General features: G+C 40.1%; 4 protein-coding genes and 1 long non-coding RNA gene across 10 annotated transcripts; 2 read left to right on the top strand and 3 right to left on the bottom strand.

Annotated features, from left to right (window-relative positions):
- Positions 1 to 5,363: 5,363 nt before the first annotated feature.
- Positions 5,364 to 43,318, top strand: SCRN1 (secernin 1). Its single transcript, XM_014893963.2, has 9 exons — positions 5,364 to 5,484; positions 15,810 to 15,969; positions 26,608 to 26,789; positions 31,872 to 32,074; positions 34,924 to 35,118; positions 36,716 to 36,881; positions 38,707 to 38,887; positions 40,873 to 41,032; positions 41,269 to 43,318. The coding sequence occupies exons 2-8, from the start codon at positions 15,811 to 15,813 to the stop codon at positions 41,029 to 41,031; spliced, it is 1,245 nt and encodes a 414-aa protein (XP_014749449.1). The 5' UTR covers positions 5,364 to 5,484; position 15,810; the 3' UTR covers position 41,032; positions 41,269 to 43,318.
- A 2,841-nt stretch (positions 43,319 to 46,159) lies between these two features.
- On the bottom strand, positions 46,160 to 81,554 carry WIPF3 (WAS/WASL interacting protein family member 3). Of its 5 annotated transcripts, none has more exons than XM_088163592.1 (8): positions 81,482 to 81,554; positions 67,063 to 67,229; positions 52,996 to 53,128; positions 52,244 to 52,372; positions 50,065 to 50,784; positions 48,331 to 48,477; positions 47,518 to 47,619; positions 46,160 to 46,639 (listed from the first exon to the last, which is right to left on the bottom strand). In XM_088163592.1, the coding sequence occupies exons 2-8, from the start codon at positions 67,174 to 67,176 to the stop codon at positions 46,599 to 46,601; spliced, it is 1,386 nt and encodes a 461-aa protein (XP_088019718.1). In that variant the 5' UTR covers positions 67,177 to 67,229; positions 81,482 to 81,554; the 3' UTR covers positions 46,160 to 46,598. The 5 variants fall into 5 exon arrangements, with proteins under 5 accessions (XP_088019718.1, XP_014749437.2, XP_088019721.1 ...); XM_014893951.2 differs by lacking the exon at positions 81,482 to 81,554 and adding an exon at positions 79,954 to 80,090; XM_088163595.1 differs by lacking the exon at positions 81,482 to 81,554 and adding an exon at positions 79,954 to 80,090 and having other exon boundaries at positions 50,065 to 50,781.
- Positions 81,555 to 119,906: 38,352 nt separating this feature from the next.
- On the bottom strand, positions 119,907 to 121,802 carry PRR15 (proline rich 15). The gene has a single exon (XM_014893525.2). It carries the CDS (start codon positions 121,800 to 121,802, stop codon positions 121,440 to 121,442), a length of 363 nt encoding a protein of 120 aa, XP_014749011.2. The 3' UTR covers positions 119,907 to 121,439.
- A 720-nt stretch (positions 121,803 to 122,522) lies between these two features.
- Positions 122,523 to 179,320, top strand: LOC148225142 (uncharacterized). 2 transcript variants are annotated; one of them, XR_015803145.1, is made up of 4 exons: positions 122,523 to 122,647; positions 123,931 to 124,099; positions 128,113 to 137,546; positions 178,434 to 179,320. It is a non-coding gene; the product is annotated as an uncharacterized LOC148225142 (long non-coding RNA). The 2 variants fall into 2 exon arrangements; XR_015803143.1 differs by lacking the exon at positions 178,434 to 179,320 and adding an exon at positions 137,696 to 144,731.
- On the bottom strand, positions 129,820 to 286,848 carry CHN2 (chimerin 2). Its single transcript, XM_014894045.2, has 13 exons — positions 286,547 to 286,848; positions 221,404 to 221,442; positions 214,084 to 214,139; positions 198,842 to 198,873; positions 195,683 to 195,796; positions 193,740 to 194,025; positions 153,437 to 153,514; positions 147,261 to 147,345; positions 144,729 to 144,902; positions 142,853 to 142,930; positions 136,241 to 136,378; positions 135,282 to 135,387; positions 129,820 to 131,686 (listed from the first exon to the last, which is right to left on the bottom strand). The coding sequence occupies exons 1-13, from the start codon at positions 286,593 to 286,595 to the stop codon at positions 131,515 to 131,517; spliced, it is 1,407 nt and encodes a 468-aa protein (XP_014749531.1). The 5' UTR covers positions 286,596 to 286,848; the 3' UTR covers positions 129,820 to 131,514.
- Between the last annotated feature and the right edge of the window lie 1,510 nt (positions 286,849 to 288,358).

The following is a 288,358-nucleotide window of genomic DNA, read 5'->3' as shown; positions in this document are numbered from 1 at the left end:
AGTAGCAGAGAAGATAAGCAGGGGAATATCTCTCCATACCATCCAGTTTTTCTTGGCTGATATCCACAGCAAATATGAGGAAGTTTAAAAACTCCTGGGTAATTTATTATTTACATTTCTCTGTTAAAATAGGTACATGGGGAATAACATGCGATCAGCATGAAACTTACAATACAGTGTGAGCTTTGTAGTTTTGCCTGTCTATTAATGTCTTCCAGTTACACCTTGTGGATAGCACCATTTATATAGACATGGACTCTTTTATGACAGAGATACTCAGTTGTGAATATTTTAGAAAACACGTTTCCAATCCTTTTGGAAGTACAGGACCCAAAAGCATTTCTTCTATTTTAGTTAGAAATATTTCTGTTATCAGTGATCTCTTCCCAGCTTGCAGCTATCTACCCCTTCCACGAATAAGGAAAATGGCTTAATCATGGAGAGAGGTTTTTAGAGTCAGAACTCCTTAAAGGCATATTACAAAAAACCAAACCAAAACTCTCCAAGTTTTAAGTCTCCTGAAAAATGGAACACTGGAAAATGCTGCAGCAAAAACATCTGTAGCCCAGGAAGGACATGCTACTGCTCACAGTCCCCAGTGCATGATGTGTATGGGAGGAGAGAAAAGGCTGCTGACACATGCATAACTTTTAGGAGTACTCAGCAGACCTGTTGCTGTGGTTACTAACCAGAACACCCCTGAATAAATGCTCTTTGCACTGCACCAGATGGCTGTTAAATCACATAGGGGAATTTGCTGTCCCTTGTGTTACTGTCCGATCTTTTCTCCAAGTGCTCTGATTTAATTTAATTTGCAGCAATTCACACATAGATTATTTAGTCATGACAAACAAATACAAGACATGAAACTGCTGCAGGTGTGCAGTCACTTTAATGAACTCCTGTATCACCCAAAATGATCATACCAAAAATGTATTTTGTCTTATGATGTTCACGTTGTTGCAATTTGATGAACAATGCTAAGCTGAGAAAAAAACTATGCCTGAATTTTAATATAATTTTAATAACATAGTTACTGTAGCACATTTATTGCAAAGGGAAGTGCCTTTTGCTGTTCATCGGTCTGACACAAGCATTTCTGTACAGGCAGAATCAAAAACCATGAAGCATAGATTATTGCATTTTTCTCAGTTTCCAGGGTTCCAACAATAGATGAAGATTAAACAGCCTCATTGCATGAGAAAGTAATGCTGTTACCTCTGTATTTTCTGCTGCTTTGTTGTCATTCCTGTCTTACCCTCTCAGGATGACAATCCACCTGCCTGGACTATTTATTATTATGAGTCTTTAGCTACTGTCAAGTGCTTTAGCCTCATTGTTACAAATGGCATTGTAACACATTAAAAAAGCCAATAATAATGAATGTGTCTCGTGGTACATTTTAGAGTTATAAACATAAATATCCCGTCCCAGATTTCTGTGAATTAAAATAAGGAAAATGACAAAAGTTATGAAAACAAAGCAAGAGACTGATGACTTCTTGATACAACATCACTTCAGAAGTACGCAACCTTTTTGACTGTGTGGTGGAGCAGCTTGGTTGTGTGGTTCAGTGCTGTTGTGCCTAACAGGCTTCTGGACACTGAGAGTGACTGCAGCATGCCTGGAGTCCCTGCAGCACTCTGTCCCTGTCACACTGAGGAGTCGTGTTCTGTTATGTCACTTGTGTAATGGGGATATGAATCACCTTCTGTGGTGCATGAGTAAGAGCTCAGCATTTAAGCCTGCCATTGTGCAGTCACATTTTATGTACAGCTGCAGCCATTTCCATAGATTAATCTTCAGCAGTATAATTGGATAAAGAGGCTTCAGCCAGGATTTCTCCTATCTTTTTCATTTTGAACATTCACAGAGCTCAGCAAGTGACATCTTTATTTTACATCATAATCCAGCACCTGCTGTCCTTTTTCTTTGTTATAGATAGAAGCCACCTTTAGTGTGGGAGAATTACTCTCAATTCTCTGGTCCAGTCTTCTGACTATACAAAAACACCCCCAAAAATACCCAAGTGCCATTGACATTTCTTGCTCTATAGGTTCATCTATGACATCAATTGAATTTACTGGCCTGTGATGTAACTATCATCTAGGGTCTCACAGGAGTTTTCAGTGTTACTTATCCTTCTGTATATAAGGAGCTCTTCCTGTAACTCACTGTAAGAGGAATCATTTAAGTTTAGTGGGATGCCTTCATGGGTGTAGGCTTAGATTGCTTTAGCAATCAAGTATATTTCTTCTGAACAACCCAAATTCATCTGATTTTTAGGTACTCCAAATCAGTGTTCCACCAGAAAGAACATGATTAAGATGGTGCCCTGAAATGCCAAAAATGAATACCAACAAAAAGGTTTTCTTGGCTGTACTACCCTTCCACCAAAATCTAAAATTTTAAGCCTATTAATATTATTTCAACACTTAGATGGCATTTTCTACATCTACATTAAGTCAAGTTCTCTCCTAAACACAGTCTATTGAAAAAAATAGTTCCATCAGTTGTATGCCTGCACAGCTGCTGTCTTGAACTTGCAGAGGAAAGTATTTTGGAAATGATGAAACAAAGACTAGTACTGCAGTGTCTCGATGATTTTGGGGTACTAGTTCTGCTGAATCAGCTTTGATCTCCAGCTAAGGAGGTGGTTAAAGATAACCAAAAACCCACTGTAACTTAAACTATGTATTGCAGTCTACATTTTGTTCTCTTCCTTTCACGTATAAAACATGAAACAAAGAATCTTTGAAATTCTCTTTTCTAAAGAGGTGTCCTTCCTGCTCTTCTTCTTTGATTTTGCATCCCATTGGAAACCAATCATTTACAGGAGAAAAAACATTTATAAAATCCATACATTCTGCTGTTATGTTTTTAAAGAAGAAATAATCAATAAATAAGCATTGTGGCTTTGTCCTAACTATTATAATTTTGTGTTTTCTGTTTATACAGCAATCTCCATTCAAAGATCTTAAAGATGCAGCTCTGAGTAAATGCTCTCCACATTTCTTGTGTGAGGTAATTTAATTACTGTGAAGCTACAAGATTTATCCAAAGCCAAGCAGCAAGCTTATGGCAGAACAACATACACCCCAGGCTCTCTCAATTCCCAGTACTGTGCTCTAACCACTCATCCTTGCTGTTTTACACAGTTCATGACAGCTTACACAGAAAGGAAGCATCAAGGATTTCTGTGTTGACAGTATGTAATCATTCTGTAGACAGTCTAATAATTCTTAGGTAGATTATACTCAGCCATAATCATCTCCAGTGTAATTAGAGAAGAAACTTAGTCATCTAAGTGAGCATAATATAGGTAATATAAGTGGTGTGTTATAGGATATAATCTAAACCCATTTCTAAATTGCACCTGCTCTTTTCATCAGCTGTCTTTCTGATTCTAAGAAGCAAGCTGCCTGTGACGCAGTTCATCCTTGATGTAACTCCAGAGCAAGGAATTTGGGTTGTTATGTTCAACTAAACTTGTTACAATTACACTGGTATAAAGTCTCAGCTTTTCAGTGATTCAGATCGCCTTTCAATTATATATCTTAAGCAGGAGATACACAGTCTTTTCCTGTTGTAAAACATATTGAAATGTAATTTTGATGACAGCAAAACTGAAAGCAGAGGAAAGCAAAAGTCTTGCTTAAAATACGTAATGGAAACCCTCAGAGTACGAAGGGCTCCATGTTGCTAATGCTCAGCCCTGCTTTTTAATCAAAAGCATTGAACCTAAGTAGTCCCTATACAGGCTACTAACATAACCTTGAAAGATGCAATGCCACAGTGTTTCACATTCACTGAGACTGGGAACAGCTAACTCTTTTCTCTCTTAGTTATATAATGAAGCTGCAACTTTTGGTCTGCATTTGACAGCAACAGTGTCCAAAGCTTATCCACAATTTCTGAACAGACAAAGACCCATGGTGCTGTTTGTGGTGATGAGAGGAAATTCTTCTGGTGCATACAGTTGCAGAATTCTTCCTTCTATATTTTCTTTAAATCCCATATGCAGATTCTGTCTGGCTTTTTGTTTTCTCTTAGCCAGATTACTAAACCGGATCTTCTGATCTAACAGAATTTAGATATTTAAGCGGTACTGCTGTACCAACCTGACATACTTACTTCTTTCTGCTCTCATGGTGAAATACCCTAGTTTGTAATGATCTTCAATATCTCTACTGGCTCATCTTTGCCTCTTTGACCTTTTCCCCTGCTTCATTTTAACCTTCCTATCTTCCCATCAAACATACCTGGCAGTCTCTTCTGCACATAAAATGTCTGGTTTAAGGCAGGAATTGGTGGAATGTGCAGCAAGGTTCTTCTTGAAGACAGAGATAGAAACATAAAGGTGCTGCCTTATACCAGCACCATATAACCATATGTTAGACTATATTCAGCAGTTTAACCATTTATGCAGGGACCTGCATGACTATACTAGGCAGTTAAATTATTTTCACCTCTGCCTGGAGACACAGGTTGTATGCTGAGGATGGAGCACAGAGGACAGCCCCATTTGGGCAGGTTTGGCAAAGAGAGCAAGCCATCTGCTCCACATGCCATGGCTGAGGGATGCTGTGCTGTGAATGGGGCCTCAGAAGGACAGTGGGCACTGCTTTCCTTTGGGCCTGGTGCTGCTGTTGAAGCTGCATCCAAAGAGCTGAGAGGTCCCTGGAAGTTCAGCTGCTGGAGGGGCAGGAGCCCACTGTGACACTTCACATGCAGCAGCAGGGAATTCCTCAGAATGAACTACAGAATCACAGAATTAATTAGGTTGGAAAAGATCTCCAAGACCATGGAGCCCAACATTTGACTGATCACCTCCTTGTCAACTAAACCATGGCACTTAATGCCAGCCCAGTTATTTCTTGAACATTTACAGGGATAGTGACTTCACCATCTCCCTGGGCAGCCCATTCCAATCCTTAACAACCCTTTCCATGAGGATACTTCTCCTGATGAGGTCATCTCCTGAACTTTGCAAAGTTTGGAGAACTCCTTGAGCAGTGGTTTGACTGGTAGCAGCCGTATTTTAAAACACTCGCTTCACTTCCTAGACTTACCCTCTGCGTGAGACGGAGGAACACAAGTTAGCCGTAAGACTAAAACTGCATAAAAAAGCCCCCAACACGCTGTTGGCCCTCAAGACGGGCTGAGGGACAACACTCCCAACGTTGACTGCTCTCCGCAGCATCACTGAAAGGGTTGGGTGGGAAGGGACCACAGCGGGGCATCAGGTCCGGGCTCATCCCAAAGCACGGGAGGGGGCTCGTGTCCTACGGACGCTTCTTGAGCATCCTCGGTGCGGGAGTGGCAGCGCGGTGGGTGCCGCGCCCTCCTCCGCCACCGGGACCGCGCCCCCCGCCGCCGGCCGGGGCTCTGGAGCGGAGCGGGCGGCGGCGGCTGCGCGCGCAGGGGGCGGGGCTGGGGCGCCGCGGGGCCGAGCGGAGCGGGAGGAGCGGGAGCGGCGCTCAGGTACGGGAGCGGTGCCGGCAGCGCCGCGGGGCAGGGCGGCAGGTCCCCATCACCTCTCCATCACTGCCCCACCACCGCCCCACCATCTCTCCATCACCTCCTCATCACCTCCTCATCACCTCCCCACCACCTCCCGCCCCATCACCTCTCCATCACCTCTCCATCACCTCCCCATCACCTCCCCATCACCTCCCCATCACCTCCTCGTCCCCGTCCTGCTCGGAGCGGCGCGGCCGGGCTGCTGCGTTACTTCTCGGCGCGGGGGAAAGTGCCAGGGTCTGCGGGCAGCGACCTTCCCGGCCGGGCGGCGGCGGTGGACAGGGAGGGAAGCAAGGAGGGGGGAGACAAGGAGGGATGTAGGGAGGCAAAGAAGGAGGGAGCCGTGGGGGATGGTGCGGGAGGGGACCAGCGGGGCTGTCGCGGGAGGATGGCGCAGAGCCGCTTTCCCGGAGCCGGTGCGGGCGATGTCCCCGGCGGCTCCGCGCACCTGCTCCGCGCTGGCGGGAGGCACCGCGCCGGGCGGGGTCTGCGGGCCTCCCGAACCGGGGCTGCGCCGCCGCCGCCCCCGGCACGGCGGTGGGGGAGGACTCAGTGCTGCGAGCTGGCATCAGCAGATGCTGTCCCCGGCTGTCCTTTGCCTTCCCGTTTGAAGCAAGGCTCTCCGGCCTCTCCTCTTCCCTGGCTGCACTCTCGAGTCGCTGCTGCTTTCCCTTCTGCTCTTTAAGGACCCGGAGAGGGTTGTTTCCCCCCATCATTTTCCTTGAAGGTGCTTTTCATATGGTCACCTTGAAACCGAGATGCCTTCATGTGCCTTTCTAAGCATATTGTTACGCTCAGGTAGGCATGTGCTGGTTTCAGTCACTGATGAGCAGATATACCTTCCTGCAGGAGCCTACAAAACTGACATCTCTATTTATGACACTATAATAATTCTACAGACTATGATTAATCTGCCTTAAAAAGAAATTTCTCCAGTACTGATAGCTAAAGGGGAAATAAATCATATTAACTGGATTCTCAAACAGAAGACAGCTTAAGGCCTTGATCCTATGCATGCACATGCTTGTAAATCTATCTCTATGAAAAAGTGACACAGAACTGAGAAAAGCCATCCATATCCGTAAGATATGAAACTTTAATAAACCGAGAGAAATTATTGTGCTCCAGTAAACTCGGTAAATTTTGATGTAAACTATGTGTCTATGTTAACCAGCTTAAAAGACAATAACTTGTGGGAAGTGGAGTGACTGGCTCATTTGCTTATAGGCTGCTACAGTTTCAACTATTTCTCTAAAAGCTGTTTTAGAATTAGTGATTTAAGGCACCTCCAAACATGCTGTTTTGTTCATAATATGCATTCTAAATCTTCCAGCCAGGCAAAACAAAATCTTGAAAACCTCCAATCATATTCCACTTAGGAAGTAGATCTCTGTGAACACAAGACCTTCAGCTTTTTGAGGTGAACCAGCACTGAAATTGACTTAAACCATTTATAATGCCGTGGACTTTTGCAAGTAGCTTATGTCCCAGAGCTTACATAAACAGTCTAAAAAGGCAGGTGTTGTATTGAGCCAAATGCGGTGGATGAAAATCCTTTATTGATATCAGTTTGTTTTGTCCTCCCCAGAAAAGTATTTTTGATGCTTAGAGCTTGAGATCTTTAAAGGTCTCTTCCAGTTTGGAAAGACATTTGTAACTTTTTTTTCTTGGTAAATTATGGCATGATTTAAGCTACATTTATTTACTTGTGCCAAGGTTGGTATCTTTGTAAAAGGGTGCTGAATTTGGCTCTCCACCCTCTCCTTCAGAAGTCATCCACTGTGGATGCTTTACACAGCTTGCATGTTGGAAAGTTTGATAGTTGTTCGAAGCTTCTAGTAAGAATTTCTTTATTATGGACTTGAAGGGTCGTGAAGATGAACATTGTCTCCATAGTGTATTTTTCTCTTTGCTGTAAATTCAGCAGGTTGAGAAACAGAATGGCTACCCAGACCTGCCTCTCTGCCAAGTCCCCAAATGCCTGGTTTCTGACAATGCGCTGCGTTACATCCCAACATGTGCCAACTCTTAGCGATAGCGTTGCGACACTTTCTGGTTTTTAGGGTACATTTAAAACTAAAGGGAGACTTCCAGCGAGCTACTTTGCTGCTTTTTATTTTGCTCCTTGTTAACATGACAACGTTGCTAATTTGAAAGGACGAGCAGTCAGCGTGCATTCTGCAGCTGCTGATGTGAGGAGGGGCGCAGGGACGCGCACCCGGCTGAAGCGCGAAACGCGATTGTGCCGCCTCCGCACAAAAAGCGAACTACTTCTCATGATGGCAACCTGGGTGTTGTACAAAGATGCTTTGGATGCCGGCAGCCCCTAACAAGGGGCTCTGCCCCAGCGACAGAAGCAAGAAAGCAGGTGCTTCTCTACAAAATGGAGAGTGTTACAAATATGACCTTAAAGTGCTGCCACAAAAGGGATAGAGTTCTGTGACTGCTTGGAGACTCAATTAATAGCGCTGACACCCACTCAGTGAAAAGTCTGTGTAAATAATGAATTTTCCCTGTATATGCAGCCTGTGATGGAAATGAGTCTGAAAATCTGTTGTCTTCTGGATGACTGGCCCTGATTTGTTTTTAAATAGCACTATGTTTTCATTAACATAATTCAGATTACTTGGGGCAAAAAATAAGATCCTGTCTTATTTTGAAAGATGCCTGCTTTGAAAGCAAGAACGTATTTTGGACAGAGGTGTATTACAGAATTAAAATAGAACTAGTTGGTCAAGGGATTGTAAACTTTTATAACAGCTGAAGTCTCACCATTTGTTAGGACTTAAAGTGCTGAAGAATTTTAGAATGCTCATTTCATGGCCACTACCTGTTATTTTTAAGACAGTCTAAAGAAATCTGGCAGTTGTTGCTAGGAATATTCCAAATTTTCCCACATACAGCAAGAGAAATATTTTCAATTCCTTCCAGGCCTATTATGCCTTTGTTCAGTTAAATGACTGAAGGGAGTATACAGCCTAGCAAAGCTCTGAAGTGCAGCTTGATTTTATGCCTATGAAATTGCTATTTCTCATAATTCAAAAATAAAAGTAAATTTACTGGAGAAAAATGCCATCCCAAAACCCTGACTCAAAGTTTGAGATGTTGCCCATTTTGAGTAAATTCTTGAGAAATTTTCAGTACGTAGTTAATGTAAAAAACAAAAAAAAAAAGTGTTGAGCATGGCTTGCTAAATTTCAGCAGCTGATTAAACTCCTCTTGGATATCTTGTGAGGCACAGCTTGGAGAGACAGAAACAATCACAGTGGGATGTTGCACCTTCCAGCAGTAAATTGGTGTCATCATCCATTGGTAGTTAGGAAAGAGTCAAACAATTTGACTTTGGTCTGATAACGAGATGTCCAAACCATAGGGACACAGGGATCTGGCATAGTTTTGTGTTTTGTATTCAGGAACAGACTCTGCTTTCTAATTTCTTAATACATGCAACCTTCCTCTCTCCTGATAAACCATGCATTAAAACAGTCCAAATTGTCAATTAAAAAAAAAATAACCTTTCAGTGTTTCCTTAGATGGGAACAGTATTATTATTGTGCCTTTCAGTTTGCTGTCTTTGTTCTGTGCCTGCAGCTGAATGAATTTTGCTTTTCATTTCTGTTTTTGGAAGCACTGCTTTTCTGCAGGGTGCAGAGATCACATGTCTCTATGGGCATAAGATGCTGGGCTGGATTTCTAAATGGAAACGCAAGCTTGTCTCAGGCACAAGAAACATCTTAATTTAAAAGTTAAAATAGAGGTTGAAAACCAACAACTAAGCCCTGAAAAAAGTTTTCACAATTTTATCTGACCTTTCTTTTGCCATCCCATTAAAAATATGGAAGAGTTGAGAATAAATGATGCATGGCCCACTACATATATCCTTCCTTTCCTAATGAGACAGCCTTGATCCAAATCTGAGGACCCTTGTTCATATGCTCCTCTCTGTTTTTTATTGTAAACGTTTCTTGCAGATTAGATCATTTATTCTTTCTGGTTGCAATGACAACAGGTTTATTGAAATCTTTAAATGCTCCTGAAATAGTTCAGCAGTATTAGCACAGCTGGGTTTCTGTTTCATAAAGCCACAAAATGTAGTGAAGAATTGTCATCCTTTAATACACAAACCACGTTATATGTCTTCATAAAAGGTTTAATGTGCTCCCTGGACCTTAAAAGCAGCTCAAATCACTTTTGTAAGATAAGTATTAAAGAAAATGCTGTCATCACCAGAATGTAGTCCAAACTTAGCAGCAAGGAGTTTAGCAGCCTCTGCATTTCTGCTACCTAAAGCACCTGTTAAAGACCAGCTTTAAATTGAAGAAACCAAAGAAGTGAGGGTGGAAAGATCAGGCTATGTGATCAATAAATCTGATATTCTGACCAAACTTCTGTGGAGGTCTGAGAGGAAACCCTAGTGTTAACACTACCACATTTGTTTTTGTGAACACCTGTGCTGTCTTGAAAGTATTATGTTTATTATTACCAGCATTAATAATGGATTATCTAGATCAATCACAGGTGTGCTTGAAAAACTGGGAATTTGGAGAGGTTTAGTCTTCATCCTGTACAACACTTTGATCATGTCTGAGCTTCAGAGAGTTTGACAGCTATACCAACAAAGCTCTTGAAGACAAACAGAGAAAATGTTTGAAAGATGAGTCTGTGATGTATCTATGCAACCTCGCTAAGGTGAATGAAAGCAAGGTGTGTTGTTCTGTGCTCCATCCATACTTGCTTGAGTAATGAACACAGCAATTTTGCTCCTGGCTGAAGGTTTGGCTTGATCAAGCTGAAATTTTGCCAGCTTCTGAGTCAAATCAATACAAGGCAAATTTTACAGCTGAATGCCAACCCATCACAGCACGAGGTGAATGCTCTTCTGGTGTCAGTGCTGACTGCTTGGTCTCACTGAAGCTTAATATCCTTAATATCTGCTTGACCATTGTTTTAATTTCTTGGAAAGAGGAGCTATATTGGTGGTAGCTGACTCCTCATGTAGCACCTTTTACTTTATACATGATAATGACTATATATTATATTATTATATAGATAATATTAAATTTTCGAGCAAGAGGCTATATTGTGTAGAAAACAACTTCTTTATAGTGTGTTAGTGGCAGAACTGTTTGTAGATGTACATCACTTAAAATGTCTTAAATGGTGTGTTGCTGGGAAAGGACTTGTTCTACACAGGAATAGCTGCTTCAGAACTTTGTCATCTGGTATAAATCTTACTTGGGATTAACAATAGCTACTAATTAACATTTCAGAAACTTATATTAAACCCAAGGGGTTTTTGTATGTGATGTTAGCAGCGTCTCTAGCTTTTCCTGAGAAAAAGTTGCAGGGCATTAAGTGAGCAGCAATTAAAAGAAGTGTGAAGAGCAAATATTGGTTTAGTTCAACAAACATGAGTTAAATTTCAAGACAGACCCTTACTTTCACCCTTTTTTTCTCACACCACTCCTTTTTATCACCACTGCTTCCTAGTGAGGGCTGCACTTTCATTATAAACCTATTGTTTTGTTTTTCAATTGACAGAAAAGACAGAGAAAAGAGCAAATCCAGTTGTTATAAGTTTTGGAATTACTTGAACAAAAGCTTGTTATAAGAGCTTCAAGATCATAATAGTTCATAAAACTGAATGTTTATTTTTGGTATTTTTTTTCTTAATATAACAGCAACTGAAAACCGCTGTTGGTGAGCCAGTTTTCACATAATTTGTAGCTTTATAAAACTAATAATTGCTTTGTGCTTAATGTCTTCAGGGTATTTTGGCAAACAAGGAAAACAAACTGACTTTAAAAGTCAACATCTATTAGATGTGGGATGATATTTTTCTGAGAAGTCATTTTATTGTAGCAGTCAGATTCTTGAGCTTTATAAAAGATTATTTCAGTACCAAATTACAATTTTCAGAGAAGTACACAGTGTTATTCTGGAAAAATAACAGAATAAAACCCCAAGGAATCTAGAGTGGGTCACTATGAAAATCTTCCTTTCTTTGGTTTGGACTCTGTCATGCTAAGCTGACAATGCTTTATTGTGGATGCATAGCTATTTCAGTTTTCTTGGGCTGGGGGGAAGGAAGGCTCCAAAGTACACTGAATTATTTATGCCTGTCTCTATTTTCTTAAGAGTGTGGCTTCAGCCTCTGACACTTGTGTTCATGAGGTGGAGGATGGGATATTGCAATCCCTATTCCATGTGTTAATCTCTCTTCCAGCAGTATTTATCTGTTCATTGTTTGTAAGTGAAAAGTAACATCTAAATAATATTTCCATTAGATTGTTGCAACTTCTATGTACAGATTTAATTGCAATTTTATTCTGTGTTGAGCACTTCTGATTGTGGATAGATATTTACCCTAATAGTACAAGTTGTTCTAATTGGAATTTGTGAGCTTTAATATGTGTCAGCATCTGTAAGATCCTCAAGCTGTGAATGGAAAATACTCCAGAGTAAAATATTTCAGGTTTTGATATTTTCAGCCTGAAAGTTGGTGTTTTATGTTTATCAAGATTTATGGGTTAGTTTTCTTGAGGTGATGCTAGGCAATAACACACCCATGTTCACCCCATTTCAGGAGCACAGCGATGCTCAGACATGTTTATAAGGCTCTGGTAATTGCTGTACCTGTTGTTTCCCATCGTGATACACAGAGCCAGCCTTTGTCCAGGGAAGAGCAATGAAGCTGTGCAAAGTGTGTCCTATGAGGAGCAGCTCCGGGAGCTGTGGGTGTTCAGCCCAGAGAAGAGGAAGCTCAGGAAGGACCTTATTGCTCTCTACAACAGCCTGAAAGGAGGTGTAGCCAGGTGGGGGGCAGCCTGTTCTCCAGGCAGCCATGACAGGAGATGAGGAAATGCTCTAGAGCTGCACCAGGGGAGGCTCAGGTTGGACATCAGGAGGAATTTCTTCACTGAAAGGCTTGTTGAGCATTGGAACAGGCTGCCCAGGGAGGTGATGCAGTCACCATCCCTGGAGGTGCTGGAGAAACTCCTGGATATGGCAATTAGTGCTATGATTCTGTGATTGCCCAATGGTTGTTACTCCTTTCTTTCCCCATTAAAATACTTATGAACTCAGTACTGTCTGTTTTACCACTGACAGTAGTGGTGATATATTCACACAATTAATTTGGCTTGTCAGGTGTTAAATGGGACTTATCACAATGAGAAAAGATCTTAATAAAGGAACTTGTTAAGTAAGTCTTCTTTATAGTGTCAGAACACAGGAGACTGGAAAAACAATATGACCAGGTGGAATATTGCATCCCTGTTGTAGCATGTTTTTGTCAAATAAAAAGATAGCAAGTGGAGTATATTAGCTTGTGGCTGCTGCTCAGAACTCTTTTTTCAGCCTTTGTGCCTGCAGTGATTCGAGGTTGACCAAGCATGCTGCTGTTAACTCCCTGCAAGTGCAGCTGTTATGATGTGGTGGCACAGCATAATGCACAGCTCTGCCTATTTCCAGGGCTTCCATATGCAGAGTGATATTGGATATAGCCTATAATGGTGTGTACAGCCCATTCCTCTGAGCTTGCAGTGGCCCATCTATGAGTGCAATGGTTTGCAATTGAGACATAAGTCTGTCTACAGCAGAATGTAGGTCTGAGCTATGGTCTGCTGGGAAAATCAGGCCAGTGTGCTTAACATGCTCTCTGGGAAAGAACTGTGTGAACGGGTAGCAAGCTGTTCTTTGAGATCTATTTGCAGTCATTCCCTGTGTTTTCTAAGGTTTTCAGGATTACCTTTCTCTGGAGGAACAAGCCCTCTGTGAAAAAAAGTGTAGGAATTATAACAGTAGGTGGTTTTAGAAGTCAGGCTGATTTATCAGAGGTCCTATGAAGGAGTGTTCTTTTCCTCCTGTGGGTGAAAGGTGTTTGTACAGTACTGAGCCATGTAAGTGGGGGAAAAGGTGGAAAGTCTGTGAAAATGAGCATGAGGACAACCTGAAGCTGAATAAAGAAAAGAAGAGCATGAAGTAGGCTAGTAGAAATACCCTGCTTAGATAGGTGGCTGCTAACAGACTGTTTTAGCTATGTGATGGAGGAAGATAAAGTACAGTAGAGTTCTGAACAAATAGAGGTTGTGGGTATATCTGAGAAATGGCCATCCTTTTGTATATTCATCTTTTGTACGTTGTATATTTTGGCCACCATTTGTATATTCAAAATGAACCAAATGAGGTTCAGTGGAAAAGTGCAACCTAGCATACTGAGTAGATTTAGACTGCTAGATGGCTTCCTTCTCTAAAATCTGAGATCCTAGTGCAAACTCCTCCACTGACAGTGGAGGTTTTCAGGATAAGGTTGAAACATTTGACATTGTTTGACTGTTATGTACTCACCTGTATGGAATAAATTGTGTTGAACTGACCTCTAGTTACTGGGCAGCTTGCTCATACTTATGAAATATACTGTGTGTGGAAGGGAGCTCTAGTTATAGAGGAGCTTACTCACACTTTTGTGCTTAAAAAAACATTACCAAAATGACAAGTTTGGTTTTGGTTCAGTAACTGTTGGTATATTTAAGGAAAAAAAATCCCACAAATACACTTACTCATACTTTCATAATTAAAAAGCACTACCAAAATGGCAATTTGTTTTAGGTTCAGTAACTGTTGGTATCTTTAAGGGAAAAAACAATCTCACACATACAGTTGAGACTGTTTATTTCAGGGAGGTTTCAGAGTTCTGAAGGGCATTATATACCTACAGGCTTTTAATTCTTTTCCCAATCTACTCAGACTGTGGGTATGTAAATGTCTGCCTTGCATTCCTTCATAATTGTTCAGTAACGGAATGCTGAAACATTGCCCATCTTTTTAAGTCTATCTTTCAATAGATTTAGGTATTAATTTAACAAAAATTAATATTCTATAGAATTTTAACCTTTATTACTAGGCTCTTGGATGCCTAATGTTTTTCAGCTGTGTCATGTATTTCAAATAAATCTGCTTAGTTAATGTTTAGAATAAAGGAAATACTTCTTTCGAATAGTGAGGTCCTCACTAAATCTGCAAGTTGTTGAAGATTTTGGTTTATCTGGCAATGTATCAGAAGACAAATGTGGTGCACTAAAAGATGAGTTACCCGAAGGCAGATGGTAACTCTGAGTGCTGGAAAGCAATTTCATTGACATCACCAACACAGCAATACTCGGAGTAATTCATAGCAAAGTACTGCATGGTTTCATTAGTGATGAAGGTTGGGCAAGCTAATGGTAAAAAAGCAGCTTTGCACACTCCCCCATGCCCAGCATTGTCTTGCAGATGAATCTGGGGGGGGAACTCATTTGCTCGTTGTTTCTAAGGAGCACAAATGTGTGCAAGTATTTTTACTTCTTCAGGATACTGTGGAAGATGAAGAGGAACTTGTTTGTTTATTTGGGAGCTGAGTTTCTATTGCTGTGATAAGAACTATGAAGAACTCTCAGGCATCTGTGTTGAGTGTTTTTTTAACAAGTGATAAACATCCTACATTTTTCTTTTGTAGGCATATGTGCCAGAAATTTTCCTGAATAGTGGAAAAAAAGTCATATGTAGAAATGTACACAAGGCCAGCAACAGTAGTGTAATAGTCCTGAAACAGTTTAAATTTTTTCTTAATATATTGTCATTGCAAACACTTGAAATTATCCTATAAACATTTCACATTAGCCTACATAAACAAATAAACAGCAATCAATTAACTTCAGGTAAGAGCAGCAATACAGACAAACCACAGAGAAAATAAAGTGCAATTAGTGCTTCAGTCTGTCTCCCATCTGAGGAGATAAATTGACTGACAGTTTTTGATGTAATTGTGCCATGCCTTTGTTCTGTTTCCAGTTATGCTGTTGTCCTCTCTCAGGAATCCCTCAAACATGTTTTATCTTCCCTTTTTAAAAATATTAAAGTGCATGCGAGCAGAGGGAATAAATTATTTAAAGTTATTCCGTGTCTCTGCACTTGTCTGAGTCAGCAGAATACATCTAGGTCATATGTTCCCAAGCAGCTCCAGTGCAGAGGATCTTCTTTCAGTGGGGACTAAGCAGACTCATTAAAGTATTTTTCCTATTTTCTTTTTTTCCTATTTAAGCCTTCACAAAGCTTGGGTGAAAAATGATGAAAATTATTATATTTTTAAAATTAAATTCAGATAAGCTTCCTTTGAGCTTCTCTTATCACTCCACAATCAGCTGACAGAGGGAATGCATTCCCTCTTTGCTACAGTTAGTACCAGTAGACTGAATGGTTCTCTAATGTGTGCAGTTTTGTTTGTCTGTGCTTTCTTTCCTTTCTAGGATGGCTGCAGCTCCTCCAAGTTACTGCTTTGTAGCCTTCCCCCCATGTTCTAAAGATGGGCTGGTGGTATTTGGGAAGAACTCTGCACGGCCCAGGGATGAAGTACAGGAGGTGGTGTACTTTGCTGCTGCAGAGCATGATCCAGGAAGCAAAGTTGAGGTAAGGGTGATTTGTAGCATTCAAACTGTGAGAAATCACTGTTATTGGAAGAAATGAATACTGTCTTGTTTTCTTATCAGCTTGTGGAGTCCTTGCTCACTTCACATAAATCTCTTGAGTAGAAAAAGACAAGATTTTTAGAAGTCTGAATACAAAACTCACAATGTAACTTTTTTAACTGGGGAGAAATCCATGACCTCTACTTTTTCCGGCAGACAGGCACAACTGTTCACATCTCAGATTCCTGCACCATGTAGTTGACTGATTTCCTTTTAAGGGAAAAATATCCTGGTTAACTGGGACTAGAAGACAATTTTCAGAGCTTGCCAAATGAATTATTCTCATTCATGTGTGTTGTTTGGCAGTAATGGGGCCTGACTGTGCTACACAGGTTGAAACCCAGGTAGCCAGAAATCTGTGACTTGAGGAACTTGTGCTCTAATAAGGGAATGTGAGAGGAGGAGAATGAGAGTGTGCAAGCTTTGTAAGCCAGACTTAACTCTTGTACATGCCATTGGCTTTGTTGGCATGTTCTGCAGCTGGGCACCTGCATCTTGGTTATTTTTTAGTGCTGTGCTTTTCTCTGAATCTGGGCTGGATGTGGAGTCCTGAAGCTGGACACTGATGCTGCACAGCCAGGAGCTTTTAGAGTCCACAGGGTCTTGCTCTGACTGGCAGAATCTGTGAGGTTCCCTGCATTCAGCTTCCTCCTGCCCCTGTGGCTGTGCAGAAGGCTGAGGACAGGAGGTGTTCTGCACCAGGCTGATGTCTCTCATCCAAAGAGATTCTTTATGGATCTAGTTGTCACTTACCCAGGAGATATCCAAAGGCCAGTGCCAGTTTTAATACTGTTTGTCAAATGGGATGACTTCCAGATTTCAGATTTCTTCTTTCTAACAGTTAATGTTCTCTTAATTCTTTTTGCTGCCAATATCTAGTACAACTTGTGCATTACTAAATGGTTTAATTTTGGATATAAAGAAATCCCCTCCCCCAGAAGCACTACGTGCAGTTAAGTGCTGTAGCACCTTGTAGACATGTGCTGGCATATGTAACACAAGTGTGACAATAAGACAAGAAGAAAGCTTCAGAGCAGTTTGTTTTAAAACACCTCTTCATAGAACTGGAAAAAAAAAGTTACTGGAGAAGAAGAACTTTGGAAATCTTCTTTGTTTTGTACCCTTAATGGAGAATAATTTTTGAGAACTTACTGTAAGAGTTCTTGATTCTTTTGGCCCCATATCTTACTCTTTGATGAAATTGTCATAATTTGCTGAAGCATATAATTAAGCCAAATATAATCTATTACGATTCCTCTTTCACACCATGATTAACTGGTTTAGTGACTTCCTTTAGAATTCAGTCATAAACTCAAGTCTTTGGCCAGACCTTTTAGAAATGGGAAGTATAATTCCTTTTCATAGCACAACACAGTTTGTAGATTTAGTCTGCCAACAAGGATCTGCAAGCATTCCCCTTAAGTGATGAATTTTTTGTTTTAAATCAAGGTAAAGTTTGTTGCAGTGTGGTGAAGATGCACTTTTAGATGACAGACTGGAGTGGGCCATTTTTTTTTCTCAAGTAAAGGCTTAAGTCCTAATTAATGGATACTTTGGCTTCTGCTGGTCTATGCTACTATGTAATTCTTCATTAGCTAGCCTGAGGTTTTTCAAGTAAAGTTGTGTACAGCAACATACAGGCTCCAGATGTTTGCCAAAATTCTTCCTGTTTCCTCCTAGCACAGGATAAAAAAATCATCATTTTCTCTGAGAGTAGTGCAGTAATTGTTTATCACTGCATCTTCATCACATTCAGCACTAAGTATTGTTAATGTCTTTTCCTTTTTTTTTTACTCATGCATATTTTGAGTAAGCTGGTTAAAACACAGAACTAATTTTAATTGTTTTGTTAGGTCTAAGGGCTGTCTGGTAGCTTTGCACAGTCGTTGTGTATTGGTAGTGAGTGGCACATCAAAGTCAAGAAAAGCTTTAAGAAAGGCTTGAATTCAGCTGCTTCGCCTTGTTAAATGCCAGGCATGTAATACTATCTACCTTTTAAAAAAACTTGTCAGAGGTAATTAACTGATGGGGGAGTTGAGAGGAGTGTCAAGCTTCTGTATGTAGCTTTGACATGCCCAGGGTTAATACATTGTTCTTTAAAACCCATGAAAGCTGCCAATAATAACTTCAGTTATTGTTGATGTAGGTTTTCTATTTTACTGCAGCTTTCCTTCCCTTGCACTTTGTAAAACTAACTAAACAGCTCTGAGAAACTAAATGTACAATATTTACAAATGGAAAAATGTGGCTGATCAATTTCACACTACAGTTTTTCTAAGTCAGCAATCTTCGTGCCTCTGACAAGATTTTTCTTCTCATACATCATGATGTTTTGGGTTTCTTTTTTTCCAAATGAGCAGCTTTTCTCTCCGTTCCATATTGTATATTTGCTTTGGCTTCTTTACCTTCACTGGACAATGATAATGGACTTGGTTTTCATTATGTTCTATTTTTTGCACACAATGTGGTTCATTGTGTATCAAATTGTGATTACCTGTTTGTGGCTGTCACTCCTGTTCTAAATTTCTGTTAAGAGGTGGTAATGACACAGGTTGTTCTACAGAACTCTGTCAGGGAGTTTGTTTCCTGTTTATTTCCTATTTCTGTTCTGTGCTGCTCCTGTTTGCAGCTGTGGTAATGCACAGTGTGGCCAAAAGTGGCACAGTAATTCAGTGAGATCGCTGCCATAAAGGGATCAGGCAGGCTGTTCTGTACAGCTCTCAGTTGCTTTGTGGCAGGGTCTCAGGGGAACTCAGTGAATACTGCAAGTCATTTTCAGCCTGGTCTTTGTGGCTCAATCAACCAGCCAAGTAACCCAGCAGCTAGCTCATCAACATAATTCCTTCCCTCCATGTCAGCAGGTTCCCAAGACCCTGAACAATGGGGCTTTTCATTAAAGGTCCCTTCTGTGTATGTGTGTGACAACTTTCTCAAAAGTTTGTTCTTCCCTTGCATTGCAATTTTGCAGTGGCAGATGCTGATCAGCCCTCTTCCTTGTTGTAGTGGTCAGCCTAATGAATTTGTGTGTGCAGGTGAAGTATTGCTCCCTAAGCATAAATAAGGTCCTTTTTTAATTCCTCTACTGAAAGTAAGTGTGTTCTTTTTTTTTCTCAGATGTGGATTTTAAGGATTTACCACGTTAGTGAGAATTCTTTCCATATGCTCTTTAAAATCAAGCCCCTCTGTCTTATTTTTAAGGTAGATTTTACTTACTAGATTTCTTTTATTCTCTATTATTAACCTACTGCTTGCTGTGGTTTTTCTTCTCCTGAAGAAGTCTTGGCTGAATTACTTTTTTTGTGGGTGAATTTCCCATGTGGAATTTTTTTTCCCTTTAGATCTACCTTTTTTTCCTCTAACTTAACCTTATATTCATGATTTCGAAATAGTCATGGTTTCTTGCTTCACTAAAGAGGTGTAAAAGCTCTTTTATCCTAACAGCATGCAGCTTCTTATGGAGGAATGGGAAGGGGAAAGTAGGAAAGGTAGACTAGCAAAGAAGTCTATAAACCTCTGGAATATGCAAAAATTTTCTAGTATGTTGGTATTAAACACAGATCTGGGCTAAAAGCCAGCCCTCTGTGGGGTAGGAGGAATTTTTTTGTTCTCTAAAACATCATGTCATAGTTATGGCTTAGTTATTCTTTTGTTTTCTCTGTTGGGTTTTGTTTTGTTCTTTCTAAGGGATATTATTTTTGCTCCCCTTGTTCTGTTTTTAGAGGAGCAGTAAGATTTTTTCTGTACATTGGTCTGAGGACTGCAGATATAAAACCTCACCTAAAGGAAAGTGATGAGTCCCTGCCTGGTGTTGCATGGCAGTATAAAGCTTGGAAAGCAGACTTTGACTGTATTAAAGTTGGCTTTTTATCACCTGGTGATCTTAATCCTGGTGTTTGTAACATAATCAGCAGGCATCACACCAGTGCTGCAGTTCAGTTCTGGGGTACTTTGGTTCCCTTTTTGCCAGCTGTTTGGGTTATCTGCATTGTGTCATGGGCAAGGTGTTCAGACTCTGGTAACAGAGGTCAATCAGCAGCAGGAGCTACTGAGAATTTGCTCTCAGGGAAGCCTCCAGCTCAGACTGGCAGTGCTTGCTCCCATTGCTGCAGGTGTGGGTGCAAACCTGGGCACCCCCAATGACACTTCCATGGGAAAGTGGTGCCTGGCAGGAAACCTTGATGAGACACAGCAGTGCTTGTGCCTACGGTGGAGTGTTTAGCTTACTCTGTGTAGATAAATGAGGTTGTATTCTGAAGATTTGCAGTTCAGAGGTGGTTTAGGAAGCTGCATTTTTGCCTCTCCACTGGCTGGCTGGCAGCAGAGCTCCTGCACACTCACACCCAGAGGGCTTTGCCCAAACCACCCTGCTGCAGCTCACCCTGAGACTGCACACAGAAGAGAGGACAGGCACTATGCAGGCAGGCAGCAGCTAAGAAAAGAAACTGGTTGCTGCCTTCAGCAGTCTATTGCTTGGCTAAGGTGAGCATTTTCTCTCTTCTGCTCCATTGCAGGCCACTGGCCTTTAAACTGATGTGTTTGACTTTGCTTTGTAGCACAGTGCACAACCCAGCAGCAGTTCAGAGGTAGAAGCCATAATCTCTTGGATGTTTCTGCCCTCTCAAAGCCATTATATCAGCATAAGTGCTGATTATTTGTTCTCTTTTGCTACCAGAGCAAAACTGGTTCGCTTGAACTGGTTTTTTTGTTCTTAATCTTTTTATTTTTCCTTCTTTATTGCAGCAGACAGGAAGAGGAGGGGAGAGTATTAGAATTGTGTGGGGCAAAAAACTGCCAACTCTTTCATCTTGACACAAAACATTTACTTATGTCAACATATATGAGTGAGCAAGTATTTCAAACACCTAGGATATCTAAGAGTTCCAAGAATATCTCTGTGATGGGCTCTTTGTGGCTTCTTTGAAATCTGTTTCTTACTGTTTTAAAGCATTAAATTAATAAGCTTCATCCACATTTCAGTTTTACTTTTGCTTATCACCCAGGAGACTGTAATTTGTATATAAATTTGATAAATTTGTATTTTGAAAAACAAGAGGTGAATTCTTGACTGCTAAATGCACTCTGACATATAGTGTCTCCAGAGAGTGTTCTCAGCCTTGGGTGCCTTTCTGATCTCTGTGGTATTTGATTTGTTTAAAGATATTTAAATTTCATTTTGCAGAGCATTGTTCTGTACAGTGGCTCACGTGTCTGAGGCTCCTTCATGGCTTGATAGAGCAGGTTAGAGTCAGTGAGAGGGTGCAGATAGTTTTGCTTTTTGTCAGGGGAATTGTTTGGCTTTTCTAGCTTCTCTAATTATTGGTGTTTTTTTCCTAGAATAAAATCTATCATCCTTACTCACTGCTAGAGATAATACTCAAATTTTATAGTTATTGGCTGCAATGAATACAAACAATATGGGAACAATATGCAAATACAAAGCATATGTAAAGTGCACTAGGGTCCTCATAAAGAGAGAAAAAAACTGTTCTTAATATGAAGAAGATCCTGTGTTAGAAAATGGCTTTTTTCTCTATTTGTACAGTTAGTAAATGCTTTTGTATCTGGCTACAAGTGAGGATACAAGCAGTAGCACAGTGTGTTTCTGACAGCTGGCTCCCTGAGGATTCATCCTGCTGCTGGAGAGAATTCTGCTCTCTGCTCTGGTTTGACCATGTGTCCACTGGAATTGGGGCTGACTGCTTGAGGGGAACCCAGGATTTATCCCGGATTTATGCTGGTGTATGGCTGTCCCCTTCACTGTGGCACAAGTTTTGCTGCTGTAAACATGTCATGGCCATGTTTAATGGGTGTGGTGAAGTCATCCAGATGTCTTTCACTCTATACCTGGTTCTGCTTCCTGTAGTGGTAATAGCATTGCCTAACCACCACTTTTGCATTGTGTACTACTGCTTGTGTGTTTTTCTTCCCAAGGAGAGGTTATTCCCACTTCTTTGAGCTCTACTAAATTTGCTTCTGTAAATAAGCAGCAAAAGAATTGTCTGTAAAGCTCATTGCTAGGCACATCTGCATTAGATAGTCTGAGAGGCTTCCTTGAACAACTCTGTTCTAGTTTATCCAGATTTCCACTTCACCACGATGGGAAAACCCAGGCAGCCCATGTCACCTGTGGAATCACCTGTCTACACATTTCCAGCCAGGCTGTCAGTCTCAATGTCTTGATGGCCAGGGAGGCAGCAGGCTGTGAGACTGCCTCAGCACGGTTTTTGCATCCCTCCTTTGGAAGGAGTTGAAAAAGCGCCCATGGTGCAATTTACTCATTTGCTGCAAGAATACAAATATTTTACCTATTTTCAGATATGTGCTATGGTATGGCAGTGCTTGAAGAAGTGAAGCAAAGAGTTAATGCCAAGTTCGAGCCTGGATCTGATGGCAGGGAAGGAGGTTGGGGTGGGATCTCTTTTGTAATAGGAAATCTTAATGCCCCTTTTCAAAGATAATTTCTTTGGAAAGCATTCCCTGACTACTGCCTTTGTTATAGAGCTGCAGCCTATGTGATTTCATTGATATTTCATAATGACCTGACTGACAGTGCTAGGAATTTGGCTTCTGCAGCCTTAGTACAGTAGAAACTGCACAATGGTTTCTTTTCATTAATGAAAGAAGAAATCTCTTGTGCTTATGACTGTGGTGTCTGGTTTTGGAATACCTCCAACTTATCTGCATGCCCTAGCTAGGCTGGTAGATACATTTGTGCCTTGTGCTATTCTTAGAACTCCCTTGATAAGATTCTCTTCTTGATACTGTAAGTGAAATAAAAAGTATTATTAGTTCCCAGCTTGCTCAACTCACTTTTAAGTTGTTGGCTGCATCTCTTGTGTGTGAGGCCTCTCTTCTTTAGTTTTATATTTTCTAATGTGAATTGACTGTCACAGGGCAAGGTGCCAGCTATGCCACTTTCAGGGCTTGAATTCTAGAAAATCAATGGAGCCTGACACCACACACTCTCAGCCTTTGCCACCAAATTTGTCAGTATTCTTCTGTTTTTAGCATTCATACTAAAAAAAAAATAAATGTTAGTCCAGCTGAGGCTGTACATTTCAGGGATTTTGAAGACAGGGTTAGTGGCAAGCAGAATCACAGCAGTACCTGATGTCTGTTTTATTTTTCATTGCCTAGTTTGGCACAGTGCTCATTGGAACAGGCTGCTCTGCTGTTGTGCTGGAGGGATTTGCCAGGTCTGTGGGGTGCAGGAGAGGGGACAGGGATGTTGGAATTTTTGCCTGCTTTTGAAATCCTGTCATCATCCAAGCTCCTGTTCCTAGAGATCAAGTGGCCAGTGAGGTTGCTTTGGTGGATAGTGTTGTGTTTCCCCCACTATTTCCTTTTGTGCTTTAGCTGTTGCAAGGCTATGTCCTGGTTTCTGTGGAACAAGAAGCAGAGGTTTGCTGTGTTGCAAATTCAGTATCTGACTGTAGCTGACCTACCTTTACAACTGATGTGTCTTGGCTACAAGTGGATAGCCCAGTTCCTCTTGTTTCTTGGGAAAGAGTTTTCTTATGTTATTTTAAGGAGGGGATGGTGAAGTTATGAAGTGAATGCTTTATGTTTAAAATTAATAATCTGCTGTCACCTCTGGACCCTAATTTTTTGAGAAGCTCATACCTACTATTATAAATATGAACCATGCTCCTGCCTTAATACATCAATCCCGTTGAATGCCTACTTTTATGTTTACTGGAGTAAATAATTATAATGGGGAGGTAAAATGTCATCAAGACTTATTCAGCAGTGTCAATAACCATGACAAACGAATAAGAATCAAGTCAATAGTAGTTTTACAAGACATGTCAGTGACTGTAAGTTTGAAATGGTTTTTCTGTTATTTAGGTCTTCTGAAACAATCTATATAAATAAAGCAAGGCTTGAATATCATCTATGTACCTGAGTTATTGTATGGAAACTGAATATAGCATGAAATATGCTCTATGTTCACTTCTTTTTGGGTTGGGGGACACAAAGAAGCAATATCAAAGGTGACAGCTGTATTTTGAAGTGTGTAGTGTTGCCTATGGATGTTTTCTGGCCTCTGATTACATAGTTAAAAAAAATCCCACATTTTTTTCAGGATGCTCTGGATTCATCAAGCAGGAACAAATAATTTCCCCTTTCCCTTTTCTCAACTGCTACCATTGACAATAAGATCTTTGCAATAATAGCAGCTTTGGTAGTGTTTGCTTTTGGAACGAGGTGCCAAGCAATAAATGATTGGTAGCAAGGATAGCCTTGCAAATATGTTTTGCAGAGGAAAGGCATTCAGCATTTTTTTAGCTTAACTATCACTTTTCAGAGTGTTACCATTTTTCCTTCTAAAAAATCAAAGAGTCAGTGTAAGCAAGCTTGCATAATAGGGCTATTCAGCCAGAAAACACTGTGCAAGTGTGGGTGTATGGAGTACTGAAGTCTCCTCCACGCTGTGTCTAGGTTTTTGCTTTTTGCTGTAGGATTGAGAAGGTTCATGGATGGCTCTGCAGGGTGGCTGCAGCCAGCAGAGATGAGATGTAGGGGGCTGAGGCTGCAGACCTGGGGTCTGGTAGCTGCTCTGGTGCTGTCTTCACATACAATCTTCCCTTGCTGCTCCAGCTGCCCCTTTGCACATCCAGCAAATACAGATGTTCTCTGTTCACACACATGCTTACCCAAACAGCACTGACCTGGATCTCTGAAATGAGATTGTGCAGAATGTCAAAAATTAGATTTGTTTGCTGACAGCTCAAAAGGAGAAGGGGGAATTTTTATAAGAAATGTCAGTTACAGCATGGCTTGGTTATGCAATGAAGCAAAGGGTGAACTTTATAAAGAGTTTTTATAAGTCAGATCTTAGCTCCTGGCCAGTGCCAAATGTTGCACCTTGATAGATGAGGAATTTGCCTCTACAAAATCACAGTGTATTACTATATAAACAATATGGTCAAACAGCCTGGTCAAATATTAGGGATGTTCTCCTACAAATACAGCAGGTATTTGTACCTGATAGGATCTTCTTACCTAAGTCTGTTCTCAGACTGAACGTATTCACTGCCCCTCTGCTTTGTGGTGTTTTGTTTTTTGTTTTGTTTAGTTTTGACCTATTTGCACACATTACCTAATGAAGGTGGCAAGCTTATTTCTTGTATCCCTCTTGCATGGTCAAATTGAAGGACTTTGAAAATCCCATTTCTGACCAAAGATAGTCTATTACATGTTTTAATTGCATGCTAGAGGAATTATTACTGTAAAAATGTTTGCTCAAGACTGGAGGCTGAAGATGATCATGCTGTATAATCTTTAAAGGCAGAAAGAAAGGCCAGGAAAAAAACAAAGCTTCTTGATACTCTCATAATTTTGGACTCATTTGTTTGGCTTTACATTTTAATATATACACAGCCAGACAAACAAGGCAAATAACTTTTAGTCCACATGTCCGTTCTGATGATCCTGTTTACTTTGATATACCTGATCAGATATTCCTCCAAAAAACTCTTGCAGATTACTTCCTGTAAGGAAGATGTTAAACAGGAATGCTGGACCTGTCATAAATACAGACAACTTTAGGTTTCTCAAAAGCAAATTCCGCTGAGTTTCATCCGTGAAAAACTTGATGTGAACTAAAAATGTAAACTCCATTTCTTTGGTTTGCACAAACCAATGATGCATTGAGCCCTCATCCATGCTGCCTGGGAAAACAGTGCTTGTTTTGAAGGCAAGTAAATGGATTTGAAAGATAACATAATTTCTTTCTTCCTTGCAGTTACAATGACTTCTCTCCAGCCTTCCTTAGTATTTTTGACTTGTCAGAGTACACTGGCAGACGTCTAATTAAAGTAGACCATTTGAAATAGTGAAAACAGCAGTTTAAGACACAGCCATACCCATGTTTTATTTCTGTGACTGTTTATCAAAGTGGTTTGCTATAACACTCAATCTCTTCAAGGCTTTTTTTTCTCCTCTTTCTGCCAGTTGTCTCTGTGCTGGGGGCAGCTGCAGGGGAGGCAGCAAGGGAGAGGAGGAAGCTTTCTAATGTATTTTGTCCCAGTTACCACTGTTACACTATATATGTAATATATGTAATAAAGTACTGGAGGTGGTAGAATGGTTTGATGTTGTTACTATGTACAGTACAACACAACATAATGTAATATAACATAACATATATACGTATTATTATTATAATACATATATCTATATATACACCTGTATACATATACATATATACATACATATATAAGTATAGATATATACATATACATACATATTATTATACATAATATAATATAACAGTGCAGTCTGTCTCCTGCTGCTTTCCACTGATTCTAGCATTTGGGTCCTGCCTTTTTCCTGTTGTCTCTTGGAAGCCTGCAAGCATCAGCACACGTATTTTCCCAGGCTTATGCAATAAAAGGATGCGAAGGTTCAAACGTGACCCTTTAATGTTGCTTAAAAAAAGTTCCTTGTTCATTCACAAAACACGGACCTTTTAAATAACATGTGTTCTTTCTGAACATTGAAGTCTTGTGTTACTTGAGTCACAGCAACAGATGAAGTGATTGTTTAACTCTCTCCCTTCCTGCTGTCTCTGCAGTGCACGTACATCGAGATTGAGCAGGTGCCAAAGACTCACGCTGTGGTGCTGAGCAGACCCTCCTGGCTTTGGGGGGCAGAAATGGGAGCTAATGAGCATGGAGTGTGTGTAGCTAACGAAGCTGTTGTGACCAGAGAACCAGCTTCTGAGTCTGAAGCCTTGCTTGGCATGGATCTTGTCAGGTGGGTGTCCTGCTGAGCTCTGACCAGCCCTTCATCATCAGCCTTAGATGATGCTGGTCCCAGGTAACAGCTTTGTGGTGGTGGCATAAGGAGATTTCAAAACTGTATAAGCAGGCTAGGTAAGGCTCCAGATACAGCTGGGTGAAGAGTTAAAACACTTGCACTCTGAATTTAGCTACCAAGAATGTACCAATTTGTTGTGGGTTCACTCAATCTACCTTGTCCACCCACCCTACAGTCCAGCAGTGGCTATTCTGACAGGGTAAGAGATGTGATTACATCGTTAGTAAGGAGCTGCTAACTAATTTGTAATATCAGATTTCTGGTGTGCCCTTCATTCTCCCCCACTTTACAACAGCCTACTCTGACCTAAAAAGCTTTTTCTGGGCTTATAGCCAACTGTAGGCATAAACAAACTACTATGCCTTACTTCAGCCCATGCATTCCAATGCAAACCATTGCCCTTATCCAAATGCTGGCACACCAGCTCCTGTGAGTCTGTTCATGACGGCTGTCTGCCCAAAAGGCTTGTGCTGTTCTCTAAGTCTCAGCCTGCATGCTGGTCTTGTAGTGAAGAGAATTTAAAGGAGGCTTGGGTGGGGGATGAAAGCTGAAAATGAAAGAAGAGAGGACGTGCAAACTTATTACAAAGAGAAATGAAGCAAATGGACTCAATTTAAAGACTGAAGAAGACAACAGCTGCATATTTAAGTAAATCAGTCTTAGACAAAATAGTCCTACTAGACTTTGCCCTAGGATACTTAACGAGCTGACTGAAGCTATTACAGGTGAATTCTCATTTTTCTTGAGGACTAGTGAAAAATGGGAGAGGTTTTGAATGACTGGAAAAAGTTAATTGTTGTGGCTATGCTTAATACAGTTAAAAAGAGTTGTTATAAACCACCTTAACCTCAGCTCCTGAAGGGAAAAAACCTCAAATATCAAGGAGTTTATAAATGAACAGTAATAACTGGTAGTCAAGAAAAATCCCGTCAAGCCATTCTGCTTTACTCCTGCAATGAGTTAACACATTTTATAGCTAAAAGGATAGGAAATAGATACCTTGACTTTTAAGAGGATGTTAAAACCTTAGAAGTTATTTTCATGAACAAGCTAGGAAGCATGAGTTAGAAGCTGTTGTTGTTAGGTGCATAGCTGCCTGTAACTGTAAATGTTCTCTAACATGTCTCTGCAGAAATACAGCATCTGCTTCCAGCTACCATAAATCAAGAGGAATATGGGCCAGTTGGAGAGAATGTGGTGGAAATTGGAAATGTGATCAGAGAGCTATAGAATCTGACCAATGAGAAAATCATGAGGGAATTTGGGTTATATTTCTCTTTGGTATTTTATCTACGCCCTGTATGTACTGAAGGAATCTGTGGAGAAGCTGTACCTGACGGAACTAGAAAATTTAATTGCATCAAGGGAGGCTGAGTAGATGTGAGGGGTTATTTAAGAAAGTATAGGACAACCTTTTGTGAAGAAAAGGACTTAGATGATTTTCTAAGCTCCCATTTTACTTTTTCTGTCCTACTTCAGTCCTTTCAAAACTTTAACAAACCATTGGTTTAAATGTCAAGTTCTACTTATTTCTTACTCAGTTATTGCAGTCTCAAAGGACTGTTTACCTTTCAAATATATTTGTTATCCAACAGCTCTAGATTTACCCACACTAGCAAATCAGGATATAGCAAAGTAAGGAGGCAGTAGCCATAAACTACAAGTGATCATCACCTGTAGATGCTACCCTCCCTCTCTTCCTTCTCACCTGCAGAAGAAATTGTAGCTCAGATGCAGAGAGAGGTGCTTCAGGCAAGGAGATCCAGAGATGTGTTGTTACCATCTGCTGCTTGTTCCAGCCTAAGTGATTCTTTCTCTTATTGTGAAGACTTGGCCAGTTGAATTGTGTCTATTTCATGTCCCTCATAGACATGAGAGAGCCATCTAGTACAAAATCCATCCCTCTAGGCTGCAGTGAAGCAGCTGGCACCAGCTCTGCCTCTTTGATGGAGTACCACAGCATGTCAGAACGCCTGAATGATTCTTAAGAAATTAATAAAGTTTGTGTGATGGACTTCAGGGTTAGAAGTTGATCCTATTCCATGCAGGCTGGTCCCCATCCCAGTTAATCTAAATGGAGAACACAGACCTAGTCACAACATATAGAAAAACTGAGAAAAAATATGCTCCAGCACAAATTCCTAAGGAATCTTTTTTTTTTTCTCTAGGTGTTTATTCAAAAGCTGATTTTTGAAAGCTTTACCAGTATTGCTGCATTAGTTAGCTTGTCAGGATTTTCTTCAGGTATTCTTCCTAGCTGCCTGCAGTTTGGGTTTCTGTTTTTTTTGATGCACATTTGCAACTATAAAGCACTAGTTCAATTAGGGAAGCATATTCTTCTGAAGAGTTCATGTATTGTTTTGCTGATAAGTTAGGACAGCATTATCATACAAAAGGTAAATACGGAGAAACCTGTGAATTACACCCTTATTTTTGCCTTAGTTTTAATCCCTATGTGTTTGTATTACTTATTTGTTCTTTTCATCCCAGGTGCAATAAGTTTTTCAGAGCCACACAGAGATGCCAATCTTGGCAGGGAGTCAAGAATGCTCTTTAAAATGGTATTAATTTGTTTACCAATTTCTTTCCTTAGAGACCTCAAAATGGAATAAAATAGAATGTCATCAAGTATGTTAATTTGGAAAGCCTGCATTATGTAACTGATAGGTGAAGCTGAAAAGCTTAAGATAATATTGTTTTGACAGTATGATAGCATATTGGAGGTACTTAGGCAGTGAATTGTACTAAATCACTGAAATGTTATTAATAACTAATTCAAGCTCTCATCTGGGGTTGAAATTGCTTCTAACTGTTCTTCCAGCTCACCTTGAAGAGTATTCTGAAGTGTGTTAGTGAGAGAGTTATGCTGTGGTTGCCCAGGACACTGATGCTGAGATAACTGACAAGACTTAATTTTGTGGAAATGAGTTGTGTGGTCGTTTTGTAGGATGGGGTTTTTTCCCTTGGGTTTTGGTTTGGTGGTTTTCTTGTTTTTTTTTTTCTGTCCCTTGTGACTGACAGATAGGAGCAGCCAAACAAAAGCAGAGCCTAGACCTTTACTTAATGGAGATAAATATAACATTGGAGCCATTTATAAAAGTACAATACCTAAAGGATACTTCTTCAGCCTGAATCCCTGCTGCAGTTTTGACAGTGAAAGCTAGACTGTAACTGCCTCAAATGGAAAATTTCATGGAGACATTATTAAAGTTTTAGTGGGATGTTATGTCTCTTGGCAGGTTAGATCTAATTATAACCTAATGGTTTTGGTCATTAACTGGGAGAAAGGAGCAGATTATCACTGAATCTAGTGACTGTATGATCACCAAGGTAATTTTCAGTCCATTCCCCCACCTGTGGCAGGGACTGCTCTTAGGGAATAAATAAGACATGCTTTGGACTGGCTTTTGAATTATGTCTATGGTATGTGCAAAGACTGGCATAGCTGTATTGGTCTGAAAAAGCAATTGCACTAGTGATGAAAAGAATGAAGGAAAAGCATAAATGCAGAGGGACTAAAAATGGGGTCACCAGTACAAAACAAGTTTCAGCTAACAAGAAAAGACGAGAGGAAAGATCCTATAAATGCTAAGTAAGATGATGGTGGAGGAACTGTCACTTTAAGTTAAGCCTTGACATTCTTGGCTCTTCTTTGTCAGTAAGTGATAAATCGATGCTGCTGAGAGAGATGAAAACACTGCTTTCAAAAATTCAGCCTAAAACAAGGCTAATGGTAGCCAAGTATTTAACAAAGCAGAGCCAGGGCAGAGATCAGGTTGAGAAGTACTGAGATCAACAAATCTGTATTCAAATTATCAGGACCAGCTTTGTCTACTGTAGTTTTTAGGAAAGAAACAGAGTAATGTATTCTTGTCATGTGATTTCAAGAGAGATGGAGAGAGCTAGCATAGATAGTACTCATACCTAAAAAAGTTATTTTCTTGGAGCTATCCATCAGTCAAAATTATTTTGTCCATAGAGCAGTTAGAGAAAAGACAAACACAGAGGAAAATATTAAGCTGACAAAAGATCTGAGAGAAATTTTGGACTGATACAGTAATTTTCCCAAAGGACAGAGGCATAGATATGCTGTTGTTTGAAACACTGCATTTTCTCATTACCAGTAATTGGATTTTGGAACCAGTGAAATTGTTTTCAGGTCTGATTTCAACTTCTGGTTAGTGCATTTGTTGTTGATTCAATTAGGGCTGTAAATTATATCAAGGGATTATTTAATGCCACTTATTCAAGGCAGGATACAGTCGTTCCCTATGGCTTTGTAAAATTTATTACCTTGCCTCAGTTTATTTTTCCATAAAACACCCTTGCTTTGCTTGAACTTCCTTTTAAAATTCTGTTCTGTCAGACACACAGTTGCTCTTACTTCTGACAAAAGCCCTACCTGATATTCAAATAGTTTTTTGGGGAAGCCTCTACAGGAGCTCTGAAGTATGACTGTGCACAGATGCTTGTCTTTACAGCATGTAGTTTGCATATAAGGATAACACCTAGTTTCCATGGCCAGCCAGAGCACTGGGAAAGAGAGGTTGTAAAGAGGTTATAATATTGAATACTTCTCTCATTTTTGATAGCTGGTCATATTAATTTATAATTTCCCACCCTTGTACAGAAAAGTAAACTTGGTACAGCTGTTACTTTAAAAAAAAAACAACTTGCAAATTGTTCTTCAAATGTATTCTGCCTGAGGAGGAGACAGAGCATTGCATGTTTACAGTGCAGCTGAGATCACTGGTTGGTAATTGGACTCTTTTTAAAAAAACTAAAAGCCAGCAATGATAGGCTTGAGGTTAAAGAGCCAGTGTAGAAAATCAAGACAAGAAACAAATAATTCAATATCCTATCCTTTAATTCTAGTTACTAATTAAAGCAAGAATTCTTATACTAGGCATACCAGACACTTCAATATTTTAAACCCAGATGAATGTTGATGTTTAATAACTTAAGGAGATCTCACAGTTTCATTCCTCTCTGAATCTCTGTTTTACCCTTTTCTTATAGACTTGGCCTAGAAAGAGGTGCAACAGCTAAAGAAGCTTTGGATGTAATAGTTGCTCTGTTGGAAGAGCATGGACAAGGTGGAAATTATTATGAAGATGGGAGTTCATGCCATACTTTCCAAAGTGCATTTTTGATTGTGGACAGAAATGAAGCCTGGATACTGGAGACTTCTGGAAAGTATTGGGCAGCTGAAAAAATCACAGGTTAGTTTAGAGCTCACAGCAAATCCTATTAAAAACAGCTGTAAAGGGTTGTCTTTGAAGAATTGGCCTTAAAGTCATTAAGTTTAAATAAGTGACTAATGAATGCAAGTGTTTGATTAAATCACCATTTTTAGTTTTCTATATTTGTACTGCTCTGACTTTTTTAGTGTGTTGATTTGCATTGGCTGATGTGACTTAGCATTTTCTGTGGAGGTGGTTGCCTTTATGCATAAACTATGTAATAATCATAACTTTTATATTTGATAGGTGTATTTTCCCAGATTTATTTTCTGTTTGGAACATGTCAGATGTTTTTATTGATGGAGTTAATGCCTAAATTATTACTTACAAATCTAAAATATCGTGAGGAAAGGATAAGCATTGATGGTTTTGACAAAAGTGCTTTTTTTCAGGTGATAAATTGAATGGGTTGCTGGTGGTAGTTCCTTTACTGAAATAGATACCCTCCCTTCATATTCCTGTTTTCTAAAAGATAGTGCAAAACAATAATTTTCTGCTCTTTAAACTTGTAAATTATTTATTTTTCTGTATGTGTGAAGCCAGAGTTGCCAAACTAACTTCTAGAATTCACTGGCTTAGTGGATGAATTTATTTAAAACTTTTCTAGCATGTATGGGCTGCCTTAATGTAATATGATTGTTAAAGGCCTGTATTTAACTTATTCTCATCTTGATTTTGAAGGTATTTTTATTTTCATAAGAGTAGAGCTTTTCAAAACGTACTCATATTTGAATGAAGTGAAAATTCAGAGTATTCAAGAGGACTTTTGTCATCCATGACTTGAGCTGTGAGAGATCCATTCAACTCTCTCCTCATTTCCCCTTAAATGAAAGGTAGGAGATAGCAGAGATGGGAAGGAGCACAGAGATAACACCAGGCTGTGCAATGCTGTGTGATGGCCTGCTGTCAGCCCCTGCCACCAAATAGGAATCAGTTACCTTCACAGAGGGGGTGATTTCCCAAGTAAAGCTTGTATTTTAGGGATACCTGCAGGTTATCTGGCACAAACAGATACCAAACATAGAAGAGAGAAGGCTGAAAATGCTGTCCTGATAAAACCCCAGTTCTGGAAAGCAGCTAACTCCTGAGGTTCCTGGGATTATGCAGTGACAGCCTGCCTTCTTCTCTTGACCTGCCTGACTGATATTTGAAGAACAGTGGGTTTTATTTATCAGTTTTAGCTGCATCAGCAGCACATAACCTTCATGTCCTTCTTCCCAGCAAATAAACTGTTGCCTTCATCTGCTGCTTGCAGCTTTTTGAAATGATTCTGCAGCTCTGTTCTGGTTTTTACCAGCACATTGCTCTTCAGGAGGTCCCTGTGAGCTGCAGATAAGTAGTTTCCATCTCCTGCAGCATGCCAGGAGGAAAGGCTGCTGGCTATGTAAGAACTCTATATTTCACACTCTGTTCAGGGGATTCTTTTTTGCAACCATAAGTGTACCTCTTAAGCTTTCAAATGAATGCACAAATGCTGTTAAAATGGGGAAAATGTGTCATTCCCCAGTGTGAAGGCATATTTTTTCCCAACTATCGTCAGTGTTCTGATATTACTGCTTCAGGACTGTAAAGCTTATAGTGAGTGTTTGTCAAGCAACTCTCTGGCAATAATTTAAGAATAAGCACTTCAAAATTCTTTCTATTAATGTTCCTAAGTCTCAGTGGAAAAATTTATTTGATTGATAATTTTTTTTTTTGTGGTGGATCAAACCCATGAAATATTATTTTGCATGAGTTAATAAATGTAATATTTAAAGAGCTCTTAAAGAGTGGCTTGCCTAGCTGCACACGAATACAAATATGTATCATCACTCAAGTCAAGAAAATTCTCTGAAAAGAATGTGTTTTGAAAATGTGAATCAGAATAAACTGTCAGGGACCCTAGAGTAAGTCAATTGGATGACAGGGACTTTTTTTGCAGAATGATGCACAGAATTTCTTGAAGTTGTTACCCATTATTTAAATTGCATGCATGAGGCATTACAAAAGCAAGCCTACTTTTTTGGAAGGCAGTATTAAAAACTTCCACAACTACTGGTTTTGCTTCTGTCTAGGAAATGATTTGTGCCAAATTCCAGAATCTGTGTTTATTTTAGTTTATAGTTTTACTTTATCAGCTCTTTCTCTGGCTTCCAATACATTTGCTTTATTCTCTCTGAGGAATATCTGCAGCAACCACTGCCATGCTGTGGATATATGGTTATAAACACTGCAGTATTTTTGATAAAAGGAACTTTAAAAACCCTTTAGTATTCTTTGGAGGCTACTTACACATTCTTTTTACTTCATGTCATTTTAAAATTTAGGATAAAAAAATTTAAACCTATCTTGAAGCTTACAGTGAAACTGTTTCTCAACTGGGAAGCTTAAAGCAGTTGTTAAGATTTTAAAAACATTTTCCAAATTTTTAATTTTCAAGTTCATTAAATGCAGCTCTCTGCTGAAATATATATTGAAATCAAGTCAGATCTCAAGCCTTTTTGTGTCTGTGGAATATGGCATTGGAAAATAAGATTAGGCACGTGCCTTTGGCATTTGGATACCACTACTGCTTTGTGGTCAGAACTTGTGAGGTGAAATTGGCATTCTGTCTAAATGCCACTATTAATCACAAGTGTCAGTGTCTCAGTAGGGCACAGAGGATTGAGCTCTGCAACCTGCAGTGATTGGTAATTCTGTTTATATGTAATTATATAGTTACACAGTCATGCCAAAGGTACATACTAACCAATGGTTTCATTTGTTTCCTAATTGATATGACATTTTCCTCCCATCTTCTCCCAGAAAAACTGTGTTAATGCTCTCTTTTAATGTGTGTCTCTTTCTAGAGGGAGTGAAATGCATTTGCAATCAGCTTTCATTAACTACAAAAATTGATGCTGAGCATCCTGAACTAAGGAATTACGTGAAAAGTCAAGGCTGGTGGAATGGAGACTCAGACTTCAATTTTTCTGAAGTATTTTCTCTTGCTGATGACCATTTAGCCTGCTGTTCTGGCAGGGAGAGCCTAGAAAAGCAAGGTGGTAAGTGTTGAACTATCCTTCTGTGGGCACACTGGGTTTTTTAGTCACTGCTGCCTCCTTTTCAGGCATTCTGTCCAGAACTACATGTGGTTGAGAACACAGAAACTGTAGGAAGGAAGATCAGAACTAAAGACTGTCCCTAAACTTGCCACAATTTAGGATGAAGCCCTTAATGTCACCCTAAAGGTTTCAAAACAGGATTGCAACTACAAAGTAACTTCCTTCAGTGTTCTGATGTGCATGATGTGCCACTGCACTTGTGCTTTCCTGTAATTTTAGTGGCCCTACCTAATACTAAAATGATGTTATTAAAAAAAATGGCCTCTCATATCAAAGATTGAACTCAGTGGAATCTGCATTTTGGGAAGAATGTAGATTTAACCTTTTGGGGAAAGTTTCAAGAGCATAGTTTAAGGAAGAGCAGTTGCAAACTGAAGTCCCTTTTTCTTTGTTGAGCAGAACAAAGCTGCTGGAGCAGATATTGTGCCTATTCTCTGCAATCAAAGGAAGGGTTTATTTCCAGACCCAAATTTATTACTGACTTCAGTTCACTGCAGCTGGCCAAAATACCTCTGAAATGGCCAGCCTGCAGCAGTGCATGCCTGACATATATCTGCTCTTTCATGCATGAAAAATAGCACAAATTGCCATTTGCTAAAAAGCCCTTTACTACAGATGTGAATTTACTAGACTGTTGTCATTTTCACATATTGGTAAATGTTCTGAAGAATGTAGAGGTGAGATATTTGTTGCACTGCAGAGTTCATTCTCTTGGAAAATTGCAGGGAGCATGGTTTGTGTCTGAGGCAGATACAGTAACTCTGAAGGACTGTAGGTAAAAGATCATAATAAATCTGGATTATGGCACTAAAAACCCTGAGGGCCCCTACAGACAGATGGCTGTGGCTGAAAATCTTGCAGGCTGCTGAGTCATTCCTTGTCTCCTGGTGTGTTGAGGCACCTCTGCATGGAGGTTTGAGCCACTGCAGAATCTGAGAAAGTACAGGGGAAGAAGCCTGACCTGCCAAAGGAGCATGTGAGAAAACATGGGAGGGGCCATGGAGGGAAAGCTGGGATGAACAGACAGGAAACATGGTGAGAACAGAGGATTCTTGTAGACAGGGTTTTGGAGAAAAGTCTTGGTGTCTAGGTCTGCTGCTGTAACATTCTGTGAGTGTGAGATGATGTTTCAAAATTTTGACTGAGAGAGAATTGAAATTGAGAAGTGGAAGATCAGGGTGCTCTCATTCTGCCCTGCTTGGGTAGAGGAAAATGGATGTTTTATGTAACTAGTCTGTTCCTAGTGACTGCTAAAGCAGTATTACAGCCTTATTCCTGGAAAAAGAGCTTTTAAATAGCATTTCTCCCTACCTGGCAATTGCCATGCCTAATTAATGCTTCTTACCATTCTAATTTACTAGCTAGGCTCATTCTTTCTGAATGTTCACTGTTTAAATAGAAAGTATTAACTGGGATTTGTGACATGCCCATGTCAAGTGTCAGTGACCATTTTAGGCCAAAGCTTGTTCAGGCTAAAATCCTTACCTGGGCTCCAAGCCATTGAACACTCAGGAATTTTTTCCCCCCCTCCATATAGGTGACGTTTCTGCACAAGCTATGATTGATGTCCTGCGTGACAAGGACAGTGGTGTCTGTGTGGACTCTGAATCTTTCCTTACTACAGCTAGCATAGTGTCTGTTCTGCCTCAGGACCCTAGTTTTCCCTGTATTCATTACTTCACTGGCACGCCAGACCCTTCAAGGTAAGCCACAGCACTGGGGTCCCTGGGGTGCAGAGCAGGTGATGGGTTGAAAGGTGATAAAGAAACCCTGCCACCCAAACTGGAACATACTTTAAGAGCATGTTCTAACCAGAAAAGCAGTCAGTGCTCCATGATGTGCAATCTGACAGTCCTGAGCTTCTAGGGGAAATGCAGTTTAGGGAGGAGCCAGGAATTCCAGTGTAGTTGCTTTCAAGTTGGAAAGTTGTTGAGATGATGAAGTTGGGGACTTCCCAGTCACTTCTCTTGAACAGGTGGGTGCAAAACTCAAACAAATGAAATGTTTTCCCTGTAAAAGAGGGGTTGTGTGCTCTAGGTAGCTTCACATGACATAAAAACATTAATGCAGCAAAACATCTGCGGGTTGCTGGGATCCCAAGCATGCTTTTTATTGGAGGAACCATTTCCAGTTGGTTTACATGGTGTCCTCTCTAGCAGAATGTAGCTGAGGAGATTAGGGAACTCATGGGCCAGATCATCAAAGAACCATTGAATCATCTTGTGTTTTAAACAGAATCCACCTGGGATTCACAGAAATTAAACTAAACCAGTTGCAGTTATTCAGGAGATCAGACACCTGCATTGAGGTAAAGAGGTTTCAGGGAGAAAAAAATGATGCCCTTGAACAGCTACAGTCATTAATGTAGAAAGATCAGAAGTAATCATTAGGTTTTACTGAGGGCTGTGGAAGTCATCCATGCCAAAGGGAGTTTCCACCCACTTGGCATTATGCAACTCAGATTTTCAGGGTTAAATGTCAATTTTAAACTTGCTTACCTAGACTTTCCTTTGACTTGATGCAAATATTTTGCTATAAAAAGGAGCAAGGCTTCAAATTATTTTGTTGGGATTTCTGTCCTTTTGAAGGTGGAAAACCTGGCTTAAAAGCCTTGTTTAGAGACCTTTCTTGCTTTATTCTACACTGTAATGCATTAAGAAAGAATTATTTAAATGCAGCTAGTGAGTCACGCAAATTCTTAGTCAGCAAGGCTTCGTGACAGTGATGGAAGGGTAGCAGCACTGAACCTGCTGACTGTCCACAGGCAGCGGTTGTTAATTGTGTGTTGCAGAAGTCTTGCACTTTTGGCAGGTTCTTCACTGCAGAATGCAGGGTGCTTTGTTTGTTCTGTATCTAAAGAGAAGGAATGCAGTTGTTCCATGCACTTGCTAAAACCTACTTTCATCTTCTCAGGAATGAAGATCCTGTATTGATGGGGTCTTTTCGTTTGTCTCTCTTAGGAGTTTAGATCCAAGCCCAGTGTTAAAGTTGTTTGAGAAATGTCACAATATTGGTAGCCATGTCTTCCCTCAGCTCTTGAAGTAAAATTCTAAAGTGCTGCTGTTTACATGCAAAATCCTCTGATATTGAGCAAGATATGTAATCTTCCCTGCTCCACACAAGCGGTTTTTTCTGATTTAAAAAAAAATTAAATCTGGAAGCCAGTGGGAAGAGAGGAGAAAAACAGATGTGAGGCTGAATGTTGAGATTTATTACCAAAAGCTCGGGAGGAGGATATCGGTGCCACTCTTCTAAAGAAGTGGCAGAATTGGCATGAGGACACCAGAGAATCTTATAGGTAAAAGGGGTAATAAGGTTTTACAATAATTGCCAAACCCAGTTCTTTTAAAGCACATAGATTTGTTTTGCTTGTGACCAGTACCACGTCTCTAACCTTATCCATGTGTAGTGTACATGGATTACCTACGCTGCTCTGTATGTGTTGTTTCAAAATAGCCTGGTGAACATTTCAATAACACATATGAGATCTCTCTTATTACTGCAAGCAGTAATCTTCATTTCTTTCAGGTCCATATTTAAACCCTTTATTTTTGTCGATGATGTAAAATTAGTACCAAAGGTACAGTCTCCTTCTTTTGGCAACGATGATCCTGCTAAAAAGATACCTCGATTCCAGGAGAAACCTGATCGTAGGCATGAATTGTACAAGGCACATGAATGGGCTCGATCTCTCCTGGAGAATGATCAGGTAAGAGCTGTGGGATCTGGAATTAAAAAATTGAAGTTAATGTAGATTCCTAACTCCAAAACTTAGGTCACAGTCACTCACTGGAAACCATTCTCTGAATATTCTTAAAATCTTTGTGAGTTTAGCTTGAATAATGATGCCCTCTGAAGGACAAATTATTCTGCATAGTTTTTGTTATCCTGAGAGTGTTTCTCTGTTCCATTACTTTTACAAAATGAAAAGTCAAACTGTTAAGCTGATTATCTTGTTCAATATCCCCACTGTACATATGGTCATTTTAGTGATTAGAACAATGGATGCTAGTACAACATGGTATCAGAGTTATGTGCTAGGATGAGGGCAGGAGTGTTGTAATTTAAATTATATGTGGATTAAGAACTACATAGTTTGGAAAGGTATTTTTCTTGAAGACATAATTTGCACGTGACAGTTTTGCGAGCCTCACGTTTTGCAATTCAATGCATTTCTGTTAATTTTCAAGATTTAACTGAAAAAGTCATGCGAGAAGAAATGACACTTTGCAAGGCCATGCAGTACATACCTGAGGGCTGAAAACCTTCCACTGTATAAACTTAGTGTTGAGGATCTCTTACGCAAATAATTTTGGAGTACGTAAAGTCAGGAAGGGGATTATTCTGTATAGCTTTTCCAAATGGCTGTGATATAACTTTTGGTGTTATTGAGCAGGTAGTTCAATGACTTTTCAACATTTGCAATTACAACTAGAGCAGTAAACTGGATAAGTGGTTTTAAGGAAGTGAAACAGAAAGATCACCAAAGCACACCTGTCAGGCTTTTATTGGTATTCAGGCAATTTGTGGAAGACCCTCACATAATTGTGTTGAACTTCCTCAAAAGGACTTGCTTTTCTACAATTTTCCTCTGTGTCTGTTTGCATGGGTCAGAGTCTTGCTACAACCATTACAACATTCAGACCTACCCATTACTGATCAAGGAAGCTGTGATAACCTTTGCTAGTACAAACATTATTTAAATGCAGTTTGGGCTAGATTTTTGATTTCTTGGAATTGTGTAATTTAAAATCTGTGGCCTCTGGTAACATTGTTTTAATGTGCAGCTGGCTCTCATATCATTATGCAAGATGTTGATTTAGGGAAGACCTAGAAGAGGCATCTCAGGACTCTTGCCTGGTAAAGTCCCCACAATGTGACACCAGTATTTGTGGTAGAACAGGAGATGCAGTTTCTACTCAGGCTTCATTCTATAAAACTGCCCATCTGAGAGCCTAAACTTGAGATGAGATGCTCTGCTCATTCTGGACAAAATGCTGAGAAAAATCCTGAAAAACTCAGAACTCATTCTAAATGATATTTTTTCCCCTGAAACTCAGTTTTTAAAGCTGCAAGCAAAACAAGCAGCACTTCTCAATTACAAAAAGAAAAAAGGAGTTTAAATAACATTTGGATAAAATGAAAACACACCATTTCCAGGAGTAAATTTTCTAGAAACACAAAGAGCAATAAGACAGAATGCCACACAAAACCTCCCTGGGATCTGGAGTCTTAATACTGTTACATGACACATCATTTCAGATCTATTCATCATCTTGCAGGTGTTGATTTGAGGGATACACATGCAAATACTACAACATGTACAATTCTTAGGGTTTCTAGTCTTCTCATGTAGTTCTGTTAGTGGGATTACAAACTTAAGAACTTGCTTTACCTCTATTATATGTACAAGCCTTATATAATTTTCCTCTACCCATCTTTCACCCTCTTCCTTCTTTGCTTTAAACTTGTCAAGTCCTTTTTGATTCTTTTTCTTTACTCACAAAGTGTCCAGGACTGTTCCTTTTAGCCTTTGGCCATCCAAAACAATTAATAACAGAAATAGTTAGTACTTAAAAAGGCTTTTCCATTTTAAAAAATATTTGAAAATAACTCTGTAAAAAAGAGAAACAGTAAAATGCCTTAATGAGCCTTTTTGCTGGTTAACTGAGTTTAGTTGTTTCATGCCTTTAGGATAAAGGCCAGAAACTGATGAGGATTATGTTAGACCTTGAAAAACAAGGTTTAGAAGCAATGGAAGATATCCTTTCTCGTACAGAGATTCTGGATCCAGCTGAAGTAGTGGATCTTTTCTATGACTGTGTTGACACAGAACTAAAGTTCTTCAAATAAAGTAAGCAAACAATTTTTAGATACTACTCTACCAGTGAATGTGAAATGTTGGATCTGATTCTGAACCTCCTCCTCTTTTACACTAAGCTGAGGATGTTAAGAATTGGGTTCAAACCCATCTTTGTACCTGCTCAGCTTGTCTCCTAAGTCCCTTTTCCCTATGCTGCATTGCAGGTGATTTTTTTCAATTTCACTCTTGCTTGGAATGGATTTTCAACAAATTTTATCTCATTTCAGCTACGGTGGCTATTGTTAGCCTTTTCACTGGAAGACTGCAATATTCTTCAAGCCTTGAAAGAAAGTCTTCACACTTGTGATTTTGCAGGAAAAAACATTTCTAGAGGAAAAAATGTTACTTGCTAGCTGTATCCGGTTAACAAATTGCTTTCCTTTGTCCAATCTTGTGGTGTTCCCGTTTGTGTATGTATATAGTGAAAGGAGAAAGTCACTGACTGGTCCAATTACTGTGTGCATGCTGGCTAATTTAGTACAGAATGTTAAAACATGTATGTTGGGCAACCAATTAAAGTAAAGATTTAACTTCATCAGGCTAATTGCCATACTGTCATTGAAAGCAATCTGTTTTTCCCTCTGTTGTTCAGGACTAGGCTTGCAGCAAAGCTGACTTGCATTTTTCTCTTCTTGCTAATTCATACAGAGTTGAAATGGTAGAGTTGAAATCACAGTTTGAGACGGGCAGGAAGGTAAGTCCTGGTTCTTAACCTTGTTGTGCTGGCCTCACATGGCCATATCTGGTTGCAGTAACTTAGCACCTGACATTGTGCCTGTACAAATTATCAGAATTAAGTCCCCAGGTTAAGTTCTGCCTTCGCCCTCAGCCAGCTTGTGTTTGTAGTGCACCTGGCTGCTACTCCAGAACTGAGTACTGAAGTGCAGAGCCAGCCTGGATGCTGTAGAGATCTACACATATTGGCTCTTAAGATGCAATTAATGAGGTGTCACATTTATATACAAGCTACAGATTTGGAATTTTTTAAAGGGATAGATGCTGGATTGTTGATAAATACCTGGCTATTCTCCATCTTTCTGCCTTTGTACTGCTGAACAGCTCCTAGTAATCTCTGCTGTGACATACATGGCTGATGAATCCATTAAGTACCAGTGAGTTGCTGGTGGGTGTGGCAATTCAGCTGGTTAGGCTTAGAAATGGCTGTCCTATGCTTCCTTACATTCAGTGCAGTGCTGCTGCATGCTTCCCTTCCTCCACAGTCCTACAGGCAGACCTGCTTTTCATTGTATTTTCTTCTTGTGGAAGTGAGATAGGGAATTAAACCAGTAAACACTGTGTCCAGTGAAGATGGTTGGAGGGTTTTTTTCATACAGGAGGTTGAAAGAAGATGTCTGTGTCTTTAATAAGTGGAAGTTAACATATGGAGTTAAAATCCCTCACTGTTTGGGAAAGTGGATGATGAAGAATCACAGGCTTTTGTGTTGAGGAAGTAAAAGCTCCTTGGAAAGCAGAAACACCTCAAGTTGAAACTGTAAGAGTTGTGCATCAGGGAAATAGTCATTGCCATATTGGCACACTGCATTCTCAGGATTTTTTAAATGAAATTGTTCCGTTTAGACTCATTACTTTGCCTTATATGACAAATGGCATTTGGACAAGAAAACATGGGGCCTTTTCACTTACAGAAAACAAGGAAAAATATATTTTCTGTTATGGCCTACATAATACTCTCTCATTCACAATAAAATCTTCCCAGGCTGTCTATCATAGGACCAACTTCTGTGTCAAATATTTTAAAGTGTAGACAACAGGAGAAGAAAATATTCAAGCAGACCCTGAAATTTAGCTGCTCTGTATCCTGTGTACCAGAGGAGGGGCGGACTCCAAGAAGCACATTTGATTTCAGAGAATGGTGTGGGGGACGAAGCCCACTGAAAGAGAAGTGTGCTTTTTTTCAGCTGCCCATAACTGAAGTAAATTGATTTCTCATGAAATCACATCTCCTGATAGGAGTAGACAGATATTTCTGAACAACCAGGGGACAGAGATGAAAAAATGATTGCCCCAGCCAGAGCACAAAAATTGGGATATACCACTTCTCACAGCTATTTTGCACAACTTGGATCTCTAATCTTTGAGAGTTGGGAGGGAGGCAAGATGAAAGAAGTGGGTGTTCCTGTTAAAAACATCATATATCTTATTTGCCTGTTTCTTAAGAAAGAAGAAAGCAACACTTGCAATTATCTCATGGGCGTTTATGTCTTTATGTGGAACTGCTTATATGACAGAATGAATAAATTGTTTTGAGCACAGTGATCCAGGTAGTAATTTTCTAATAGTATGTTGATGGTGCTTTAGTTGTATAGTGCATTTAAAAACAAAAAACAACTGTGGTACAGAAACATGGTTGGGTGCAGTCCGTGGAAACCAGAGCAACTGCATGGTCTTAATATTTACAGTGGTCTTGAACAGAGATGTGTCTCAGTGAAAGGACACAGTGGGACTTGTGGAATCAAGTGCCTCAGGATGACAGCCACTGTGATTCTCTGTATGTCCAGAAGCTTCAATGGCTCTTGAATGACAAATATATGGAAACATTTCAGAAATGCTAGCAAATAGACACAGGATTTCTAATTTCATCCCTGAAAGATGTTGTTTATTTCTAAAATACCCAAACCGTAATAAAAAATAGACTAAAATTTTCTTCTTTATGTATCTGCTGGCAGGTAGTCCAGCATTAGGTAGTTTCAAAATCCTTAGGATGGTACTTACTACAGAGCAGTACACAAATTTTAGAATAAATGAAAACCAACAATATGCCACTTTTAATAGCACTATAACAAAATAGTTTTTAAAACAGTATTCAACTTTTCCAGTTGTTTGAGAGGCAATATAGTTTCTTGCTTGTTACTATATTCATGCATATTTATCAAGTAACTACTGACAAGTATTGGTCAAAGCATCACCACTTTTTTTTTTTCTTTTCTTTTCACACGATGTACAGCAAGTTATCATAATAGGCTAGAAAAATACTAATGTTGCTTTCTTGGAGACCTGTGGGTGAAGAGCTTCTTACCCCTACACCATCTCACACCATGAATGTGCATGTGTGTGGGAATAGTTACAGCATAACTGAGCTGCTCTAAGAACAAAGAGAAAAGCAGGGATGTAAAGTTGAGGTTACCTGTCCTTTCCAGATAGTTCTGTTCAAAGGTAACACCATGGGGAAAGATCATCAGTGATCTGTAACATTATTACCTCTAACTGAGGGGAATTGATGGCAATTATATCAATTAATGCCATAACTGCAATAGCCTGGCTGTTAGCACCAGACTCGCCCTGGAACAGCAGTATTCTTTTTCAGGCTGGTGAATCATGAAATCATTTATATTGGAGAACAACTCTTGAGATCATCTAATGCAACTGTTAACCCAGCACTGCCACATCCACCACTAAACCATGTCCCTGAGTGCCACATCTACAAGTCTTTTAAATACCTGTAGGTATTAAATGGTGACTTCACCACTCCCCTGAGGAGCCTGTTCCAATGCCTGACCACTCTTTTGGTGAACATGTTTTTCCTAATATCGAATCTTAACCTCCCCTGGCACAGCTTGAGGGCATTTCCTCTTGTCCCCTGCCTTGTTACTTGAGAGAAGTGACTGACCCTCACATGAGAACAGTATCCTTTGGGGTTATAGAGAGCAATAGGGTCCCCTCTGAACGTCCTCAAGCCAAGATGTTGTTGGCCTTCTTGACCACCTGAGCACACACTGGCCCCTGTTCAGGATGCTCAGCCACTGTCAGCCAGCACACTCAGGTCCTAGTGGCACTGATTTCCAGTCACTGCCCCCAGCAGTGCTTTGGGTTGTTGTAACCCAGGTCTGGGAATGCAGAAAAGCTGTAAAAAGGGGAATCAAAGGGTGGTTGGGATTGAAAAGGATGGCTACAGGTCATCTGGTCCACTAGTGCCAGTTGCCAAGGACAAAGTCCAGGTGTCTTTTGAGTGTCTTTAAGGAGTGAGACTCTACAGGGTCCCTGGGCAACTTGTTCCAAGGCTCACTCACCTCCATAGTCAAAAAGCATTTCCTGATGTTCTGGCAGTGCCTCCTGTGTTACAGTTGCCCATTTCCTCTGGTCCTGTCACTGGACACCATTGAAAAGAGTCTGGCTCCATCTTTAAACCCTTCCTTCAAATATTTATATACATTGGAGAGATCCCCTCTGAGCCTCCTCTTTTCTAGGCTGATCAGTCTCAGCTGTCTCAGCCTTTCCTCATAGGAGAGATGCTCCAGTCCCTTTGTCACGTTTGTGGCCTTTTCTAGGACTCTCTTCACCATGGCCATGTCTTCCTTGCACTGGGGAATCCAGAATTTGGACACAGCACATGTGGCCACACATCAGATGTGACCTCACTAGTGCTGAACAGATGGAAAGAATTACCTCCCTGATCTGGCCCCACTCCTCCCAATGCACAAGAATAAGGGTAATTCTTGCTAGAAAAAGGTATCTTAGGACCAGATCTGAACATCTGTGATCCAAAGATCTTACCCAAGTTCTGAATATTAAAAGCAGTAGTTCAAGTCTTATCCACTCCTAAGCTGTTACTTTTCCCAACCAACTCTATTTGAGACAACAACCACTTTGGGGGCTGAGTGTTCCATGGGGTGTGTTTTGGACAATGACCCTTCACTACTGGCAAATAGCAGTAGCTCTAATTGCCTGTTTAAAATGTAGACCCCTCATCCAAAGGCCTTGTAATTGCTGGGTAAAGGCAATCTATCACAGAAATGGTGAATATCCACTTTGCCAGCAGGAAAAGACAGGACACGTGTCCTTACACACAATCACAGCACGTGTATTCACACACACCATTTCCTTTTCTTGCTCACAATACAGCAACTTTCTTTTTCTCCACTTTGGAAAGGTTCTGTCATCTTTGTCAAGTCCATGACCACCCTACCCAGCTGGGCTTCTTCAGACACTATCCTATAAGGATATGCAATCATTAGGAGGTAGGCTCTTTAGCAGCCACAACTCCTTGGCATCTCCTCTTCGTGCTTCATGAGAAAAGGATTGTGGGCCCATCTCTTCATGAAAGTGACATCCTGCTGCAATCTGTGGCCAGGCAGAATGGAAGAAGTGAAGAAACATAAAAACAGACTAAAGATAGTATATTACTTTGACAGTTCATTGGAAAAATGTCTCAATAATAACTGGAGAACTTCCAAAAATTATTATGGAAGGGGAAAAAAAGAACTACAGGCACATAGCACAAAACATTCTGAGGTAACATTGTCAGCATGATAAGAATGAGAATTGTTTCAACACTACAAAGAATTTAAATTTTATGCTGCTTTGCTTAAAAAATATTCACCTATATACAGTAATTTAAAAGCCTGTACTAACATTCCTGTAGTATGTAGGCCAGTTCAAAAGGTATAATTTATATAGTTTTACAGTTTATAGAAATGTTAATATTGCAGTACTTGTGACTCAAGTACAATCAATCACTGCAACAGGAACCCCTTCTGTTTTATATATTATCTTGATCTTCTTTTTTAATAGTAGTCCAGAGAGCATCAGAAGACTCTTCTCATCTCACATGTGTTCTTAATGGAGGATTTTTAGAAGGATCTGTAAATAGATAGGACAGATTTTAAAAAGATATTTTGGATGCAGTTTATATAGCAGGGATGCTGCAGTTATCTGCTACCCCTGATATGCACATACATGTGCATATATATACCTATGTTTACATACATACACACACATATTGCTTGTGCCCTGCAGCCCTTCAGTAAAAAGTCAGAATATACGGGAGAAAATTTAGCCTGAGGCTGCTATGAAAAGTCATGCAAATCATCTTAGCATGGAAACAAAACAAAAAGTCAATTAAAAGTTGGAGAGCTACAAAAAGCTGGGTTTTATAAAAAGCAGAATATGGGCATGAGATCTTTTGGTACTTTAAACTACCCATTTTCAATAGTCTACAATAGTGACCTGATTCTAAGTTAAGAAGGGAGAAAAAAAAATAAAGGATGGTTCAACCTTTTATCACTTTCCTGACAAGGTTCAGGTACTAAGTCTCTTTGTTAATTCAGGTTGTAAAACACCATGCACAGGATTTAAATCAAAATACATAATGGAAGACATGGATCAAATCATCCTTCTCTGTGATTTCACAAGTTAGTGAACAAAAAAATCAAACTCAGTTGCTGCCCAAGTCTGTTTTACAACATGACTGTTTTTAACATCCCAGGCTTTGCAAATTTAGCAATCTAAAACCACAAGCTGCATGTCCAGCCACATAATTTGTTATTAGCTAAGACTGTAAAGTAACAAAGTGCTTTTCATTATATCTTTGGTCCCTGTTGCCCCTGTGAAAAATCCCACTCCTCTCTGTGCCTATGGTAGCAGTCCAGTTTTGCTAATGCTGGTTCAGTTCTTTATTTTTCGTCCCCATTTTTAAACCTCTTGATAATGATCAGATCTTTTCATGTTTACACACTTACCTCTGGGTATCTTGCTGGGATATGTTTTCTGAAATGGTTTGAATTCATCAGGTGGGGGGAAATCTTCCACAGAATGGAAAGTAAATTTCGATTCGAAGTCATCTGGGAAGTTTCAGGGAAATAAACATTAGTTGCTGCTAGAGAGAAAGAAACTTAAAAAAAAAAAAAACCAAAAAAAACCAAACCCCAAAAAACCAACGTTGTCACAAGTAATTTCAATTAAAAATGTTAGGATTTTTCCCCCTGGAATTTATAGTGGCTCATTCCATATGAACCATCTTGATGAGTACTTTTGTGAGCCATCCAAGTTTTTTGCCTTAATTGCAATCTCTGCCTGCTATTAAAACTGAAATTAAGCTTCTGTCTGCCATTTCAGTTTTGTGCGTTGGTGGTATTGTGGTAATAGAGATATTCCTTGGTAGTTTTCAAGACATGTAGTTGTAAACAAGAATGAACAGCCAATTCACCAGACCACAAAAATAATTCTTAGTGGTCTTTGCCCTATAGGAGTGAAGCCTCTAAATGTCCATGATCTAATTTTAAGAATGGTAATATAAGCACACTATGGGAACTTTTCATATTTTTAAGTAACTTTGCAGGTAGTGTATGCTTTTCTACTGACTGAATTAAAATCCTTTGTGAAAAAGCCTTCATTTTATATCATTGCATAAGGTTGCAAAAAAATGTTTCTATTAGACTACCCTGTTATTGCTAGGACAAAGTCCCAAGTGAGCTTTTGAGATCTGGGATGCACACAGGCTTTTGTGCTAACATTATTAACTAAGGCCAAGAGATTTAATTTAATGATATTACCAATGATGTGCATATTTCCATTTTTAAGTGGTGTGTAGGGGTCATGAGCTGTAGCCCAGGCTGAGACTCCAGACTTGCTTGTAAGTTCAGTTGTTGGGGATCTTGCTGGTGGCTGTGGAGGTGTGACCAGCTTCCCAGCACCGGTTCCTTTAATAAAAAACAAGAGACCAGCATATAAACATCATCATGACTTAAACCCAACAGTAAACTACAAACAAAAGTGGAAGGGGTGTAGAAAGAATGCAGTATTTGGGGCAAACATACCCATAGCTGTTGTTTGCCAAGCTTGACCACATATTTGTAGCATCAAGTATTAAATTCAGATCATTATTGGAATTGGCTGGGGCTTTCCATTTCCAGTTCTAGGAAAAGTGTAACATTCTGAAGTGTGGTTTTGTCCCAGTCTGGAATGGAAGATTATCCTTCCACTTTCACAAGAACAAGCAGTCTCTTTAAGCAAAGGAAATCAACAAAACAACCACACTAGGTGGTATGTCTAAAAGAAAATTTCCCGACACTTTGGCAGCTATGCAATGGAATTGTCATTAGTCTTGGGCATTTCACTGAGGAGTTGCCATCAAAGTTTACATCTGGAAGACCCACCACAGGAACCGTGTGAAGGGGAGAAAGCCCAAGGCCTCCAAGTTAGCAGCCTCTCAAAACTGCTTATCCTCCTACATAATAAGGGACACGCAGGGCAATTTTATGGAAAACATACAAATTGAACTGCCATGAGAAATGGGCATCTTGACATAGTAACAGTTCATCAGAGAGTTCTGAGCAGCATTAATCACCACCACAAGGAACCTGATCTGCTGTGCTTACATGGCCTATCCCCTGGCTCTCAAAGGGAGCCAGTGATCTTTTTCCTGACATGTCGCTGCTAAAATACAGGGTACAGAACATTCTCTTTCAGATGTTCCCTGTTAAGTAGCTGTCTCCATTTCTCAAACCCACTCAGATCTAGACTCATCTTTTTCATTATTTCCATTACATTAGAGGAATCTAATAAAATTTCCTTCTATCATCTACTCAAGGAAATACTGGATAATACCCCACTTCCTAAGTAGCTGGAGAAACCTCTGGCCCAACCATCTTGATCACAGGAGGCACTGACTACTTCTCTTTATTGAACAGCAGAGGGCTGCAGCCAGATTTGTTTTTGCTCACCTATGGCTCGTAGCTGCCCCATCTCTGTTTCATTATCTCCTGTAGTGTTTCCCAGCTGTTGCCAATATTGCTCCTGCATGGATACAGCTGTAGAGGGATGTCCTGGGCAGGCTGGCACATGAGCAGCTGCTGACCTGGCAGACACAGTGGTCTGTACTCTGCTCCCCCACCTGAACCTGTCAGGGTACCACACTGCTGGACACATCCAATGCCAACAAAAAGGCAAGAAGCAGCTCGGTGGTCCCAAGGCTTTGCTCCACTGATCAGCATGTGCTTTCCAAGAGTGGCAGCTGAAACTATAAAGCCTATGTGCCCAGCGCCAAGATCTGCCTGACATCTCAGAAAGCCAGACGTTTTGGGTGTTCATCACAAGCCGTGCAGCCTACAGGTATTCCTCCCATGTGTGCTCTTCATCCCAGCCCCTGCATGCTCTCCAGTCACCAGTGCAATAGAATGGTTTGGGTTGGAAGGGGGTCATCTTCAAGGTTCCAAATCATTCTAAGGTTTTTCCCCGCTAGCCAAAGGAAGGGAAAAGCCTCCTTCCTTCAGAGGTGCCGCTCTCACCTGCGCCTCGGCCGGGTCGCTTCTTTCTGGTGTCCACCACGGCTGCGGGCTGGGGGGGCCCGGGGGTGGGTGGCAGCGGCAGCGACTGGATGTTGCTTGGCTTGTGCAACTGCGGCAGCAAATGGGGAGACTTGGGAGGCAGCGGCGGGGGCAGGTCGGCACCGCTGAGGGCCGGGGAGGGGGGAAAGGAGAGCCTGTTGGCGGCCGCGTGTGGCGGCGGAGGAGGAGGAGGCGGCGGCGGCGGCGGCGTGGGAAGGGCGCAGTCCCTGCCTTCGGCCGGAGCGGCGGCGGCCGCAGAGGGCTCAGCCCTGCCCGGCAGCCCGCAAGGGGGCACGGGGGGCAGCGGCGGAGGAGGGGGAGGAGGAGGGAGCGGGTGCGAAGGGCCTGCTTGGAGCTTGGCGGGTTTGTCAGCCTGAGGGGGAGGGAGCGGGGGAGCGGCGCCGGGGCTCACCCCCTTGGCGGGGCGCTCGGCCGGAGGGGGCAGCGGGGGAGGAGGAGGGAAGGTGAGGGAAGGCTTGCTGGAAGCGGGAGGCGGTGGAGGGGGGGCGGGCAGGCTGGGCCGCCCGGGGCCCGCCCCCGCTGCGGCTCTGGAGGGGCCGGGAGGCTCCGGTGGGACAGCGGCCCTGGGGCCCTCGGCCGGCTGCGAGGGGCCGCTGCTCGGCGGTGCGGATGGTCTGGGGGATGCTGCTCGGGCTCCGGAGAGCTGCCCAGGCCTCCCTGCTGGAAACCAGATACCACATGTTACACACCGGCATTGCATTCCCACTCCTCAGACGGAACAGCGACATGGGCTAGCTCTTCATCTTCCCCTCCCCAGTGGATACCCGGAGGGATTAAACTCATTCACCTTGAACACCTCATGTACAACAGGTTGCCCACGCTGTAATGGGACTTAGGAGGTGATGTATTCCAATGGGCACCAGGGATTCTGCTTAGTTATATGAAGACCTGCTGAGAGGCCCTGTTCCCCTCCCTGTTCCTCAGCTTCTGCAGAACGAAACAGTTTAAGGAGAAGGAATTTTCTGCAGAGTCTGGGGCCCTTCACACCAGCCTCACTCATCCTGCCTGGTACACCCCGCTGGGCATCAAGAGTCCCGGCAGTTTGACACACATCAGCTGGCGTCCTTCAAGTTAAGCACTTGAAGGATCAAAAAATTCACACAAACATTACAGAAACCTCAACTCCATGGATAAAAGCCAAGCTTTTAAAAGCAATACCTCAAAGGCTTTCTGGAAGGCACAGGTTCTGGTATTTCCTTTTTAACAGTAAATGCCTGAAGACTCTTGAACTTAAAAAAATGTCATTTCCTGAGTAAATGTCAAGGATTTATCACAAAGCAAGATGTCAAAAAAAGCATCTCATTCGACACTCACATAGTCTGATAGGCAAGGCCATAGTTTTAAGAACAACTCAAAGTAGTTACTGCCACTGAAGTTATGTCAAAAGCCCCATCACACATCTTTGCATGCCTTTTGGGAGCAAAAAACCTTCAGATAGAGCCAAGTTCTTTCTTTCCCTGCAAAAACCTACTTTGCTCTGTGCTGCCTGAGAAGGCACCAGCTGCCCAACAGTGCCAGAGGTCATTACTGTGACTATAAAAGTCATCTCTCGTTGATGATGGCACTTTCTTGAGGTGAAAGCAGCACTGGGCTCCCACATGTGCCTGCCTCCTGTCATTGTGAAATACTCTTCTTTTTCAGATCAGTAAATTACCTTGCTGGATCAAAGCTATACTCTGTAAAATCCAGAGGGCAAAAATCTTAAATATGAATCTTTAAAGTAATACACAAGACTGTTATATCATAGAAATATACACAAGTGGAGGGAAGGAAATATGACTTTGCCATCTGTGCTGAAACTGATAAGCTCAGATTTCAATACTGTATTCAAAGCACAGTTAAAAGTTTTCATTAAAACAATGCAAAAAGCTCAGTTAAAGAGATCTATTTAATCTCTTTCTTAACAAGTGTAGAGATAGCTTTTTATTTATGTTTTAAGGAATAAGGCACCTGAGATCTAGAAAGGTGGCTTCAATCACATTATTAATTGAGCTCTCCATGGTCACATGATGAACTAAGCATTCAGAAAAAAAAAAAAAACACAATAAAAATCAATCAGTAAAGCTAATCCCAAATTTCTGCCCACCCAGCTATGCTTTCATACAAATGAAGCCCTTACCTGTCATGTCTCTCTGGCCTGCTGGTCTGAGAACAGGAAAGCCACCAGCAAATAAACCTCCCAGAGGCTGCTGAGAACCACCTTTATTAACAGCTGGGTTACCTCCATCTCTGTTAGCTCCTTTGGGTTCTGTTCAAAAGAATGAAAAACCCCGGGTATGTCAGAAAATCATTTCATCCTTGCCCTGAGACTGCTAAGGCTTGGTGCCCACAAACAGCCAAGGCCAAACTTTTCCCTATACTGTTACTACAGGAACTACTATACCTCTCTGACCTGTACCTTGGAGCACAGCACCCTCTGGTGCTCTTCAATCTCACACAAATCGTGACACCAAGAAGTAGTTCTGTTAGGCCTAATATTAAATTTATGTTTCCAGAATTTTTCAGCATTTTTTGTTATTTTAATCTAATGAACAATTCTTCTGCTAGAGCCAACAATTCCCACTTAATTATTTTATTGAAATGCTCTCAAGGATTTCATCATTCATTGTTTATTTTGGAACAAAGGATGCCTGTTAAGGTGATAACCATTCGGAGACATACCAAGAAGTGTTTACAGTCACTGATCTCAGAGCAGGACGCATGTTTAGAAAGTGTCTCCTCTCTGCATCCTAAAGCCATATGATGATGCAGACCTTTGCTGACCTTCAGAACTGCCCTTCAGTTTGAAACTGTCCATCTGACCTCCACCTACACCTCAGGCTTCAGTTCAGCAAAGCTCCCCCAGGGCCTTACTGAGGAGCAAATGCTCACTTTCAATCTGTGGTGCACTGCGGTCGTTGATTTGGGTCACTTTCCTTAGGCGAGTTCCCTGCTGGATATCAGCCAAGAGTGCGTTCCGTGCTTTTTGGTCTTCCTTTCGCAACTTTGGTATCTCTGAGCTTGCCTGTTGACAATGGATGACAAAGCTTTAGATGGGAGGTACAGACAAAAATGCATATTTAGAAAGGATACAGAGGCAAACATGGGATAGAGGATTTGAAGTAAGCCCTCCTTAGCAGCTGTCACTCCCAGTCCTTTGAGTTGAATCAACAGGAACAGCATTTGGTTCTGCAGGAGGCAGGAAAGCTGAAAGTTTAAATATAACACAAATCTAATACTAGTTGGGCTAATACTGTTGAAAGCAAATTAGGAGGCATGCTTAAATGAAATGTGACCTCATTTGGCCTTTTATGGCCTCTGTCCCACATCTCCAGATCCAACTGCCTCTGTCAGCTCTTATCATGCTATTTACAATGCTTTACATCAAAATTTTTATATATCAAATTAAAATAAATATTTGTTTTATCCACTTTTCTTAGGAAAAGCGATAAATGCATGCTACACTTATATTTGACTATGATCATTAACTTATTTATACTCTCTCTCTACTGGAGATTAACACCAGTTTACATAGACTGCCTTTAGAATATACAATTATATTTTAGTAACGTTTCTATCCTAATCAAGCTTGGTAAATGTAAAATCAAGTTGCATTTTAAAGTTTTGTAATAAACAAAATTTATTATTTATTGTTACTTCTTCAAGCTTCTTGTTATATATATTTAAAAACCATATCTTTAAAAAATTGGATGTTTCACTTTTTAAAAGCAGATAATAAACAGCAAAACTATTATTCCTTAACTTATTGTGATTAACAGAGCTGTCTATAATAGAGGGGAATCTTCACATCAGAGGAGTAATGTTCTGCTTACTTCCAAAATTCCCAGAGGTTAGCTAACTCTCTAAAGAGAACGAGTTCCAGAAATGTTTCCACAGCCCTTAATTTTAGCATCATAATTGTAATAAAGCAGAACAATACGGTCACACTTGAAAAAACCCCCAAAAATCAACCCAGCTTGGTAATGGCATCCTGAAAGCAAAACTGGAGCTTGAAAATACTTAACCAGCTGCTGAATTAATAATGTACCTAACTCGCTAATCCCAAGTGAAGAATTCTATCAGTACGGTATTACTCGTGGTTATTTCTGTACTGGCTAAAAAAATCCAAACCCAGCCAGCGGGATTTGCGGCGCCCCGCTAGATGGAGCTCCAGACCGCCGCTAACGCCGCCGCATTCCCGAGCCCTGATGTAAAAACTCGGAATTACTACCTGGCTGATATGTAACCACGTTATTTTAAAATGTTAGGAAAACTCCCACTCTATTACATTTTCCTCGTTTGAAACAGCGCTGCCTTCCCTCGTACGTGCAGAACAGGGAGCCCCACTGACCATTACGAGGCCCCAGAAGAGCTGCCCGTGTCAGCAGTGTTAGACCATGCACTAGCCACAAACCATTTCCACTCCTCTTCTCTGGAAGCTGACAGTACTTACTGTGAAAAATGGAAATACCATAACTTGAACAAGAGTGATTCCCTTCCTCACAAAACTCTTTACCAGTATCTTCAACTTCTTGTCTCTCTACTCCCACTAATGACTTTGCTGTAGCAGGACAAGCAGGATACAGAGGGATCTGCTCAAGAGCTATGTTTAAAATTAGATCCAGCAGCTGTCTTTCATTTCCGGGTTCAAGTGTCCATATATTATGCCAGCGGTCCACTTCACCTTCCAGATCTACTTCTCTGGGCAGACATGCTATTAGAATATAAAGTCTTGATATCCAGACAGCTATTAGGCTAAAATAACCCACTTGTGGCAACCTGTGGCAAGTGACCCATGACTTGATATCAATGTAACACAAGCAAGACAAAAATTTGTCGCATAAAAAAGCAGGAATATTGTTCTGCCATTCCATAATGCAGCATAACAAGCTGCCTCTCTTTTACAACAGATTCCCTTACTCCAAGCAGAACTTCATCCCGTGCCTCAGCTGTTTCTTCTTCCTCCTCATGTACGTAGAGATACAATCTTCCCTGCCCAGCCTGGTGCACTCGGATGATTGATTAGCTGCTGAGTAGCTTGATACGGATTCTCTTTTTCCACTACAAAGTCAAGATGGTCTGGGGTGTAGTGTTGCCTGGTTGCACAGCGGTCAAAGCTCCTTTGGATTTCTTATTTGCTGCCTGCATTCCTAGGGCCAGTGATAGTCCTTGCCAAGAATCATTTCACCAGGTGAGTATCTCATCCACTCAACTACTGGTGTCCAGCAAATTCCTGGATTTACCATATTGTTTTTCGAGAGAACCTTCCTTTCTTTGATTAAGAAATAAATCTTGGGTTCACACTCATGCTGTGCTTGCAATCCATAGCACAAGCACAGATAATAAACATTTAAGTTCTGCATCAAGAGAAAAACAGAAAGAGGAACTCTTACGGCTGTCAAATCTTCAGCCCTGATCACATGCAATAAAAGTGTTTCAGCAGGAAGACCAATACATTTTAAGTCACAGAGGGAAAACAACTGCAAGACAAAAGATGTAATTCTTAGGCTACTTTCTACCCCACCATCTGCAGGGCAGCCTCATTTATAACAAAAAGAGAAACATCTCAGTATTTCAATGAAAATCAGAAAGGAAGTGGAGAAGAATGTGAAGATCATTTGTTTTATCAGACGCCTGATCTGCCTCAGGTAACATAGAGTGAAATTAAATTCCATACTTTATTTACAGGAATTGGAAAGGGAACGGTGGGTTCTCATTACCTTAGCAACCACTAGGTTATTCTGCTACTATTTCAGACACAAAGAATGTCACGTTTAGTACATACTTAGAAACAGAATGGAACAGATCACGCATGTAAATAGCCTGAACATAAGAATTATTTCCTTTTCATCTCACCCAACTCCACACGTTTTGTCTTCAGTGTCCTAAATTACATACTTAGCTATGGTGTGCAGTAAAGTATAGGACTAATGTTTAGGCTGTCAGGTCTTCAAAATACCTGTAAATAGGAAAATGTCATCAAATAATATTTTTTAGATGTTTCAGACTGTAAATCATCAATGTTGGAGATAAACACTTCAGAATTTGAAGCTGGTAACTTAGACTAGTGGAGATATGAATGAGGACAGCATGAATATAGGGACAGAGATCTAAATCACTGCTGCTTGAGGCTGTTTGAAAAGAACAACAAACCAAAACGGAGCAAAGGAGAAAAAAATGCAAAATATAAAAATGTCAAATGTAAAACTGAAAGTGACTGGATTACATATAATGGTCATATCTCTGAAACTAAAGCCTGCATTCCAAGTCCCACGAGCCTGGACCTGGAAGGGGGCTCCACCAGCAAGCCTGAATTAGCAAGTATGGCAAGGAGGCATAGTACACTCCTCCAATATATCTCATCCTTTCAGAAAAAGCAGTGTGAGCAAAAGTGGAATCACAAACTCAGTTCTGGTCTCCAGATTTCTAATGTTAATTACATTGTGGAAACCTGGAGGTGCAAAAGAAAGTGTCAAAGGACTGTTCAAAACACTGGAGGCAACAGCTCAGATTTCAGCAGTCCTGAAGTCTATCTGAGGGGTGGTGTGCCTGCACACGACAACCTGTACTGGGAGTGGTGGTGAGAACTCAGGCAGCAGAGACAGGCATTTGGTGAATTAATGTGAGATGCAAACAGACAAACTGCAGACAGAAGCAGATTATCAATCTCTTGATAACACTTCAGATCAAGGCTGGATCCTCTCATGCAGAAATGCTTTTTGTGAAGCACAAGTCACCAGGTCCTGTGCAGAGTTACTTGTGATGTGCAGTACCCTGTGGTGGAGGGGCACAGCCAGTGGTTTGTAACAACTTCTTACAGTTAGGAGTTCTGTGAAAGTGGATTGTTTAGTTTAGAAGAGCAATTCTCTATTTTTACACTTTCTATATATATGACCCACTCCAGGTTTGACCCTGAAAAATCACAATCTTAATGCCTTAAATTGAGTTGTAGCAGACAAATTAAGAACTGAGAGACTTTTTCTAGGGAAAAGTGACTGAAATGCATGGCAGTGAGCTCCATTTCTGGGTACACTCTGCTGTGATATTTGCACCACCTTGAGAATGTCACATTACATCCTGCAAGACAGATGGGAGCATCGACCTACCCTCTGGGCTCCTAGATACTTAAAATATTTAAGAGATAGACGTGCTCAGATACTAAAGTGATGTAAATGCAGAAGGCACCAACCATTTGAAAAAGTTTATATTAATACTAATTAAAATATTCAGATTTTAAATAGTACCTCTGCATACAGAAAAGGAGAAATCCTCTGGACTCTGAACAGGTAGCTCAGTCACAGTTCATACATCCTGTCCCATAAATAGGTTGTATTTACTCTGATTTTAAATATGGTCTTTAATGCATTTGTCAAGTACTTCAGGGTAATACAGATCTACATAAACAGGACACCTGCAGGAAAAATATACCTCTAGCCTTCTGGACAACCCAATAGCCAGGGAGTCATGGGCCTTTCTTTCAGAGTAAACCCATCAGGTGATGTAAAAAGATGATGCAGTACTAAAACTCTAAGTTTGATAGGAGCCATAAGTAAGATAAAATAAAGCATTACTCTATCCAAAGGCACTACATACTTTTACTCAGAGAACTTACTAGTACTGAGTATTTACACTCCTAATATGCAATAAATTGTATCATCACAGTAGATTCCTTCTCCTGGTCATGTTTTATAGGAAAGGACACCTGTAGAAAATAACTTATTTATCTGTACTAGATAAAAAACTAAAACAAAAAAAGTCAAAATATATTTAGCTTTTCCCTAATTATTTTGTGAGACATATAATGATAAAATTGAAGACAAATCAATACATTTGACATCAGAATTTTATTATGGGTAGAAGGAGAGCTCTCTCTTTTGCTGACAATATAAATTATTTCTATGAATCTGGTGGAAATTAACCTTCCTTTCTCCCATTACCAATTTTTCCCCTTGTAGACACAACCCCCCAGATTCAATGCAGAGATCAAGCACAGGTATTGGCAGAAGGCATAAGCAGCATATATTCTAGTGAAAAAAGAGTTTGAAGACATCCCTTGCTTTCTTATTTTTCTCTGCTGTGCTCAGCCAAACCTGCAAAGATCCAGGTTGAGGCAAGTGATTTTCACCACTGCAGCATTAAACACCTCAGGTCTGGCTTTTAAGAAAGGGAAAGACAATGTAGCAAGATAAAGACTGAGCAGAAAGCCCTAGGATAAAGGATATTTGATCACAGAGACAAATATTTATGGGGAAAAAATTTTTAAAAAAAGAGTGCCTGAGCCAGTCCTGGCCTTCTCTGGCATCCAATCTGTCATGATTCAGAGACCCAACTTAAACTAAAAAATGCAAGAGAAAAAGCCTACAAACATAGAAATGGACAATTAAAGCTAGCATCTAAAACAGCAGGTAGATTAAAACAAACAAGAGCTGTGGAGGCAGTGCAGACAGTGATGTGATGGTGCCAGGTCTGGTCAAAGAAAATGTTTGTCAATAATGGGAGACAACTAAAACATCTAAATCTTAAATAAAGGATGTATAAAGCATCAAAAACAGCAGAAACCACTGGAAATACAACAAAATTCTCCAAATATTATTTCTATATTACAACAATAACCGAAATTCCGGTGTAAACAAATACAGATTTTTCAGGAAAGAGGATAAAAAAGGTGAAGTTAGCTGCCTAATGCAGTATGTGCGTCACGTCAGAGATAGCTGAGAGTATGAGAGAAAAACACAGCTTGTTTGTGGCTGCTAAACCATCTGAGGAAGGATGATGAGTGTTCTTACCACCCATATGGCACCACAAGACTTTCCAAGCAGGGGAGCATGAAGGGAGAGATGACGACTGGGTCCACATCCAGCCACAAATCTCCTACTCCTTCGAAGGAAAGTCAGGCATTGGGTTGGTGCTCATAACAGTCTGTAAGGGCACAGACCTTGAGTAAGTGGCCTTAAAGGGCATGAGTCTGTTAAAATACCCTTCTGGGACCACTGATGATAAAAAAGGAGCAGAGAGAGAACAGGGGAGACCTGCTTGCAAGCAACTTACTCTGTAGCTTCCTTCCACTTAACAACAAACTGCTGACCACAAGTGTTCCATAAGGAGATTCCTGTAGCCATCAAGACTAAGATATTTAAATTAATTCAGCTCCTCAAAGACTGCATCCTTTTCAAAAGCAAAACTGACAGAAAGAAAGTAATATTGCCAGTAAGATGCCAGAACAATCTAACAAACTACAATGTGAAAGCTTTTTATTAAAAGAATGAGGTTGTTTTGGAATAAAGCAAAACATGGAATTTGACCAGAAATCTCACTTTAAGCTGACCAGCATGTCTTCCTTGACATAGCACAAGATTATAAAAGTCATCTATCCATTTGTAGCTGAGCATGAAATCTGAAACCGCAGAGAAATTTGGAACTTGATTCCAAGATCAATCCACTATTACTAGTTTAGGATTATGCCAGGAATTAATGATTTTACATTTGCAGCAGAAACAGTTTGCCCAGCAGGCAAGAGCATTGCTTTTACAAATAATTCTCAAACCAGCTGCTAAAGTCTCCACCAGGAATGTGCCAAGAAAAGCAGTAGCAATGAAAAGAAGTAGCTTATTAAAATAATAAACCCAGTTTCCAGCACATCACAAACAGGAGTATCACAGAGGAAAACACTGTCATCCTTATTGTATTTTCGTTACATATGCATCAGGTGTGGTTTCACTCATGCACTGTCAAACACAAAGCAAAATACTCAAAATAATCCCCTCTTCCAGTTTAAGGAAAAATCCAACAAATCTCAACAACAAAGTAGATGTCTTCTTTTATTTTAAATATTTTAAACTGTTTGTTTCTAAAGAAGCTTGGGAGATCTGGTACCTGACAGTTTTGGTTCTGTCCACAGGAGAGGTCTAACCTCTGATTTAAAGCTTTTTAATTATGAGACACCTCACCACAGTGCAAGACTCCACCTGCAGAGTCATTTGCAAGATCAGAGCCACTTCTTGTATTTCTGCCTTGTAGCACAGAACAAAACTAATTAATTCTTGGCACCTGGTCTGCCTGGGCAAACATAGCACTTTCTCAGCCTTCTAGCAAGCTGAGCTTCAAATGCTTCCCATCCAAGGGTTCACTCTCCAGCCAACATTTCTGAGGGAACCCACATGAGGGGACCTGCCAAATAGCTTCCTGGCAGCTGATGAAATCATTGTTTCAAGAGAATGACAGGACTAGCACTTGACAATTCCACCTACACCCAGCTCAGTACTGATTAACCATGATCTCAGTCTCCATCGCACAAAGTTCTGCAGTCTGAACCTGCCAGGTTGAAAAGGTCGTCGAGCAATGTGCGTGCTTAGATAGGCTGTGTCTACACTGATCTTGTTTCTCAGCTCCCAGCAAGGGAAGTAGTGGACAAGTTGTTACAGATCTCTTTCTGGCAGTACCACCACCGCCTACTCCTGGCTTTAGTCCCAAATTGTGAGGCCTTTCAGTGTTAGCAGAGCCTGGTGCCTGTTGTGCACCTGCTTGAAGTTACCAGCATACACAATGGCAGGGAACAGAACACATACCAGCATAACAGAACAAAACCAGCATAGCAGCAGCAACTTTCTTCTAAATCTGTGTTCCCAGTGCTCATTTCAAACACCACCAGAAATCAGTACCACTGCATCCAATAAACCCTCTGCACCTTATGCTAGCACCGCTGTATCAGATAATGTAAAAATCTTGTATACCAAAGAGTTCAATTGCTCCTGCCTCACATGGAGCAGCGGGCTTATTCACTAGGGTGTACTTAAGGTTTTCCAGTGTGGGTTGCTAGATTTCTGTACCTGAATACAAAAAAATGCAACAGAATAAGTAGGATCATTTATACCTGCTGAGCTTTTCTGTTGGTATTTAACTTTCTGACACCCACATTTTAAATGCAAATTCTGACTGTTCTTATACGAAAAGAAAACATGCAGTAACAGAAGCCACCAAAATTGAGGCAGTATAAAATTTAAACCACTCTAAAGTGTTTCCCAGCAGACCAGAAAGATCACAAGTTAAATACCAAAAATACCCTGAGACTGGCTTCAAAAAATAATTTTGAACTTCATATTTTGATTTCCAAATTTTTGGGATTTAAAGTCTCATGATTGCCTCTGCATCAATGAAAAGAAACTGAAAACTCTTATATAAACAAGAAAATCTGAGGGCCTGGCATTGCAATGAAAGCATCAAACACTACTGGAAACATCACAATGGGAGCTGGTGACACTAGCACTGTTTATTCTTTCTGTCGCCCATAGTCCCCAGAATAACAAGGGACACCATGAGTAGTGGCAACAAAAATTTCAGCATATAGCACCCTATACACATCACAATTTAATCTTCCTCTAAGAACACTAGGCTATTTCTCATATGCAGTTATCTGTGCAGAAGCTACTGATCATTCTGAAATGCCTTTTAGCATCCACACAAAATTATGGTTAACCCAAGGGAGAATAATGAGAAACTAGCATTTATTGCACTCTCACCTTCCAGCCATTCAGAGAAGTCCTAGTCTAGTGTTGCTATAATTTTGAGTTCTGTTTTAATTAAAAGACTAAAAGTATAATATTAATTGACAGATGGAATTTAATGTGTAGCCACTGCATACGCTAGAGATGAGGTACTGACTTTTAAGGACTTTTTTACTTTGTAATTAGAATGGTAAATTAACCTATTAGTTGTCTGCAGCTGGGCTGCTTCTGTACCAGGGCTGGATCACTTACAGCTGGTAACTCTACTCTGCAATTTCCATACTTGTGTATTATAGAGATGTAAAACAAAGAGAAAGAATGCTCTTCAAATGTATTCCATTCCATTCAGAAATGAAGAACACATGAAATTATGAGAAAACCTTCAAAACAGAATTAATTATCTAAATACATTTAAAACGGTGACATAAGAGTTCTCAAGTGAAGCATTCAAGATTAGCACCTAGGAACTATATGCAGTCCATGCCCCTGTACCTGTCCACATGAAACAGAGCAATGCCAGCCTAGTATTTCTGTTTTCATCTTTCTCACCTTTCACAGCTCCCACTTACCCTTTCTGTGTTTGCTGACTACAAGAGTAGAAGGCTACAGCAGCAACACTTTGAGATGCCACAGCAATGCAACCCCAATTTTCCAACAGCTGAAAATTAAGTCAAATAAACCACAGAAAGAGACAGCATTTTTTTTCCTACATGATTGCCTCTCGCTTCTTTACAAAAGCGGACTGGTGTGAGATACAATATATCATTAAAACACTATAAATCAGTGTCCTTTATTTTGTCTGGAACAAAGCACTCAAAAATTCCAGCTGTGCTTTGTCCAGCCCTTAGCACAGTCTGTATGATCAGTCAGTCACCAACAAGATTACCAAGTCTGCACTTTTTCTCACTCTGGTGTGTTTTACCTATCAGCAATGAATATTGTGCTTTAGTATCTTCTGGCCTAGAGACTCCATGACAAAGTACAAAATATGACCTTACAGTGCAGATAAAATTTTAATAAACACATAATTGGCACTGTGAACAGTTCTGTTCTTCTGGTATTACACTTGCATATCTAGGGGGTCTGAATAAAGACTTGAGAAATGTTTAATTTTTACAGTAAATAATTAGCAAACATGACCAAAAATTTATGCATGTGAGTGCTCATATGCACATATTTGCTCATACTATATTTGGTAAAACCAAACTGAAATACCATAAATCATCATTATCTTCAGCCAAGATGTTTTACATATGTTGTTTGTTCTCTTTCCAAAGAACAGTAGTGCTAAATGTCATAGGAGCAAAACCAACTCCCACACAACTTCAGATGAACACTGTAGCTCTCTATTGAATTTCTTGTGAAGACTGAAGGAAACAACTCAGCAAGGTTTTCAATTTAACAACCACATGAAGGAAGGGAAAAAACATCCCTCCTAGGAAAACTTGGAGGAAACATATCAGGTTATGTTTTTCTGAACCTTGAAAATCCTTCTTCTGTGTAAATTATGCTTTTATCACAGCATTATATCATGAGGAATTGCATTTCTGAGTTTTCTATTATAAGAGTAGAAAATAAGAAGAGAATAACAAACTTGGTAAACACTGACAGGTTTATCTACAACATTTTTTAAAATTTTAACTAAATAAGAATGAGGTAATCATTAAGATTAATCTACGTACTAGTCTAGCATTCATCATTGTTTCAAGTTTCACATTTCTATCACCAAAGTATATTACTTTCTCCTCCTGCTATCCTAGTTCCTAGTGTGCCACAAGGCAGCAAATAAACCTGGTACTACTTTATAAACTTTAATCATCTGAACCATTGTGATTTTCGGGGTTAATTTCTATGTTAAGACTTTAATAATAACAATTCTAAAGAGAACAGAAGTATTTTCTTAAACTCCACAAACATATGAATCATTAAACAAACATCTCTGAGTAAGGCACAACCCAGCAGGGCTGATACGCATCCACACTTCCTCCAATATTAACATTTTAATAGGTGATGACTGATCTTAACATTACAAATTCATATATACAGAGGCTACACAGCAGTAAGCAGCCTTCACTGCATGTAGTAAGTGAACAGGGTTTATCAAAGCAAAATTCTCTCTTGATCCTTTTCTTGGGAAATTAAGTAGAAAAAAATTTTAATCAGTCTCAGTGGTGACACCTGCTCCAGAAAATATGACAAACCAAAGCTAATGTGGTTGCCTCATATGCCCAACCTAAAGGGAAGAGTGGTAAAAGAAATAGAGGGGGAATATAAATTTTTTTTCATGACCAGAAAGCTTTATAAACCCCCAAATCTAACACCCTCTTCGCCAAGACCACCAACAAAAAATCTATTAAAAAACCCTATCTTGCACCACATGTCAATAAATTAAAAGAGCTTTAGAACCAACACCCTATGCCTCCTATTTAAGTGTGCTTTGTTAAGGTGTAGAGGAAAAGGGAACAAGAAGAGAATTGAATTCTGTAAGCCAGTGCCAGAAAATACATCAGGGCACAGCTTTATCCTGCCTACTCACCCCTCTCATCTCTCTGACCCCCAGAAGGCAGGCATCTGAAGACATGCTCAATTAATCTAATTAGCTATATTTACATTTTGACTCAGCCGCCTACATCTGCTACAGCAGACACACCACCATTCCCTCCTGAGAAATCCAAGAATTTGTTTCCTTTTAAGTTTGCTCTAACAGCTAGTAGCTTTTTGGCTGTTGGGCACAGGTAGCTCCTAGCATGTTTTAAATACCATCTCCAAATCACTTTGTATTGCCTTCTAACGACTTTTGTGAGCAAAATTCATTACAAGTACTTACAGAATATCAGCAAGTCCAAAAGTCTTAGAAAACAGTAGGAACAAGGCCAAAAAGCATGAGGAAAGAACTTTCTTATGCATTAAGAAGGAGTTAACAGGACAAAAAAGCTATGTGCCAACAGTGATTAGAATTTCCATGAACTAAGGACTGCAAAATTATTTGGGATCAAGGCTCACAATATTCACAAAGAAAATGTGCAGAGAAAAAGATAATGTGGCGACTACCTCTGCTAAAAATCTCTTGGTAGTGAAAGCAAGAGGAACAGTACAGTTCTCATCCATAACTAGAAAAGCAAGACAAGTCTATGGTACCCCTGCAATAGCATCCTGAAAAACAACAGGATTCTAAAACCCCCACCTACACACAGACATTTTTCTTTTAGCATAAATCACAGAAGTTAAACTAGTGGCTCACCCACATATCAATAGCAAAATTAAAACCTAAATTTTAATTGCCAACATGCAAATCTTACCCTGGTTTAATCATACCAGTATAATAAAAATTACAGTGCTGTTTACTTTGGAACTTTTCCAGCTGTTGGCCAAACAATAACTTATTTGCTTTGCAGGTTTTCCTTAAAGCTATATGGCTATTAAAATTTTTCCTTCTTCCATCCCCCAACTGTAAATCTAGCAGCTGTAACAACAGCTGGGCAGTTTAGCAACTGTAAAAGACAAATGCCAATTTCTAAGAAAGGGCTTTCTAGTAAAAGAAAATAGGGTCTGTAGCAAGTTTCTGCAGACTCCTCAACGATAAGATTTTACTCTGTAACTTGGCATCAGCTGGAGAGCTGCCTCCTCCTCTGCTCTTCTGCTGAACTCTCCAGGCAGATTCCTGATCCTGTCTCTCATTCAGTTTTGACAGGGAAAAGTAATTTTGCTGTTGCAGAAAAAACTATGTCCTGCCACGCTATTTTATTATTTGTGTTGATTCATATACTCTTTTTAGTATCAAGACTTATTAAGAGCAAGGCTTTAATATCAGACATTAACTAGAAACACATCTAGTATGTATCGTGCCACCAAGAATGAGCTGACTCTAAATTCTTCATATCTTAAACAGAGATCACCCCATTTGAAAAAGAATGATCCAATTACAATAGGAAAACGAGCCCTCTTATATAAAAATTCTGTCATGGTAGCAGGTTTAGTCATAAGAAAAGAGAAGGCAAAACAAAAAATCCTAAACTTGTTCATAATGATCCTTTTAGCTTTCTCAAGTCATTTACAATTGGCGTATGTTAGAGGAGTCTAAAAATGTCTCTAGATACTTTACTGATCTAAATTTATTAGCATAAGAACATTTGTAGCTTCTGTTGACTTTAACTGCAGTTGTGAGCATTAAGCTGCTCACAATATACAGCCCACTTATTTCAGCATCTAAGTATAGGTTGTGTACCAGCCCAGAAGAATTTCTAATTGGAAACACTGCTCATGGTGCCAAGTTGAAACTGAATGCTGAAAATAACCAAACACTGCTTATTTCATTTGCTGTCTTTATCCTCCTCCTCTTCATCTCCACAACTCATGGGGAGTTTTAAAAAATGGTTCAGCCTGTAAAGTAGCAGAAAGAAACTTGCAAGGAAAGCTCCTTCTGGAAAAAAGATAAAATAAGAGCATTATGAACAATACCAAAGAAAATTGACCAACCTTCCTGGGAACAAAACAGGCAGAGATGCCAGGGAATGCAAGGGAGAAATACAGTTCTTAAAAAAAAATAAACTTGAAGTACATTTGAAGTACCATGTACTGTTTTGCTACAGAGACTAACATACTCTTCAACTAAACAGAGAAGTGACAGAAAAATACATGAAAAAAAGTCAGGAGAGATTTTATGACTTGAACACAACTGTGCCATGTTCCACTCTTTCAAAAAAATCCTAAGAACTTCAGGTTATGACCAACTAATCATAGAATTCAAGGAATTACTTAAACAGGTTTTACCATAGGTACAATAATTGATTGTGAAGGTATGAAAATGTAATACACTGAAAGTTCACCCAGAGCATCCTCCTCTTATTGCAAACATGCTGGCAAGGCACATGTTCTACTTCATGACACACACAGTAATGATCTGTTACAAGCTGTAATTGTTCCTGCACATGTACAAAAGAATATTGTGCTGTATCCCCAGGAAGACACAATGTGCTAGAAAGGGCAAAATGTACAGCTGAGCACTGTGAGTCTTAATAGGAGCTGTAAGAAGGATGAAGAAATTAATACTTACCATCTGTATATTACCAATACAAAAATGAATTCCCTTTGGCTGGAAAAGTATTCACAAATGCTGTATTCTCGGCAGATGCACTCTAATAATCTCAAAACTCTTTCATCATGCACTCCTAGCAGTAACAAAATTTTTGAGAATGGATGCCAATATACATAGGTTTATTTCTTTGTAAAGTATACACATATATGACTGAAGTTCCAGCATTTTCATCCCCCACACCAATGGATCATCTCACACACCCCACTTTGGAGACCACTGCTGTAATGAACAGAAGAACCAGTGCCAGCAAATCAAACATCTGTCTCAGATGTTTGCTATGAATATCCATGCTAAAATCCTGTGGGCTCTGAGCTGGATACTACAGCTAAGCTTTTGCCCATAGAAATGAAAAGTCAGTCTTACCAGTGGAGGTGGTGGTGGAGGGGGCCCTCCAGAAGGTGGTGGTGGAGGGGGCCCTCCAGAAGGTGGTGGAGGTGGAGGAGGAGGAGGTGGCGGCGGTGGTGGTGGCACAGGCATCCGCTCGGATTTCTACTTCAGCAATTGTGAAAAATACAGCCAAAGTCTATGTCCTTGAGGAGAAAGAAGGGAGGAGAAGGAAAAGTGGAAGAATAAAAAGAAGAAAAACAGAGAGTAATATATTTATACACTGCAAGCTGAGGTTCAGTCAAATATCTAGCTCTCAGCAGACTGAAGACTTTTATACTGCACTGTTTCCAAAAGTACGGTATGAACAGCCTCATTACAGTTATGATGACAACATACATCTAAAGAGCAAGCTCATGGATCTGGACCACTGCCATCAGTACCAAATGCATAGATGCTAGCCTGTCCAACTATTACATCTTGTCTTAACCTTGCCCATAGCCCTGAAATGCAACTCTGCAGAGAACAAATCACAGTCAACCACATGTAGACACGCCTGCTGAGAGAAAAACTCTGTTGACTTTAAGCCAGAGGTTTGCTGCTCTATGGAGAGAGTAAGAGATTTTTTAAGGCTCAGTGGACTTATTCAATATTTAAAGGAAAAAAAAAGAGGGAAAAAACCCTCATTATTAAATAAAGAAATAATTCTACAAATTAATGATTCTATTACCAAATTATATCATAACAAGGATCAGACATCTCAAGTGTTAAAGTCAAGTGTTTTCCCTTCCATTTATAAATGTTAATTTTCACAAATCTTTAGTAATGTACTCACAAAAAGGCACCTATCTTCCAACAAAAGCTATATATTCTTTTAAAAAGAAAAATCTTTTGCAGAGTGACAGTGCATCACTCACTGATTTTCATACCTAACCCAGCCCTGAGCATGACTCAGTCATCATTAAAATTAACAAGAAACCCCTGTATTTCATTAGTAAAGTTGCAAATGAAAGTACTAGGCAGTGCCAAAGAGAGCCCTCTGCAAGCCATATTTGAAATCTTCTTTTACTAGTGACACTTGGATAAATGCTCTGAACACATCTAGTTTCACATTTTGTTCTACATCCATCGTGTCACAATTATTTTCTGGGACTCTTCACAATATCATATGAAACAGTGTCAAAAGCCCTACAATAACACAAATATGTCATATGCTTTATCTTAACAAGAAATTACATTGGTTTCTCACATTTACTCATTATACATCTCTCTAGGTCATAATTTGTTTCTCTGACTCCTGAAAGGTCTTAAAAATATTTTTCACATTTTAAGGTTTTACTAGAAATTGATGTTAAGTTGAAAAGACCAGAATTTCCAGACCCTATTCCCCTTGGTTCTCTCTTCATTTTTAAAAGCAGGAACTCCATGCTTTTCCAGAATCATCTGTGTAGGGAGGAGGCACAACAGTTAAATCTGGGAAAGTTCAGGAGAGAAGACAACACAGAAATGAGGCAAGTTATGGTCTTGAGTGGAATATCTGGCTGTTTTGCTAGAGGGTTAGATTGGAAGAGGCAGTGAAATTAAAACATTCATGCAGATTTGTTCACCTCCTACCTAGTGTATATGAACAATATCCCGATAATATCTGAATGTTTTTCTCCTTTTCTATCTTGTAAAATTCTTAATGAGAGATCAGTCAAAAATTAAACAGACAGAGCCTCTGAAACACTCATTTTCTCCCTTGAGAGACTGCTATGCAAAGGGCTGGCATATCAAAGCACCCTGATCTGTAACAGAATCGGTTACAATCACTTTAATAATCTCTTAATGAAGCTTTCCAAGAAAGCTGGCATCACAGCATCTCCACCATTCCGCCCTCATTGTTGCCCTATTCAAAAACCCATTTTCAGAAGATATCTCTCTTCCTCAATTAAGCCACTCAAAAACATGGACATAAGGAGAATGAGTCTTCCCAGCTAATAATATGTTTCGGGTTAGTATCTTCCTACCCTGCAATACAGGCCTTTTGTCTTCATTAAGGATTTAGAATGAGAAATATGCTCTTAGTCAAATTAGGAAAAAAAAAATACAACCCACGCTCCTGTGGCAGACCACATGAATGGCAGCAGGAGGTAGCAGCAGTGGGAGAAAGGAAATGGGAATCAGCTCCTGCTATTTAAAAGTCACAATCTGAAATGCCATCAGATGACTTTTCTAGCTGCCTCTCCACCAGTCCCTGCCCCAGCACCTGTTCCTCCAAATGATGCAGCCTAAATTCAAGGATTAGAAACTGTGTGACCATCTACAACCCAAAACTCAGTGCAGAGGAAGGGTTCACCATATATCCCACTCCCATATCCTGTCCAGTGGCATCAGGGAAAAATGCATTCTGTGGGATTGTAACACACAGCCCTTGAAAGAAATACTGGAAACACAATATAGCTTTCCTCCCATGCTGTTCCAAAACCTCTACGAATGAACCATTTTTCAGAAAATCCTGCTGATGTGCCTTCTTTAGTCTCTTACCACAATTTCTGAGGTTCAATGTCCTGACCATGGCATGCTTTTGTGTACACATTAAAACTCATGTTTTTTATACCAGCACTATTTATTCCAGGGTAATGCCTACACAATGAAGAACCATTTTCCACACAGGGGCTCTATTTGTTCAAGTGGGCTTTGAAAGGAGCACTGCTATCTCACGAGTAGACAATGTATGCTGATAAAGGCAGGAATCTTCAAGCTAACTTACAATAAAAAACATTTGGCTCTTAACATTTAGTCATAACTGCACAATCTACACTTTTTAATATGCAGGATGGACTATGATAACCTCTTTTGTATTACTGCAGCAGTATTACGTGGACTGTATTGAAAGAAAATGATGGAGAAGGTTGCAACACTTTCAATATAACAACACACATTCCTTGTAGGCCTCTGTTCCTGGGTTAAAGGCTGTATTTCATTTACCTCTCCCCTCATTATATTACATATATACACACAAACATATACAAACACAAGCATATAAATATATATATAATTTGTAAACCATGGTCAGTAATTTCACACAACAGCTTCAGAACCTGCTGAGTTTATGGATTTTCACATAATAATCTAAATAAATTCTGAATTAAAAATAAAAAAAAAATTAGTATATTGATCAGTTCTAGAGTCTGTTAAGAGCCAGGCAAGAGGGAAATGCTCCAAAGGATCCTTAAGGCATATGTGCCCTTTCTCCACTCCTCTAAATATGCATCTCTATAATTGGAAGAGAGGGGTCTGAACTATCCCTGAGGGACAGAAATAAAAAGATACCATTCAAAAGGCTGGCAATAGGTGAAGGGGAGAAACCTGTATGTTTAACCTCAGTTTCCTAAGGCAATAAGCAATGTAAATCTTACCTTGACTTAAATACCACAGGACAGAATTAAGCCCAACAATTGTAGAATTTATTGCAAATAAAAGAGAAGAAAATCCCAAACCCTGCCTTTTCTAGTCCACCTCCTTACCAAAGCAAGGTTGTACGTTTTTTTTAGTGCTTTCTGAAGTCTAATTTTAGGTGTCCCAAATAATGTGGCTTTTACTATTTCCCTGGGGAAGCTCTTTCCCAGTCAAATAACTCTTTTAGTTCAGATTGCCTGACATGCAGCCTAATTTCTCCTTCTCTTAGTTTGATCCCATTTGCACTCCACTGCAGATGACTCTACCTTGTTCCAAACAAAACAGTTTCTCCTACTGCTCAGCATCAGCTTTACGGAATATAAGCACTGTAATTCCAAAGTACATTTGCAAAGACTTTTTATATTTTTTGAGTTGTTTTACTTCTCACAAGGCAGTGAACTTCTCATCAGTCAGAGAACATTATTACTGTTCTCTGATCTCAAAATGACTGGTCTTCTTTTGTTCTGTTGGTAAGGATAATTCTGAACCTGGTAATTTCAGGTGTCACAAATTGTTTTCTGCGTGTTCTCACCATGTGACCTTGAATAGCAGCTGGGTTTAAGAACAAGACTGCAGTTATCAAGAAGAACTCAAGGCTCTGATTTCTGAAGGCCCAAATAAAATCTTCACCCAGACTTTCATTTGACGTGTCAGACAAGACAGAGAAGGTGCAGATCTTTCTCTTCACAGACTGCTCCCTCAATCTTGTGCTGGATTTGCCTGTGGGAAACTCAAAACCTCTGCCTAAGCTTTTCTGCCTAAGTTTTGGTCTCACTTTATTCAGCTACCAGATATGCACCAACTCTGATCCAAGTGCTTCCCACAAGTCTCCTCCTGAAGCATCACTGCCACAGCCTCAGTGCAGGGCCCAGACTGAAACTAAATCCTGTGGGAGCAGAGAGCCACACTAAGAAACAGTGGAATTTGGGCAGCAGCTCATGTCTCCTGCCACACTGACATTCAGCAGAACCACCACAGGTGTGCCTGCAAAAACTCTTGTAAAATACCATCACCCAAAACAGCTGCACCTTTAATTTAGTACAATGTCTAGAAGGGGTAAAGATAGAGGGGGAAAAAAATCACAATTATTTAAATGTGCATAATATGCATTTATGTACGAAAACAACTCTAAATAGGGGCATTCTGTAAATGGTCAATGTCCTTAGGTCCTTAGGTGGTATAGTCATTAACATGAAACAACACAGTTGGAATTGAAAATATGACCCTTATAAACAAGACGGAGAAAGGACTGCAAAATAACAGGTTCATTACTACTGGACTTGCAATCACTGCAGCTGCACACTCTGAAGTAGGTAATTCAGCTTTGAGGAAATGTACAGGTTTTCTTCCTTCAAAGTAAAGGCTGGGGTAGATATTTCAAAGGTGTGCAGGAGAGATTATCTATAATACTGGTCTTACTTTCTTGATGAAAAACTGAAAAAAGTAGACCACAAGCTGGTTTTATCTTTTAATCAACGTTTATATAATCAAATATTATTTCCTCATTAACTATACTGTTCTGAGTTATACCTTTTAAGTCCTTATATTTCAACAGAAAAGTCAAATAATTTCAAAATTACCTGTGAAAAAACAGCATCAATAAGCATCTGCTCAACTTTCATGATCTCAAAAGTAGAAAATTAGCATAATTGTGTGCCCATTTGCTCCTGCAAAACATCACTGAAGAACAGCTGAAATCACTGGTATGAGAACTCCACAGATCTTTAAAGACAGTGCAACACATGTAGATACAGAGAAGATTAAAACCAGAGAACAGTAGATGTGTGTTACACAGATCAACTTTCCTGCTGTCACTATCATACAACTGGAAAAAGCTTCTGTTTGGAATGAGCTGCTATAGATTCCAATTTTAAGAGAATAAAACAATTTGGTATTTAAGCATTGGATGCTACATTTTTTTTATTCCTTTTAGAGTGTGAATGACTTTTTGGGTTTAGAGAACCCAACAAGAAAGAATCAAGGTAGAGCCTCTGTCTCTTTTTCACCCTGCAATGTCAACCCTATTCACAAAATAATTGATAGTCTCTGCTGCATTTGAGACATTTAAGAACTGCACAGAAGTGTGAAACTGTTAGAACCTTCATTGACAGGAGGAAGGCAAATAGTCATGTACATACCCATCTTACAAAGATTTTCATAAAGATGTGCATTCCCATAGCTGACTAAGAAAACTCCAGCCTTTCACTACCTCCTAGCAATTGTACACCTGAATTCTGGACAACTTGAGAGAAATTTCTGTTCTCAGTCACCATTTACATCACTGCACCTTAAGGCAGAATCTGACTTCTTCAATTCCACTGTAATGTACAAACCTTAATGAAAGGCTCTTTCTCCATTAAATACCTCATAATACACTTCTAAGCAGCATTTGTCTTCTACAGGGTCTGTAGGATTGTCTCCCAGCACATAACACTATCCTGACTTTAAGCCAAGGACTCTAAGTTCCCCTCAGCTTGGACTATTTCCACCAGGCTTAATGCAGTTAAGGGCTGCTTCCCCTTTCTGCCTGAAAAAACCCAGCATGACTCTTATTCTGTCAGAAGCCTAATAAAATTGTCACAAACTGTCCGGTGCTGACCCAGCAGAGGCTACAGGAATTTGAAGACGCCTTGCTTCCATGTGTGCTGTGAGCAGATCTCTGCTGGGCTCCCTATGGTGCTGAGGCCAGAAATTACAGTGCTATGCCTTGACAAACCTCCCTTCAGAGGCAAAGCTGCACAGATGACTTCACATCCCTACATATGACTATTTCAGGGTGTAGCTTCCTCTGCTCCATGGGGACCTGTCATAGAAGACTGATTGTATGGGAGCAGAATAAGAGAATTCATCATCCTCTTTTAAATAAAGAGCAAGAGAAAAGAACAACATACACCAAGAAGAAATACTTTGTGCCTATAGTACTGTTAACCTGAAGTTAGAGAGTCAAAAGACAAATGAGGTAAATTAGAAGTAATCAGGACTTGCACAAAGACATAACTTTTCAAAGGAAACAATTTATACAAAGGGTTTCCTTGAAATTAATACCTCATCATCCACACAGAGAGAGACATGGCTTGTTTCATTGCCAGGTACACAAACAATGGTGAATTTGATATACAGCCATTAGCAAAGTTAATTATTGGCCTAAGCTAAAGAAAGTGCAGCTCAGTAGACGTTCAAGGTCACGGCCACATTCTGAAGACAGCTGTTTACTCTTCTGCTCCTCAAGAGTATCAGTGTGAGCAGCGCTTGATCTCTCTCTGTAGAGGTAATTTGCTGTTTCAGGTTATCATTTGCAAGTTTTGAAGCCTCTGCTAGGAAGCTAATTGTATGTTCTCACATAATCATTAATGATCTATTCCTTTATATTATTCATATATTTATTGACTGTAATTTTTGTAATACAGAGTTATTTGAAAAGTATACCTGTACATAGAAAGGTTTCTGCAAAAAAAAGTCCAAACATTGTTTAATCAATTCCCTTAACAGAAGGAAGTTTTGCTTTCCAATTAAGTAGCATCAAAATGCAAAATGCAAACAAGGCAGTATTCAGCATCTTGCTCTTCTATATTTGCTACAGACAGCTCAAACCTTGTTTTAAAATGCCAGTCAAGTGAAAATAATTTGCAAATTTGGGTATCGGAAGACTAGAGGACTTTAAAAATCCAGTTCTTAAATAATTCTGAAATTTCTACTTTCAACCACATGATATTTCATCAGAGGTCCTATTTTCACAGCTTTACATCTTGAAAAGATAAATTTATAGAAACCTGCATATATGCCACATCAAGATGATAGCTACCAGTTTAAGAAACAGTCTCATACTGGCAATGCAAGAAAAATAAATTTTGCAATTCAACATGCACCATGTTTTCCTACAATACAGTTTGAGGTCCCAGAATGGACTGTGGTCACTGTATGTGCCAAGGACAATTGTCTTTCACAAGGTATGTAAAACACAATGACCTGGTCACCTGCAGCAATAAGTTGTTAGAAAATCCTCACCTCAAAGAAAGAATGGGAAGCTTTGATTCTGGTTTTCAGTGAAACTGTGATTATTTAATTTCCATCCCAGTGGTAAAAATGTTAGCCCTAATGGCCTAACAAATTAAACTATAACTTCTGAACATTCATTCTCATGTTCATGCCCTTTTCTGTCAATCCTGTTAAAGCTGCTGTCCCATTTCAGTGACATAATTGATAGCTTCATCTCAGACGTTGTTTACACCAGGATAAGGCTTCCATACTTACAAGTACATAACTATGAACCCCTCTGTTATTAAAAATGCCTTGCTATGCTACCATAATATCTCATCTTTGCTATTTTAACTAACTCATTGTTCTGAAAAAATAATACGCAATATGTTCTTATTCTCCTTTAAGTGTCAAAGTTTTTATCAAACTTCCTATGTGCATAAAGGCATAAATAGGCTTTCTTGCACAGAAAATTGTTAGCTGTTTTTAAAGGCAGTGCACAAAGTATCTAGCTCCAATCTTCCATCCATTTACTCAGGACAATGATTTTATTTTGTACAATGAGCAACAAATTGCAGTCATTTGCAATTGCAACAAAAAAAAATCCTGTCAAAAGACGTTGTGATTTGTAGGCCTAGTTGTTCTGAATTGCTAATAAAACAAAGTGCTTAGAGAAAAACAATATGAGTTTATTAAATTGAAGTTTCAGCCCTTTGACTTATTAAAGGTCTTCATTTGTAATTCCTTGGGAAAGGCATTAAATTTAGAGAGGGAACTGTGATTGATACCTACCTGTACACATGGCATAAGCAATGAACATCAGGGATTCAAAAATACTCAACTGACTTTGCTGCTTGATGAAGAAGGAAAATTATTCTAGGGATTAAATGGCAATAGAATATTTTTTTTGCATTTGTATCTATCGTAGGCACAAAGGAGAAAAGCAGTTTTCTTTGAACAGCTCCCAAGTATACTTTCAGAACAATCAGTGTCTGCTACCATCAGACCAAGCAGGTTAAAGATGACAACTCACTTGTTTCCATGAATTCTGGTGTCAAATTTTATGCTGGCTTTGGACTTCAGCTTTCACATTAACCAGGCTGGGTCCAGCCCATCTTCTTTCTTTATTTCACTTTGTGAATATTTCTCCCTTTTCCTAGTGGTTTCCTACCAGTCTCTCCATTCCCACTCTCCATCTTCTTTGCCCTTGTCACCATTCACTGCACCTTTTGCCTGCTGTTGATGCAAGGCAAGGCAAAAAGAGGCATTTCATTTAAAAGGTAGAGTTGTTTGCCCTGGAGAAAGAAGCACTGTACATGGAGCAAAAGTAAGTAACTCTGCATGATGATACTAAAGGTTCAGCAAAAGCTACTAGTACTGAGAAAAACAGAAGAAATGCAGAGCTAGGCTGATCCAGCTCTGAAAAAAACACAGAAAATGTGATTCTAGGGGATATCAGGATATATATCCTGACTAGAACTGGTAAGTATTAGTGCAAATGTACAAGGCCCCACCTGATGAATTGGATAAAGGATTGAAGTATTGGAGAAATACAAGCAGGTCAAACAGTCTGGGCAGAGGAAAGGAGCAGAGTAACCACAGCATACTCATTTTGCAACTGCTCCAGGCCTTTACAGCTCTTGGTAGAGCTTGTTCAGAGCAAGCCCAAGTACCCCCACATGGGACTGCATAATTTATCCTACTGTTAAATCAATGTAAACTCATGATCACTTGATCCAAGGATATTTTTTACAATCCGCTTTTGCATAATTTGCTACTTAGTCATTTCAAAGCTAAAAAAGGCTTTCATTCTGCATTAAATGCCCTGTTAGGCCCCACATCTATCACTCACACAGTATATTACAGAGATAGTCTCCACCCTCTCTGCCAATTTACTAGTCTAGGGGCTAATCCCTCTCTTTTTTTATTTTTATGCCAAAATTTCCTTTGTTTTCAGTAGAAATGTGATCAGTTATTTAGGGTTTAACTCTGAAAATACTCCAGGAAACACGATCTGCAGCAACAGAAGTAACATCACTAACACGTGTTAAGCTGTTCACACTCACACAACTGACCAATAAAAGCAACATTCTGTCCAAATCCTAGGCAGAATTTGACAGATATTTTTGCAGCGATTTACATATCCCTAAGAGAAGCAAACATTCCCTCTGAAAGTGAGTTGCTAAAACCCCAGTCTGTTTTCCTGGTATGTAAGCCTGGCTGGCCTTTTATGTGCCTCATGATTTTCTTTATGTGTCTACTCACTTAACAGCAGATCTATAGATTTTGAACAGATATAGCGTTATTTATTTTTTCTTCTTTAGCATATAAAAAATGTGTAACTGATTTGGACAAAAGCCAAAAACCTGTCAGGAATATTTTATACACATCAGTACTGTTGCTGCATACATATTTTTCTCTCACACAAAACTATGCCAGTTAGGAAAGCAATAACATAATAGCTTTAAAACAATAGGGTTTGAAAGACGAACAAAAGAACCCAAGAACTTCTTTGTGATGCAGTACCATATTTTGTTCTCTTTTTTCTTTTTTTTTTTTTTTTTTTACTGTCTTGTATGATGCCTGTATCTCCAAATCGTCTGTTTTGTTGGTGTTGAATATTAAATTTTGCAACTTTAAGACTGGTTCCAGGAGTGAAGGGGGGGAAAGAAGAAGTGCAGAGTTTGTTATCAGAGACTGCACTGGCTCCTTTGCTTTCTTGCTGACAGATTGTGTTGTCTGCAGTGGACAGGAAGAGAGAGCTTTCTTTTGCTCTTGGTTAGTTTTCCTGGCCAGCTGAGGCAGAGAAGCTCCTTGGATTGTTTTTTTTTTTCCCCAAGCCAACTAAAAAAAGGACTGCTTAGATCTTTTTCCCTATAAAACCCCACTCAGAGGTTTCCTCCCAAATTTGCCCTAAACCAGGACAAATACTTATAATGAAAAGAGGAAAACATGATATAGTAACTAGAAAAAGTTAAAAGGTACAGCAGTCATTTAGAGACCTGCCTATGGCTTGTGAAAGGGACCAACACAAAGGGGTTACTATCTCTAAACCTATTCATTCACTTTGCTCATTTTACCCCTCTCTTATGAATGAAGCAGAAGCACTGTAATCTCTAGCCAACACTTCCATTTATCAAGGCAGGCAGGGCTGTTGCCACCAGTGTAGATGGAGGATATAGAATATCCATTACACAGAAGCTGCAGAGCAGACACAGTTTGTTTAGTTTCTTAGACACTTGTAAGAGCAAGGTCAAGACTAAGCCAGCGGTTTCATGCTGAATTTTCTGCTCTTATGCTCAGTGAACTTAAAAATGTAGGGACTTTTGGCCACTGTTCCCCCACTTTTCACTTTAGGACTTACACTGCAGCTATAGCACAGCTGCTATGTTGCTCTGCTCTGCCTGGGCTGGCTGCAGAGTGACACCATTCCCACCACAGAGAGTTATATATTTATTTGTAACAACGGTGAAAGATGGCACAGGGTCAATGCAAAGAAGAATTAGGCCCTCCATGCACGATCTTATTTGAGACAGATATTTCTGGTAGTGAAATCTGTTTCAGCTGTTGTTTCAATTACCATGGCATGATAACATGCTTTTCACATCTTGTGAACACCCTTTAGCTGTTTCACATTCTTTCAAAGCAATCAAAAGGCAGATTTACAGCTGTCATGTATGTAATACTGAATGAATCCACTTCACGATACTCAGAAGTCAAATTAAGGTGGGTGTATTAAAAAGAAAAAATACAATTTTGTCTGAAAATACAGTTTCTTTCCAATCTGGAAGCCCCAAGGACATTTTATTCTGTTTGCAAATATTGCACTCTTTATATCTCTGTTCATCCTGGCTACAAAGCCACCAGACAACCCTGATGCAGAATGACCAGAGATAAAAAAAGCAACTGTGAAGTACCATTAAGGTTTTGCTACTACAAGCCCGTTTTCAGAAAGCTTCAGTCTTTCAAAGACAGTAACTACTTTGTGTAAGAACACAGATTAATTGAGGGAGATCTATAAAAACTGTGTTAAAGGCAATCCAGAAAGCTGCACCTCAAAACTGCATAGCAGCCACTGGTCATTCAGTGTAATGTGAATACTAAAGACTTCTAGATAAAAGACTTTACTGGGTATGTCACTTGATTATTATATTTATTTAGATACTAATTTCATATACACTCTGAAGAAGACAGGAATCTTTATTCTGGTGCAGCAGAGCCTAGTGTCATTTCCCCAGAGCTTCAACTTTTCATCTGTGAACTCAGTTATAAGAACTTAAGTGAACTGCATAAAATATCCACAAAATAATGCATCAGATGTTCACACACATGCAGGATCAGTAACTTACAGGGCAAGAAAGCTGAGATGACCCTGTCCAGTCTAACCTACTTTGCATGACTGAACAGAACTTGTCCCAATCCCAGAACACAGAGAAGAAAATCTTCCACAAAAGCAAGTGCTTCTGAAAAAGTAATGTAATTCTTATGTGTGAGTTATGACTTACAAAGAGATTTGATATCAGTCTTTTCATTGCTTTGATTCTCTTTGGAGCTAAAACATTTTAAAATAGTAATATTAAATTTCTTAATACTTAACACAAGTCAATATTTATTTTGATGTAAAATAACAATTTGTGTTATTCTACTATGAATTTCTCAACATCTCTGTCTTAAAATGTGCAAATATTTTTCTGTTATGACTAAAATATTATTTTCTGTTCAAGGTCTTCTTTTCAGAGGACAATGAGTTTCCCAAAATACTGACCTCATCAAGCAATAAAATTACTAGGTATAAAGATCATCTATTAGCATCTGGCTGTATCCTGTTAGGACATCCAACAAACAGTGCTGACTTTCATGGTGTGATTGCTGAGAAGGGACACTGCTACGTTTTGATTTACTGCTAAAAACCAACTACCTAAATACTTTCTGCAAGTTCAGATTTAGTAGTTGTTATGTACAGACTCCAAACATTGACTGTACGTTCCCCTACTTCAGTAAAAGAAATTGAGATGTTACAGGATCTTTATTTATATTTCCTCTTGTAGGTATGGAAGGAGTAAAAGAAAAAAAGAGGAAGTTGCTTTGTATTATACTACATGATTTGATATATACAGTCATATGTTGCCCTTTCCAGTGAAATACAATCACAGAATCTGAATTTCAAGTGCATCTCAATTATTTTCAGGCATAGATCCAAACCACCAATAACTTGAGCACAGCAGCTAATGAATTAAACATTGCATCTGCCCCTAAGCAACCAAGGTCTGTATGCAAAGCTGGTCAAACTATTTATATACCCCTGTCTTTAGAGAATATATATACTTTATTAAAAAAGACAATTAAAAAAAGTTTCATACTTAAATTTCAAGCCCCAATCCCTAACCTGCATCTTCTACAGGAAAAACATCAACTCCCACAGCATTCTTTCCGGTTATGAGTCTCACCCAGATTTTGTCATCATCTACAGCAAAACAGCCAAAGCAGTCTATCAATTAAAAAAACCACACTTACACAATCTGCTTTAAGGGTCCCACACTGAGCTCCTCATATGTTGTCGTGCTCATGGAAGCCGGTATCTGACAGCAAGGCAGACTCAACCTTTCCTCTGCACGCAGGGCAATGTCCCGTACGAGCCGTGGGTGGTGGCAGCAGCGTCTGCACCGCCTGCGCATTCCAGCCGGGACACGGCTTTGGGTCACAGGTTCACGCAGTGAACGGGAACCTTCCCCACGCACACAAGTGCCTAACAAGTGTCCCAGCTCCGACTGCCGTCACGCAGTAAAGCTGCATTCATTTCCTCGATCATCTGCCCTGTGGCTCGTCCTTCAGTACAAAGCACGCGAACTGAAGATGCTAACACTGATTATACAAACACACGTTGTGAAACAAACAGGAACTTGTACTGCACATACAGATGGAGAAACTGAAAACACTGATTGTATCAGGAAGCAGTTCAACGACTTGGTTCATGCAGCGTGCACCGTAACAGGTATCACTGCTATCGCAATTTCAGCAATATGTCACTGTCTGAATCAGCAGGGCTTGAAGACTTTAGCCCAGAAATCCAGACTGCCCCAAGACCATTCTGTGTGGAAATCATCAAACTTATATCCTTTATCTTATATCAGTCTTTCCTCTTCTGAATCAGACTTATTTTTCTATCTTTCAGAAATCTCGCTTAGTAATATTTCACTTTCAGGACCAAACAAAACAAAGGCACGCTGGTCTCGTGTCTCCCTGTTCTCAAACTTGAATTTCTTGAGCGACACAAGCCCAGCCCCCCTCCACAACCCCGAGATGCAGGCTGTCACATAACCCATCATCTCTATGCCTCTGCAGACTCCGAGCATATCCAAAGAGAAATAATAAAAAATCTGCATGCTACCCTTCACCAACACATTCCCTGTCGCTCTGTATTAGCGCCAACAGGCTGATGCGAAAGTCACTAGATTATAGTCTCGGTTTTATCCATGTTAATTATTATTAAACCTTTAAGAGCTTCTTTCCAACATTTTTTCAGCATTCTCCCTCCAATATGTACGTAAGTATTTAATACAAGTATACAATACACGTTACTTTAATACACGTTACAATCACTCAGCCTCGTTTTCTCGGCTGACCTGTTCCAGCACATCTACTTCAAGGACGAGAACTAGGAATAAAAAAAAAAAAACTTGCCATCCACCCCCGCCAGAAAAGAACTCGTGTTCCTCTGCTTGGCCAAACAGAGGAGCAGCACCGCACACACGCTGCCCGTGCCTGACCTCAGCCACGCTTCCTCCGCCAGCAGTTCCCGCATCCCGGGCTGTCCCGCCCAGCCCCTGCCCTCGCTGCCCGGGCCGCGGCACCAACTTTGCCCGCCCAGCCGTCCGTGCCCCCGCGGCACCGGGAGAGCCCCGGGCCCGGCCCGGCCCTACCGGGGACCGGGGGGAGGCGGCGGCCGCGCCCCTGCCCGGCTCTCCCGGCTGGCCCGGGCTGTGAGGGGGGCCGGGGGCACCGGGGACCCCCAGCCCCGCCGCCGCGTCCCCGCCGCGCCCACCTGCTCGGCGCCGGTGCCGGGCCGGCTCCTCCCGGGCCCAGGGCGCCAGGTACGGCGGCCGCCCGTCTGCCCTGGCGGGGGGCGGGGAAAGGAGCGCAGGGATCTCAGGATCCTAAGGGGAAAGAGCCCGCCCCGGTCTTCACCAGGGAATAAAAATAAATCCATATTTTTAAAAGTAGTAATTTAACTCACAGGCGCGCACATACACACCCCGCCCACCCGCGGGCCCTGCTCTCCATCCCCACCACCTTGGTGCGAGGGTGAAGTCCAGCTGCAGCCTGGCGCACCCTCCCTCCCACGTGCTGCTGCCTCGGCAGAGCCAAGGTTATTTTTTAAAGCCCACGTGGATGCTACAACGCTGCCCCACGGCACGGAAAAAGATGGCACTACCCCGTCCCCCTGCCCAAACACATCCGCCTGCCCAACCACTTCTGCCCTGAGGGCCTTGACTTTTGTACCCCTGATGGCACACTAGAAGCATCTGGAGAAAAAAAAGAAAAAAAAAATCATCTTGTTTTCTTCTGGATTTATTCCAAAGCTGCTCGTAGATGGGAGCATTAAGGTCTCGCCCTAATAAGCCTTCCATGTTTCTGTCAGGGCAAGGGAGGTGCAGTGGAGCAGCCTCCCAGACAGCTGGAGGAATGGGGCACCCCGGGTCTGTCCTATGCAAGTGTCTCGGGAATGACAATGCTGATGAATGACTTAAAAATCGTAAAAACCATCAGGCTCTGGTCTGCCCAGCAGCCTTTGGATGGTGTTTTCAGGTGGCATCTTCACTAGATTTCTCCGGAAAACCTGTTTAGCTGTAGGAACGTAAAATGATGTTTTTCACTGCCTTACTGCTTATAAAGCAGTCCGGGCAAATCAATGTCACTTGGACCTGAATGATGGCAATGTCAGCAGGAGATTGGTGGAAAGTCAACAATGGGCTGTGGTGGCACTTCTGCTCATCAGGGCAGGAGCACAAAAATCAGTGATCTACATCTCCATGTCCTGTCTGTCCAGAGGTGTGAGTTTGATTTATTATTCTGAAAATATCCTCCTGATTGCTTGCCAGGCTAAATAATTTTCAGTCCCAAGTGTCTGCCCCAGTTCCTTCCACAGCGGTCAGGGAGCTCTAAATCCATTTCCAACTGGCCACTAGTTTGAACTTCAAAGCACAAAACAAAGCCAAGAGGGTCATAGGTAGTGCTCCAGAAAACTCAAAATGTCAGCATTTACTTAAAAAAATAAATATATAATGCCACACTTGAAAACTGCTTTCATTATCCATGCAAATTAGTCTCAGCTGAGACTTGATTTTAGATTGTTAATGCTGCAATGAACTTTGTCCACATTTTGGATTACATAGTAAAAGAACTTCAGAGGAACAGGCTGCAAGAGCTGCGGGAGAAAATTGGTTTTGTCCCATTTCCATGACTTTTCTTTCATTTAATTTCTTTCACTTCCCGACAAGGTCCACATAATGACTGCAGAATTTGTCCAATGCAGCAGCAACCATTTCCACCTATGGGGCTGAACCGATCCAGTACAAAGGTCGCACACTGGTCTGATCTGAAACAATCAGCTTTTCCTGTGGTACACAGTTTACCCACATTTAAAACACTGCAGGAGGTACTACTGCCTCTTGGCTAGTTACAGAAACTTGTCACTCATTATTATCTCATTCAGAGAATCCTACTGGATTGCATTCTTAGGAGTTAGAAAAGTCTCCTCTTTATGCTCTGTCTTTGGAGAGGTAGATGAAAAGGAAAAAGGAAAGAGGTGCTCTCTTTCCAGTTCTGAATCGGAAGGAAGGCACTTCTGGAGCACACGATGGCCGTGGAAGAGGCCATAGACTTCTGCACTAATTTCAAGTTCTGTGAAGACCAGTGCACTGAAACACTCATTTCTTCTGGTTCTCCACATGTAATCCTTTTCCTCCTCCTTCTCCTTGTCTAGCTCCCAGCTGTATCCAAGATCACAGAGAGGGTAATGCAGCAGGGATAGAATTGACTCACATTATCATAGAGGATGTGCTTTTCCTGGGTTTTATTATCTACTAATATAAGTTTATTTAAAATATTTCAAATATTGAAAATTTGCCTCCAACATATTTGTAGCTAACATTGATATGTTTTGCAATGCATAGCCATAAATGCAATTTTATTTTCCATATATTCTGCCAGCATAACTATTAAAAATTATGTTGTGTATCACAATTGTATTTTTACTCTTGACAAATACTTTTTAACATGGATCAAACAATACATCAATTTCTTTAGAAAAGGAGAATCTTTGTATGTGTCTTACACTCAGGCTACTGGTTCTCTGTAGTTCCTTGGTACCATTTCATAAGCTACTCTAAGGGTTATTTTGGGGTTTGTCACAGGTTGGGAACATGTCTCTGAGGTCGATCTGGAGAAGATTTTCTGAGTGGCTATGCTGTACAACATAACATCCCTGGCCTGTCTTCTTTGTATTCCAGAACAGACTAGTGCTTTTCTCCTACAGCTGCTACAGCTGGTGCTCTTCTCCTACATTTCTTTCCCTTGGTGTGTTCTGCACAGCTGAACCCAAGCTGAAGGTATCTTCAACCTTCCCAGTTTTACTGAAAAAGTTTGCACCCATTGCATTTCTGGTCCTGGCCCTTCTGCCAAAAACCAAATTCATGATGAGCCTATAGTTTCTAAAATGTGACAAAAGTGTCATCTAACTAGAGTACAAATGAATGTCAGGATAAATCCAATCTAAAACAGGAGGAAGCAGAATCTCTGTCTTCTATACAAAGAAGTCATGGCATTAAAGACAGCAGAGATGTGAATGGCCTGTGGTGAGCTGCTACAGTATCTGATGGACACTGAGAGAAATTTCATTTTGATTCACCATTTCTTACTACAAACAAATATAAATTAGAATAAAAACCCACGTATAACTTAATAGGAGTTTCCTCCTGTTCATAGCTTGTTCAATACTAGGTGATGATCATTCTTAGCAAATATGTAATTGACCATTTCTTAGTTAAAAATTCCTTTCTGCACTAAAAGTGTGTTTATGACACTGTCATCTTCAAGATTCCTCAAAATTCCATACAAGGAAATGAAAAATACCTGAAATAAATGAAACCAATGAAAAGGAGGTTGTGTGTTCCAAACAGAGAAAGAACCAGAACTATCTGGCATGGTTGCTGATTTTGAGAACAACAATCTGTGAGGCTTTGCTGGCATGTGTCAACACAAATACTTGCCAAAGAAGTGCTTATACTTATCCTAAGTACTTATACTTCTTTTCCCCTCCAGACAATATAAGAAAAAGCTGAAAATCTTCTTACAGCATTTGTGCCTTAGTGTTTTGAATAAGCAGCACATGTAACGCTTTCTGGTCCCAACTGAACACAAACAAAAAATATAATTTTAACACACAAATAAAAGACCAATTTTGATTAAGGCTAAATACATCTCAAAAAATACAAATTGGTTTGTATTTGCCTTTGTTTATGCATGCACTTCTAAAATATAATAAAAATATCCAGACGTCAAGGCATTTGTGACTAATGTAAAAAATAGCTTTTGTGCTAAAATGCATGAAATTTACAAGCTTAAGAGCAAAAATTTTAAAAAAAGTTTCTTCCTTTCAGGGTGCCATTTGATTACACTTCTTGATTGCTTTCGACATTTGAAAATTGTTACAATAATAGTCTCAGCCATTGTGTTTGATGACTTTGTTAGCTTTAGAGCTTACACAATTAACAGACACATTTCTATGTACGGACACAGAAATTCCCTTATATTTGTCTCCAAATATTTACCTTTCCCTTATTATTGGTACAAATGAAGTGTTTTCCATAGAGAATTAACAATAGCTCAAAACTTTAATTTTCTCTAATACAGTTCAGCAAGAAATTCCTAAAAGTGCATTAATTTTTTGTTATAGAACAATGGAGCCATGTTTACAAATGCAGTTTAGACAGCAATATCGAGGAAAGCTGTAGACAAATAATTAGTAGAGATGATTTCCCAAGAGGGGAATATTAGTGTTTACTTTTTTTTCTGTGTTTTTAATCCAAATCCTAAACCCTTACTCCTGATCTCGTTGAGCAAGCTGTTTGCTGAGTTCGTTGGAAATGATGTCTAAGTACATTCAGGCTCCTAGTAAATAATGAGTGCCCAATGTCAATTCTTTCTCTAATTGCGTTTCTTCCGCTTATTTCTGCTTGTGCTGTGGGATGTCTTAAAAAGTATCTCTTAGGAAAAAACTTTGCATTTTCCTCAGTGCTTGGTTCTGCCATTCATTTTCTGCATGACCTCTGTGAAAGCACTTAATCACTTTTAATAGTGTGAGTGGAACAAGAATGCATTCATTAATATTTGTGAGGCTGCCAGATACTATGCTGTTGCAAGCATTTACAGTACCTTAAAAAAATCATAATTGCACTATCCAGCTGGTTAATGTTTATCCAGTTACTGAACAGCTAAACAAAAAGCAGAGAGGCAGACCTACAGTTTGCTCTCATCGGTATTGAATTTGAAAGGAATTTTTTCATGTTAAAGCTGTAGAATTAAGCAGTAGATGAAATACCATTAGCAGGCCTCTGTAGAGAATAATGAGCTGAAAGCATGCCCGGTGCTAGTCTGCAATTAGGGTGAAAAGTGAAATAGGGCAAGAATCAGAATACCATTTCGGGCTCTCACTTTTCAGAGCTTGCCCTTTTCATCCCCACCAGGGGGAGCCTACTTGAAGTTAGTAATTAGGAGGCGCAAATACCGTGTTCGAAGAGGATGCTTTCCTCTGCCACTTTCTTGAAATAGAAAGATACTTTGTGATCTTTGCAAGACTTTCTCCTCCCCCGGCTACCCCTCCCCTCCTTCCCACTCCTCCTCCTGAAATTGCTATTCACATTGTAGCAGAGAAGCAGCATGAGTGTTTTTCTACATCCTGGGCCTATTATTCCGAACACTTCTATTTTTAAGCATTGATGTCAAGTCGGGGTTTAGCTCAGAGTTCACCCAGAACAGCAAATGGAAGTCTCCTTCACCGTGCCATGCACAGCTATTAATGCTGCATGTGCAGCTCAGCATACTCAAAGTGAGGTGAGAATGCACACCTGCTCATCTTGAGTACAAGTGACCAGATTGTCCTTACAGATCCTGATGGGAACTCAGGCACAACTGACTGTTCTCAGCAAATTATTGCACTTCCTTGTACTCTGCCTTTATCTAGAGCGCTCCTGTTCTCTGTCTAGTTAACCTCCAGTCCAACCTGAAATACTGTTCAACTCCACGGTCCTTAAAATCATGCTCATAGAGAGGGGCCAGTCTGTGCTGTTGGATAGTAGGAGGCATGCAGGCAGCAGGGATCATGATTTGTTTGCATAAGCAAATTTTCAGCTTAAACATGTAGATGTATTATTGAAAATCCTTCAGATTTTCTTTGAAGTAATAGTTTGTCCCTTTGTGTCTAAAGAAAAGTACAGCCTTGTTTGAAACTAAGATTTCTCTTTTGAAACTGAGAAATTGTTTACTGTGAGGGTGGTGAGGCACTTCAACAGGCTGCCCAGAGAAGCTGTGAATACCTTATCCCTGGAAGTGTTCCAGGCCAACTTGGGTGGGGCTGTGAGGAACCTTGTCTAGTGAAAACTGTCCCTGCTCATGGCAGGGGGTTGCAACAGGACGATCTTTAAAATCCCTTCCAACCCAAGCCATTCTATAATGCAAATAAAATGCTAGTAAATGCCTGTTCAGCATTTCAGCACTTAACAACAAAATCTGAAATTTTATGTTCTGCTGCAGATGAAAAACATTCGTGTAATACCTGTAGGAACAAGTGAGTTCACACATATTCTTTAAAGTGATGGAATCAACCATTTAATATATGTTTAAAAGCACTTTACTCTTTGAAATGTAGTTGCTATCTCTCCCAGCCCACTTACAGTACTTTAGATCATTGTGGGGATCTGAAGAAGGGAGTGCCCTCTGCTGCGAGGTATGCAGATAGGAGTTTCAATCAAGTAGTTAAGGAGGAAAAATTGCACTTGAAGGACTATCATCAAGTTCACTGTCAATATTCTCAGCAGCAGTTACTATCACTGTCTCATTTTGCTCAAAGTGACATTATTATTTCAATCATTCAAGGAGGTAAAATTCAATAATAATTTATTATCATGAGCTACTTCTAAGTGGAGGACTTCTTCTCATATAAAGAAAATAATAAAGGTTATGGTGTGGCATTCAGAAATATTACTAACAACAACAAGCCAAGACTCAAGAAGATTATAATGGATAATTGCAGGAGGGGTGGCTGGAGAGGGACGAATTAATGAGAATCATTGAGAATAGAACAGACATCTTGCAATTGGGAGAAAATAGTAGTCACAAACCATAAGCAAGAGAGTTTCACAGCTGGGAATACAGTGCCAGGAATCTGTTCCTGCTGGCCTGGGCTGCTCTTTGGAAAGGCACTACCTCCACAGAAGGGAGCCTGTGTCAATGGTGAGGAGAGCCAGAGAAACAAGCTCGCTGAGTGTCAGAGGGCAGAAATGCTGCTGGACTGGAGTCCCAAAGGGATAGAACTTCTCTAGATACTCCTGGGAGGAATTTGAGTGGTTTCCCTTTGTTTATGTGGTTACTGAAGGCACTGGGATGGAGGTAGCTATTGAAAAGAAGATTGCTGGGAAATGAGGACAATCAGATAAGCATGTGGAGGGAAATAATAATTTTTGTTTGTGTGTTCATTGCTTACTTTTGTTTCTCTGTAGTTGTATCCCTTTCAGGCCAGACATTCAAATTACAGAGCTAGCAGAAGAATGGGAATGAGGAAACAGAGCAAGTATCTATGATCAAAAGTATTTCTCTCTCCCACACCAAACTTGAGCTCACTCATGCTGTAGAAAATGCAGGAAGCAGGGAGATCAGTATAGAACACTGCATTACATATGTTTTATTTCCACAAAACACCTTAGAAAGTCTTCAGGAAAGGTGTTCAAGGACTCATATGGGTGGCAGGAGCAGCACAACTGTCATTTTTATCCCACTATATTTTTTTAGAATCAAACTTGACAACATGTTGGCAATAAGTATCAAATGAGCGGACTTAACTATCTTCATTTTCTTTCTTCTTTAATCTTTTTTCCCCGTTTCTTTCCTCCTTTTTCTCCTTTTATCCCCTTCTTTTTTTTTTTTTTTTTTTTTTCTATTTATGGCAAACTGACACGATAATTTCTGGGAGTTGGTGGTGTTCCCATAGAAACAGCCTTGATTTGAGGATATCACTGCAGGTTGCTGCTGTTATTCAGCTATTTTCTAATTACAATAAAATCTTTGTAGATACATTGTATTTAAATCTTCATACTTTTTTTCTACACAATTGGACTGGTAGAATCTCCATTTTTCTTATGACCATGTTTGACCAGAAGCCAAAAGATTTGTGATGATCAAGACACTGTTCTCTTTGAAGCACTCTTTTTGTCTCAGTTCTCCAGCATCCATAAAACCCAAGTGGGCTTTTATGCCTAATAATAGTAGTTATAAGTGGCTTTAAGTGATTTGTGGCATAAAAGCTGTAACTGTTATGTGCCACTGAGGAGCTGCTTCTTTTACTCAGTGTTTAATACTTTGTAGTAACAACTGTTTTTGTTTAGGATCTCAATGCACTTTCCATTATTATGACTAAAAGTGCTAATGAATTCTGCATTAAAAGCCAGATATAAAAGTATCTAAGAAAAAAAACTCTCCAGAGAAATAGTTCAATTGCCTGCAGTAACTGTCCTGCAAGTTGCAAAAGGCATGATGTGTCAAAACCACTCGTTTTCATCTTATTTGCATCCACTTCTCCTGTAGGGCATAGAAAAGGCTTAATTGCCAACTCATCTGTTCAAGATGCTGAGATGAAGATAAAGTTGTGGATTTTGTCTAGTTTGTGAAGTGAATGATGTTACAGGATGGAAGGGCAAAGCAGGGTTGCTTCGGGTTTGTGTGAGTTTGAGAGAGACCCACTAGAGCTCTTACTGATGCTGACAAAGACACCTCACCTTCTTTGACATGTGAAAACTGCTGTTGCAAGGTTTGCTACCGTCTGATTTGAGGTGACAAAACACCAAGAATACGACCCAGCTCTCATTCTCTGCTTTCTCCACCTGTGATAAACTTGGCCCAAATAATAACAAACATTGGTGCTCCTCAGTAGAAGACAACATGAGTAACACCACAAATTTCATCACTCCCCAGGAAAAAGAATATTAATAATCTTTTGCAGAGGAGATGGTAATTTATATAAATGCAGAAATCCCACAAGTGGAAAACCTATGAATTTGGGGCAAGCTTTTTTCCATTTTCTCTATCAGAAACTTGCCATTGAACTCCCTTTTATTTGTGCTATTGCTGTGTTTTGTCATTTGGCTTTAATGATAAATTTATCAAGTCAGTATGTTCATCCTCAGATAAACTCTTATAAGTAAAGAAAATTTACCTGAACATGAGGGAAAATGGGTCAAAGCTGAACACATTCTTAAAAAATACTGGGAGATTAAATGTACCAAGGCAGATATTACATTTTTATTCTGAGGCTGGAGTAAGATGTTTGGGGTAAGATCAGAGAAAACTGTCTGAGGATCCTTGATAGTACAATAGCAAAAGAATACAAGAATATTTGTTCCCTTAGAAAGTGTTCTAATATCCAGAACTGCCCAATCAACTCATCTCACAAGCATAAAATATACTTCAGCTCAAAAGCTAAATGAACAAACAGAACCAGCCCAGATGAAATAATTTCTAATTGAATTTCCAAGGTTAGCAAAGACAGTGTGCAGAGGAACAGCTCAGCACTAATCAGGCTGATTATTCTGGTGTTCAGCACGAGAGGGCTGTGGAATGGGAAAGGCTTCCCCTAAAGCTGCTCGGGTAGCCCACAGTTCCCTTCCCTTCTAGAAAACTCCGCGGCAGGACAGGTGCTAAACACCACAGGTGCTCTGGAGCAGCAAATGTGGTGCAGAACGTCTCACCAGCCAAATTAATCTCGACACAAAGGGCAGAATGACCCCGCAGAAAACGAGCCGCAGGCAGGTCGCTTGCAATCAGCCAACACCTCTGGCTTGTCCTGCACTGCCAAGTCTCTCCCAGCCAACTGGAAAGTCACTAACAAAGCACATTTTAAATGTTTCCAGGCAACAAGGTCACCATGTCTTCCTCGGTTATGCCATTTTCTTTTTACCCAGCAGGCAAACGCTTTGTCTTAAGAGCTAATTTCTGCCTTTTCTTTGCCTTCTAGGACTCTCCAGTGTATTGCATACCACCCTGTTCTCCAGCTGGGGGGTAGATTTTGGAGGGCTCAGTAAAAAGGAAGGGATTTTGATGCAGAATTTGCTGAAATCACAGCTTTCATCCCAAGTGGCTTCTACCTCAGCTACTGCTTTAATGTACTTAGTGATTTCTCTTTCATGGATCTTTTTTCACTGCTCATCTTTGAGGTCATGTATGTCTCATTCTGATTTATAACAGATTGCTCCTTTATTTCACATCTTTCTAAGATTTTCCACATTTTTTTTTGTCTTTTGAAGAAAAGACAGAAAAACCCTTTTGATTGGACTGGAAAACAAGACTTTTTTATTTTATAGTTTGTAAATATCCTGAGAATTAAACAAAACTTTTCCTTTTTTGCAGATGGTACATCTCTTGGTGAGCTTTTGTATATATAGTTTGGAACAAAATGAGATTTATTAGGCAAAAGTGTTGTGCTTACACCAGATTCAGCTTAAGGCATCTCAGCAGCATTAGAAAAAAAGAATTTTCCTGCCTGCAGTTAAAGCCTAGGTTCATTCTACCACAGGAAGGGAGGGAGGGAGGGAAAGGATAGAAAGTGGAGAGGACAGTTCAGGAGCACCAGGCTTGCTGCTGCCAGAGGAATGGGTGGGGATGACAGCTGCTTATTCTGAAATGGATCACTCCTTGCCCTAACCAACAGTCCTGATTAGGTTTTCAGGCTCCAGCTCTGACAAAATGAGAAGCAGGACCATGGATGTCTGCTGGCTGTAGTATAGCTCTTGTGGTCTCTGCTGCTTATAGTGGACCTAAATCCACATACAGCTCTCACTTAGGGCATAGGAAGATGATGTTCAGATCCCCTCCTTGCCTGATTTGGAGCAAGAAATTATATTTAGGTCTGATGTTGTAGAAGAGTGCCTTGGTAATTGATTAAGGGAGTGTTTGAACTTCTGCTCTTGAAACTATCCACCTTGTTTAACGCTGGTCATGGGAGCTGGCCCTGGAAGGCACATATGAGAGCCTTGAGCTGCACCATTTTTTGCTCTCTGACCTAAAGGACATTTGACCTCTAGGAACAAGCCCTGTGGGAAAGACCGAGAAAAAGTGTTATTTCCGTGACTCTGTCATTAAACCTGGATGTTGTTCTCAGTTCCCAAAGCTTAGATTTCTCTTTTATTCTCACCAAAACACCCATTTCCTCATTCTGCTTTTCACACAGTTAGTTCAGCACACAACTGAAATGTATGTTTAGTTTTACGTTATGTTAACAACAACATTGACTTTCACTCTTCTTGTAGTGGTTCCTTTCTTATATGTCACACAAGTGCAGGGTTAAGGTGTTGCAGGAATTTGAACTGAGTCTACAAAAAACCCCAAATCCTGAAGGAAGAGGTTTTGTTTCTCTTCCTGAATCAATTTCTGTTTTATTTTCCTGTGTTTCTAAGTTCTGTGTGTTTTTATGGAACTCTGCCAATCTGATCTAGCTTGTGTTTCTACAATATTAGGGCTCACACATGTGACTGAGGTATGAGAGCTTAAGAAGTTACTGCACATCAGCTAAGCCATGGCAACTGTCCTGTGTGCAGGCTTAGCCCACAGCAAATGCGATATAATGTGAGTTATCTTAAGCCTCTTTCATGACAGACTTATCTCTCCTTTTTCCTGGGAGGCTGCTGGGTGTCATTATTCCAGCTGCACTGATTTGGCTATTTGGGCCCTCAATCCCCCTCCCCTGTGAGCAATTAAATCACCTCCCACTATATATTTAACCTTGAAAATCTTTCCTTTTTTCACTTGGCTTTAATTGGCTGTTGCTGCAGATACCTTATCATACTTTACTCTTATGTGGAAGCCTGAACTAAACATTACAGGCTGGTTAGAGGAAGGCTTTCAGTACAGAGGAGAGCAGGAACAAGAATGGATGCAAACAAGTCTGTACACAAATCCCTTTCTAAACAAATGGCTGCAGTATAACAGACCACTCACCTGACCGCTGGTGTACGAGACTCCAAAGGCCTGGTCAAAGGTGATGGATGAAGAGAAAAGTATAATGGGAATGATGGATGCAGGATTGGGGTCTGCAGCTGCTGCTTGGGGGTCACCTTGGTGCAGTCTTACTTTGGTTATGGGGCAACTCTGGCAGGCACTGCCAGGACTGCAGGCCCCCTGTCAGGTGCATTTGTGTTGCAAATGCTGGAGCTGCAGACTGCAGCAAGGCAGAGGTTAATGCAATGCAACAGGGGCCTGGAAAGCTGCAAGTCTAATTATTACAATTGAGCAACTGAAGTAAAGAGAGGAGCGTGACTGATAAGGGCTCAAATACCAGACAAATGAGCAGAATGTCTGTAGTCCATCCAGGGACTGGGACAAACCCATCTATAGCCTTAAAAAAGTAGTCTGGCCTGAGTACCTGTCATGGCTGAGGCTTGGAGTTTGTGTGCCTCCTTAGGACCTGGGAAAAGTATGTAAGCCTTTAGAAAGGGAATGGTAAAAGAGAATATCCAACAATATGCTGCAAGATACAAGAAACTAAATAAATGTATATGGAAGACACTTGCAGCTTGAGGGTTATGGGATTCTGGGAGCTGGACAATTGACCACTGCTCGATTGACAGTAAACCATTTCTGTTTGCTATCCTGCCTTAATAAAGTAAGGCTAGTCATAAATCTTGTGTCAGCTTGAGCTCTGTGGCTCAGCAAGGCTGGGAATGAATTTGGTTCCTGGGAAAAATGGGATTTGAAATCAATTTAGGAGCAGGCAATTGTGGTTTAGCAGCTGAACCCTGGGGAGCCAGGAGCTGGAGTGAGGCATTCCTTGGGGAGCAGCCAGGGCAGGATGGGCCTGTGGGAAGAACTCATTTGAATGTGCTCAGTTCTCATGTCATGAAACATAACAGGTCTGAAACAAGTTAACAGAACTGCTTTTGAACAAACCTTGTCTTATCCACTTTTTCAGCCCAACTAACACACAAAAGTGGAACCAAAGCAAGCCCAACATTCAAAACACAATCATGTCCAAACTCAACCCTCTTTCAAAAAATGGACCAAATGTGGATCAAATCTTTGCATCTTAGGGTCTTCCCTGCAGTTTAGAACTCCAGAAATATTCTTCCCTTAATATGTAATGAAATGCAGCAGGTATTTAGTAGCTTCCTCCAAAATAAGAACAAGACCACCTGTCAAAGACTAGTGGAACTGGGTGCAGCAAAATCATTGTGCCAAGTCACCAGGAGGCTGCCACAGGTTCAAAAGAGATTAGGGCAATCATGGGACACCTACAAAACCTGCTCTGAATGTGTGCACTCAGGTTATTTCTTTCTGTAAGAATTTTTATGTCTTCAACAGATTGTTCATTGCAGCATTGGGTCTGTGAAGAGAAAACAGTTGGCCTACTTCACTATTTCATTACTTTAACATTAATGAAATTGTATAAACACATTATAATCAAGGGAGTTGCACAGCAAACAGCCAAACATTTCCTCAGACCCATGAGCAGATCTCTATACTCTAAGACAGCTGCCAAAATGGTGACTATTTTTATCGCAACAGAGAAATAAAATCTACACAAAATATGTTAAATTTTCATTAATATATATGAATATGTGAAAAGGAAAAAGGTTTGGTTTGACAGAAATAGGATTGTCTCTGCTGTAGCAGAGTATACATGCACCCAGACACAGGAGGGTGCTGCTAAAGAAAGCTGATCCTTGTTTTCTGCTTCAGTCTCTCAACGTGGCTTAAGCTGACAAAAGGATTAATAACCTTGCCACATCACAGAGGTTACAAGTCACAAGCTGACACTGCTCCCATTGCTATCACTGTAGGAATGAGAATAAAGGCAGAGTCTAAGACCATTTTGATAGTGGTGTTCATAGGTATTTATTCATTAAAGCAGTAGGAATTTAAACACAGCAGTTCATTGTTCAGCCCCGCGGCCAATTTTCATCTTCTTGAGATGGCCAGACTCGGCTGTGCTGAAGTGCAAGCCCCCTGTGGTATGTGATACAGACCCCATCTGTGCTGATGCACAGAGGCGTTTTACAACTCACAGCTACCATGTCAAGGATCTTCAGCTCAAACTGTAGCAGCACATGGATCCCTGAGGTTTGTTTCCCCCAAGGTCTGAGGCTCATTCTTCAATGTATCAGTCAAAGCAGCAGCCTGCACTCAGGCTTCCATGGCAATAAAGAAATTGCACGTGAGACCTTGATGTGACTGAGAAGATGGCCTGGTAAATATGATTAGACACCACCACATCCCAGGCAGCCAAGATCAGCACCTTTCATATAAAAACTGTCCACACAGTACACTGGGACATTAACTTTGAATGTACCTTCACCAAGGAAAGCTTTGCACTAATCAAGGGGCTGTAATTGTGTGATCATTTTGAAGACATAATTATTACAAGGTGCATAAATCAGGTATTTTAATCCAACAACAGCTACGTGAGTAGAGGACAGATAACACACTGATATTGAGGTGCTTTGCATCTTTATTCCCTACTGTTGCCCAGTTAACCTCTAGTATTAACATGTTAAAGGTGTAAAGCTTAAACCAAATGTAGTTAACATGCTAACCATCATCCTGCTAAAACAAGGCTGACCGAGTCCCTTGAACTTAGAACTTATTCCCAACCAGTATTCTTGTCCCGACCAAGGCTGTTGTCATAATCCAATATAATTCTCAAAGATTTGTATGCACAAAGGGAGAATTGGGCTCCTGTGAGTGACGGAGCCTCCTTCATTTCCCACACTCCATGCTGCTTACTGCAGAACAAATTTCAACTGCGCTCTGTTCCTTTAATCAACAGGAAGCAGGAAAATATAGGTCTGGCATTCCTCCCAGGTTTTAAACAAACACGTACCTAGCTACATGGTCTTATGAACATATTCCAAACCTGAGTAATGTTTGCATAACTACATGCATGATAAAGCATTGAGTATTTGAGTTTTGCCACAGTATTTTCAGGGCATGAATTGTACACGTTGTAACAGTGTGGCTGTAGCATAATGGCCGCATCCTGAGCACAGTGTCTGATATCCATGGAGTCACTGGACCTGGATCTCCTTTTCAGGTCTGATTTTTAATGCCACTGCCATAAATTGGACTTAAGCATACAATTGGTCTTGAAAGATAAAGTTATATTTAAAAGCAACAATCTTTAAGTAAAATTTCTTTTGTTTCTTCTCTTGAGAGGCACTTGGTCTTTTCTGCTCAACAGGGAGTCTTTTAGCAGTATTGGTGGTTTGATGAAACACAAGCCAAGGTTCCCAAGACAAGGTTGTCTGTATTGGATCACTGGCTCAAACAGAGTATAATATAGTTGGCACTAGGCTCTTCATTCCGGAGAATGAGTGAAAAGTTTTCTTGTGTATGTGTGTGTATTTTTGTCTTTGGAGCCGGTTGCATTTGGTGATGTGTTTGGTCACAGTGCAATGAATCACCAACACGAACATTTCATGATGGTTCACGGATCACTGGAGACATAGAAGCCTTGTTTTGTTTAAGAGCCCAGAAAGAAGAAAGTCTTTGGCTTATTTTTTTCATTTAGTAAATCATGTGGAACTAGAGACTTGTCCCTCACATTGTAAGTACCATTTAAAAAACCTGGGATATTCAGGAGAGGATTAATGATTATGTAAGCACTGAATTTTGCAAAGGACAGGATCTTAAATGCCCTTGCTTTTGTTAGGTGGCAGAACACAGCCTGCAGAAGTTCTGGATGAAGTGGTTTCTCATGAAGTCCAGGAACATGGGAGGGGAGCTCCATGGACCAGGAGCTGGCCACCTCTGATTGTAGATTCTGTAGCTGCACCTAAATACAAATTTCCTGAAGACTATGTTTTTTTCTGCATAGCTGGCTGTTTTTTATAAATGGCAAATATTGTTGGACCACAGAAGGCCTTATTATTGCAGAGCCCTCCTACGGTACTGTGGAACACAGAATGAAGGTGGTCTAAAAATACTATTTAAAGATGACTTCACTTTAAAAAAATTCCTAGTTGTGATCCCAAGAATTAAGGTATCTCAAATATGTGTTGGTTTTGCAGAAGAATCAATGATGATAATTATTTTGTGTGTTTTTCTGACTTCTGTTATAGAATACAGAAAATACTTTTGAAATGGCAAACAAATAAGAATAGATAAAGTAATCGCAAAATTGTATCTATAAACATATTGACCTCTATTCAGATATAGTACATCAAGTTCCTGTTCTCCCTTCTTTCAGCGCTTTTAAGTCAACAGTTTCCTTCTGTGAGTCAATAAATTCACTTTTAAGCAATATGTTTTTGTAAACTTGCTGTGGTCAATGGAAGCAGAGCTAGTGCCCAGATAACTTTGAATGCCTCCAAGAATGGTGACTCCACAACCTCTCTGAGCAGCCTGTGCCAGTGCAGGTCATCCTCACACTGATGGTTGCTCTAGGTGATCTTTAGAGGTCCCTTCCAACCCAAACCATTCTACGAAAAGTGTTTCCTGATGTTCAGACAGAGCCTCCTGTGTTTCAGTTTGTGCCTGCTATCCTGTCACTTGACAGCACTGAAGAGATCCCTCTTCTGTGTACCCTCTGCGCAGATATTGGTATATATTGATGAGAAACCCCTGCTGAGGCTTCTCTTCTCCAGGCTGAACAGTCCCAGCTCTCTCAGTCTCTCCTCCTACTCTGCAGCCTGGAATACTCTTGGACTCCTGGCTACAAGGGCACACTTCTAGCTCATGTCCAGCTTGTTGTCCAGGATCTCTTATGAGTAATCCTGTTCTCCTTGCCATCACAGAGTTTACAAGTAACATTTATTAGGCCAGAAAAATTGTGACTAAATAATAGCATACTAATTTTTAAGAGCTACTTGAAACCCAGCCAGCTAAAAAGGTAGATGTGTTAATGCAATCATTTCTATTGAGTTTTCTGAATGGTGATAAGTCAGAGTTGTGCAGTTCAGGTGGTTCTGTTCTTTGTCATAACCAGTGTCAGTGGTTCAAATAAAAAGTTACCTACTTAGGGCTGCTTTTTTCAGAGCAGGGCATGGTAGTGAAAGCTATGTCATCTACATTTAAATGGTTTACCTCCTTGATTAATTCACTCTAAAATAAGAACTACCTTTGATTGCATGATCCTTAATATTTACTTTGCATGTGCTATTATGGCGATAATTTGATCCGCACCGTCATTTCTACGCAGTGCCATACACCTGCTGCCTACGGGAGCTGGGAATGGTATTAATTCCCTTTTACCACTTGGTGGCGATCTCTTAAAAATTATGGAAGCTAAAAGGGTCTTGCTCGTTCTTTTAATTTCGATATAACGAAAAGAAAACTCAGAGATAAGACTTTAATACATCAGAATAGCAGTCATAAAGTCTATCTAGAGGGAAACAATATTCTAGAGTCTGCTTTTTAGGCATAACATGTCCCAGCAGATCTGGCTATGCTGAAAACAATGGCATCATTTTGCAATGTTACCTGTGCCAAAGTATTCAAGTACTGCAGAGTTTATGATGACTTCTCAGAAGAAACAAAGTTCTTTCTACAGATGTAGAAAGATGTAGAAAAATATGTACCTTACGACTTTGAGGAAATGTTTTAGGTGTAAATCCTTTCTGACTGGCATGTATTCCAAAGTGAATTGCAGCTGCTCCTCAGTCAGTATTGAGGCTTTTGTTGTCCGTGACACACATACACATAAGCAAAACTTTTCTGCTTGCACTCTGAAGTGACTTTGTCATGTCGGTGAGTCCCATATGTACCTATTCATTATAAGAATAAATGAAGATTAAGACTTGTCTAGCTCTCTAGGAATGTAATGTTACATTAGCTAATTTACCTTTGAATTTGTCTTTTCTTTTATAGTTTGGACTGTACTACTGAGAGTGAATGGCGACCATTTTCTTGCAAAACAGCGCTGCTTCCTAAATTCAAAGCTCTTCTGATTTTTACCAATCTTTCAGTACATGCAGTGCTGCTGTGAATATTCTTTATTAACCTTCTCTGCATTTAACAGTAAGAATGGAGCACCTGCCCAAAATACATTTTATCTCATCCTCTGATTATTGTCCAGATTAGGAAGTCACCAGGAAGGCTTTACCTTTAATGAAGACCTACCAACTGTGGATCTGCAGATACACTAATTCCTTTATCATGCCCTCAGATACGAAAATGGAAGAGGCAATGTGAGCAACGGGACCAAGAAAAATAGAGAAATGTTTTTGAGAAACCTAGCAATTAGTCTTGTCAATATACTGAGGGCATGTATTGTCCACAGTATTTCTAAATGGGTTTCTCTCATAGCCTTAAAATACCACAGCCTGTATAGAAATATGATGTATACTCCAATTTCTTTTAATTAGTTGAAATTTAGTTGGGCTTTTCAAAGGAGCTATGGGTTAGATACAAAAATAGCAGCTGGCCATGCATCCCCCTACAAATCTCCCAGGTTTGAGAAAGTTTACAAAAGTGACACCTCATAGATGGGTGCGTTATTTTACTGCATCGATTTGAAAAAAGTATTTGTAGTTTAAGGATTATTCTGACTGCTGCTGAGATATGATTGAAGAAGTCTCTTATTACAGCAATACTACTGTTGAAGTTTTTAATGAATGTTTTAAAATTCCAATGATACCAAACTGTATAGCACTGCAGTCCTGCAGCAAAAAAATTAGATTTAATATAACGTGACCACTACCTTTTCCTAACTCAATCAGAAGCCACAAGACATGCCCATTTCCTTTTGACAACAATTACATATAGAGATATGGATTTCAGGGAATAAGATAAGTTGAGCCTGGACTCTGCCAACTGCAAACAAAAACACATGAGCAAAGGTTGGCACCACACCCGACTACCCTTAGCTCGCTTGTTTTCATTTAGTCAGCTTAGTTACAGCTGAACTGCTTTAGATACGCCTTCTTCAGTCACAGAACATGCTGGGGACATCAACAGGACCAAATGGACAAGTGTCTTTGGATCTCCACAACTTTCATCTCTTGCTTCTCCTAATGAGATAAGAAAATGAGTGTCATAATTTTCCAAGTTCATAAGAAGTGTCCAAAGTATGAAACAATAAAAAAGCAGCATCACAGATGGCAAGAAAAAGCCCTTAGCGTAGCTACAAGATGGGAGGAGTGTGGCTCCTTTGCCAAAGAACTGTTCCCAAAACGTTTGTCCCTATGTAACATTATTACAGCAGTCATTCCTGCCATGCATCTCACATAATTACATCTTCATTGCTGGCTTTTGGATTTCGTCAGGAAGTTTAACTCTCTGGGTGCTGTGGAAATGCAGAATCACCCTTCTGAGCAATCACTTGGCTTTTGGCCAAGACATTCTTGCTGTCACTTAGCAAAATGGAAAGGAATTATGACCACAATAAAGCATTCAGCTTACTAATTGCTATTTAATTGCTGCTGAGAATTTCCATTGCATTAGCTAGAAATGACAGTGTTGCATGAACACCTGAAAGCACCAGCTGGCTCTTTAGGATGAAGGGAAAGACAGTGTCTGACCACGTGAGTTCATGTGCATGTTTGGAGGCACTGGACAGGAAAAAGCTTCTCTTCCCCACTCTGCATGACATGTAGCCAAGAGGGATAGGGATGTCTCCATCAAAGGAATAGCCACTGAGTCTGGGTGCTTCTTTCCTACAGACTTAAAGTCCCCAGAGGATGTACATATCTTTCAGTACAAGAGTTCTCTGACAATGGGCTTCTATCTTCCAAATGGAACTCTAGATTTTTTGCTTCCACTTCCACTCAGAAACATTTCACTCAAAATTGACCTCCGTTAGAAATGTAGCCTGAAAATGCAAGATGAAAAAAGGAAAATTAAAACAAAAGCATCTACTTCCCTTCTCTAAATGGGGACACAGGGAGGGCTGGGGGAGACAGTAGGATTAAGACCATAGGCAGCCTGCAGTGCAATCCAAAGCCAGGACAAAATCCATCAGGGGTAATGGATTCCCATGAGCTATTCCCATGAGCAGAGTGTGCTTATGGTTAGAGTGGGCTGAGATGAGGCTGCTGGGCTGCATTTCAAATGCTTTCAGAGCAGCACAAACCTTGAAGTGTCCTCAGCTCTGTGCACACCAGGGCAGACCTACACTTCCCATGCACTGCGCTCTATATCTCTGTTTCTGGCACTGACAGGTTAATAGCTAATTCACATTATGTGAGTCTGACTTTATTGTCCTCTGCAGGCTTTAATAAAAAGAAGGAAAACTGATCCAGAAATCCCATCAGTATTGTCCCATCAGCGAGAGTCGAGGTGCATTCCCTAAGAACTATGTGAACATTCCCTTTCCTCCTGCACTCCTCCATCACCATTGTGTGGCACAAAGGGTGAGCCACCAGCACGTAGGCACCAGAGCCTTTAGGAAGGGCACTCACTCTGTAAGCACGTAACACTGGCAGATGTCCCAGCGAGGTGTGGTTGACATTTTGCTTAAGGTAGCACTAAGGACTATATAGATTCAAATCTATTTTCTGTCACAAGCTTCCTGTCTGATTTTGGTCAAATTACTTCATCTGCAAAAGAGGGCATAAAATAATTTCTTTTAGAACCTATTTGGGGAAGAGACTTTCTCTCTGAAATGTAGGTGCATTGTATTGACTACAAAGAAATGTGGATTTTATTGAGAGTGTCTTGACATGCTTGTAATATATAATGAAATAATAAAATAGTCATGGGAAAATTTTCTTAGTAACCCATAGATTATCTGAATTGAGGGATTACTTTGGTTAATGAATCTGACTTCACATACACCATGAATTAGGAGGTTTTGAGAAACATTTTTGTGCTTAAATCAAAGTCTTTTATCTATAAATAATTTTATTACTACTTTAAAATTGCAATGATTTTATAAAAAATTACATCTTATTTATAATCTGGGTTTGCTGCCATCCTGTCCCAGATCTTGTTCTATCTTTGTCTCCGAGATGAAGGAGCCTGAGATCAAAGTTTTGTCATGCTGTGGCTTCTTTGTTAAGCTAAATAAATTGAACTCTTCTTGTCTCACACTGAGGTCTATTTTCCAGTGCTTTAATCATTCTTGTATGATCTTACATGATCAGTGTTCTCTCTAATCTTTCCCAGACAAATGAACTAGATGTTCCTTTAGAAGTTGCTACCCCAGTGGAATGATGGAGGCAGTATGCCTTCCCCACTCATTCTCACCATTCTCCTGCTCACACATCAAGGTTTATGGTTCATACTTTGGCCACTGGAAGCTTGCAAGGAGGGCTTGCCTTTCATGGTCTGAACGCCCTATGGATTCTATAGGAACTGATTTTTGTTTCTACATATTGTTTGATGTGACCAGAAGACCTGGACTGGTCTTTGTGCATGACACCTCTTCATTTTTTACTCACTATCTCCAGTCTTTGTGTAAGCTCGAGACTTCAGTAATTGTTAAGACTGGGAATTATTTTTTTCTTCCATGTCACTGATGAAAAACGTTAAATTACATGGAAATAAGAGCCAATTCATATCAGATTTTACTGGCAACACAACCATGTTAATTTCCTACTAGCAGTGAGATTTTGGACATGTCAAGTATTAACTATTAAAAATTTTTACTTTTTGTTGGCATTCTTTTGACTATTAATAAAATAGCTATTTTTCTTTTTCTGTGAATGTTTCTGCACATAACAGTTTCTGTACCTTACTGGTCCTACTTTATAATCAAGGTATTTAGAGATCAATTTTTTCTCCTTGCAATTTCTCCAGGATTTAAAAATGAAATCTAAACACCTTTGAAAGGGAAAGGCTAATCCCATCTCCATAGTCCTATCTCCATTGTCCCATCTCCATTGTCCTGTAAAGGGGCAGGGAGGATGGAGGCACTTGTTTATCTTAGAATCAGAGAATCACAGAACCAATTAGGCTGGAAAAGTTCTCTGAGATAGTTGAGTACAGCCCACGAACCAATACCACCTTGTCATGTCAAATAAACCATGGCACTGAGTGCCACATCCAGTCTTTCCTTAAACACCTCCAGGGACAGTGATTCCACCACCTCCCTGGGCAGCCCATTCCAATATCTAATCACCCTTTCTGTGAAGAATTTTTCCCTAATACTCAACCTAAACGTCCCCTGGTGCAGCTTAAGACTGTGTCCTCTTGTCCTATTGCTGGCTGCCTGGGAGAAGAGACTGACTCCCACCTGGCTACTGACTCCCATCTGCCTACAAACTCCTTTCAGGGAGCTCTGGAGGGTTATAAGGTACCAGAACATGACCAAGTCCTTCTTTCTAGAGGGAAGGTGGACAAACTCCTGACCAGCAACAGTGGGTGAGGGCAGCAGGGTGCAAGCTCTCCTTACAGAGGTTGTGCTCCTTAAGGAGCACCCGTCTGCACCTACATCTTCCTGTTCCAGGGACATACTCCTCTGCAGTCTGCCTCCTGCTTGACAGTTTTGGCACAGGTTTACCCAGACAACTTTTAGCCTGCTCTCCATCTCCCACAATAAACAGAAGTCTGTGAAATCTGTTTACGAGGAGGCAATGAAAGCTTGTCTTCATCTTGCTGTAAGGACGCCCAACCACATTAGATGAACAGATGAACCTCCTGCAGAACCAAATGGGTGGCCAGCAAATGCCAGTTCTTGCTCCATGCTCTGAAACTCCTCAGCCAAAAACTTTTGCTGCTATTTAATAATTGGATTTTTATTGCAAATCACTAACCTAAGTTGGCAGATTTGCTTCTCCGAGGCTGTGCTTGCTGCTGACAGATGGGAATGTGAATATTTGCTGTCTCCTCGGATTTGTGCATCTCCAGGGTGGGCACTGTGTTGCCTGCTGTTTAAATGAAACATCCAGGGACTGCTGCAAGGGGCTGAGCTGTAACATTCCCTAGTGTTGATTCATGCCTGTTTTCGGGCTCTCTAGATGCAGACCAAACTATCTAAACAACATTTTTACTTGGTTAGGAAATGAGTTGCTCCAGTTCAGGCAAGAAAAGGTAAATGTTTGTGTGAGAAGTACTGGGAGAGTAAAATACATGAAACTCGGAATCCTCCCACACTGGTTTGCTCTGGACCCTGGAAACCAGTGCTCACTGGTTCTTGCTGAGATTTTATCTCCTGCTTCTTCATCAGAGCCAGTTGTTCCTCTTAACGTGCACTTTGCAGAAGTCATTTATGGCTTCAGCTTCTCCAAGGCCAGATGGCTGCAATCCTCAGAGCCATTGTGGAAAGGGCTGAGTTCTGGCATTTACAACCCCTTACAAATCTTACTGCTGAGAAAGACCCAACATCATTCCCAATAAGAGGCTTTCCTTTATATTACTCTACCTTCCCATAGTACATGCCAGGTATCATGAAGGTGTTATGGCCTTTGCTGGTGTCAAAAATATCCTAGGTCCATACAGGGATTGCAGTTATTCAGCATGTTTCCCAGGACCAAAGAGATGTTTTTTGCATGATCAGCTTCCTATAAATTTCTTTCCTTGGTGGGCATGCTGCTCCTGTGTCCATAAAACAGCCATCAGAGACACACTATTTCTCCCTTTACAACCAACTGCTTGGAAGGCTGGAAGGAATCTGCAGAGATCCCTGGCTCCAGCCTCCTGCCCCAAGGCAATGTTAGCTATATTTCTGAGAGGCCCTTATCTTAAAGCTGTGCACAGCAAAGGCAAGCCTTCCAACCTCTGCTTTTCCAAATGTCAAGCCTAAGCTTCCACTTTGAAGTCAAGACCTATTACTCTTTGTATTAGCTACCAAGGACACAGGAAGCAGATTATTCTTTCTTATAGCAATTTTATAGGTGTTTCAAGACTATTATATTTCCTGTTCTTTCTTTTCCTTTCTAGATTAAAACCCTCTAATTTCTCTTGTCTGTCCTCATATATCATGCTTTCTAGGCTTCTGCTCATGCATATTAAGTACCTCATAAACTCTTTTTACTTACCCTCCCTATTTCTTAACGCCTGAAGGATTCAAACTTGGATGAATACTCCAACTGCAACCTCATCAGTGCAGAACAGACTTAAAGCATTTTTTCCCAGGCCACACTACCCTTGATTCAACACCTTCTCTGCAACAGTTTAATAGCATTGTTGGTGGGGTGTTTAAGGGACTTCCAGTATCAGCATGGCATTTCTGGTCATAGGGGTGAGAACCTACCTTCAGGAAGAAAAGGACTCAGAAGCCTGGACACATGAAACAATCATTGCTTTTCTACAGTTTTTTTTGTTGTTGACATTTTGCTTTCAAAGAGACTTCCTGCTGTTTCTGCAATAAACTGGAGAATAGGACATCAAATGCCTTGTCAGTAAAATTATAGGGATCTTATGCTCATTAAGGATATAGACTCTTTGGTAAATTACTGTCACTCTTCATTTCATGGAGCTGCTTCTGTGATGCAGCTTGTCCAGACTGCAGCAATTCTCGCTGCCCTGGTTGTTCTGCTACCACAGCCTGTCATTTGTATGCAGTCTTTGCACTACCTTCCTGGTAGATGCCATACTAGAGCAAATCTTCCTAACAGCCAAATTCCCATGGTGCCTAATGACAATTTCCCTCTAAACTGATGATTAACCTCCTCCCTGTTTACCTTCAGTTCCTTAAAACCTGCAGGCTGCTTCATCTTAAGTCAGCTGAAACATAGAACAGATATTTCAAGAACAGCTAGGGGAATTCCATGCTTTTTACCCACTGATGACAGCAGAAGTTGGATGTCTAAAACATACTAACATTTAAAAAAATTAAATAAGAATTCTATAAAGCTCAGTTGTGAAACATCACTTGGCCTCTGGATTATGTGAAAGGTTTTAAGATAAGTGGTCCATTGTTTTTAATAAAGGATTTTTAATCCTAAAGGGTGCTGTTTGTAACTCCTTGAAAATAATGTGACTAATTTCTAAACATTTTGTCTACTTACATGAGTAATTCCATGTTTAATTTTACAGAGAGCATACAGCAGTCACACGATGGAAGAAAAAGGACTTTAAAGAGGAATAGTTCCACTCTTTGCTCAGTCTCTCTCTGAGAGAGCCTTCTTTCTGTTGCTTTTCTTCATTGAAATGTTCTTAATTTAAAATAGAAGACATTGAAACATATCTTGGTACTTTGTGGAGAAGATTCCACAGGAAACACTAAGGCATTTAAACAGATACATGAGCTTGAGCTGATCACTAACTAGTGCAAGAAGCAGTGATTCATGGTTTGGGTACTCAGCTTGAAAAGTAATTTAAAGTATTTTCAAGGAGGAGCCCAGTTTTTCCTGAGAAAAAGAACTGCCAACAGAGAGGCAGAATTTAGCATTTTAGCCAGGGTCACCAACCCAGAGCTTGGAAATTCCAGGATTGTTTTCATTTACCTTTTAATTTCTCTTGGAAATATCCCATCCATTTACCATGAGGCCACATTTCTCACCCACTTTTCAGAACTCAGCAGATGACAAGTGAAGTTATGTGGCTCATCAGGACCAGTTGTACCTCCACGCTCTCCTCCAGCTTTCCCTTCTTGCCTCTCTTCTGCATTCACTGATTACATTCACAAACCATTTCACAGGGGCACAGATGGCTTCCACTGAAACCATTTCCATGGGGTTATTTTGTTGGGTTTTGTGGGAGTTTTTTGGTTTTGTTAGGTTTTTTGTTGTTGTTTGGCGTTTTTGCTTTTTTTTTAATTTAATGTGAAGTAATTCATTGTCTTGAACCCCAAATCCTGTTTGCTAAAACATCTCCAGTTACTGATCTTCCAGCTGAACCAGAACATCCGTTTCTATAGCAAAAGGCAATAGCAGACACCAGCTTTGCTTCACCTGAATTGCCAGCTTCCAGCTTCCCCAAAATGCTGTACTCTCTCTCCCCTTTCAGAGAGGGAATGTATGCTGATCAGTGAATAATGCTTTTGCTATTGAAAGTATGTGAACTTAACCTGCAGGGAATATACCAGAGAAAGGAGTGATTTCTAAGTTAGTGCTTAGGATTTCAGAGGGTGGCATTGTTGTGAGTAATGAGCTCATGGGAAATGCAGTTGCAGAAGTGAAGTTTGCCAACAGGAACAGGATTATAGAAAGTGAAGTTCGGTTGAACTCAACCACAGCTACAGGAAGGTGTTGCTTTTTTTTTGTTTTTTTAATAATTACTGGACTGTCAGCTATTCCTTCAGTAAGTATTTAATCTTTCCTTAATTCAAAGCGCAACATATAAAAATAGTGTGAAAATACAGCACAGCAGAAAGCTGTCCTCACAAAAATAACTTTATTGGTGCCTTTTGCCAGGGGAAGTTTTTAAAACCATTTAAATTTTCTTCAGGGAAGTCTTCTCATTCTAAAAAATGAGGCCACTCCAGTGTCTGTCTGCTTCATAGCCATTAGCTAACTCATGTTTGTAAAGCACTTTGAATTCCTCATATAATGAATGTTACTACATAAATGGGAAAATGTGGTAGATCTCTGTTAAAGATAAATCACTCTTTAGTCTGGATCTCTCTCTCTAATCACAGAAAAAATCCTTTTCTCAGCCCTCTCTAACACAAGGGTTAGGTTTTTAATTCATTGAGGTTGATAATATTTGGTAAACTCTTAGTTTTTTGAAGTCTGATTTATTTTCAGAGATTAATCTAAAACTGTGAACTCTAATGCACCTCCGACTTGAAGTTTAGGCATATCCTAATTTTTAAGAGCCTTTAACAAGAATTTGTTAAAACAGACCCACTGGTAGCAAGACCCTGATCTCAAAGCAACTATTTGACTATAACAGAGAAATAACCTTTTAAACTATCCTAAGTTCTGGCGCCAAGACTCTGCCATGACCTGTGTTATGAAAATAACATAATCTGTGGCAATATAACAGTACTGAGTTGGTATCAGTAGTCTGACAGAGCATAGATAACAAGCCCATCGTGGTGCTTTAAAATAGCTCCCTGCCATATATTTACAAGGGAATGATAGATGGCTTGTATATTTTTTATAGGACTCACAAGGGAGCATGTATCTTCCAGCACTATCTGATGTACAAACTTAATTTCAGTATTTGCCTCTCAAACAGGCAGATTTATGGTGCCCAAGTGCAGCCACACTGGATCTGAGCAAAGGTCCCTCCAGCCTGGTAGCTGGGCTCTGTGGCAGCCAGTAGCAAATGTTTAGGAAAAGAGTGCAAGAACAAAGCAAATGCACAATTATACTTCCTCTACTATATCCTCACAGATCCTACCAGGGTAGTTAGAGCCTACCTGAGAGAGGGATTTAATTAATATCTTTGTATTTAATAGTTATGAAGGCTTTTTTTATCTGCAAATTTATTCATAACACTTTCCTCAACTTAAACTTTTTGTCTCCACAACACCCTGTGGTGAGGAGTTGCATATCTTAATCCATTAGCTGTGAGAAATAATTCCCAACTGCTTTAAACCAGCTTTCTCAAGCTTTTGCATAGAGAGAAAATAATGGTGTTCTGCTCACCTTTCTTTGCTGTTTTTGATTTTGTATAGGTGTGTTATGTCTGTTATGTTACTATTAGCTAATCTGTCTAATCTCATCTCGAACAAAAATATTTCCAAACCTATGACAGCCTCTTCACCTTTCTATACACCTGTTCTAGTCCTCCCATCTTTTCACTGAAATAAGGACCAGAGCTGCCTTTGACAGTCACATTGTGGTCACATGATGAATTTGCAGATTTCATGTTTGCTCTCTTTTCCTTTACTAATAAATCTTAGCATTTAATTTACCTTTCTAGACTGTCACAGAGTACTGACTGGTCTTCTTTCTGAAAAAGCCAAGTCAACAGTTTCAACCTCTCTTTACTGCATAGCAATAATTTCTGGAGAGTTTACCATTGCAAGGGTTATTTTCCTTGGACATATTACTGTACTGACTTTGACTTTTATCTGTCATTCTATTTATCAGCTCTTGAGACTGTAGTTTAAACTCTGACTTTTCTGAATAATCAATAGTCTTGGCACCTTGCTCTCCACTGCCTTTTCACCGAGAGCCACTTCCAGCACTTGACTGTTTATTACCCATTAAAAGTTTTGTCTTTTAAAATATTACTGATTCATGAGAGGACTATTCCTTTTCCAATTAAATAATTTATTGCCCAAGTAACAAGGGAATCGTTCCACTCAGTTTTGATTGTTGTGGAAGACAACTTTTCAAATCCATGTCCTTTTTATATTTACAGCTTTAGTCTTCACACATAAGAATGAAATGTCTTTCTTTATACATAACAGCTCTGGATACTGCAGTCAAATATGTATAATTTTAAAATCTATATGGTGATTGCTGCACAATGAAGATAAAACATTGCTTTAGCCATATAGTCCTATGGTCCAGTAAAGTTCTCCTTGTATCTACCAGTAATTATTTGTTTTCCAAAGTGGCAGGAAATCAAGATGTCTCTGCATATAAATCTTGCACAATAAAAGCAGAAAAAAACTCATAATAGTTCTCTTGTCTCTGAGGCCAGCAGGGATTGTTGCTATAGTCCACTGTGTATCAGATATCACCAGTATAATAGAAAAGCTTTTCTGTCCTTAGCAGCTTTTCTCAATTGGGAAATTGAATGTCCTTTCATCCACCAGCCATGGATCAGGCTTAGCTTTAGTACATTACTACTTAAAATGCCAATAAAGGATTTGTTAATAGGCATTGTGTCATGCTCATAATGAAAACAACAATAAAAGACAGAATGAGTGTCAACCCTGCCCCCAGTTTGTTAGTGGGCTCTTTTTCTTACCATACCAAAGCATACCATACTGCTTTCCCATCAAAGAGCACACAACATGCATAAATATTTATGTCCAAACCTGTTTCATGACGGATGTCACTTCTGAAGACACTACACTGTCACGCCTTATTCCTTTCTGGCAGATTACCCTGCTGCATCTGTGACCAACACACAGCACATGATGTCTTGCTCCCCAGCTGCTGGTCTTCCTGCTCCTTCAACCTTCCAGCTCTGGTACAATTTACAGTTCGAACCAACAGCATTTGTAGCACTCATGGCAAAATCACGAATATTGAACTGTATTCCCCATGCTCTGGCTGGGGAGAGACAGATTTTGACCTGCAGATTTCTGGCTCCCCGCTCCAGGTGCCTTCTTGGACATTTTCAGGAGCATATTGTCAATGGGTTGTGGATCCTGTGCCATCCCTTCTATGGAGCTGGCAGTGTGCATGAATGCAGGGTGGGAAACATCCCTTGCTCAACTCTTCTAAGCCAGCAAAAAGCAGAGCTACTCAGCACATGCAAATGGAAAATTAAAAAGCCTTACATAGAGAATACAGAGTCAAGAACCTTTCACCCATGCCATAGCAGCTGAGCAGAGGACAGCAGGAATCCCACCTTGTGCATGGAACTACTAGGGAAGGTGACAGAGAGAGATTAAAAACTATTTTGGTGCCCACTGAGATTGTTCCAGGCCCAAGACAAAGCCATGTCAATACACTGAACTGGTGGGAGGCCTATGTGCTATTTTTGAAAGCTCTGCACCATTTCTGGCAAGAGTGAACCATTCATCCTTTGTAATGCCTTAAGCATCCAGACATACTTTTACACAAGTATTAAGAACATCAGATCAAGTCTTCCTCTCCAAGGAATCGAATAAAATTATAGACCTGATTTACTCTTGATTTAGTTATACACAGTACTCTTAAATTTAAGCCAAATTAGCTTATCCTGTTGTGTGTTATTAGTTGTGGATAGCAGACAGCTGTAGAAAATCTCTGAAAGTTGTCTCCATAGCTGGGTTGTCACTGTCAAGAGGAGGCCTGCAAACATGAAAATTAACATTTATACCATCGTTGCTAATGTAGAAAGCTTTAGGATATTTATGTTTAACATAATTAAAAGCCTGATTAATACCTCTTGGAATATTCTGGTTGTGTTTTCCCTCGACGTACCAGTCTGCAATTTCAGCATGCCTCTCGAGACCTCAGAGGGCAGAGTGACTGAGAAGACTGATGCATCAAAGAATAAAATGTTTAAGTGTTATGGAAAGCTTAAATCCTCCAAACAGGATCACTCCTGACAGAGAACCAGAATCAATAGCAGCAGTTATTGTCAGTGCCCAACAAATAAAGCTTGCAAGCTGCATGTTTTCAAACTCATAGGAGGGTGAGAAAAAAAATTTGTGAGCAGCAGATTGAATCTGGGATTCACAATTCCTACAAGTTAAAATTTCAGTAGTTACTAAAACTGTTATTAATTAGTTACAACAAGTTACTAACCAGTTGTCTGATTTCCTTGCCTCAACTTGGTGATGCAATTTACAATAGCCCCTGCTGCGGAGAAGCTTGGAGTTCCTTCAAAAAAATTTTTTGGATTAATTTTTTCCTTTTTTTTGTTGTTGTTTTCCAAACAGATTGTGAAGTACCTATGACAAAAGAAGCATTTTTAGTGATGTTCTTCCTTGGGCTTACTACACTGGTGTAAAAAGACAGCCAGTCTCTGTGAGACTGAGGCTGTTGCTGAGGAATCCCACACAATCACAGAACATTCTCAGTTGGAAGGGATCCACAAGGATCAAGTTCAGCACTTAGGTGCATAGCCCATAGGGGATTGAATTCACAACTTTGGCATTGTTGTTACCATACTCTAACAACCAAGACCTACAACCATAAACTATGAACATAAACTATAAGAAGCTACTATGTGCCAACTCAGGAAATGATCAATTTAAGTTGAATTGAGTTAAGCAATTTTATGTACACATGAAAGGGTCAGCTTCACATGGCTGGAATTGTACTGGTAAAATTCTCACTCTTCTTGTAGATTAAACTTTTACCAGGGTGCACTCTAGATCATCTTAAGGTTACAACATAACTGATTTTAAAAATATTTCCATTGGGATATAAGTTTAAAATCTGGAGTCATTAGAAAGAGTACATGAGTGTAAAAGCTACCTTCTACTGTAAAGGGAATGCTGGAGATGACAGATCTGGGTGTCTCCATTGGGAAGGAGATGAAACCTCCCAAAGGATTTGGGTGAAAAGCCTTTCACATCAGCCCCTCCCTGTAGCAGGAAGGACATTGTCTATTACTGTGTAATTCTGAATATTTTATTGTTTGAACATTGGACAGTTTAATTGCCATAAACACCTGCATGCCGTTTCACCCTGCATATGCCTGGAGCCATCTTTTGTGTTTATTGCTTGTTTGTTTTGGTTTTTTTAAATGCTGAACATAACAGAGCATTTTAAAGATACGTCATGTTCTAGTGCAGGCACAGGAGCTCCTGCCAGGTAATTGTTCACCCCTAGGATCAGAAAGCCATCCCTTCTGTTTATGCAGCTCCCATGCAGAGCAATTCAAAAGCATTTAGGAAATACTATCTGCCTGTGAACAAGTACATGATGTGAAGAAGTATAGCCACAATTAGATAAAACATGGCAAAGTCATTGTAGCAGTTGCAAAAGGTACCTGTTAGGTTTGAACCAGAAAGAAACCAGCACTGGCAAATGCACCTTTACTGTAATATTTTGTAAAGGGTCATTGCTCTGGTGCAAATTACTTCTGGTGTGATAGCAAAGCCATGCTCCCTAAGGAATTTCAGTTTTGGACTCCACTCCAAACTGAAAGCTTAGGTGCTGGGTTCAGGGGAAAGTTCTAAGGACAGTCATGAGCACTTTGTGTCCTAACTTTCTGCTGGATCATGCTTTCACCAAGGCCACCTCCAGAGACTAGGACTGCCTCTTGAGCTCACGTGCCAGCACCATTTTTTCCACAAAGACAGAGAGCTTATTTTCATTTTTTCTTTAATAAGATACAGGTTTCTACCAGGTCAGACCGAATATCCATCTAGTCGAGCACCTCTGACAGTAATTGATAGTAAATATTCCCTTCTCATCTCCTGAACAGGATGAACATGGGATAACTCTTCTGCTACTCTGTCCCACTTCTGACAAGACGTCAACACTGACTGAGAAATTCCCATTGAGGGGGTTTATAACCCTGTCTTTGTACTGGAATTTGCCTAATAGTTTTTGAGCCCCATCAACAGCACTAAGATACCTGACCTGACATTTAAAGCACTCACAAGGAAGGTGGCTCCCTCAATTATGTTTCCCTCATGTCTGAGGGGATGCAGTCCTACCTCTGTCATGAGAGATACCTGGGGCCATAAATCTTCCCAGTCTGTTGGATGGGCAGGTTTCTCTAACTACCTGATACCACAAGGCATCTTCATCTTCAGGCATATTTTTAATAGCCTCTGGGCAGGTTCAGGGTGAAGATTAACAGCACAAGCTAACAGAGCAGCTGTAAGGAAGACTGATTAAAATGACACGGGGTGATACATTGCCATAAGCATAAAAAGAGGACTGCCAACGTGCCTGTGTTAAAAATCAATTACATGAGTGAAAAGTCTGCACATTCTCTACATGTTGGGACCTCATCCATTGGAAAGGATGAAGAGCCTCAGGTTTAAAGCCCTTCAGAGCACACACCACTTCCTACCAGAGTGTAAGGGCACCTAGATCCATCCCCCACAGTCAGCTGCGTCTTCAGGTAAGATCCTGCCACTCATATTCTCAAGAATTTAATGGTTGTGCTCATCAAGAGATACAGGTCTTAGACAAGGGAATCCTTCCCCATAAATTTAGCTCTGTTTCATCACCTAAAAATGACTTTGCTCCAAGTTCTCTCCTTAGTCAAGCCTTCAGTGACCCACACCCCTTCTCAAATCTGTCAAACATTTCCAAGTGATATTGCCATGCTACTTAATGGCAGATGAAAGCAGATGGTAAAGCTGTGACAGCAGTAGGCAGAAGAAACACAGCTCCCACAAGTAGCTTTGATTTGGCAAAGATGAAGAGTGACTTCTCCAGGATCCCTGGGGCATTAACACTTCAGGTTGTAGCTTTTACTTCCAATTTTGTTGGTTGAGCAAGTTCTCTTTCCTCTCGAGGAACTGCCAAGGTGCTCCAATAGACATGGGGTAGACTCAGCCTCCTCAGGCCCTGTGCCACCAAGGAGTCACACAGCGTGTGCAGGGATGCCCCAATTCACAAGCAAGACAGGAAGGACAACATTGTCAAAATGTTTCCTGCATGCTGATTTTCACAGGTCCATGTCTAAAAGCAAATCCTTCACACACTCTGGCAGCTGGGTGTATATCCTGAAAATATCCCACTTGCTAGCGCTCACTAGGCATTTGCATGCAGAAGTCACCAATCTAAAGAAGCCAAATTTGTGCTGCCATTTTTGCCTCTTCCCTAATACCAGGCACTTTTTGGTATAACTTGTAGAAACTGTTATACAGCACACAAATGCCATAAAGGACCAGCAAAGCCTTGGCAACTGACCTTTCCCCCGCGTTGGGAACAAGCCCTGAGAACCTTTACAGTGATGGTTCTGATCCAAAAACTAGCTAAAATTGTGCTGCTGGTTTCTACTCGGGTTTAAAGGGTTTCAAAATGTGTTGTATGACTGCTGCTTGACACGGGCATTTGTTGAAGCAAATATTTAAAAAAAAGAGCTTGAATAGCTCTTAATTAAATGTGTTTGTATTGTGCTGTGTGAGGGTGTGTCCCATCCTGGCTGGCAAAGCAAAACAGGTAAATGCCAAAGCAGTAACTAAGACTGAAACACAGGGATGGGGTGGCTCCGCACACCTCAGGACTTATAACCCTCTCCAACCTTTAGTCTTGTTCTCAATGCAAACAAAAGCACGAGAGAAGGTTCCATTGGGCTTTATAAAGAAGCTGTTTAGCAGTAAAAGCTGATCTACAGGCAGTGGACAAAAGAACAATAGCCCTGCAGAAATGCTACACGGGGCTGAGGTTCTGTAAGGAATAATTTCAAGTTGACTGGAAAAGATCAAATGGCAACTGGAAAGCAAGGATATACCAGGGAGGAGGGGAGAAAGCAGCTACGCTGCTTCAGCACAAACAGCTGAAAATACAGAATAAAAAACACATGTGTTATTAGGCAGCTCTTTTACATTAACTCCATTTGCATTGGTAAATAAACCAGAAATTCTCCTTTTTTTACCCTCTCATCTTAGTACAATTTCGACAATTTTTTGTAACTACACTCCCTTTTTTATAAGGTTTTACTGAAGATTAGAGCCACGAGGGTACTATGGCACCATTGAAGTAAATGGAATCAGACACCTCAATGCTTTTGTCAATGTGACCCTTTGACCACACTGGAAATCTGCAGCTGCACAAGGGGAGACACATTCCCACACAATCACACTAGTGTACATACACATCTTAGGCTATAACTAAATTGCTTTTCCTACGTGTGCAAGCGGGACTCCAGTGCCACAGATGCAATTCCACCTCTGCCCACCTCTGGTTCTACTTGAAGTCCCAGCCATGTCCTGGAAGTCACTGTGCAGTGATGTGTTAAGTCATGTTAAAATTCCCACATACCCAAAGGTTCCTCTCAGAGATCTAAAACTTGAGAAAGCCCATTTGACACTCTTGCCTCCACTTTTCACACCTTGGTTTTCTTACGTACTTTTGGCATGGTCTGATTTCTGCTCTCAGACTAGATGCATAATTATGTTCACACACTTATAAGCTTTACTTTAGCCCTATTTCCTGCATTTCCTTTCTTTAAAGTAGGGATGATACATGCCTTTTTTCAGGAAGCTGAAAGGATAAGTCTTCAGGTGAGCTCACTTCTCCAGAGCACTCCACAACTGCAAGGTTACGAATTTGAGTTTAGGTTTATGCATAAGTCATAGGTTTGTCTTCTAATTTTGTGGAAACCTTTTGCACGTGACAAGCTCAGCCAAATTATTGTTTCAGCAGAAAAAAAGTGGAAAAGCAATCAATAAAACTAGAGAGGTAATATATGGTGTGTAAGAATACTCATTAAAAAGGTATCTGTATGGTAAACTATTACAGCAGAAAAACAAAAATATATGGATTAAGAAAAAATAGCTATAATCAACAAAAACAGGTAATATTTTAAGTGCTTCAACTTATCATTTCAAATGGAGCTTTAGCTTTCTAAAGCTTAGGTGATTTCAGTCATGCTCAGCAATGTCTGCTGTTCAGATGTGATTCTTCACTTTCTCACTCTTTGCCATTTCAGAGGCAATTCAGCAGATGTTAATTAACACCTGTGATAGCTAATATATTACCTAGAGGCATTTTCCTATCTATTGTTAGCCAGTGGAGAATTGATCCAGGAACAAACCATAACTTGCAAGCCTTCCAGGAAGAATAAAACTACCTCTAAATGCTCAGTGCAGTATCTAGCCGTGGGCTTGTCTCTTCCTTAAATATATGCCAGTGTAAAATGCTGTCCTTGTATATTCTGTACATCTGCCTATTTCTGCTTTAGGGTCTAGAAAGGAGATTATTATAGCACTGGTATAACAAGAAAAGAACACAAGGAGAAATCAGAGAATATTTTTTTTCTCCTCTTCCTCCCCATCTTGCAGAGGTTTGAGCTACAGCGTTTTTAGGAAGTTCTGTTGGCAGGATTTCTCTTTGAAGTTTACACCATGCTCCTAGTCCTGAACCCAATGATGTTAAACAGTGATGTTTAACCCAGTGATGTGAACCAATTTTTTTTTTTGGAAACTTGTCGCTGAAAGCACATGCCAAGATAAACACAACCAAGAATGCACAGACTATGAGGCTCCTTCTGTCTTCCAGGTAGTCATAATTCCAGAATCAAGACTAAGGCTCAGTTCTGCTCCTGTTCGTAAAATTCAGCAGGAAAGAGTCCAGAAACAGGTCTATTTTAACTTTTCCTTTTCCCTTGGCCACTGAAGTGGTGCCCACTCCTCTGTCACTGAGAAGCTCTTGAGAGATCAGTGGATGGTTTATCTGCTCAAACATTTACAGACCGAGGATAAAACAGAGACCCGGAAAGCAAAATGAACTTAAGTCAGCAGTGGGAAAAGAAAGGTGAGTCACCAAAGTTCAAGTGCACGCTACCTCTAATTTTTCACTTCAACAGGCATACAAAGGTATGGTTCTTATTTTCAATAATGGGGAGAGTAATTCTCTTTACTTCCTTACGTAAAAGGAACTACCACAATGAATAATAACTTTGGATGAGGGGAAAGACCTGAGACATTGCAAACAGGCAGCAGGAGATTCACAGCACACACAGGCTTGTGTCTGAGAATCAAGCTTATTTCCCACATCAAAAAACATCTGGTAGTCTGGTAACTGATACTCTGAAAAGAACCATTCTATCTCATTTTACTCACAAGAAACATGATGTTTAGATCTGATGAGGATTACTCACCAAGGCAGATCTTTTGTTAAAATTGTGCCTTACAGCTACCATGGAAAGCCACTTGCTATCCCCAAAACACGTATTATCTGATGTTATATTGCTTTATCTAGATAAAATGGGCAGTAAATCAAATTCATAAATTGCAGCTGTTAATCAATATGCTTTAGTTGAATACTATATTCAAATACAGTTTCTTAGAGCTATTGTGAATTTCAGATGTGTCATTAAGGATAAAACTGATAAACTACTACTTCTGGCGTCAATGAAATTGAGCAACTTTCTCTCTTTTGTTGTATTCTGAAATGAAAAATTAGAGCCAGCAGGTTTCTCATCTTATTTGCAATAAATTAGAGATGAAGGGGAAAGGTTTGCTTTTCAAAATAGTATAATTATATGGTCTCAAATATCATGCTATAACCAACCCTCTCTTGCCCCAGCTTTTAAAAGACATCTTAGAAAATGCTAGGTTTGGGTTTCTTAGTTTTGTCCTACCAGATAGAATCCCAAGAGGCAGCAAAATGAGCTTCCAGTTTGTGCCTGCATTTGAAACAGCTTGTCTTCTGATATCAGCTGTTTAAATGAGCCAAATTAAACATGGACTTTAAGGAATAGCATCCAGCTGCATTGGCCAAGCCAAGGCCAGGAATTCTGTCCTTTAGATTTTAACCTTCATGTGAGGCTATCTTGCTCAGGGACGAGACTTGATATTTTAAATATAAAATTATATATTTGCTGGTGCCACTAGAGTGAAGAGAGAACTAAAAAAACAACAAAGCAAAATATACACCACCACCACCATAAAAACCTCCAAAGGAAAAAAAAACAAACCAGAAAATCAAAATCAAACCAAATACAAAAAACCTACAACCTCTTCCCCCCTCTAAAAAAAACCAACCCAACCCTCCAAACAGTGAAGACTCCTTTCTTTCTCTGAACAGTAAGGTCCCCTCTCCATTCTTCCAGTTCATTTTAAGTCATAACCTGACATGACATCTGAGGTTAGAAGTCTAAAGGCTTTCAAGACATTTATTCCAGCGTTTCCAATTTAGGATCATTTTCTGCAGGTGCTCCCTATAATCTTTGTTGAGGTCCAGACTGACCAACCTACAATAGCAGAGAATGATTCACCAGGCAACCACTCAGAGATTTATTTTTAGTTTTGGCAAGAGTAGGAATAAGCAAGTATATACTTTGCAAGTTTATTTGAAAAGTTCATTCTATTTGCTAAATATTTATTTTTTGCCCCAAACCAGCAATCCTTAGTATCCGGGATAATATTAAGAAAATTGCACTATAACTGACATAGCTGAGGCTCACCTCATCTGCTTATTTCCATTTATTTTGTCGATATGTCACTGTTTACTTCTAAAAATATACAGCAAGTACTTTCTCAGTCACCCTATTTCCTCAACTTACTTTCTGATCCATGATCTTTATAAAGATGAGAAAAATACCCATACTAAGAGTGCAAACTGCCTTTTAATAATCCAATGCCCAGAAATGCACTATTGTTAAAACAGAGCAAGTATTGTCCATTACATAAGAAATTATTTCCACTTCAAGGGTTAAAAACAGTAATTCAGGTGCTCCGTAAAACACCGAGGTTTTTTTTGTGTATCAACTTAATTAATTTACATGTGTACAGATTACTTAAGCATTATTTGGTACTCTGGCTGAGAAACAAGAGGGCTATTTCTGTGCAACTGGTTATGGCGAAGAGGCCTCCTCCCTCCCAGGTACACAGGTGAGCACTAAGCTGCAGGTACTGCTGTGCACAGAGGGCAGGGAAAGTGAGACGAGGCAGCCAGCCCATTTTCTCATGGATCTAGTTTTTCAGTGGCTGCTATCATATTCATTGAAGCAAGGATTTGGCTGAGCAGGAAGATAGAATTACGTCTCCTTCCCACAGCTCAAGGTCAGGATAAAGATGGAGGAGAGCTGTGAAGTATTTTACGTGCTTTTACTGACTTGGTATTCTGACCAAATTTCCAAGATGGAAGTATCATAGGCAAGGATTAAGACATATATTTAGCCACATATTAGCCAGTGTTGATATTGAATCTTAGCAGCAGCCACCTGAACAGCACACTAGACTTCTGAAATAAAACCCAAACTGGACATTTCTTGTGCCTAGGAAAAGACTTGCAATAAACAAACCTGAGGCATCTCCAAAGACCGAACAGAGGTTCACTGTAGAACAAGGCAGCTTTGAGGTACAGAAGGGAGGACGAAACTGCATTTTCACAACAGTTTAATGATTAAAAATGCAGAAAAGTATCTACATGAGATATATAAAACACTAGTGTGCATTCACTCTCCAGCCTCTGGCTAATTCTGAGGATCTGACCCTCACAGTACTCACAGCAAACCAGATGCAGGAGTTAAGAAGTGCATCAGTGCAATGTCTGCTTACTTGTTCTTCCATTTTGGGCACACACACATACAAAAACATTTATTTGGACCTTAGAATACATAAACAGAGGCAGACTATTTCTGCCTGTAATAAACATGAGCAGTTTGCCCTCCAAAGGTAGTATGACAACCCTGGCAGCAAGGCCACCCCTTTCTGCCTCCTTTGCCCCCACTCCCATCCTGGGTTAACTGTAGCTGGAATACGGTTCTTCTTCATCCACCTCTGTTTCCAGCTTTTAAACTTTCCCCCTTCTCTCTCACCCCCCTTTTTCCAAGATTAGGTTTGCTCTGATTGTTTCTTCTCAAGAGAAGGATTTCAGATGTCCCGTGACTGAAGAGGCCTCCCATAAGAAAAGCATCTCTGAGGAGAAAGCTTAAAGAGCTCCCCTCCCTCCACCCCAGACCTTTGCTTGGTCAGCATGGAGTTAGAAACATAAAAAGGCAGTCCAAATCCAGTACCTTGTAGTTTTGCTAAATTAAATTTTTAAAGCATGTATCTACATACTGGGTGGGGGGAAAAAAAAATATAAGCAAAGCTTTCATGGAAATAGATTTGATGATACAGATACAGTCCCTTTGTCCTTAGGTTCCAGAGTCTGAAGGAGTGAATGACCAGTGAGCACCTCAGCAGCTACATTGCCTGAGTTTATTGCACAGGAGCTTTCAAGGTTCATTACATATTATTGTGCACATTGAACCAGGGAGCACTTGCCCAGCATCTAGTGCAACATTTCAGTGATTGTCAGTGGCTGGTTTAATCCATATTTTCAACTGGAACTTAGTTCTTATTTCCTTTCCAGTCACTTTTTATTTTTAATTGACCTCAAATGATTAGTTGCAACCAAATAAAATCATAACTGCATAATACTTGACTGTTAGGAAATAATTTCCAGTGCCTGCCACTATGTAGTATCTCATGTTCAGAAAAACTCTAAAACAATTTTAACAATATAAAGTATATTGCAAATGCATTTAAAATAAATAAGTCCGTTGTTGCTACACCACTTACTATCAAGAAATGCTTAATTGCCAAGTATTTTTAGCTGATTTTGCTCTGTAAGGCACAACACCAGTACAAATCTGGCTTATATTATTTGTCCAAAAACCCATGAGCTCTTAGAGGGAGCAGATTTTTCACTTGAGTGAAAGCACATTATCTCACCATCAGAAGAAATCCTGGGACACTTAACCTTGCTTCAGAAACTTCAGACACAGTAAACTTTCAGTGGTGCCCAAGACTATTTCCACATCAGAACTGAAACCCTGCTTGCGCTCTCCAGACTTGTTCTCATTTCCTAGAAGAATGTTTACGTCTTATCCCACAATTTCTTCATTGGACCTTCGTTATCCCAGTTAACACCGATTATGCAAAAATCACGTATCCCCTGGGTAAATAGTGCGAATTGCTAGACAGCATGGGCCTCCCTCTGTAACAGAGCCATGAGGGACCAGACTCTGAAACACCTGCTTAGTATTACACAGTAAGAGGGAGAATTCCAGCACGGCCCTGCCTTTTCCACATGTAAATGTGATGTGGGACATGGGCGAAGGCAAGACCTGCCCCTCACAATACCTCTCTTTTGACCCCCGTGGGGGAAGGAGGATGTGTTTGTGAATAACAGCAGGACAGGCGCGCTGTCGGCAGCGCCGGAGGTCCTCGGCCCTGAAATTAGATAAGAGCACTTTGTTCCCCCCCTCCTTGGATAAGACAGCTCGTGAGGTGAAAGCAGCAAAGCGACTCCTCGGCTTGAGAGCCAGAAGGAGCTGGGTCACAGGCCTCAGAGTCAGCGCGTTGGCTCCTGGCAAGGGCTGCGGGAAGGAAGATTCAGAGACCCCATCATAGGCCTTGGGATAGCACCTTTCAGTCCGCTCACCACAGTACAGGGAGTGGGGTGTTTATTTGTGGTTTTTTAAAAAGACAATCACATCGTCCCGTCATCCGCGGGGTTGGTATTGGCGGTGTTCATGTAACACAGCACGCGATTGCCTCGCCTGGCAGCGGTGCCGGGCTCCCCGCAGGGTCCGCTCAGGGTTTGGGAGCCGCTGCCCGTGTGTCACCCGTGGGTCCAAGCCCAGCTCTGGAGCAGTCACTGACTGCGGCTGCCTGTCCCGCCAGTTCTCCGGCCACCCATCCAGTGGCAGCTCCTCGGCAAGGTCCTCCTGGGCTACTCGGCCCCTTGGGTGGCATGGCCCGGGGCGCCGCCGCCGTCGAAGACCTCGGGGCTGTCGGCCAGCAGCGAGGTGCGCACCTTCCGCCGTTCCTTGAAGCGGCCCGAGTGGGACACGCGGAGGCTCCGCCGGTTGCCGACCACGCTCCCCGCGGCGTCGGCGCTGCCGAGGGGAGGGGGCTGCTCCTCCCGGCCGTCGGGGCTAGGGGTGTCGGCGGGGATCTCGCTGGAGACGGGGTGCGGCGGGGCTGCCGCCGCTTCCTTGTGCTTCTTCTTGCTGGTCAGCGATTTCCACCAGGGCGCCGCCGAGCCCTTCACGCCGGGCCGAGGAGCGGCGGTGGCCGCGGCGCTGTCCGCCATCTCGGGCTCCTGCGGGGGGAAGAGAGTGAGGGCGGGTTGGCAGCCGGGCACGCCGCCTCCCCGCTCGGTCTGCGCCGGGACCCCTCGTCCCCGGGGAACGGGCAGTGCTGCGGGGGAGCTGTGCCCGGCGCCGGGGAGCGCTGCCCGCGGGGAGGGACGGGTCGTGCGCCGGCGGGCACGGCGGGAGCATTCCGCGCCCCGTCCAGCGGCTCGGAAGCGCCGCCCGCCTCCGTGCGCGGCTCGTTCAGTCTCAGGTAAATGACGCCCCGGATCCGGGCCGCGGCACCCGCTCCCTGCACTCGCCACCCCGGTACCCACAAGCAGAGCCGAGGTCCGGTACCTTGGGGCTGCCGCCTCCCCGCGAGACGAGGCCGGGAGCCCGGCGCGTCCTGAGGCTCCCGCGATGGGGCTCCTGCGATGGGGCTCCTCTCGCTCCACCCCCTCCTTCCCTCCTCTCCCCGCCCCGCCGGCTCCCTGCGCAACAGGTACGGGAGGCGACACTGACCTGCGGCGCCCGCCCGGCGCTGCGGGAGCGCGCTCCTGCCCCGGGGAAGCGCGGCCGCCGCACGGCTCTGCGGTGCCCGGCCGGCGGGGAGGGAGGGAGGGCAGCAGCTGTGCGGTGCGGGGCGGTGCGGAGAGGTAGCAGGTGCCGGCTCGCCCCTGTGGGCGGAGCGGCGGCCCGGCCAGCCCCGGGGCCCCGCGGCTCCCGCTCACCTGCCCGGCTCCAGCGGGGCGGGGCTGGAGGGGCCGGTGCGAGTCCAGGGAGGAGGGTTGGTATCCCCTGCAGAGAGACCTGGCGGTGGAGAGATACGGGGAAGAGGAGGAGGAGGAGGAGCCTCGGGCAGGTGAGGCAGCGGCGTGAGATCCGGGGCTGCCGAGGACTGATGGATGCGGTGTTGCCAGCGTGTAAAGCTGAAACAAAATATCACTGCCTTTTGTTTGTGCACGTGATGGATGTGCGTGGGTGGGTGTTTTCTGGCCTTGAAGAAAATAGAATTGTGGTTAACTGCCCTTCTTTAAAAAACTGAATGTCGCTGTAGGTCACACGGTGTAGTCTGATACTTGTATTCAAATTCTGATACTGATTGTATTCAAATAGTGATACTTGTATGACTTAGTATTGGGACTTAGACTTTCTGTGTGATGATGAATATACGGCCATACAAACCACTTTGCGGGATTTTTTAATTCTCCTTTTATTCAAGAAAGGAGAAAAAAATATTTGCTTGTGCCACACTATATGTTAAAAGTGACGATTTGTTCTTTGGAGAACTATGCCATGTAATACGCTTTTGATTCCTTAACACCCTACCCATCAACTACACAGTCAACCACTCAAGGATGCCTATGATGGTGCTGGAGTGTGTGAAAGCATCATATTTCAGCCTCATCTTCTTTTGCAGATCATCTTGTGCTACTTGCAGCTTCACTGAATAGCCCATAAAGATAAGAGCTATTGAAATTGGTGAATGCTGAGGTTAATGAGGGAGAGGAGCTTGGGGTATGCACTTACCTTACTCGATAGATTGCCCTCTTCAAAGGTAAAGGCTTTTGGATAGGGAAGCATACACTTGAAAGTGTCTATCTTACTAATTAAAATCAACAGAAAAAAAGTTATCTTAAGGAATAAAACACTAACAGTGATAAAAGATGGCCTTTACGTTCCCTCCTAACAAGTAAGCAACTAACATTTTCCAAGACACAAAGCACAAGGGCATCAGGCTCTCTTGGGCCAAGGACAGCAGCAGACCACAGGGTCGAGTTTCTTCTTGTGACTATGACCTACTGCTTTGCTACTCACTTGTATCTGTAGAGAAAGAGAACACCAGCGTCTCTCCCTATCTTGTGTCCCAGGAAAGTGCCAGGGAAAAAGGGAATTTATGTAAAAATAAAGGTACTTTTTATTTTTAAATGCTCTTTTCACAAGAAAACATTACTAGTTGTCTTTTACAACTTTCATTCTGCAAAAAGACTAATACAAAACATTTAGTATTTATTTTATTTTGATTACCATACGCCTGACCTCTTAGCTCACAGAATGCCAAACTTGCATAAAATCAGTGTGTTTCTTTTTCAGTTAAACCCATTTCAAAGAGTCCTAGAATGAGAGATTTTTCCTTTTTGACAGTGTACTGAAAGCAGTCTACTGAAAAGAGAGAAGCAGGTTGGAAAGCTTTGTAAAAGACGTGGGAGTGGGAGGATGCTGCCTGCATGAGTCTGTGGTGGTGCACGAGGAGAGCAAAACCTGCTCTGCTTTTGAAAGTCACAACATGCTGTTCCACAAGACTGTCACTAAGGTTAGTGTTTATACAAAAACAACTCTGACAGTGAAAATGTATGCTCTCTCCCTTTCTTGCTGCAACAGTACTTGTTGCATTCTTTCAGTACACATATATTTACAGTGTTTATTTAAACAGAAAAGTAAATAACATATTGCCTATTTCAACGCATGGAAGTTGGATAGCACATTCATTTAATAAGACTGCTGCAGTTAAATTCTGTTCTGTCTTTGCAGGAGGCTGGAATAAAAAGCAGTGGAGTTTTATAGTCCCAGCTAGGGTGTCTGTGCAGGATTCTAGCAGATGCCCTGGTACACTGCAAAATAAAATGGTAGGGCCTTTTTTTACACTATAACATGCTCCTTTTGGGTACAGTTGGACCATACTGACAAAAGTTTCTTCATAATTCTGCAGGCTCTCCAAAATTCAGGAATATCCTGGTATTTTCAAGACTTAGATTCTCAAAGACTGATTTTAATGTCAAATTAATCTTATTTACAGCCCCTAACTGTTGCTGCAGTGAAGAAAAAAAAATACTGCTTCTTGTAGTTCCCACTGTCCCTTTTCCAAACTTTGCAGACCCTTCTGTGCTTATGTTGAAACTGGGCTCTGGAAAGCTTGGATTGTCAAACCATACCCTTATCTAATTGTGTTGAGGGGATCCATCTCTACTGGCAGGACAAGAGAGGCACGGTCCACTGCAGACATCAGCCTTCCCAACACCATGGAACCCTTTGGCTTCCAAAGCTCTGATATTAAATGCAGTTACAATTCTACCAAGGGAACCCCCAGAAGCATAACACACACTAGTGAATATTGCTGTCAGAGCTCTCATTTACCCTGAAACCCCAGACCATCCAGGAAATATACTGGATATTTGAAACTTGGGTTTCTCAAATACTAATGTTAAGGCCAAAGACATGTTCATGCTAACAGGAAAGAGCATGGCACTGGCACCTACAGAGAGCAGAGCTCTGCTAAGGTTCATATTCCGAGAAATATTCAACATTTGTATCTTCAAGTTTCAATTAAACTCTTAACCCTTCTCTGATACACAGGTGAGCAATTGGCTCATAGAAAAAAAAGATAAAAAGCAACACTGATACCTGCTGGCACAAGTTGATCCTTTAACATTCAGCATTAAAAACAGTTCTTGGAACTCTTAAGTCTCAGAGCCTAAATGTTAACATTAATTTAAACCACTGGACCACTGTGTGCAGGAAAAGACCACATGAACAATTGTCTCCCATTTGTGTCAAGCTGCCAATGCAGAAGAAGCCAGCAGTAATTAATTTCTTGTAGATTTAGATTTCCATGTGCTAGCAGCATTTCAAATCTTAGCTTTTACCATAATAACCACAGGAGGGACTCCAACCATTTTATAATGGACCCTTGCACAATTTTTGAATCAGCACCTCTAGAAAAAAAAATGAGTCTCAAAGGGCACAGGTGACACCGTGGACCCCTGAGAGGACCTCATTTAACTACAATGTAATATGGATAGGGCATGGCATGATTGCCTTGACTGCATTTTATTGACTGACTCAGATGCAGTCTTAAGTTTTCTGATCTTACCTCCAATACTAGGGCAGACAATATCCTTATTTACATGGGCCCTAAGGTAGCTCTGTGAAGGGATCTAGTCCTGTGGAATGCAAGGTGTTAGCTTAGTGCTAGTGCTCATTATCATTCAATGGGAAGTTCAGCTACATGAATAAATGTTTCAGAACTCAACCAATTCTGAAACTTTACCTAAAACACCTATAGCTACAAGGAAGGTCCAACACCTCATCAAAGCAGACCATAAACACAGCTCCTCAAATTTTCAGTTCACAGCCAGTCTCTGACACCAGCCCTATTCTTATATTTGTATGTCCAGCAGCAAACTCAGTCTGGTTGTTTGAATACCAAACGCCTAAAATTTGTTTTCTCTTTCACCCTTATAGTATCTGAAGATAAAACTAAGGTCATATTGCTTCAGCAGATCAGAAAAATATGGAGATATATATATGGTGACTATTGACACCAGTACCCTTCCTAGCTCTGAAGGCCTTACAAAAAAGTCTGTTCATCCAATATTCCTATTCTTAGCTAGAGAATCCACACATTGTATGGAAAGATGGAGCTGATCACTAGTGATACCAACATGCTGCAGTTTTCACAACTTTGAGAACCACTCAGTCTTTAAGGCTTTAGATTTCCAAGGTCTGTTCCTAATTCCTACTTTCACTGTAACTGTGACACTCATGTCTGAAACAACAAAAACCCCACCATGAACAACAGCCTCTTACTGACTTCATCCCCATTCCTAATACTGAGGACTGTACAGCTTGTAGTGACAATACTGGATCCTCACTATTTGGATTACTAACCTAACCTAACCTAACCTAACCTAACCTAACCTAACCTAACCTAACCTAACTGTTAGCTATGGATGTTATGGATACCTATGGAACCTAGTCTCCTGAAGTTCTTGGGCAGCAGCATGTGGTAATTAATATGGATTTTTATGCACATTGATCATCATACATGTCCCACAGTAGAACAGAAATTAAGGTATCTTCAAATATGGCTGTCAGCAAGCTATGCTCTTCAAGATCTGCAGTTCCAAACCTTACATCTAACCCGACTCCTCATTCTAACATTCCTTTTAGTGGTAATAAATGGCTCATACTTTCAAGAAAAGAGTGAATATTTTGACTGGCACCTTGTCAGGCCCTGCAATGAAAAACCAGCTTCCACTGGCAACCTTGGTTTGTGCCATCCCCAAATCTGCTGTAAACTGAACCCCGACAATTTCTCTACTTATAAGCAGCTCTTCGTTTCTACTGTAGCTTACAAAGCACTTGCTCCATCTGACACGAGCTTTCTTCCTAACTGCAGTCCTTAAAACATTCTGCAATAATCCACGTCCTTCAGGCTGTGAACGCCCATTCCTGGCACTATCTATAGCATCAGCATAGTTATATTCAGAACACCATGCCTTTGGAGAAAGATAATGTAAAGGATGGCCCCCATATAAGGATCTACTGATATCCTGAATCTGCAGGCCCTGGAGCATTTAGCAATAATCTTAGCTCCCTAAGGTTCAGATTTCTGAATCTTAACCATTATCTTTAATCAAGGAATTAATCTCTACAGCTAAAGAACATTAAGTGTATTGATGCTCTCACCCTTATCTCTATTAGCCCTATAGCCTCTTCATTCCCTTTAGATAGCTGTAGGGATAGCAATGTAATTCTGCTTTGAAGATCCAGTTAGATGGCATTCTTCTTTCCTAGGTGTTTGTGAACTACCTCCCTACTCAAAGAGGTTTTGTGCTTTCAGTCCTGGGTTATGGGTAGGGCTGTTATTGGCACTGCAACATTTCCCCTCTCTTTTCTGCAGAACTTCACTCTGTACTTGCCAATAAAAGAGATAAGAAGATGGCCAGACAGGCTCCTGCAGGGAGGTTGCAGAGGAGTTGGACTAGATAGCCTTTAAGGTCCCTTCCAACTCAAACTATTCTATGATTTAGTCCAGCTATTTATTACTCCAGGTATTCCCAGCACTTCTCCAAGGTCTCACTAAGCCCAGAGTTTAGCCCAATACCACACCTGCAATCCCTTCTCCTTCCTGTGTACTACATTTCCCAGTAATACGCATCCAGATCTGTCAAAACCTTTGGTTCAGAAGAGACCCCAAACCTGATACATTCATTCCCAGAGTCTTAGGCTAAGTGCCCCTGCACCACTGTCTCTGTCAATAAGACTCAAATGTTGTATGAGCTTTGAGAATGTTATGTGTGGGGAAAAGTGTAGTCTTACCTCTTCCTTAGAAATAAAATGAATGTGGTTCCAATTCACTCAGCTTTGTGCTCTGTTAGACCTGTTTTGTAGCTTAAACTGACCTCAGCTTTCAAAGCAGAGAGTCGAGAACAAAGCTTTATATACTTTGTACTTTGTAACTTCATGTTAAAAAAAGTTGTCTTTACTATGCACTTTGTTTCTCTTTCTTCCCCCTCCCTCCCACAAACTCTTCTTCCTCAGCAGCTTCTATATCCTTTGTCCAATTCCAATAGCATTTACAGCAGGAGAGATAAAATTATGTTTCTCAGCAACTGGTGTCTGGGTGGAGGAGCCCAGAATTGATGTCTCATTTGAGGAAAGCCTTTGACAGCTCCCTGTCCAGTGCCCTCTCAGGGTGTGTGTGCCTTGGAGTCATACACAGAGCATGCTGCTTTGTCTCCAGCGTGGTGGGGTCAGAAAACAATTCCTTTGCTCAGTTCCTTGTTGAGTTTCAAACACTTAAACCTGATAGCAAGGAGTCTCACAAAGATGAGTATAAAAAAGAGATTTCAACTGTTCCACGGCACTCTGGAAAGCTACCACCTGCAAACCATTAACATACCTTTGATGTAATGTTTCACTGATTGTGGCTAAGGTACTTCTGCTTTATGGAAGGCAAGTTGTCTCACCCCAGTTGCTGTGAGGGTGTACATACAGAGTGGCACCCAGAACATGGGGACAGCTGAATGGCAGATGGGAATTTGGAGTGGGTGGCTGCAGGAGAGGACTTGCTGCTTCATCAAAGGCCTTCTCCAATAGCTGGAGGGGAACAAGGTTTCTGCTGAACTCCTGGCTGCAGGCAGGATCCACTGCAGGCACCGGTGCCTCACCTGCTCCCAGAGGTGCAGAGCTGGGTTCTACATTTCAAGATGAAATGACCTATCAGGGAAGTTACATGGGCTCACACACAGCCTCCTGGAGCATCTTCCAAAGGACTCTCAGTACTTGCTGCTAGTGCCTCATGTGTGCTAAGTCATTATGCTTTTGCTGAATGCTTTGAAACAAAGGGAAGGATTTGGTTTAATCCAGTCAGACCCATTTTTTTTCCCTGTGTACTGGATTATAGGTTTCTGTTAAAAGTAACCATGATTCTTCTACTGTCTCAGCAGTCAGTTTTGCAGAGGGAAGTCTGCTGCCTTTTTACTTCCTCAAATGGTGACTGAAATGGTCTGACCTCAGCCTTGCAGCTGATGGCCACAGCAAGTCCGACACAAGAGATGGAGCAGGCACAGCACAAGGTGGCACCAATGAGGTGTGGAGGGGACACAGTCCTTTCACCTCCGTGCTCAGTGTGCCCCGAGGATGCCGGATATCAGCTATCAGCTAGCCAAGTGAAACGTGAACAATTTAGTAGATGTTTGTGTTTTAAGATGTAGAATCATACTTATCCCTCTGTCCAACATATTAAAAACTATTGCTTTCCAGATACTAAGCATGGTGTTTCTAGGCACACTGCCTTGTACTGTCATCAAATCCTTAAGATGGGACATGTGTTGGAGTTTCCAGATGGTGAGACAAGCTAAAGCTGCCTGTGTGCTACCTTAAAAAAACCCAACTCATAACAGAACTGACCAGAAAAAAATATAAAGAAAACCATTGTTAGTCAAATGTCTGTGTTCAAGAGTGCATTGATGATGGCATTGATTCTTGGATATTGATTAGATTGATGCTGGGATTAATTGCTTGCTTGAAGTTTTGCATAGAAGTGGTTCAGGGTGGTCTCTGAAAATAAATGTGAGCATGAGCTTGGTCTGTAGTAGTATGGGCAACCAAGTGCCAATCTGAAACTGAGACATGCAGTGAAATTGTTCTAAAATTTTGAGCAGGAAAGTTTCCAGCAATGTCAGAATGATAATTAGCAATTGATTTTTGTTTGGCAGCTTGCCGTGTAGTCAGTGACAGACACCAAAACTCTTTTAACACATTTAATGGGATTTTTTTCCTTCCATTTACACTATCATAAATTACAAAGCATATTTCACTTCACAAAATAAAACCATTTCCAGATCATTTTTATGACAGTATTAAGTAGTACATAACCTACAACAAATAGTCCTGTACAAGGCAGGAGGATCTATGGAAGATAGAAGTATTGGGAACTCAGACTATTTAGCACTTGCTCTGCAATCTGGGTTAATCTATCTAGCCCTTAGTTATTTCTCTAGAAGACCACAAATTTACAGTCATACTCTCTACCTCTCTTCATTATCATAGTTACACATATTTTTCAATTTGAATAGAAACATGTGCTCCCTGAAATAATTCAGGAAACTGCATCACTGAGTTACCAAGCATATGATACAAATGATCAAGATAGGGAGTATTAGAATATTTTTTGTACTGAAAATTGAGTTTGGTAGTAAAGTATTTTGATTTTCTATGCTTGCAAACATGTCATGCTGAGAAACAGTTTTAACATTAGGAATAAGTTGCAGTTAGACTACGAACTCTGTAGGTCAATGTTTGTGAGGGGAGAAAAATATTAAAATTTGGTAATAATTAAATTTACCAGCTCCCACATGTCCTACACATTCTTTCTTTCTTTTTTTTTTTTTTTTTTTTAAACAAACCATCAGGAAACACATTCAAGATAAATACCTACAATTTCAGCAGATTGACTGTACATTTATAAATACAGAAACATGACAAAACATAACTCAATTTTTACAGAAAAACCAAATCCTTCATCATTCACCCAAAAAAGTGCTGACTTTCAACAAGGCCAGAAAATATCCAGTGTCCCAGCATCACGTAATTTATATATTACTGTAATCCAAGAAAAATCTGGCATGTGAAACTGATACTATCACCAGGACTTTTAAAAAATTCTCAAGACCATATTTTACATGGGAGAAAAAAAAAAAAGGAGAGAAAATACTCTATGTTTTGGGAAATAGCAAATGGCTAGAAGTGTACAATCCTAGGATGCTAGTGCCTAAATGCAAAGAAACCTAAGGAAAGCTGAAATATGCACAAGAAAGGTATTCTCCTTTAAAATACTTGCAATAGAAGAGGTATGTCAGGATAATACTGCATTAGTGGCAATTGTTTTGAATATATCATAGCAAAAACGCAAGAAAGAATTACGTGAAAATAATCAATGCACCGCATTGATTTATAGTTTGCTAAAATAAAATGCCATTCTTTCAGCTAGGTAAAGTAAAAATATCTTTATAATATAGGTTCTGTTTCACAATTGACATATATAATTATGTCTCATGAAGAAGGAAATGTATAAGTGTATACAAGTAACACTGATTAAGTACCTTTTTGCTTCTCTAGCCATATTAAAATACGTTTTGTGTTTTTTAATAAGTTAACAATAAAATTGTTTGAAACTTCTCAAAACAAATATACATCTGAGGCAAGGCAAAAGATACAAGGTAAGAGGATTTTTTCTGACCTTCTTTTTCCCTTCTACAAAGAGGCATATGTCTATGAGACATAGGCTTTCCCTAAACATTTTGGCATCCATCTGCAACTTTGCAGAAATTGAAGTGCAGTCAAGGAACTCTTCCTTTCTGTTTAAAAAAATTTAAAGAAATTTTGTTTTTCCTTCAGACTAATTATCTTAAAACAAACGGCTTTGAAGATATGCCTCTCTGACTAGAAGAGAACATCTTCATTTTCTATTAAAATCTGCACAATTAACTTCTGGTACCGCATGTCATTCAGTGTAGCAAGGGTACTGTCCTCTGGAGGTCTCATTAAAGTAGGTCCAAACACTATTCCCAGGTTTTCAGCATTCATAAAATTCTCCTTTTCATGTAAGGTAACCCTAAAATAGAAAAAAAAAAAAAAGAAGAAAAAAAAGTAAATAATTAGTTGCTTACTTCCCAGAAAAAAAGTACAAAATATCTGCATCTTTTTCTGTAGTCTTGCTTCACATCAAGCACTGATACATAGACTTTCTTCAGTAGCAATTTTTACTTTATCTCGATATAATAACTGTTTCCACAACAAGTACAATGCAGCTACGGTGGGACTGCGATTTTTAGTGCCTTTAAACACCTCTCATGGGCCTCTTCAGTGATTTTTCCATGTGACTGTCTGTTAGGGTGTAATAATTAGTGGTGATTCCTTTTTAAAAAGCATAATCATGATTTAAATGAAGATGTATGGAACAGTCCTGTATGCTGCAGTAACTGCAGTTCTCTGGCAGGTTGTGCTCGGGGTGTATCACACAGGGGGTGTGGGTGTGCTCCACAAATACAGGCATGGATTTTCCTAAGACTACCGATGCTCTCAGACGTGATTGCAGCCTGCAGGAACCCATCCCTTCACATGGACGTTCTGCCTTGCTGGCTGCCTCAGGCCAGCCAGAAGCTGAGTGATTCCAACTACTCGTTACACTTTGGGAGTAGGCTGAATCCTGCACCTGCTTAAATCAGGCTGTATAAGTGCCATCTATCCTTGACAGAGAACAGAAGCACTTCAGGGAAGAGCCCGGGCTGTTTTGTTTGCTGACATAGGTCATACAATGTAAATTCAAGAATAGATGCACTGCTTGTGGCTGGAGCAAAGAAAGGGCACCAAGGATTGGCAGAGAAGTCAGCCCTGACTGGAAAATCAGTCAGGTCTGCTGGAAAATGCAAGGCGTTCTCAAGGTTTCCCTCCAGGTAACTGGATCACATCAGTGATGTCCTATTTGAGTGGCATGTTGAGTTCAGTCCTGAGAATGCTCTTGCACTGCAGTGTAGGACAGCCACAGTCCCTTGATCCATCCACCATCCTTGGTCCTTGATCAGTCATGGGCCAGACATTTCCTGTGAGAAGTGCAGCCTGGATAACGTTCCACATCTCCTTCATACGACTACTCTGCCAGGGTGAAGCACATCTGGTTTTGTAGACACCTCTCCTGGGAACAGCTGAGACCTTCCCTAGCCATAGCAATTCCCAGTTGGGCATTGTGAGTGGATTCACTCATGCCACCAGGGGAGCACAAAGTGGCTGAAATCAGAAGTACTCTGGTCTTCCCTTGTTTGCAGGATACTCATATGATTTGCTTTTGCTTCTGTTGTTATCCCTCTGAAAAGAATGGCTCTGCCACAGAAAAATGCTCTTCCTCTTTGCTTTCAGGACAGAAATCCATTAGTGCCCCTACTCACAGATGCATCCTCATCTTCTAGCACATATATCAGCTGTGCTTTGCAGGGAGCAAAGACAAACCAAGGCTGCAAAGCTGAAGCCACCTCTGTGCAAGTGTCTGACACTCTGCTTTCCCTCTGTGAGTGTATGCAGCACAGATGTTCGACAGCTATGCAAAGCTACACAGATCTTACTAGCACCTCTGTTCAGGAGTGTGGGGCTTGCTGCACAGCTGGGGTGAACACAGAGAAGATTCAGAGCTTGACTGCAATGTTAGTGTGGATGGAGTTGTATGTATTTCACCACAGGGGGGACTGCTCATGCTATTGCATTTCCTTCAATTTTGAGCAAAAAGAAAGGTAATTAATTGACTGACAAACTCATTTTTTGTTGCTGATGTTGTCCTCTGCTGGATTTTCCTGTGATTTTAACAAAATCTCTGGAGTTTCTTTCCAGTTGAAAAACAGAAGTGGTGTAGAGGCTGTGACCCTGCAGTCCTTGCAGAGACTCCCTTATATGGTGCATGTTTTATCCATGCAGGAAGAGTCCTAGGGAGCTGAAGTTGGAACTCTGTGTTTAATCTACAGAACTGCATAGTCTGAACCTTAATGATTCTTTCCTCTTTCACATTCAGATCTCTCCAACTTTCTCTACAGGAACTGACGTGCACTCGATTTCCATGAAGACACTAAAAGCTACAATTTGGGAATGGAGAGGAAACTCATTGCATGGCATTGCATTACAAATGGAGATATTTGAGAGAGAAAGCCTAACCAGCACTTCAGACTCTTTGCCTCATCAGTAGTCCAGCTCAACAGCTGAACCAAAGCCTGGACTGCAGATCATGAGAAGCAGGAAGGCAAATTAAAAATTTGCTGCCAGGACATGAAAGTACTGATTCTGTGTGCAGGTCACTTTTCTACAGCCTCCACAGCCTTCTTGAAAGCTAATGTGAGTTATCATCAGTTGTCCATGCTTATGTACAGCCAAGGGTGGGTATTTGCAGATGTCATTTCTGCAGAGTCCAAAGAAGCTCCTGCATGCCCAGGTAATGTGCCATCAAGGGGAAAAATTACTCAGTTGTAATGACCTGAGCTGATTCAAAATGAGGAAAAGTCTCTGCATAATGAGAACCTGATAGAGCATGAAATGCACTTTGCAGAAGTTCTCTGATGCAGCTTCATGGGAATTGAGGTCTTTTTAGGTTGCCATTAATAGTGCAGAATAGAGCAGATGAAACCCAGGAAGTACTCCACATTTATGACTGTGTTGCAGGTAGTGGGACAACTAAGAAGAGATCAATGATTTTCTGAATAAAAGTGAGTAGCTTTATTCTTCCATTATCCCTTTTTCTGTTGTTTCCAAGTAGCAAAGTTTAACTAGAGACAAGGAATAACTTGGGCAATATAGCCATAAATGAAGGCCTGCTTTGAGATGACATCACTAGTCTGTACTCAGCTTCAGTTTTTAAAACTTTACAAAGAAGACCTCTTGAGACATGTAGATACTCAAAACAGCAAATAGAGTTAGCATGGTTTTGAAAGACAGTTTTGCTTGAAATGAGTGGAAGTGACGGACCCTCTCTGGAGCAGTCCTTAATTTTTCTAGGTACCTAGCTAAAAACTTGGGAAACTTGGAAGTACAATCTTAAGTACCTTAAAAAATTAAATTTAGGCACTTTTGAAAATTTTGTATTCCTTATGAAGCTTTATGAAGCCCCTCATGGATGTCTTATGTATGCCTAAAGAAGCTTTGGAAAGCAAATGAGGCAGAACAAGTTTAAAACCAAGAGAGATATAACTGGGACCTGTATTACTTTTACTAGTCATATAAAAATAAGCCCTATTTGATTCTTGGCTTACTGTGATGTGAGCAAACAACTCATAAGAGACAGCTCTTTCCTTTTAGGGTTATTGTTCAAGAAGGCAAAACAGGAGGTAAGGGGAGGCAGAAGCAAAGCATGTTCAAGTGCTGCCTCACAGCAGCACATCTCTGGAGTACCCACCATTCGGTATTTTTCAGATATTATCTGCCTTAGAGAAGCGTGACAAATGTCAATTAACTCTTGAAAGGTTTGCAATAATAAGCCAGCGAAAGGATCTGTGCTATGTAAGTGCACAGCTTATATGCACTTATACAAACAGCTTGTCTGCTTATCTGTGGCATTATTGGTTTAGTGGCAGTGCCCTAATGGAAGCTTTATTAGGACTTTCTGTAATATTTCTCTTTCAAAGCAGAAAATTGTCAAGCTCTTCAAGAATTACCCTGCATGTCAATTAACTCACTTTTTGAGATGAATCATTAGGTATCTAAGTGTCTCGTAGTGAGCAGCAGGGAGTAACATCAACACTTCATGTATTGCTTCTAGTCGTTCATCAGGATTGGAGATTTCTGTAAAAACACCAAACAGGATTAATGTTAATAGGGCTTTTCATGTGTACACAGCAATAAATCAGGAAGATAACTTATTATTATGGAATCATTTACAAGCCATTGACTGTGCTTGCAGGGATAAATATTGCACTCATAAATGTGACTCTTTTCAACTACTTCTGCATCCTCAAAAAAACCAACAAAAAACAAAAAAGGCTTTAAAAATATATCAGCAACAAAGATTGACCAGAAGTTATCTCCATGGTCTGTAGCTCTATCGACAGTTCTGTATAGGTACAGAACCTGAGCTTTGTTAAGTGCTTCACAATACTATTCTGCCCAGAATTGTCCCTTTAAAATATTACAAATAATTATTTCCATTAGCCTTCAAAACTGGATGGGAATGTGGCTATATAGGAGACTATGCTTGTATATGTAGGTTTAGCTAGAGACTGAAATGACTTGGAATTACTTCAAGATTTGTCAATGTATTTAAATATATAGGTAGCAATGATATCTATATATACTGAGCATCAGTGCTCATTTAAAACTGTTTGACAATCCCTTTCTAAAAATCTAAGCATGATTTACCCTATTTTTTTATCTTGACATACAAAAAGACGCTGAAACCACACTCTCTGATACTAGTCGGTTATTTTGACACCAGACATTTACCTTTATCTTTTTAACCTGTATGATATCCCATCTGATGAACAATCAGGCAAAAGCTTCACTTGAATAAAGGACATGACAGAGAAGGAATGAAGACAGCACCCATTTTTCCAGGATTTTTGTCCTTTCCTTTAACGTGGACAGCTTTACAGATGGGAAATGTAAATAAAGGTTGGTACAAATGCTAAGCAATACTTACTTGCTGCCTCTATGAACTTGGAATAGGTGTCATAAGTAATCACAGGAATTGGTAAGTCTCTGAAATATAGCTTCAGTGCTCCAGCAATGATGTTTATGTCTGGATAAATACTGGCAGAAATATCAGCCTTGTCACCATCTAGGAAAGGAGGAAGAGATCTGTTTAAAGCCATCCTAATTTTGACTGAAGCAAGGCTAGACTTTTAAGTCAGATTTATAGTGTGCAACCTGACAAGAAAATCAACCTGAAAGTGTTTGGAAGGCTTAAATGAGAATATATAGCAATATATTTAACCAACTTTACAGTATATCAATGAGGAATGGTGGTTTCTTTATGTTTTAATAAACAATTTATTTGCTTGTATCTTTTGGAGGGGCTGGTGATTACAGCATCCGTATCTGCAGTGTACCACCTCAAACATGCTGTTTTAATGTTGGATGAAAAACTATGTTAACAATGTATTTCTTGCATTTAGCCCATTTATTCAGTGAAACCAAGCTATTAATAACTTCTTCTGACATCATACTTTCCATCTGCAGATAGGTGCATAGGAGTATGAACCATTTTTTCATCTCTCCAAAGAGAGGCATAGAGAAATAACATAAATTTCCAATGACCCTAAGGAGACCAGTAGGAAAAATCAAGAAACATCCAAATCTTGCACATCTTGTACCAACCTATCTATAGTGATTAGCTGAAAAGAAAGCTGCCTTATTTTCTGCTATCTTCTAATGTCTTAATATTAGACTTATTTATTTATAGCAAAGATCTATTTAAATTTAAATAGACAGACTAAGGCATTTAGCTATAAGATTATTCTGAAATGTGCATCACATTTTTTAAAATTAATATGGATACTTGGATGAAATGCTAAACAGATGAATTATGCATCTAAAAAGACATACATTTTGTTTGCCACAATATAATAGTTAGTCAGAACTCTATTACTATTTGAGCTTAAATTTTACAAGTGTTGCTGAAAAGTCCTGGCTTGCAGTGAGTGAAATTATAAAAAGTGGCAGCAAGGCAGGATCACTGTAATTTTTCAAGTTCAAATGGCTATGTCAGTTCTGTACTACCTAGTACCCTCATACCCACATTTTTCTCCATATCAGGAAATTCTGCTGTCCTCCCCTCCTGGGACCCGTCCATCTCGGTGGTCTTGCAGTAGAAAGATGGTCAAGTAGGGGGTGTGGCTGCCTGCATTTAACCTCCAGCTTTACCTCAGGCTTCTTGGAGATTGGTTATAACCTGTAGTTCTATTTCCCACCCTTCAGCTAAGGACACGAGGCTTCCCTTAGGGCAGGTGAGTACCACACATTAAGTGGGGTGATGCACGGTTCTGCCTGCCTGAGAGGGATTTGCTGTGTCTGCCAGGAGATGCAGGCACAAACTTGGGCTGTTACCACCACGGTGCTGACATGCTGTAAAGCCATTGCCTTGCTTGTCTTACAGTAACAGTGCTTGTGGACGTGGCCTGATACAGACAGATGAGTGGTGGAGCTTGATACATGGCATCCAAGATGGAGATAAAGGCTTTCACAGCACAGTAAAAGAGTTTATATTGATTGCAGACATTTTATACAAACCTATGGCATCAATCTTGCAGGGGTACGTCCTGTCCGATGTATGCACATAATTCTCATTAAGACTAATAGCACTACATGTTCTCATCAAGAGGAGATTATATGCTTAAGTGTTTAAAACAAACAGCCTTTCTTGATGCAGCTGAGCAGTCTGAATGCATCCATCAGCATTTAATTTAATACAGCATCAATAAGCCCTAGGAGGATGTTTACACTGCCCCAATCTTTTGTTTAATCCACACATTCCAGGCATGGTAGCATTAGTCTTGTAAAGCTTTGTGTGGAGAGCTCTATTTAATTGATGGACACTGAGCACTCAAAATGCTCCACTGAAAACAGATACCTCCAAGGAGCCAGCAGCTGCATCAGAACAGATATAGCAAAGCACAAGCTTACATCTATTATCCAGGTCACCAGTACACTAAATGGAAGTGTTATTTATTTAGGACTTTTGCAAAGCAGCCCAGCAAGCTTCCTTAAAGGGGCACTTCAGCTTGAGGTACTTCAAACTGCAGGGTACTTCAAACACACCTCTTATCTACATATGTGCTTACTATAGGAAAACTTATGAATTCATGAGTCAAAGATTTTACTCTTCTCTTCAGAGACAAATATACATCCACTGGAAATGCACTGAAGTTCATTTTAAAGTAAGCCCAGCAATACTTCCGTTGTAATATACCCTGCACATTTTTGTAGCAGGTAGGTAGGGACTGGTGTGTGCATGCATATATGAATTACATGTGGTTTACATGGTACCTTCTGCATTACCATAATAATTTCTTTCACTCTTCAATACAGGAATTTTTTCAGATTGTAGTTGGTTTTTTCAGTATCATTGCAGCATCCATATGTTAATATCGTTTTTTTAATATTTTGGATTACAAACATGTAGTCTGTTTCAGCTTTACAAACCTAATTCTACCCAAACCCCCAAATTTCTCTTTCTTTGTTAGTTTGACTCTCAATGTATTTAGTTACATTATGTTGAAATTTGAGTATCTCAAGAAAAATAAAGTTTTTATTCTTTTCCTTAAAGGTTTCAGCTGACTTTGGATGCCATAGAAATTATCTGTTCAATTACAGAAATGAACCTTGCTGTTCATTACAGAATGAAATAGAATAAGTATTACATTCTTGAAGCCTCACCCATGCTCACTGAATACTGAATTAGATTTTATTTAAGTTTCTTCCTCCTAGATGTTTTTTTTAATTGCACAAACTTTACCATTCTAGCATGCTTCTTTTTGTTTTTTCTTGGATTTGGCATTTGACAGGTTTGCAGCTACACTGGCAAAAGAGTATGAGTTAGGATGCCTCTAAGTACTCATGTAATATTTAACAGCATAGTATTTTTAGCAAGTGTGTTGTACCAGCCAGTAGTACAAACAAGTGGGGGGACAGAATGTGGTGGTGACAATGGCAGCTCTGTGGATGAAATGCACAATGGGTGTTCTCTGGATGCCACAACGCCACAGCTCAACAATGCTGACAGAGAGCAACTGTCATTCTACAGCACCAACATTCACCAGATTAAATAAATCCACATTATTCCCCTCCTTCTCATTACAAAAATCACTAAAATGGAACATTGTCAATGCCTCAGAGAGCCTAATGCTAATTTACAGTAGGGGTATTTACACTGCTTGGGCTTTGGAAAGCAGTTTAGATCAGATGAGGACCAACTTCACCGTTTTTTAAAATCAACTATCCCAGCTACATTTGGCCCAAGTAATAATATGTGGGGTGCTATTCTCTTCCGGAGATGGCAGCTTTTCTCTGTTCTTGCTGTAATTCTTTGGAAGCACCAAGTGACTGCCTCTTTGTCAAGGCAGAATTAGTCAGAGGGAGGGCTGGCTGCTCTTCATTGCACCCCTTCAGCTGCACATGAGATCAGCAGGAGAGGTCTCCCACAGCCAAGTCAGCTCCCATGCCTCATCCTACTGTATCCTGCTGTCTTCTGGCCCTGTGGCTTGGTGAGGAGCTTGGAACCAGAACACTTGATGGCATTATTTGGAGGAGGCATCCTGTGCATTACAATGGGAGGACTCCTTGCCTGTCTGTTTTCAATCCCTGTTCTTAAACGCTGTATTTCTGGAGATGTGAAAGTGTCCTGGAATTTTATCCAGATGCCTGGGGACTGACTCAGAAATGATGGGCAGGGAGGGACCTCTGGAATGCTGAAGTGCAGTGTTCCGCCACCGCAGGCACTTCTTCTCATAGACCTTCTTGTAAACCCTGCAACTTCCATTTATAAAACTAGCTAATATTTTTTATCCCTGCTCTTACTAGAAGGTTGTTTCAAAGCCTTGCTTTCAGATGGTTAAAATATGGTCCTTAAACTGTTAAATGAAATTTATTCCTGGCCAGTGTACATCCTCCAGTAGTGTGCCAAGACTATCAATTAGATTAAAGAGTTCTATTCTCTGGTTCATACCCCTGGTCTCAGCATCTCCTTTGACTATCCTCCCCCACAAAAAAGTTAATTTCCTGTAGTTTTAAGTTTTCTGTCATTTACTTTTTTTTTTTTTAAGTTAATTTTCTGTAGTGAATATGGAAATACGAATTCTATAAAACCCTCACAAACTTCACTTTCTGGGCAGAAAATTAAATTTGAACAGAAAACTTCCAGGTGGTGTTGAAGAAAAGACCTGTCAGCTGGCACTCAGATCCTTCCTCTCCCAGCTCTTTCAGCTGGGACAGAGAATGGGATAACCCTCATTCTTGGGATAGTTCACTCCATGCTGTTCTGGCTTCTAATACGAGAAGAGTCAACAGGGCAACAGAAAAGCAGTGTTCCTACCTATGTGGCTGGGATGCAAAAGAGAGGGTGGCATCCCTGTCTCTGTAAGGATCTGTCAGGGAAGCAAGCCCTGAGCTCTCAGGTTGGAAACATCTTGCCAATTCGAATTTCTGCCAGATGAAAACAACCTTCAAGCTGTACAGCTCACAAGTCAGAACAAAAAAAACTATTTTGTTTTTCTTTAAATCCTTTCCTGTAAAAACTCTCAACTTTTCCCGCTTTTCCACCTCAGTTCAGAGAGAAAACGTTTTCAAAACAGGAAAGTGTTGGAAGTTGTCAGCTTCTAGTCTCTGCAATACTCTAGTCCTCTATCCCATAACAGGATTATGTTCTTTATTATGCTGCTTTTATTCATGCCTTTTTATTCATGGCAACACTCTTTCCTTTCTTAGCCCTTTCCCTTCATGACACTGTGAAAAAATACGAAGACACAGATTTTGGTCAATTTCTGCCCTGTGGTCTTGCCCACAGCCTTTGTATACAAACTCTGTTCTTGCTTTCTCTGCCTTCATGTTCATCCATACTTTTTTTCCTTTGGAAATCTAGTACTGCTAGTCACCTTCCTCTTCCTGTTTCTAGGTGCTGCTGCCTTTCTAAATCACACTTTCTTCCTTGCTGTGGGTCTCATCCAAGTGTGTATTGCCATTAATTATGCCAGGAGTATACTTAATAAATAGGCAATAAACTGAAGTGGTTCCAGTGGTTCAAAGCATTTGCAAAGGAACTACAGCTGCAGCAGTGTTGAAGTCATGCTCAGACATAAATTTAAATCTGCTTTCTTCCAACAACCTGTGCCTCTCCTTCTGAGTTTCATCCAGATTGGTACACTTAGAGGAGAATTAATACACAGAAAAGAAGGTTTTGCCAGTGCAGATCTACCTGCAGGGAGCAGAATGGGACCTGTGAGGACTGTGAGCCTCCCAGGATCACTGCTACATGTGGCACATCTGGAACACTATCTTGCCATGATAGCAGTCATATCACTGTGCATCTCTCTGGCCCAAAGAGTGGCTGACCTACGTGTGTGTATGCATATGTTCACTATTGCAGCATCCAACATATTTTAAAATATGTTTTATTTTTTAAAGGATATTTCAGGATGAAAACAGCCAATTTGGAAATTCCTAGCTGGACTTTCTTTACAGAGATGTCTGCACGACAAACTGCCTCCAAATAAAAAATCTTCAGGCACAGCAAGTGTAAGATGTGCCACCCACAGACCTTGCTGGCCAGTGTAGCCTCCCCAGAAGCCCCGCATCTTTTGCCCATGGGCCCCCGGGGCCCTCAATCCCTGCCTGGGTGACATCACAGCTGTCTCCAGCTGCACAATGCTGGTGTGGGGCCATCCACCCTTCTGGGCAGTACCCTGACTCACAAGCTGACTCTCTGGCTTGACCTGGACCTTCCCTGTATCCATGGACTTGTGGTCAAAGGGCTGTGCCTGACCCTATTCCCTACCATGGCAGAGGCAGTACCTGAACAAAGTAAATAGGAAGGAAAGCACCGTTTATGGGAAATGTGAAGAATATTCATGTAACTTCTCAAATTTTGTATTGATGGAGGCCCTACCCTGTGCTCACTTACATACACACTTACAGTTAGTCCTGTGTGCAAAGACTGTGTGCACAACCAGAACCAACATAATCAGCTCAATCAATTCAGAAGGGCTATGAGGATGGTAATCAGGCAGTGTTTTAATGGTTAGTTTTTCAATATGCTGTACAACTGATCTCCTCAATGCCCCTCTCATCTATTGTGCAGATGCAATGACATGCACAGTGGTGCAGTGCTTTCTACAGGGCTACATGCAGGAGGACATCCCAGTTGGAGCTCCTGGTCCTTAAACTCATAAATAGATTATTGCCCTGTAAAGTACTGAGTCTATTAAAGACAGGACTAACAACTTTCCCCTGGTACCATCTATGCTCACACTTAAAATAAGACCCTAGGCTGTGCTGCTAGGTTGAGCAATCATCCAGTCCCCCACTTAAGTTTCTACACACTAATACTTCATGTTTAATTATTCCTTCCAACTATGAAACATAATTTCTTCTTATGAAAAGGACTATAGATCACTTTAAACTCAGAAAAGACAGGTTACTTTCTGTACCTCTGCTTATGTCAGTTTCATTACCATGGTACATATATAAACCTGGAAAGACCTGAAATGTCCTAGAACTGAAAGCTTAGATTAAAACTGTACAAGATTAAAAAACAGTGTACCTCGATCAAAGGCCATTTTCACATCCTCAATGTGCTCAGTGAAGCCTGAAACTCTATAGAGGCCCTCGGACTTTAAACCTGAAACAAAAAAGTTCTTGTTAACTTAGGTTCAGTAACCAGCAGATATTTAGGCTTAAGAACAATAAAGAAAGAACAACAGACCTACTAAGTGTAGCAAGATGTTATTTGTAATCTGAAACTCTGGAGCAGTTAAGGAAAGATCAAGATGATGTCAAACATTTTTTTAAAGGATTAAAGCATTTTAGAATTTATACTTTCTGATTTTGTTAGGTACGTGGTTGATTTGACTGTATTAGAAAAAAATACTGCAATTTGCTAATGGTGAGACATGTGATGTTATTACGATTTATTCATTTTATGTAGGAGATTTTCCTGGATTTGGCTATAATTAATAAAGCTTTAGAGGTCTCCCTTCCTTTTACCAGTTGCCTAATGATAAATAGCAATGCAAGTAAAAGACTGCCTTTCTCTATGAGCACAATTCGTTCCTGTTTTGCTGTCAGCTTTTACTTATACACAACTGATAGATGTGATGGATACAGTTCTTCCCCACATCAGGACATCCCTTCTACAGTTCTTTCACCACAAGAGATCTGCTCACTTGCACAACTCTCCCCTCATTGCTCTACACCAACATGAAATGCAGGACAGCTCAGCAGAGCAAGCCAAATTACACACACATTATTCATTTCAATCCCAAAATCCTTTATTGTAACTATGCACTGTGCTAACCTACTTATAAGTTCCAATATGCTTTGTCTTCTTAAAAACAAAATCAGAGTCTTTCATTGTTCTATGGCAATTAAGGAAAGAAATATAAAGACGTTGAAAACACGGAGAGCAAGCAGCAGATTTTATCTCAATCAATAAATGTACAAGTAAGTGATTAGATCTCAAATGCAATGTAGCTTCCTGCTATATCATCAGAGTAAAGCTCTTCTGTCTTAGTCCACACTATTCTTTCCATTTGTCCCTGCAATGATGATATAATCCTGCTAGAGCTTTACAGAGCAGTGCAGGGGATTTACTAGTAAGTCTTTCAGTCAATTCAGTAGATGATGTGTGGGTTTGAAATCCCTATGGCTAGTATCAGTGTGTTGCTATGCAGATTAATGGGATGCCATGAATTCAACATTATTAGATGCCTGTGCTGAAGCTGTGACAAACAGGAAAATGTGGCTTACTGGCCAGCACAACGTGCACCTTTGCTATCCAAAGGAAAAATACATTAATATTACAGAGGGGATACATTATTATTAAAGGGAGTATGCTTTTCCTTCAATCTGGCACACATCTGTTTAATAAAAACCTGTCACAAGCTTGAGTTTTGGCTGTGACATGCTGCCTGTGCCACAGGATCCATCAGCCAATAACTGAGCACCATGAGAAACCCATGCAGTTTGTGTCCTACCACAAAACACCATAGCCCCTGACCTTGCTTGTCTGAGTCACTTCCAGTCACTTGTGTTCTCCTGCCCACAATGTCCGTAAAGGCTATTAAAAATGGATTTGATTTAAACTGATTACTTGAAATTGGATGTGTCCCTAGGTATGTTAAAGTAATAAAAAAAGACACATAAACATGAACTTAAAAGTTCACTTTAAAGTTCACCCCTTTCAGGATGTAACGTAATACATGTTCTGACATGTTTTCAGAAAGCATTTCAGGGAATTGCATTAAGAAATGCCATGATTTAATTTTACTAGCTAATGCAAAGCAATGTATCACCTACACTAAAAATCCCCTTTTCTCATCCTGTCCTCAGTGCACACGAGCACAGCACCATGTTCTAGCTCAGCACGTAATTCAAGCCATCCTCATTTCACTGCCTGCTGCTCTGCCAAGCACACAAACCTCTTGCTTCGATCTCCCGAATGCAGGAATCCACCACCATGGGCCTCTGGGTATTGTGGGCTTTCACCAGCGTGGTGAGATCACAGCAATAGACTCGCTTTATCCTCTTGAGGTCTGGCTGGCAGTCGTTGGGCACGTACTTGGAGCACTGCTTGTGCACGTTCAACCCGCAGTCTGCAAGCAAAGTTAGCCAGGTTAGCTCTTAAATTAATTAACACTTACGCTGATAGGTCTTGTCTAACAATTTATTTTCCTCGTCCACATCAAGAGAGTGGCACAAAAAAAAAGATCAGTCAGGAAAGATAGAATACTGTGGAGATGAGAAGGATGAGGATGAAAATGTATAAAAATCTCATGGTGGGAAAAATAAAGTCCAGTAGGGCTGTCAAAAAGCTTTAAAAACTCTGGATGTCCCTTACACTCCTCTGAGTTGAAGGAAATTGCTGGTGCAGTATGAATCTGTTCATTACTGGACACATAGCTCAAGGTGTTGCATTTAAACACGTGAGACTTAACTTCTGGCTATTTTAGATTAGCCATAAATAAAGTTGGCACAGTAGTGACTGTCTTTTGCTGGCTGTCGTGTGGCTTAGCACTGATCATGGTCGGAGAACCTAAGATCCACCTGAGCACTCCAGCTGGGACAGTGCTGGGAGCCAGCATGCCTCACTCCCCCTTCCACATTCCCGCAGTGTCACGTTTTGGCTGGCTCTGCCACATCAGCAGACTCCCCATCCCTGGCTCATCACTCCACTGGTGACTAAGTGTCCCCTGTGGTTTAGCCTGTAGGTCAGCGTAGGCATATAAAACGCTGTGAAAGGCATGATGTAAAAAAGTGATTCATTTTACAAACAGTTCTTGCTGTCTTACTCCAGAACCAAATACTGCCCTCACTTGCACAGGTGGGTTTATGTTTAACCATCACTGCTTCACCTTCACAAACTGAATTTTTCTAATAAATTCAAGTACTCAGTCAAATGAATTTATAAGCTTCAGTAAATCAAACACCACCACCGTGAGCTGCATTATCTTATATAACTCTGATGCCTTTTTTAATGCCTTCCCAGTCATGTTCATCACTGATGACCCTTTGAGATAATTTAACATTAAGTTATTAAAAATGTAAACAGGACTATTACTTGCAGCATGTTTCAATATTATACTCTATGAAATATTAATCAAGTAAAATCATAAGCACACATAAACATTTAATGGAATTGGGTAGGTTTTTGTGTGTTTCTCCATACAGTTATTACTGCATAATACATTATTTGTGAAATCTAAACAAATGTGGGAAGCTGCAGCAAGGATCCTGCCTGCATTGTGTTCAGTGCTGCTCTCCAGGCATGTGAAGTTAAATTTAAATGCATCTGTCTACTTAGAGTTAAATGCTGGCAATTTTATGAGGGAGAGTATTACGTTTCATACTAAATAAATATGCCTTTTCATAAGTTTAATATTTTATGTATGTGAACAAGTACAGTGCTATGCATTAGTGAGGTCAGTTTTTTCACACTTGTGTTTAAGATCAAATAGCTTGAAAAGCAAACTACTATTCCTCTTTTATAATGTCCTTCTCATATTCTTTGTGTTACCACTATTCAGCTACAGACAGACAAGAGGCAGCAGTAGCTGAGGCTGCACTTACTAAAACTGTGCATTTGTGAAAGCTATTTTAATCCTTCAAACTATGGTCTAAATTAATTTTAGGTAACAACCACCTCCTCTGTCTATGAAAGGCAGATGTTGGGGTTGGATGTGTTTGGTGCCAGTCTGAGATCAGGAATGAATAGAGGTCAGGGCAGCAAGAGGTATGACAAACAATTTTTTGAAATTATTTCAGATCTGTAGAAAGAAGTTATGAAAATCCATTTATAATACACCAAATACTAATTTACTTGCTGAATCCAAAAGCTCATGATATGTTGATTATTGGATTTTTGCAACATATTTTTTTCCACAAAAGAACAAACAAATTTAAAATAATTAAGACACTGTTAAAATGCCAATACAGGCACTAGCAAATAAATCCCTTTTGGAAAAATGAAGGTCATATTTTTTGTTTTTATCTTGAAGTGGGTTACTTCTGGCTTGCAACAATGCATGGTATTTTTATGGGAAACAGGTGGCAGTCTTTTGCAGACAAGGGTACTTCCCAGCAATTGGTAGCAAAAAGAGGAATACTGAAGCCTTGTTGCCGGCTGGCTTTGCCATTTCCAGTGCTTGCATCTCAATACATAAAAACATCAGGGATAACTTAATCATAAAGAACGAGTTTGAATGTATACAGCAGGCACGGGCACAGGCAGGTCCAAGGACCAAGTAGAGGATGCAACTCAGCAACCAAGGGCTGATGGCTTCATTTCTAAACCAGCTAACGAGGCAAATGAAAATGCTCTAACTTCTATGGGAGGATTTCCTGCTTTGTTCTTTAAAGAAATCCCAGCCCTCCACTCCTGCAGGGAGTGCAGGCTGGAGCGGGACAGACGTCTGAGCATTTCAAGAGAATGACAGAAAATGTTGAAGTGCTACCTGAACACCTCACTCCCTGAGCGATGAGACCCCACATGAAGTTGGCGCAGTATTCACACCAGTGCGGACCCCGAAACGTATGGACCTGCAATACAAATGGGGGTGGGGGAAAGAAATGGGGTCACTGGGAGGCAGATGGTCTGACAGATGGAGCAACTGAAATGGATAAACAACAGAAGACTCAGTAGGAGTAAATCTTTAGCACATAGTGCCCACATCCTTCCAAAGTCTAGATGAAATAAACCATGGGAACAGAAATGTGCTTTGAACTTGAAGTTTATCTTTCAATAGGCTTAACATAGCAGAGAACCAGGCTGTGGATGACACTGAAAACAAATAATTTTTGCCTGCTGACATTCTAGCTATAGCAGAGGGGAGGAAACCAGGAAAAAAGAATAAAACTAATAATCCAAAGAACTGTAGATAAAAGCACGCTTCCCCAGTCTAGTAAGTAATTTGAACTCACATAGGGAAAAGATGTCAATAGACAAATCAAACTTCATTTTGCTACAGTCCACACACAAGTAAATAAAGAAGAATAAAATTATTTGTGTGCTGACAGAGCCCACATCTCCCCAGCTACGTTTTGCACATCACTGCTGCTTCCGCCACTGCTTTTCCAAAGGCTACAGCAGAAGATCTTTTTATTTAAGATGTGTATTCTGGTAAAGTAAGCATTTAATTTTCATTGAAATGAAGAGTAAATAGTGAGGTCTATGCCCCTGTGAATGGGCATGGTATGAGCTAGTTCTGGCCAGAGACTTAATTGAGCTTAACAAAACATAAATCATGCACACTGGCTGCTAATGCATCCTTCCCTTCTCTCTGCTCTTGTTTACCCGTCGGGTGGATGGCTGAAAGGCCACTTCCACCCCTGGGATGGGAAAAGCTGCTCTTTGCTTTTCATAGAGTGAAAAAAACAGTCATTGCCCTTTTTCAGACAAACTGTAAAGTTTTAGGCCAAGCATTTTGCATGCTAATGTTTTTGCCCCATTTGTCTGCAGGATCACACTGACACAAGCCTGTACTCTTGAGTCCAGAAAGACGAAGTATTGTGATTTTAATACAGACTTCTTTCCCTGATTTTGAGATAAAAATGTGAGTAAATGGCTCCTGACCAACTACTCACAGTCAAATAATTGTGTTAATAAACTTAAAGCAATAGTAGTTCTTGCTCCCTTTTGATAGTGAAAGGTCAAAACTGGAATGTTTGACTTTTTGAGATGGTATTTTACCTCTCAGAAAAACACATATCTCTGTGAAACAAGACTTTGCAATAAAGTTTGAGATAGATATATTAACAGATATAGCCACATACTTCTTTCTCATTTCATTTTATTTTGCAGAGTGGGTAGCATGAATTTCAGACACAGCTTTTCATGGGGGTAAATGGCTGTATGTAACAGCTGATGACCTGAGTTTCAGTCATATGCTCTATGTGACCTTCAGTGGATACAAAGCTACAGATAAAACTAATTATGCCTGCGTCTTTATCACTTATAGACTGAAAGCCACATAATTAGTAGGTCTGCACCTGCACTTAATTGTGGGTGAAAATTACCTGCTGTGGGAAGATAACTAGCTGTGTCTTCTGCTTTGCAGCAGTTTACAAAAGCTAACCTTGTGAGAAGGGGTTGTAAGAGCTCAGCCAGGACTTTTAAAAATGCACCATTTCACAAATAAAGTCCACTGCAGTTGCTAGGATATTTGGGGCCTACTTGCTCACTTTACATAAAGCTTAATTCAACTGCTCTGGCTGAGGCTTATTTTGAAAATGGTAGCTGATTATTCCTTGATCTTTCCTGCCATTAATTGGAAAGTCATCAATGCTGACTGAGGGGTCCAATTGAGAAGTGCTGACAGTGCATCCTTCCCTTGTTCCATTCAGCTTGGTGGCCCTCAAAGGTTTGAGTTCTCTTTATTCATTCACTTCAATTTTTCACGGATCCGCATTTTAGCTCAAATGGCAAGCCTCCAGCTGAAATACCCTGTGAAAAGCTAGTCTTGGTGGTTTCTGGCCAAGTTGAAACAGGGGAATTAACTGTAAAAAAGGAGAACTTCAAAAGTTTCTAGATGAAGATACAAAAATTCCCTTAAGATGTCGTTTTGAACTAAGTCTCTTCTGGCTTGTCGTTAATTTTAAAGAAATAATGGAGGAAGCCCGTTCTTAGGAGCGCAACATTTTTTAATGGTAAATGGGAATTTTTACCTGCAAGTTTGGCCTCATCTCTGTTTCTAACAGGGAGAGGTAACAGCAAGTCTCAGATTTTTTGAGATGGAGTTTTAGTTTTTGCCCCATCCTTTGTAACCACGTCATTACAAACAGACTGGGCATAGATTTTTTGGAACTATGGTCTGGAACTATTTATTGCTTGTTCCTACCCCATCCTGAAGTCTCAGTAGACCTCTCTGTGTACACACAGCATAGACTTGAGCTGCCTGAGCTACAGTTGACACATAATTCAAACTTTTAAAAAGAATTTACAGGGAACTATTTCTTAAAATAAGCCAACCCCCTGACATTTCAGACTATACACTGTACTTTTCTTGTTCAGTCTTTCATCCTCATCCAATGGAAAGTTGCTTCTTACATTCACTGTCTCTTCTCTGCTGGACAATCTCACACAACACTACCCTGCATGTCTCTTCTTGTTGCTTTCCTGTCCTCTCTGCCCTTTGCCCCCCAGGTGCCCTTGCTTTCAAATGCCAACATTCCCCCTGCAGGTGCCACCTTATTCACTTCCACTTTGTGTCTGAGTCATCTTCACAGAGGGGGAAACTGAGACCAAAGTTAAGGAATGCCAGTACAGTGGCAAAACAAAATAATGCCATGAGCAACACTGCAGAAATGAATAAAAAAATTGTCTTGAATTGAAATACCATTTTTAAAAAATTTGACATTATACAGTGTTGTTTCTGAGACAATGTTGTTTTTATGTGACCGGGTCTGACGACTTTTCCATTTGCTTTCCAAGAAATTAAGTTTTTTTCAGACTTTTGCCTGAATACAGACATATTTAGACTCTTTTGTGGAGTCCTGCTGAACCTGAGCCATTTACAGGGAAGAAAAGCTGACTCTGCTGTTATTTTTGTTTAAATGAATGCACATAATCTTCGTGATGTCTTTAAAAAAATGTCTCCCCCAAACCCTTTGTCTCGCAGAAGCAGTATTATCTGCAGTGCTTAATATCCCAGAGCCCCTTCTTTCCCAGCAGATCTCCTGACTTGTCTGTAATCAGCTGCCTTTACTCCACTAGCCCACCTGCAAATGGGATTTGCCCATGCTATGGTGGCAAACAGGCACAGTATTGTGGTAAATGCACACTATTCAGCTCTATTTGCTCACTTAAAGCAGCACAGAAGCCCTCTCATGAATTCCCAGCCTAGAACAAAAAGTGTGGAGCATCCTCAAACTCCATGCTGCTGCCCTTAGGCACGAGGTTGTTCTCCCCACCAGCTGGGACCCCACTAAATCTGGCAGGTAAAGCACATCTGGATCCAAACTGGAACAAGATGCAAGAGCACTTTGGGATCCAGTTAAGGTTGACACCCACACAGCTAGAGAAATACCTCTGTGTTTTTCTAAACAGAGCTTCAGAGATTTATTCTCTTCCCTGAATTATGGTATGTGTACACTGGCTTATGCAAAATTGTCCCGCCAGACAGACGCCAGCTCCAAACCTAAATCCATGTGACTGTGTGGTGTGCTCAAGATGAACACAGATTAACAAATCAGCCTGGATACTAAATCTTTTTTTGTCCACTTGCCTTGAGTGTCTTGAAATTTGGAAGAGAGGCTGAATGAGAAAGCATGGATGCTCAGAAGAGCATAAACCTGGTGCCCTCAAGCTCCAAAATTCAACGCCTCTTTTAAACTTTTGTATTAACTTGGCAAGGATAGAGAAGAGCTGTCCTTGCTCTGAATTTGTGCCTTGTGCCCATTTCTTCCTTTTGTTCCTTCTCTCTTGCAGTAAGTAAGATATTTGGTACAAAAATCCCATCAGTTTCACTAGAAATGTGCCCTTCATTTTTCAGATTCTTCATGGGTAAAGCTAAAGACTGCCTGCTTGTTCAGGAAGAATTGCCTATGACAAGATTATGAGGGACACTGTGACACATAACCTTTATCCCTAGAAACTGAGATGAATGATATAATGCACATCAGTTTTCACCTAAAAACAGATAAGACAACTTTTTTAATGTCTTCAAAATAGTACTGCTCTTCAGATAAACCTCATACCATCATAGCCTGAGTGCTGTCAAAAGCCATCAAGCATCTTACTCCAAGACCATAAAGCCATTCTTTCTTTTTAAAATTATTTCTTAACCTTTTTATGCAATGAATATGGAATATATTAAAGATATTAGCCTTGAGCCATGTTTTAAATTTAAATGTTCTGAGTATGCAATCCACTTTTTAGTTCAAATGGACATGTTCTAATATATTCCTTTGGAAAAGAAACTGTATTTGCATAGTGAACATATTTATCCATTAAGCAAATCTAACACTTTTGACTGACCTTTCTGGACAATTATTTTTAAAATGTTTGTTCCCCAGGGTCTGTTATCGCCTTTACTAGGATAGAACAAGTATTTTCTGCTGTCAAGTCATTGAATACATATCTATTTTAATCATGTGGCTTTCCAGTTAAACTATGACTCTTTTGAAACAGAAAGGAACAGAAACTGTACAACAGCTAGATTGTGCAAATGCTAAGTTAACTGGGCACAGGTCCAGTTATAAATCAAAGCCAAAACAAGGGAAATTTTGAAGAGGAAAGAATGCATGGGTCAAAGTGGAAAGAAGTCTCAGTCATGAGAAAATATTTTCTAGTTAAACTAAAATAGTTTTGATATTAAAATGATAATGAGGGCAAAACCCAGAAAGAATGAAAGTTGTCTTAATCAAGCAAGAAAACACACAGTGTTCCCCCTATTTCCTTCAGTGCAGATCAGAGAGATAAGTATTGACTTTTCTGTTGTCTGGGTCAAGGAAGGGGAATGAGAAGAGAGATGCCATTATTTGCTTTGTTCACTAATATTAAATTATTGATTTTCCAATGACAGCAGAAGCACTGAAGAGGCAATTATTATTAGCAATGTCGGCACAGCAGAGCGTGTAGAAAAATAAGAAGTGAAACATTTTTGCTACGTGAAATTATTTTGATCAGTGCTTCTCCTTTTTTGACAGGCCCTAGATGAAGATCAGAAAATTCCTGTTCTGCTAATGAGTTGAACTATTCTGACAGTGACCCAGATCAGCATCCTCAAGGAGCATTAACTAAACTGATGTTTCAAAGCTGAGATACATTCCTTTCTTGTCTTGTTACTGACTCTTATTCTTGCTGCTCATCTCGATAAGCATCAAAACAACAATTTGACAGCATTAGATACGGTAACTGGCTGGCATGCTCTGAAACCAGCACAGTCCTTTTGGCAAAACATTTTAACACAAGCTGCCTGGAAGGTCTGTTTCCAAAGCTGAGTCACTTCCCTGCTGCAGTCTGCCAGAGACAGCACTCGGGAGAAGAATCCTTAAGAATCTGATTTTGTACGTACAGACAGCAGAGAGATGATCCATTTAAACGTTCCTGTGTTTGCACAGCGATTTGTTTCAGTCTGACAAGCAAACACAAGCTCAGATCCTACAGCTCAGTGGGACTCTGAGAACATTTCCTTAGCATATGGTGGGGGAACAAAAGCTGGGAGACAATACCCACCACTGTGCTTTGCTTTATTGTTAGGAGCACCCGAGCTCTCTCAACTTCTGAAATCAAAAATGGTCCAGAATGTGTGCTGGTAAAATGCTGCAGATTTCTGATAATAGCTGGATTTTGAAAAGGGGCCTTTTTCTTATTCAAAATAGAGACACTTAAGATAAAGACAATACATATTAAGTACTTTGTTTCTGAATAAAAAAGAAAACTGAATTTGTGAAAAAGAGTTAAATTTCCAGTCAAGTGAGCAGGAAAACCATTACTTGTATTAAGTGCCTATGTAATGGCATATTAAGAAATCAGTTAATGGAACTTAACATAGGAAGAAAAACTAATTTTTCAACACTTTTCTAGGAGCTAAAATAAATAGGCGCATGCAAAGCTCATCACAATAAAAAATAAAATGTGAGGCATCTCAACACAACTTTTTATCTGAAAATAATGGCAAGCTGTGCTTACCTTAAAATTGTGTGCTTTTTCGTAGTTGAAGTGGTTGTCATTCTGAGTTAAGGCTGCTCTTCTGACCAAGGAGGTGATCTGTGAATAGGCAAAGAGTTTCAGAGGTTGCCACAAAAGTGCCCCCTTGACTCCCACCTTCACCCCCAGGGCCACGGCCAGGAGCTCTTGGCGCTTCCTTCCTCGCTTCGACTTGTGAACAACAGCACAGTTTTTCTCATTTTCCAGCCACAGGTCCTCTGAGAACATAGCGCTGGGATCCCAAATCTTTTCCCTGTCTTCCTCGGCGCCGGGGAGCCTGACTGTAGTCAGCACAGTACAGTTTGTCCAACTGCTTCTGATGTTAGACAGCAGATTTGAAGCAGCTGCAGCCCATTCTGCCGAGACCTCTGGCATGTGACTTGAATGGGCCGTCTTGTGGGACGGAAGGAGCTTCTGCATCTGAATAAGTAACGGCCTGTGCCGTGCAGTTTCTGGAGGCAGATGTGTGCCTCGAACAATAGCACGAATTCATACACTGAGCAGCCTCCCCCACCGCGCTCCCCGAGTGGGGGGTCTCCAGATAGGTGCTGCCAAAATACCGGCTGGGGGACACACAGCTTTACAGCCCAAAAGGCATTTCCAGGGACAGGTCTCTTCGACTCTCCAGTGTGCTAAAAATGAACAAACAAACAAAAAGCCCCTGGAAAGCCCACACGACCGAATCGGATGCTGCATCCAATTACACTCAGACTCGGAGGCTTATCAGGCAGCAGTCTGCATGCTAGCAGATTAAGCCCTTAAAACCATGATGATTGTTTAATCTTACAGAGCAAAAGAATCTTTCTCTCTCCCCTCCTTTTATATCCCTCCCCCCCCCCTCACCCCCCCCATATCCTGTATAAGGGAAAAAAATTCCAGCACTCCAAGCATTAATTGCACTTTTATGCCATGGTTTAAACTAAGCATTTTGTCAGTGAGCCCTTGGTAGCACTGAGGTAGCTCACTGCCAGGGAAAGCTGAAAGCCCAGCTGGGACTATGTGGGCTTGGAAGCCCTGGAGCCCTGGGGAGCACTGGAGTGAAGGCAGCAGGATGGATGCAGGAGGCCCATATGCACAGCCCTGCTTGCAGAACAGGGTCTTCATCAAGCTGGCAAGTGGTCCAGCCTTTGCTCTGGTTACCTGCATCTATAGATTTTGAGAGGAACTGTTTTCTAGTTAAAGCCCAGGGACAGGAGGTATTGGGACCCTGACCAGTAACAGCTTTCAGTATTATTTTGGACATGTGATCCACTTTTTTACAGGCAAGTAGTTCTGTGTCCCAGGACACAGATGTCTGTCACTGAGCATTCGCTGAGAAGCACTTTCAGCGCCCCCTCCCCACCTGCTTCCCTCCCTCCAGCTCCCCTCTTCTACTCCTTTACTAAATATTCCAATTCTTCATCCATAAGAGGAAGATAGGAGTTACCTGTTCGGCAGAGTGCTGTGAAATTTCAGTCTAAAGATGTACCTAAATACTCAAAGTGCTGTGATAGAGCAGAGTGGGGAGCTGCCAGTGCAACTGGCAACTGGGAAAACTGCCTATTTGAACTGGAGATACTAAAGACCACATCAGCCTATTACAGTCTGCCCCACTTCAACTAACCCAGGAAATATGTGGAATTTAAGTATTTCATTCACTTATATTAACTTGTGAAGTTGACCTTGCATCTATTTTTTTTTCAGTCAGCTTTTACCTCAGGCTGAAAAGTCAGAAGGTTCATCTAATTCACTTACTAACCCCTCCACCACACAGACTGCCTGTGCTTAGTAAAAGTGATGCTCTGCTGATTTGAAAGCCCATGGGGACAGATGGTTGTCCGCCAGTAACATCAGGCTGTGCAATTTCAGAGAGTACCCTCTTAGGGTTTTCAAGTAGTTGTGCAACCTGCAAAATCAGCTTCTCAGTCATAAAACGATGCACTTAATTCTATGTATAGCACACTTCATCCCTTTCTTTTCCAGGTAACTCAAAACACCACTTTTTACGCATTCTATACTTCAAAGCTTCTGCTCCCCAGAAGGGAGGACTTGCACACAAACCCTCTTCTCCCTGAGCAGTTGCTGCCCATTCAGCCTTTCCCCGGGGCTTGGCACTGTTATCTGACCACTGGTGACAACTGGCTGTGATGCATGCGTGAACACTGCTCTGCCTGCAGGAAATCCCTGCTGCTCTTCCATATGTCCTCTTGTAGTGAGTCCCAGTTTCTGCTAGCTTTCTGCTAGCAGATAAGACAGACTATAGCTGTCCAGCTCTTACTCCATGTGTTTCAAGAGGTAAAAAGTACTGCTTTTTGCCAGCAGCAATGACATCACTTTGGGCCATCACAAAGGAAACCTTGGAGTTGCTCAAAGTTCTTATCATGTTCCAGTTTCTTTCCTCAATGCCATTTAAAATGTATTTATAAGAAAGAAAACCCCCAAACTAGCTCTGGGTTGTCAGATACCTCTGAAACTACAGTATCTAAATCCCCCACAAATACATAAGCTACTTTTTCTCTAACTTCTAGCATAACACATCCAAAGTCAGAGAGAGGTCGGTTTCCTAATAATGCTCTAATATTTGCATTTATGTCACTAGGCTGATAAAAATCCCATTATATAACCAATATTTTTTACATAACATGGCAGATTTGATACTCAAGTGACAGGCTTATGATGATAGATCTTGGAATTTCAATTTATTAAACTATTTTTGGAATAACAGAGTGTCATCCTGGGATCAGACACACAGACATATTTAATGGAAACTCTGAGTGATCGCACAGAAGCAACAAACTTAATAGACTTGGGGGAGGAAAGCTCAGCCAAACCAGTACACGACTAAGGCAGAGCAGTATTTACTGTTTATCATATATGAAATTTTATTTATCCCTGGGTATCTGCCTTGTTTGGGCCCTGTTTAGACAGTTGTTCAGGGGGATTCATTGCAGACACAGGATGTGCACAGAAGGCCAGCAGTGAGTGCTTCCTCTTAAGGAGCTTAATCAAAGCCCCGACAGGTTTGGTTTCTAAATGGTGCTGCAAACCTCAGACGAGCTAGACCACATATACAACCACTTCCTTCTCTAAATACAGTGCAAACTTGAGCAATGACAAATTCTCAGCTGCAATCAGTTCCTGATATCACAGGCTCAACCCAGTGCTCTTCTTTTATCTGCTTTCTTTTTCCTAATACACAATTGGCTGCACATGGTGTCAACTCATTCAAAGAGCATCTCTTGATCAACTTAGTGAGTTAGCCTGCAGCTAAAGAGGAGAAGGCCAGTGGCTAAGAATATTATTGCTGGTTGTCACTGAATGTGAAGCTAGTGAAGGCTGGAAGGTGAATATGGATTATCTGTGTCTTCAGACCACGGGATTTCTGCCTAACATATAGTTTCAGTTTACTAGTCTCTTCGTAAAACAGACATGCTGTAAGGAAATTGAGCATTTAGAGACAAATAAATGTCACTGAACCAGAACAATAAAATTAAGGGGCGGAGCAGGGGGGAAGAGGGCGACAACTCAGCTGTTGCACCATTTCCAGGGCGCCTCCGCAGCATGAGCTGAACCACACCATTGTCTCTCCCCTCAAAGACTGGCGTCTTGTTTGCTAACAAAGGCCTGGGGCACAGGAAAGAACAAATTGCAGCATGAAAAGCTTTTGGTTTTGCACATGTGGTACGATTTCTCTTGCAGTCGCGTGGGCAGCGCAGAGGACTTGCTGGAAGCAAGCAGTGGGGGAACTCCGCATGCTGCCCTGCTTGTCTGTGCCAGCTCCAACGTGATGGGAAGAGACTCTTGGGAGTGGTGGCTCCTCTCCCTGAGCTGCCACCATGCCTGACTGTGGCTGGCAGGGAGGGGAGATCAGGCAGCACATCCTTGGCTTGCTGCTCTGCCTGCTGAAGGACACGGCTGTGGGGGGGAAAGGAAGAGCACGGGCATGTCTCTTTGGATGACACCATGAATGAAACAGAGATTGCTCCATGATGAGGAACCATGACAAATCCATGACTGATCTCTAACTAAATACACTTAACTCTGCACATAGATACAGTCATAGGTCAAAGAGAGGCATGTTTCCTTGCAGGCACGGCACACTGGCTTATCTGCCAGACAGATTATGTTTGCTCAATTGCAAACACGTGGTGGAGATGACACACGGAGCAGGAATCTTGCAGCTATTGGGTTTTTCCTAGTTTTCTCCCACGGAGCTCTTCCCACGACGCACTCAGAACACGTCAAAGAAGCCATCCCTTAGCCAGACACAGGGCACAGAGGGGAAATGGTGCTGAAGGCCAGTCAGCCAAAGGCCTTTGCCATACCACAATCCCACCAGTCCGTGCCTCCCACTGCCACGGCGCTGGGAGCTGCCATTAAAAGGCTTCTGTGCTGCTGAAACAGCGGGAGGAAACAAGCTCCAAGCAGAAAACATGCTGAACACAGAGACAAGCACAATGCTCCTGGAGAGAGGTTTTTGCCAACCTGATCTTGAAAAACCCACTTCTCTAAGAAACCTCCTCTCCTGCAGGAAGGCTCCCAGTGTCAATTAGGCTAGCAGAGGTTGAAGAGGTGAGCAGGGCCGGGAAGATCCACAACATGTGGCCAGGGGCTAGGGAGAGATCAGATTTCACAGCTACTGGGCTGCTGCTGCTTTCTGGTTTGCCTCTTCCCCACCCCAAACCCAACAGTCTCTTGTTTCCAGCAGAAAACTTCCTGTCAAGGTGAATTGTCATTCAGTAAACTGGATGCTAGTTGAAAAAAAAAACCAGAAAACCCCCACTGGTGTTTTTTTTTAAGGATTAAGATTTATCTATAATTTTACTTCTTGCTACTTGGAATTTAAACTTTCTTGTTTTTTTATTAAGTACCAGTACCTCTGAAAATTATGACAGAGAAGCTGTCAAACAACATGCATAAATGTTTAGGCAGCAGACTATCCACACAGGGCTCCTGTTCCGGAGAGCCTGGTTGCACTTCCATCACCACCATTCACACCTATCTTTTGCAGATAATCCACAGCAAAAGAAACTTTATTTAGGAAGACTTCCGAAGCACATGCTCTGATAAAGTTAATATAATTCTTATATTTACACCTTTCCTAAATTAATGTGATTACTTATTAGCATCTCAGCAAACAGCTGTCATTTATATGCACTTATTTCTGACCATCTAGGTATTCAGTCCATTCCTCCACAGATAAAAAATACAATTTACCTAGAGAAAATGGAAATATAATCTCCCTTAAACTTCAGATCCCCTTTCTAAATCCTCCTCAAACAGATTTTTCTGCATGCATAGTGATTATTTTTCTCAAAACAATGTAATGAACCAAACAATACAACAGCCAAAGGTGAAATAGTATATAATCAGGAAGGCACCAGTGAGACTATTATTAAAAATAATAGTTGCTGTAAGCCTCTTACAGTGTATTAATATAATAAATGATTGTCTATTTTGGAACAACAATTGGAGATCACATTAAGAAGTATGCAATTACACAGTCATCTTCAATTAAAAATAGTGAGTGGATTAAAAAATTTTATGTTGTCAGGCAATTCTATCGCTTAATGCATCAATTTGTGTATTTCCCATCCACCTTTGTATTCAATACGTCTGAAATAGTATTTTGATTTCTTATTTTTGTCAACTATAATAAATAGGCATTGTGTTACAAATACAATGTCAGTATCATGGAAGAAATAGTGCAAAAATGAGGAAAGGATGTAGGCACAGTATGAACTACTACAGCAATTCCCTCAAATAACCCTGTAGAGATTAACATGGTAACAGCAGGCCTAGCCTATTTATTGTCTCGACTTCCTTTCCTCCCACTCTCTCCTTTATCCTTCCCAATCCATCTCCATACTTGTCAAGGTTATTAATGACATTTTCCTGGCCACGTTCATGATCCTCTCCTCTGTGCTTAATATTCATGACCAAAATGGTAGCAGAGGGACGAAAGAGAAGAGGCATGAGGACTAAATGGGGCAGTGAGAGAAGAACTGCACACCAGGGCCACTGCTGCTGCTGTGGTGCAGGAGGAAGACCAGGTCCCCAAGGAACAGCAGCCCCTGCAGGGCTGCCAGGAGCTGCTTCATCTGCAAACAGGGCTTGCTCAGGGACACTGCATGGGATTGATTTCTGAATTACCTCTCGTTCTCTCTGGGGATACAACACATGTAACTGACTGAATTCGCCTGCCTGCAGTGTCTGTCAATGAGTATTGTTATCACACGTGTAGATCAATGTGTATCCATGAGAACATCTGGCCTGCAGCAAATGAAAATCAAGCATGATATTTATCCTGATATCTGTAAATATTGGCAGTGATCCTGCTATTCTGTCAATGATGATGATTTTTTTGACAATGGAACTCAGTATTTTTCTAAAATACATTTAAGAAGAGGATGGATGGATGGATGGATGGATGGATGGATGGATGGATGGATGGATGCATAGCAGGTATAATAATCTAAAACAGCAACATGTCCTTGCTTTATAAACAAAGGGGGAGAGGTCAAATCTAAAATGGATGAGCTTGAACTGCCTTCTTGCAGGTCATTTATGGATCATATAAGAAAACTTGATAGCTCTGGTAGAAACAGATAGCTTCCCTATAAGATATTCAAAATTAAGAAAAATCAATATCTCTCTGTACTATTTTCTGTATCTATTCTTCTGTTGGCTTTTCAATTTTAGAATAAATTAAGTAAGGAATAATTTATTTTATCAGGCTCAACCATATCTATAAGTAATTATAGATAAACAACTGTACTTTGTTTTGGTTATCATCACTCCCCATACTTCAAACTGGCTAAGACTCATGCTCTGGAAACATGGAATACCCAGCTTACTACATCATTTGTTACACAGCTGCATGCAACTTTATGGGTTTACCTGGGCTCATTGAACGAATTTTTTCAAGGATTTTAAATATAGAAGGAGGAGTCTATATTAATACAGATTTCTCACACTGACTATGTAGGTAGCCAGTATTTTGACATCTCACCCACAGAGGAAAAAGCCTAACAACATAATGAACTTAATATAACATGCAGTGGCCTCAATGAGTTAAGAAGGAAGTGACTCATGCTGTCTGCAATATATGGGACTATCAGCCAAGAGGCAGTGATTTAAAAAAATAACCTAAACATTACAGTTTTTATCTAGATCCCCAGTGGATGCTGGCTCAGCACTATGTGAGCTATATGCCTATACAACCTGCTGATATTTTTACATTTTCACTGTGAAGTTCTTGCTTTCTAAAGAAATAGTACTTTGTTTAAGAAAGCCAGCTTGCCATTGATTAAAACCATCATTGCCCTGCAAGGAGACTGCAGAGCTTGAATTAGAGCCAAACCCACTGGGCTGCCACAAAGAAGTGGAGAAGTTAATGCTCTTACTTCCCTGTCTGGGGAGAGGCAGGGAGACAAGAACATCACTTCTGAGAAAGATGACTCCAGTGAGTGTGGCACAGTGCCCTTGAAAGGATGTGATGAGCAGAAAAGGAAAAGATGGCAAAAGGTCTGGAGGTGTCACAGACAATAGGGGACCTCCCTTGGGGTCTCTAGGCTTGCTCATGTGGGGCTGTCATCAGCCATAACTGCTTAATGGAGCTAGTTGAATGTCATCTTCAAACACAGGGTTGACTGAGGACCATGTTTTGTGAGACTGCATTGAGTCTGTGCAGTATCAGCTTTTTAATAAATTCCAGTGCTACACAAATACTGTGTTGTGCAGTGGGCACAAGGCTTGGATGTTTAACCTTATTCCTTGTGATACTCCCAAATGTACACATAGCACCCTAAACAAACACCTACATCCTCACTTTTGAGATAATTCTCATTTCTCTGGCTTGAACACTACTACACCCTACAGCCAGGTGTTATCCCAAAGAAACACAGTAACTGTCTATCTTCAACATACACAGTGAAACCCAACACAACAAAAATAAACACAATACAAAAAAATAAAAGTTAGAAAGTTCTTCTGTTTCTCACTTTGATAGTATATGTTAGTGACAGTAAACTTCTCCTGGAGTGTGACCAACTCAGCCTTGCAGCACATGCTCGGGACTGAAACTTACAGACTGCAGTCAGAGTGCCCGCTCATACAGAGAAAAAAAAAATCTGCCCCTCCCATGGATTATGATAAAATGTGGAGAAAAACAGGCTTCATGAAAGTTTCCCAGAAACAACAGTTGGACAGCAATGGTATTTATGTCCGGAGCCACCAACTACTCAGCAGAGCCAGCAGATCTCTGGAGGAGCTGTAAAGCGATGCTGATGGAGCTGCCAGAATGTAAAATAAGCTGTGGCAGTCTCCGGAACCAACGGCAGTGCCCTAAGTTTTGCCCTAGCTTAAGACAGCTTAAAACAAGAGACTTTATTGTGGGTTAAATAGAGATTTATGCAGCCTGAAAGGGAACAAATAATTTGTGAACCAGTGATTCATGAACTGGTGATCATATTGTCTAGAAAACTGGCAATCTGTAAAATTCTTCCTGGACAGTAACAGTGCAGGAATGGATTCTCAATGGTGCGATGCTCTGCTCATTTAGCACTCACAGGGAGATGGGAATGATAAGCAATTTGCAGGGGATACAGTGTCAACACCAGCATCAAATGGCAAACAAGGTTTTTCTCTACTTTTGGCAATTTCTTGGTAATGTGAAGGAACTCTAAAGCTTCAGTCTTGAACTTAATTCACGACTGAATTACACTGCTGCTCAGCAGTTGTGGCACCTTCAGATAAACTGCACAGTACAATGACCTAGAAGTGTAGTCATGTGTTTTCCATCATTAGTAATATTTCTGTCCCCTTTTACTGCAGCATCTTGTGACTTTTTCCCATTAAAAAAAAAGCATAAACTCTGTACACAATATAAGGTGAAAGCACTTATTCATGCCATTTAGGAAACAAAGTAGTCAATTAGCAAATAAGAACACGACATGTTTTCAGGTTGAAAGAACACTTTTTAACAAGCCTGAACCATCAGCCCTTAACCAGAAAAAAAAGGGAGAAATTATAGTTTTATAAAAATGCTGTGCTTTATGACTGTGAACTTTCATTTCAGTAGCCTTTATGAATTGCATTGCAAAATATCAAAGAGAGCAACAGCAAACCATTTTCCAAAGTGAAACTGTGGCTTGGAGGACATCACTGGTTTTGGTGATGGCCCAGCCATGGCTGACAGCTTATCTGAGCTCACTTGTATATCCATGAATGTCCCAGGACACGTTCCCCTGAGACAGGAACATAGTGTTTACAGCTTAGCTGTTTGTGAAGGATGTGCTTCTGTCCCATCACCTTTAAGGAATGTCATTGATCCCGGTAGTGACAAACAGTGTCAAATTCCAGGCTGTCATCCCAAAAGAAACATTAAAGCTACATGTTCCCTGGTATATCTCTGGCTTTGAAATGTGTGTTTGCTTAGAAACAGGGAAGGAATCCATGCACAAAAAAAGTGACGAGGCTCTGAAGTCAGCCAGGTTCACTTACCTATTTCATTATACGCCTGGACCTCACCCCAGGAATGTATTACCTTCCCCCTTGTTATATAAGATGGGTTCCTACAGCTTACACTTGCATCAGTGTCTGTTCTGAAATGGACCCAGCACAGAAGAGTTGGGACAGGACTGGCACCATGTATGGCAAAGAAAGGCATCTGCAGCAATGGGCAAATTCCTTCTATGGGATATATATCCCATATATATCCTCCAGCTCCTTCCAGCTCACCTTGCAGAAAAAGCCGCTCAAAGCATAACCAACTTCTTCTTCTCATAAATGAGGTTTTGAACACCTTGGCCCTCGTTCAGCTTCCCTTTTCACACAAAGCAGCAAGGGAACTCCTGTGTGCTGCACACTGCACATGAAAAGCACGGGTCACTCTGCTTTTAGAAGGGCACGTTACAGGATACACAAACCACTTGAGATCACACTCTTTGAACTTGTAAAAAGTACCAGAATGTATCCAAGATGGAATGTACCAAAGCTATTTTCCTTTCAAAATAATTGTTTTGAGTCATATCTGCTTTGCCCTTTGCTTGAAGCTGGCTTTGTTACTCCTTTAGTCCATGGGTAAGTAGCGGCACAGCAATCCTTGAAAACACATAGGCATTCCCATGGCCGCTAGAGAAACACTCAGACAAAGGCTGACCCCACTTCTCTGCTAGTGAATGGACACACAAAGGCCATATAATCCTTGTTTTATTTTTCTGTACAGGTGTCATGTGGCCCTGATAGCCTTATAACCCCTTTTGACCTGCAGCCCGCTGCCCTCTGGTATGAAGCAGAGGCTTTTGTTCCTGATGGCACACCGTGCACAGCTGCTTCCACCATTGTCTGGAGAGGGACAGATGGCTGCTCTCTGCACAAAAAGCAGATTAAAAAAACTGAGGGAATGACATCGCTCCTCAGCCTGTGATTTAATTCATGGGGCTTGTGGGGCTACCAGTGGCATGGACTAACACTCCAGTTGACTCAGCCCATGAACAGGAAAAAGTTTGCATTTTGCATGGTAAAAGACATTAAAAAAAAAAAATACAGTTGCCAGCACTCTGGTACTTATATTCTTTAATGGTTTTTAGTTAATCTGAATATATACTATCCTATCAGCAGCAGCACTTCTAAAGTATTTTGAAAGCAAGACTGATACTGTACTCTATTTCTACCCACAGCTGTAGTTCAACTCCAGTAACTTGGTTTATTTATTTTGTTTAACTTGTGATGAGGAGTTCATAAGATGTAGCTGGGGAAACATAATACAGAGTAAATGATTTTCACCATTAGATCCAATCCTGCTATAACACTTTGTAGGTAAAAGATTTCATCCATATCTCATAGAGTCATTTAAGTCAATTGAAGAGAACAGAACAACAACAAAAAAGTAAGTGGAAAGTGTTAGTTCTGGAAGTAGTGAGCCTTGCTGTGACTTTTCTGCCTTGAATTTGGCTCCAGATTTATGAAATCACTGAATTCTTCTTTTTGTGATTACAAGACACCAAAGGTATTTATCTGAATTTATTTATTACCTTAAGCACATTACTTGATTACTGTTTGGGACACGGGAATTTGGCCTCATTCTATATGTGGTACTTGGTGCCATCTGCACCAATGTTTTTCTCTGCTCTAGAGATTTTTGCTTTGCAACAGATGTCTCATTGAAGACACTTGTCAGAGTGGCCATGTTAGCTGCTACCACCCTCTTTACGTTACTGGCAGGCGCTAGATGTGCAGGAATGCTGCCACATGAAGGTGAGCCATTCCACAAAGAACATAAAGAACAGAGAGCTCCTTCCAGCTGTGGTGTTCTTCGTTTTTTTGTTGTTGTTGTGGGTTTTTTTGTTGTTGTTTTTTGTTTTTGTTTTTTTTTCTCTGAGATGCACTCCTCCATGCAGTCTGAGCTGGGGCTGGGACCCATCACCTGGCAGTGCCCTGGCACAGCTCCTGCTGCAGCCCAAAAATCAGGCTCAGGCCTGAGGATGGTTTTGCTCCCAAGTGCTGATCAGCATCCGTGGGAGACGTCACTGTCTGTTTGTGGTTCTGCCCTAAGAACCAAGCAGAGCCTTTCCTGCAACCATCCAGAGTAAGGTCCAGGTTATTTCCTCGGGCACAGCTGTACAAACCAGCTCTGTCTGGGAGACTCCTGGAGCAAAGCTGTGGCTTTCAGTATGTTTGCACAGCAGTGGCCAGCAGAAAGGAGCACAGAAAACCATGATGCTGATGAGACAAGAGATGTAACAGCTCCCATCCAAACACATTCTGAGTTTTACTGTCTCAGCAATGCTGATGACAACACCAGCACAGAGTGGAAGGCCTTGAACCAGCAATATGTTACACACCTTCCACTGTCGTTAATTCAGAATAAACGGAATTCAGCAAACCAGAGAGTTAGACCAAAGGTGATTAAGAAGAGTAATGATTCATTTGCTTCATAAAGTACTATCATGTTTTATTTGCTTATCTGAAGAGTAGAACATCTTATCAGCCAGTATGCTTGAACCCGGGGGTGAATTTTTCAGGGGAGCAGTTTTTGTTGCAGAATATGTGACTCATCAGACCAGGGACTTTGCACAGGGAAGTTCTGACCAAGAGCCAAATTACGGTTTTTTTTAAATGTAGAAACACTTAGGTTTAAAGTCTTTTAAAAACCAATTTTCTGTTTCCAGTTGGAAACATTTTTCTAAAAACAGTTAATAAAACTTTAGAAGTAGTTGGAACAGTTTCAGTCAACCGAACTTAAACATTTTTCTGCCTTTATCCTGCCTCCTCAGCGCTTGGTCAAGAAAAGTTGAGTTTTACTTTTATCGCAAATCAGACAGAAGTAAAAACAAAAGAGCAGAAATTACCCATTACTGTTACAACCCTCCACTACCTGCTTTGATAAAACGTTAGTTTCAAAGGTGATCTTCTATTGATAACTGCCAAGCAAGTTGTATTCCCCTGTATAAGCTCAATACAGAGACACAAAGGCTTTACATTAATTTTCTTCTTGTTAATCAGTTGTTCCCCTGGGCACTTTTAATCTGCGGTGACAGCCTCAGTACTGCTGACAATGCCTTTTCTGCTATTAAAACAAAAGGCACATATCTAAACACTTTATAACCTCAAACAGAAAAGAATCTCATTGTCTTAGTTGAAGAAAGCAGTAATAAAAGACTCATGTCCTAGAAGGCTGATGTGAATCATGGCTATCTTCTGCTTTCGTTTTTGCTCTCTGGGGATTTCCAGCTGAAAGAAAAACTCAGCCAGCGAGGTAAGGGGCCACACCACAGCCAAGCCCCTGTGAAGGCTAGGGGATGAGAAGTGCTCCTGAAGGAATGCCTTGGAAAGCCTCTCAGCTGTTTGCAAAGTATCACTTCAGTCCCTGTGGAGGGGCCAGACACACTTAATATAGAAGGCATTAATGAAGAATTTACTCAGCCAGACAACGCAGCATTTCAAACCTGGACTTGACATAAACTTGCCAGAGCACAAGACAACTAAAATCAGACTTCACTGCACTGAGACAAAACCATAGCTCCAGGCATGTCCTTTTGGGTAGTATGTTTTCACAGCACACTAATTGCCTCCATTTATATTATATCAATTTCCAAATTAGATTTTTTCTTTTTTTTAATTTCCACATTAAAAATAACAGCTCGCTGGTTCTACATTTGAAAAATAACCTGAGCACTTTATTGTTCGTTCAAACAAACTAAGTTAATTTATCACTTAAATGCATTTTCACTTCATTTTAAGCCATTTAATCTTGCACAAGTTTAACAAGGTGGTTTACTATTGCTGTAATACAGGGAGATTTCATTAGATGACCTGCCATCTTCTATCAACATCATTATGATTGCATGCTGCCCTTGTTTTGTTTTAATTTATAGCAATTTTTTGCTCCTTGCCAACATGGGTTCTTAGTAATGACACAGACTGCCATGGAAAGCAAGCCAGTTGCTTCCATTTTCCCTGTGCTCAATGTTCCATTTGCATCCCAGTTTCACAGCCATCAGCGCTGCATGGCACTTTCAGGGCATCAAACCTGGATACTTTCCTGATATGTAGAGTGTGTTCTTCCCAGTTGGGCTTTTTTTTCTGCTTTCTTACTAATAATCTTCATGAATTCCAGCAGTGGCAAGATGTTGGGAAGAGAAAGGTTAGCTCTTACAGGCAACAATTCACAAATCACCTCAAGCTTTATAGGTTTTTTAAGCCAGCTGCCTGGCCTCTGGCAGGATGGAGACAAGGGTGAACATCTACCCCAGGGAGCTCCCAGGACAAAGAACCAACACCTAGAAATGAACAAGTGGTTGCTCTCAGCTAAAAAAAAAAAAAGGCACTAAAAAGCAATTATAGCTGTTTCCTCCGACAGCTGTTTGCACTGACAGTGGGTTCAGCAGTGTGAAAAACGCATATTTACTGATGAGGGGAAGAGTCAGGAACCATCTAGGTATCATCTCTCTACACCCAGCCAATTAGGACCAGGTATTGGGTTTTGGCAGGGTGCAAAGGAAAGGGATGAGGATGGGGAAGCATCACTCCTTAAAACCATAGCAGTGCTAAGCAGCAAATGAGATCAGAAGAACCCTGGAGATCAGTCAGGGATAAGGAGATTAGCTCCTTGGTTTCACACAGACCAATGTCATGGAAGTTTAACCTACAAGTGAAGAAGAACAGTAGCAAATCTGGCAGATTTTTCCATATCTGAAAATCATCATCTAAGCAATCAGAAAGTCCTGAGTAGACAGAATAATGCCTAAAACATTCCTCCAAAACCTCAATGTCAAAGACAACTTACAATAGCATCTCTTTTATTTCTTACTTTTGTACAATAAAATGTTCCACTTGGAAGGAAGACAAATTCAGTGAATGCTCAGTCAAGACTCTTCTGCAGTTCGGCACCAGCTCTAAACAATGATCTCTGCCTTGTCATTTTGACAGAATATTACATTGTATATTTTTCACCTTCTGCTTCCTGCTCTTGTGTAATTGCCTGTCTCAGACTAGAAATGGGCCATCCATCCTATTGAACACATTTGGGCCACTATTTTCAGTGCAGGTTTACATATGCTATCCACAACATCAATATCCTCATGATTTCCTGTTCACATTCAGCTGAGATGACTCTGGTCCCATAACCGTATGAAGCACCAAATGAGAAAAACACTTTCTGAGCTAATTCAGCTTGTAAAGTTCTATTTTTATTCACTAAGATGTCCGGAATCACTACTACACATTAAGTCATTGCCTACAGAAACTTATATTTTTTAGAAGAAAAAAAAAAAAGAAAGCCCTCTACAGTTTCCTTAGTTACCTTTATGAAAATTCATGCAGTAAATGGAATGATTAGACTCTCTGCATTTACAGAAGTACTTGTCCTAGCAATACTGCAGTTTACAGAGATTTATACTTACAGAAGCCCTTTAGGGCAGGATCCTAGAGTAAGAATTCTCCTTTGTTTGGTAAATCTGTACATTTCTTGTTAACAAGAAATGTCATCATATTTACCATCAGCAAATCTTCTAAAGTCTGCAAATTACCAAGTAGCTGCACGGCTAATTTATAAAACTCATTACTATTTTAAATTGTCACTATGTGTTAGAACAACCTACAATGGAGAGCATTGACTTTGACACTCAATTTCCCCCAGTTCAAACTTGGGTAAGACTCCAATTGACCGGGCAGACTCTTTACTTTTCAGTAGTGTTTATTATTTGCATTGCAACAGTGCACAGAAGCTCGAGCCTTTGACCAGGTCAAGACAACAGTGACGTGGTACAAACACAGAGTAAGAGACATTCCCTGCCCTGCAGAGCTTACACTCTAGAGAGAGTTGCCCCAGCTTCAGAACAAGCACATTTATTTTTCACACAAGAAAAAAACATGAAATGAAACATAACCACAAGAGACTTAAGGCTGTAAAGAAGAATTTTCAAATATCAGATCAAGGATCCAATAGAAAATTACTAGAGCATTTTAAAAGTGCACTATATACGTAATACACCAAGTAATAAAGTTCCTGTCTCTGCTTAAGTGCTGAATTCCTGACTAAAATGCAAATGAAGAAGAGGACAGAAGTAGAAATCCCATTTTAATTCACAGGTTGTTCTCCTTGCTGTCCCTGTTTTGCTCAGAATAACCAGATCCCCTATTTCTTCAGTGAATAAAAGAGCACAAGTTGAAGAGAGAAATGTGTACAACAATAGCCAGTCAATGTATTCTACGTTTATAAGAATCTGGAGTTCTCCCTGAGTATTGTCATGGGATGTAGATTATTTTATAACCCGATACTCCATTTTGTAATTCCTGACAAACCCCAATCTGCCCAATTTGCTATTGCAAAACTCTACACATCACATACACAACAAAACTATTTTTAGAGCGTCTACTGAAAAATCACAAGTAGTTTAGTTGAAAATGAGCCTCTCTTAGACTTTCCATTAAAATACATCTCTAAAATAACTTTCTAACTTTATAAATAGACTGCAAACTAAAACATTTAGGAGCCAAGAAATACTAAAGTGAAGAACTATCTGAAGAATTCTCCCCCCACCCCTGCCCTTCGGGGCACAAGAGAAATCTTACCTACTTATAGACAACATATTTTGTCTAATTTGGTGTGTGTCTATCTATATATACACACATAGATACACGTATATATGTATGTACTCATAGAGTCTGTCATTTCATGAACATAAATAGGAAAAGGCAAATATTAATATAAAGGTGTTGTGGATGATGATTTATCCTACTGTGAGTGGACTAGACTTCTCTGAAAAGCATGGGGTTTGTTCTCTGTGAAATTTCTTGTACTTCTTCCAAAATTTTAAACTCCAGGGGAAGTGGTGGGCTTTTGATGGAAGGAGTTTTCTGGCAAAAAATGGCCCAGTTTCAGGTCTGCTATGCTTGGGGAAGATCTGCCAGCCAGACTGTGGTTTGGGTTCTCAGCTTAATGGCAGACTGCCTGAGGCCCGGGGATCATTAGCTTTCAATATAATTAGCCCATCTATCAGAGAGATTAAACTGAGGCTCAGGCCATCCAGAGAAATCCAAGGAAGTAGTGAGGTGTGAATGCTGAGGGTGTAGGTGTGATGTGTGAATACATATGGTTACTTGGACTCAGTAAAATATTTTTTTTTCTTTTGACTGAAACATTTCAGCCTCAAATACATCTTTTATGAAAAATAAAAAAGAAAAAAACCCCTAAGTATTGTTGGAAAACTTCCAAATATCTCTAACCTGTACTCCTGCTGAAGGAGACAGTGCTTACTGAAAGAAGCAGGACTAATTTAATAAGCAGTGGGCCTACTTTTTCAACAATGAAGATAAAAATAAATATTGAGCAGCTGCCTACTTGACTATGCAGCAGCCACCAGCTTTAATCCATTTGATAGACCGTAAATCTGCATGGAAACCAAAGAACAGTGAAAGTATTTCATATTTATGAATCTATTATATGCATGTAATGTAACATTAACTATTTGTCTTTAGTATGTCTGCATATGTACATATCTTTTGAAATGCTACACACATACTATATATGCATATAATATGCATATCAGTACAGAGCAATCTCTATATCTGAATTTAATTAGTTGTACATATTTGAAAGATGTATTAAAGACAAAAGAAAGACTTGGCATGTTAACTGGAGCCATGCACAGTGAATACTGCCCTCATATACCCACAGCCTGTCTCTAAACTAGACATTATTGTGCTAAATTGTGTACGGGTAAAATATAATAATCAGGATAGTTCATCAGAAATATGCAAATATTTATACTTTTGAATGCAACATTTGGATGTTACCTTCCTGCACCTTATACAACTGTATTTTATAGTAGTAGATATATAGGGGAAAAGTATAGCATTTAGAAAGACTGATCACATTTTTTTCACATGGATCTAAGTTCAAAGTCAAATAAAAAGAAAGATTTTTTTTTAGCAAAACGTGACATCTATCCTTCCTGCATACCTTTCAGATGTTATTGTTTAAAAAAAGATTGTGCAAAGAATCATGCAACTAAAATAGGAAACTCCAGCAGCAGCAGCTTCATCAGTGAATGTGTTTGGTAAGAACCTAAACTGTTTACCCAAGAAAGATAAATTATCTTTCCCTAAAATGGTACCAGCAATCAGCAGAATTTATTAGAGCTAGTATCCCTTCTCAGCCATCAGGAAGAGCAGTACTTTACATAATTTAAAATGCCAATGAGGATGTGAATTTTTTTTTTCTCATGTAGCCTTTGCATGACTCTTCCCTGCTTTACCACCTCCAGCATGAAGGAACTTCCCAGCCATTTGCTTAGGAGCAAACCTGGAGCACCCACCAGAGGCTGTGCACACCAGGCTGTAGCCACCAGCCTTCTCTTCTTGGTGAGGGCAGGATATCCAGAGCACCCAGCAGCTTCACTGGGCTCCCTGTGATTCACTTCTACCCAGTGGTTCTCCACCAGCATTGGGAACTTTGCTTCTCCCATTTCCTTCTAACATTTAAACTTGGCAGGCTACAGAAACATCTGCTTGGACAGGTTTCTGAGACTGGCTGGATTTTGCAAAGTGAATAGCAATGAAGAGTACCAAGCAAGACTGACCTGCCAACATCATCATCTTTTCGATTTTGGTGTTTAATTGGTTGGCTGGTTTTTTATCTCCCTGAAAATACCATTCCAGCTGTAGGCCATGCTTAGGCTTTACTGTGGATCATCTACTATGTTTTTGGTTTTGTAAAACAAGACCTGTCGCAGCTGGGCATGAAAGATAAATTGTTTACAAATAATAGATAAATAAATACAGCACACAAAGGTTCATTTTACCCTACTTCAGGCAAACCTCAATTGATTACAAGTTTCTAGGAAAAGCAACTAGCTTCCTTATTTATACATAAAGTGCCTAGTACACATCAGTGCTACTAAAGAAAAAATATATTCATAAGAAGAGAAACTATTAAGAGTATTCCTCAGGATATCTATGAGATGAGCAGATACTTGCTTCTGGGTGGTGGGAAGTACTTTCCATTTTATTCGAATATTCTGACTAAAAAAAATTGCTTCTAACAACCACAAAGACGGTTGTTACCCTTAGTGGTAAAAAATGCTCTAATCAGCCATATTATGCTCTTAAAAAATCATCAAACATTCTCTGTGTCATTTGTTTTATTTGTTTCTTCCCATGACTTCACAGAACAAACCAGTGGCTATTTTTCCATCACACTGACTTGCACTCAGCAAACAGCTGATTACTCATTGTCACGTATGTAAATCTTTGAAGTGCAAAGCAAAGGAAAGAACATCCTTATTTATTTCTAAAGTGAAATCCCAGCATCCAGCAGAATTTTAAAACTGATTTTTCTAGGGCAATACCTCTTTCATCCTTCCAATGCTAAATATTAAATAAGAGAGATCTGCCTTAATTCAAGCTGAGCTCTGACCCTTGAAGTCTTATTATGCTGTCTGTGTTTACACGAGCACAGACTATTTTTCTCCAAGCTAGTTCACATCACGCATGTTCCTTTCAAACTCTTCAGAATCCAGAATATTAATGACCCTCCCTTCCCTCCTGGCTCGTCAGGGAATTGGGAAGCTGTGGAGTCTGGATGCTGCACAACAGTTTTTATCAGAAAGCTGGTATTATTCCTGGTTCATTGACAAGAGGCTGACTCGTTATATTAATCTTTTCTCATTTGTGGCACCTAATTGGAGTTGCAGCTTGCATTTTTAAAATAAAATTTAATAGGCTATATTATTTCCTATATTTAGGTAACAGATCCCACTAGTTTCACCTGCACTTACTCAATACTTCTGCAGAATCTAATTTGTGCACTCAGTAGCAGAAGTAGCCTCATTAGCCTCTTAACATGTTTGAACTATTTGCCAACACAAAATGAAGGCTCTGGGCAGGGATGTGATCCAGCCTATTGTGCAACTTTCAACCAGTTCCATCACTGCAGTAGACTTCTTTTTTCATTTTCATCACATGCCTTTCACTTCCATAAATAGCTGGGCAAAGCTGCTTGCCCACAGAGCCACCCACTCACACACAGCCATGACTTAATAGTCATCAAAAAGTGGAAACAATTGAAGTAGTAGCCAGCTAGAGCTGTGGCATTCAGGGGAAAGCAAAGTTTGGAAATTCTTCTTATTTTTAAACTGCTTGAACTGAATGCAGGGGAAGCAGCATGTTTAGCTATATAACAATGCTGCTTTAGTGCAGCAAAGGTTCTCCAGTGCACTGAGTGAGGCAGGAAACTCACACAAAAGAAGAGATCCTGTAACTGAAACTTCCCCCATCATGTAAATGCACAGCTGAGGTTGTACTGGTGACCCTCTGTCAGGCATTTCTTATCTTAATTTTGTGCCTTCAAAGGTCTTTTAATATTGGCTCTTTAATCTAATTTCTTTGGACTCCTGCAACAATGTGAATCCCTTTCCCAAGCTAAAAGTGTGAGCTGGGGAACCCCAATAACTTCAACATGGTTAATTGCTCAGTCTGGACCAAAGCTTAAAAAAACAAGGACAGACATCTGCGGTATGAGCCAGCACAGCTCAACATAATAACTTTGTGGATGGGTCAATCATAGGAAGAGCATAAGAAATCAATGAACTTTCACAATTTTTTTTCTGACAACAGGACAATTATGAGACTATGCATCCAGAATTTTTAAGTCCTAAAAGGGAAAGTGTTGTGTATTGGCCAACCTCAGGATCCTTCAGACTCTATCTGTTAAACTGAGCAATTTGTTGGAGCTGAGCCTCCACCACAATGAGTTGGCATTTTTTTACCAGAAAAATGCTGTGTAGAAAAGCTCCCAATGAACTACATTAGCTGGAATCTTCTGTGTGCTGTCAAAAGCTTGTACTTTCCCTCAAACTCATCTGAGTAGTTTTCAAAAGTCAGAGAAGAAAATCCAGCTTTACACATATGTGGAAACCTCCCAGCCAAATGGCTGAGGCTGAGCAGAAGAATGTTTTTTGGGCCTTTTTCAAATGGAGAAAATCCTGTATTTATCCCTCTGCACAACCAAGACAGCAACTCACTGGGAGAACAATCCTGCTGAAGAAAAGAAGGAAGCTCAATCTCTCTTGGAAACAGGGCAATCAGAAAAATGGAGAACAAGTTTTAGAAGTAAAGAGAATTTTAAATCAGACATTTAAAACAAGCCAAACCTAGAGGATGCCATTTGATGCATATTTTTCTGATGTATTTTTTTCTGTATTGCTGAGCGCTCGTAACTCCACACACGATTTGGGAAACTAGAGTTTGCAAACTGGTTCAGAATAGATTTTCCTGAATGATTCTAGTGTCTACTCAGCTACAAAGACAAGACCCACTCTGGAGGTCCTTCTCACCACTCTGCGAGGAGGCAGGGTATGTTCCTTAGCTGGGGACCTAACTCCATCACAGAAAGGTGATGCCCCTTTCACCCAGAGCCCTCGTTTCAAGGGAAGGAGGTAAAAATGAGAAATTTCTCAGAGATCTCTGATAGATGAGGAAAAGAAAAGAGATTCCCCCAATTTTATCTGCTGTAGGTAAATATAGGGGCTCTTTGCCCCTCCCAAACTGCTATTCCCGGGAGCTAAAGGCAGGAGCGATTGTTCTCTTCCCCTCAGTCCACTTGAAAAAAAGTCTGGGAGCCAGATGCTACTCAACTGTGTGAAAAACAGCTGGAGTAAAACCCATTTTTTCCTCCTGTAAAAATACCAGCCACCTTTTGGAGAGGAAGGACTCACCCTCCTCACAATTTCAAATGAGCAGGTCTCAGACTTTTGGTGAAGTGCCCAACTCACCCACAAACACATTTTTCTTCCAGCAGCTATTGAGCAGTGAAAATTGCGGTCAGCTACACCTGTGGTATTTAGGGAAAAGCAAAATTCTGATTTTTTTTTAAGCCACCTGAAGCCAATCTGTGAAATATAATAAGTTGGCAAGTCACAAACAACCAGAAGCAGGCTGTGTGGCACTGGTTGAAACCAGTGGAGCCCCTGCAGCCATGCATTTAGCAGACAGAAGTATGTTTACAAAGATAGGGTGGAACAAAAGGCAGAGGTGTATCTTATCACTACACTTACACTTCCAGGAAGGTAAAAATACTCCTGGAAACTGTATCTATGGAGCTTAAAAATGTTATTAAAAATAAAAAGTATTATCAGCTTCAAATTAGCCAGGCTGCCTTAGAAATGTGATTGCAGTGTATGCCAATCTCTTTTGCCACTTGCCCTGACTATCTTTTGAACCAACTGACTGATTTTAGCTGAAACTGATGGAGCAACAGTCTGAGTATCATGAAACTTGATAGCCTGATTAAGGTGAGAGCTGTGGTCTGAGCTGCTGTGCTCCCTCCTGACCAGCCTGGCAGCAATGCCTCCAACCGCCTCCTTTGCAGGTGGTGAAAGGAAAAAGAAATAAGGGGAGAAGAGGGTAGAGGAAGGAGGAATGGAGGTGAGGGATGGATGTGTGAAAGGTCTGGAGGGATGGCTGGGCTTGCTGAAGTGGGAGTGCAGTGTGCAGAAAGAGCACAAATGAGGAGGGAACCCAGGCAACTCCAATGCTCACAATAAAAAAACCAAAACAACCCTTTATAACTGGCTCCGAGTGTTTTGTGTCAACCAGAAATATCTGGAATTGCAGAGATTTATTCTTTTATGTATTAATAGGTTTTAGTGCTTAAAATTTCAAGGCATTGCATATCTTTGCAATGGGACTCCCTTTAACCCCTTTGCTGCTGGTTCTTCTCGCATCTTCTGTGCTGCGGCAGAAGGTGACAGTTTTCCTCTGCTGTGCCGGTGCTCCATAGGCAGAAACCAGGGTATCTGTGTTGGGGTTTCTGAAGCATAAAGTGGGAAAAAGCCAAAAGAAAGACTTTTTCTTGTCCTGGGAAGGCAAGAAGGGAAATAATGAGGAAAACTAAAGGTGGCATGAAGTGGTTTTTAGGATGATAGTTTAAATAAAGGAAATGAAAATGATTGAAGGAAAAACCACAAGGTTGGGGGGCAGGGAGATATTTCAGTGCATCAGACTGGAGACAAGTCTGTTGGTTTCTCATGTGATGTTTTGACCAAGATCTCTCTCCTTAAATTATTAGAGTGTTAAGGTAAAATTCCTGATGCTTCTGAGAAACAATTTTATATAGCAATTGAATTTGCAACCTTTGCTGCACTTTATCACAGCTGACTGGGGTGAAAGTTGTCATTGCCTCCAAGATTACTCAGAGCAACACCTGAGAACTTTGCAGGCAGAATCCCAACACAGAATCCCAATTTGAGACCTAAAATGTTGAGGCTCAACATGTTTGTTTGCTGGTGGGGAATATAAAAAGCTGAGAAGAAACACAAAGCAGGCTGTGTTCTCAGTCAGTCTGATCTTTTTGGCTCCCAAAGAACAGGCATATTTAGGTTTTCTTCATGGAGCAGCTCTGAATTGTCCTTTTTCAGTCTGGATCCACCTGATGTCAGTGATCTTTCTCCTCTTCCTTCCATGCTCCTCTTCTAAAAAAGCTACATATAAAAGAGCATGTCTCCTGACAAGCATCTGCTTCAGGGAAGGAGACCAAGTCATCTACTGGGTTAAAAAGCCTTTCATACACCTTTTCTGGGCATCCTTCTCCCTAGAGTCTCAGGAGAGCTCCCATTTTCACTCTGACTTCTGAAACAAGTCAGCAAGGGCTTGAGCAGCCTTATAGAGACTGTCTGTCCTGATGTTGCTCTGATTAATCCTGCTATGACCAACACACTGTTTCTTTAGTTAATAAGGAAAAAAAGCTGAGATTGCCACACACTTTATGTCATATACGAAAATACTTCCCAATGAGGGTTTCCCACAACCACCCTGGAAGGCCCTGAGGAAGTTAAAATGGGCAATGACAACAGCACCAACACTTTTCCCCTATTTATGTAAATGAGCACACACTAAAAAAAGGTGTTGTTTCTCCAGACAAAAAAAAATAATATGGATATAAAATTTCTTAAAACTTACTGTTAAAAAAAAAAGTGTGTATTTCACAAAAATAATGCTCAAATTCCTCAGTTCCTGCTTTTGGCAGGCAGATCTTACACCAGCCTCAAGCTGATATAAGCTGTTGGAGAACCAGATCCAACAGTTTCTTAATCTGGAACTTGTTTTGCTTTACGTAATTTTCACATTCATATATTAGTCGTATTCAACATCTACATAATAGTTATGGTATCCATTTGGGGCCAAAAAGAATTAGTTTAATTTTTTTAATAATAAATATTCTACCTTTAAATGATGATAAGCACGTTTATCACAATCTCTAGGTATTTTAAAGGGTTGCTCCTAAAAATAAATTCCGTGGCTTAGCTGGATCCAACTCTTTATTATATATATGTCTGTAATACACAGCCATTTTGTACTGAATTTGGAAGACTTCTTTCCACTTGTTGCTGTGCCTTCAATGTCACTTATGACTAAAGACAGATAAGAAAGCAATTTCTGTATATCCCTCAAAAATTCCCACGTTTGATCCTTGAGAGTTTGTTTAGAAATGTGTATATGTTGTTTAAAAGAAAAGGGAAGTCAACAGACACTAAGATCTGCCCAGACATATTTATTTCTTATTTTTGATGCTTTTTCTCATTGCTTCTCTGGAAGTGATGTCACTTGTCAGAAGAAATTACTAATGCTCTGTTCCTTAGTAGCAGCAATAGGAAATCCCGTTTTTATCACGTGTTTCTCTTTGCAACAGAATCTGGAAAAACCTGTGCAAAATTATTTGTCATTTCACCCTTTTAAAAAGATTCATGTTGCTAAAGAGGGAGCGAGGCTTATCTTCAGGCTAGTATCCAAACAGTGGGAAGGATTTGCAAATATCCAGTGGGAAGAGGTATAAATAAAACCTGGTGCTACACACTCTTCCTTCTCTGGGATTAGGCTACCACAACACAGCTACCATATTTATCATGTTTGGTCATGCCACAGAGAAGCAAAGGATGGGACAGTACATCAGAGCTTGGTGCTGCCTGTTCCCAAGGTCCAGACACTTGGATTTCTTCTTCTAACTATCAGCAGTGGCCTACTGCTGGTGTTTCCCCTTCACTGAAGGGTGGCAATGGCAGCATCTCAATGTCTGGTATCCTGGGGCAAACTGCTGGTGACTCTTTGTAGCAGCTGGTAGATGGGGCTTCCTAAAAACCCAGTAGTTCCATATCCCTGCTGCCCATCAGCTCAGGAGTGCAGAGGGTGCAGTTACCAGTCACTGCCTCTCCTGCCCCTCTTGCCTGGTGGAAAAGGCTGAAGCATAGTGGTGACTGCAGTACTGGAAGACAATGTTCAGTTTTATTGCCTGTCCCTCCGAACAGAGCAGCAGAACTTCTTCTGAAGTGACAGCACAGCACTTGCATTTTAAACAAATATAAAACAGAGAAAAATTGATTACTGCTGTGGGACACATACAGACCACATCTTTAGATTGAACAATAGTTCTTTGTTTTGAAGTGTCTCCTTCAAAAGATGTGAAATCTAACCACATCCATGGTTTTAACTTTTTTTTTAGGGACTGTATTTCAAAATCACTCTCCCCAGCTTCTGGCTTGGACAGTCTCATTTGTCAGAACAAGTCCCCTGGACTCCTTTATTACACCACCAAACGTTCTCAAGCTTGATTTTGAGAAGAAAAAAGTAAAGCCCTGTAAAAGCAAGTAATTAGACTGAACAGAAGGGCCCAAAGCTAAGGAAGGTAAAGCTCAAAGCACCATTACCAGAGATACACCCATGAGGCCTCAGCAAAGTCACAGATGTGGAAGCTGCAAAATGTTTAATGGGAAAAAGAGCACTGTATTTACTAAGTCTCTCCTAAGCACACAATGTGAAATTTTACTCAGAGGTGAAAAACTGAGGTAGTGAGACCTGTTGAACCAAGGGATGAACTAAGAGCCAAAAGCTGCTGCATTGGAACCTTTGCTCCTATCTCACTGTCCACAGCCAAAGGCTCACCACATCCCTGTACTGCTATGCTTAGATGCAAATCACATGCTTGTCTACACATCTGAGGGAAGATTTATTAAAGTCAGGGGAATTTGGAAATTCAGGCTTTGGCAACTAAACCTGATGAAATCTGCAGCACTATCTCTTCTGTATTTGTTTTATGCTTACCTACAGAGATGTATTAAAAATTCTGCAGTTTTTAGATCCAGAAGCCTGAACTATCAAGATATCTATAAAAGTGTAATTAAGGCAAAATGTTTTGACTTTGGCCTTGTGCCACAGAAGAACGTTCAAGGAAAAAGGCTGATGACTGAGAACAGTAAGCAATTTTTTCAAAGCCTTTTATGTCACTTCTGCTATTGTTTCTGTCTTTCATGGCTCTGTAGTTTCTTCACAATAGCTGTCTTTTCTGCATTTGCCACTGAGATCAATAAAGAGATGTTAATTAAAAGAAAATCTGCTGGAGGTTGTACTTTTCTACTGGGATTTATCACGGTCTTTGGCAGCAACACCTCACTGGTCCTGACTACAACACCAAAATAGGCTTGGCCTTGGCTTGTCATGGAGACATGCTTGGGTACAGCCCTGACCTTTAGTGACAGTTCCACTAGCACACGTGTGCCTCCTTAACATCCCCCACCACATGCCCTCCTCCACAGACCGACTTCTGTGAGCTGCTAGGTATACAAAATACCTGGTGCATCAATATTACTATTCCAAATAAACCAGCATGAGACCGTATTTACAAAACAACTCTGATTACCACGGCCACTGACACATCACTCTTCAACAAGACAGGTCTGCACTTCTGTCCTAAAGCCACTGTTTGTGCATCTTTGCTTTCCTGCTTTCCTTTCTGTGAATTGAAGAAAGTGTCCACATGTAAAGTCTCTTGTGCAATTGCAGTGGAGATAGGGTCTTAGTGAAGCCATGAGGAGAGATCTCACCAGCTGCTGAGATACCAACATTAATTCATGGCTACATACAGAGGTGAAGGGCAGAGAGTGAAGAACTTGCCCATTATTTGGCTAGCAAATGCCAATCACAACAACACAACAGGTTTTCAGTACAGAGGTCTACCAATGGACCAATTGGGCTGTGTAAAAATGGCAAGGCAGACTAATCAGCTCAATAATATGGATTCAAGTTCAACAGAATGTGCAGTGCTAATGGAGGGAGAAAAGCATCCTCTGATGCTCTGTGTGATGGTTACTTTCACCAGGTTCAGAGAAAGCAAGCCAAAACCACCCCCCCCAAAAAAAGACATCCTGCTGAAAATAGAACAGTTCAATGCTCATTACTGTGCATTTTTCCTGCACCTGTGTGTGGGCTGAGAATCCTTTTTACTAAGTTTCTTGCTTTTTAAATATATCACAAACACATGCATAGACAAAACATGAGGCATAGACCTGTCAGAGGCAGACTAATGTCAGCACTTCAGCCTCCTGGCTGTCAGGTCTGATTCCAAATAACCTTTTGTCTTCTTATTCCAACTACTAAATTACAGATCAAGTGAAAAATGTAATTATACCCCAAAAGGCCATGGATAGCATCTTGGAATACAGTAAATTGTGAATGGAACAACAATAATAAAATGATAAACTAGTATTACCTGTGGTGCATGGCTAATCCAAAATGCTCCACAGTCCCACATGAGCTATTATAGAACTGTTTCCTACTTGCAAATTTCTCCTTTTCAGGGATACAAACCATTCTTCCCACATCCCCTCACTCCCCTGGCTCTTTTTTAAACCTTGTGAAAAATACATCTTCCCTGTTGCAATAAATACTCAGTTATACTGTTATTGAATTTTACTGTACTGGCTTTTTTCCTTGAGGATGATGCAGAACTTGTGTTTTCTAAAGTCATATGAAGCTGAGAATATCATGACTTATTTTCTATGTACAAATTTATCTGCTAAATTTTTACAGAAGGAAAAAATACGAAGAATTTATAGGAATATATTCTTGTCTCAATTGTCTCTGATAATGCTATATTAGATTGGAAGTGCTATCAAAAACTGAATTAACTTCTTTTTTAATTTGTTTATTGGAATATTAAAAATTCAAGGACTTTCTCTGCATTCTTGCAAACATCACTAAACACACAACTATCCAAAATACTAAATTATTCTCAGCAGCACCTGACAAGACAAAAGTAGGTGGTGGTGTTAGAGTGCAAACCCCACAGTTGTTAAGCCAATTTATATATAGTCAGAAAGGCTGCTGATGGCTGAAATTTTTGATCTCCTCTTTCTTATTAGTGTCATTATTCTTACCCTTATTCATGTACTTGTACTCATGTTTTAAAAGGAAAATAGGCAGTAAACTGGAAAAGTATTAATGTTTCAGCTACTGTCCCTTTATTTGCAGTCTTCTACCTCAAATACAACTTGCAGAAGAATCGAGCTGCCACCTCCATTTGCAGACACGAATATTTATTACTCCACAGACAGCTCAGGCTGTGCTTGCTCAGGAGGCTGGCTCAGCACAGCCCCAAGGCACTGGGCCCTGGGGATGAGTATCACAACACACTGGTCCACATTCCTAGTCCTGTCCTAGTCCTCTAATGGGACAGCAATGTGCCTCAACCCATGGCTATGCAGGCTTGCTCTCATTTCAGCTGGGGCAGCACCACACCTTGTTCTGAGAGCATACACTGTGACCTACAAAGAAAGGAAACTCTACAGGTACCCTAGCCACCTCTTTCTTCTTTATATCTGCAAGGTCAAATTTAGCGAGAAATAGAACAAAGGAAATTGGAGAAAGCTTTGCATTTTCTCATTAAATTCAGCGTCTCTAGGTGGATGATACAGAGTTTGTACACTGCTCGCACGTGGAAAAGGAAACAAGCCATGGAATTGAGAGCTCATTAAAAAACCACACATGGAAAAAATCCCTACAAAATATCATGTGGAAGTTATATGAATCCTGCATTGAAAGCAGTGTCTCATAAAAAGCAAGTTATATCACATGATGACTCGGTTCTGTTCAGCTGGGATTCTGCCATCCCACAAAGAAACCACAATCAAGAGTTTTCTCTTAATTCCTAGTACTTTGAGGTCTATGAGAAACCAAATCAGGTGAATAGCATCCTTGAAAATACTCTCTTTAGTCCGATCTCTGGCAGTATACTTACATTTCAGCCATTATAGAAGTGCCTTAAGCTCTGTCTGCAAATTCACTTGGCTTCAATTTCGGCAATGCATTATAGACCAGATGGATTTAGAAAAGTCCACTGATTGGACTGATCAAATTAAAGGAAGGGGAAGAGAGAAATAAAGGAAAAATATTTTTTCTCTACTTCCTAAAATATATAAAGAAATAGAATTAATTTATTTGAAACAATTTCCCAGGTGTCTCTCTATGTATTTAGGTTGCAAAACACCACAGATTTTTTTATGAATGCAGCCTGGCAGCAGTCAGGGATCCAGCCATGGACATGCAGGACAGCTGCTCACTGTCCAAACTATGTGCTGCCCTATTAAGGTTTTCCTGAGGCCTGCAAAAATAACAGACATAAAACCCCTTACAGAATATGGGCACCAGAACTACTGAAAAGGGAAACAGGCATAAATTCATCTTTGTGGTACAAACCACAACAACTCTCCTGATGCCAGAGCACAGATGCTTTGGCCACAGGTTTGATGTCCTACAGCAAGCTGTTAAAATCATAGAATCACAGAATCATAGAATGGCTTTGGGTTGGAGGGGACTTAAAGATCACCTAATTCCAAGACCACGCATGTCTGGGGCACACCTAGTGTTAATCAAGGAGAGATCTATCCCCATAACCTTGTTTCTATGGCAAAGTCTATTTTCCACACTCCTCAGCACTGGCATAATGAGCACACCCCTGCATATTCAGCTCCTTTTTTATATGGCCAACATTGTTTGTACAAGCTCACACTCTACAGGTAAAATCAATTCTGTCAGCTCAGGTCCATGCGTGAGTTACGGCAAAGCAGACTGACAGACAATAGGATTCACCCCAGAATTTTGGCTGGTGGGGCACCTACAACTTCCTTCCAGGGAGAGCTGCAAAAACCTGTGCAATCAGCAATATGAGTATCTCCTGCATGAACAAAGTTTATCTTCACAGTATCTGCAGTTAGTCCAAAGGATCTGTTTGTCAACTTAGAGCAGACATACTGAACAGTATTATTTTGGCAGAGGCTAAGTGCTCTGCCCTGGTGATGACTGTGGCCCTGGCTTTTCTCAAGGATGAACTGTGTGAAAAGGCTTTTTTTTCACACAACAGAAGATGGCTGCACTTATTCTTTCAGCAACAGAGAAGCAACATCATACATTAAAACTGCAGCCTGGCTGATGTAAAACGTGTCACACAGACATGCAGAATAAAAGCATATTTTCTGCCAATAAGTATTTAGCCCTAACCATTGGATGCCATTACTTTAAAATCCCAGTTCTGAAATAAAAGCTGTGCTTTTCATTCACATAAGAAGAAATGTTCTCTTAATTTGATTTTTAAATGATATACATATATTATATATATATATAAATAATATATACATTATATATTCCCACATTAGCTTTACAGATAAATAAAACAAGTAAACCATATGATGTCTTTGCATATTAACCCCTGTCACTACATAAATCCTCTGAGACTGGACTCTTCTGTAGGACCATCTCCATGTACACACCTATTCCTCAGAGCACTGCATTTCACAATTTCTTTTAAAACACAAGTGACTTTGAGAAGCTAAAGACTAACTCTAAGGCTGAAGTAAGCAATGGTATTGTTGTGCCACGTTTTTTAAGAACAAGATGAATGCTTGTTGTCAAAAAAAGGCATCAGGTGGTCATGTTCCCATGAAACCACTCATTGCACAAGCACAAATGGGTGTCAGCAGTGCAAGATACCCTAATTCAGTCCCCAGAAACTCTTAAGTAAACATGCCACCTAGTGTTTAATTGTGACAATTTCATTCATAAATCATCTTAATTGATTCTTCCCAAGCTGTTCCCTGCAAGTCTAGGTTTATAGAGTCTAGGCAGTTATCTGGAAACTCTTTCTCCAGATTTGCCCCTTCCTCCCCTACAAAAAGCCCTGTCTCAACTTCTGTTTTTTTCCGAGAAACTCTGCCAAGATACACTCCCAGCCCATCTTTCTTTTTTGAGGAGCCTACAGCTCAGACTGCCCTGAGCAATGCAGAAGGCACTGAAAACTGACCTCAGAGGGTCATCCCCGCTGTCAAGGTCCCAAACAAGCCTGACAGACTTCAGAAACGCTGCCTTGTACCACCAGCCAAATGGCACCTGGCACAGAGTTCCCTCATCTCTATGCCTAAAGGTACTGGGCAGAATTATTCTGGGAAGGTCAACCACAATTTCTAGCTTACAGCTTGCCAAAAGTGGATGAGTCACCAAAGCTATAGGTACTGCTTTGATGGATGGAACCAGCAGAAAATCAGGGAAAGATGCTTTCAAAGTATAACATCTTCAAAAGCAGTGAAGAAAATTTCTCTTGAAGCCATGGCAATCTCCTCCTTCATCACCTCCAGCCCCTGCTTAATCGTGACAGACCTGGCTTAAATGCAAACAACCCTCCTGAAAGAAGAGCTACTGCCTGTATGTGGCTTGGCTCCTTTCTATGCACTTAAAACCTGCCAAATTCTCCTCTTAAAAATTCTAATTGAGATTCTCTTGATGTTTCTGTCATGGACTCTCATTATGTTCCTAGGGATTAAATTTCTACACTGAGCGACATCATAGCACAAACTGTCCTGAGTTTTTTGGTAATGTCCTGTTTGCATTTTTTCCAGATCAATAAAAATCTTAAATGAAACTCCTGTTCCTGCAGTACTTCATCAGCCACTTTCCCTCAGCTCATCAAGTTGCTGTCTATCTCTATTCTTTGCTTGAAATTCCTCTACCTATTTTTGGTCCGTGTAACTATGTTCATGAGCCAACCAAATTTGAATTAATGTCAAGAGTGCAGTTTCATGAGAGATTGTACTACTTTACTAAAAATCCAATTATTCTGCATCTGCTGCATTCTTTTCACTCAGTACTTTTGTAAATCTATCAAAAAGGCAATCAAGTCTAACTGGCAGCATTCCTTCTTTATAACTCATGCTGATGACTGTGCACAGTCCCACTGATCTCCAGGGCTGAGAATGAATTAAAAGGAAAAGCCCACTGTTACCATTTGTACTTGTCACTCCACAGCATCCTCTTTTCCAAGTATGAGCAGTTTTTACAACTGGTTCCCGAACTCTGTAGTCCAACCTCAGCTGAGAACAGTCAACAGCACGTGCTTCACTGTGGCCACTACCAGCTGTCCTCCTGCCCAAGCTGCTGCCTCCTCCTGCCTGGCAGAGCCATCGTGCTCTATTAACTGAGACTGTTAATTATTAATGTGTTAACTGGCTCTGCTGCTGACCCAGCCTTAAGGTGACCAGGGAGATAGCTGCACCTGGATTCCCAGTATCTCAGGTGCAAGGATGTGGCTGGTAACCTGTCTCTCTGCAGTGAGAGACCAGATGAAAAAGCCTTGGACACCAGGATTGTGGCTGCAGTTATTGCCTCACTAGTGCAGTGCCAATTCTGAACTGAAGGCTGAATGTTCCCTTCTCCCAGGGGGAGGAATCAAATAACCAGTCCTTAGCTACTTTAGTACATTGTCTTCATCTAGCCAAGATGAATTAGAACCTAGATAATATATTTTCAGACACAGAAAACCGCAGAGAAATAAGACTAGAAGGTACTGTGAGATGTTTTTCTCCTGCCTGCCTCAGGTATCCATGCTATCTGTGCCATTTCTGCCAGATGTTTTCTAGTATGTTCCTATGCCTTCTGATGAGGGAGGTTTTGTCACCCCCTCAGGCACTCTAGCCCAGCATTTCATTATTCTTTCTTTTCTCCCTTAATAGCTAACCTGCAATGCTCATCACTGTATTTCAGTCCTATCATTTCTTGTCATATTCAGTATGAACACAGAGGACAGGTGATTTTTTTCCTTCTAATTAGCCAAGCCAGTGTATGACCTAAACATGCATCACTTGGAATACTTATTTTCTAATCAAAATATAAAGGAAAAACACTACTCACAACTTAAATACTTTTTTTGACATCAATTCCAAGTCCTTCACTACCAGAAATTCATCTCTCTCCTATATTTAAGAAGTTAAACACTTGTCTTCCAATATCAAAATATGGCAGTTTAAAGGTGCTTGTAAAATTTTAGTGCCTATATCCTACACAGTGTCTCAAGATTTATGCAAGATAATCAAGTATAGATTTCTACTTTAAAAATGCCTTCTCATTTTCCAGTGGCTAGACAAATGAAATGTTTATGCTGAAGGCTCCATCCCAATCCCTGCGGAAGTTTGTTCATATGAATTTAATGCCATCAAACTGTGTAAAGAGTACAAAAGCCAAGATAATATACCCTCACATAAGCATTTATTTCTAGTACATCAAACTAAGCATGGTTTTTATGCAACAAACATTTATCTTTAGTAGAATTATTAATAAGCTCATAAGAGGAACATAACCAAGAGAAAAGGATTAATTTATGAATTTGGTAGAGCCTACCTGCAGATACACTGTACTGTACTTGAAGAGACAAGTGGCATTTGCCTTAGGAGTACTATAAGCACTTCTGGTGTATTGAATAATTTTTAGTACTAAACTGAAATTCTCATCTGAGAAGCTATGGTGTTCACATTGCTTCCATTTGGCTGTCTTTCAAAAACACTGGATTGGAAAACACTATGGTGGTAAAAAACTTGGTATTTATCTTTGCTCCATATGCTTAGCAATGTCCTGAATTGCTCCAAGACTCAGTAAAATCCCTGGGGGTCTTCCCCTTAATCCAGTAGCGTTTGGATCAGATTACACCCATTGCATCATGTCATTTGTGTAAATCAGTATTGTCTCCAACTTACAAGCTCTCTTCAGGCATAATTATATCACTTATTCTGCTTAAGGCAAAAATAATGAATTCTAAGCTGACGGTAATAACACAACATAAGCCAGGATCCTGGAGAGATGTTAACAGTTCAGGGAAGCAATGTAAGCAAGTACTTTGCTATGGAGCCTCCCTTTCTCTTGATTCCCTCAATTTCCACTACTGTTATAATCGATAAAAATTATTCCTTTCAAAACTCCTTGTTTAACCAGGCCAAATATTAGGTAATAGTTAGGAGTGCCACAGCCAACTACAAAGCACTGTCCATTTTCCTGTGTCTAAACACAGACAGCCAGAGGGAAGGAATTCAAACAGACACTTTCCACAATTTTACATTGGTAGCTTTCTTATCTTTATTTCTTATATAGTGTCTATTTTATATTTATGATGTACTAAATAAACAAAAAGCTGCAGAAACACAGCAAAAAAAAAAACAAACAAAAGAATGCCAACGCTAAAGGGCAAAAGAAAATGATCCGCCTAATACATTTTTGATATGATGCTGTTTGTAATTTGAAATACAAATTTATTAAAATATCTATGCTGGTAGACCTATTGTATTAATATAAACTCCTCCTTGCTGTGCTGCAATACCAGAGTATTCTGGATGGAATCACTCCTGAATTGCTAACAGTTATTTAAAGAAGAGAGTCAGCTATGTAGTTAAATACTCATGTCAAGGCACGCTACAATTAAGTACGTACATGTGGTAACCTGTGTGTAGAATACTACTCTTGCAGGACAAGCCTGAGTGACTGATGAAAGGAATTCATTACTCCCCAAGTCATTTTGATGTATTAGTTTGTTGCTTCTAGCAGCAAAAATGCCACACACCTTTTATCACTGCACGTATTACTTAACCCTGCAGATAAAGGCCACCTTTGTTTACAGGATTTATGTTGCTTTTTATCAGTGTGGTGTCTGAGCATCTTCTGGGAAAAATTAGTACTGCCAGGGAGAAGCCCCTTGTGAATTCTGTGGCCATGCATACAGGAGTGTGACTGTAGCCCCTAATAAAAGACTATGCTGGGTTGTTAACATCCATGTAGAACTGAGCACGTTAATTTTTTCTGACCAAGCATGCTGCAAAAAGGAAGGAGTTGAAGGCATTGTAAAATATACCATATCAAATAATCAGTGCCTTTACAGCCCAGAGTCTGCAGGAATCAATGTTTCTGCTCACTACCTTCTTAACCCCAGGATGTGCTGCTGGGGCAGCACAGTACCCTGCAGCCCTCCTGTGGAAGGAAATGCTCAACATCTGGATAGACATCCCAGCAGAGAATTAAACACTATCTAGCAACCTGTAATAGGATCATTAGAGCTTTAGAGGAGCTGCAGAATGGGAAGAGTAACGAATAAATGAGAGACTGAAAAGATTTCCTCACTGTTGGCTAATAGCAGTACCTGTATAAAATTCAATGAAGAGACAAAAATGGAGCTGTAAGATGAGGTTAAAAGCCTTCAGAAAGGAATGTGGTGTGAAAAACAATGTAAAAGCGTCACATACGTACAAAAATTGAACCAAACCATAGGCTGTCTTAAAATTGACTACCTCTTTTACAATTTTGATGTAAGAAAAACAGCAGTGCCCCTAAAAATTTAGTTCCATAACCAGTTTACATCACCAGTTAAGGGATATTAGAAAAAAGTCTTTCCTGGAAGTCTTGCATTTTCTTCTATGGGAAAATGTGTGTGAGCAGCATGACTAATGAGGACAGTAATATCAACTTCTTGCAAAGTTATTCTTCCTTTTCTGTCACCTTTGCCTTAATAGGAATAGTTTTCTTATCTGTCTGTTGCTTGTGTGAGTTTTTCTGCCAAGGAAATCTACAGCCACCCAGACTTCATAATATGTTAATCATTTCAGCTCTTTACTTCTAGCTGCAGTGTTAACTGTGGGCTCTGTCATTTGCACTTCAATGTCTTGTTATGAGTTCCACCAAAACAGATATAGAGAGAGGTTACCATGCCAAACAGCAAACACAGAGTTTTCTGCACTGTTTAAGCGAAGACTCCACAAGGAGTTTGCTCTTGGTTTAGCTCAAATCCTGCACTGTTCTGTACAGACCATCACTGCTAAATGCCTCATGCTGCTCCTGGCATGTACTTGCAGCCAGAAAGCAGAACAAGCACTGCAGCCCAGGCTCCAAGCAAACTCATATTTCATGTACAACCGGTATGTTTGAACTGACTGAGCCAGATCCGACTAGGAGAGAAGTTGATGGGAGCTTTGCCAGGATCCAAGTAAGCAGAGACCTGGCACTGGAAAAAGCCTTCCTTAATCTTTACTGCACATACCAACAGTTTGTCCTCTTTCAGATAGATTAAGATCATTCTTTTTTCAAACATTTTAAGCTCAGATGCAGCCAAGGGTTTTCTTTAACTCCAGACTGCCCTTCTCATCAGACCACCATAGCAAAGAAATAAGTTGTGGGGCACAACCTTTGTCTGACACAGGGCACTGTGTCACAGCATCCAGGTCTCACCCAAGGCACGGGGTGATTGAAGTAGTGTATTATTTTCTCCCTTTCTGTGGCACAAAGACTGCTGACTCAGTAAGGGCAGCATTTGCAGGAAAGTGTGATAGCAATAAATGTTTCAGAACTATGTATTTTACTGACAGATTACTGCAATTTTTTTTCACTTCTATACGTGAGGATTAATTGCTTACAGCAGATTACACTTCTCCTACATTCACCATTAACTTGAACTACTGGTAATTAAATAGAGGCTGCACCAGTACCAGGCACTTACCTGCCCTACATCCTCTAGTTCATTTGCCCCAAGTACAGCATTTCATAAGCAGAGAAAACATAAATCAGGCAATCACAACTTGCCCAAGCTTAAATCACAACTCGAAACAGACAATATGTGATCATCAAATTTTCTTTGCACAAAATCTATCCAAAATCCTTGTTGAACCTGGATCCTGTTAAAAAGACCATTGCCTACACTGCTAAGAAAGAATCTGCAGCATGCTGTTCTCCCAACAACACTTAATTCCTAAAAATAATTGCCATTATTTTTAGATTAAAGATCTCTTAAACTATTCAGGCTAATACTTAGAATTTGTGTCTACAAATCAAGCACCTCTTCAAAATCAGACAGAAATACCTTTTGGATGAAACACCAGCATTAAGTATCTTAGATCATAAATGTTTTCTTAGGCCCAATATAAAAAATGTTGGATAAAAAAAAGCATGAACAGCAACAGCTTAATCCAGCCCAGTTATCACATCCCCTTCTGGAATGGGCACGACTCCACTAATTACAACCTCAAAGAAGTTATCATTATGGGAATAGACAAGTACCCCAGGCAGTACCAAGACATCTCATCCAAGTGCTGGCTCCTCCTGCCTCCTGTGTGTTGGTGGCCCCCCTCTGCTGACCCACCCCATGGAAGCAGTGGCATGGAGTGTCTGAGATATTGAATAATCCCCACTGTCAACATGGGAGGTGACAGAATGAACAGATTCCCTGGATGGTGTTAACAAACCCACCGGGGAGATGCGTGCCTTCAGCTGCACTTTCACACTCTGGCATTAGTTTCAGTATGAAACAAAATCTCACGCGTAAAGAGCTTAATTTCTTAGGAGAGTACTGCTGCTTAACCTTAAAGCACTGAATTCTCATCCTCCTCTTGAGAAATAATGGAAGTTTCTGTCCTGCGTGTATGGATTCCCCCCATCATTTCTGGATCATTCAAAACACTCTAGGCAGCACTTGCAAATAAACCAGCTCAATAATCATATTTTTTAACATTTTACCTGTTCAGCTGGCCAGAGGAAAAAAACATGAATGATTTTTCACACATTCAGCAAATAATTTACTTTGCAGAAAGATGTCATACTGAATATTCATTAAATTATTTCTAGGGGTCTGAAATAAACTGGAGTTACTGAAGTAGGTGAAGGCTGTGATTTGTGAGCAAACCATGGCCTTTGTCTAAAGTGCTGTACAAGACATATCAGCCTCAAGCAAAACATCTGATAGAACTCTCACTGAACTGCCACTTCCCCATAATATTCTTCCATTTTAGAGGACTACATGAAATTCCCTTTATCCTGTTTTATCCCCATTTGTTAGTACTGACAAATGCTCGATAATTCACCAGTTTATTCCAAAGCCCAGTCCATACTTTATCTGTGACTAACAAAATGGAAGATGACCCCCAAGTCTCTGCTACCCAACCTCTCATGACTTGCCCTAGGAGCATTTGAATCAAAAGCAGACATGGTAGGCTTCACCATACATACTTTTGTGAGCTTTTTTTTTAGTTGCTAATATTTCAGTTGATCTCATCTTTTTGTCCACATGAATTTGCATGAGATGATGGAAAATTACTGGTACTGGTAGAGAAGCCCACTGAGAGTCCTAATCATCAATATTAAGGCTTCAGCTGCTACATCAGGTCTTGAGCCTGAGCAGACCCCCTTGCCTATTTAGCCCTACTCCTCTTAGAGCTCTGATTGCTGCTACTCCTCCTGGCAAGAAAAATATGTTAGAAACAGCTGCTATTCCTCCTTCTGCTTTTCCCCTCTGTGGGAGGAAGGCAGAGAGGGTTGCCAACAGTGTAGCTGCCTAGCTGAAGCCAGCTATTTTTACATGACAGCACAGCCACAGAGCCCAGCCTTGCAGGCTGCTCCTGCACAGTCTAGATGAGCACAAGTCCTTGTTGGCCAAGGACCTGCCTTTCACATTATGAACCACCTCAGAGACAAATAATCCTCTAAACACTTAAATTTCATTCAGCAGCAATACAAAAGAAGACCTAATACAAACAATTATTGAGGTCCAGAGGTGTGTTTTCACTATTGCCAGTGCATTACGTCAACTCCAAACATTTTCAAGCACAGGTACCTGGAACTAAGAATGCAGCACTCCTCTCACATTAAGCCAGAATAGTAATTTTTTGAGCTGTTAGCAGGGAAGAGTCTTGTACTGCATTTCCACACATATGAGTTGGATCAGGTAGCAGATGAGGAAGAAAATTCACTTATTTTTTCCTCTGGCTGAGTCAGTTTTAATCTGTAGTTGTTTGCCAGTGTCACCCATTGTGTAGCTGCACAAAACCATACATCAGTAAAAAGGTGGTGGTGAAGGAGTGAGGCTGGGCTCCCTTCAGCAATGGTTTGCCTTCTGTTGGTCTGAAATGGTTTTTACAATGCCTGCTTAAAGCTGCCCAGCCTGAAGAATGGCATCCGACCACAAGCACAACAGAAAACACAATCTGTTATGGAATATTTGGTAGTAGAGCAAAATCCTCTGAAATCTTAGAGAGCACTTTGAGAATAACAAAAGACTTGTTCCTCAACTGCAAAAACAGTAAGTAAAACTAAACACAATTTTGAAACTGTATTTTTTCTTGTAAAAATCAAATTCTTCTGATTTCCTAGAGAATGCGCCACAATTGCTTTATTACACTCCATGCATGTAATAATATTTATCATATCATCCCACTAATGATCCAGTTCCAGAGCACCCTCTGGACCATTCCCTTACTTGCACAGAAACACACCAAAAAAATTGTCACTATGTCTACTTCCTATTGTGTCTGAAATAAAGTAAAAATTCCTTTTCTTATGCCTCTTACAGCATTCAAAATCACCCAATGTCCAATCACAGGAATCAGCTGAATGAGCATCGGATGTCTCAATGGCATCCTCTCCTCTTGGATATTACAATACCATTCAATTGAGCCAAAAACTACCATCACCAGTGGACTCATTTTGAAATAAAACATGAATGGAGGACTTGTGCCATTCTCCAAAGGCCTTCCCTGCATCAGTATGCCTTCACTAAAAAAAGTCATTGTCAATGGAATTAGTTATAGAGGATGGATAGGTTTACATGTCAGGTCAGTTACTCAAGCAATTATTATTACTGAGAAATCCAAACCAGTAAATAATCAGCCAAAGCAGGTATGTGAATTCAACAGATACTTCTGCTAGAAATGCCCTAGAGACATAGGGATACATATAAAAAAGCTGATCTCTTTAATACTTGCCATGGCTATATGACAGCAAATTCACTCCCTGCTTTCCAAATAAAAACTGGCTATAGTTCCAAACTAGCTGGCCAGCACACTGAACACTAAAATCAACAGTCACACTGCAGAAGTATGCTTAACAAGTGTCACTAAGTCAATTCAGCACAAGGACCAGACTCAAAACCAAAGTTTTGTTTGACAGATCTTGCTGCCATACCACCTGGGAAATGAAAATATCCACATGTCACTGCTTACAAGGCTGCTTCTCATATGTAAAATAATTTCTAATTTTACATCTTCAGATGGCTGCTAACTACACAAAATCATGCTTATCAGTTTATCATCATTTAAGTCCTAGTCCATACAACACTCTGGGATACGAGTGCATAAGAGGAAGTCAAGCAAAGCCCACTTCAAATGAGAACGAGAAGAAATGGAAGCAAATAGACAACAGCCCAATTTCAGATCCATGAGAAGGAAAGAAAACACACAATATCCAAATTTGAGACCCATCCACCAAAGGCTTGTCAGAGAAGAGGAGCTTTGAACCATGTACAGAAAGATAACAAACTTGAGCTGTGGTGAAGGGCCAGTGGGAACCCAGTTCATTAACCCTACTGTGGAAAATCCTTGAGTATATACATGGACAAATATAATCTGTGAGCAATTTTAGATGCAGCTCCTAAGGTAAATGATATATACCCATATATTTACATGGTGAAAACATTTGCATTTGGTGCTTATTAGAAAGTTTTCATCATAAGCTCCAGTCAAATATTAGTTGAGAGTCAAGCTCATATTAACAGGATGTAAACTTTGCAGTGGGATAGCAATACTTATTAATGTATGGGAAAATAGAAACAGGTCTTCTGACAAAACTTTTTCTTCTCAGGTCTGATAGAAAGACTGGTATTAATTAAGAAAATTTTAAATTGAATACTTACCTTTTCAACTGGAGTATTTTCTTCACTTGTTACACTTGCTTTTCTTGATTCATTTTTTGTTCTGCTCAGCCTCCGGGACACCTTTTCTCTAAGCAAAGTGGCATATCCAATGTGCTCATATATGGGGTTTGTTGTCATTTTGGAAATATACTCAGAAGCCTTTGTTTCTATATACAATGTTATCAAGCCATCTGTAACCAGATCATGGATTGATTCAAATCTTTTCTCCCCAACGAAGTGCTTCCCATCATAGAACAACCTGTAGTTTAAGGTCTGATTACCAAATCTGCAAACACCACAAAAAAAAAAAAAAAACCAACAAAACAAAACAGAGGGAGAGAAGAAAGAGAGAAAGAATTCAGACTGTATTGAAGGCTCTTCCATCCTGAAGCATTTCTGAGGAGCAGAAAGTGGGTGCTTAACCATATAGGGACATATTTACAGTAAACAAAGAGATGGACATCTACCAAGTAATCAAAATCCTACGGGTCTGATCATGCTCTGTCAGGAAGCCAGGGAGACCAAGCTCCTAATTCAGGGCCCAATTAAATATCCAAAATTATGTGGGAAAACTCTAGCCCTATTTACAGCAGGTGTAATCTATTGGGATTTTTAAAGTGCTTTAATAATTCAAGTGCTGTAGTAGCACATTCAGTTTGTGATGCTGATTGGAATCCCATCATTGATTAAAGCATTCAAAAATACAATATTGTGTTAAACGGTCCTTGTATTGCATCAAAACTGCATGTCTTTGCAAATTTTTTGGGACTTCAAATCACATGGTTTAAGCCTCTTATTTTTCACTCACATTTTTCATATAAAATCCCAATTTATAATTAAATTCAGTTTTTGATTCTACAAATAATTATGCAGATGGATTTAGGAAACATGTTGTTTCATCAAAACAATAGGCATTTTGCCATAATTCGTATCTTTTATTTTTTTTTATTCTTCATTTTGAAATCTCCTCCAAAACCCTAAAAAATTGTGTTTGTTCTTTTTCAGCTGACACAAATTGGTTTTAATTTACACCACTTTTTAGTTGGCATGACTCACCAGCTTTTCCAGCTTTACCATCTGCACATCAATACAAATTCTAAGCATGATTTCAGCACTGTATCACAGCTACTTGGGGTAACTCCTCAAAGGATTTTTTTTCGTGTCTTACTAGCAGAAGAGTAAAAAATGCAGACTTTTAGTTTGTGTATATTTCACAGGAGAAATAACGTTATAAAAATTGCAAAATATTGCCAAGGAGTTTGTTTCATCAAAATCCAACTGAATACCTCGTCCTCCTGCTGCTAATACACAGTGTCTTTAAGACCTGAGTGGGCAGGTTTTGAATGACACAGATAAGCCAGGAAAGGCCCCTGTGAGGTGCAGTGGGTTTGGAGCTTGGGCTCCCACTGGATTTTTCATTCAGTTGAATAGCAGACTCTTACTTCTTTGAGCAGCAGCATCCCGTGCTTCACAATGGATTTCTACAAAAATCTTGAGTTCCTACTGGGGGAGAAAACTGCCAGTTTTCAGCTTCTGGATGCCATGATTTTCCAGCTTTATTTGTGGTTATTATCACAGATGATTGTTGATGTTTATACAGAACACTGAGCTCAGAGGACAAGTTGGCTGTGTTCCTGTTCTGTATTCACTCACATCTTTTATAGAGTCTTGAAGGAGATGATCCATCTTTACAAAACTTAACTTTAGGTTAAAAAAAAAATCTGAAAATGGGCACTGCTTCTGAAAAAGGACTTCCTAGCCAGGTACTGAGGGAAGAGACTGAGCTACTGCAGTACTGTGATGGTCAAACTGCTGACAAGAGGGTGTGAAAGCACTCTGGTATCACATGTGTGATATGGTGGAGGCAGACTTCACTCAAATATAATCCCCTCCATTAGGCACATTTACATGGAACTATAAGCCTCTACTAAACCAGCATTTACCTGAGAGCAAGGGTGTAGCAGCCGGGTTGCCGCTGGCTTTCTCTAAGAATATACGCTCCTTCTACACCAGCAAGGATTTCATCTGCTTGCTCCCGAGAAATGATCCCGTGAAACCTAAGGGGAGATATCTCGGTGACTTACAGAACAATCCAACCAGAAAAACGTCCTTCTCCATCCCAGAAAACATTTGAAAACTTCAGCACTCTCGAGCACCATGGTCTAAGCCATCAGGGGAGCATCCAAGGAGCAGGATGGTCACCTGGCCTGGATAAGTTCAGCATAGACACAAAAATTACACTGGAAATTCACTTTCAGTCAGGATAAACTCAGCTGCACCCAAAGATTATTTTCTGTAAATGCCCTGTCATTCACAACTTTTTTCTTTTACCAGTTTATGCCCCTCACCCTTGTTTCTTTTCTAGTGGTCTTACAGCAGAATTGGAAACTAGGCAAAAAGGCATTTAAAAAAAAATTATTTATTACATTTTAATATGTAGTTATTTAAAGAGATGTATTTATATGCATAAATATTTAAGTACAATTAAAATCATAGGTCTTATAATCAATTTGCTTTATTTTAATATTATATTGCTTCCTCAAATTTGTAAGGAACACAGAGACAAAAATGGAAACAATTATTCAGAATTCTATTCTGCATATATTAAAGTAGAAGAAGGTACAGAGAAGTCTTGAGAAAAACACTGTTTTCTTCATGTCAAGGAGCTCCTCATTCAGTGCTGGAAAAAAGCAATACTTCTCTGATTCTTTTGTCATTGCTATTTTAAGAAAGAAAGAGGGCCTAGGATGCACAATTAACCTCATGAAAACCAATATTTAGCAGTGATCTCTCCATAAGTACAAATTCAGTCTTGACAGCAGTTTGAATCTTAACTCCTACACACATTTTGCTAGCTGATAAGTCTCTGAGGGTCTCTTCAGAGGTTTTGAAAGTTTCTATTTTTGCCGCTGTCTAAAAAAAGGCACTAAAATCTACTGGCCTTCAGCATTTTCTCTTTTCTGACAATACATATGAAGTGGCACATTCCTAACACTGCCTCTGGCTTGGTATGGAAAGAGAAGAAAAACACATTGGATGTAAATGCAATTGTTCTGTTCTCTCTACGTTGTCTCTTCACAACTAATACATGTTGAAAATATTAGGTTCAGATGACCTTTCCAGTGTGACTTTGTGTTAAAGGTAATGTGACTTGATTAATCTTTTCTCTCTGTACAGGTAGGAGACAAACATCCTCCAAATGACATAACTTAAACATGACTTTACCAGTAAACTCATAATTGTAGTAAAAAATAATAAGCATAAGCTGTTCCCCATAAAATACAGCAGGATTTAAGTTAGATATTAGGACAAAATATCTGTGATTAATTTAAGAAATCACTTGGATGTGATACTTGTGGCATCTGTGAAATTTCTTTAACCATGGGTGGTAAACACTGGGTAATCTGGGCTTTCTTGTGGATATTTCTAGTACATTTTTATAAGGGCATGAAAAGAGCTTGTATGTGGTACAAGATCCCCTGAACTAGTGCTTGCTTCTGACAGCAGCCAAGGAGAAATGCTTACAGAAAGGGTGCAGGAAGCAGTGACATATTTCTTTCACTTCTCATCCCTGTCTATCCATCACTGCTTTAGACACAATCGTGTCTGATCACTGGTGACCTTACCCTTCACGTATTTGAGAATCTCACTTGTAAACTCTTTTAGATCTTGGTGCTTCTGGCCTCTGCAGCTGCCTCTGGCAATGAACTTGAAAAAGGCCCTGTGCATGTCCCCTTCTTGGGCACCACTGAGGGACCTGTTCTCTCCTGGCAGGAGCTGCAACCCTTCACTCCACCACTGCTGCCCTTGCAGTACCTTTCCCTTCTCCCATAACCTTTGAGAGAAGGATGGAGGAGGAAAGGGTGGAGAGGGACCAGGAATATGTGCACTACTTAAAATACAGCCACATCACAGATTTATAAAGTAATGTAATCATGGCTTTTTCAGCTTCTTTCCCTAGAAATTCCTGTTTCTCTTTCCAAGTACTACTGAGTACTGAGTCAACTGCTTTTATAGGACAACCTCATTACTTTTGAAATCTCCTTTCTGAATAACTAAAGTGATCTTGCATGGACAGGTTCACCAAGGTGACGTCTTACAGTTCCTGTCAGCCCTGCTGCTGCACAAACCCAGGCACGTTCCTGGATGAGACTGCAGCAATGGTTTTACAAGTCCTGCTGTAGGAAGTGTGAGGTGTTACCCAACTAGCTGCTGTCTTCAGCTCTGATGGCTAGATCTGAATTCATCATTGGCAAAGGTAATATTTAAAAAATGAAACTTCAGTAATTAGGGGCAAAGCTACTAGCTCTTGAGGTTTCTGATGGCAGAAAAGGATCATTAAACACAGATGGTGTGTCTGGGATGGAATAAAAACTAGAACATGGGATCTAAGTACTTCAGCTCGTGATAAGGACTGGGGTCTCAGCATAGTCCTCTGGTAGAGCCCAAATTCCTAGGCTGGGTGGCTGCTGCAGTGGCTACACCTTCCAACTTCACCTGCCCAAATCTCCATGCTAATGCACAGCACAGCACAGCCCCTTCCTGGTTATTTACTGGCAAAAAGACTGCTAGCACAAAGGAATTACACTCCAGTGGTTTGTTATTTGCCTTCACAGGAAAATACACCTCTTCTTTGGGTATTTTGGACCCCATAACTTTAGCAGGGAGAACAGCAGTTACACAAGCATATACACACCTTCACAGCTCAGTAGGGTGGCAAAATGAACATACACAAAAAGGCAGTGAGAGAGACAAGCTGCTTCTCCCCTTCCCAGGCTGGTGCAGAACCACTAGCATGTTTAAACAACAACTAAAATAAAAGCAAGGAATACCCCAGACAATAATTTTTTGCCCAAAACTCTCCTGAGAGAAGTAAAATAAACACACAGGCTCCCACAACAGCATAATCCAAGGATTGTGACCAGCAGCAATGGACTGTAACACAGCTATATTATTAGGCTTTCATTGTATTTGGTTCCCAGTTGAAGTGAAAGGTAAAATAAAATATTTTATTAGACCTCCATGGTGCCTTTTCTTTTTTAGTGCTAGAGTAACAACCTTTGGATATACCCAACAGACACTTAAAATTGAAAAATACTTACTCTCTTCCATAATACTTTGGTCTGTTCTCCACCTAAATTTTGAAAGAAATAAAAAAAAGTATTAAAAACATAATTTTAAATAAACTACATAAAAATAAAGTACTCTTGATTGATAAGGAGGACTATTGCACTCATCTAAGCTACAATGTTCTGCAGACTCAAAACTGTGACATGACTACACAGAAAAACAGAAAAATGAAAACAGAAGAGGTGGTTTTATTGATATACTTCTGGGAGGGAAAACATATATCAGTGGCCAAAAAATAGAACTACACATAACTGTATGAAATATGACCAAACAAAGAATATTTTACTGCCGTTTCGCCAATTTAGTGTTTATAACATAAAGTAAGACTGCTTTTGTTTGCCTTTGTATACATTTGCATTCCCCTTATCTATATTACATATGCATTATGTATATATACTTATGGACATGTATATACCCTTTATAACCATTCTTTTGCCTTTATATTGCAACGGACTGAACCCAAAATGTTTAATATCCTAGGGAAAAACAGAGATTTATTTATTTAGACCTAGTCCTAAATTCCGTGATTTCAAGCTTTTGTGGGGCTGACCCAAAGCACACTGGAAGTGGCCGGGAAGACTCCCGGTGCCATTCCCGGTGCCATTCCCGGTGTCCGCGTCCCTTCCCGGCGGGTCCCGCGGCGGGGCCGGCAGGGGGCGCTGCCCGCCCAGCCTTGGTTCCCCAATTAGCGCGGCCCGGCCGGGCATCGTTCATTAATTCATTAACGCCCGGGGATCGTTCATTAATTCATTAACGCCCGGGGATCGTTCATTAATTCATTAAGGCCCGGGGGTCGTTCATTAGCGGCCTGCGATCGTGCATTAGCGCCCGCAGCGCCGCGCCCGCAGGCAGAGCCGCTCCCGGTCCCGCTCCGAGCGCACCCGCGGTGCCGCCCGGCTCCAGGCAGCGCTCCGTGCAGCCAGCGCGACACAACTCCAGCCAGGGCGCACATAAAGCCTCCAAATTACCGAAGAAGACTATCCGTGTATCTCAATGAAGGCGTCTATATCGGTGGAATTGCTGCTTCATACGCGCTACCACACATATGCCAAACTGCGGTTTCAAGACTGTTTCATTCTTTAGCACAAAACCCACTTAGTGATTTTTCCCTCAGTTTTTCTGGCTGGAGACAAGTGCTCTTGTTCTTGTTTTCATGAATTCTTATTATTTCGCTCATAAAAACTTTAAATTGGCAAAGGTTTTCTTTTTTTTTTTCTTTTCTTTCTGAATAGCAAATGCATAACTGTCACATTTTTGATTCCAGCACCAAGCACTGAAGAGAAGCAGCTGACTTTCTACCCTGCAGTCACCAGGGCTACAACACAGCACAAGATGAACAAAAGTCTGTACAAGATAATGAGAATCTTCAATGGAAGACCTATGGGAGTTCAATCAAGTCCTTACTGTGCTTCTTTCCCAGCTCGGTGTTGCTTTTCTAGCATGGCACTAACAATAGCAGTATCATACTCTTGGAACTCCTGCCCAGGAATTATACCTTGATACAAACATTTCTGAGCTCTGAGGGGCAGAAATAAGAGAGAAAACACAGTAGTGAAGAGAGAGCAAAATCAAAGGAATTGCCAAGCGCAGGTGCTGTGTTTTTATGTGCACATATGGGAACTTAGAGAAGAAAGTGCATTGATTCAATTTAACTTTCTATTTTTAAGTAAAAAATACTATTAAGAAAAGATGTATTACCTCTGAAAGGAGGTTGTTCATATATTCATCTTCAATAGCACTATATGACTTTATTATCTTGGAGCTGTGCAGCCTTCCTGTCATCCTTATAGACCTTAATAACCCTTGAAAGCATAGATTTAGCTGGCAACTCAATTAAAAATTGGGTATCAGAAGCTGGGTTACGTAAGACCACCACTTGCAATCTTCTCTTTCATGAAAACAAAGGCTACTCAGTGCACTGAAAACTGCCAAATAAATCACTTAGACAAAAGAAGTAAAGCATGACTTTCACTTAGTAGTCAGAATCTGCTTCTATTTAAAAATACTGATTTAACTTGATTGCATTTATATACAGAATAAACCCCAACACTTTCAATCTACCTCAGAAAAAATGAGTTACTCAGACCCACCTTTGGAATTAGCTTTAAGCACAGGTTCCCCCATACATATATATATATATATAAAGTATAAAAGCAGTCTGGAAATAACACCTTGAACAAAGAGAGGCACATTTTTTCATCCTTCTCACACTATTTATGTAAAAATAGAAACTTTTCTGTGAAATTTTTATCATTTGATTAGCAACTGACTGAACCACCCTGGAAAATGTGATTTCCACTTTCCCTGCTGTTCGTGAGCTAAAAGATTTGCTATACTACACAAAGCTTCTCTACTTCTCTCTTCTTCCTCCTATTCCGTAAAACAGAAACGTTCACTCCAACAACTTTTAGCATTCATGTGTCTAAAATCACCACAACTTCAGTATTTGGCTTTAAACAGGAAAGACACTGCAGTATTTCCTGAAATTAAGCTCCTGATCTGTCAGACCATCCAGGTGCCTCAGAATCTAAAAAATCCCCTCTTACTGCAACCTTTACCCTGAAATAATAATTTCTGTCCTAACCAAATTTACCACTAGGAACAAACACAAGGAAACAAAGTTAAAGCAAGATAAAAGATCAAAAATAACATCAGGGTCTCTACATCAAAACCAGAATGTTGGACTGAACTTGAAAATAAACCAAAAGCCTGCACAATTGATGAAGTAGAGGCTTAAAAATATATCAAAGGAGCCTGTAGGTCTGTTTTGTGCCGACTGCAGGCTCTGTAAAAACTTCAAGGGAAATTCTATATATTCCAGAAGGCAAAGGTGACTCAAATTCAGTTGGGATTAGCTTTTCCTCTCCTGTTATAAATGGGCTTGCACACACAAAGTCAAGCAGATCCACCTAAAAGAACTCTCAGCAGCAGAAAGAGCAGAAAATCCTCCTGGTGGTAGGAGCCCAGAACAATCAGCCCTATTCTGAGGACACATACACTCAGGGTTTTTTGCATAGATAATGCCCATGAAGAACACTTTCATCGCTTTCAATACAGTCCTCCCAATTTCCTTGCTGAAAAAAGAGCCACCTTTCCTAGGCAACCAGTTGGCTCTAATGCATAACTCCCCAGACACAGGGCAAGGGGGGACATCAGAGGGCTTGAGTCATTTATGGATTCTTACGCCAACAGGCAAAAACAAAGCACAAAAATGAGGAAAATTACATAAGGCAAATTACAGCTCTTCACTAGTGAAAACATATTTTGCCTTGAAGAGCATCACAGCTTGCTTTTACTTCCCCCATACAGAAGATAAATTAAATGGTTTCTCCCTCTCCACTAAAAGTATTGAAAGCAGCTTTCAATTCAAATGTGAGATGATAATTTTTTGGCTTAGAAAAAGGCATTATTGCCAATTTCAAACCAAAAATGTTCTTTCAGAGCAGGCATTTCTGGCTGTTGTTCCAGAAACCATGGGGAATATGCTGAAAATCATTAATGAAATTTACAGTTGTATAAATTGTGAAACACCAGTGAATGCCAAAATTGTTTAAAACTCATGTCACATTGATCAGGAAATAAGATGTATGGTAAAACAACCTAAATCACTACTAATCCAGTAATCTTACAAAGCCAGCAACATTCAATGACATCTAATCTTGATGCATGCTCAAACAAAATGAAACCCTGCACAGCTCTCCTGGAACTCTACAAAGGCCTTTGGAAGCTCATGTTTGAGAGACCCTGCATACTCCAGCCTTGACTCCCAGCCTGCCAAACCTGATTGCCTCTCCTCACCCAAAAAACCCTTACTTGTTCACTGTCTAGTTTTACATAATTTTTTACAATGTTACAGCATATCCCTCATGGTTGTACTTGGATTTGATGTGAACACCAAGAAGGAAATAAGCCTTCTTAAAATGAACTAGCTATCTGAGATAATTCAATATATTATGTTTACATAACTTTGAAGTTTACTGAATTTCAATGCACTGGGATTTGTGGCTCCTCTTCTGGCCAGGATGGTTTAGCCCTAGCATGACATACTCCCACTAATGTACAGATTATTGTATTAAATTCCCACACCACTGGGCAAGATAACTCATCACAAAACTACTGGGCATTATGCAGGCAGGAGGTGAGCATCCCCTAACGTGACAGATTTTCATTGCAAGCCTTGACATCCGAGCCACACTGCACTGAAGATTTCAAGATACCCTGAAGAATTCTTTCTGTGTAAGTACTACCACAGAAATAGAATAGCCCTAATTTCAGAAAAATTTAATTTCTCTTCAGCTTCATTGCACAAGACATATTTCCTTATCTAGTGGCCAGAGCTGAAATCTAGAAATGCTGGAATGAAAGTTTAGAAATCCCCCTAGGACAGCAATTCTCTAAGTCAGAAGGGCCAGCACAGTATAACATTGTGTACTGTGGATCCATTTCAGCCACTACCTTCATATATATCCATGATGAGAATATATAAAGGGAAGGGAAACAATAAGGTGGGTAGCTGCACCTGGTTCTCAGTTCTTCAAAATACAGAAAGAACAGAGAAACAAGATCCACGAGTTAATAACATTGGTGTGTTTACTCAGCACAGGCAGTGAGGCATTTTCCCAAAGGAAGTTTAATCTGATATATTTTCTGTTTGGAACAATCCTAATTATTTTTCAGTAACTCTGGTTGACTGGATATAAATATGTTTTTCAGCTCAGTTTGACATAAAGAGAAATAGAAGGGTTGGAAGAGAAGCTTTCAAGACAAGCCCAGTAAAAAACAGACTGTAAAGAAAAGGAGTTTATTGTCTGTATTGTTCAGCTTTTGGCAGATTTATCATAAGCCCACTGCAAACTTTATACTACAATCAACAACCAAAATGGATTAAGGGAAATTGCAAGTACCCATTAAATGGAATGAAGGAAAGCTATGCTGTATTTTGTTACTCCTATAGAGCCTTTTTTTTGCCTCCACATTTTTTAAAGGAAAAATTCTACTTATATCAATTAGCATGTCTAAAAGTTTCTCCAAATAGGACAAATTATTTCACACCATTGATTCTTAAGCAATTTGAAAGTGGATTCTTTTGGAGGGGAAATATTTGTCTTTTTTTTCTTTTACCAATGTCGTGGGGTGACTGTATGATGCCTATATCCCCAAATGTTGGTGTTGAATATTAAATTCTGCAACTTTAAGACTGGTTCCAGGAGTGAAGGGGGGGGAAAGAAGAAGTGCAGCGTTTTAATAACTTTCCTTTATTACCTTATCAGGCTCTCTGGTACCAGTGTTTTCAAAGAGAAACAACTCTTGGTTTTGCAAAATATTTCACAACACAAAGTCTGTTGCTAATTTCGTCAGTAGGAATAGCAGTAACACAACATCTCTAGTCCCCAGCCAAGGACAGGCCAGTTATGGAACTTACATGTGCCTACATAACAAAAAATGGTTTTCTCCCTTAAGATTTTCACTCAATGTCATGTGTAACTTCCTGAGTATGTTCCTGTACTTTGATTGTGTCATGAGGGAGGAGCAAAGGCATTCCTCAGAAAGAAACCAGCAATACCCAAATCCCCAGGACATATTCCACCTGCACTGCCCATGTGCCAGAACCTGTCCAGAGAGAAAGGTGAGAGGAATGGTTTAAAGTGTCAATCTCCTTTTATCAGTCAGTCACAGAGCCACGGAGATGCCAGCATTATGGCCACTTGAGGGATGCACATTTAGCCACGAGACAGCAGGGAATTACAGTGCCTCCAAGAAAGTAGCTGGGAGCAAGATGTCAAATCCATTCAAAGCACCAGAGGGCCAACAACTCGACAGATCTCTGCAGAAAAGGATCCTGCCATCATTACCGATCAATAAATGAACTTGAATCACTGGACGCTGTTTGCAGCAAAAACTGCCAAACCCAGAACGCCACACTGAGGTACAAACCCAAGAATGCAGCTGACAAGACACCTTAGAATAATCCTCTCCTTGCAAATTCCACTCAGAAAGTCCCTAGGTGGAATAAAGACTGTATTCCGTTGTGCTCAGCACCACGTCTCAAGAAGGACTGGAGCAATAAATGGAGTGAGCAGGGATTTAGCAACCGTGAAAAGACATGAAGAAAGGCTGGCCTAAAGAACAGAAGCTAGAGAGGGGCTGTAGCAGATGGGTACAGAGAAGGCCGCTTTCCAGAGGAAATAAATTTGTTGTCTGTGCATTGACTAGATGTGACAAGAAGAAATAGGCTTAAACTTCTAAAAGAGATGATAGAACTTAGAAAAATGTTAAAAATAATTCAAAACAGAGACAGTCAAGAAATCTTCATGTAGCCTTTTTCAAGGCTTTAAGAAATGGATATGCAAGCATATCTTCTTGACACAGGAATGACAACATCTTGAGTTTCTTCTGGCCCCAAGATAGCACAGTCCAGCCCATTCCTCATCTCTGCCTGGACTGTTCTCAGGAGATAGAGATAAGCAAGGAGCAGTCTTGAATAGGCTGTAAAAATCACATATAGAACAACAGTAATATTCTGCCCACCTCTATGAGGCTCTCAGGAGAGAAGGCAGCACCGAGGAGGCAAGGCACCAGGAGAACTGCTCTGGAGGAGAAAGCCAAGCCTTCAAGCGATAAACTTGTCACCACTTAACTAAATAACAGAAGCCAGTTTAAATCCATCATCATCATAATGAAGTGCCAAATTGTGTTTGGTATCTTCTAGCAAAATAATTCTGTGGAAAAATTTACAGTGCCAGGGAGAAGGTAGGAGTGTTCTTCACCACTAGAAAGAATGTAAAATAATAAAAAACAAAAATGAAGGATGCTTTTATTAACTGCTGTTCAAAGCTGCACAGCTCTGCTCTGATGGCATGCTGCAATCTACAGAGAAGGTGAAATGCATAATGACTCTTTTGCAGAAGGATAACACACAGCAAAGAAACACAGGAGCCTCTGCAGATGTGACTGTTACTGTGGCACTTACTGCAGGTTGATTTCCCCTCAGCCAAGGTTATTTCCACCATTTTAAAAGACAAATTATATCCAAAAATATAATTCACTTGTTTACTTACTTGCTTGTACCAAACTTTCAAAAGAGCTTCTTTAAGCCATCCTTTCTGAGGGTATTTTTAACTCAGGTTTGTTTCCCTTCTATGACCTTGAACAAAGTGACCAGCAGCCAATAATCCATACACCAGACAAAACACTATAAACTCCAGAAGGTAGTAGAAATCTCTCACAACATGAACATCTCTATTGCTACTAAACTATAAGATATTTCTGTATATACTCAACTCTAACAAAAGATCAAGATTGAATAGGAAAAGAAAATCCAAATATTTTCTCATGCAGTAAAGAAAATATTGGTCCCCTGAACATGAGCTAAAATAAAATGAAATAAATCTTAATCAAGAAGGCTGCTGCTAAACAGTCAGGGGAGACAGGGTCAGGTTCAAACAATTTCAACAGCAAAAGCAGGAATCATCTATTTTGTTATGCAGCTTCCATTCACTCAGTAAGGGCATCATTAAATGTAAAAGGAATATCGATGTTACTGTGAATGCAGGATGAAAAATTTGAATACAACATTTAAACTCTGCTCCTTTTTTTCAAGAATGATCTGTTGAGTCATTTAAATGGGAAGAAAAATATCCCCAGCAGCAGCAGACAAATGCAGTAAGGCACATCAGTGCTCTGGATCCTTCTGTAACAACTCAAAAGTGCTAAAACATTCCTATGACACATGCTACAATAGTCCACAGTTCCAAAAAGATGTGTGCAACTGAGTGATTTGATCATTCTTGTCTTTAGCTATATGTACAGAAAGTACAGGAAGGAAGACAGAGAAATGTGCAAAGTTTCTATATTTATTCATATTAGGAAATACAAATCCATCAGTTGCTCTATACTCTGAGTTCCTGGTTTTGACTGGGGTAAGAATTAATTTTCTTCACAGTGGCTGGTATGAGGCCGTGTTTTGGATTTGTGATGAACACAGAGTTGATAACATAGAGATTTATTTTTTTTACTGCTGATCAGGGTTTACAAAGAGCCAAGGCCTTTTCTGCTTTTCATACTCCCATGCTGGTGAGGGGCTGGGGTGCATGGGAAACTGGGAGGAAACACAGCTGGGAGAGCTGAGCCCAACTGACCAAAGGGATATTCCAGACCATGTGCCATCAGGCTCACTACATAAAGTTGGGAGAAGAAGGAGGTAGGGGGGAACATTTGGAGTGATGGTGTTTATCTTCCCAAGTAAATGTTACACCTGAAGGAGCTCAGCTCTCCTGGGGATGACTGAACACCTGCCTACCCATAGGAAGTGGTGAATTCCTTGTTTTGCTTTGCTTGTGTGTGCAGCTTCTGCTTTCCCTATTAAACTGTCTTTATTTGAACCCATGAGCTTTCTACATTTTATTATCCTGATTCTCCCCCCAGTCCCACTGCTGGGGCAGTGACTGAGTGCCAGTGTGGGGCTTGGCCGCTGGCTGGGGTTAAACCAGGACAGTTCCTCATCTTGAAACTTGAAAAAAGATACCAGACACAAAGTCAGAGAGCAGAGGCAGCAAGACCACCTTCTACAGGCACAAGGAATACTGGCCTGAATTGGAACAGGCATATAAACCTGTACAAGCACATAGGTTTTTCACCTACCCTAGGCTTATTGATAAACTTTATCTAGGTCGAGATGTGAAAGAGGCTTTAATTGATTTTGGCTTGAAAACCTCTTAAATTCAACACCATGTCTAAATAAAAAGAACCAGCTTAAAAGAGTGATATGTAACAAGGATAAAAGGAAATAAAAATCTAGCAGAATAGCAAAAATCAAAAACACAGACACACACATCACGCACTTCCAAGGAGAGATGGAAGGGAGCGTGAAACTTTGCAAAGATTTCAAGCAAACCCAGAGGGATAATTAGCATGTTCATCAGTCCATAGAGACAGCTACCTACAGTTTGTGCTCATCAAACAAGTCAAAGCTTGCCATCATGTCTTCCAAAAAGATAGTTTTAACTTTTCCACTTCACAGTGATCAATAAACGCTCTGACTGGCTCATACTGTATTCCTCTGATGAAGATGAACACTAGTCCAATTTGCAAATCATAACGTACACTATTAGTAAATCAAAACTGAGGAAATTCAAGTGAAACAGATAAATCTCTTCTAGTTTTGTTTAGCTGTAACTACTTAAATGAAATATTTACTATCATGCCTGCAGAATAATTAGGAAGATTTCTCCTCCGTTCAGTAGTCAATGGACTGTTAAAATGAGAATGATGTGGCTTCGTCTGAGTGCTCCACCACCTCACTATTGCAGAAGAGAGAAACTGCAAGACTCATGGACTCTAGGAGAGATGAGATTTCTGTCAGTCACTAAAATGCCTCGGAAAAAATACCAGCAAATTTCTCTGATATGATGAATACGAGAGAATTTTAGGCAGGCAATATTCCAGCCTCCCTTCTTTCTTTCCCTTCAGCTGCAAACCACAGGCAGTCTGTGGGGCAAAATTCACTATGGAGATATTACAATAAAATGACATATTTTTCTGTAAAATTTTAAACCCACAATTTAAATTTATGTAGAAAAACCTGCAGGTAGCCAGTTTAGAGGGATGGTGGATACAATATATTTTGACATTCCACAGGGCCTCTGCACCAGTTTAAGTGAATACCCTTCTTGCCCTTTAACTATTCTCAGCCACCACCAATGCAGTCAAAATTCCTTGCTATGGGTTTCAGCTGAAGAACTTTCCTCCTTTTGTCAATGTCTATTCAAAATTGCTCTTTAGCTTCATTTGCCCACAGACTACTGCTGTGTCCTCTTTGTTTCTACCATAAAGAGGATTATAAAAACACAAAGTATCAGCAATATTATAAGAATTTGAAAATATAGGCTCCATTAAGTCTTATATTTACAAACATTTTCATTAATGAAAACAGTTTTCAGCACTATTCGGCTCATTTTCACTTAATTGCTGGATAATGGGGTCTCTTGGTGTGTCACTGTGTGTGCTCTGAGGTTTCTTTCTAAGGGAAAGATAATATAATATTCTGAATTATCTCAGATAAGCTCTCAGGACTGACAGTAAAAGACACCTCATGGCAGTGTCTGACTTTTTGCAGTAGAGTGATTTGAACAAGTGCCATGAAAATTCCCATTTACTCCCATTATTTACCACCAATTTTATGGCCAATTTCAATGCCCTATTACAGCTCTCCAGTACTTTACCACAGTATAGAAATTGTTCTTAGAAAGATGGAGGCAGAGGCAAAGCGGAAATATTCAGCTTGTAAAGGTCACTAAGTGAGCAGAATAAGGGAATTAATGGAAGACTTATTGCAAGGATTAAATACTTATTATCCAGTCAGATAAACTGTTCAAATATCTTATTAAGGCTGAATTTTAACAATCTTGCTGAAGCTTGCTTAATGACAAGCTTTTCCTAATGTAAAAGTATAAAGTATTGTTGTATCTGAAAGAAGGAGCGATAAAAGTAACCAGTGTTTTTAATATTGCAGTTGTTTAAATTATACTCTCCTAATTGCATTGCTCTCAGCTTGAATCCTATGCTTCAGAATAAACTTTGGGGAGAACTGAGCAAAGAGTAATTTGCAACAGTTCAGTTTTGGAGATGTGAAATAATCCTGTATATTTGCAGCTGGTAATGCACAAGATGGCAACAGCTTTAGAGACCTGTTAGTGACCATTTCAACAGTTGTGCTCTATGAAATGCCACTATCTATACACTTGTTTTGATAAATCTAGGTAATGGATACCCAGGGGGTCAAAACAGCTTCTGACCCTCCGGATGGTTAAAGACTCTCAGCAGTACACTCTAATATGCCATCATTATTTTAATCTCTTACAATGACTTAAGCGAAAAGTCTTTTTTTTTTTCTTTTCAGAGAACAGTCTCGCTTTTGTAATCATATTTGTTGTTAGTCAAGAAACCATAATTTTCATGCTGTAAAGGCAGAAACAATAATCTCTATCACTTCTGACACAACCTATTTGGAATTCAGAACGACAAGGAAGGCAATTAACTGACATTTTTCTACATAATAATATAAGTTAGAGCTCTAAGGCTTTGTTTACACTAGGGAAATTTAGACAAGTTTCTCAGTGTTGCTGACACTGGCTTGGCCGAGGCACTGTCAGGAATGTGAAAGGTCTAATGCAGACAAATTCACCAGCCTCAAAAATTGCTAGCAGCAATTAAGGATTTCTTGGAACAGAATGGGAATACCATTCACAGGTATGACTATTTCTACACAAATGATCCAAGAACACATGAATAAGACTCATTCCCTCTTCAAAAAATTTTTGAATGTGCCTATTGTTTAACCAAAAAATAGTCCAAAGTAAGTCACCATCCTTCCTTAATTCTTTTACTTTGTTAAAGCCTCCATTTCTTATAATGATATTTTAACTTTGAATAACCTACTCCTGAAGTACTTCTGAAATTAGGAATCATTTGACATGTTCCTTTTGAATAAAACAAAGAAGTTGAAAGCTTGAGTTATTTTCTGAGAATGTAATTTTTTCATAAGCATTTCTGTAGAATAAACCCTAAAAGACACCATGTAATATGACTTCTCACAACATGGATCAGATTGTTTGGTGCCTACCACCACATCACTCAATATTTAAAAGCTACTCCCCCATCTGAACAGTGCTTTTAAACTGAATTTTTCTATTTAAAAGCTAAATCATTAAAACACTGCTGGAAGGAATATGGTTACAAATGAGGATATTGGCAGAAATCCAATGTTATTGGGAAGGTAGGATATTCACACTAGTCTGCTGCCAGTGGTGATTAATTAAAAGATGTTGGCTACCTGAAGCCCAAATGGTTCATTCAATATTATTCCCACTGCAGGAATGCCCTGCTTTTGCTGACAAGAGATTTATTCAACCAAAAGAAGAAAAGGCAAATCATGATAGCAAAGCTCAAAGACACAAAGATATAAATGTTCATGTTTTATTAACAGTCCCAGCTTTTAGTCTGGTGGTTTACATATCAGGAGAGGTGATTTCTGTCTCCACAGTGTAGTTTATCAAGAAATCTGCACAAATTAGATGGTAGAACTGCAGAGATGTAAGGCTAAAACCCCTGTGACTGTGGAGCAACAAAGTAATGGAAGAGCAAATGAATGTGGAGAATGTAGAAGATGACAATAAAAAAGATGGAGGAATGATGAAAATGCTAAATAGTGAAAGAAAAAGAAACAACCTCCAATCCTTGTTTCTGTGTTGCTGTTACAGATTTGGTTTGCAGCAGATGCTTCAATTTCCTTGCAATCAGTGTAGAATTTTCCAGTTATGAAAGACATCTTCTCACAAACGTGAAGGATTTAAAATTATTTGCAATTTTTAGATTTTTTTGAATTAGTTTGACTTCTAAATTACACATGGAAACACCCTCAGCAAAGTCCACTTCCTATGATATGCACATGGAGAGACAAATCTTTTCCATCAGCCACACATCCTGCTGACACCTTCTCTACAGATACTGGAGAAATAAATCATTCAGTTGTGTACTAAATAACTATCGTATTTCCAATTAATATATTTTCACAAACAACACAAAATTAGATTTTAAGATCTTTCTATGTAACTGGCAAACTCAGTATTAATAAAACACCATCTTTAGTGAGGCAAGTCTGTAAAATCATCAGATGACACTGAAATCAAACTAGAATTGAGAAAAACAACTACAAAACAACCACGTTACAAACTGAGGGCTATGATAAAGGTAATAGGTGCCATAGGAACAGTCCTGAATTTCCTCTCTAAAATAATCTGTGATACTCTATAATACCACTGTGTAGTTTTCCTTTATAATACAGACTGATAATCTGAACCACATATTTGTGTATGTTGCCATCTTCTAGGTATCAGGACATCTCATCTGCCCCACCTCCCCAACTATATGCAAAATTAATGCATATCAGCAGTGTCATAGTGGTTTTTGGCTCTTGGGGCAGGGAATCTGTGTTTCTGGCAGTCTGACTGTGAACACACACAATTGAGCTACACAAAGATTCGAAATCCAAGTAACAAGAACCCAAGATGATACTTGTGGGAATTCATACTGCTTTATATACCATCCCCTAAATAGAGTCTCTGCATTTTCAGCTGTTTAACTAATGTAGAACAAAAATCCAAACAACTCAAAGTAGGATTCTGTAGTCTATGAAGCGAGCAACTGAAAATGGTTCATTAGTTAGAACCAAACCCAGACTATGTGAAAACAGGCATCTTTTGCTTATTTTGTTATGTCCTCCTTTGTCAAGTATGTATTTATTTAATTAATATGATCTTAGATTCTTTCTGCAAATCTTTAGAAGTGACCTGAATAGGCATTAAATAAGTATGATCTTTAAACATCAGGTAAAAAGGGTAATTTCAGTTGTACATAACATATCCTTGAGTTCACGGAAATAAGTTAAGTACAGCACACTCTTAAGGAGTTCACAGCTGCACATTAACTCCCCCTGTGTAAATAATCTTGTTTCTAGAACCATAATAGAATTGCTACATTACTTTGACTATTTTACCTTGATTCAAATTTTCTCTCATGGAGGCAAAATAGAAAATGCTTAAATTTGAGTTACCATAATATATTTTGGATTCAATTTATACAGATTAACTTGTATTCCCACAAACATGAGTTCATATTGTAGACATGGTTTCCTAAGCATTCAGTGCTTAATAATCAGGTTTTCTAAAGACAAGTCCTTCCTCAAAATAGTCTCAGTATGAAATAGGAAAAAAGGATAAACTATTATATCAAGAAAAGAAAGAAACTCCTCTAAGGCCGTGCTGGAAGAAAATGAATTGCTTACCTTAAAAACTCTATATTTTTAACTATCCATAATTAATTTGATATCTGTTATGTGCTATTAATTCAGTAAAAACTTTACTGTTTTACTCCTCTCCTTTAAAGAATACCAGCCACAGAGACCTAACTGTCCTTTGGTTTGCATGAGGATTTCAGAGAGGAAGGTCTTGATAAAACCTGTCAGCACATGTGCACTGAAGTCCCAGAGGGCAAGCACACTCTTCTTCTCCCCAAGCCTCGTCTTTGACAGGGAGAAAGGATGACACAAGGGTTCACCCACTCTGGCATTTCACTTGTCCTTCTTAGCATCCCGTGTATATGTCTTGGGATCATCCCAAACTGACAGGACTTGAAAACTTCCAGACTGAAGCCGAGAGCCTGCCCTCCCTGCCCTGAAACTAAAAATGCAGAGCTCTTTTAGTTAAGGCTCTGGGTGGACTCAGGTAAACTGTACTTAATTACCTGTGCCTTACTACAAAACCTCCTGCCTCACACAGAAGTGTTTTGAGACAGTATGTAAATGTTTGAGAGATGCTAGGACTCTGCTTTCATGGGCACACAGTGTGGGAAGCAGGACAGAGCTCAGGATGATGTCTGGGAGTAGAGCTGAATATCACACCAATGAGCTGCAGTTTTTATCTTCCTGCACATCATCTTTTACACCCTGTGCAATCACTTCACGTGTTTAGTATTTCTACTGCTAGTATTACATGTCTATTTGCACAGAATTTGTCTCTGACATTAAAGGAGATAAAGCTATCACAGTTTTTTTGATTGAGTAGAGACATCTACATGTTTTCTGTTACAATTCTGCCATGCAGGTTGATGAACTGACATACTAAAGCAAGCAGAAATGAAGAAATACAGAAGAAGAAAACAAGGGGACAAGATGACTCAGCTGAACCTGCAGCCCTGCGGATTTCTAAATATTCTATAATCTTCAAAGTCTCTGTGAGAGAACAGAGTTCTCTGGCTATCATTTCAGTATTTTAACTTGAACATAGTGGTTGGCAGGAAGCATTCAATAAACTGAAGCTATGTGTATCATGTTGAAACATATCACACAGACATTATTATGCAGATGAAGGAAGAAAAATACACTTTAATTTTGACAAGGAAACTCAAAACTTTGGGTAGTACACAGAAAAGGGAGTATTTGTCTAATGAAGGTGCTGCTAGTGGTAGAATGAGGCTGCCATTCCTAATTAGTAAATATTATCCAGCTTTAATTAATCAGCCTTAAGATAAATGGTTATATAAAATAATGGCATAGAAAAGTTAAAGCAAATAACACCCACAGACTGTACAAAAGACTTTTTGGTAATCATATACTGCTGACAATTCATCAGATAAAACAAGGTAGAGGAAAGGAACTGACCTCCCGAGGACAGATGATTCTCTTGGGACGTGGCGCCTCTTGTTGCAATTGATACACTGTCAAACACAAAAATGTACAGATCATTAGAAGATGGCAACATACACAAACTTTCATTCAGATGAGTCTTTTTAGCCAGGGGCCGAAAAGAAAAATGCAAATGTAAAGACGATGACAGCAAAATGAGGTATTTCAGCGTGTCTAAGTAATTTATATGAAAATTGGTTGTTGACCCGGCAAACTAACTCAAGTGATCTGTGCTTTAACTGTTAGAAGTGTTATTCTTTTTACTGGTTTTTACATTTTTATACCAGGGACGACTAGCCAGAAAGACTTACTAGGTCTGCCTCAGGATAAAATCCCACTTTTGCATATATCATGCTGTAACACCCCAAGAACAGATTGTTTACCAGTAACACCATCAGTTTTTTGGATAGGCCAAGAAAAAGTTCAATACCTTTGAATCGGTTCATCACAATCTCATAATTTATTTCAAGATATGCTGGCAATTACTGAGGAGCAAGCAAACATTCCTTTCAGAGCAATTATGCCCTATTCAAATGGTCCTGGATCAATTTTGCAAATCTTCTGAGGGCTGCAGGAAAAAGAGACCTGAGGCTAGGGGTACTTGCTGCCTGGCCCCCAGACTCCTCACTGCATGTATTTAATGAGATCCTCTCCCTCCCTTCCACTCCAGAGTCGTGAGAAGAAGCTGACATGCATGACAGTAATCAATTCCAGCACAGACAGACTGTCTCTCTGTAACTCCAGTAAAAATCCCAGAGGTTTGGATTGCCTCCCTCGAGAAAGGCCTTCTGTATACTGACCTTCTTGTATTTGGAAAGATCACATTGTGTCCATGAATTTTTTTAGAAGACTGAGTTTCCAGGACACATTCATTCACAATGTTAGTGAAGCTCAGAATTATGCCCTGAAAGGTGGTAGATTATGGGATGAATAGAAATGTCTCTAGGTTTGATAAGCACAAAAGCCTTGTTGCAGAAAGGGAATTGAAAAGGTGGGTTTTACTCCTCAGCACCTTTTCCCACCTTCTGCACCTTCTCTTTAAATGGAGCTAGAAGCAACGAAATCTGGAAAGTGGGGAAATCCTCAGTTTGCACCCAGCTTTGTCACAGAAACTCGATGGGACGTGAAAGCTTTGGGGTCTCCTGTTTTCTGATCATGTCAAAGTAGAAAAACCCATAACCTCTTATTTAACCAATCCAACCTTCATCCTTGGTTCCTTGGAGAGGCACAGAAAGACAATTCATAATTTCTTATATTCCCTACCAATTTTAATGCTGGATGTGATCTAGCTCTAAATTTCTACTAAGGATTTACTCTGCATCATTCAGCACTGTCAGATCTCCTGCTACTTTTGCACAAGATTTATGATAACTTGATAACTTGATAGTATTTTGATAACTCCATGATAAATATGGTCTTTCTTATCTCTTGTAGTTATGTGACTAAGATTCAAAGACTTCTACTCTTTTGTGATCAAACCACTTGTGTATCTGAATAAAGTGTCAACAATGTGTGAAAATTTTGTTCAAAAATCACAGATTGTTTTTTAAACCTCTGATTATTCTGGAGCCCAATATCATGATTTTAGAATTAACTTTTGAATGTCTGAAATGAGCATAACCACTGATTGAGCAAGTTAATGATGCTTAACACTAAACACATCCAAGAGGAAAATAACAACGTTTTTCTTCCCCCCATTTCCAGTGGAGAGAAGGAAATCTAAGGATTCAAAACATGGCAAGAATACGACTGCTCCTCAAGTAAATTATCTATTTCTCCAATTAATTAATTTGAATTTTAACTGGAAAATCACACGTCATAAAAATTCTATTTTTCAATAATCAAATCTGTTAAATATTGATTCACACAGCAAATTAAGCTAGTGGAGCTGTTTCTAAGACAGCTTTGGTAAGAGTGATGCAAAACAAGTTGGTCTGAAGAACACACAGGAAGCCTATCTTGTGATGTGCTACATTTTTGAGAAATGAAAAAAGCAAAGAGCTCCCTAACATGACCAAAAGGATCTCTGAGGCTCATAACACCAAAGAAGCAATGGTGGGGACAACAGTCAGCATTTCACAAAACAAAGGACGGAATGATTAACAGGAAAGGGCAGATACATACATGAAAAAAACTGGATGCTTATAGGATGTAGTGGATAAATCAGTGCAAGGATTCATGATGAGTGCAAGGGAGAAAAATCATCTTAACAACTGTATTTTGAATAGAGTGGAAAAGGTTCTGTCATTCTCAGAGAGAGGCGGGTAATCAATCTGTGTAATAATATAAACTGAGAAACATCTGATTTAGAAATACATCAGAAGAAAACATAGTAAGATCATTACTATACAAATAAATAATTACAAATTATATGCTAAATGTACTGGATGAGAAAATGGCCCAAGAATGACCAAGATTGAATATGTTTGCAAATTGGAAATGGCTTTCTCTGAAAGACAAAAAATTCAGATTTGGCCATATTAGCTTTGAATTGATAGTCACTAGACTGGCAGAAAGACAAACCAGTGGAACAATTGGAGGGAGATACAGAACCATTAGATGGAGGGAGAGAAGACAGATTGGGAGCAGAGAAAGGACTGAAAACAACCAGTGGCAATGTGGTAAGGGACACCGAGCAGCTCAGTGGGAGACAAACAGCAGAGGAGGGCCAGACAGACAGACAGACACACAGCTGCCAAGCATTCCCAGTAAGGACACACAGCAAATCAAGGGTGGAAAATTGGTGAAACAAGAGTGAAAGTTCAGTTAAGCGGAAAACAAGGAAGGCAGTGTCTCACAGACTAAGGCATTAAGGAGCAAAGCCAGTGTGACCCTACCAAAAGCTGCATCTTCCTTTAGAAAGGTCTCTGCTGTTTCTGCTTCAAATGATTGCTATAAGAAAGCCTGCTAATGGGCTATGAATACAGTGAAGTATTATGGCTAAGGTGACTTGAGAAAAATGTGCCCTACAGCTAAGTTCCAATGAGCACAGACACCTCATTAAGTGACCTCATTTTCAGAAGTGCTGAACATCCTGCAGCTCTGCCTGATCTCATTATACACTTTTTCCAAAGTGCTGGGCACTCACACGGAGGCTGACATTGTTGAGACCCCAGCACAGTCCAGGGGATGGTCAGAGATTCAGAAGGCACACGTCCCCCACCTACTTGCTCAAACAGCAAACAATCCTTGCCTTTCTGCCTCATTTTTCCCATCTCTGAAAATCTTAAAACAGAATTCAATGTATAAGACCATGGTTAAGTGAAATAATAGAAAAACACACTTATTTAATGCAGTGGCAAGCAGTGATTGACATCTGACCCAGTCAATTCCAGCATTTAGAACTGACAGGCAGGTTACAGACAAACCCACTGTGATCATAGAAAAGATGACACTCGAACATAATGATGCATTATTATTTTAGCCCTGAGAAAATTAACCTTATAAGAAGTCAATTGCATGCAAAAAGAAAATGTATTGTTACTGCTCTCAGAGAGCTGCATCAGACTGGGAGTGGTTTTTTGTTCAGCATCAGAGGCAAATGAAATGCACAGTAATAATACACATTAAATATTAGGCAAAAATCCAGCACTGCAACAGAAAAATGCAGCAGCTTCTATTTGACCCTTGAACATCTTTATCAGTTTCATATAGCTTCAGATAGCTTGCCAGCATTCATAGTATCATAATCACATTGGAACTTACAGTGTTAACAAAACTTAAATTTATTATTGAATTACTTGAGGAACATTTCTTTGAGATGTAAAGCAGCTGGTTAAAATATATCTTTCTCTCTTTTGTTCCTGTTAGAGCACGAGTCTTGTCTCAGGGGATGAAATAGGGAAATTCTGCAGTATGTTTTAGGAAGAGCTGTCTAATTCCAAAATCCAATCTGCCTAAGTAACAAAGGGGTGACATGCAAAAATCAACACTTACTCCTTTTCTGACAGGGAAGAAGGGCTACCACCCATTTCTTAATTTTTTTTCCCCATTCTGCAGTGTGTCAGGACCTCAAGCTTTCTCCTTTAACTCACCTATGATGAGTGTTCAGTGATGCTCCAGCGGAGAGGAAAAATTCCTATCATTGCTTTTATAAAGCTGCAAGAAAACATTCTGCCTTCTGTCTCAGAAGTTCCTTAGTTTTACCTCCTCATCCTCATCTCAGTCAGGCATTTTTTATCCATGTGCTGAGCTTGAACAATATGAGCTGTCCTATTTCTGCAGGATTACTCACATGCTTAATTAGGAACCTAAGTGCTTGGCTGAAGCAAAGACTTAATTTCTAACAAAAATGAGTCTCGGACACTGTGCCTATTATTTGATGAAGGACAGAAGGCAGGGAAGCTTCGTGAGGATCTGAAGCATGGCATCAGCTGATGCTCTGTGCCTTGCCACTTTGCTTCCCACCAACATTGATCTTGAATAATGCAAACAAACATTGAAGTGGCATTGACACATGACTGACTCAGCACATGCCAATCTGAACAGGGCTAAAAGGAGGAAAAGAGTGGTTCTATATCTCTTCAAAATCCAAGCACATATGTGCTGAGGCTGGAAAACAGCAATGGCTGTGCTCTTTCAGTCAAACAAATTGCCTACTCCTCCCAAGAAGCAGGTAAGGAAAGCAGGTTCTCCTCTAAGAGGACAGTGCAGTACTGGAGCAGGTTACTCACAAAGGTGGCAGAGGCTCCACCCTTGCAGGTTTTCAGGACTCAGCTATGTAAAGCCATGGCTGTTCTCTAGAGCCAGCAAAAGTCATGCTTTGAGTGGGAAGCCAGATCAGCTCACCCCAGAAGCCCTGCCAATCCACATTCTGTGATTCTTATCTGTCTTTATTTACTACCCCAGTGATGGTAAAACGGCAAAATACCATTTTCTATAATACTTCCAACATATGGCAGACTATAAAAATAAATCTGTTATTTGTTGATCTGCTTCTCAGGTAAAAATGCAATCAAACCCACTGCCTAGAGGCTGCTGCCTGCTAGAAACTTTCCAAACTTTTTCCCAGGTTCCTTCCTGTTAACACAAAATTATTCTTGCCATTTCTTTTATTGTCTGTGTCCCAGGGCTATCAGAAAAAAACTGAAAAACTTTGTGGCCTGTGAAATCTATGAGAAATTCCAGCAGTTCCTCATAAGCAAGTGAGGATCTTTTGCATTAGAAGTGTCCATGTTTTCCAAATACAGCTGAATCAAATTTGTTCATTATGTCAAAACAGGCTTGAGCTCTGAAAACTGCTGCACTTTGATTAGTATTTGTCCATGGACACATGCAACACTGTTTATTTGAATACTCTGTCTGCATAAACAGGAAAATCTGCCTTTGTTTAGAAGCTAGAAGGATTGAAGCCTTGATCTTGATGTCAGTAAAAGGCAATATAGTCACCTAAATTTATCCAGGACTTAAAATAAAAAATCGAAACTCTATGCAAAGTATCTGACTAGTATGTTAGAAAACTTTAAAAGTTATTTGGTAAAATACACTGAAAATAATTGTTAAATAGGCAGTAAACTCAAAGTGCTAAGCATGAAATATATACATAAGTTAAAACTGTCATGTGATAGGACAGCAGATTGAATCATAGACAAACATTATTGCTGGACATGACCTCTATAATTAATTTACCAGATCAGAATTCTTCTGAGTAAAGAAGCATACATTACCTACCATTGCAAAGAAAAATGTGTATCTGTGGCTAAGCAGTCTCAGCAGTAAATCTTTCTAAGCTTAAAGTATTTTCTGCATTTTGGAGCTGTGCAACTTTTTCCAAGGTCATTCATCCATGGAGTTTAGACACCGAGGCCATGATTTTGTCATTACCACAATACTGGCATCCTATATATAGTAGAATTGGAAATTATATATTCATAGACTGTTCATCCATTCTGGTGGCATTGAGTTTCTTTTTTTTCCATTTTAAAAATGTTTCCTTGGACTAAATGTAAGCTATCAGATAAAAGCGATACAAACTTTTTCACTGCATGCAGTGATCTGTCTGTAAGTAAAGGTATGTGTTTATTTCCTGACTTATTAATGAAAACTTACTGCCAAAAAGGAAGTATCTGTCATTTGAAATGCTGGTCTTCTCAGAGTCAATGGGAGCTTTTGCATTGATTTTGAGTAAGCCAGGTTCCTCTTTTTTTAAAAAAAATCACTCAATTGTCTGCCTCTTTTCAAGTACTCAGCAAAGAATGCTGGAATGGTCCAACACTCTTGCTTACTTTTTAGGAGATTTCTCTTACATGTTCAAAACATTACAACAACAACAACAACAACAAAGTATCTAGAAAACAGTGTTCTGAGAAGCAAGTTCTATAATTTAATGGTATATTCAAATTTTGGTTGAAAAATTCCCAGTCCATTCTGGGGCAGAATGTCATTCTCAGGTAAAACAAAGGTGATGTCTTTGAAGTCAGCAAGACAGTTTAATGTGCATGTAAGTGAAGTCAACAAGTTTATTCTAGTCTTTAAAATTACACATGTACAAGCATGTAGCTACTGTGATCATTGTCTTTTTGTAGTTGCATTTTGGTAATGGCACTGCAGTGAATTTGCCACAATAAAAGAGATGACTTTTACTTAGAATAGTTCTGTATCTGAAAACAAAAAGAATAAAACAGCTCTCTATACCCAAAGCTACACTCTTATTAAAGTTCCAGGAAGGATTTAAAATAAAAAGATCAAATTTAAAGGCCATCCTTAATAAGGGATTTAAAAGCCAATATTTTGTCTTAGATCTGTGCTACTCTATTAGAAAATACATTTGGAACAAAGCAAAAGAGCATAAAATATGCACTTCTGCACTGCACTCTATGTAAATGATTTTTCTAAAGGCAGACAGGAAGGTTCAAAGAGCTGATAATGCTGTCTCCAACTTCTAAACCACCACTTCAAAAATCAGCTTTTATTGCTAAGGATCAAAAATATTATTATCTTAAAGTGATTTGGTGACCCATATAAAAAGACAAGTATTCTCAAGCCTGACCTTTAGTAAATATACAAAGCATTAACCTCTACCTCTCAAATCCTTCCTGAAAATCTCAGCAGAGAAACCATGAAACCCAGGAGCTGCACACTTGTAATGCAATGGGGGGAATCTGGCACACATAAGCCTGCTGCCCTTGCTCCATGGAAATCCATAAAAGTTCAGGTTTTGCTGCTGTCCCATACAATAATTTGTACAAGCATCTAGTACACTTATGTCCTTTTTCCAAACAAAAAAAGAGAAAAGACCTAACAGTGACTGACACCTTGATAAGGCACTAAGATTATTCAAATTGCTTGTATACTCACAGTATGATTTCCATATTGGAGGCTGGTATTCTTCAGCATCTAAAATAGAAACAAAAAGGGAGAAAGAAGTCAGTCATTTGGCCACTGGGTCAAACTGTCAGCATGCATTTTTCTACTGAGAGACCTCTACTTGTCAGCAAAATTCACATTTCTTTCCCAAGAGAGATGATAGCCTATTTACAGTACAGTTTGCTATGTGAGAGAAGAATACAAATTTCAACCACTTGTGGATCCAATGTGCATTTCCCAAATTATTCAACTGTAAAAGAAATTAATTTTTGACCAATTTGCAATACTCACCAGTATTTTTAAAACAATTAACTTGGCTGGTAACCACATTATTTATTTGCTTTACCTGGCATGATAAACAGGTAAATCACTACTGGTTTTCAATGTAGTTTCTAACCCCACTAGTAAGATTTGAAAACGAGCACCAACAAATAACACATGCTGGGGCTAAAAAGATGCACAGCTTAGGTTGGACTCGGATGCACAGACCTGACAGTTTCAATGAGAGTCAATTACACTTCTTGAATGCACTAGCATATGTAATTGGCCTATTTTCCAGAAGCTGAATACACAAAAACAATATGAAGAAGATAGAAAAAGACTGCAAAAACTGTCATTACAAACAGGTTACACTATTGTAACATTATTGACTAAAGTGGCACAAAGAGTTGTCTTGTTAGTGACCACTCCACGGAGAGGTTTCCAGCTCTCTGCAAGAAAGCCAATTTCTGTAACCTATAAAAATCCCAGCAGAAGCCAAGCTGCAGCAGAAGGAGCACCACCAGCGACAAAAGGTGGAGTACTGGATGCTGGCTTGGCTCTGAACTTCCATGCTGCCAAAAACTTTAGAGTCATTTACCATGGGTATGTCATTAACTTGCCAAAACTGTGCAGGTTAATTAAGGTGTTTGTTGTTTACTAAACTTCTGCTTAAGTTATGCTAATATAATTCCATTATAGTTGCATAGCTCATGCTCCTTGTCTATTTACATTCACACAACTGCTTTAAATATGTCCCTGCAAAAGTCTGTTTACTAAGAGTGTTAATCACTAACTACCATCTGCCACTTTTAACTCTATTGTTTTAGAAGAGGATAAATCTAGCAACAATCACAGTTACTGCCTGGAATAGCACCCTGCAACAATTTGTAGATATGTCGATTGGGAAACCCATTCGGTTTCAGTTTCAACTGAATCCACCTCACAACTTTGACAAAGTTCAAAACACTCCCAGACTGAGAGAGTTTTACTGTGCTGTGGCAATTCAAGAGTAATTGGGTTGCAAGCTCATTATGCAGAAGACTTATTTTAAATTATATGAGACTATTCATGAGACGAATGAAATTTATTCATGAAAGGATTGATTTGTTCTCTTCTCAAATTATAATACATCTATTGCTTCACATATAGTCTACCGTCACACCATAATGTTGTGTATTAAATTCTTCTGCCACTACTTCTGTGCTACTGCAAGAGAATTTCTGAATTTTCTTCTTCACTTACTACATTTTTCCAATAGAAGAAACACTGAGAAAATGCAAAGTATCTTATTATCTATACTTGTGACTTCAGATAAGAAAGTAATAGAGGGAGAAACAAAGAAAAACCAAGGAGTATCAGCTGTTGCTTTAGTCTTCCAAATTAATTAAAAAGTGCACAGTAAATTCAACAGTGAAAGCTGATGTACAAGTGGCTGTAAAGTGCTTCATTAGCTGGAGACAGACTGCTGGTAAGGAAACACTGCAGCCGAGATGGAGAATCATCCAGGAGTTAAATCACAATATAAAACTCCCAGTGATTGCATTTGATTTGTCACAGTTATGAATCTGTCAGCCCCAGAAAACGTGGACAGAACCATTCCTCAGTAGCTGAAATAATTGTAGAGGACAGCACACTCGGAGGAAAGCCATGTGCCACCAGCTCCACATTCACCATTTACAAGGACTGCTACATCCTCGGTGATCCCTTCAGCTGAAAGCATGTCCCTAAATCACAGGGAACAAAATGCCATAGTGACAGTACTAATAGAGTTTATTTTCAAGCTATCATGCATTTGATGGCACCCATTTGTAGGAATAACTAGTTTAAATACATCTTGGAGACAAGGGTCATGGTTGAGGATCAGGGAGAGATCTAATGGAACCCAGATAGAAACCTCTTACTTCCTTTGTGGCAGGAGGCTGCTGGGCTGCTGTTTAGACAACTCTCATCCTTGTATGGCAAAGTCTTAGGATTCCCATCCTGGTTGACCAGATTAGACTGGACTTCAACCATTCTTAAGTCAGAGGTCAAAAGAGGAAAATCCTGCCTGAGCAGATTTGATAACTACTATTTGGCCTCTTTGAAATTTCTGGTCTTCAGTACTTTGTATTCCTCTGTATTACACAGCAGCTTTAATCATTAAATTGTACTCCACTCTCCGTCACTAAACTTTACAGCAGTTCTGGCTCACAGAAGTTAGCAATACAAGTTTGGGTGGTTGGCTCAGTTACTACAGGACACCTCAACTCACACACAGCTTGTGCTTTCAGTTCTGCACATGGTAATGGTCTCAGCAAGGACAACAGACCTCAGTTTCGAGCCACTTAGCAAAAATCAATCAATCAGACTTGACACAAATGAAAAATGCCCTGCGTTGATGTCTCATGAAATGGTATCTCTCATATGAACTTTGATCGCAATGACTATCAAAACTGACTGGCAGCGTGGGGAAAAGGGTTCACTGGGGCACTCTCAGGTGATAAGACAAGTTCTTTCCTACTGCTCTTTTCTTGAAGGGTTCATATATTCTACAGTGACTTCTTGTCTAGATTCAGAAAATGTGCCAGGTCAGCTTGAAAGCAGTTGTCAAAGGAGAAACTCAGATCACAAGATGAGTAACAGCTCTGAAAAACCCAGCAAAATATCCCAAGGTCATCTGTGACATGCTTTTCTGAATGTCAGCATAAGAAAAACTCACTGTAAAAGAATTACAGAATGTCCAGTTAAGGTATTTTTAAAATTCTTTAAAGTCTTCCCAAAACTGTATCATAAATGACCTTGGCCAAACCAAAAAAGCTTGGAGTGCTTACTGCAAAGATTAGAACTGGCAAAAAAAGCATGAGAGTCTTCCACAAATAATATTACAGGCAACACTGTTAACTAAAAGCTTTGAAACATACTGGCTGAGAAAGTGAATATTTATTAAACCTAAAAAAGTACTAGAAGTAAGTTGTATGCTAAACAGAAGAGCAAAAGGAATTCAGAATGCTGACTCTTGAGGAATATGACAGCTATGAGAAGGTTTCTCATAACACAAAATTGACAAAAAAAATATATTGGAGAAAATTGTCAAACTAAAAATGATACTTGGAACTGGAAAATGGGAGTAAGGAAAAAAAAAGGTTATTTCTTCACTTTATTTGCTTTACTCTTCACAGAGCAGAGAGGAGGAAAAGGATCTTAGGAAAAAATACTTTCCTAAAGCTGATGGAGCACTTAAAGCTGAGTAAGTGTAGAAAGACTACAGTAAAGACTGAAAAGTTGGTAAAGCTTTAAGCAGACAGATATAAAGTAAAACTGTGTAAAATTATTCTGTGATTCTGTCATTTTTTTCAAAGAAACATGAAGACAGAATACAGTATTACTGCCAATAGTGAGTAATAAAGGTTTAATACATTACTCAGAGCTATTATCAAGCAATTTCTGAGAAATGATCTTACAGTAAGTATATACTAGGTAAAGTTATCAATGAACTTCAACCCTTGCTCTTCACTGGGCCTGGCCCTGTACCAAAGTGACACCTTCCTGGATGTAGTTGTGAAAGACATAGGAATGACAGAATTGCTTTTTACTTCTTCCTTGTACTTTGTGAAAATGATGATGTAATGCCAACACGTGTGGGTTTGTGCTACCAGCACCAGGACTGACTTGGCTAAAGCAGATCTAAAAAGAAATTAAGTTCAAAGTGATTCTTCTGACTATCAAGACTGGTAATGCACTGAAAAGTGTAAACTCTGTTTTACAGGAAAGCCCACAAATTATGCCACATGAATCAAATATTTCTGACTTATAAGTAACATTTCTAAGCATAAGGAGAACAGTAACAAATATCCATATTGTAGCTATTTGCCATGCTCAGTTCTAGATATGCAAGAAAGTATTAGTGATTCCCATGACAGTAAAGAGCTAAGCAGGCTAACAGCAGGACAGCTGCTAAAGGGGAACTGTCACTATTTGCTGATTTCTTATAGTCTCTATGAAAAAAGAGCAAAGATTTTCTTCTTTTTTGCCTTTGTCTTTGCTAAAAGATTATAAAAAATATTTTGTAGTTCTTCTTAGACGAACTGCCTCAGCCTAGATTCTCTGCCACCATTGTCTGAATTTTGGACTTCCTTTCCCGTAACAACTAATTTTAAAACTATGACCTGCATGTGCAAGGAAAGACACTTGTGTGTGAGGAAAAGCCAATCTGGAAGCCACTGTTTTACTGGCAGAGTGCAGATAAATGATTCACCGGATGAACAAGTCTAGTTACTAATTTTTTTAATCTTCTATTGTTATTTTAGGACCAAGACTAATAATTATGAGTATTTTAATGTCTTTTGTATATTTCCTTTAAAGTGTTTTTTCACAGGTTTACCACGTACACGTTCTTATTTATAGCTTTGTTTCCAAAACATTAAGTTAGCATATATTATTAAATACATTTTTCTTATTTTTATATATGTAATTATATATAGAAAACTGCTGAGTAAGAGCTTCTGTGAAAGATAAACAGCGTTTGCACTCTCTATGGACATGGTTTTTAAAATATTTTTCTTGATACAGAGGGAATTTTATTATTTGATTTATATAGTTGAATTCAATTCGATTGAACTATAAAGCGGATGGCCATCACAGAACCATAGAATGGTTGGGGTTGGAAGGTACCTTTGGAGGTTAGGTGATCCAACACCCCCTTCTAAAGCATGGCCACCTATAACCACATCCAGGCAGCTCCTGAGTATCTCCAAGGATGGAGACACCACAACCCCACTGGGCAGCCTGTGTTTGGTCACCCTCACAGTGAAGAGGTGTTTCCTGATGCTCTGACAGAGCCTCCTGTGATTCATTTTTGTGCCCATTGCCACTGTTAATGTCACTGGGCACCACTGAAAAGAGCTGGCTCTGTTCTCTTTGCACCCTCCCTTCAGATTCTGATGCACTTTGGTAAGATTCCCCTGAGCCTTCTCTTCTCCAGGTTGAACAGTCCCAGCTCGCTCGGCCTTTCCTGATAGGAGAGATCCCCCAGCCGTGTAACACCTTTGCAGCCCTTTGTAAGAATCTCTCCAGCATGTCCAGAGCTCTCTCACACTGGGGAACCCAGCACTGGACACAGCAATCCAGCTGTGGCCTCATCAGCACTGGGCAGAGAGGGAGAATCACCTCTCCTTTGACCTGCCTGCAATGCTGCTCCTAATTGCAGCCCAGGACCCCCCCTGCCATTCCAAGGGAAGGATACACTGCTGGCTCATTTTGAACTTGGTGTCCACCAGAACCCCCAGGTCCTTTCCTGCCAAGCAGTTCTCCAGGTGGGTGGTTCTTGGCATACACTGGTGGATGGAGACTAAAGTGAAAGAGTAATAAGGGGGATTCTTTAGGGGGCATCAGCTATTTTCTGACACACAAAGCATAGATCCATTCTTTAGTTTCCACTCTGTGATAAAAAAATACCAATTACAGAAACTCATTTTCTCCTTATCTGATCCCCTGCTGGCTAGTCTTGTCCTGGGGAAAGCTGGTTTAATTTATTTTGCCCTCTCAACAATTAATACAGACACATACACAACGATGTCACTTTGCAGTCATTTTGCAAACCACTTTAAATTGGCATGCTTTTCTAAGTTTGATGGCACCCATCTGGCACACACTTTGGACACCGTGATGACTTCTATTACATACGGTAACTACCCTTACAGGCACATCTAGCCACACTAAGAAAGAATACTCTTATTTTTTAAATTGCAAATAATCATACTGTCAAATAAGTCCCCCACTCTAACTCCTGAAAAGTCACTGCTACTGTGAAGAGCAAAATTAACTCTCTTGAAGTTAATAATAACCAATAGAGCTGCTGAAATATTTCAGCATGTCAAAAACTCTGTTTAATGTTTCATTCAGAACGAATACTTGCCCATGGAAGACTGAGCAGTTGCCAGCTTTATCACTGAACTTTCTCATCACAAGTATATGGACAGCTAAAATATGGAATGAGACTTCAGTTCTTGTGTTAATGAGGCACTTTAGCTTTCAGCATAAGGTACAGAAATGATCAAACTGTTTACTTGCAACGCAGTTTATAATTGGTGTATTAATTCAGATGATGGGAGCTTCCCACTGAGCTGTTCTCTACTGAAAAAAAATATTAAAAATCAGCAATAGTGTGTAATTTAAATGTCAGAAAAAGCTCACAAAAGGGGTGGAGTTCTCTCTCACACAGCAATTAGACTGAAACTGTAAGCTTTTAATAACCACAATATAAATTGACAGCTATTTTGTATCTTTTCCTTTTGCCTACCACAAACTTGCTATTAGAAGCTCCTGCTCTGAAGGTAGATCATTTAGCCAGTTCTACAAATCAGAGTCATTCCAAATTGTGCTCTCTCCTGCTTCTGCTACAGATTTCAAAACTGTACCTGTCCACTGATAGACAGGTGATCAGTCCCTGGTTGCTTTTGTTTAATGCACATGTCTGTTTTACTAAAATGCAGGTGAAAGATCATGCAAATAGATATATGTAATAATTTAGAAGAGTTACCAAGTATCAAATAAAATATGAGTTTGAAGTAAGTGAGTTATTAGGCACGTACTTCAACAGATCACAGGAGGTTTGAATTTTTTAAATCCACACCTAAATTTGTAGAACAAAATTATAAGGAGCCGTGTTCTGTAGCTGGTGAGGGGTGTTCAGCCAGCTATGACCATCAGATTGGAGCAATATCCCATTAATTAAAAAATCTGCCTCTGTATTCTGCATAGATTTAAAGATAATTAAAAGCATTGAAAATATAATTTTAAAGTTGGAAATTGAGAAAGAATAATCAGAGTTCTCAATAGGAATAGGAGAAGTGAAAAAGTGAAGGGTATCTGTACAGTTGTAGTTTTCAAACTCTTTAGGAATCTGGTCTTTCTTAGGGCCCAAAAAAATAGAATTAAACAAGTTCTTCCAGACTGCATATCCAAGAAGCTGATAGGGATCTAAGTGAGCTGATAAAAATATTCCCAATGCTTTAAATATTTCCTGGGAAATATGCAAGATTTAAGGGTGCAGAGGAGTAATCACACTACCTAATCTTAGACAGGTAGGTCCTTTTTAATGCTGAATCACACTGAATCTATTGCCCTTGGATGGCATTTAAGAACCTACATAATCTAAGTGTTCTGAAAAGTTTATTTTCCCCAGAGCAATAATGAAGAATTTCCTTATTCAGATTAATAAAAATCTGTGTCTAAGAACTAGAAAGGTAGCCAATGAAAAATCATCAAAAATACCTGCTTCCTTCATTTTCAAAAAATCTGTTGTAGTTATTAGCTGCCATTAGATTTAATCTGAACCCTAAAAATTACACCAAAATGATTGTTATCATTCTCTGTTTTAACACTAAGGCCAGTGTAATTAAAATCTAACACAGTTATTTTCACCTTTTCATGTTTTTAACCTATAAACCAGAGGCATCAAGGCATTAAAATGGGACCATCAGAGCTCTGCCTAACTGAGAGATTGGACATATTTTTAGGAATAAACACATGACATAAGTTAAATCACATCACATTAGCAGACCTCCTATCTTACACAGATATACTTTAGCTTCTAACTAATGACCAGTTAGTTCCTGGCTGAAAATCAAAACCAGATAATCAGCTGGCATATCTAAGTGTAGTTCTGCTGCAGTAATTTTATCACTGTACAGGATATGGAAATCCATTTCCAGTCATTTACTTACTGCATCCTAAAACTAGCCCCCACCAACCTTCCAGCCAACGATCCCTAGACTCAGCAAAGCAGTTCAGGCATGGTAGGAAAGAGCATGTGACAGAAATAACTACAATAATGCCAACGAATTGCATTAAAATGGTCGCCATGAAGTATTTCAATTAGAACATTTATGTTGAAGTATTGCCAGCACATTCCCAGTTCCAGAAATTCACTCATACATTGACATGATATTCATTTATCTGGCTCATCAAAGGAGCCAACACATTCCCTGAAAACTTATTAACCTTTAGCAAAGTCCAAATCATTGCTTTTGGTAACTCTGTTATTTTTGACATGAGTCATTTTATCATCTCTCTGAGCAAGGGCTTGTCTGTTCTAGGATGTGGGCTGCCCCAGTCCTGCAGCTGACTGTGAGGCTGTTCATCAGCTGATAGAGATCATCCCCATCTGCTCCATGTAGCCCTGCACTTGCCCCTCTCTGGATATAAATATTTCTAAAGACTGAAACTGCATACTTGAATGAAATGGAAATCCAGTAATTCGTCTCAGTCATTAGAAAAATCGCAAAATGTGTTGCATTCAGTGTAGGGGCTGCACATATCCAAGGGACCTTAATGAACTCTGTGGCCTAAACACACCTTCAAGCTTTGGACATCAGAGGTGAGAACTATCCTGTCATTCAGAGCAGGCATAATGATCTGCTGAAGAATAAAACCTTAGCAAATAATTAGATTTTACTTTGGCTCGCTTTACAGGTCCTGCAGTATTGCTGCAGTATTTGCAGCAATTTGTATAATTTGTATAATGCTTATACATTAAAACATGAAAAACAGGAAAACCTACCTGCAAAGCATATTTATCATTCTCACAGTTCTTGGATAAAACTTGGTCTAAATGGGGCTTCTAGGATAAGAAGCAACACTGTACCAATATACTTCTTCTGTTAGAAAAATGTGACGCTATTAATCACATTCTTTGATGGGCAGTTTTATGTAAGTGTATCAACTATGTTCAGGGCTAACAGAATTATTACTTTATGTGAAGTTGGTCTCTGAATCTTCAATGTATCTCCTCTAAGATAGTAGTTTGGATTCAGGTCAATAGTTTGGATTAAGGTATTACTGAGGCACTCACTTTTGGCCAGTGGTGTGTCTGATGAGGCCACTGAACCTCATGTGTCTCTAGCATTTTCATTGTCAAATTAAACAGTTCCAAACTGGTGCTCATTGGACAACTGCATGAGTGTCTCCAGCAGCACTGAGTGAGAGGACAGAATTTAGCCACCCACAATGTATAAAAGGAAGATGCAACTGCAGCCTGGATAATACCCCAGTTTCCTACCTTGCAAACTTTAAAGATGCAGACAGCACAAGAATACTGTATTTAAGTGTCTTAGAACACATGAAATTTCTTTACGTGCTATAAGTTAATCAAATAGAGGGGAAGCAGTAATTCCTATATAAAAATGGATTTTGCTTCTGTGTAATCGGAGACAGGCTGGTTATTTTTACATAAATAAATCACAAAGGAAGGAGAAAGCACAATTTTTCTCAGTAACTTTTCTGGAATTGTTCATCACCCTTGTAAAAATAACAAATAAAATTTGTTCCTTACCCCACTTGTCTTACAGAAAGACTCAGAAGATGGTAAAGCTAGTGCTTAAAAGCACATCCATCATATCTTCGATCATAAAATCAATCAGTATGGAAAAAAATACCCTCTTCTATCCTGTTATTTTTAAAGATACACCCAATTGCCACAATTTTGAACAAACCCTCTAACTCACCCCCCGAAACACTTTGTGTGAGGACAATTAATTATGAATAAGGTATGGTTTTGGCACAACCGTATTTAATATATTTCATTGCAAAAGCTCAGGGAAAAGAAGCAATTGTCATCAAAAGTTTTGTAAATGTATTTGCTGTAAGCTTCCAGCAGCTAAATAATAAACACTATTCAATACAATACCATTAAGCAAGTACACTTTCTACTGTGATTTATACCCTGAATGGTAAAGTTTAGACATCAAATATCCTCATTTTTTTTCCTGTGGGTCAAAATCAGCAGCTGATCTATATGATCCAGCTCAGTCTTCCCTTTAAACAGCAAAGGAGTCAGAATTCTTTAAATGCCATAGCATAACCACAGCCTTGATGATGAAACCTGGCCAAATGCAAGGCAGAATTACAGAAGCTGTTTTGTCCTTGTGCCCAAGCTCCCAGGCCTCATATGGAGGTACCAATACTCTAGCAGATCAATATCAATAGAAACAAGATGTTTTCCATCATTATTGCTTCCCAGTAATGAAACCAAGGAAGGCTTTGTTCTTCTGATAACATGCCGATCTTCATCCAAGCAAGGTTCACGTTCAAGCATTTCATTACTCCCAAAGGACAAACGTGTGTCTACACGCTCAGAGACTCAAAACTGATTAATGTTTCTCTGGAGCACAGAGGAGAGAACAAAACAAATTCATGCCTTTCCTTTGGAAAGATCTGGCAAATGTCCAAAGCAAAATGATGCCATTTTTTTAAGCTAAGGGGAAGTGTTTTTGCCAAGCAAGAACTGCACATTTTAGTAGCAACCACCACTCTGCAGTTCTGCTCTCATCCTGGGAGACAGGAAAGCTTGGTAAAAAGATGAGCTAATTCACTCATGTCCAACATCACCAGAGCTAGGATGGGTATTTCATCTTGGAAATACGCCAATACATGTGTATCTTTTTCAAAAAAGTTTTTCCTGCTTTTCCCGAATGTTCCTTATATCATACAGGAAAACCTGTCTGAGCTTGTCAGATCATTCTAGCAGCAAGACCTCCCAAAATACAGATTTGCTGGAGAGCCCAGAGGATAAGGCTGCTGGTTGTCTGTGAGTTTATTGGCAACATCAGCTGTAACTAATGACTGAGTGTGCTGCCCAACAACTCACCCCAAAGGAAGCTGAGGTTTTGCTTAATTTCATCAACATTATTTGATGGTCACAAGGGAGATAGTGAGCAACTGTGTCAGCTTTGTGCACCGAGAGCTACAAAAATATTCAGCTGCTGTAAATATGCATTTATTTTAAACTTTTACTTCTTGTTCTTATTATTTTCAAAGATAGTTAAAGGTATACCAATCTGAGAGAGTAAATATGCCTGCTTATGACAGCAGAAAATAGACCTGAATATTAAAAAGAAACACATCTCAAGTGGCAAGGGCAGTGAGATTTAAATCCAATTTGCAGATAAAAGCTAACCAGACCACTTACTATTGCCATCTGATAGCATTCAATATTGCTTGAAATTCATTAATAGGCTAGGTAATGCAAGTACAGTGCATGTATACAAATTTAATTCTATTAATTTCTACATTAGAAAAATCCAGTGAAAGAGGAGGAGAATAATTGTAAGGCAGTCTTACCAATCTGTGGAAAAGGCACAGCAAAAACAGTTTAAACCTCAGAAGAATAATTATCCCATGAGACTCCCACGTCCTGGGAGTGCCCATTATTGTGCTAGGAGAACATAAAACTGACAGCAGCTATTCAGAAAGACCTCCAGAGCAATTTCAGCTTAGCTCTACTGCTTATCTTACCTTGTCATCTTTTTAGGATATCTACAAGCTTCCAGCTAACTTACCAATATTGTATTTTATTTTTACAAGCAAGCAATAAATGCTTCTTTTATAGCATATACTTTGCTTAACAGCACAAATGTTGCAGAAATGCTTATGCACCTTAAATAAAAGATCATTCAAATTTAAACAGCTTTATAGAGTAATAATATTTCATTTAGATCTGCCTACTAACTGCTGATTGCTTAGTCAGATTAGGTGGAACTCTAAATGAAAGAGAAGCAAAGCATTTTATTATCATTAAATATTCCTATTATGGCAGCATTTGGAACCCAAAATCAGGTTTGGTGTTATGTTCAACTGCTAACAAGTAGAGTTTAAAAATAAAACACAGCAGTTGCTGACCTAAAAGTGCTTGTGATTACAGTGTGTGGCAAGCATCCAACAGATAAAAGGAAAAGAGATGGAAAAGGAATAGGGTAACAGAAGCGCTATCCATGTCAGCCATAAGTACCAGTCACAGTATCCTCCCCTAATTATTAAGAGAGTAGTTTCGTCTGAATGTAATGAAGTTTACTAGAAAACAGAAGATGTTGGCAAAAATAAATAAATTCAGCAGTACAGAGCATCACATAAATACGCTAGCAATAACAGGATAAATTGATTTATTATTACTTGAGAGAGGTTTGCTTAAAATGTTAAGAAAAATGGTGGAGATTTAGTTTCTTTGGAGAGCACAAGGAAAAACAACCTCAATACATTTATGTTACATTTTTATAGAAGCGACACATCACATAAATAATAGAATTATTTTGGATCAAGGTTTTATAATAACCTATCTCTACTGAAGAGTGAATTATTCCAAAGCAAACTGCAGCTCACCCTGAGCATATCCTTCCCTGCTTAAGGTGCAACAGAGAACAGCAGCTGACTTCATTGTATTTTCAAAGACATGCCTACAGCCTATTGCTCAGCAGTTTGATTTCAGTGCATCATTTCATCTGGTGCCAGTCAATTTATTCACACTGCTGCTGTGCAAAGTGTGGTCCGGAGTCCCCAAATGGTAAACATTCTCAACTGATAAACGCTTCTTTTCTGAACCTAATTTATCGTCTAGAAGAACCACATTTCCTCCCAGCTTCTCACTCATTAGGGTCCAAGACTCAGTCCCTGGCGGAATGAGGAGGCCAGATTTGAGAGCAGTCATGTATATCTGATGAGGTCCACGAGGCCCCTGATTGGTGCCATTAGAGTACGAAATCCAGGAGAATGCCAAGCTGTGCCGCAGGCAATTTACGATGACATAACCCTTGGATAGGAGGAGACGTGAAATGTGAGCTTCCATCAAGCAACCCAGTGGTCGTGCACAGAAGTGCTGGAAGATTATTAACACGAGGTGGTTCTTCATGATCATTAGCTGCAAATGACACGTCCCCAAGAAATGCATTGAAGGCAATTTTAATACAGCGGGACAGCCTTGTACAAATGCTATTCTCAAAACAATCACTTGAAAATGCTTCAGTGTTTTTACAAGAACGACAGAAATGCCTGATTAGGTGCCAAAATGGTTTGATACCATCTCTGAAGAAAGGCCTTGCAGCTCTTATGATTTCTCTTAAAACAGTTTCAACTTTAAGTTGCAATGTCCTTCAAGGTGCAAGTGTCTTTTTGTACCGGTTCCAACAAGGATTTCAGAGCTGAGACCTGACTGCTCCTGTTGTTCTACAGAAGTATTATTTTTTGCATATCCTAGACTGGTGCACTATATTCCTGGACTATTTATTCTGCATCTCAATTATTATATATTTATTGCCTTCTGGACAAAATCCTTGCATGGTTTACTTAAAAAGTGCCACAAAATATGTATTAGCTTAAAATTTATCAAAAAGTGAATTTAGGTGGGAATAAAGTAGCATAATTAGTACTGGAGAAACATCTCCTAAGAGGTAAAAAATGAATGCAGCCTGCAACTGAGACCTCCATGATGTTTCAACTCAATAAAAAATTTTATATCAGAGACTGCCAAACTCTGATTTATAAAACTTACAACTGCTCCATTGATTTCAGTAGGGTGAGGATGATTTATTTCAGCCAAGGGCTATCCAGAGTTATACAGAAGCATTGTGAGCTCAGAAATCCCAGTGGTCATGGTGTTAAACTGCAGATGGTTCTCACGTTCTTTTGGTAAGCTCAGTACCAGTGACTGCAATATATTCTACTTACCTTTACCAATTATAATAATTTTATTCATGCACTATATAATGCTAACCAGAGCCTGCCACTCTCATTACCCTTACAGTCCAGGACTCTTGCCACTGAAAAGGCACTTGATCTTTGCATGTCCAGGTCTACAGAAGTATTCTCCTATGATGGAATTTGCATGCACTGCTAAAGCAGTAAAGATTACAAGCACCTACAGAAGTCTTTTCATCGAACTACACACTGGATGAATATAGATTATGGCAACCACTGAAAGAAGTGTCCAGCCTGGTGGCAAAACCCCCAAACAATTATTAAAAACTTCTTTCAAAGCTAACCTAAAAACCTACCAGGATCCCAGAATAGAAATGGTATCAAACACTTTTTTATTCAAATCCATTTAACATACAATTCCTTCATCCTTAAATATTGGGAAGATAACCTTACTTTAGAACAGAAAGCTGAATCTTTACCTATAATCAAAGTAAAAGACAGCACACCTAACCAAACACCAGTGCTGTACAATCAGATTCTGAAATGGATTTGTATACAATGACTATATCCTAATGTAGATAAAAAAGCTTATTGAAGTCCAGCTTTTTTTTCTGAATATGCTCATATACATTTACCAGCACATATAGACATTGATTTCTCTACGATATCTGGGTAGAGAAATTATTATTATTTGGTCTTTATTTTTACACATCTGATCAGTGTACTACAACCCTCTCACATGCTCGCTACAATGCTTTAGGTCCCTTACAGTTTCACTGGATTTTTCATAATATATGAATCACTAAGTTTTCTTCCCTCTTTGCACTTTATCCAAAATAAATTTTATGGTTTTACCAATCTTTTGTTCAGGGTTCATGGGTCCAGCTAGATAAAAGACAAACCAGTGACACAGTTCAAGGATGTAATAGGAGGGAACACCCTGGCATGTAGGAATTAAAAAGAATGGTTTGCAATTAAAGGACAGTAATCAATCTTCAGACACTGAGTTCAATTCCTAACTTTTCCAAATGCTCCCTGTGTTAAGCTCCATTGCTGCAACACAGAGAAAAACTTCCTCGCTGAACTTTCTTGGGAAAGGAGCCACCTTACCCCAAGTCTTGTGCAGCAGCAGAATCCCTGTTCAAATCTGGACTTTAGACATCATCACAAAATGAGCCATAAATACATCTGCTGCCTCAAATAACAGGACACATTTCAAAAACAAGCAGCTCTCTAGAGCAGAGAAACAGAAAGAGAGGGAGACTAAAGTAAACAAATTCAATCTTCAATGCAAAGTTCAGCAGATTGGATATTTCTAATCTGACAAAAATAACCCTGTGGAGCTGCAGTGCTCAAATCAGTGCACAGAAATTCATGGCAGCTGTTGAGAGCATCATTGAAGAGGGGCATGGGGAAGGAAACTGCTGCTGTATTATGAATCAAAACGTGTCTCAGGAGCTTTCATGCAACATTCCTGAACAGAGATCTCCAAAGCAGTCAGCAAAAGCTGGATTCCCTTCCTCCACTCTGGTTTTATCTGCAACCCTGTCATGGTAGAGGAAGTCAGAACCTGAGGGTGTGGGTGTGGAAGGAAATCAAGAAGGAGCTTGAGCTGGGGTAGAGTTAGTTTTCCTCCTTAGTAGTTTGTACAGCGCTGTTTTGGATTTAGGATGAGAATGATATTGTTAACACACTGATGTCCAAAACTGGCCAAAGGGATATTTCTTACCACAGAGTATCATGCTCTGTGTGTAAAATGGGGGGAACTGGCAAGGAGCTGCCAATGACTGGTGGCACATTCCAAGAAGTGATGGCTCCACACTTGCCCAAAGCACAGCATGAAGGTGAGCAGGACAGAAGGAAAGCAGCTAAGAAAACAACCTGCCTTGATTCCCTGCCCTCACTGTGGCCCTGTGAGAGGAGCTGCCTGTCTGTGTGGGCTGGCAATGCACCAGCACTGCACAGTGCAGAAGAATCTGCTGGATCACACATGCATCTACCAGCTACCCTCTAACCAAGCGCTTTAATGTGGTTTTGGCTCTCTTGTACAACTTGTTCTGGACAAAAAGAGCAAGTCAGGTTAGACAAACCTGATGCTGAATACTTATCTTGGCAGCTCTCTATTTCTTTATTTATTTTGAGTACCATAATGAGCCTTGGTGGGCACCACTGCTTTTTGGGCTCATCCCGTAAGTGCTTCTGTGTGCTGGACTGGTCCCATCTCAGCACCACTGCCTTCAGTTCTGACTGCTCAGGTATTTTCAGCCAGCAGCTTCACTACTATTCAAACAATTACTATCACTCTGAGCGCTCTTTTCATTAGCCAAATATTTCTCTGCACTCTTTTAAGCTGAAACCACCAGTTCTACTTAATAGAACAGCAATTAACTTGAAATACTTGGCTTTTTACTGCAATGCATCACTCTTTCCCAGTCTGATATGCTAATAAAAATTGTATGCTAACATAATGTATAAAATATCATCTCTGATTTTAAACTAAACCAAAATTTATTGGCTCCAGCAGTGCAATACTGAATGAATACTTATACTCAATGAATATTAATGTAACAACTTAGGTAGCAGACACTTATGACATCAGGGAACTAAATCAGAATGGAGCAGAACATACAATGCACTGAAGAAAATGTCGGTTTTTCTGTTTCAATAGGACTTCAGTTCTACTCAAATCTGAATGCAGCTCCAGACTGAAAAGTATGCTTGAAATGATAAGGTATTTTTTGCTACCTGTCAGCTATCAAACTCTATAAAATATTCCATTGAACCCCCCAGTAAACAAACTAATTGGCAATCTTGCAAACAGTCCCAAGTTTTTTTGTTTCTTCTAAGGCACCATTAGCAATTATAGGATGCTGGCAGGACAAATTGCGTTCTCAGTTATATCTCTACAACCCACCTCTCTCCTGCTTGTGTTCTTAATCCTTACCCACTTCCACTGAAAATGCAAATCTTTGCAATTATGACCGTAGGGATAATGGTACAACATTTCTGCAGTAAAAATGCCCATTTACCTCAACAGTGCTTAAACTCCAAGCCTTGCATCGGAATAGGTAAACATAAATTAACTACAATGTTTAAATGCTTAAGCTAATATTGAGCAACCACCACCCAAAAGCAGGACAGCAAACAGCACTGCTAAACTCCATAAGGAGTTACACCCATCCATTACATCTGAAAAAGGAAGCTGATGCAATGCAAGATGACATGAGAAAGTGATGATTGATTTAGCTCCTCATGAATAACAAAGTACTCCCTAACTCCACAAAGAAGCAGATAAGTGCAGGAAGTAACCAAAGTACTGAGACAAAAGTTACCAGCAAACAAAAAACAAAAAAAATCCCCACTCCCCCCGAAAAAATTATCTAAGTATGGTGGGACAGACAGAATTATCCAGGGAAAAAGCTAAATCTCAAACAGCTGTACAGTTCGAGTGTCTTTTCTGATTTCAAGTAGAGCGTTTTTTTTCTGTTCAAACTGGACAAGGACATGTTCTACCTTACCCACTTATAAAACTTATTGTTATATATCCAATTCCAACTATATTCAATATTCATCTACTGATTTGGAATTTCATCTTGCAAACAAGCTGTTACTGAAAATCTTCCGAGAAGTGTCTCTTGTAACCTTTGAGATGTCTTCTTAAAAGAAACATAATTCTGAAACACAATTGTGCAGCAGACCTAGCACAGTGATGTCTCATTGAGTAAACTTAATTAAGATCAAAGTCAACTGCTCTTTTGTTACTTTGATACTAGAAAAGAGCCCAGGAATAAGCCATTTCAGCTTGAATAAGAAATACAATTAATTAAACAGTGGATATTTGTGCTGCCATTAATGCATTACAAAACACATCCACTCAAAGTTTGACTTGAAAAGCTTTCACAGCATTATTTATCTATCCACCCTATTGACAAATTGTAGTTACCAATAAAATGTACTAGAAAACATGTTCACTCAAACTAAATATGTATAAGAGAAAGTTAAAAGTATCAAGATGTAAAAGTCATAAGAACAAAGCTGTGGCAAGACTAAGACAAGACAAACTCCCTGTCTCAGCTGACAAGTTTCCAAAGAATGCGAGAGCCTGACAACCAAACTAAAGGGGATTTCTTCCCACATGTTACCATCAGAGCTCCATCATACCCACTCACTCTCAAGTGCTTTGGACATAAACAATTCCGTGGCATACATCAGTATCCATACAGAAAAAACATGGGCGAAGTTTTATATATGCATTGCTTTACTTTAACTTTAAAATACAGATTGTATCAAGATTGTACCATTATGCGGGTTCTGAAGTAAAAAACAGACAGGTTCACTTCCTATATTTCAATTTTATGACACTTTAACTGCACTGAATTAAAAAATGGTAGCACTGCAGTGTAACTGGAAAAGTATTATGTTGAACTAGAGCAATTCCTCTGAACAACATGGCCATTTACAGCACTATCCCAATATAATACATATTTATAATAGAGTGCCTGCTGAGATAAATTAGTCATACTGCAAATAGCCATCAGGGATATGGAAAGTAATAGTTTCTCATGACCTGTTACATGTGTACAAAAGCAAGTGACTGAAATGGTGTAAATACTAAGATGGTATCTTTAGCAGGCACTCCTCTGCCCTGCAGGGAGAGCGATGGGAACACCGTCTGTGCACTCACAGCTCCCCGGTGCTTTAATGAACACCCAAGGTGCAGGCACACATCCTCTCCAACAAGCAGCTCTGCTGGTTAAAAAGGCACCAGAGAAGGAGGATAAACACGGTCACTAGGGGTTAACACCAGGAAGGTCAAAGGCCAGCTACAGCTGAATTAGGCCAGCTAGGCAAAGGGAAACAAGAAGGGCTTCTGCAAGCAGTGCCAGCAGCAAAAGGAAGTTCAGGGGAAATGTAGGCCCAGAGATGATTGGAGCAGAATCACAATATGGAAAAACTTGCTTCCAGACCCCTGCATGGACTGCTACAGTTTTAGAAAGTTTGGGCAGCTGACAGTTTGCAAGTCACTGGTTAGGGATTCATCAGCAAGATCCAATGTATTTATTCAAACACCTGGGACCAGAGGGGACTCATTCGGGGGTGCCAAAAGAATTGGCTGATGTGATTGTTTGGCCATTATATATGAGAAAATGCACACGATCAGAGTAATCCCCAGAGTGATACATCTATTTGAAGAAAAGCAAGAAGGAGGACGAAGACAACAACAGCTCTGTCAGCCTCATCAGAGTCCTTGTACTGGAACAGAACATATTCCTGGGAGTTTGCTTCCAGACACATGAAGAAGAAGAAGGCAATCAAGAAGACTCAACACAGGCAGACGATGCTTCATGGAGGTGACTGCTTTCTGGAACAAAAATAACTGGCTCTGGGGATGAGGAGAGAGAGGTGGATACAATATATCTTGGCTTATTACACTTTTTGATATTGTGACTCTCGCATACTCACCAGAGAATGGAGGAGGTAAGTAAGGGCTAGAAGAACAGATTGCTAGGTGTGTTGGAATGAAACTGGTGGGTTGGACTGACAGTCCTGAAGGGACTTTACAACTGCTCTGCTAATCAGCAAAGTACAGCAGTATCAGTAGCAGGCTGATATTGTTCAGTATCTTCATCAGTGATTTGAGTGATAAAACAGACCCTTCAGCAACTGTAGAGAATCGTAAATTACTCTTTAGCTCAATCTCTCCCTAAGAGATTCAGCTGACAATCCAATGAGGTCTCAATGCTCCTTAAACTGAGGACTGGAACAGCAGAAACTTCATCATGTTCAACTACAAGTGTGAAGTTTGGTTTCTGAGCAGGCTAAATTCATACATCACTGAAGCCTGGAAATCGACTGCTTGTGTAGCAGCCATGCTGAAATGACCTGGAGGTCATGGTGCACTCCAAATAAATAGGAACCAACAGTGTGCCTTCTTCACAAATAATACAAACATCACACAGAAGGCATGTGACCCACAATGAAAGGTTAAGGGAGCTGGGCTTTGTTAGTGTGGCAAAGGGAAGGTCAAGAGGCAATCTAATAGCAGCCTACAATGGTTTAAAGAGCTTCTGGAGTGCTGACAGACCCAAATTCACTTTGGTAATGGCAGAAATACAACAAGTAGTAAATATCTACAAACTACAGCTTGGATGCTTCAGATTTGACAAATATGAGTACCAAAATTCGAGGTAGCAGTGGAACAGGCTGTTCAGTGGGATGGTGCAACAATGATTCTTGGAGGTTTTCAAGACTAAGCTGGACAAAAAACAGGTTCATCAGAGATAGTGCTGGAAATGGTTTTGATTCAAGACTTACAAAGGCTGCTTCCCTCCAACCTTTTTATGATTGTTGTCTAGCTCACTCACACAGCCCTCCTGCAGGACCGTAGAATTAAAGAATCATTCAGGTTAGAAAAATCCACCAAGATCATCAACTCTAACATGAGATGCCTCAGCCCACAAAAGTGCATCAGGTAGGGTTAAACACAGACATGTTTTCCGGGCTGCATAAATTAACCAAGCTTGTTTTGGATAGAACAAGGTCAGGAAACATCTTAAATAAGCATATCTGTGGGAAGATCTGAGAAAATAGTTACTTGCAGCACTACAGACATGATAAGAAATCGAGGATGGGCTGGAAAAAAAGCTGCAACATGTTTCAGAGTTGGCAATAGCTGCTGTGTAAGTAGCTGTGTACTTCTTAGATTCTGCCAGGAACTCTACACCTTCCTTACTTCCTCACACTGACTCTACAAACAGCTGCAAGAAGTTTCATGTCTTGTCCTCTTCTTTTTTTTTCTCATTTCCAAACAGGCAGGTCCAGCTCACTGACATACACTATATTTCTCAAACAGTGAAACTCATCACATCTTGAATTTAAAACTTACTACACTACATCCAAGCAGAAATTCCAACCATGCTGACACTGTCCCAACATCTCAACCAAAGGTCTCCAATAAAAGCAGTTTAAAAGCTTATTAACACAATCCAATTAGCTGATTAGTCAAGATCCAGTGCATGTAAGTATACAGAGTGCAAAGCTAGTAAATGGTGTCATGATAGTGGATAAAGAGGTAAGAACTGTCAAAACTTTAGCTAATAGCTTCTGATGGTGTGACACTGGCAGAAATAAACCAGTGGCTGAAACCCTGTCAGAAGTCACAAAGAATAAATCATGGACAACACACTGATGCTGTGTTTGGTATATTCTTTCCAGAGATGACAAAATCAACACTACTTTTTGCCTGAATCTGCCAATGAAATGATGGGTTACACTGGCATGTCATTTATACTTTAAAACAGGTTAATCTGATCTGCTTTCTACCACACTTTAGACACAGCTGTGCATTGAGGCACCTGGACACAAACCCTCTCGTTACTGGTAAGATGGTTACCAAACTGGTTTGGGTCCTCTCTCAGGCCTCAGACTGCCCGAAGACTACATCAAAATATTGCTAGGGCTTTGTCTCAACCTAGCCACCTAGGAGTTGTGCACATAGGTCACAGCTAATAATTTAGGCTACTTTAAGCACCAGTCTAAAGAGAAGCTTCCAGGTGTGTTTGAGTCCTGTGTAAGATGGATGGAATAAACCCCTCTTTCACTCCCTTCTTTCACCAAGGGAGCTACATCTCTCCACTTCTGCCTTTCCAGAACACTCTGACAAGTGGTCCACAATGGGGGAAGCTTAGAGAGGATTTTCATCTCTACCTCTACAGCATAGAATCTGCTTATGTGACCGTGTGCTGAAAGAGAAGATAGAAGATAAAGACTAGATAAAAATATTGTTCAACTAAAATTTTCAGCCTCTTGGAAGTGTGATTATGAAGCCAATGATTTATCATCCAAGGTTATGAAGAGATCCTGAACATGTTCATGCATAAAGGAGATGTAGAACACATATATGCATATGCACGACCTTACCTATGTTGCTTGGAGCAAGGTTGCACTTTCAATTCTCTGAAACTGAAATGCTGCTCCCCATGTGAATTACGAGAATGCTGATAGAGAAAAGACCTCATGGGATCAGTTTCAAACTGATTTCAGAGGAGTGCAAAATTTGCCCCTCAAGAGTTTTACTTTATGTGAAATCACCACTGGAAAATTAATTTCCAATCCACAATATAAAATATTGCTATATATTTTGCTGTTGCTATGCATCAAACTTCCTATTAACATTGGGACCTGTAAAAAATGCTGAAGAAAGTGAATATATGTAACGTGAAGAAGACCCCCAAATACCTCCACCAACTCAGACCCACTATCTGTATTTTATTAATTAGGTGTTGGCTATTGTGTAGGTCTGCTTAAAAATAATCTGTATTTATTTCACCTAAGAATTCTTTCAACCCTATCAGATCCACTATCTGTATTTTATAAATTAGATGTTGATTGTTCTCTAGCTCTACTTAAAAATTATCTTCATCTGTACTTATTTCACCTAAGAATTCTTTCAACCATATTTAAAACAAAGGTAGGAAATGGGAACAAATTGTAAATAATTAAAACGATTTCTTTTGACAGAGAGACAGGAAATCACTGTTTTAGTTTCTAAATCCTGAGTTTAAGGAGTTCCCTTAATGAAGAACATTTGCTCATTTTTTAGTGGGCACATGCTTCAACAAAGAAAATGGAAAAGGATAATAGTAAATGGCAATTACCAATACCAAGTCTGATATCAGAACGTTTTTTCACCAAATGAACAGTGACAATAATGAAGTTTTACTTTTTCCTCTCATGTGCTACTCATTTGTTGAAGATCCTCTCCTCTCCATTTCCAGGCCTGCAGAAGGTCAGGCTAACCTCACAAACATGGCTCCAAAAACTGGAACTGTCACACAACCCATCAGAATCCGTAAAGTCATTACCAAACGTTGGCCTTTCCCCAGACTGGATGCTTGGGGCTGGATTTGTGGCACAGTTTTCATTTTATTTTCCAAGAGAAATGCTTCAATAAAATAAAATTCACTTATTTCACCTGCAACTTATTCTACAGGCCAGAGAGGAAAATAAAAGGAAAATAATAAAAGGAAATGCGTAATTCTCCTAAAAAGCCATTCAGCACTCAAAGCCCCACTAATGATAGGGAAGGAAATGCAAGATCATTCCAATTTATGACCCAAACTTAACTTTAAATGACTAGGATTGCAGAAAAAAGAAAAATTACAATCTGGTTCACTTAACATAGTACAACTTTGGAGCAAGAAAAAAATACAGAAAATAAAAAACTAGAGCACTGCACCTGATTTGGCATCAAATACTATGCATTACTGACAGCTTTCTTCTTCCAGACTCATCTAACATTTCTTTCTATGTCCTTCCTATTAAATATAAGAGTTTTCTAGTCCTTTTTAGTGTGCAGGGGGCAGAGGTCAAGACGCAGAGTAGATACCATTAAAAGTCTGACAAGGTATAGAACGTGTAAGACCACGAATTGCTCCTGCAACTGGCCATTTTCAGATCTGAGTATGGTTAAAATTGAGGGTATTTAGCACTTACCAAAACTAAAGCTGAATACAAAAATACAGCAGCGCATTTAATTACAGCACTCAGATCCTTCTGGGGAGGGTGCTAATGATCAGGTATTTTGTACTTCAAGCTATGTCCCCCTCCCAGGAGGCATCAGCTGTACTCCCTCAATTGACCTTTCCCTGCAGCTACTTTTAAAGAAATCAAAAGGCCATATAGCTATGCAAGAAAACCCCTCATAACAATAACAAAAAAAAAATTCTATTTTAAAATCACTATGGGTGCTTCACTGCTACCGAAGCACTTTCCTCATTACTAAAATTAGTGCAGTAAATGTTACACCTCAAATTCTTCTAATCTTTCCTGAAAGCCTCCTTCAGAAGAAAATGAAATCAGAATAAAGATAGACATTTTAAAAAGTTCTTGCAGTTGCTCTAACAATAATCAGTATTATTTTTGTACACATTTGAAAATAAAATTTTCAAATACTATTATATACCAAATACCTAAAATACCATTTGAAACATTTTTGTCTAACTCTTTAGAAAAGCCTATTTCCCTCCTGCTTCCCCTTCTCCAATCTTGAGATAATCCTAAAGCCATAAACTTTTAGAAAAATAGCATCACACACTTTGCTCCACATCCACATGGCCACTGCCATTCATTTAATTTAAGAAAAGCAAATAATTATTGTGAATTGCAAATGAAACTGTATTTTAACCCTTCCTCTCTTGGCTTTTCAGCACTGTCTGCCTACCACCGTTTTTAGCATCCTGTGTGTATTCATTAGTAATGCTGCTTTAGAAAATAAAAGAGTTGTGAGGTGGTAAGAGCTTTAAAAGACAAACATAAAATGTAAGACTAACACAAGTTTGTGACTAATTATCATGAGCTTAACCATTGCATTACTTTAGCACTCAAATATGTCAGTGTGTAGAACTGGCACCATAACTGTAATTGCATATAAATCCACAAAGCTTCTTGTGGATAAGTTGCAACATTACTCTTCAGTCAAAGTGATCTGGTCATTTTAGGACACCAGGTCTGAGACTACATAATGTCCTATATGTGACATCCTTACTTTTCTCACAATTTTGTGGAAATGCATCTTTTTGAGAAGTGTTAAGTTTTGACTGGAAGAAACCCAGGTATAGACACTGCACCATCTCCTTGCTCATTCATAATTTCTCACATTTAATTGAGTACCTTATTTCTACTTTGACTTTATCTTGTTTCTGTTTATGACTATGACTCATTTTCCACTGAATTAAAAAAGCCTTTTGCACTCCATATCTCCTCTATGGAGGAATTTGTACACCATAATCTACCTCTGCCTCAAATTCCTTTATGAGTAAATAAGCCTGATATCTTTTTTACATTTATTGTGTAAGACTCATTCATTACTTAGACCCTATCTCTGGTGTCCCTCTTGTTTGTTACCTTTTACAACTTCCTTTCAAAGGAGATGAGGACTGACTCAATACTCTGAAACCAGCTGTACCAGTGACATGCACATACTGGAAGTCATCAGTCTATTCCTGATAGTTTCTGCCCTACTTACATGTTCCCAAAGTTTACAAGCTCATTTTGTAAAAGCTTCTCTCAAGTTGTGTTTTCACTATCAATCTTCAAAATAATACCCGTTTGCTGGGACACTGTAGCCCCATTCTGACAAAGTCAATCAGAGATCACCCTTTAAAGCAGGAACTGCTTTAGAGGTTTTTTGGGGTGGTTCAGATAAGCATACAGTTCTGCACAACTGCCTTGTCCTCATTATATACATCCACTAAAGACATCAGCAGCAATTTTGTGTACATCAAGATAATTGATCAAAGCTTCATTCCTCTACAACCCAAAGAGCCACGAACCCAATTCAGTCTTTATTCCTCATAAGTACTTTCTGGTAAATGTCATATTACTTTTCAAAGCTATTCGGATCACCACACTATCATCTGTTTCACATTGAAATTACATTGAAAAAAAAACTGCAAAAAATCAGCAAGGAAGCACAAGTAGGGCCAATCCTGTTTCATTCCAGCTCTTTTCATCACTCAGGCATTTTGAAAAGCCACAAAAAAAGCAGAGCTCATCAGCACTCACCAAGTGACTCAACTGTCACAGAACATAAAGCAAAACCAAGGAGAAAGAGAAATGCAACTGTGGTGCACTGAAACAACAGCAAAAACTGCCAGTGCTACAACTTTCACGACGGATTAACTGTGAAGTTTTACTGCAGCTAAAAGTGTGTTGTGTGGGAAGACTGTCCAGATTCATCCAAGTATTCTGTAACCTTGCAAATGAGCATTTTGCAAATCCTTATGGTCACAAAACCACACAGAGTACACCACTTATATTGCAAACACAGGCATATTAAAAAAAAAAATCTAATCCATTATGTAGCATTGCAAACAAGTTAACAAAGAAGTGGCAAAACTTCTTTTCCCATCAACAAGTACATGACTGATGGAAAGAATAAATCTTCGCTTTACTCCTAAGCTGGCAAGAGTTAACTAGGAGTTAGTCAAGGGCTTCTCTGCATCTTAAGGATTAGAGATTTTTAAAAGCTTCTGACAATCCAATAAAATTTTAGACTTCAGACATCTCAAATATTTTCTATCCCATCTAAATAGTGTCTTAAGGCTACAAGGGTTTCACATGTGTTAAGGCTCACATTCTCAAAGACAAGGGTTAAAAATTGTGATTTACCAATGTGGGAAGGCCACAGAAGGGATTTAAGAGTTTGGTTTGTTAAATTTAAGAGCAAAGAGTAACTGCATATCTGGCAGTCAAGGGAGCATGAGAGGAGGAGGAAATACGACTGGGGAGAGAGTACAGGGGACTGCTTTGAGGCAAGGGAGCACTGAAGATCAAAGAAACTGCAGCTGCAGATGCTGGGGAGAAGCATAAGGTGAGGAGGTGAACATTACAAACCCACAGCAAACCAGGTTTCATTGCAATTCTGCTCATGGAAGAACTTGTTCTTGATCATGATGATTGCCCAATTGAGGAAGTATTATATTCATCCTCTCTGGTGCCAGGCATAACTGTACATCTAGCCAAGAACTCCATTCATTGTCCTTTTATTCCTGCAATTGTGAATCATCTCCGCCTTTGCATATTCATGCCTAAGCCTGCAATTAACCTGCCAGCCATGTTACTCACAGGTAGAAATTGCCAGTTCCTTTCCTACTATTTATTCATTTTTGTTTGGGCAATGAAGATAGGGTAAATACATATAAATTTACATGGTATTCTATATACTCTCTAGCCTATACCTGATTATTAAGAGCAAATGATCTTATCACACTCGGATACAAAGCCAACATCCTATGAGAGAACAGCACATCTGAACAGATACTAAAAGACATTTAAGACTGTCTTAAACTTTGGAACCAAATAAAAGGAAAAACAACATGCAAATCTTTTACCAAATGGCCCGTGTTATAAAGAATGAGTGTTTACTAAGCAAAATACATGTAAATACTTGTGTTTAGGTATCAAGTATTAAAAATGAGTTTTTCTGCAAGTTCTATGTTCCTATCAGCATTGACACAATGCCAACTGCTCATACTTCTCAAATGCTAAGAATTTGGCAGTGCAAATGTGAGGTTAGCTGGGGCATTGGTCCTGTTTTCAAGAGATTCTGAGCCCTAACTTTTCATCTTTAGAAACTTCCAACCATGTGTTCTTGGAGTACCAAGCTGCTCACCTAAAATTTGGATAGACTAATTGTCAGTTGTTACTGAAGTCAGTCCTTTGTCACAGTTTCATCTCCTTTTTGTGAAGTGAAAACTTCCACATATCTATTCAGTGCTTAGCACTGAGGTTGTCTGTTGCATGCCCATGACCCTAAAAGTTCAATTGATTAGTTATTCTGAACACTCATGCAACAGAGTCCCTGCAGGCTTGACAACTGCCTCGCCTGGGATGCTCCACACTCCCAAAGTACACTTGCAGTCTTCAAAATGTATTCTCTGTTTGGCTTTGATTCTCTCCAACCTTGTATTTCAGTCATTTTTAATTACTGGGGACACTGTCTTGCAGTGAGGTGATTTGAAAGGTACAGGTAAGGTAATAACATGCTTTTACACTATCAATGAACATTTTGACTACAACCCCAACAACAGTCTCATAAATCTTATTGCTACACAGAGTTGAAAGAACCTGAATGCCTGTGTTATATGCAGACTAACATCATGATGTGCAGACTGAAAACAAAGAACAGCTTCAAACAACCACACTGCCGGAGGTAAAAAAGGCAGAGGGAGGCTCCTCTTGCACTGAAGCAGCTTTGAAGCTAGCAGCATTAGTGGCAGGTCTAGACTAGCATCAAGCCCATAAAGTAAACAAAAAACATGTAGGCAAAATTTGGGATTATCATCCTTACAGTGTCTCTTAAAACAATTATTTCATTGTTGATACGCTCCATGGATTTCAGTATCGTACCTCCTATTAAAAATTCTCACGTGTAACATAAGCAAAAAATATAGGAATATATATATAATATATAGCTCCAGTAAAAGTAACTCACAACACTTTATACATCTGATTTCTCAAAGTCATCTAGTCATGTTTTGCTTCCTTATAATAGACATTAAAACAAAATTAGAAACTTAAAAGTAAGGGATATTTGGGACATGGGAATGAAGTCTATTACTAAAAGTGTTGTCCTGACTGCATAGCAAAGACGGTGGGAAACAAAAACTTCACCTCTCCAGTTAACACCATATGAAGGGGTAAACCAGAATAAAAATGACTTAGTTTCAGCATATTATTATAATATAGATTAATCAGATTTTAAATTTTAAACCACAAATGAAGCATTTATTTCTATTTCTCATGTCCAGTAAAAAAAATTAGGAGTACTTGGGGATTTGTCATGAACTTGGCATGTTGTGCGAGAGACCCATGGTAGTTATACTGTTGTGGCTTCTCATACTACCCAAAAATAGTAAGCAGGTCCCTCAGTACATCACCCCTGAGCACAGGATGAAGCCATGCCAAACTATTCTGAGTTAGGTTATCGAATCTGGAATGCTTGATTAAGCTGAGGCTTCTGCTCAGAGATGGGAAAACACTGATTTCTTTCTGCTCAATTTGTAGGTATAACAGTATATATGAAGTACACTTTAAGCAACTTGTACAGTATGAAAAATGCAATGAACTCCAAATTATTAAAAAATAAAAGTTAAAAATTTTCATTTTAAGCTTGCATTAACAGCCTCTCCATGATGAAAATTTTGTTAATATTGAAGTTCATTATACCAGGCTCATTCCTTAAGGCATTTGTCTGAACTTATGGAATAAATACATGTAACATAAAAATCACTTTCCACAGCATGCAATGTTACTGTATAAAACATTCAGGTCTTCTTTCATTAAAGGGAACATAGAGTCTAACACATCCAGTTCTAACAGGCTGTCTAAAGACAATCTTCAGAAAGGACCTTTCTGAAATGCAACACTCCCTGTCTCTGAAACTCTGTCTGCTTTATACCATTTGCCATTTTCCAATGTTACCCACCACTCTATCAAATACGTTCAAAAAGCTGGAAGCATTTTCTGTTTCTTCCCTTGTGCAAGCCTTGTTCATACAGGGCTACTTCTTCACATCTCTAGGGCTGTCTCCTAGAACAAGACAAAAATTGTTCTTCAAATCCCACCAGCTCTTGTCTGGATTGCTGATCCATTCAACAACAGGTCAGCAATGTTGTCTGTCGGTTTAACTAGATGATATGAGGGAAGGCTGCATTAACAGAATGATTTCTGAAGTGCCCTGGTGTCTCCAATGCTCTGGATGGACAATCCTAACAACTTCTCTTGGACTTCTGTCCTCTAACAGTATTTAAACTTGTTATTGGAAAAATGTTCTCAGAAACCACTGTACTCTTTCGTACATGAAGTTACCTAGTTACATCAGGACTGACTAACATTCTTCCCAAGAGTCAATTTGCCAAGAAATGGTAAGTCCAAAACCCAAATACCATCCATGTGAACTAGACAGCTTGCCTTAGCCAGCAGCTCGCTAACCTCATTCTAATTCTGAGGATGCCAATGATGACTGCAGCTTTCCACAGACCTTCAGTGATTTCTCTCAGTGGAGATCTGATTCAACGTTTTATGTACTTGGTCTGTAATAAGATCTGTGCAGAATGGTTCTTATGTATATTCCTTGCACTCCCAAACCTCCTACTGCCACTCACAGTCACTCCTGGAATACAGGTAACACAGGAGCAATTTCTAAACAGTATCTTTACACACAAAATCGTATTTTCTATGGGGAAATAATAACACAGCTTTTGCATGTGAGGAGAAATCTCAAAATATTCCTTGGTTTCAGTCTCATTTTTGAAAAGCCTGAAGCATTTGGTAAATAATATCTTTCCTCAGCTGCAGAATTATGATTCTGAAGCCACACTGTACAGCTCTTGCCCAGCTGGTTTTGCTGAGCAGAAGGCAAATGGGAACCAGAAATTGCATGAAAAGCATATCTTTAAAAATGATGTTCTAACATCCTTAAGCTTGCCCATCACTTCTGCCAACAGAAGTATTCTGTACAACACAGAACATAGACTAGTAAGATTTTCTGAAGTGGTAAATGGTGGTTTGTGGGACGAGGTTCCCAGTCCCAGCTCGAACATTATGGGCAGTATGGCAATAAAACATCAGACTATAAACATGGCTAGTCAAGATGCAAGTAAAAATATTTATAAACAAAACTAGAATACCACACCTTCCACACTTCACTGTTCTCTGTGAAACATTTAATCATTATCTATTTACAAAACAGGATATGAACAGTTTAAGAGGGGAGTGAAAGCGTGCGGGGCTGCACATGATCATTTCCTGTCGGGCTTCACCAGCTACTTCTGTGACCCGTGCTAATCAACAATCAGAGATAGGAAATGCCTTTCAGAAGTGTTCCACTACAGAGAATTCAAGGCAGACTTTTAATAACAAAACCCACAGCAAAGGTATTTATCCTCGATTCAAATATTTTGTGAGGATCCTCAATATCACTAAAAAGTTATGCTTTTCTGCTACATGAGATTTCTAATTTTATAGGCTTTCTATACTTGTTGAAGTCTTCATAAAAATTATGAATTTCAAACACTTGGCTCCTCTGGATGTAGAAAAGATTTTCATCTGATAATTAAATTCCAGTAAATTGAATACGTTTCTGAAGATTCTTTTCATTTTGGAGGATTTTCCCTTCAGAATTTAATCCAATTTAATGTAATTTGCATTGGACAATTATTACTGTACTATTACTACTATATTATCTTCCTAAACAAGTAGGAGACATATACATAGGGCAAACATTCGAATAATCCATGCTTTCAAATTTGATTTGAAAGCTTTCTTTTTTCACTAAGAAAGAAAAAAAAGCAAACATCACAGGAAGTGCCAAGGTAGCTTTTTTCTCTTGGATAAAGATGCTATTTTTTTTAAATTTTCTTTTTCAATTCCATCTGTGTTATAAGAAACTTCAGAATATAAACCAAAGCACCCGCAATTTTTTTTATCAACAGTCTTGCAAAACAAAGATGCCTAATGTGTGAAAGGCACAGTTTCCCAGTTATTCCCTTCACTGCAGTCAGGTGCTACCTTCAAATTCCATCACTAAATTCTACCAGTGCTGTATGGGTCAATGCACTAAAGAAATTCGAAGAGGGAATTCAGCTTCCAAGCACCTACTCTGACTCAATCTGGTATCCCTCCGATAGTGCTACCTCATCCCCAGCCCTTAAGATTTTGCATGTGTACAGCCTAGTGCTCCAACAGCTGCCCATGTGAACAATACAATGAGTGGATTTGCATATTACAAATATTGTTTTTCCAGAATTACTCCTCTTCTCTTCCTGACATTGAACAATGAACTCTCTCCCAAATTACCGAGTATTCACCTTCACTCATTAACTTTCATTATGCATGAAAGCAGGGCCACTGCAACTCTCTCCTGCAGCATATTCCCTAAAAAATCAGAACTGGGCACAAGGAGACACATAAAACTTTCAGCTAAAGTACTCTTAGATTTTAAAGGTAAAGTAAGATGCTGAAGACCTCCACACAAAAAAAAAGCCAGGATGGGCTTGGTATGCTTTGAAAACACAAATGATAAGTTCCTTGTCTCAATTCATTTACTCTTTCTGCTACTATCCAAGCATTCAAAATTTCCCTTCTTGCCCATCTATTTTCTCCCTTTTCTGTACTCTCTCTATTGGCTTTTTCTTCTACTAACAGTTATATCCATTCACAAGTAATTTTTTTCATTTTCCTAATATTCAAACTCGTATATTCATCTTTCACCTTTCCATACCCCTAGGTCTGGACTAACTTTTTCCCTTAAATTCCCCTTAGAGCTTGTGAGTATATTGGCTCAACGCTGCTGCTGGAAAGATGCTAAGAGAAATTAAGGAGCAAAATTACCTATGTTTGAGCATTCTCAAAAATGCTGTGTTTGTTAAGACCCAAGTAATACAAAGGTAAATGCATAAGTTCCTTAGCTGCATAAACAGCAGGAAAAATGCATGAACATTAACATATAAAACAGGTATCCATGAACTGCTACAGTTTACAGTATCACTTATCACTTGAAATTATAATCAGAAGAATGAAAAAAAACCTGGGACATGATGAAAAACTTCACAAAATCCAGTGAATTCCACCTGGAAAGTGGGCCATAGTTCAGCAAGTTTTCTGCACCCTCAGTGTTTCTTCTGCTCAATTAATTGCATTCCAAACTCCAAATTTTGGCTAATGCATTTGCATACTCTTTGTACTTCAAAGGCTGGCTTGCTTATTAGCACAGCCTAGTTCCTGTTACTTGTATAAATAATTGTGAACAGGAGTCACATTGATCTAGCTGCACTTAATTTCTATTGTCTGTACTGGGAATTCCTCAGATTCATGCTCATGGAAATTTTTGTTTGGTTTGGTATAATCAATTTTTGATTGTATTTCTACAGGGAAAAAAAGTCTCTCATTAATAGAAGAAATTAATTTTGTTAGGGAAGTTACAGATGTTTGTGGGCTCAGTGGTAAACAGTAAAAAGTTGATGATGAAACAAATGAACTGAGATACAAGGAATATATAAAAAACATTAAATACAAAGACTAGAAGACAGAATTTGATCTGACTTTCAAATACTTTGGAAGAAAGGCTTCACAGAAATGGAGTTTTCTCTAAAAAGAGCTAGATTTTAGCAGAGTTCCCATCATACATTTGAAAAACTATTAGAAAGCTAACTTCATTTCAGATTTTTTTTTCAAGTAGAATAAAACTGTTAAAGTATAATCTATGGTACACAGGTCAAGTAAGGTGCATATACAGGCTTGCTCAGTTCTAACTCATGTCAGTACCTAGGGCCTCACAGATAAACTTCAGGTAAGTATTATGGCCACTAAGAAGAAGCTGAATCAGACCTTTTAAAATGTCCTTTAAAAAAAAACACAGCAAGAATTTCATTAGGATTTTTTTCCTCCTCAATCTATTCCTTCCTCGACAAGGTATGTTTCTTCTGAGAAACTGAAGTTGTGTTTTATTTCTGAAAGAGCATGTACTAAAAGTTTTCTGATGGCATCACCGCATCCTGCCACTTACCACAATAGCACTTTAAAAGGAGATTAAATGGATGTTAAATTCTGCAGGATGACCAGAATGACACCTCATTCTGGCTAGTAGGACAGAAAAGAAGGTAGAACACTTTCTCTTGGTGTGTGCAGAATAAAATACATTTTCTGGGGTTTTGTTTTTTCTCTCTGACAATACCTATACATACATTTCTGAATTTTTTCTAGAACCTCTGTGAAAATGTCACCCAGTTGAGGATTACTCGGACCCATTGTTCAATGGGTTTGCAGCCACTGCCTTTCTTTAACAGGAGAGCAGGAAGGTCAGTGGACAGACGTGACAGGGCCTATGCCATCTGCAATGGCTTCCTCAGCATCCTCATTTCCTCAGTATATTCTGACCAGCTGTGCCCCCAGAAAGTCCATTTGGATAAGGGTGATCCACTCACTGAATCAGGGCATGCTCTCTCTTCGGTAATGTAGCAGACGAAGTCTGGTCAAAGCTTGGTGTTTTGAAAAGTGTGCTTTCAACTTTCTTCTAGCCAGAAAACAATGGACAATTATTCATTAATTTTAATACCTTATAACCTAGTTTGTATAAACCACATATCCCATGTCAAAACAAGAACAAGGAGGCAGTTCCAGTTTCTTCACAGCTTCTACTGAGCGTGCAGTCACCACCAGCATCATTATGGAAATGACGCATCCTTCTGGAGATGCATTGACAAGCATCCCTTTGAACTGAACTCCAAACTCAAGATGAGTAATGGCAACATGCCCAACGCCTTTGTGTGCTAAGCCAGTAAATAAGCCTGTCATCCTTGCATTTTCTTCCATGCCATAGTCCCCTGTGCCCTGGCTTAAAAGTGATTTATTACTCATCAGTTGAGAAGACAAATCAAGGAGGAAAAAGCAGTAATCTTCAGGTGTTCAGGAATTAGCATATACATTGCATCACCTTTTCTGCAATTCCAGCCATGGGTTTTAACAGGAAAAAAAGCCCTGTCTGACATATAATTCCGTAAGTTTTTCATCACCACATGAATTTTTATATGCCAAATACTGTCTTCAGCATATGTATGTTTTTGGTTCTCTAGGAGGATAAATGGAAAGTGATACTTAAAAGACAACAAAAGACTGGAGACCCAAGTACAAGAAATAGCAGAAGTACTGATGGATGTACCTTTTTTTTTTAGTTTGTCTATTGTAATATATCAATAACATTAAATGAGATTTTTCCCAATCTTTTTTTCCTGTGGAAGAACAAAACTGCTTTTAGAAAATGAAAGTGTGCAGTTTTTGACTTGACATTATTTTGGAAACTTGCAAAAATGAGGGGATGGATTGTTTGTTGTCTTGACTGGCTTGCTGCTAACAGCAACATAGACAAACAGACCAGAAACTCAAATCACTCTTAAGATACATGAATTCTTGACATATTAATATTTCCTACATTATAATTTAGTCATCACTGCCTGTTAGTCAACTTCTAATTTATTAAGTACATGTTTACAAAAAGATTAATTCCATGAAAAATTCCCATCAAAATGTTAATCTGTCAAAACAAGTAATGTAGAAATAGCTGACATAGCTATCACATACTCATCAGAACTATTGGGGGAAGATTGCCTTCAGCTGCATTTTGAAGAGAAACACACTCCAGTCTTTACTGTTACCCTGCCAGATGCTCAGGTTTCTTTTAATGGAGTTAAGTGGAATAAATTTCTCAAAACATAGTTTTATATATGCTGAACCAAGCATTCCAGAAAACACTGCATTTTATAAGACTTGGCTTTTTCCCCCTCAAATAAAAAATTCCCAAGTCAGGTTTTTTTAAAAAGGATATTTTACATAAAATAAACAGAACATTATAATTGTAAACGGAGATTTTAGTTTTTCAATCCCTTTGTCTTGGAATGACCTATTTACACACCTGAATTAACAAAACTGAATTTCGATTTTTAATTTCTCCTGCAGTTTCAACACTGCTTTCCTTCAGAAAATTGATCACAACATCAAAATATTTGTTTCCCCCAGTAAACAGTAAAGCAGACGCATTGTTCACACATCTCACAGATTTTGCAAATTAGGTAAAATGCTGTTTCGGTAAAGGTTTTCACAGCCTTCACGGAAATACATGTGAAAAAATAGTACTCTTTAAACTGTTAATTTGTACTGACGTTGAAATGATACCAGGCACTTAAGAGAAGCTCTGTGAGGCCAGACCCTGCTGTCAGCACCCACCCTGGACAGAAGGTTGGGTGCTGCCTGTTCCAGGCTTGTCCACTACCTCTGCTGCACACCAAGGTCCTGGCAATCCTTCCAGTCCCTGCTGCCCTTTGTCATAGAAGTTTTGGCTAAATATACCCACAGGCATTTATCCACCCTTCAAACACTTCCTCTTCAGATCAGTGCTTCACTGCACACAAGGAAATGTTTCCAGTTACATCCTGCCCCTCTGTGAACTTGACTGGCCCTTACCACTCCAAGCCCCTTCCAACCTAAAAAGAAACAATAGCAGCAAGCTCCCTTTCTCTAAGCAGCCATTTGCCTAAGATTTAAGTGATAATCTACCTTATTCCTTGAACTCAAATGCAAATTTAGAATTAGACAGACTCATTTGACGACTACACCTCATAACCCGTGCACTACACTTGCTTGCTCCATGTTTAGGTCTGCCTGCTTTTCATGTTAAACACATTTTCCACCACAAATATGTTCTTACTAACTCTTCTGAATAAATCCTTTATGTAAACTGTGAAGCATGACTTTCAGAGCCCCACTTGCTCCAGATCTACAGACCATAGTTCACTTATCCTGCTGCAGATGAGGCTTTTATTTCAGAGCTCCCATTCCTTGCTTTCTTCTGGGCTTCTTCCACCATTTCACAGGCAGCACCTCCCAATGAACCTTTCCTTGGAGATTCTCATTATCCCTAGTAGCTGCCCATTGTTTCTCTGAATGACAACAAATGGCCTTCTTCATGCAGGCCTGGACCTTCTCCTGCTGGATAAATCTCATATTTGTCACCAGTTGTGACAAACACAATAGAATGTCACAACACTTAACAGCAAGGCCAGCCAAGCTTTAACTCTACTGTGCAAAATGTCAGGCTGGAATGTGGGTCCATAAGACCAGGTGGGATCCCAACACTCAGAAAAAGGGTTTCAATGGATGTCTCAACTCCAGAAAAGCAGTGAAACTTGCATCTGGAATCTGCGCTTCAAGGCTGGAAGGCAGAAAAAGAGGCCAAGGCAGGTAAATTCGGGAACTGCTCGGTTAGAAGATATCTCAGCTTAAACAGGCACTAATAAAACTGAAAGTATCATGAAAACTGAAAGTATCACCTTAGAAGCTTTCAAAGATAATCCTCTACAGCTCTGTTTATGAAAGTGACACCAGAGATGAAAGAGACTTGCTCACATTACAGAACACGTTGCATCATGCTAAAATAACCCCAGTGCAATTGGAAAATTTCTTCATTGATAATGACCCAATTATAGGAAAGACATTTAAACACTAGCTTTCCTTCCTATGCCCAAATGCTGATTATGCTTCTATATCTCAAAGACAAGTTAACAAATAAATTCAAAGGCACGTAAATTTCACACCCCAACAAACATTTAACAACTGAAATGGCATCAGCAGAACAGCTTTTTATGTTCTTTACTTTGAATTTTTGATTGTTAGGGTACATGCAAAATTTGGCACACACAGCTACATAATAAGCTTATCTCCACAAAAATGTAGTCCTCTTAACTGGAGCCCTTGCTCTTTGGCAAGACTGGATGAAGAGTTTTGAAATTAGACACAGCACTCCATGACAATACTCGCTAAGAAGTGGACAGAACTCAGGCACCTCTTGAATATACCTCCCCACCCTATATCCTGCTGCACCATCCCAGCTGACCCGATGACCTCAGAGTGTGGGACTGGCATAAATTAGACCTTGAGCTCAGAAAATGTCACTTTTCAATCACACATCATACAGTGTCATCTTCCCGGGCCTCTTGGTAGAAAAGGTCTTGTCTAGAGTCCATTTCACACCAGATGAATCCACAATCCCCCAAAACCCTGAAGGATTCACATCTTCCTAAGGAGAAGCTCTGCTAAACTGCTCTGAAGGTGTTTGATCTTGCTACTTTTAAATCATGGAAAAATCTAGACATTTTTGTGGTCCTAGACAAGATGGTACTGGCTTTTAATACTCCAATAATTGCTGGTCAGCTAACAGGATGTATCTCATTGAGAAATGTGAAGTTTGGATCCTTTTTTCATATGTTTCTGTTCAATCCTTGCACTCAGACTTGTTAAAGGCATAGATACTTCTGGGATTACTGTTCTTCCCCTACACCATTTCTACTGAAGATTCACTCAATGCCTCTAAGCCAGAAACTTCAGCAGAAAAGAACCAGGTTGGAGTTCAGCTGTGGATGATTTCTAATGTGGAAAAGAAAGCATTTTAGAAACATACAAATACTTAATCATACAAAACACATATATTGAGTAAATAGTGCCAAGAAGTAGATTTAATCCTGAAGTCCTTAAAATGCCAATGAAACTGAATGCTATGATCCCAATTAGTAAAAATACTTATGCACAAGCTTTGTATTAAGTACCAATGTAATCCAATGAAGATTATGAAAAGCATGTTGCCTCAAACAAGTAAAACTTGTGTTGAATACAACGGGAGTTCTGTTTATGGAAGGTAAAAAGAGTACTTTAAACAAAACCCAGTATGTGAGAAAGTAACACTGGGGCTGAATGACTAATCTCTCTTACTCACATAAACCTTATTTCCCTGTTCAGAGAGTTCTGTCCCACCTTTTAAGGTGTTTTTAGTCTGGTGGATATAATAAACTTAATACTCCATCCATAAGATTTCAGGACATGATATGTGGAGCATTTAATTCTATTATGGTTTTATCAAAAGAAGCTCCTTGCATTCAGTTAAGGATAAGAAAGAAAGCACTTCTAATCCAATGACTCTTCTAATTTTAGTAATGGAGACCTAATTTAATTTTAGACATGTAGATAAAAGGATACTAAAAATGAGACATATCAATGTAGGTGTTTTTACAAGTACTGTAAACAATTGCCTGTGTCTCTTATTGTCTTGAAGTCCTGCCTTCACTGAAACTGGTTCCTTCAAGAGCAAGCAAATAATGTAAAAATACAATAAACTTCATGGAGACATACTAATGATCCACACTCACGTTCATAATTTCAAAGAATGTCAGGAGCAACTACTTTGTATGAAATCTTCAAAAGGAAGAGGAAAACAGTAGTGCTGTCTATGAAATGTTAGTGCCCATTTCCCTTTTCTACATGTCTTACTTGCATGACACCAGCTCCACCTGCCACTGCCATGCCAAGCTAAGAGTATTTTTGATGCAAATTGGATTCCCACACACACAGGCACGGAGGGCAGAGGGGGGCAAGCACTAAGCACCTGGTAATACATCATCCTGGCTGCTATGTCTCTTGTGTTCATCAAACATGTAAATGTGCTAAGAATGTACTAACTACTGCTTCCCCAAGATAATTTCCCCTGTAAATATCTTCAGTTTGCACTGTGGCTACTAGTTGCTGCAGTCTTCAACACAGTAGCAGCAGTAAAAGGCATCAGTAGCTTACCTGGGAATTTTTCGGGTTTTTTTTTTGTTTGTTTTTTGTTTTGGTGGTTTTTTTTCTTTTTTTTTCCTTTTTTTTATTTTTTGCATTTTTCTGAAAATCTGTGCTATTTCACCGTCAAATGCTGCCTTTTCAGTACATTAAAAATCTCCTTGAAAATTACTTATATCTTGCCTTTAGACATTCTGTATCATAAAGATTTAGTTAACTAAGCACTCTCAGCACCCAGCCAATTTCTAATTATGGTAAACCCAGTAACTTGTCAACAGGAATTGGCTTTCCATGATTAAAATCAAGAAAACAGTTCTTATCAGAGCAGATAACACAGAATTTGGTGTATTTTCCAGCATAGCATCGATCAAAGATAAAGCCAAGAGCAGGAAAACAGAAACTTGTCTTGCAAGTAGAACAATATCCTACTAAATACAACTATTTGAAAATTTCAATGTATTTCAGATATAAGTATTTATAAACATTACCTCAGAGCATTCATTTAAAACAACAAATTTGCTCTTAGAATTCATACAGCAGTAAACAATCCAAGTCTGTAGCATGTACTTCAGAGCCAACCCAAGTATGAATGAAAATTCTTGCCTCGTAAGTATTCAGATTATTTTGACAATCAGTAAGAGGGAAGGAAGCAACTGGTGACACAATATGTCAGATTTTGATTTTTATACTCTGATGTAAAATCATCTTCTTTCAGTATTTTTCAAATTTGCGGGAAAAAAAAACTTTCAGCTTCCCCTTAACTGCTGCTATTGAATGGTTTTACATCATTTTGCAAGCTGCATTTACTCAAGCTGACTCTCTACATTCAATGGTGACTAATAAGGAAGGACTAATGAGCTTAATTCCCTCTTTCTTTTATGCTTTTAAACAAACAAAAGCCCATGCTTTCTTCCTTCTTTTCAACAGCAGAAAAGGAGGGGAGCACTGGCAGCTCAGGGCCAGGGTAAGGACAGATGAGAGACTGGCAGATGGAAACCTAATCCTTAGCAACCTTCTCCCACCCCTGACCCCCCTCCCCAATTCCCCATCCCTCTCTCCTGTTAAGACCTGCTGAAGCTGACAACTTGCCTTCAACATCTCCTTCCCTCCCACCCAAAAATTCAAGTCTGGGACCTCAGGAGGACACAGGAGGAAGAGGATCCAGGTAGCTGAACACTGTGATTTCAAACAGAAGGGAGAGAGGAGAAAAAGCATCCTGGGAAGTGGGATAACAGGAAAAGAGGAGAGCAGGAAAGGGAGGCAACGATGGGTGCTTACTAATTTCTGAGCAGACCAGAAGATTAGATGAGACTTTGGACAGAATAAGGGAGCAGAAATGCACTTAACACTAAAGTTGATCAAGTTATTTGGAGATTGAAAACAAGTTGGTATAGTTATGAAACAAATGTTTTGAACTAGGTAATAACAGGTAACTGGCAGCAAAATATTCTCCAGTTCTAACAACCAAAACTTTCTTTTCAAAATACATACTAACATCTATTACCTTTAATACCTTTAAATAATATCGTAAGAAATTTGTCAGGATCCTGAAACATACAGCCTTGGGGAAGAAGAATAATTTCTGAAACTTCACCCCACCCAAACATCTCTTCAAATGGCCCTATTTTACATAGACATTTGTTAAATGTACATAAAGAATAATAGGAGGGAATAGCCAGAAAGCAAGTCCACTCCCCCTCTGTGGGCCATGGCTTCACTCTGCTTGTGTCTGTCAATACACCAGGCCTCATTTTCATCTAAAATTGGTGTCATGCTGCAAAATGTAGTCATTCACTTCGAGAACTGCAATTATTGCTGTGCTCACATGCAGCAAAGCACCATCTGGCCTGTTCACAATGCAGGCACAATGCAGGAAGAGTGAGCACTGATATAAATGGTTTCTCAGTAATACTGAATTCCTCCATAAAAAGCAAGTACAGTTGTATTTCAGTAATTACTCACAGAATCAAGCACTCTTAGATGTCAATGAATACTCAAAATTTTTTGAATGAACCCTGCTATCATCTTCTGTTACATTTCAGTCAATATTTCAGGGACCTGAAGAATCACTGAATATTAGAATTTTTATCAATCTGGATGGATTTCCAAAATTTCTAAAAAAATACAAGACTGGCATTCCCCTAGGCATGTTCAGGTATATTCTTATTTTTGAGTCGAAGCAACCTATGGATTTTTCAAACACACAAGAAAATAACACCAATCCATGTGGTCATTTCAGTAATAAATTACATAGCTATTAAGCGCTTACCATTTTTTACAACTGTTAGCATTTAAATATACACGATCTAATGCCCAAGCCAGCATTTCAGCTATGCCTCTATGAACAGCAATAATACCATTTAAAATGAATAGCCTGCTATAGTCACAGAATGCATTACTGAGCATATAATGAATGAAGCTGCTCATAGATGGTGGTTCCTCCTCTATCCTTCCCTCCCCTCCACTTTGGAAATAGTTGAATAGCAATGTGATAACACAGGCAAAGATACACTGAGAAGCATTAGTTTGGGCACAGACTTTGGTGATTTTTACACCAGAGTTTAGGCATGGATCAAGCAACTGCTTTGGCAGCAAGAGCAACCTAACTTGCGAGGAAAGGCAGTAACTCCAAATATTAGCTACATCAAATTAGTAGAAATCTCACAGGATTTTTTGTTTCAAAGACATCATTCCCTCTTACACTGAGATATGGTAAAAATCACTTTTCTTGGCACAGCCCAAAGCTTTCTAAACCAGAACCAGGAGACAAATACTCTGTGGATTTTGGATTTTTCCCAGATCAAAATGTTGGAGTACTTGAGAACAAGGTTTCAGTTTGGAGCCAAAACTGATTATAATGCTTAGCAGAAAGCAAGTGGCAATTCACTTACCAAGCTGCCACATTTCAACATTTTGTTATAAGGAATTAAACTTGCAAATTTCAGCATGACTGTGCAGTAGAAGTGAAAAACAAAATGGTAAGGACTACCAACCACAGAAAATTTGTGTTCAAACTCAGATTCAGCTCACTTAGCCCAAGCCATCTGATGCTGTTACAAAACCACTGAATGCAACTCTTAAAAGAAATGAGTACTGTCTTTTACAAAGTGATGTACCCTCATGTCAAATGCCAGGGAACACAGATAAGACCCCAGCTGTTAAAAACCTGGAGCTCAAGGCTCCAGGGGAGAAGAGAAAGGAGGGAGGGACCCAGGGAGTTCTGTCTGTGCCAGCCTTTCTTTGTCCATAGAGAAAACCCAGTTAATGACTATTAAATCACAATACATGCCAAGGTACTCGAAAAGATCTCATTTGATAGAGGAAAGAAGCCAGCATTAAACTGAGAACAAGTACAACAAGGAATGGACTGGGGAAATGAATAGGAAATTTAAAAAGATAGCACATTATTTGTTCCCAGAAGCACAGCATAAGATGTTGGATACAGCAGGCATGTCCACCATTGTTCACATGATGTCTTTGTTAAGAATGTAATCTAAGTTTTTGTGTAGAATACAATACATAACCGGGACAGATAAATGAATTTCACATCACCCAACTGAATAGTCTGCAACCGGAAGTAATATAAAAATTAACCTTGTACAGATTGCTTTCAAATACTTCAACAAATATTTACACATTTTAGAATGCATCTATTAAGTTCATGAAAAGAGACTGAAGGCCAGTAATGTCAAAAAGGCCAATTAAAAATATTAAGAAGGCCATTTAAAAATGTTAAGGAAATAGTACTTTTGGAACAATGGTAATACATCTGCTACATGTCAGCACATAACAGTGACAAGGGTAGAGTTGCTTGTGTTTTGCAGCAAGAAGGCAGCCAGTGCATGCAGTCCAAAGGATGATTTACAAGTGTGCTCTGTTATAACCATAAAAGGAGGAGAGGAAATCTAATGGCCAGAAATAGAACCACTGCAAATTAAGTAGGGGGAAAAAAATGCTAGAGACGTACACGGTAAGTAAAATGGTAAGTAAAAAGATGGGCAAGTAAAAACAAGGGCAAAGAATGGAGTATCAACATGACACATGGGGATATCAGGCAAAAGTGTTCTGTAAAGGATGGTGTCAGGCATGAACTGACTGCTGAGGTCAAGGAACCCCAAATTCCTGTCCTAGCATTAACTGGCTCTCTGTGAAGGAAGGGAAATTTTTTCATCCTGCTATCTTGCCCTGCAAATCAAAGGCAATGATACCTACCCACCTACCTATCTCTTGCCCATGGCAACAGAGAATCAGTCAATGTCCTGACAATACTTCCAACCCTGCACGTGAAATCTTGGCCCTGCTCAAGCCAGTGGGATTTTTTAATGCTGACTTCAACAGTGTCAGAATTCTTATCTACAGTTTGCTATAAAAAACGTTGGCTGTTATTATTTAAAAGGATTTCGAAGCCTTTATTCCTAGTTACTTCACAAATCAGAATTGCTCAGTCCACTGGTCAGGAAACAAATGAGGATGTGGAAATCCCACTCCCTTCTTCCTGATTTGCCTATTGCTGCTGTGAGCAAAGAGTCAGGATTTGACCTGAACTGACAGCTCTGCTTTCTCTGTTAACAGAGGAGCACCCGTTTCACTGTTACACAGCTGAGATGGATCTTAATGTCAGCACTAATAGAAGGTTTTCAGATGTAAAAAGTTGGCATTTCTATGTTGCAATTCCTCCTGAAACAGCTATTCTTCAATATCTGCCCCAGAGAACTCATTCAAGATATCTAAAGGAGAGAGAATGAAAAAATAAATACAAGAGCAACAAAATATATTTCCTGCTACCATTATCCTTTTTATTAGACATTTCAAAATGCAAAAGAAGCTGTCAATATTAACATTATGAATCCAAAAACAAACATTCAGAAAAACTGAAATTACAGACAAAAGGCAAAGCAGTTTCCTATGCTAAACAATGCTTCACAATAACACTGCTGGCACTGTAACTGGGAGATAACTTCATGCCAACATCATGGCTTCTCCATATGTCAGCTAAGAAGACAGAAGCTGTTAGTGAAAACTTCCAGAGTTCTTTACAGAAACTAGGGGGAGGGGGAAGTAAGGAAAAATCCTAACATGTGCAATTAAAAAAAAAAAAAAAGAAATAATACCTCTCTGGAATATATGACATGGAATTACAAAGTGTTTAGAAAAATACCTCTGAGACAAAAGCTCAGCCATGAACCCAGCACTGCCAAAGTGACAACTAAACCATACCCCAAATTCCATCTGCACAGGTTTAAATCCCTCCAAAGGTTGGTGACTCCACCACTTCCTTGAACAATCTGTTCCAAGGTTTGACTACCCTTTCAGTGAATAAACTTTTCCTGACACAGAATCTAAACCTCTCCTGCTGCAAATTGAGGCCAAGTTTCCTCTTGTCCTAGTACTGTTCCTTGGGAAAAGAGACAGCTTTCCTCCCTTAAAAGGATTGATCTCTCTGCTGCCCAATCACACTTTGACCCTAACATCTCCAGTGCTAAAGTGTCAAGAGTGGCTCATCCAAAAGTTGTGGAAATCCTGGTTCATGACAAAAGTTCTCCTCAAGGCTGAAAGTAATTCTTATTACCAGTTTGAACCTCAGTTTGAACCTGTGCTTGTCAGATATGCTACTCTTAACATTTGAAAGCAGGAAAAACTTAAGTAACTTGAGAACTACCTCAGCCTTGCAGCAGTCACTGCAATGGAGTGCAAATAAATTTTATAGTACAGGGAAGCCATCATCCCTTTGTATCCTTTTTAGCTTGGAAATTGAATGGTATTTTTTTTGAATGTGGATCTTAAAATGGTCAAAGGGTCATATTTTATAAATCACTCTTCATTCTTCAAACGCATTTGCAAAGAATTAAGAGCTTAGAAATGTATGCAAAAAAATAACCAGGAACTTCAGTAACAGTACTTATCATTTAACCAAGAAGTAAAAGCACAGGTCTTCCGTGGGGGAAGAAGGCATCAGCTCACACATTAGCATAAGCCACCGAGTTCTCTTTTCATGTGTCCCTGTCATGATCAAGTGGTTATGCAGTCCCTTCCCATCTTGACATCAAGATGCTATCTGCTGTATTTCAATTTTTACAAATTTATGTTCTGTTACTTCAAGATGCGGCAGCTAAAAGCATGTCTAGACAGAAAAATGTGGCAGATTCTACCTCTGCTGTTTAAGCCCATGCATTTTAAATCTTAAAATGCAGCTTCTGTGTGATAGACTTTGATGATAATCACAGCTGCTCATGAAACATCTGGAGTGAGAAGTGCCAAGTCTGTGCCTTGGGTTTGAAGGTGATGATAATGCTGTCCTTTGGATTTGCACTGGGCTGATCTCCTGTGCAGACTCCATGTGTTGTCTGCAGTGTCACTTTTTAGAGAAAGTCCATAAACCAGCACAGTGGGTTGTTCAATTCATGACTAATTTTACACCAGCAGAGGCAATGACTTCACTCTGAGTGCTGAGCTCCCCCCCTTACAAACTCCTTTGCAGCAGCAGATGCTTTCTAACTTCTACTGCTGGCCTGTTGACCTTGCTCTGTGCTGCAGGGCTGTGGCAGCACTTAATCCCCAAATTCTTCTTCTAGTGTATTTGAGGCAGTGAAGAGCCTTAATTCCCTGACTGATTAAATGTCTTCAATGAACATAAGGTATTGGCATCATCAATCAAACAAGCTGGTAGTGTCTCACCTGGCCCCAAAACTGGCATTCTTGTGGAAATGAATGGCTGGATTTAACAACCAATCACTTTTCAAACAGATATAACTGAAAGTTATTTTGAATTATGGATACTTTAATTTGGATCTGTCTAAAAATATAATTAATTATTATTGTTAAGGTAAGTTTCAAGATGAAAGGGAAAAATTCTAACTTGAAATTACAGGAAGCTGAAGATTCTCAGTGTTTTAATTAATCACAAGGTTTATTAATACGGATATTGTTTCAATCACAGACATACTTCAAACTCTAACAAATACATTTTCCCCCTTTTTTGATGTATGTAACTAATCAGACTGAAAAGGATCACATTCAGTCACTCATAGAAACACAGCAAGTCAGCTCTCACATTTTTAGAAAGTTGAGTTTCGACTTAGTTTCAAAATGACAGTCCCTGTTTTTCCCACGGGCAACAAAACTTACTGTAATTCATTGCCCAATTTGTATTTAATGTAGGAGTGAAAAATTTTAAAGACATGATGTTCCTGTAGGTTTATGTGGCTGTGAGACTCAAAAGACAGGGAGAACTCAAACACTTTAACATCACTGATAGTGTTAGAGGGCAGAACCCCACTGGGGATGTCATTCTGGAGACAGACAGACAGACAGACAACCCCTGATGGGTTGCACACATTTCCTGATGAGTTAGTGAATGTACAGCTAGAGACTAACAAAAGGACAGGGTGACTTTCAGCCAACCAAGCCCAAAAATACAGAGGGTACTTTAAGAAGTAGCTTACAGATTTAGGAGGAGGTGGAAGAAATCAGGGAGGGCTGCAGGGAGATGGATAGAGAGGAAAATATGAGCACATGTGAGGGGAAGGCAGGTAGGGACAATGCCTGGATCATCACAGCTGGGGTGTCACACAGCATCTAACTGGGATCTGGTGTCATGGCAGTGGGTAGCTTAGAGCACTCAAGATAAAGGGGGCTAAGAAATTCCTTATTTTACTCCCCTTCCCCAAGCTGTCCACTAGAAACTCCCCAGAAATCACTGTTAGGACTAAACAGCTCCATTCCAAACAAAGCCTAGGCATGTGTTATCCCAGACAATAAACAAACACGGTAAGAATAACTGGATGAAACACACAATTGAATCAGCTAACGGAAACAAAATAATCACAGGCTTTAGCCCCATGATCAAGAATATCACACAACCTTTAGCTGACCAACTGAGACATGCTGTCACTTCATTCTGATGATGCAATCAGCTCTACACGGCTGATCCATGTACCGAGCGGGGACCTGCTGATAGAAGTGATGTTCTACAGAGCAGAAATGTGTAGCCATATGGAGCTCATTGCAAGAATGAGCCTCTCTTTACACTCCTGGTTGAATTTCTCACATATCCTCATTATCTGTTATTGAGCATTTGCAGGGATCTAATATTCTGAACCATGGAGCCAATTCCACTTTACTTCTCCAAAGCATTTCTACTCCACCAAAGATATTTTAGAGACATAAGTGTAAGTGGCATTTACTCCCTGCTGAAAAGATTCAAAAGTTTCATGTTTTTCCAACTATTTTTTCCAGAGTTTAAACTAATATCTGTGTCATCTCTGAAATTCCCTACATAACATTTTGATTTATAATGAGTTGTTTCTCAAGATTCAACGGGACCAAAGTGTTTCATGTGAATAAAGATTTTATGTTCCTTATTTTACTATCATGTCACTTCAGACCATCATGCATCTGAAAACTTAAACTTATCAAGTTACTGACAGGTTAAAATAAAATGTTTGCAGAATCTGTTCAAGTTAGAGGAATCTGTTTCCTAAAATGACACAGTTTGATAATCTCTCTGCTCTTACAGTAATCTAAGTCTCAGTTGCAAAATATTTCATATATGAAAGAAGTTATTCATTCAGCATTTAAAAGCTGCAGTTGAAAAAAATCTCATGGTAATACATACCCCCAGTAAATGTTATTTATCTAAAGCTGCTCAAGAGACAGTTTGGGTTAAAAAAATAAAGCAATGCTGCAATGATTAATAATTAACCAGTTTCCAGTAACAGCTTTATTGAATTGGAAAGACAAATTGTCAGCTGCACAGAAATTCACAATATTTTTATCGCCCAGGTAATATGAAATATTGAACCTGAAAATTGGCACTATTTCTCCAGGCAGAAAAGTTTCCTTGGCAGTAGCCCAAGTTAATACAATAGGTCACAGAAAATCATCGTTTCCAGTCTACTGTTTCAAAGGAACAGGGAAAAATTATAGAAAAAGACTGCATCCTTAGGAAAAAAAACCAAACCAAAACAAAAACCCAAGTCTTTTCATGCAGACAGCAAACGAGGACTCTAAAATGTTCATGCATGGGTTCGTTTTTCCCTCCTTTTATTTATTTTTTTTTTTAAATCCTTCGGTGCTATAGTACCATTGCCACCTCTGTTTAATAGGCACATTTCATTTAAATAGCTTTCTTGAGTTCCAGCTCACCCACCTAGTAAAATAGACTGTGTTTCAGAGATGGGGTAATATTCTAAGCACAAACTCCGTGATTTTATGTTTTGCAAAGTAACATTACATCATATGGTCGATAATTACATTTTAATATTGATGTCGACAGTAACCCATGAAAATGTGCACCTAGATTCTCAAGTTTAGAATTTTATGGTTTATCATAACTTGGTAGTAGACACTGCTTAGCACCATTTTTGCTTTGTTTTTAACACAGAATATTGTTGGTTTGGGCTTTTTTCTTAGAAAGCTCCCAGTATGGTCAGCTGTGCTGAAATTAAAAAAATATCCAAAGATGCTTTATTAAAGCCTAAAAATGGCTCAGATACTAAGGAATTAGCAAAATCCATGTACAATTGATAAGGTTAATATTGTTTGTTACATGAAAGGAATGATACAGGCAGCAAAAGGCTTTACAGCTCTGAATGAGGGAGGAAGGGTGGGGGGCAAGACGAGGAACTGAAGGGAAAGACCTGGGCATTTTGCAAAGCCTCTGCAAGCAAAGCTGTTAGAAACCATCAACGTGCCACGCAAAGTGTATGAAGAGAAAGAAAAGGCGTATTTAAGGCGAGGAGACCATAACGAGGCAAAGACCATAATGAGATTTCTGCTTTCCACTGTCAGCCCTGCTTCTCAAACAGTGCCGGCTGCCAGCTCACAGAAGGACAAGAGGAGTGCCAGCACCACGAAGGCATGGCAGCAGGAAGAGCAGGGACCAGGAGCAGGCAGCAGGCTGGGACACCACCTCTCTCTGGCACCACGTTCAGCCTGCCCCAGCTGCCTCCTGGACCTTCACTCTGTGACCCTGCTCCACACCCCTTCTCCAGTGCTAGGGATCACTCTGAGCAAGGAGAAAAGGATTGCCATAATCAAGGTGAAAATAGGGAGCAAGGGCTAAGATGGAGGGGAGCTACACGGAGCATTGCAGGTGCATTCAGGAGGAACATATTCCCTGGGGAGATGCCTCAGGAAAGAGAGAGGTGAGGACGCATTATCCCAGTCACATGGAAGCCTCTAGGGTGTTATTTCTGCTGCTTCTGGAACAGACCTCCCTAGCCATTCACAGGCATACATTCCAGTGTCAGCTTTTCCTTAATTAACACAGAGCCCTACCCCTTACAATCATATTTTAAGAAGTATTAACAAAGTACAGATAAGCAACCTGAAACCACACACCCTATACCTCTTTGTGTCATGGGGAAACTGAAAGGTACTGTGACCAGCCAAGAAGAGATGCTTCTCAGAGAAGGTTATTTCCAGGCTGCCCGGTCTCTGCACATTAGTCACAAAGCCGAACTATTCTCTTGCAAGGTTTAAAAATAAATTTGCTTTCAGATAAAGCTCAGTGTTGTAAATTTCAAACACATGGAGGAAGGTTCAGAAAGTCAGCATGGAAAAAATTATATTATCATAAAGAGAGCTCACGTTTGAAGTTTAAAGAAAAAAGTTCACAGAGCAAGCACTTCTTGTCTGGAACAGGTCAGATCAAGATTAATGGCTGGGTAATGTGACAGCTTCTGAGTACATGTAAAAGTATCTGTAGTCTACCATTAAATTTAAACAAACTGCCTCATTCTGGTTTAAAGAAAAATGTCTGCTCACTGTTTCATATTTTCTGAAATTCTTTTACCACCTTCTTTTAAAACATTTTCAAATCACTAATACCTCTCAGTTTCTCTTCTCTTCGTGCAGCAGTGTCAGTGATGTCTTATGATGCAATCCAATTACCCCTACGCTTCTAACCCCCTAAAAAGCTTTTTCATCAAAAACAATACCACAGCTAAGTGTCAGAACCTTACTAAACTTGTGTGGACCACATCAGTCTACACTTATAAAGGCTCTTCACCAACACTTACTGACTCCTCAGATGGATTTATCACAGTCAGATGTGACAAAGACATGCAGTTTTAGGAGAGAGCTCCAGATTCTTCCTGGAATAAAGTTTTCCCACTTGAGTTCCAAAGAGTATATGTCTAATTGTACAAGCAGTCTTGCTAAACCATCTCCATCCAAATTCCAAACCACAGTAGCTCAAAAGTGAGATCTCCCTTCCCAGACTCAGGGTATAAAGAAGCTTGGCTGACCCTCAGGCAGCCACAGGTGCTGGAGCTGGCAGCATCACATCTGAAGAGTCAGTTTCTGCTGGTCTAGAGCCTGATAAAAACAAACAAAACCCAGCTTTGACTGCCTAGATTCTACACTTAGAATTCCACTTGTCAAGAATTATTATCTGCTCCCTATCTATGATGAACAGACATGTGCTTACACAGTCATACTCAGTTCTTACAGTCTGGACTTTTTAATGGGTTTGTAACTCTAAGTAGTGTTGATACACATACCAAGAAATTTTGACAGGACTGATAAAATCTTCAAAATCTGATTTTTAAGTCACCCTGGAGGATACATTAAATTTAAATCTTGCAAAAAAGGAAACTAGCTAAATGGGGAAGCTAAGAGAATTAAACCTTCCCAGGTAATATGGTAAACAGGGATGCCACGCTGGAGGTTGAGTGCAAATACATGCCACACAGCACAAAAATATTTGGGAAAGTGGTAAAGCAAGTCAGTGTAGCTGAACAACAGGGTATGAGAGGCTGTAAGATGCAAGCAAACGTCCTTCTGAAAGCTAGTAGGAAGACTCATGACCTATTGTTGGCTAAATAAGTTAAAAAAAAATCAACCCAAAACAAAAGCAAACTTAAACCACAATTGGGTAAGTCAAAAGACAGCTTGCAAATGACTATGAGAAAACAGGAGAACTAACCACAGCCCCTTTTTCACATCTGAATGCAAGACTTGTCAGTCTGGCAGTAGATAATCAGCAGATAAAAGCAGCACTTAGAGCAGAAAATAAGTATTTTGAGCTCTGCATACAGAGAACCCAGAACCAAGAGAAGCTGACGTGTCAGAACATTTCTTTATGAGGTACTAGTTGGATCATCCATTTTAAGTGGAGATTTCAGTGGAAAAGACTACAGAATGAACATATGAACAATAACAATTTGCACAGATCAGAAGATACAGCACTGAGTAACTGCCTCTTTTAAATCTGCCTCAGAATCAAAGGACTGCAAAGTGGCTTACACCATGACTATTTTATAAAGGGCCCCAAGAGAAAGCCAAAAAAATCCCCAGGTAGTCTCAAATTGATAGAAACTATTGAAAAGAACAGTACTGGCAGACACATGGTAATACGTTATATTAGGCAAGTCAACACAACTCTCATAAAAGCATTAAAATATCACAAATGAAAAGAGAAAGCAAATACTAAGGAACTGAGAACACATTGTAACTTCAGTGGAATAAATATAAAATGCATCCATCGCATGATGACTGTTTTAATTTCTGGTCCATTTTTATAAGATTACCTGAGAACAGGAAAAGAGTAATAAATGTGGATGACCAGACAAGTAGGCTATTCCAGACAAGGATTGGTCAAGTACTCTCTGACTTTTCAGGCTGGAAAAGAGTTGACTGGGGCATAATGATAAAGGGTTTTATGCTGCTTCAGATTTCACACATGTATACAAATTGATTTTCCCTCTTTATTCAAATAAAAGTGGTAGAGTGTATGAAATAAAATTAGCCATATGAGGTCAAAAGCAACTGAAAAAGGCATCTTTTTGCATAACACATTCAAAGTCTGGAGCTCTTCCTCACAGGATGTTCAAAGTTTACATGGGTCCACATAACAACTTACCAAATTCATGACATCAATACAAGAATTAAAAAAAAAAAAATTAAACTTCAGAGCCCAGTTTTTTGCCTCAGGAAGCTCCCAAGCCAGGAGATTTTTGGATGCCGTCTAGATTTCTGGATGCCAGCAGAATAGCCTGCAGGCGTTTACTCCATGCATTTTTCCTATCCTTTTGCAGCACTGGCTGGTGGGTGCAGGTGGCAGGAGGACACAGGGCTGTAGCTGAGCCTGTGGCCACTGCTGCCACTCTTCCTGCACAAACAAGCTCCAGTGGCTGTTCTGGCTGCTGTGCTACAGCCAGCTGCCCAGCACAGCCTAATGTCCTGCAAAGGGACTCAGAACAGGGAAAACAGAACAGAGAAAAAGTCAACTTACAGGCATTTTGATTCTCCCTCTTCATAGTTTTTTGGCTCACCTACCTTCTCATACATATATTCTATTTCCAAAAGTAAGGAGAGCAAGGACCCACATGAGCAAGACATTTTGACAAAGTTCTGCAAAGGGTTGGAGATAGTCTCGTCATATTTGCACCACTGTAAGGCAGATTTTTGTATTCCTCTTACTAAGCCTGTCCAAAGGAAATATACTCCTGACAATATAAATCCCACAGCAGCACCACAGAATATACCCCTGACAATATAAACACACAGTAGCACTAGAGATTCAGACATTTAGTGGCAGTTCTGGTTTGATTCCCTTTTTGCAATGCCAGGAACTGAACACTGCTCTGACAGGTCAACTACTAGAACTAAACTTCTCATAGAACACTTACAGGCAGACTCTCTGATGGAGGGACCCAGCTGATTGTCCCCAAAGATTTGGTCTCTTAGGATTACAGACTATAAACACTGTGTGTTTACTAGGCAGAAGAGTGGAGGTCTGGCTGCTTTTTGGAGGAACAGTGGGATGAAGACAGGCTGGCTTAAAATTTGGTTTGGTTTCAAGTAATAACCTCACTACAAAACTCTTTTTTTTTCAGCATTTCAGAAATTTGGTCCAGGCCTGAAGGTGAGTTTCTCATTCTTTCCTAGAGTTCCCTCAGATGAGGGCTGGCATCTCCCATTACATGGACTGCAGGCTCCAATAAATCACAGGATATAGTAAACTGAGCTGACTACTAAGTCTTACCCATAAGATCATATTTCTTTAAGTTTGTCACAACCTGGCAGGTAATCAGAAAGAAAATGCCCTTGATTCCGAGCTTATGGGAGCCCTAGATATACAAAAAGTCCTGAACTCATTCCTGCTTGACATCGCACCGAGTAAGTATCTGCAAGCAAGATAAACATATTCATAGTGGGAAAAAAAATCTGTTAAAATAAAATATGCAAATGCTTTCAGGCTTGCATGTCGTTGATATTTTGGAAAGGTTTTGTGCGCCCACGATGTTTCTCCTTTCAAGGATGGTAGGGGACATGTCCAAATCGTTACCTCAGCAGCTGCTATTCCAAATGGTGCTCCACAGCCCCAGAAATGAACAGCACCAACTTCTTTAAGTATGGAGCAGTGAATAAATCTGTTCTGAAATGTTTACTCTGGAACAGGCTGATCATCAAGGATGCGGAAAGTCAGCACCAGACTAAGTAACTGTTAGCACATAAATCCAGGATAACACTGGTCATGTCATTGACATTTCTTGCAGTTACTTAACTGGTTTAAGCCTAAGTCTACCTAATCCCAAGCCTAAGCATAGAAAAGCTTTACATCTAGGGGAAGACAGTACATATGAGAAAGGAGGAACAAACAAAAAGAAATCTATCTAAATTTTACTGACACAAAGCATTTTGTAAACTGATTTAATAAAAAGAACCAAAAATGTGTAAGACAAATTAGGACACCCTATTAAATAAAACCAAAATAAGGTAAACTATATGAATGGGGGAATCCTTTATATGAGGTAAAGTTCCCAATGAGGTCCAAGGAGGGACCACAATTCATTCACTGATGAAAAAAGCATGTTTCCTGATGAATCTTCCATTTTTATTCTATTTAGACTTTAATTTTATTCATGATAGTTGTTGAGTGGTTCTATTTTTCTGCCTAATTTCTTCCCAGTTGTGAAACAGGTGCTGTGAAGATTAGTTAAGTATTTACAGGGTGATGAAAAAAAGAGTTTTTAAAGAAATCCTGCTGTTAACCAGGCTTTTAATTATATATTATAGTATTTCCAGTACTTTTGAAGTTAATATACTTCCTACAAACCCTAGACAGTGATGGAGTTTCCTTCTATAAAACACATCCCTTTCAGACAAATTTATGTACACTTATGCTTTCTAGATGCTTTGGATGCTTTCAATCAATACACTACTGCCAGGAGTCAGTGTGCCATTTTCTGAAGCTGCTTAAGAGGTGGAGCTGAAAGCCTTTTCCTGTAAAGTGAAAGTAAATTACACTACTCAATTACACTTACAATCATTTTATATTGGATTTTTTCTTACTTAATTTTGGAAAAGTCTATTTTCATAAGCTTATTATGCATATTGATAAGTCAAATAAATTCTTTTTTAAAAAATCAACCTGAACCAGACTCTCCCTCATTTTCATCACTTAGGCTACAGTACTTGCCAATAACTGTGAATAATATAAATTTTAAATTACACTTTTCAGTGAATGTATTTATTACTGTCACATCTGAGCAAGAGGAAGAAATGGTAATACCAAGTGATGACACACACTCATCAAACCAAAAGAGATCAAAAGATCTAAAACAAACACAAGACAGAAAAGGTTTTCCACGAGCCAAAGTTCTCTGCAGTGTCTCTTTAGAGACAATGTGCCTCCTTCTTCTGAGTTAACAGAATTAAAGGAGAAATGGCTCGTGGGGGGTGGGGAGCAAATTCCTGCTGTTTTCTTAAACATTCTCATTCCTTTTAGTTCCTCAAACATACACACACATTTTGATACATGTCATTAGCAAAAGTGTGTCGTTTTGACTGTAGTTTACACACACTATCCTCATACTCCTATCATTTTTCAAGTTACAAGATTTTTGCTCTCCCAACAGGAGTTTTTTCTATATTTATACAGCTACCAACTTCTCGGTGGCTTTTTCATCTGATTTCTATATAAATGTATTGTCAGCATAAATGATACAGTAGTAATTATAATATCCTATTCAACAACACTCAGCAAAGTAGACCTCCAGCACTGACTGCACCTCTCACATGCCTATGAACACTTCTAACTAATAATGACATGCTTTGTTTAGCAAGGTTTTACTCTGATATTAATCATCTTTATCTTCATTTAATCCTTTTACAGTTAAACCATCATATGATCAGCTCCTGGGCTAAACAACACAAAACTAAATAGAAGCAGAAAAAAACACCCTTAAAAATGGCAGGTTCAGTTTTAAATTTCTGATGCCAAGAATGCATTCTGTCTCTGAAAAAAAGGGAATAATGAGCTTCCAAGAATATATCTAGCAGAAAGGAAAATGAAAGATTAGAAGCCTAGTGTTACTCAACAAATGAGTACAATTAATGCTGTATTTCTACACCTTTTAAGTCAATGACCTACATCACTATAATATAACTGAACAATGTTCAGGAATAGCTGTTCCAGAATAACTATTCCATAATATTTCCATGTCTGAAAATATTTTTTTTAAGTATAGCTCTTACAACCTTTTTTCAAAATAGTTTTAATGTGCAAACAAGCCCATAAATAACCTTGCCATATTTTGTGTGCTAGACGAAATCACCCACTATGTGTTGATTTCTTAAGTTGCCATTCTTAAAGATTTACTGTTACATTAATCATTAAAAATAATATGCTTCACTCTGGTTTTGCACTTACACTTCATTTCTTCAAGCTTATTTTTAAAATCAATGGTATAAGGCAATTTAATGGACTTGGGAGGAGAGTTTCATGGGTTTTCTTTCTTGGAGCTTATTGAAGGAACTAATCCATCAATTCTGAAAGGAAATAAAACAACTTTTTAGCAGTGTGCAAAAGCACTGGCCAGCAACAGCGCACCTGGAAAACCTCATGTATTCACAATACTTCTTCAAATGCAGGAAAAAGCACTCAAACTGCTCTAGGGAAAGCCACCACAGTGGTCACTCCAGGCACCCTGTGGACGGAAATGCAGCTCTTGGAGAGTTCCATAAAACTGAAACTACATATCATAGAAATGCTCTTGCATCACATGTGTACCTAAAATGCTACCACAGCACAGGACAATTCTTCCTTTGACAGTCACCTGTTGGTTCAGTTGGAAGAAAAGGGGCTATAACCTAAGTTTTTGTGGCCAGGGACTGATGCTCTGCCTTAGAGCTCATCCGTTTGTGTGCTCACTCAGAAACACCAGGTAAGGCCCTGAACCCACCATTCAACATTTCATATCGAGCTTCCCCTCTCCCATGCTTAGGTGTACTCATCTACTACCAAAATGACCAGCAATTCTACATTAAAAAAACATACATTCCCACCCTGGTAAATAACATGGGCTGATACAGTAACCTGCTTTTTAAAGACAGTTCAGGATCCTGATTCTTCTTTCTGTACAACCAAAATAAAAACATCTATTATTTTTGTCTACCTAACTTTGTGAATACTCACCAATGTAACTGCATCCTCTAGCTAACTTTATTTCTCAATGGCTTACTGACTTAAAGCTGTTTCTAGTGTGATAATGGAACAGGGAAAAAAAGCACGCCTGCCAGTCACTATTTCCATGGCTTAATATATCTTCCAGCCTTAAATTTCATCCATGACAGTCAGCTCTATTTCATTATTTATAGTTATCTCTAAACTTAAGCATAATTTCCAACATACACCAATACATTAGAGATGAAGGAGCATGAGGAAGCTTAGAATTGAAATTTGTCTATCCATTTTTTGTTAAGACATCAAAGGGTTCAATATTTTTTCAGTAAATACATTTGTCAACATGAAACATTCTAACTACATGCTTCAGATTGCAAAATAAAACAAATAGAGAGCTATCACATCATGATGCTAAAAGCTGTCCATCATCTTGGTTTGCCTGGCAGAAGATCAGGAGTTATGGAGGGCATGCTCCCTCAAGAAGCAGGTATTTATAGAAATTACATATAAGTCTTTACATAATCCTGGGAAATTCATCACCAATGAACTGACATGTTTTATATATATATATATATAGAATATAATATAAATCAATTGAATCGTAAATAAGTTGTGTACTTGGTTGAGGGGAGTTTTACCACATAGCTTATAATAATTTGTCCCATCATAACAGCAGATGCTACTTTAATGGAAACTGCATAAAAATACTCAGAAAAGCAGCTACCCCATCCAGTAGCTGCTGATTTACTAACTCGTTGAAGTGGGAACAGAAGGGACCAAGCAGCTTGAAGGGTCAGGACTTAACACCTTGTCTTCATAAAGGGTTTTTCATTAACAAACCAAATCTTCTACAAATAATTAATTTAGCTTTATTACACTTCCATGCATTACAAAAATTTGATTGCAACATTCAGGTTTTTTGTAAAGCCCTAAATCTTGGAGCTTTGAGGAACCTTATATGAAAAATTCTGCTCTAGCTCTTAAAAGTTCATTAATTGCTAGCCTTAATACTGGAATCAGAAAGAATGAAATGTGATCCAGCTGTAGCTGGATCATAAATCCAGCTGGTTCATGCATTCACAAGGCGAGGGAGAAGAGGGAAAAAGCCTTTCAATCAAAAGAAGAACGGGAGCTTGAGACAAATTTATATACTTTTCAATACAGCACATGATTAGTAAGATTTTCCTATCAGGTCTCCTTGTAACACAGGTGCAGGTTTTGGTTTTGTTTTTAACCTGCACATCATAACGTCAGCATTCCGTATTTTAAACTCACCCCCATTTTTTCCTCTCTTTTAGGAGCCCTTGGCTTTAGAACTCAGGACCCAGAAGTAAAGGTGTGCTGATTCAGCAGCAGTAACTCTACCAGCCCGACAGATAAGAACGGCAATGACAGGTCAGATCAGTAGATTACCTCCCACTGTGACTATCAGTGGATACATAAGGAAGTGCTAAAGAATACAGCAGCTTTATAGCCTACATATTTCACCAGCTTCCCAGCTTACATACAGCTCAGGGACTCCAGGCAGAGCTGGTATCATTGTGCCTAACAGCAGTAGATGGATCTTTTCTCCTGCAAAGTTATCTAAATGTGCTAACAGCCCAGGTCAGCCACCAGCATCTCTAATTTTCCTAAGAGGTTCACAGTTAATGTGAGTCTCTGTTCTAGGGAGTGCCTAACCCTCAGCGCCTGGGCAGGAGAGGATACGATTTGCTATTAAGTTATACATGCTTACACACACTGTAACTGCTTAAAAATGGGACATACAAAGGCTGGCACTGTCTGTGCAGCCACAGCACTGTGGAATGTGCCAAAATATTACACTGCTACATGTACAGAGAGGTAGGGTTCAGCCACACAAAAATCGCCACTCAACTGGCTTTAACAGCAACCATATCAATGCCTTGGAGAAGCTGAAAATCGAGAATTTTATGTGTTTCTCATGAAATTGAGTGTCTGGGTGTCTCATGATCCCCCCCATCCTGTCCTCTTTCCTTTGGAGCAATCTCATTTAGTTTATTGCGGAATTAAGATGGAACCAGTGCAGGTTCACACAGCAGAAAAATATGACAGCAGGTATCCATGACTTTTGATGGCAAACTTAATGCTGAGAGAGCTCTTAGGCTTCTTTTGCTTTTGACCACAGCACACGTCCTCTGGCACACAGCACACTGCTGGAGGAGAGCTACTTCTCCAGGGAACTTCTGCTTGCCTTTGCAATGGCTGTGCCCCATATACCTGTACGTGATGCATACTTGTCATTTTTTTCCTTGCCAGACATGAAGCCAAACATTGAACCAATTGATCTGTCAAGATAAGACAAATTTTTTGCAATTAAGCATCTGCTCAACAACTGAGCTGCATTTACAAACTGAGGTCTCCATCTCTTCTAACATCCATTTTAGTTCCGTGATGAAATAAAAAGTGTAACACCACAAACACGCCACTTTATCTAAAAGCTACAAGTGATGTTTAAGCAGCCAGCAAGAAGATGAGAAGGAAGGAGAGGAGTAGCTACATGACAACCTTGTAAGAAGAAACTGAGAAATGTGATTTGACACACAGGTCACAGTACGTCATTTATGGATGATAAGAAAGTGTCCACCTTGTACTTTCTACACTGTGGTGCAGTAATAGCACCACACTGGAACCACCTTTCCTCTGTGGAATTGGACTGCCTGATAAAGATATCCTCAGAACAGATGTCTTATTTACTGATTCTTTCGTGATGACCTTGATCAATAATACCAGAAGCAAGACATGTGATACTTGTATAGTCTTCTGAATTTTAAAAACCCTTTAACCTCGCCTTACCTTACTAAATACATCAGCCTGCACTGTCAAGTTTCACTGGCAAACTTTGCACTGTGTTAATGTTATGAGAGTGTTATTGCAACACTGGTTTCCTTCTGCAGTGATACACTCACCCTCCAGCCCTGGGATTTGGACTATTGCTGAGTAAAAAAGGGTGATGAAACAATTATTGGTGAATTCTGCATGATTCATAGTTGGTAATAACCACCTCCAAATGCAACATTCAAATTTACATTCTCATAATCAAAGGTCAGAAAAAGACAGCAAGAATGGGTCATTATTCATAGCAGTTAAAACTATCCTTTTACACCAGATACTGTATTAATTCTTAGACAAACTGTGACTACACCTGTAAAAATGTGATATATAGAGAATTACAGATTTATAGCTTCTTGTATAAATCCTGCTACATTTCCCTGCAACAAAAGATTTTTCATGCAATATTAATGTGCCATTCCCTAACACAGAGTTCTCCAAATATTTAATCTCCTCAGTATCTCTTCCTTTGGTAGAAGAGAACAAGTGACAACAGACTGGCTCCCCAGCATGGTAACAGCTTCTGCCAGCATTCAATGTTGTAAGTGAGGCCAATCCAGCCAGTACTGCCCTTTAGCCAAAGGTATGTATATAAACAAATCAACTTTGAAAAATGATTTTTTTTTTCTAAAACCCCAGGTTTAAGACTTACCTGTGTACCACAGTAGCCGAATTATTATGATTTCAGATAAAACATTATGGATATGGGGGTACTAGAGGCCTCATTATAACACTCACCAATGTAAAAATATTCCTGCCTACAATCACTCAGCATTTGGCATATGTAAGCTTCCTTAGAACCATCAAACAGGAGGCAAGAACTCCAACAGAACGGATATCCAAAAAGGTCATCAGCATGACAGCATGAAAGTCTGTTCACCTGATCCTCCACATATGTCTGTAAGACAAGCAGATCCTTAAGAAGAACAAGACTTTTGCTTTACAGAGTATGAGTGCTTATAAGCTAAATTGTGAAGCAGACATGCATTGTACCAGTTTCCAGGCTATTATATTCTCAAATAATCACAGCCTACATGTTCAGTAACTAACTGTTGAATCAATCACTACATCAGAGTGGAGTACTGTGGCATTTTTCCCTTTTGAATTTTTATTATTTTTAATAAGAATGGTGAGTTCTTTGTAATCATCAGATACAAAAGACTTCAGCTTTAATTTAGAGGAAGAACACCCTGGCCAGCAGAAGCTTGGCATGAAGAACAGAAATAAAAAAAACCTAAAACCCTTATTGCCCTTTTAAAAATCAAAAGCACCACCTTATCAGCATAATGACAGCATGATTTCAATAGCTTTCATGTGCCAGTTTCACAACACTATTTCTATCAAATAATTAAGAATAAACATCTATTTTCATTTACTAATCTTTTTCCCAATTAGGATCTCTCTGAATCTCTGTACAATAGTAATTTCATTTCTTCCCACTTGCTTGCATCTTAATTAAAATCGGTCCATGTTGACTTTCATTTTATAATATATCTGCCCATTTCACATCACAGCACCTTCATGACCCCCAGAGAGTCATGAGCCTTTAATATTTTATTTTGACCTTGTTAAGTTACTGGAACCATCAAAGATTTTTCTTCTTCCCTTGATAAGCACTTTTTAATCCTTCTCAGAATGTAGAGGGTGTGTAAAAACTCATAGTTGATAACTGTGCTTTCTTTAAACAACTCATGCCCATTTATTTAAAAAAAAATCCAACAATTCGCTGCCTTTAAATTTTAATGCAAGTAATAGTTTATGAACCATAAACTTAATTATTAATTAAATAAGCATCACTCCTCAAATTATACTTAAAGGCCTTTTTCTCTGAACTTTGAGATAGAAAAAAAATGTTTGATTTTCAATTAAAAATAACATCAATAATCAGTGACTTTATTTTGTAACAGTCCTCTATATAGTCTCTGAGTTTGCAAAAAGAGGGGGTTGAGGGACAAGCAGCTATCTTTCATTAGAGCAGCGGACACAGCTGAAAAGTAAAAAATGCCCTGACAAAACACAAAGCCGTTCTCGGCCTGTAGCAGAAAGCTTGCCTGTGTGTTTTAACTCTACCACCTGCTCTACTGACAGGTATTACTCAAAATGCTTACAGCACACAAAGAAGCACCAATTCAGACAGGAAGAAGAAAGGTGCCAAGATATCCCTTCAGCCGAACACCTGCAAACTTGTCTCTGGAGCTCAGAGAAGAAACAAAAGACTGCGTAGGTACACTGGCACGTATATTTACATATTTGCCTTGGGTTCTCACCCAAATTCTTGCAGTGTTACCATTCTCACAGCACAGGCTCAGGCTCATGCAAAGGTTTTGGCACAGCCTGAGTCCTGCTGTCAGAGGCAGCCTGATCACACATTATCGTTTATCAGGCTGGTATTTGCATTTACCTTCGGCGTGGACCCTTACCTGACAGACAGCCCAAGCTATCTAACCCATCACTTGCCACAGGGAGGGTATAAGACTTCCCTGGTATAAGACCTCTGGTATAAGACTTCTCAAGCAGAATTTAAAAGCCAGCTGGCATTTATAGCCACTTTGTACTAACTTTGGATGGCACAACTGCACAAAGAAGTACAGTGCCTAGAAATACCACTGCACTGAGCCTAGGTGGGAAACACCCTGCATTTGTTGCTTCTTTGAGAAGTAAAGCAGGCACAGACACAAAGGTCTCTTCACTCAAGCTTCTATTTACATTCCAGAAAGTCGAGTCTCAAGTTCATCAGATCTGTATAATCAGTATTTGGCTACTGGGTGGAGGAAACTGGAGGCAGCTAGTGACAAAGTGGAAGAGGTGGATTGCTTGCCAGGAAAAAGCCAAGAAGTTTCAGCAAAAGTAAAAAAGTTTTAAAAAGAAAGATTTTAATGAGTGAGAATAAAGGTCAATACTAAGATGGGCGCTGGCAAGGGAATGTCTATTTTAAGGAGACTGCAGCATGAAGGAGAGTATAAAAACATGCATAGTTTTCTTCAGAGGATAGGAGAGAAAGAAAAGATGCTGCTTGCAGTTAAATCAGCACTTCATCTAGGGAGAAGAGCAAAATTTAGGGGTTTGCAATGAATACAGCTAATAGATCACCTGGGTATATGTTAAAAAAGAGATTACAGGAAAGTAAAGTGGAATTCCCAGTGGAAGTAATTATAATTTCAACTTTTTATACCATGTGCAGATTTATCCAAGGTCCAAAGAAGAATACCTAATGCAATTGATTACCATGCCCCCTTCTTCTCCCAGCATATTACCCTTATTTCTCCCCCAGCCACTTCAAACACAACAGCTGGTGGTCAGAGCAGCTTAACTTCTGTTACCAAAAGCAGAGAGCTTGAAGAACAAATACAGAACAAATACCCATGGCTCTCCTGTAGATTTTGTTACAGTGAGGGCCAGCTTACTGAAAAAAGTCCTTCATAGGCTTCTGTCAGATGGGGCCTGTAACAAGAATCTAATATTATTGAACCTATACTTAGCAGCCTCACAGTAGCTCTTGACATGAGTACACAGACCACAGACACAACCTCTGAAGTAGGGACTGATCCTCCAGGTGTGAAATCAAGGGAGCAACAGCCTCCTAAGTACGAATATTTGTTTTACCATTAGTGGATAGCTGAAGTCATAGCTCTCCAGGCATGTTAGCTCCCCATCTGTACAACAGCTTACAGCTCACCACCCTGCCATGACATTGGTAGTGCTTATAAAAAACCACTCCAGAACAGAACCAGATTCTGACCTTTAATGTAGACACAAGTTCAAGTGAAGAAAATCCCATTTGTACATTTATAGAAATATAAGTGGGCAAGAAGACTATCTACACCATAAAATTCTTGGGCTGCTTCCTCACAATAAATATATTTGAACTGTTTAACTTTCTCATTGACACGAATTGGCAGGAATTGAAACAGAAATGCCACATGACAAATGGTCACTTGTAGTAACACATTCTTGAGCTTTGGCAGCATTTGTAAGTAGTGGTAGAGCTGAGCTCTGCAGTGTAGTGTTCTGCTATCAACCTCACACTTTACTTCCTTTTTCTATTAGTAGAATGTACTGTGGAAGTATAACTTCCCCTCTTCTGTGGAATAGAAATAATTATACGATTTAGAAATCTTCATATTGGCATATTAAGCATACATATAAATTCTACCAAATTAAATTTTAAGGCATGAGTGTTTGCTTAGACGATATAAACAAAATGCTGTAAGACTTGCTGAGTTCTGAGAACTTAAACCACAGCCAGTCAGAATACAGCTGCACATAGTCAGATATGGTGTGTCTGCTAATATTGGCAACTCTATCATGTTGCAGCAAATTTAACTGCTGGTTAGTATACGCATAGAAAAATATAGATTGAATAAACTGGAACAAAACCAAAAACCGTTCCAAGGTCATAAGTTATGAAAGTCAAGGGCACTCAGTTGCTTTATAGAGTATTTGACAGTAATTATTGGTTGTCCTGCTGTGGCACCTAAGGGCCCCAGGCACGGGCCAAGGCTCAGCTGTGCTCATGCTTGCAAAAATACAAAACAAAAGATAAACCACAAACTGTTGTAGGCCATAGCTAAGGGCTTCATACAAAGCAGGGTACTGTCAAGTGTCAACTCCTGATGTACATCTTTTAATGAAGTATATCAAAACTCTAGATCTCAGTTCCTCGGCTGCATGTTAGTTTTGGCACTAGATTTACCTGGTGAGCAGGAAGCCACCTGGAGCTGGATGACATCAACTGCTCACTCCAAGGATGTACCTGAACTCCCACTCTTCCTTGCATTTCCGGCATTTGAGCCAACACTGCAGGGGATGCACCTCTCTCAATTCACAGACAGATCCTGAAGCCCAGATTTAGTAAAACCAGAGGGGATTCAGAGGTATGAGTTCAGTATCCTTCCACAGACACTGGAGCAGTATGCAAGGAAAGATCATGAGATTCATGGAGCAAGTGAGCTACACACCTTCTCCAAGCTGGGGACGTGCTTCTGCAGCTCAATGGTTAAAGCACCAAAGAAGAGAGTCACAGGTTCCAGTCTGGGCTTTTAAAGTTTTTTCTGGTTTTATCACATAACTTAGATGTAAAAATATACAAATGATGTGTAAAATAAAACCACATTGCCCAAATGAGTACCTTCACTAATAAGCCATAAAGTTGGCTGGACTCATGCTTATTTTCATTCTGGTCTTGCAACTCTTGCATCGTGAATGTGAACACAAGGCAGAATTTCTCGTGCCTACTTTTTTCAGGTACTTTCAAGTTAAGGTAATAAGGGCTCACAATGCTTGTGTTTTTTTGTTAAAACTGTTTAAATAAATGTTTTTAGGATCTAGTTCCTTCTTTGAATCTGCTTGTAAGTGTTGAACATTGGCACAGTGGCATAGAATATGTTGTGTAAGTTACATATATTATCTTTAAAAAAAACATAGTTGCTCATTGGCCTTTACATTTATTTATATTTTGCTAGAGTTGTACTGATAGTCAGAGGAGCTTGTCTGATGTTCACAGCACATATTGCTATGTTTAAGAAATGCTCTTAAAAATCTCAGTCTGGCACCTCAAATAAAACACTGAGTCACAAGTCCGTTGAACCCCTAAGTTGTTCATGCTTCTATTTACTCCTTCAGCCCACTGAAATGCCAGGATGTTACCTTGCTCTCAGCCAGTTTCTTAAATATTATAGTAACTGCTCGTGAGCTAAACAGCAGGCAATGATACTCTTGGATCACTGCTTCCAATTTCAGGTTGCCTCGGTTAAAAAGACACCGTAACTTTTCTGCCTTCCTGCGGGTCTGCAGCGCAGCCAGCCCCCCACCGTGAGCGGGGCAGAGCTCCGCGCCGCACCGCCTGCCACCCAGCACCCCCAAAACCCAGAGCAGGCACAAGCTCCGCACACCCGCGGCCGAAACCCTGGGGCAGTCCGTCACCTGCAGCATGCGTAATCTGGATCGGGAATTTAATTGTTCCTAGTCCTGTAGAAGTACTGAAAACGCGAGGTGTGCCGTAACACCCACCAAGTGGCACGCCTGGCAACCCCCGCCCGCCCCAGAGCACCACGACGCGCCGGGGCGCGATAGGGAGCCGGTCCCGTAGCGCGGGGACCACGGCAGAGGATGCGCGCTGGTCTTTGAATGCCCTCCTCACCCCGAGCCCTGCGGCGGGAGCTCCCGGTAACGCGCAGGGCGCGCCCCTTCCCGAGCCAGGAGGGATGCTGCTCTCCCGGCGAGGGAGCCGGACGCGGGGCTCCCCTCTCCCTCACCCCACACAAAGGCACGGCAGGCGAAACGGCCCCGCCGCGCTTCCCCCGTCCCGGCTTCCCCCTTCGGTGCCGCCTGAGGGACAGCCGGCCCCGGGCAGGGGCATCGCCGTCCCGGGGGAGCGCCCGCCCGGGGCTCGGGGAGCGCCTGCCGCGGTCGGGGCGAGCGGGACGGCGAGGCGCTCTGCAGACAGGTAGCTCCCTGCTAAAATGGAGGGAGGGGAGAAATGCGGCGCTCGCTGGAGAAACTTACCGGAGGAAACCGACGAGCCGGACAAACTGGAGTTACTGGATGCGGCCATGGTTCCTCCTCCTCGCCCCTTAGCTGCGAGCCCCGCGTCGGCCCCCGCTGCTGTCCGGCCGCCGCTGCCACCAGCCCATCGCAAAGTGCCGGAGCCGCCCCGCGCCGAGCCGCCGCCGCAGCCCGGGCTCGGCTCCCCGCGCCGCCGGGGAGCAGGAGGCGGCGGCGACCCGCCGAGGCCGCTCTCCGGGGCTGGGCGAAGCCGCTCGGCAGGTCAGGCGAAGGGCCCCGCGGCGCTTCCAGCGCCTCTCTCCGCCCTGGGGAGCAGGGCTTACCTTGTGACGGGGACGCGAGAGCCGCCCTGCCAGCGCCTTCCCTCGCCTCCTCCCTTCCCTTCCCGTCCCTTCCCTTCCCCGCCTCCTCGCGGGCAGCGCTGACAGCCCGCCGGGGGGACCCGCCGCAGCTCCCCGCACGCACACAAAGGAAGCGGCGGCGCTGCCGGCCGGGCTGCCGGCCCCGGCTGAGCGGGCAGGGTGGGTCCCGCTCGGGCGAGCCCCGGCGGCGCGGCAGCCCCGGCGAGCGGCAGCCAAGCCCCTTCCCGGCCGCAGCCGCCTGGCACGGGGCTGGCAGCGAGCGCGGCTCCTGCCATGTGCCGGCCCCGTCCCGGCGGGGCAGCAGCGCCTGTTGAGCGCCTCGGCCGGCGCCCCCTCGGCGGTGCCGCAGTGTGGGCTCCGCGCTCGGCCGCCCCCCTCCCGCCGGGGACCCCCGCCCGCCGGGGACCCCCGCTGCCACGCCGCTGCGGCTGGGGCACGGCTGTGCCCCTCGCCGCCCTTTGTCCGTGTCCTGTCCCCGCGGGCTGCCCTCCGTTCCCGCGGGCCTCTCCCTCCCTCCAAGTAATCTCCCACCTTCGCTTTTTTCCCTTTTCATTTTATTTTTTTCCCTCTCTTCTGACATCCGCTTTTCTTAATAGAAAACCAAGAAAGCAGGCCGACACCAACACGGGGTTTTGCCTTGTCAGGTGCACAGCGAATGCGGGGCCCCGGCCCTGCCACAGTTCGGGTTCGCCCTCCCACGTCCCCCTGCAGCTCTCCTGGCCCCGGAGCTCTGGGGGTACACGGGGGGCGGCTGCCGGCATCCAGCGGGGCATGGACGGTCTGCCCGACCTGCCGGGTCCGCAGCCCTCAGTCTTAATGTGCAGGTGGGAAAAAAGAAGAGCCGAGAAAGCATCACTTGGAGGCTTCCTCCTGTTGACTGCCCTTCTCGTTCCCTTTTCCAGTGTTTTATCGCCAGCCAAAGCTTCCATCTCGCCTTATAAAACGAGGGTGGGAAGGTTACAAGAAGGTGGGCACCCGAGTGGCATGGCACACAGTCTTGCTGGCACGGGATCTGTAAGAAGCTTAAAACCTATTTTCCATGACGCTGATTTATGAAAGCCTTCCATGTTTCGTAACAAGGAGCCTCTAACACAAAGTTACTTTGGGAGCGAGGAAGCGCATTAAAGTTTCTTTGGCAATCTAAGCCTCACCCACCCAGCTACTCCGCGTCCCAAACCAGCGTGCAAACCTCCTGCCCGCTCTGTAACCCGCGCCCAGCCGCTTCCCTTTTCCCGCGGAGCCAAAATGCAGCCCGGGCTCCCTGGAAGGCGCAGCCGGGTCCCGTGTTTTCCTCGGGAAAGCAGGTCCCGAGTCCCCTCTAGCGGCGGAGGCGGCCGCGGCAGCGCTCCCGCCGTGGCGGCTGCCGGGTCCCGCTGCCCCCGCGGGCTCCTGCGGCAGCGCTGGCAGCGCGGCCGAGGCCAGCTGGCTCCTCCGGCTTCTGTTTTGCAAT

Source organism: Sturnus vulgaris, chromosome 1 (genome assembly GCF_052056855.1).
Source record: "Sturnus vulgaris isolate bStuVul1 chromosome 1, bStuVul1.hap1, whole genome shotgun sequence".
NCBI classification, from domain to species: Eukaryota; Metazoa; Chordata; class Aves; order Passeriformes; family Sturnidae; genus Sturnus; species Sturnus vulgaris.
This window is presented reverse-complemented; position numbering and strand designations above follow the sequence as displayed.

Bases quoted from the DNA above. Each gene is read 5' to 3' on its own strand.
- WIPF3 (XM_088163587.1), bottom strand. From the start codon at position 67,176: ATGCCTGTGCCACCACCACCGCCGCCACCTCCTCCTCCTCCACCTCCA. The intron at 52,373-52,995 runs GTGAGCATTTGC...TCTTTTGAACAG, and splicing joins CAGTGCACCACAGATTGAAA to AACCCAAAGGAGCTAACAGA. The intron at 48,478-50,064 runs GTGAGAGCGGCA...TTTTTATTAAAG, and splicing joins GCGACCCGGCCGAGGCGCAG to GAACCGGTGCTGGGAAGCTG.
- SCRN1 (XM_014893963.2), top strand. From the start codon at position 15,811: ATGGCTGCAGCTCCTCCAAGTTACTGCTTTGTAGCCTTCCCCCCATGT. The intron at 35,119-36,715 runs GTAAGTGTTGAA...CCCTCCATATAG, and splicing joins GAGCCTAGAAAAGCAAGGTG to GTGACGTTTCTGCACAAGCT. The intron at 38,888-40,872 runs GTAAGAGCTGTG...TCATGCCTTTAG, and splicing joins CTCTCCTGGAGAATGATCAG to GATAAAGGCCAGAAACTGAT.
- CHN2 (XM_014894045.2), bottom strand. From the start codon at position 286,595: ATGGCCGCATCCAGTAACTCCAGTTTGTCCGGCTCGTCGGTTTCCTCC. The intron at 144,903-147,260 runs GTAGCACTTCAA...CTTTGCTTGCAG, and splicing joins TCAGGGAGTGAGGTGTTCAG to ACTGCGGGTTGAACGTGCAC. The intron at 131,687-135,281 runs GTGAGTTAATTG...TTTCTATTTTAG, and splicing joins CTAATGATTCATCTCAAAAA to GGTTACCTTACATGAAAAGG.
- PRR15 (XM_014893525.2), bottom strand. From the start codon at position 121,802: ATGGCGGACAGCGCCGCGGCCACCGCCGCTCCTCGGCCCGGCGTGAAG.